This window comes from Sturnira hondurensis, unplaced genomic scaffold (genome assembly GCF_014824575.4).
Source record: "Sturnira hondurensis isolate 20B ecotype Veracruz unplaced genomic scaffold, ASM1482457v3 Scaffold0004136, whole genome shotgun sequence".
In the NCBI taxonomy this organism is placed as follows: Eukaryota; Metazoa; Chordata; class Mammalia; order Chiroptera; family Phyllostomidae; genus Sturnira; species Sturnira hondurensis.
The window spans coordinates 23,114,450-23,398,337 of NW_028076767.1; the positions used below are offsets into that span (position 1 = coordinate 23,114,450).

Below are 283,888 nucleotides of genomic sequence, written 5' to 3' on the forward strand. Positions count from 1 at the left end.
TTTTCCCATGGCGGGGTGGGGATGGGGTGGTTCTTTTTAACACAAACAATGTCGGGTATCAAGAAGGGAGAATGGGAATGGCACCAGACTCCCAGCTCTGCGTTGGCTGGGTGTGTGATCTCAAGCATGTGGCATGGCCTCTCTGAGCCTCAGTTTCCTGTTCTGTAAAACCGGGCCTTCCTAGCAATGAACTTGGGGTCTTTCTGTGGGAAGGGTGGACAGATATTGCCACCTGGGGCCTGGCCAGTCCAACCTCTGACCCTGGAGTGGCAGCAGTAGGCTTTTTAGTATGACACGTGACCCCCACAGTGTCGCAAGCAGGTTCCAGTCCCTGTGCCCCTCCTGATTCCAGGAACCCGTCCCCACATGGGAGCTGCCCGAGCTCGCAGGCGCAGCTACTTAAGGAAGCAGGGCCCAGCCCGCACCTGCAACAGCCCTGGCTCACCCACTGGGAGCCCAGGATGTGGGCCTCAGCCAGGGCTCTGGCCTCTCTGCTGCTGGGACTACTGCTCTCGTCCTCCCCCGGGACCCTGGGTGCCCACCCCGGCCTGGTCGCCAGGATCACAGCCAAGGGCCTGGAGTATGGTAAGGCACGATGGCCGTCAGCTGGGCTGGCTGACCCACTTGGCACCAGGTTGCTCTGGGTACAGCAGGGACACAGACAGGCACGCTTCTTTGGGCCCGACTGGGACTCTGGGCCTCGCCACCCAACCACCGTGTCACTCAGGCACCCTACTTGTCTTAGCTGGGCTCCCGCCAGCCAAAGAGACAAGGGTTGGGGTGCAAGTGGTTGGTTCGGGAGATGATTCCAGGACACACCCTAGGGAGAGGAAATGTGAGACAGGAAAGGAAGGAAGGCAGCACCTTAAGGTTGGCTCCCGTTAGGTACCTTGTGTGTGTATGTTATACCTCCATTTTAAAGAATGGACAAAAGTAAGAGTATTTTTTAAAAGATGCTGAAACAATGCCTCAGAATTAATCCACCCATGGGTGGATTTATACACCGCTCTGCAGAGTATTTGAGCAAGGAGAGCTTCTCATATTCATGGAGCCTCGATTGCCTTATGTATTAAATGGGGTAATAACATTCCCTCAGGTACAGTTGCTGGGAGCCCAGGCTAGCTGGGCAGAGGGAGAGGGAAATCAGGGAAGTCTTCCTGGAGGAGGTGAGGGAAGGTAGAAAAGATAAGTAGGAGTTAGCCAGAGATAAGGGGGTAGAATTCTGGCACAGGGACTGGCACATGCATTTGCTAAAGGGAAAAATGTAAGTTGGAAAGAGGCAGACTGTTGGTCATCGATGTGCCTGTGTCCTCCTTGAGGGCACAGTCCTAGCTCCTCCATATTTCAGAACAAAGGTCCTGTTTCTATTGAAACCCTACATCAGATAAAAGTTCCCTTTTGTTCCTTTCTGCATGTGAATGTACCATGTTTATTTAACAGATCCTCAAGCGTTGGATTTGGTCCTTCCCATACTTTTAATATACAAACCCTCCTTGCTGTTCCCGGCCTTGACCGAGTGCCGGCTATACACTGGGCATGAGGCCAGGACTGCCTTTGATCCTCCGGGTCCCTTCGTGCTCTGAACGATTTCCTTTCACCCTCATGCACCCCAGTGAGGAAAGTATTATCATTGCATTTTCACGGACGGAGAAAGTGAAGGTTGAGGACTTGTTCAAGTTCACCTTGCTGGAAAGAGTGCAAAGTGAGAACTCCATTCCTAAAATCCTTACAGTTTCTTCTGCACAGACTAGATACCAAGAGGGACAGGAAAGAGAACTGCCCGCACAAGCACACAGCAGCCCTTCCCCCAGTGAAGTTGCTGACACAGGTGTTCTGTTTCCTCATCCATAAAATGGGCACGTGCCACATACAGTGCAGTGATGTCCTGAATGTCCCTCAAGCCACCTGGTACGCAGAAGGGCTCCCTGACCCACACCTGTAATTAGTGTGAATTAGGCAGTGGGCCTCTCTCCCCAGGGCAGGTGGAAGCCACTAAGGGACTGGAGGGGAGGGAGGCAGGCTGACTAGGCTGACTCCTGGCTTCTTCCTGTCCACAGTGGCCAAGGAGGGGCTGGTGGCCCTGCAGAGAGAGCTGCACAAAATCACACTGCCTGACTTCGACGGGGACTTCAAGATCAAGCATGTTGGACGTGGGAACTATGAGTTCCACAGGTGGGGCTCCCTTCTGCTGGGTCCCCGAGGTGGCAGGGGTGGGAGCCTGGAGAGGGAGGGAGAGCCCCGGGATTGGGTCAGGACCCCTCTGGGACAGACAGTAGGACAGTTTCTCCCAGAGTTCAGAGGGAAGTTCTAGGAGGGAATTGGGGTCCTCTCTTCGCTCATGCAACAAGTAGTAACGAAGACACACTGACTCTGTGAGCTGAGCCTCAGTTTCCCTATCTGTATGATGCGGATGCCACCGCAGCCTCCTTTGAGTGATACTAGTCCAGGCTGTGTGGTCTGACCCCTGGACACAGTCTGGAAGGAAGATAGACCTTAAACCTTAGATATAGTAGCCCAACTGTAAGAGCTGAGGTTTGTACATCTGGGGGAGTCAAGGAAGTCTTCCCAGAGGAGGTGGCATTTGAGTTAAGTCTTCAAAGGATGCACATATACAAGCAGCTGATGCTAAAAAAGGCAGTTGTTGTGGGGCAGCCAGTGAAAGGAGGGCAATGGAGCCCACAGCTCATCCACCCCCTCCCTGCTCACTACCACTGACTGCTTCCTTCCTTCCTTCTTTTATTCAGTCCCTCAGCAAACACTTATTGAGCACCTACTATGTGCTAGGCAAATAAAATGGCACTTGATCATTCTTTTCCCAATGACAGCCCTCAATAATGTGTCATCTTGGTTTGCTGCCCTCAGCCCTTTTGGCATCTTTACTCGAACTGCGCTTGGCCTTCTGTGAATCTGATTCCCCCCCCACCTGCCTGTGTCAAGGGAGGGGATGGTTGGGGGAGGGAGCCACAAACCCGGAGGGGTTGTCTATGGGGCCTACTCCAGATCCCACCCAGGATCATCAGACCCATGAGCTCTGATCCTGAGGCTGCAACTTGGGGCAGATGCGCCCCTCCGGTGAGTTTCTATTTTCTCCCCTGTGGAGAGGGAAGAAGGATAGTGCTGACCCCGCTGTGGGGCCTAAGAGACACAGTGGACGGAACGTGCTGAGCATGGCTATGTGGTCAGTGCTGGGCACACAGCAGGTGCTCAGTAAGCGGGGGTGCCTAGACACCCACCTGAAGCAGCCCTGCTGGTCCAGTCCTTCCCGAGGGGAAGGTACAAAGGTGGGAGCAAGACCCCTGCTGAGGCTGGACCCAAGCCAGGGCTGATGCCACCCTCCATGTCTATCTCCTCAGCCTGGACATCCGCAGCTGTGAGCTGCTGGCCTCTACTTTGACACCCCTCCCTGGCCAGGGTCTGAGTCTGTCCATCTCTGACTCCTCCATCCAGGTCCACGGCAGGTGGAAGGTGCGCAAGTCATTCCTGTAAGTTGGCTCGACTTCCAGGCTCTTGGGCCCTTGGCCTTGGTCCCATTCTTCTTGGGTCCAAGGAGTCCCTAGCTCATCACAAAGGCCACCTGGTGGATGGAGGGAGCCCAAGCCCAGAGACCCAGGTTCCAGGTCCTGGCTCTTGGACCAGTCTCTTACCATCCTCCCTGATGGGGTTGCGGGAGAGCTAAATGAGATAATAACATTGTGTTCTCTCGGTTTGCTTACCCCAGCAGCAGACCCCAAGGCAAGAGTTTAAGTGCAAATACTTTACCTGGGAAGTGGCCTATGGAAGCACCCACAGGGTTCTGGGGAAGGGTGGCAGGAAGGGAAGACACCCCTGAGAACCTCCAGAGACAGTGTGGGTGGAGGACATGCCTCCGAGTTACCCCAGCACAGACAGGTGACCCCATCTTCCCATTTGCTTTATAATAAACATTCTAAATAATTTTTTGCAATTAAATTGTTGCTCCAGCCCTGCTTATTGGGGGGTAAGAATTGGGCTTCATATTTCATGTTTTCCCCCCAAATGGTGGCTGACTCTAGTCTAGGAATCCACTCTTGCTTCTCTCTTCTCCCCCAGGAGACTACAGGGCTCCTTTGACCTGTGGGTCAAGGGCATCACCATTTCAGTCAACCTCATCCTGGGCAGTGAGCCCTCTGGGAGGCCCACAGTCACTGCCTCCAGCTGTAGCAGCCACATCCATGACGTGGAGGTGGACATGCCAGGAGCTTTGGGGTACGTCACCACGGGGACAGTGGCCAGCTTGAGCCCTGGTTGCAGCCCCGGTCTAGCCAGCCAGATACCTGACCTCTGACAAGTGTAAAGGCCCTGGCACAATGCGTGAGCACATCACAGGCACTTGCAGGTCATTCTTGGGGACAATGCTGAGGTGAACTGGGGCAGATTCAAACCAGGAGTGTGGGTGCACCATTTCCACCAAAAGAACATCAGGAACTACCATCAGGCCAGTGAAACGTGGCTACTGGAGGCACAGAGGGCTTTGGGCCAAAGGAGAGAGTTTACGAAAACTATACGAGCCTTCGGGCAAGTCTCTCTGAGTCAAATGTCCTTGATTAGGAAAATGCGGAGTTTTGAGCCCCTCGCCCAAACCTGAAGAGTTTGTTTGGGGTGCAGCAGGGGGCTGGGGTGCCAGATGCCCTGAATCAGTGAGTGTGGGAGAGTTGGGACTGGGGGACACAGCAGGGTCTCAGGACAGGTCAGGGAGGGCTCCCTCGGGGACTGGCTTTCCCGCTGCCTCACTGTGCTCAGTGGCACACAGCTGACAGTCCCCTGTGCGCCGCTCCCCAGGTGGCTGCTGAATCTCTTCCACAACCAGATCGAGTCCAAACTCCAAAGGACGCTGGAGAGCAAGGTAAGAATGTCTGAGCCATGCAGGGGTTGGGCTCGAGTGAAAATTGGGCCCCAGGCCCAGCGAGGACAAAGCATCTTCCAAAGGTCGAAGAGCTGGCATCAAGCGGGGGCAAAATAGAGTGAAATCACATGACTAAAGCAAGTAGCACAGTGTGGGACCAAAGCCAGAGAGCTCACTTGGGCTTTCTCTCCGTCTTTTTCAGATTTGCGAAGCTGTCCAGAAGTCGGTGACCTCTGACCTACAGCCTTATCTCCAAACTCTTCCAGGTGGGGAACCCGCCCCTGGGACAGTTTATTCCTATTAATTCTTATAAGAGCATATAGGTATCTTATAAAACCTTAAATGGGGCAGAAGTATGAAAAGTAAAAATTAAAAGGCCCCTTTTCTCCCCAAATTTTTTCCTAAGAAGTAACCTCTCTGTTAGGTGATCTTCTTAGATATTTTCTTTGCATATACAGATGTAGGGCCCAGCACACATAACACCACTTTTTATTACAAAATTTTTATTATAAAATCATAAACATGTAATTCTGTAACCTAACAATATCCCACTTAGGCATACCATATGACATTTTAGGTGAAATGTTCGAAATAAAACTGCACATTGTCACCCCCACATCATTCCCCTACCAACCACACCAGGCCTTACTCCTGCTGGACCCTGTGCACATATACATTTAAACGAGTATATGAACACACATTCACATATGTATTCCTTTTTTATGAATATATGTGCATATGCATAATTATGAATATATATAAATCTATTCAGTATAGACATTGTCCTTTTGTAACTTGTAAATGTTGGAGATCTTTCTATATCAACACATACAAATTGATCTCATTTTTTAAAACATTTTTTTAAAGATTTTACTTATTTATCTTTAGAGGGGAAGGGAAGGAGAGAAGGAGAGAAATATCAATGTATGGTTGCCTCTCATGAGTCCCCTGCTGGGAACTGGCCTGCAACCCAGGAATGTGCCCTGACTGGGAATCGAACTGCGATCGTGTGGTTCGCAGGCCCGCGCTCAATCCACTGAACTACACATCAGCCAGGGCTTGAAAACATTTTTAATGGAAGTTAATACAGAAAAGTGCTCACAGCATAAGTGAACAGATTAAGGAATTTTCACAAGCTGAGCACATTTGCACCAGCTCCCTGAGCAACACACAGAGTGCAATCGGCCTTTCGGAGCCCCCTGGTGCGTCCCTCTGTCGCTGCCCACCACTCAGGGGTGACCACTATCCCGGCTTCTGCCAGCAAAGGTTAATTTTACATTTTGTACGTGGACGGGATCTTGCAGCATTCAAAGTCTTCTATCAAAAACAAACGTTTTCTTTGTTCGCCTTTAAAACGAGTCTGATCCGTGCTGTTGCATAGTGAGTTCACTCATTCTCCTTGCCGTGTAGGGTTACTCCGTGTCGACGTCCCCCCACGCATTTATCCGGTCTACTGCTGACAGTCCGGTGGCCGTTTTCAGTTTCGGACCGAAAACTTTGGGCAGTGCTGCTATGAACATTCTAGTTCATTTAACGCACGTCTCCGGGTTATACCCAGGAGTGAGATCGCTGTGCACAGTTTCGGCATTATCAGACCCTGCCAGTTTCCAAAGGGGTTGAAACAGCCTCGTTTTAGTAGCTGCGTAGCCTTCCCTCCTCTGCATGTGCCTTCGTTTATTTAATAAGTCCCCAGATTCTGGACATGCAGGCTTGGGGCCCCTGTGCGGTTGCCAATCTGAGGGAGGAGCCTCCTCGCCCAGCCTCTCTGCCTGCGCGTTACGAGTACCCGCAGAACAGCCCTGAAACGCGCCAGCTCCAGGTCTAGGGTGCACACGTGAAATTTTCAGGAACACCCTTGACAAACCGTCCAAGGTGTCCTGTGATAGCACGGCCCCCAGGCCCCTCTGCCCCCTCCGGTGGAAGGCCAGGTGGGCACAGATAACCCGGAGCTGAGACACGGATCTCCTGTTCCTCCAGGGCTCTAGGGGGGTGTGTCTGACCTTCCTGGTTATCTGGTCTGTGTTGCTAGGAGGCCAGGTCCCCTGAGATGAAGGCCACAGCTGTCACCCTGGACAGCCATACCCTTGGTGGGAGAACTCTCCCCACTGTGTGGCTGCCTTGACAGGAAGCTCTGGGTGTGAACAGGCTGCCAGACCTGGGCTCTTTCTGCCCTCGGGATGTGTGTGTGTCTCCCTGGAATCCACTCGAGCTCTTGGCTGAGCTTCCCCACTGTCCCCATGGCTCATCCACCAGTGGGACAAGAGAACCCAGCTGATCTCTTTCTTGGTGAAAGAGCTCTTTGCCCTGGGGCTGGGCTGGGTGCAGGGTCTTGAGGCAAAGGGGCAGAGGGCTCTGAAGAAAGTCACGGGAATGTAGGTCAGTCAGGGCCCTCATCCCTTCTCCCTGTCTGCCTCCTAATGCTGTCTCTCCCCTCTTTACAGTCACGACAGACATTGACAGTTTAGCTGGCATTGATTACAGCCTAATGGAGCCCCCTCAGGCAACAGCCCAAATGCTGGATGTGATGTTGAAGGTGAGGGTCCTGAAGCAGGAGCTGGGGTGGGTCCTGCCTCAGCATGGCGTTTGTCCCTCAGGACCAGCTCTTTCTTGGAACCTCCTGTTCCCCGGTTTCAGATCTGTCCTCATCTCCCTGTGGTTTCAGCTGGGTCGAAGGCAGGGCAATAGGGAGTAGTGGAGAGTGTTCCCAGAGCCAGGATCCTCTCACAAGTGTCTGAAAGCTCTCAGGCCCTATTACTTCCTCTCCCCTTTCATCCTCTCCTTCACCTTGCCTACCATGCAGATGAGGTCAGTCAGAGGGTCTGGCCAGCAGGCCTTGTGGGTAAATGTATCAAAGCTGGCAAATTTTAATTAAGGGATTCTGGACAATTCTGGAAGTGCAGCACTTTGGCCTAAAAGACAACATCTTTACTGGTGGGGTTTCAGGCGGTGTCTCCAGCCAGGGCCCCCTTGTCAGTCTGTGTTAGGTGGTTACCTAGCTCAGATGTCCAGCCCTGAGATAAACTTTGAAAATTTCAACGGACCTCGTTTTCTCTCTCCAGGCTGAAATTTTTAACCGTGAACATCGCTCCCCAGTTGCCTTCCTTGCTCCCGTCATGAGCCTCCCTGAGGAACACAGCCGAATGGTCTACTTTGCCATCTCCGATTATGTCTTCAACACAGCCAGCCTAGTGTATCACGAGGCCGGGTACCTGAACTTCTCCATCACCGATGACATGGTGAGGAGGGTGGCAGAATAATTCTTACAAGTGACAATGTAACCTGGTTTCCCTTCCTTCTGTCCTTTCTACACCCTTTACATCAGTGAAATCATAAACTATGATTACAAAAAAAAGATCAAGACCAGGAAAAATATACTAGCACAATTTCCCTTTTCACTTTGGGTGCCAGGAAGCTCAAAAAAAATCAAAGTTCTTTCTCTCTTATAACAACTGTGGAAGACTTTGTGTTTTATTTCCCCCCTTAGTCTGAATCTGTTATTCTAATTCATATTTTGTTTCATTCTGATGGTTTCTAAATGTTTTTTAAAAAAGATTTTAGTGAATGAAATGCATGAATTTACATAGAATAAATAGTAAATAAAGACTAAGTTGAAAGTAAAGCACAATTATGAAGACACAAATTGATTTTTTAAAAATTTTTATTTATTTATTTTTAGAGAGGGGAAGGGAGGGAGAGAGGGAGAGAAACATCCATGTGTGGTCGCCTCTCACATGCCTCCCCACTGGGGACCTGGTGCACAACCCAGGCATGTGCCCTAGAATGGGAATTGAACCAGCAACACTTTGGATTGCAGGACAGCACTCAAGCAGTGATATTTATTAAAATCACAAATCTATCTGGGAGCGTCCTTGGAGCCAAAGTGAAAAAGGTACACGATATAGTGATTCATGGTAGAACGGAGAGACGAAGTCTTCCTCACACTTACCTCTCAAACAACTCTCTCAAATGTGGCTTTGTAAGAGGGATACTAAACTTTGTAGTGGATCACCTTTTTAATATCTCTAGTGTCTTTGGTTTTTCTGGGCTTCAGAAGATTATTTCTCATAGCTCTTGTAGCTCATGAGCAACGTCAGGGTGGTGGGGGATACACAGGGAGGTTCGATTTGGAGGATCCAGTTTCCCCTGGAAATGAACCGGGGACTATCTGGTGGGGGGCTGGAGGGACTCTCCCCTTCGGAGGGTTTCTCACACATGCAGGGGCCTTTCCTTCCTTCGTCACATCCAATGCACCGGCCCCACCTGCTGTGCAGTCCTTTCTTCTGTGGCTCGGATCCTACAGCTGTTTCACTGAGCACTCACCATATGCCAGGTCTTGTGCCAGGTGCACGGTGCCCACCCATTCACTGAGCCCTCCCAATGACCTGATAGGTGGGGACTATGACTAACCCATTTTATAATGAGGAAGTTGAAGCTCAGAGGTGAAGGGAGTGGCCTGAGACCACACAGTGACAAAGCCAGGAGCCAAACCTAGGTTTGTGTGCCTGCAAACCTCACCTTCGTGAACCCTTGGAGTCTGTCCCACATGTCACCTGTGCCCCATGGAGAACAGAGAGTACCTGGGGACTCATGTACTTCCATTCAATGCAGGACAGGCATCTTGTCACGTGGTAACCTGAGCATTCAAGAAGTTCCGGTCCTCAATACCCCACACGTCTCTCTGCCGACCTTCAGCTCCAGGAGCACCCCTAAAACTTCTCTGTGTCTCTTTCCTGCAGGTTCCACCGACCTCTACCATCCGACTGACCACCAAGTCCTTCCGCCCCTTCGTCCCCCGGGTAAGGCTCCATCAGCCCTCAGTGGGTGCAGGCTAGCCTTCCAGGGTTCCTCTCTAAAACCCCCGCGCTCCTCCCAGCTTGTGCAAGAGTCAGAGAGCAGCCCCGGTTCCCTAAGGAAGGCCAGAGTGCCCCGGGCATTGGGCCTTTCCTCCCTTCAAAGCCCAGACAACACAGGCCTGAGCCCGGGTCTCCTGGGGCCACAGGTACCCCAGTCTTTTACTGGTGCTATTGGAGAACCCCAGAGAATGCACCTGCACCCTAATTAATAACATCCACTAAAGAGGGCGTACTAGGGACCAGATGCATTTCTTGATGTTTTAGAAAGTCGTTTTTTGACTGGATAATAAATGATCATGGTTCAATATTTGAATGACATAAAAGGCTGTGGAATGGAATGTCCCCTGTCTATTCCCACCCCCTGACCCCCCCAGTTCCCATCCCGAGTCTACTGATACTATCAGTGTACGCATCCTTCCGCGAACACTATGTATATACAAACAAATGTGTGCGTCTGTCCTCTTTTCTTATGAACTGAAGGCCCACTATACACGCCATTTAGTACGCTTTCTCCCCTAACTGTCCCGGGGGGATCACTCCATACAGGTAGACAAAGATCTCCCTCACTCCTGTTTCCACGGGCACCCGTCTGCTGATGTGTGGACTGACCAGAGCTCGCTGGTCCAGGCTCCCGTGGACGTACGTGAAGGCTGCTTCCAGTCTTCGGCCACGTCCCGTGTTGCCGTGAATAACCTCGTAGTGGCTCTGTCACTGCTGGGCTAAGCTCTTCCTGTGCAGCATCTCATTTAATCCCACCGAAAGCTACCTGTCCTCTCCCGCCTTCTGAGTACCCCCAAAACACAGCTCAGACAGGCTGTAGTGTTGAACATGCCTTGCAGACCGCTGGAGGATGGCTCAGAGGAATCATACTGGTGGGAAATTTTTTAAACGTCAGGTCCTGCAGTGCGAGGGCTATGTCCTTCCGTAAGGCACTCCCTGCAGGCTGTTTCTCTTCGTAAGGCCCCACAACGGCCCAACCTGCCCCATGTTGTCCCGGCCAGCTTTGGAGGGCTCTTGGCCGCACCCTGGCTCCAGCATGGCTTTTGCCCCAGAAAGAGATGCAAACTCCCTCTCCCCCTTCCACTTGCATCATATTTAATCTGACCGGGAAGCGACTCAGCCCACCTTCTTACTAAAGAGGTGTATGTACCTCCTCCACTTTCTGACCATTTCTCTTTTACAATAGGATGTAGATTTTATATTTGCATAACCAAAAGGCTAAGGGGACTGTTGTTCTTTCATCAACTACCCCACCACCCCCACAAAAGGATCCGTCCTGCCCCAAATTAAACCTGTACCTACCCCTAGATAAAAAGAGAGTTATGAGCACTTTTGAAATGGAAGGATCTGGTTGTATCAAAAACATTAGCATCTGATCTCTGCATAAATAGTCACCCACCTGCAGGGAGGGTGCACATGAACAATAGCTCTCACCCATGCCCGGGAAAGAACAAAAAACTTGGGCCGAGTGTCTGGCAATTCTGGTCAGAAAGATTTAAAAAATATTCCTGTCCTTTGACTCAGTAATTCCACCTCTAGGAATGTATTCCCCCAAATAATAGCTGAGGGTACGCCCGGAGGGGTCATTATCGTGGCAAAACCTTAGAGACAACCCGATGCCCAGTAGGGTTCGATCAGCAACAGTAGCCATGCACAGTAGAATACAATGCAGCCGTGAAAAAGAGGGTACAGCCTCTATACACCTGACATGGAAAGGTGTCTTATTATACTACCCAGAGAAAAGGGTACAGAGCATTTTATGGCAGTAAAATCAACCAAAAAGCATTCTCAGACTTCTCGGACTCCCTCCAGCTCTCCTGGCAAACCTGCATGTTTCATTCTCTTGACGTAATCTCCTCATTCTGCCCCCCCAGTTAGCCAAACGCTACCCCAACATGAACTTGGAGCTCCAGGGAAGAGTGGCCTCAGCCCCTGTGCTGAACTTCAGCCCTGGGAATCTGTCCTTGGCCCCGCAAATGGAGATTGAGGCCTTTGTGCTCCTGCCTGGCTCTGTCAAGGAGCCAGTCTTCCAGCTCGGCGTGGTAAGATTTGCGTTTGCAAGTGCGGGTCCTTCTTCCCCTGTGCTTTTCTCCCCGCTCCCCACTTACCTATTTCCCTCAGGTTTCAACTTGAGCAACCCTTTCACCAACAGGTCTTTTTTTGATCACCCTTACCTCAATCTACCTCGGGCCCCCTGTCATTTTTCTTTTGTAGCACCCTGTTATTTTTCATTACGTTAATTATAAATATACCCGTACTTACGTAGCTGTTTGTAGGTTTGTTGAACGTATGCATCTCCCACTGAGTGAGTCTGGGCTGCTGGGAGGAGGAGGGTTTAGAGGTGTTGGACCTGTTTGCTCTACTCTGTAGCTCTATCTGACCCCTGAAGACTACATTTCCCTGGGTCCCTTGCACCCTGACTTCCAGGTAGGTCAGCCAATGGAAGGCACTGTCGGGAGAATGCAGCCCAAGAGGAAGCAGGAAGCCAGAGCATGTTTCTCCTCCCTTTGTCCTAGACTGAGACTTGGAGGAGTGACTGTGTCTCCTCCTTGGTGGCTCCTATCACCCCAACTCCCTCCGTTCTTTCAGTCTTGAAGCAGAAGCAGTTTTCTGCCTCTGCTAATCTCTCAGTTGCCTCTTCAACCCTTTTTTTTGTGTGGCTTCTCAGCATTTCCATCTCTTGTATCACCAACTCCCTGCATTAAAGTCTCTCTGAGTTAAACATTGGGAGAGTTTCCCCTCTCCCAGTGGACCCTGTCTAACAAAGAAGGGATTCTGAGCCTTCCGGGGTCCTGCTCCCTGATGGGGAACTTGCTCTTTTATTTAGGTTTGAAACTCAACGAGACAAAAATCTACAAAAGTAATTGCACCTAAATGCTATACCTGCAATTTGACGTTGTTATTATTCTTATGTAAATTGTTGTTATCGATATATTTTAAATTAAAACGATATCACCATCATCATCACCATTACTGCTAGGGCTGAATCTCAGCCCCGCGATAGCTAGAAATGGTCCCTTTCCCAGAGATCCTCAGAGGCAGGCACTCTACACTTTCTCTCGGTTGTCTGTATGAAGTTTAATTGCTATCGTAGTCAACAATTTCAAGTAAAAATGTTCAAGTCCAAACATTTATTGAACACCTACGATAAGCCTTCTGGGGGTCTATGGTCCAGCGGAGGAGGAGTCCCTGCTGTAATTCATGGAGCTGTTTGTTTAGAGAAGACAGCTGGTCCCCATAGCTATCTTTCCCGTGCATTCAGACCTGTTTCCCTCTGCTGGAATTTCCAGGCCGCTAACGTATCTGCCATGCTGACCTTCAACACCAGCAGGATCACTGGGTTCCTGAAGCCAGAAAAGTAAGTCAGCCTCCCACCCACTAGGGGGCGCTCAACTGGGTTTGCTCTGTCTGGCCCTGTAGCTGATCCTGGCTGGAGGTGGTAGGGGTGTGATGAGATCCCCCTGTCAAAGTTAGGGGCCCACCATTCGAGAGAGAAACTTACATTTCTGCCTAGTTGGCCAAATTCTTTTGCCCCAGTGGCCCTGCTTCTACAAGCTTCCTTTCCAACTAACCCCCATTACTTCCAGACTTCTACAGAACGTACTAATACTGCTTGTCTTAATCTGTGACCGTTAGACACCAGCTACATGGACTTCCTGAAGTGACAGAACAAGACTGGGCTCCACACTACCCACCTCCCTCCTCCGAGTCTTCCCAGTGAAGTCCTATCACTGGTTTTGGTTCCTCAGTCATCTTTTCCACTCCCGCCCCTACCCTGCACTTGGCCCTGTGACTTCTCAAGCCAGTGCCTCCTCCTTTCTGGGAACCCCCCCATTGCTGAGGCCGCCCATGGGAGACTCACATCTTTGAACTGCCTCTGATTCGTTACAGGATACTAGTGGAACTGAAAGAATCTAAAGTTGGAGTATTCAATGTGAGTTATTATTGTTTCTATTTATGCAATGATTGGGGTATTAATTCAGAGTGTTGACTGAACAAGGTTGTAGCGCCTAGAATAGAAAGTAGAGAAGGAGGAGAGCTGCTCTCTGCCCCAGCAGAGGTTACATCCCGGTGTAAGATAATATGTAATTAAATCTTCTATTAGACCAAGTGCTTTTAATGTCAAGATATAGAAAGCCAACTAAAAAATGTCTTAAGCATACAAGAGGAATGTATAGAAGCATAGAATTAAAAAACAAATACAAAGAAAACTAAAGATAGAGATTTCAGGCATAGCTGGACCTAGGTGCTGAAATTAATGCATCAAGAATCTCTCTACAGCTCTGACTGGTGTGGCTCAGTGGTTGGAGTGTGTCTCGTAACTGGAAGGGCTGCAGGTTCTATTCCCGGTCAGGGCATGTACCTGGGTTATGGGTTTGCTCCTGGTCCCAGGGTGTACAGTTCCGGGCCCAGGAGTGTGTTCCCTGGTCGGGGCACACAGGGGAAGCAACCAATCAGTGCTTCTCACCCACACTGCTATTTCTCTCTTCCTCTCTTCCTTCATCTCTCTCTAAAAGCAATGAAAAAATGTCCTTCGGCGAGGATTTAAAAAAGAAGAATCTTTCTACCTATCGGTGAAATCTACCCAAATTTCCTGTAGTTCCATTTTATTTAAGTCTAAAACAAAAAACAAAAAACTGACCCTGTGCTAGCTCTCATTGGATCAGTCTTAGCCAGGTGCCCATTCTTCAGCCAATCAGGGTGGCCAGAAATTCAACAAAGCCAATCGGCCAAGGATGGGTTTCCTGGGGCCAGAATTTTCAATCCCCAACAACATGCACTGAAACTGGAAAGAAGGGTTCTTGGAGGGTGGGGAGAGTGGGAATAGGGACTGTTATTAAAACAAGAGGAATTGATTGCCGGGCACACAAAACAAGAGATGATGTCCACAAAGAGGAAGACGTGGTGAAGTAGATGGCCCCCTATTAAAGGAGGAAGGAGAAGGGGAAGGTCCATGTGGGCTGAAGCAATCACAGGGACATTTCTGAAAAGGGAGAAGGTGGGGTGATGGTAGCTGCTCCTCCAGGCCAAGGAGGAGAAGGAAGACCTGAACTTGTAGAGGTTGTTTTCCTCTTTATGGTCCCAGGGACACTGACTTCCTCTGACCACCCCCAGCCAGTTCTCCTCTTCCCCCTGGGTACTTACAAAGAGGAAATAAACACACAAAGTGTGGGGCGAGGTACTGCCCACAGGTCCCCAAAGGAGATTCCTTTTAGAGAATAAAGCGAACAAAGACACACTAATACCCTATCTGTGTATGGCATGTAAACATGTTCTATAAAGTAAAACATATGTAAAGATTTCCAAAAAGTGAGACATCAGGTTTTTGGAACATGGATATAAAAAGCAAGACCTATAGAATAAGATAAATCTGGATTCAAATGCTGGCCCCGCTGCCCAGTTTCTAACAAACCACCTTCATTCTGTTCGCCTCCGTTTTCTTATCTGTGAAATGGGACCATGGGTGTCAGCCCAAAGGGGTTATTGTGAAGAGTGAAGTAGGCGTGCCGTGCTCTGAGCCCTACACCTGCCACATAGTGTTCAAAATTGTGCGTTTTAATCTCTGTTTATTGTACAAGGAATTCAGGAAAGCACTCTCATTGAAACAAAGGAATACTTAAAATAAGGCCAAGCCAAACCTTGATGTCTTTCCTAGAGGAAAGATGTTTGGGTGTGCAGTCTTCCAACGTTGTTCTATCCCTTTGCACACCTACAGGTGTAGATCTCGAAACAGTTTTATCTCAGAGTAGCGTGGTATAGGTATCTACCTGAAATTTGCTTTTCTCAAGCCTTTTGCCAAGTTGGCACATATAGAAGCACCCACATTCACAGTGGCCGTGGGGAGGTTTATTGGTGGGCAAGATGGCACAGGTGGTCACAGTGCTATCTGCCAGGTGGGGAACATGGTGACCACTAGGACCACGGGGACCACCAGGTGAACGCTGCGACCATATGTGCCATTCTCCTGTTCTCCACCAGGTGGAGCTGCTAGAAGCGCTGCTCAACTACTACCTTATCAGCACCCTCTACCCGGAGGTCAATGGTAAGAATCACTCTGGATTTTTCCAAGTCTAGAGTAGACACTGTTTTACCCGGGAAAGAGAATTGGACTTGGAGTTGGGAAGCAGGGCTCTCCTGCAGGCTGTGAGACCTTGGGCAAGTCACTTCTCTGTGAGCACCAGTGGCCTGTCTTTGCAATGGGAGTGTTGAAGTCAACCTCATCTCCCTCCAGGGCTTAATGAGGGCTGGGGACTGGGGTAGCTCTTTGGAGCACAGGAAACTCCTTCTAAGAGAAGGAGAAACTCACAGAAGTGTCCCCTACATCCTGAAGTGGCCAGTGAAAGACTAAGGACCAAGTTAATATAGAGAGCGCAAGGCAGCTACCTCTGAACTCACATTTCTGCATCAACCGCCAACTCCCTAGTTAAAAAAATAAAGCATAAAGACCTAAACCCAGTGTCCATCATGAGGCTCTACTTCATTTTGCTGCAATAGAAGCAAGATGAGGATGGAGGGCGGGGAGCAGCTGCCCACAGCTTCTGTCATGAGTATGTTCTGCCCCATACCTACCTCTCTTTCCACACAGCCTCACGGCTGCAAGTTCAGGCTCCTGTGCCAGGCTTCCTGGGTTTAACTCTGCCCCTTTATTGCTGTGTGACCTAGGATAAATTACTTGAGCACTCTGTGCCTCAGTGTTCTTATCCATAAAATGAGAATAATAATCATGTCTACTTCACAATCTTCGGGGATAATTAAATGAGAATATACTGTGTATAGATTTTGAGCAAAAGTTTTTTTAAAAAAAAACTTTGTCTACAATTGTCATTTATTACAAAATCTCTCTCAATGTTGTACCTCAACCTCCAGAGAAATTGGCAAAAGGCTTCCCCCTTCCTCTGCTAAAGCATATTCAGCTCTATGACCCTGTTCTCCAGATCCACAAGGTGAGTGGGCTCAGAGGGGCTCGAGAATTTGGGGAGGGGGATGATTTAGCTTTCTTGATTCGGAGACCAAAGCCCAGTGCGCCAGGTGCCATCCGGCCCTGCAGCTGGGAGAGCCTGGACCACAGTGGGACACTGTCAGCATGACTAGATTCCACAAAGCCATCTGCCTGGCCCTCAGAAGGGGCTCTTCTACTGGAGCGAGTGATGGCTGGAGCCATCTGTGCTATACTGCCTCCTACCTCCCCAGCCCCGAATGACCTGAGTTAACGTCAAGACCAGCTCATTTTAAAATACTGCAACCCCAGATATGCTAACAGGCCAAGTTCTGAAAGTGGAAGAGCTTTATTATAAATATATGCTTGCTCTGCTCCCCCTCACAGACCCATCGCCCCCCCATACACACATATACCCACAGTTCGAATTTTAGTGGGCTCCTTTCAGTACTTTTTATTTCTCTAAGCATCTAAAAAATTATTTGTGAGTTTCAAATAGTTGCATCGCTGGTGCTCACACATGTTGTCTTTCTTTTTCTTTTTTTTGTTGCAGCCTTGTCCCCGACCCCACACCCAATGTTAAGTCCTGTCCCACTCATCAGATGGACCATAATTTACTTAACTATTTTAATACCAGGGAATGTGTCCGATTCTCCACTATTCTCTCCACTGTTCCGATCGAGCGTTTTATGGTCCATCTGTGCCCCACAGTTCAAGTTATCTTTCTAGAACGACCTCTGTAAGGTGGGATGGCTGGGGCAGTGGACCTGGGAGCACTAAGGGAGGTGCTACCTGGTGCCCATGCATCACCAACATGCAGCAAATAACAGCTACAGAAGAGAGTGAAGGGCAGCGCGTGGCCTTGAACTCTGAAGCACTAAACAACCAACTGGTGTGTTTGAAATGAAATGTTCAAAGGTCCTTCAGGCACAGAGATACTCAATACCCAACTACTGCTGAGTATTTACAAGGAGTCAGATCGTTGTTCAAAGCAAAGGCTGAGTGACGATTCACACAGCTGGCCTCAGTTTTCTCCTCTGTAAAATGGGGTATAGCCCACTGGGCTCTTATGAAGATGAGAGACCAAGTATGAGAGCTTCTGGGTCAGTTTGGCATGTGGGAAATCACGGGAAGATTTGTTATATGCTGTCATATTCATTAGAATTCTGAGGTCAACACTGTCCATTTATCTGACGCCCCCAAACAGGGGATGTATTGCTAGGCGAAAGAATAGGACTTTGCCTTGAGTTCAGAATTTCCACTCGTTTGGGTGATGGAAACCTCTGAGGAGGTAGGAGCGTACATCCTAGTAGCTCACACTTTTGTATTATTTGCCCAGGAGAGAACATTTAGGTAACACAAAGGACATTTATGAGGCCTGCCAGGAAGCAGCAGCTTGGGAAATGGCAAATAAATCGCTACTGTAGAGAAGGTAGCAGGCAAACGCTGTGCTTTATGGAGACCTTGGGGACGAAGGCACACTCGGATTTATGCCCCGACCTGGTTTCTAGCAGGGCTTGTGTTTTCCCCGCCGCAGGCCTCCTTTTAAATCGGAGATGCCTCTTTTCTGAGTAGAGGATGCTTTCACCATCCTGTTCTGTCTTGTCTCTCCTAGGACTTCCTGTTCTTGGGCACCAATATCCAGTACGTGAGAGTCTGAGGGCCAGGGGAAAGACGGGGCCCGGAGGCCACAGCTGAGTCAGCCAGTCGCATTTCCAGGTTTGCAGGACACTCCCGCAAGAGATTCTGGGAGGATGAAGACTTCCGTTCTGCGCTCTAGGGGCGAGGTCTGCCTGGCCTCTGCCCCCACACCTCCTCTTCAGGAGCTGCACCTATGCCCTCTCTGACTCTGAACTTCACTCTCTCTGCCAGGACAGACCATCCTCCTCACGGGCCTGTGCAATCTCTAAGGGCAGGCACTGTCTTTGTATTCACCTTCTGATCTCATGCCTTGCATGGTGCTGTCACGTAGTAGGTCCTCAATAAATATTTATTGAATGATTCAGTGAAGGAACCACCTGGTATGCTATGGCCCACCCTCTTTTGCCGATGGGATCTTCAGGTGGTCAGTTGAACACTGTGCCCTCCAGCGTTCCCGTGTGGCCACACTCCCCTTTCCCATGGGCTGCTGCTGTGGGGACCTCAATGACAGAAAAAGAGATTCCACTCCCCGCTCAGCCCTGGACCTGGCGCTGGTGCCCGCTGTCTAAGGGGCTTGTCCATCTTGCTTTACGGGCAGTTCATGGGCTCATTTAAGTATATGCCTCCCACCCCTTCACTTGTTGTTTGCTGCAGACAGAGCCAGTGAGTCTCCCAGAGCAAATACTCAGCCTCATACTGCCTTCCCCATTGAAATGGATGTAAATTAGGAGGAAATGAATCTGTCGAGGTTTTTGGTCCGACCCAAATAAAAACGTTGTGCACCTGCTGTTTATGAGCCCCCAGCCTGGAGGAAGAGGCCATAGGTTCTAATTATCGCACACCCAGATTTTGATCAGACTTACTAACGAGTTGTATCCAAGTTCTGTGGTTCGTTCCCCTGGGACTGGGAATCGGAAGGCTCGTTTGATAATTTTTTGTTGTTGTGCTAATGAGCAGCTGGATGGAGCTGCCGGCTAGCAGATAATTCACTGGAAATAGACCCATCTACCCTGTGTGTGACAGAGACGCGTTCCAAAATGGGACGATGGGCTGGCACCAGCTGCCAGCGGGGTGAGCTTTGGCTTCCCCTCCCCCTGCCTCTTTCCTTTGGCTCATACTTTTCACCGTCTTCCATGGTGGATTGCAGATGGACTCAAGCTTCTTGTAGCACTAACCACGCGGCCTTGGGAGGGTCACTTCCCCCGTGGGGTCCTTATCAATGAAATAAGGCTGATGTGATAGTAGCTACTCCCTAGGGCTATTATGATGGTGATGTTAGGCAACCCATTTAAAAGGATTTATTTAGCCATAGTGGGGATGCACTGTTTATTGGCTGTCCAGCTAACCAAGCACCTCCCGCTTGCAGGCTCTGGGCTGCTCAGCATGGGGTAAGTAGAGGCAGCTCGGGCCCAGTTCCAGTCCCTGCTCTTAAGAGCTTCGCCTCAGACACGGTGGCAAGTGCCCGTCTTGATCCAGTGCACCTGCTTTGGGCTGCTGGCAAGGCCTCGCTCAGCCTCGGTGGCCTCACATGTCAAATGTGACTAGGGACCCGATGGCTTGGTGTCTATCTTCTGGGGATGTCCGGATCATAGTGAGATCCTGGTAAATGGTAACAACCACCTGTTCACTTAGGGGGCCCCAGAAGCAGACCCTGAGACACGGAGGGAGAAGATCGCAGGAAGCACCAGCGGAGAGGAAATGGGGTGAGGGAGGGGAAGTGGAGGCAGCCTGTGAAGGGTGCGTGACCCAACCACTTGCCATTACGGGTGACCTGAGGGTAATCCTTTTGGGAGACCGGGAGCCAGTGCAGAGCGCTCTTCAGAGCACCCACCCACGGGCCAAGGGAGCTGGGACGTTTATACACCACCCCCCACCGTCGCTGTTTGAAGGGGGCTCCCAGGGACATTCGTTCTCTGGTTCTAGTCTGGGGAGAGCGGGCAGAGAAACGCAAGGGCTCAATGCTCCTCTCCCCTTGGCTGGTTTTAACTGGTATCCTTTCCCTTTAACAGACTGTTACCATGGGTATAACCGCTTCCCGTGAAACCTGTGAGTCTTTCTAGTGAATTCCAGAAGTTGCGAATGGTCGTGGGGACCCTTGAACTTGCAACTGGCATCAGAATGAGGGTGGTCTGGGGACTGTGTTGCATCTAACTTCACAGGGGGCCTCTCCTGTTCTCCGGCCAACCAACCCGTTGCTGGTCTCAGACGCCGAGCATATGGCTGATGACCCTTGACACCTGTCCTCTGGGGCCTGGCTGAGCCTGGGGGCCCCCACATCCTGCCCCCAGCAGACTCACCCTCAGCTTTGCTCTTGCTGTCACCGCAAACCCCGTACTGGTCAGGCTCCCTGACTGCACACTTCAGAATCCTCTCTGCGTAGCAGGAGCTGAAAGGGGATTTCGGCCTCCGAGTCTCTGAAGACCATCAGTGGCTGCAATCACCCTCGTGTAGGGCAAGTCCTCACTCAACGTCTTCAGCAGGTTCTGCGACTTTAAGTGGAATGACATATAATGAAACCAATTTTACCATTGGCAGAAACAAGGATTAAGTTCCTATTGCATCTCCTCAACATTGTAACAAAATGACGTTGAATGAAATAATATTCCAGGACCTGCAGTGTATGTCTTTAGTCCAGACATCTCTTCTGAGATTCTGACCTGTCCCCTAACTACAGGCTTGACGTCCCCCTTGGGCAGGCTGGAGTTGGGGGCTGCACCTGGCTCGTGTGGCAGGAATCTGCAAAGGCATCCCGAGGAGTCTGGTACATAAATTCCTCCCTGCCACCCCCACCCCCAGCACATCTGCCTGGGCCAGCTTCTTCCAGCCAGTGTGGGAACGCTGGTAGTAAAACACAGCAGCACAGACGGCTGCTTTATGGGCCAGAAGAAATGATCTCCCACCTGGGGCCACTAAAGAATCCAAGCTGAATTCTCTTCTTCCCTTAGAGAAGGCTTTTCTCTCGCTGCAAGTGATCTCATGGGGTCCTCAGGGCAGACCTGTCAGCAGAAACCCCAGGGCAGCCGGGCCGTTTTTTAGAGGGGTGATCTCACCCCCACCATTTAGCTCGGGTGCAGGCATAGTCCCAGGGCCATCACCTGTACCCCCCAGACCCGACCAAGTCCAGCTCGCTTTCAGCCCCTCCCCTGCCCCACCCCACCCCCCAGCAAGCTTTCTGCAGCCTCAGTCCAATCCAGAGTGGTTCTCTAAGAACTTCCCCTGCACAGAATCATTTTGAGTCCATATAAAGTGGCTAAAATAAAAAACACAGACAAAAATTTAAAGAACCACTTTCAAGAATGTGGGGGTCACTGGAACTCTTGCCCATGGCTGGTGGGAGTGTGAACTGGGACAGCCAGGAGGATCTGCTAACGTTGACCATGCCCGTCCCCATGACCCAGAAAGTCCACTCCTCAAGGACACCCAACTGGAATGGCTGCACGTGTTCGACAAAATAAAGCCCTCTTCATAATAGCCCCTCACGGAAAACAGCACGAACGGCCATCGGCAGAGGGCAGATGAACTGTGGAACAGCCACACAAAGCAAGAGTAAACAGCACCGGGCGCAAAGCAGCTTCAGCCACCTGCGGTAACATGGGTGAGTCCCGCAGACAGGATGCTGAGCTGGGCACACCGGCACCAAAGGGTGCGTGCGATTCCATTCCAGCCTTCAAAACCAGGCCAGAGGAGGGCACTCACGCTGCCAGAAAGGGGCGGCTGGAAGGGACACAGGGCCCCCCAGGACGTTGATACTCCTCTGCCTCCCGACCCCCGTGCAAGTTCCCATTGCGAACATCCATCTGTGCACGCTTATTATTGGCACACTTTTCTGCATATAGGTTATACTTCAGAGATGTGTAAGACAAGTCTGTATTTATGAGGCGTCTCATAGTGTCTTTGACTACTCAGCTCCCAATAAAGTTCCATTTTTCCAGATTTATTCATGCAATATAACAGACACGCACCACGTAGAGGCTGTTCATCATGGCATCGTTTGGAACAGCAACACAACAACAGAACACAACAAACACAAATGGAAAGCGACCTGTGTGGCCCTCGTAAGGAACGGCAGATACCTCATGGGGCACGCGTGCAAAGGGGCGCTATGCAGTCTGAGAAGCAAGACCAGGTGCAGCGAACACAAAGAGCTGTCAAAGGCATTTTTTAGGGGAAAGAGTAGGCAAGGCAGACACCATATTAGCTCCCTTTACCTATTTAAAGCGATACGCACACACAGAGATGTGCTTATACGGATATGGGAAATTTCTAGGATGTCATCCGAAATACTGGAAAGAGGAGTCGGTTCTGGGGAGTGGAAATGAAGGGCTTGTGAGGTTGGGAAGGTTTTATTTTCATTCTTAGGCCTGTTTGGATCATTTACACACACAAATATGACTTTTTTTTTTTTTTAAGATTTTATTTATTTATCTTCAGAGAGGAAGGAGAGAGGGAGAGAAACATCAATGTATGGTTGCCTTTCATGTGTCCCCTGCTGGGAGTTGGCCCGCAGGGAACCTGACTGCAACCCAGGCATGTGCCCTGGCTGGGAATCGAACCGCGATCCTCTGGTTCGCAGGCCCGCGCTCAATCCACTGAGCTACACCAGCCAGGGCACAAATATGACTTTTTAAAACTAAAAACTTGCCCGCTCTTCCTCCAGGGAGCACCACCCTCGCCTCCCCCTCCCTCCTTCTCCTCCCCCACCAGGTGCATCCCCTATGCCTTTCTCTCTCCGACTACCTCTGCAACTTTCTAAACAAACTTTCTCTTATAATTTGAGGAGAGAGAAATAAATGAAAATAAAAATGTAAAGCTGTCAACAAAGTAATGTAGGCACATGCTTAAATAATCAAATGTACAGAAGGGCTTATAATAAGAAGCCGTGCTCTCAAACGGAAAACCTTTTCATTCCTTAGGTGTTTCTGTTTTGAATTCTTTTGATGGCTATTTCTAAGTATCGAGCCATGTTCCTATTTCCCAGCTGTAAAGAAAGGTGTTGACCTTGTGAGGGCTGAACTGATCGGGTCACCCCACTTGGCTTGCTCAATTGTTCCAGCCAGGACCCCCGGTGCTGTGTGGAGCGGAAGTTGCTGCAGTGTGTATCCCGGCCTCGTTCCTAAAATCGGAGGTGAAGTTTTCAGCATTTCACCACTAAATGTGGAGTTAGCAATTGGCTTTTCATATAGGGGCTTTATTACGTTGGGTGAGTTTCCTTCATTTCCTAGTTTGCTGAGTATTTTTTTTTTTATCAAGAAAGGTGTTGAATTTGATCAAACGCTTTTTCTGCACCTACTGGGGTGATTATGTGATTTTTAGCCTTCGTTCTGTTAAGGTGGGATATGATTTGTGTGTGAGCACGTTGAGCCATCTTTGCATCCCACGGATAAATCCTGCTTAGTCATGGTGGCTGATCATTTCACTGTGCTGTTAAATGAGACTTGCTAGCATTTTGTGGAGAATTTTTCACATCCTAGTCATCAGAGATATTGGCCTGTAGTTTTCTTGCAGTCTCTTTGTCTGGCTTTAGCATCAGGGGTTAACGCTGGCCTCCTAAAATGAGTTTGGATATATTCCTTCTCCTCCAATATTTTGGAAGAATTTGAGGAGGGTTGGCATGAATTCTTTTTTAAATGTTTGGTAGAACTCTCAGTGAAGCCATCTGGTCCTAGGCTTCGCTTTGTTGAGAGATTTTTTTTTATTACTGATTTAATCTCCTTACTAGTTATAGGTCTGCTCAGATTTTCTATCTCTTCATGATTCAATCTTGGGTGGCTTTATGTTTAGAATGCATCCATTTCTTCTAGCTTACCCAATTTGTAGTCATGTAATTGTTCATAGGAGTCTCTTATGGTCCTTTTTATTTCTGTCATCAGTTATAATGTCTTTTTCATTTCTGATTTTATATGAGTCTTATTTCTTTTTTCTTAGTCTAGCTAAAGGTTTATCAATTTAATTGATCTCTGTAAAAAAACACCCCTTCATTTCATTGATTTGCTCTGCTCAGTTAACCCTTCCTTTCCTCCAGCGAGAAAATACGCACCTCTCTAACCATAAACAATCAAACAATCTCTCCTGGTTCACAATCCAAGAAGCTCGCTTGGAGCTCTCTGGTTCGTTTGGCAACTGCTCACGTGATATTGTGAATGGCTGTTTAAATAGTTTGCTGCCCAACTATACTTGCATTGTGTGTCTAAGCTCCCTAGATAGATTGTAACTTCCTGGAGGGCGGGAAGCAGATGTTATATGTCTTTACATCACTCACAGCTCACTGCAGTTCTGAGCTGGGTCCTTGCTATGCATCTGACGATTTGATTTGAAGACTCTTGTCGCTTAACCTAACATTCCAGTCTTTTCTCCAGTTATGGGCTGCCCCAGGCCCTTATCCCGTAGCTCCTCCAATTCGCAGTCAGCTGTTAATTATCCCCATATCCCTTGCCTGCTTCCCACGCTCAGCTGCCCCTGCGTTTCACTTTCATATCGCTCCTGTGCAGATCACGGAGCTCCCCAAAGGACAGCTCACCCTGTTCTCATGCTTTCTGATGATTCCAAGCTGGCTGCTGGGCCTCCAGAGGGTCCGGGGAAGGTAGGTGAGCTTTGAAATGTCAAGTCAAGAGGGTGGAAACCCAGGGCAGCAGGAAACAAAGGGACGCCTGCATTTTGGAGGGTGATCAGGAGCAGCAGGAATGAGAGGCCTGGTAGACTCAGATAACTTTTACCATAGTTAATATTGGGGCAACTTTCCACGACCACTTCCTGTTACGGGAGAGGCTGGGCGGGGTTAAGATCATACAGAGAAGGCAATGGGCTGGTGTGGCTCTGAGAGAAAAGTCCCTTTTAGCTCTGACACTCCATGATCTGAAGTTACTTAACTGTGATGGGCTGATTTGTGTGTCCCCCCAAAAAATATACACTGAAGTCCTAACGTCCCAGACCCCAAGTTGTGACCTTATTTGGAAATAGGGCCTTGGTAAAGGTAATCGAGCTGAAGTGAGGGCATTAAGGTGGACCCTTATTCAACATGACTGCTTTCCTCATAAAAAGGGGAGATTTGGCCCTGGCCAGTGTGGCTCAGTGCGTTGGGTGTTGCTCTGCAGACCGAAAGGTCACCAGTGCTGTTTCCAGTGGGTGCCCATGCCTGGGTTGCGGGCCAGGCCCCGTTTGGAGGCATGCAAGATGCAACCAATTGATGTTTCCCTCTCTCTCTCCCTCCCCCTCTCTCTATAAATAAATGAACTTTTTTTTAAAGGGAGATTTGGACACAGAGACAGACGTGCACACAGGCAAGATGATGTGAAGACAGCTATGTGATAACGGAGGCAGGGATTGGACTGACGTGGTTGCCAAGGAACACCTGAGGCTACCAGAAGCTGGGAGAGGCAAAGAGGGATTCTCCCCAAAGTCTCAGAGGGAGTGTGCCCCTCTGTGGGTGCTATGATGTCAGACCTCTGGCCTCCAGGACTGCAAGACAGTGCATTTCTGGTGGTTTAAGTCACCCAGTCTGTGGCACTTCTCTACAGCAGCCCTAGCAAAGTAACGCACGTACCTAGTCTGTGTGTCCTTTCTCTTCTCCATAAAATGAGCACTTGACATCAACCTCCCAACAGGGGGAGGGTTCCGGTTGAGGTAAAGACACCAACGGGCTGTAAATTAGCCATGCAGAAGTCAGCCTTCTCACCCAGTTTGCAAAATACTGTATTGGTGTCCGATTCTTTGCAAAAATCCTTTTTGTTTCCATTAGAACGTCCAGTTTCCCCAGTTTATGTGCCAGTGTGGGGAGAAGGGAAAATTCACGCATTCCACAAATGTGTGTCAAGTCTGCACTGTTTGCCAGGTGCCGTCGCAGTCTTGGGATGTGTCAGTGAACGAAACAGATCCCCAAGTCCCCACCTCTGTAAAGCTTCCATTCTACTGGGAGAGGAGCAATAAACAAAACCATAAGTTAATTATATTGTAGAGTAAGAGATAATAATGGTTACGGGAGAAAAATAGAATGGAGTTATTACCCAATCTTTATTTTATTACTCAAATAGCCCAGCCTTAAGCCATTAGGAACGACTTCAGGGTGGCTCCTATGTCCTTTCAGAATGGCCCCGGCATTTTCCGAACACTTCCTTTCTCTCCAGCACCGGAATATCTCCCAGGCTCATGTTTGACGTTCTCTATCCAGGCTCTGGAATGAAACGTTATCCAAGAAACTTGAGTTTTTGAAGTAAGAAAATGGTATTTTGAAATCATGGTCTGGGCACCAGACATCTAGATGTGCTCACTGCTACTGGGATGTCACTGAACTAAGAAATACACATGGGGGAACCAACACATTCACACACACACATCCATGTTTACTTCTCAGTTTATCCATCTGCAAATACTTTTAAAACCATGGTTTCATACTTATACTTCAGATTCCAACTCAACACCACACAGAGCTCATTCTAGCTCATTCCTTATTTCTAATTTCTTTTTCTGACAGGGAGAAACATGTCTCTCATTATCCACAACATATTTAGTGTTTTTGTCCAATGCTAGTGGACATATATTACTAAATAGAGCCCATTATTTGCATGCAATTCTTTCTGTTAGCAGCCCTCGATTAGTCAATCAAAATACTGTTTTCCAAAGTTACTTAGGTTCGTTCTTTTATGTCCCATATTCTTCAGTGGGCTTTTCACTTGTAACGCAGGTTTGTTTGCAATTGTTTGCATGTCATTTTGGGTTTCTTCAACATGCCCTGGGTGTCTGGGTTATTGGTTTGTTCGCTGGGCGTGGGAAACATCGCCGTGGTCCTAAGAGTCAGGGCCCCACAGGTGGTGTTCTCGCCAGCACTTGGTATTGTCAGTATTTTCAACTTTAGCCAGCCCAGTAGGTGTGTAAGGGTATCTCACTGTGGCTTTCATTTGCACTTTCCTAGCAGCTAATGACGTTGAACATCTTTCCATGCTTCAGTTTCCATCTTTACATCTCTGGTGAAGCGTCTATGCAAGTGTACACGATTTCTAGTTGAATTGCTATCTTAATGTTGAATTTAGAGGGCTCTTTGTGTGTTCCGGACACGGGTGTTCTGTCAGGTATTTGATTGGCACACAGTTTCCCCCAGATTGTGGCTTGATTTTCATTTTATTAACAGGGCCCAAGTCCAATTTATCAATTATTTTTCTTTTATGGCTTGTGCTTTTGGTGTCAAGTCTAAGAATTCTTCGTCAAGCCTTAGGTCAGGATGATTTACTCCTGTAGTTTCTCCAAAAAGGTTTGCAGTTTTGTATTTTATCATTGGATCTAGGATTCATTCTGAGTTAATTTTGCATACAGTGTACAGTTTGGGTGGAGTTTCATTATTTTTGCCTTCCTGGTCCAATTTTGCCAACGCTGTTTGTCGAAAGGACTAACCCTTTCTCCACGGAGTGTCTTTTGTGCCTTTGTCAAGAATCTGTTGGTTGTACTTTGGTGGGTGTATTTCTGAACTTGATTTTGCTCCCTTGGTTTATGTGTCTGTCCTTATTTCACCAATGCCACTGTCTTGATTGCTGAAGCTACGTATAATAAGCAGTAAAGTCAGGTAGTATGATGCCTCTGCCTTTATTCTGCATTTTCAAGTGTTTTACCTATTCTAGCCCTTTTGGCTTTCTGTGTATATTTTGGAATCAGCTCCTCTGTAGCTACAAAAATTCCTGGTGAAATTTTGACAATAATTATGTTGTGCCTATAAATAGATTTGGTGAGAAGTGTCGCCTCTGTTACGTTGGAATCATACAATCCACGATCATAGTTTGTCTCTCCACTCACTGATGTCTTCAGCTTCCTGACACTTCATAGTTTTCATCCTATGGATGCTGTACATGTTTCATTAGATTTATACCTAAGCATTTCATCTTCAGAGCTATTGTAGATAACATCGTTCTTTTATTTCAGTTTCCAATTGTTCATTGGTAATATATAGAAATATGACCGACACGACTGATTTCCATGTGTTAACTTCCCACCATTTGTTATTTTTTATTTTCTTATTCATTAACTCTATTACCAGACTCTAGTTTTTAATCTTCCATAGAAAAGTTCCGCTTCAGCCTTCAGAGATGAAAGTTAATCTGTGAATTTCATTTTGCTGCTTCGTACAGTTGTGATATGACTTAGCTCAGGCTGCTGTAACGACAAAAAACACATAGATGTTTAAACAACAGAAATTTATGTCCCACGGTTCTGGAGGCTGAGAGGTCCAAGATGAAGGTGCTGGCCAAACGGGTTCTTGGTTGGGGTCCAATTCCTGGCTTGCAGCAGGCCTCCTAGCTAGGTCTTAACGTGGTGGGGAGAAAGGGAGACGTCGCTCCCATCTCCTCTTATAAGGGCACTAATCCCAGTATGGGGGCTTCCCCCTCATTGCCTCATCTAAACCTGACCACCCCCCAAAAGGCCTCACCTCCCACCCAGTACTGTGCACCAGGAATTAGGGCTTCAACATCCGAATTTAGGAGGAAGACACATTTCAATCCCTCGCAATATCGGTAGCCTTCATAAAAATAAGTGGTTGATCTCCCTGATTTCTTTAAGCTCGGGAAAAGTTTGATGAGCTTTAGAATTACCTGTCACTTATAGATTTGAAGGAGACTATGAAGCCCTGGCTGGTGTGGCTCAGTGGATTGTGCACCGCCTGTGAACAGAAAGGTCTCTGGTTTGAATCCCGGTCATGCCTGGGTTGTGGGCCGCGTCCTTGGGTGGGAGCGTGAAAAGGCAACTGACGGACGTTTCTCTCCCTATCTCCCTCCCTATCCCTCTCTCTAAAAATAAATAGATAAAATCTTAAAAAAGAGAAACTATGGCGTTTTCTTGGACAACTTCCTCCACTACTTGCATAGTTATTAGCCTGTTTAGATTTTCCATTTTCTTAAGTTAATTTGGGTCATTTGTATTTTCAAAAACCTAGTTTGGTTTTAAATCATCCTAATTTTCAGGAGGATTAACATTGCATTGTGTTAAATAGGCTTTTATAATCTTTTCCCTACCTACCTTCATATTGTATAATCTCATGCAACAGTCAAGAGACTTCAGAGCATCTATATGCCGACTTGGGGAGATCTGTAAGATATAATGGGGGAAAAAGCAAATCTCAGAAAAATGGAGAATCCATTTTTAAAACAGGCATTTATTTTGAAATTCAAATCTGATTTTCTAACAATTTTTCCATTTTATTTCCATTGTATTTTTCCATTTATTTTTCCATTAGCATTTAGTCCCATTGTATTTTTCCATTGTATTTTTCCATTGTATTTTTCCATTGTATTTTTTCCATTAGCATTTAGTCCCCTTACACCCGCCCTCTGGAATCCCTACACTGTGGTCCATGTCCACGAGTCGTTTTTTCCTTTTTGCTCAAACCCTCCACCCCCAAACGTTCACCGCCCCCCCCCCCCCGCCCAGCTGTCATCCTGCTCTCTATGAGTCTGTCTCTATTTTGCTTGTTAGTGCAGTTTGTTCATCAGATTCCACATATGAGTACAATCTTATGGTATTTCTTTCTCTGACTGGCTTATTTCACTTAGCATAATGTTCTCCAGGTCCATCCATACTGTGGCAAAGGGTAACATTTCCTTCTTTTATACACCTAAGTGGCACTCCATTGTGTAAATGCCCCATAGTTGTTCTATCCACTCATCTACTGATGGACACTTGAGCTCCTTGGTTTTTTATAGAAAATGGATGTAAAATGGTCTGAAAAGATGCCCGCTGATAAGTAAGTAGTTGTGGTGGTATCTCCCTTAGACCCGAGCAAGAGGAACCTGCGCCTTGAATTTGCTCAAGCTTCCCCCAGAGGCACCCACCCCACAGGGGACCCACCCATCCGGAGCCTGAGCCTTCCGTCTGGACCAGACTTCCTCTGCCGGGGACCCTGGAGCCAGGGTCTGTGGGGCCTCATCCTGGGGGACGTTCTCCTGAGGATGGGGGCACCACTGCTGTGACCACTGCTGGCCCCAGCTCTCACCAGGAGGCACTGTTGGGGGGTGTGGAGGAACTTTGATTGCAGGCTGAAGCCCCCCATGCCTGCACGAGGCCCTCATGGTGTAAACAGAGCTGAGTGTGGGAAGAGAAGGGAGCCTTCACTGCCACGTTCTGCCAAGAATCTCTGGCAAGTCCAGGAATTGTAAACCCAAACCTGGTTTTCCAGGTTAACATGAAGGTAATATCGGTCCAGGTAGGAGAACAGGACATTTTAATTTAACTGTTTTTTAGCTGGATTTCCAAATGTGTAGATACATGGCATGTGAGCCTCAGTATGACCCTCGTCCTGGGCGCAGTAAATGTCATGGGAGGGTCCGGGTATCACGTTACTTCTGGAGAGAGAGAGATGGGACTTGGGGGTGGAAGAAGGTGTTATGTGCTGAGTCGTGTCCTCCCAGAATTTGTGTTAAAGCTCCAATCCCCATCACCTCCAAAGGAGGCTGTATTTGGAGACAGGGCCTTTGAAGAGGTGACTGAGTTAAAATGAGGCCTTCAGGGTAGGCTCTAATTCAAACTAACTGGCAGCCTTATAAGAAGAGAAAATTCCAGGCACACCAAGAGACACCATCAAGCTTATACAGAGGAAAGACCCCAAGAAGAGGCCAAAAGAGGGCAGGCATCTGCAAGCCAAGGAGAGAGGCTTCGGAAGAACCGGTCCTGCCAACACTAGGACCTTGGCCTTCTAGCCTCCAGAGCTGTGAGAAGGTGAATTTCCCCCGCCAAGCCTGTGGTGGGTTACTATGGCAGCGCTCCGGGTCCCCTAGCGAGCTGACACAGAGGACTTTACCTCTTCGCTCTATTTTTATTTCTTTGACGTCTGTGTCAACTGCGCATGTATCCATGCATTATTTATGCAATTTGGAAATGCCTATTAAAATGTCCTCCTATTGTGCTTATCTGTCACTTCTCATTTCTAATTGTGCCTTCTCCGGCCGTGCTTTTCTCCCCCTTGATTAAGCCAGCTAGTGCCTTGCCTGCTTTCCTCTGTGAGGGTTCCTTCTCCCAGTGAATCAGCTCTTTGGTTGATCAATTCTGCCTTTGTTTTGTTTTCTGATTCATTACTTTCTGCTTGTCTTCATTCTGGCCCTCTTCCCTTAGATTTATTCTGTTGCTCATCACATACCTTCCTGGGTTGAATGTTTAATTCATTCCTCTTTTTCTTTTTCAGAAATATAAATGTTTAAGACTAAAATTTCCTTTCAACATGGTTCTAGCCACATCCCATTGCTTTTGATGCAGGGCAGCACTTTCTCCGCCCCTCTCCCCACCCCCTGCCCACCCCGTTGTGGTTCGAACTTGACATTTTGACTTCTTTGTTTTCTCAAATGGAAAGTTTTGAGGAGGGGGTTTTAAATGTTCTGTGTGGTTGGATTTTTGGTCTTATTTCCACTTTTGTTTTGATTTCTGGTTTTATTACTCAATAGTGTGAGAGGGCTCTACCACTCCTGTCTGGGGAAAGGGACTGATGTTTTCTGTACAGCCGTAGTCAGTTTTTGTAAATGCGCCCATGGGCGTGTCAGCGGAAGGCGCAGGCTCTGTTGGCAGGAAGGCGCAGGCTCTGTTGGCAGGACGCGCAATGCAACGTTGTCACTGGTGTCAACCTGACTCGTTACCTGATTCAGACCCTCTGTGCCCCTCTGTGCCCCTCTGTGCCCCTCTGTGACCTACGGCCCGTGGGAAAGCCCTGAGCCGCCCTCTAGTGGCAGAGCTTCCGTTTCTCTGTCCCTGGCCAGGCTGGCACAGGAACAGGGTGACGCTGGAGTGCCAGCCACATCTCTGCAGTCCTCCCCCTGCTCTCAGGTTGCCGGTCTGGGTAGGAGCCCAGCTCGGAGAAAAGAAGGGTAGCGAGGTTACTGGGTCCTTCCTTCAGCCCCAGCTCCCACCTCCTGGGGCTTGAGGACAAGCTCAGGGTGCGCCCTTCCCTACTCTTCTGAGTCCATATCTGCCCTGAGTCCTTATCCAAGCAAGGATGTTGGTCAGACTCTCCTGGAGCAACCCACTTACTTTTAAGGAACCTACTTCGTCTTGGGGAGGTAGGCAGGCGATCTCAAGGTCTCCCTGAATAAGTTACAGATACCTCTGTGTGTCTGGAGGTAAGGCTTGCCGATCTGCTTGACTCTGCCAAGTTCATTGTGGATGGTGTGTTCTTCTGTCACTTGCTCCGCCACTTTGTCTCTGCTGCTGCTGCTCCTCGAGAGGCACTGGAGAGTGTCATTGGGCTTTCTCGCTGCCACCGTTCCCTCCACGGACCCATCTAAGCCCACTGCCTCTGTCTGTTTCCATGGTCTATGAAAGCCAGTCACCGGGTCTTCACTAAACTGGGAGACTCTGTGTTGAAGTGTCTGACCCAAAATAAAGGCTATTGACTTGGTGGATCCCTGGGGACACCTCAAAGGTCATTCTGAAACTCAAGTTCAGCAGGAAACCCACGTGCCTGCTGCTGCTGAGGAGAGACGAGGCATGCTGAGACGCCATTGAGAGGGAACATGGTGGCTTCAGATCTTAAGTCTCAAGGACAGAAAGATGTGCCCAGTTGTGTCTCACAGAGGCAGCGTGCTGAGGCCCCAGGTAAGCAGCAGCCAGGCCTTATTGGTTTAATAATATTCTTTTTATTTATGGAGGGAGTCTGTTGAGTTCTGCATAAACACCATATTCTCCTATTTCCTTTGTCTTTAATGTTTTATCTTTGTCTTGTCCTTTCCATTTTGTTCTTTTTATTCCTTCTCCTGATCCTATGACAAATTCGTGAGCATGAGTATTGCTAATATCCAGGAAGCATTGTTATGACTCTTCCCCTTTCCTTTGAACAAGACCTGTTATGGTCTTTCTTTTAACCATAACTCTTACCTTCCCATAGTCTTGTACAAAACAGAGGAATCTTCTATTTACTTTAACCGGCAATTATTATATAAAACGTTCTTTGTGGGTATTAGTCAGGCTTCACCAGGTGATGCTGCGGAACAAACAACCCCAAGGTCTTGGGGGCTAAACAATGGGTGATTGCTCACTCACACCACACGTCAGCTGCAGCTCTGCTCCAAATCCACTGCCTTCTGGATCCAGGCTGCAGGAAGAAAGGGAAGATCAAAGTGCAAACGGGACAAGCTAGCCACACCTAACCCCTTTTAAAGAGTTTTCCCAGAAGCCCACCCCTCCCTGGCTCAGGCGTTTGCACTCAACAGCCTTCCGGAGCACAGCAGCGTCGGGCTAGCCAGCAGCACAGAGGGGCCAGTGGCTTCCCCCAGCAGCCCCACCCTCGGCGATTCAGTATCCCAGCACCTCCATTGAGACACCTCCCAGTGAGTAGTAGCTTTCCCTGGCATCATAGAGGCTGTTTTCTAAGAAGTTCCAGATGACAGATTTCCAGCAAGCTCACCAACACAGAACACTGTGATTTCTCAGCCAGAGAGCCCTGCCCTGTCCAACACAGTCTGGACCTTAGCCCTGTAGAGAGACAGTGGGGGGAGGGAAGAACTATGTCAGCTGCAGGAGTAGTGGCCACCCCTTACATCTGCTACTTAACCCCTGTATTCTTCAGCATATTCTTTAATTCTTGCTAGCCAATCCCTCATGACCACAATCCCCTGTTATAATGAACAAGTCTTCATATTAAACTTTTCCTATTCAAATTGCTGCGCGGTTTTTCTCTTCTGATTAACTCCAGACTAATACACCCAGCCAGCTTTCTGACTCATAGCTCACTGGCCAGGACTGGCTGCCAGTCCTGGGAAATGTAGCTTTGTATTTGGGCAAGTAGCCACATCGACGAATCCGGGCTTCCGCTAATAAGGAAGGAGGGGAGGTGACGTCTCACATAAACGACAAGCAGTGTCTGCCTCAATGGCAGGAGACACTGATAAGAATGCCTTCCAAACTTTTCTGTTTTGCAGCACATGCCTCTTGCCCCTACACATCGGTGGAAATCCCCACTGCCTGCGTCTCCGGGCTCATTTCATGCCATCCCCCCAGACACTTGAGGGTCCTTTCCCTTGAAAATCCCCTCAGTGAAATCTATTCAAAGGGGATTAAATAAGTGGAAACAAATTCAACAAGTACGCTCTGCTCTACAGCGGGCATCACACAAACCGAATGCTCCCACAGTACCTGCCCTGAGTCTTTAAAATCACCCCCAGCCCCTCCAGCCTCTGAGTCTGCTAGACAGCAGTCCCATTGGCGCCCCCCATGGGCTGTGATCCATGTCCTTCCCACCTCCCTGGCCATTGGAGTCCCCCTTTCCTACAAGGAACAGACCCAGTGTCTGTCACCCGGCCCCCCGCAGTCAGAGAAGAGCATGCCCTCTCTGCTCAAGATGCCCCCAGAGCTCTCAGACCAAGTGCTGGCAACACAGACCCTATTGTTCCCACCGCCTCTTGCTCAAGCACAAGGTCCAGCCAAGGTGGAAATAGGAGGTGGTGACAGTGATGTGCTGTGTGACTTTGGGCAGGTTCCTGCATTAAACGAGAAAGTGAATGAGTCACGCTTGTCACACTGTTTAGCACACAGGAAGCACTCGGTAAATGCTAGTTAGGGGCATTGTTAATATTCTTATTTTAGCAGTTCCTGGCTAGCTCTTCAGAAAGAGGGGTCTCTCGCCTCAGGGAGTGGTTCATCTCTGACACAGGAACCTCCGAGTGAGTTCTGACTGCTTTGAGGTCCTGGTGCGTTCAAAGAAGTCACTCTCAAGGGACAGGCGGGGAGAGCAGGAGGCAGGCAGCTTAAGCAGCCAGGCTCTCCTGGTAGACGTTAGCTTGAACTCACAGGAAACACCACAGTGAGAGGTTCCAGAAACGCAGAAGCCGCGTTGAAAGTGCAGCCTGCAGCGCCACCTACTGGCCATATCCTGAATGTTGTGCCTGGAAAGAACAAGGTAACTAATCACCTAGGATACCTGGCCCACATTCCCAGTAGTAGGGGGGTGTCTGCCTATGTATCCAGTCTCTCTGGGGTTTTTCATGCAGATGGTGCAGGGCCCCCACCCCTTCCCACAAGGGCACCCTATTTTAAGGTTATGAACAAAAATGTTTGCGATGATGTGAGGCACTGAGATGTGCTCCTGCCCCCAACACCCAACCTGAGTCTGATCATGAGGAAACAACAGACACACCTGAAGAAAGGGGCTGGCCTGAACTCTTCAAACATGTCAAGGTCATGGGAGAGGCACAGAAGACTGGGGTCCTGTTACCACCTCAAGGAGACTGAGGAGACAGGACAACTGAATGTGATATATAGTGCGAGACCTTCCTTTGCTATTTAGGACATTACGGGACAGCCGACAGAATCTGTATAGGGTCTGCCGACAGTAATCTTGTATCAATGTCAATGTCACGGTTTTGGTCATCGCACTGTGACTATATAAGAGAATAGCTTTGTTTTTAAGGAATACAAACTGAAGTAACCTGGGGGTAAAGGGCCACCTGTTCTGTATCTGACTTGTAAACAGTTCAAGAAGGCTATATATATACTTGGTGAAGAGTGTTCAGGAATTCTTAGTATTGATTTTTGCAGCCTTTCTAACACTCTGGAGTTATACTAAGACAAGAAGTTCAAGGATTTTTCATAGCCCTCCTGAGAACATGGAGCATGACGTAATACCACCATAATCCAGTTGCACCTTAAAACAGCAACTCCCCAAATTTTTATGGAGCCCTTAGGAGGTACTGGGCTCATACTAATTACTGCCCATGGTTCATCTCATTTCATCTTCACTACAATCCTGAGAGAGAGGTGCTAGGATTAACCCCCAGTTTTCAGTTGCAGAAGCCTGCAACTCAGAGAGGGGGAGTGACCTGCCCGAGGACACACAGCCAGTAACTGTTGGCACTGGGATGGGCTCTCTGAATCCAGAGCCGTTGATGTCCAACAAGCCACAGGTGGTTATATCCTCAACGCTAAATGACGGGGTTCTTATTAACGAAAGGACTGGGGACCACCTCCTACGGCTTCCAGATGGAACGCGTAGGACAATGTCCTTCAAACATGCGTGGGCCGTGGCTCTGCCTCTGGCTGTGCGGTTGCTCCTGGCTGTCCTCACTGTCTCCAGTGCCCCTCCCCTACCGCCTCCCCTGCCCCACAGCTCCTTCCCAAGCCCTCTACCCAGGAAGGCCCTCTGCCTCCTCTGCAGTGCCACAGCCCCATGCCTACATCCTCTCCCAGAGACTGTCCCACTCTCCGTGTCCCGCTATAACTCCTCTGACAGAGGCAGAAGAGTGTGGCTATTCCTACCTCCAGCCTTGGACTCAAACAGGCCTGCACTCAAAACCTGACTCTGCCATTCGCTAGCTGTGCAACCTTGAGCAAGTCACCTGACCTCTCTGATCATCTTATAAGCAAAACAGAGCTACCATAATCCAACTTATTGTAAAGACAGAGTAAATTGAGCTGTACAAAATCTTTCATATAACATCCAGCCAGCAGCAAGCACTTAAATGTTAGCTACTATTCCTATGGCCTATCTCCATGATGACTGTTTTAAATTTTTTCAGATAAATTTGTTAGAAGCAGGTGTCAACGTTTTATGTTAATCTTGCCACAAAGCCAAGTCAGAGTTTTCTCTTGTTAAGGACGTTTCACAGGAAAAGAAAGTGGTTGGGTAATCATTGTAAAAATGGATACAAGACAAAGAATGTCTGATAATCAGCCCGCGTGTTTGGGTAGCTGATTTCCCCACAGAGGTTTTAATCTTGTTAAAGTTTATCAGAAAATTGCTTAAGCATTTATCAGGAATGCTAATTTCCTCCCAGAAGGAGGCTGTCAGTTGCAGGAAGCCAGAGAGTTCTGTATCAGACCGTGGTTAGGATGCTTCCCTTAACCACATCCATAATGATCAAGGCTGACATTTCTTGAGGCCCCACTGTGCGCACAGCCTTGAGTTGCACCATAAGCCCTCGAAGCAGATCCTGCACGCATATCCTCATCGCCCCTCCAACCTCCCTTGCTCCCACTTAGCGTATTCCCACCTAGGTCAGGGTCAGACGAGGCAGGTGACTACTAAACCCTGATGGAGTGGGTGGGTGCGTGGGAGCAGTAACACTCTCGCCCTTTGCACAGCGTGGGATGCACCTCCTCTCCTGTTCTCCACATCACCAAGATAGAAATACATGGGTTTCTGAGAGTAGAAGCCACACTTTGCTCCCTCAGTTTAGTAGGGTATAAGTAGGTGCTATTCAGAAGAATGTGACTTGGTTTTCTGGCCCCGTACCAGGCAGATGACAAGGTGTTTTATTCTGGCCACAGAGCCCAGTGGAGTGACCCAATGCTCATTTCCAAGCATGGAAGCCTCCCCTCTGACAGACAATAAAGATTCAGATCCAAGGCGCTCATTAGCTTCCCTGGGGGGTTGTTGGACATCTTGCTGCTGCGTGAACAAGCAGATGGGCTTGGCTGTTAGCTGCAAGGGTATCTGGAAGAAGCGGATCTGCCTATCCATTGTGAAAAGCTGTGTCCAGAGGAGATGCCTTGTCTCCAAGCTGCTTTTGGATGAGGTCAGTTGTCCCCACAGTGTGGTCCCAGGCCAGCAGCATTAGCATCAATGAGGATCTGGTTAGAAATTCAACGCCTTGGTCCCCACGGCAAACCTGCTGAATCAGAAACTCTGGGGCAGGGTCCAGAGACATGTGCCTTCTAGGTGATCTGTGTGCAGATTGAATTTTGAGTTAAGTCTGGTTTCGTTGGCATATCTTTTCCCCTTTCCATCTTCTCTTCCTCCCTATTGTCTCCCATCTTTTCTCCCATCCTTAGATTCAATCCAAGTACCCACGTTGGTTGTGAGATGCCCTTGACGGATCACCAAGGAAGGTGGAAGACGATCAAGCCCCAGGAAGTTGTCACATCCCCCAGGGGAGTGGTGGTTGAGCTGGAAGACACCTTGATGGCATCTGAGGCCGTGGCTCCAGACACTTCCAGGCAGAAACAAGATCAGGTCGAAGGCTGGAATCTGTGTTGGCCCTCCGTGATTATAAGGATGTTTGAAGCAAAATGGTTTAGGGAAAGAACAGCACTTGGCAGAAGAGGGGACTACGTGGCCGGAAGTAACTACAAGGAGGCACAATGGAGCCGTTCAGAGAAAAAACACAACCCGCAGCTGTGGGCCTGTGAGTCTGCCCTGGGCTGTCAGATGGATTTTCCGCAGAACCGGGGGCAGAGTGTGAAATGGGAAGCAGAGTCAGTGATTCCCCTCCTTCTTCAGTGTTTCCTCAAATGCTCTCTTTCCTTTTGCCCTGAAAGCCAGCTGGGAACAGAAATGAGAAAGTCCACAGATGGGCAATACAACACCCAACTGGGCCTTCTCTCACCTGCCTCTCTGTTCTTCTCCTTCCGCAGTCCCCCAAGGTCAGGAGGCAGCAGGCTTTCCTTGTACGACTCGTAAATGTATCTTTATTCTTCCTGGCTCCAGCTAACCCTCAATGGTGGACAGGAGTAGCTAGTCCACATCCCTGAAAAATTCAATGGGAACGGGTTCTCCAAGCTTGCTCCTTGGTGGGTCCGAGGGAGAGAGAAAAGAATGGGGAGAACTCTGCCTTGCAAGGCTGTTGTCCTGCCGCAACAATCCCATTTGTAAATGGCAAAAGCTTCCTCGGCATTGTTTCTGCACAGGAACGAATTTGAATTCCTTCCTTTATGAATAGCCCAAACCCGAATGGAAGAGGCCTAAACTTGTTAAAAAGGCTCAGAATTGTTTTAGGTTATGCAAAGTCGTGGGTGTTTCTTGTGAGGGGGATGGCCCAGTTCTGGAATTAGATAAGGGTGAAGGCTGTAGGGATGGATGCTGGGAATCTCCCTCCCAGCCACTTCCTGCCCCCGGGGCCAAAATAAAGAAACTCTCAATAGGTTTACAGATTCAATTCACAAGATGTATAAAAATGTAAGCACATTTAACAATAAACACTATCAAACCACCCACACGAAATACCTTTAAAAAGAACTTTGCGAGTCCGGTGATAAGTATAGAATCTGTCTTTTTTTTTAATTATTAATTCACAGTACACCAGAGGCACTATTGGCCCAGTAACGATAAACACATTGTGGGATTATGATATACTGTGTTAAGTGCTATAAATACAGACAGTAAGGAAGTAACCACCCAAAGGGCTAAGTTTTACTACAGATTATTTTTTTCATCTAACTTGTCTAACTGGAAGAATGCGTGATGACTCTCGTCCCCTCATTAGAGCAGTGACAATCTTCTTGCTCCGACATGAGTACTGGCCCCTTTTCCATAAGCTTCGATGTTTCCTTACTAATAAAATGCAAGAAATAAGGAGATTGGGGCACCCCTTGGAAAATGGAGTGTGTAGCCAGTCTTTAGGGTGGAAGAGAGGGCCTAACCTCTCTCCCCGGGTCCGTATAAGGCCTTGAGGGCTTTAGATTTGGTCCTAAGAGGTATGGAGAACCACTGGAGTGTTTTAAACAGAGCATAGAGGTAATCAGATTTATGGTTTTAGAAGGAAGAGTCTGGTTGCTACGTGGCAACGAGGCTCTAAGGCAGCGGGACTGGAACCAGAAACACTGGGGAAGGAAGGATGTGCCGTGGCCCAAGTTGCAGGTGCAGTGGTGGCTTGGACGGGCGGTGCAATAGTGAGAGGTGGTCAGATTCCGGCCACTAGCAACCATAGGATTTCCTAATGGATTGGAGCCGGGTCTTCTTCACCCTAAGTATTTGGCTTCGTTGCTGGATGGGTGTGTGTGGTGGAGCCGTTTGAGACGCCTACTAGACATTCAAGTGCAGGCGTTGGGTGGAATTTGATGCTACGAGTCTGGAGCCCAGGGCAGAGGTAGCAGCTGGAAATATCGTGTGGGGTCTTTTACATGTAGAAGACATTCAAAGCCAAGAAACTTGATGAGGTCACCTAGGAAGTGAGAGAAGAAAGGAAGGCCGAGGCTGAAGCCTGAGACTCGTCAACAGTTAGAGGTTGGGACCAGAAGCAGGTGTGAGCAAAAGACCCAGAGAAGAAACAGGAGCCCTGGCTAGTGTGGCTCAGTGAATTGAGTGCCGGCCTGGGAACCAAAGGGTTGCCAGTTCGATTCTCAGTCAAGGCACATGCCTGGGTTGCCGGCCAGGTCCCCAGTAGGGGGCACGTGAGAGGCAACCACACATTGATGTTGCCCTCTCTTCCTTCTCCTCTGTCTAAAAACAAATAAGTAAAATCTTAAAAAGAAAGAAAGAGAGAGAGTAAATGAGGTAGGAGGGAATTCAGGAGAAGGTATTGTCCCGGAAGCCAGATGAAGAAAATGCTTCAAGAAGGAATGGATCGACTGTGCCAAATGCTACTGAGCGATGGGCCAAGCTGAGGAATGAGAATTGCCCATTGGATTTGGGATGGTAGAGTCTGCAGGCAACCTCAGTGAGAACAGCCTGGCCAGGTGGTGGGAGTGAGACTGATTACCATGGGTTTAGAAAAGAACAGGAAAGAGGTAGCGAGTCATTTTACTTTTCTATTTGTCCATCTAATAAGAAGGTAACAAAGGTGCCCATTGGCCAGCAATGGGCTCCTTACCCTCTGGCTTCCAAATGGGTCTGACAAGAGATGAGAGAGAGTATTTTCTACAGGAGGCATCTATAAAACACTCCTCTTCCGGCCCTGGCTGGTGTGGCTCCGTGGGTTGAGCACCAGCCTGGGAACCAAAGGGTTGCCAGTTCAACTCCCAGTTGGAGCACATACCTGGGTTGCAGGCCAGCTCCCTAGTAGGGGCATGTGAGAGGCAACCACGCATTGATGTTTCTTTCCCTCTCTTTCCCCCCAGCCCCCTCTCTCTAAAAACAATACATAAAATCTTTAAAAAACAATTCTTTTTCCAGTCCAGTGACTGCTTCTCCCTTCTCCCTCTGCACCTGGGGACAGAACAGCTGTCAGTAACTCCAGGTTCCTGTGGTTCCTTTATGCCTCTCCCATGCCTCTGAAAATAGTCCCTTTATGCATAAACCCTCCTTTAATTGTCCCAACTTAAATGTGTCTTCCGTTTCTTGTTGGGACACTAATCCAAACGACTAGCCCAAACTTGAACAGCTGGAAACACTTAAGAAAGACTATTTTTTATGATGAAAGTTTTCAAGATGTATTAGAGTAGAGAGAATTTTATGATAAACCCCCACAGGTGTAAATATAACCTAACTGCAGCGACTAACTACGGCCACTCTCATTTCATCTAACCTGTCTGCTCCCCACCCCACCCCTGGGCCGTTTTAAAGGAGACCCGGAACATTTCATCTGTAAGTAACTCAGTACAGATATGTAAAAAGTAAGAATGGTTTACATCACCACAATACCGTTGTCACACCTTGCAATTGAATACTAGTTCATCAACATCATCAAAATAGCCAATCCGTGTTTGCGTTGCTCTGATTGTCTCATAGATGTTTTCGCCTACTCGGTTGGTTGGTCTCAGGATCCAGACAAGCTCTCTTTAGTCTCTAAAGTCTCTAAATGTCCCCTAGGTTGACTTTTTTTTTTTTGCCACGAAACCATGTCCAAATTCTAACGTTAAGTGCAAAAAGCAAGGTGTAAGAACTTGTGTCAGTTACCTGGTGTGACTTCGTGGTCACCAAGTGCTTCTGCAACTGTGAGAAAGACGCTGACTGTCTCTGGGGAAGGGAGCTGGAGCACCAGGGGCAGGGGTGGGCGCGGGGAGAGGTATTTTCTCCCTTTCGTATCATTTCTATCATTTTTATCATGTACAGAAATTGCCTATGAAGACTTTTTTTCAAAAGATTTTATTTATTTTTAGAGAGAGGGGAAGGGAAGGAAAAAGGGAGAGAAACATCAATGCGTGGTTGCCTCTCGTGTACCCCATACTGGGGATCTGGTCTGCAACCCAGGCATGTGCCCTGACTGGGAATCGAACTGGCAACCTTTTGGTTTGCAGGCCTGTGCTCAATCCACTGAGCTACAGCAGCCAGGACCTTATGAAGATGTTTTTAATCAGGTAAGCTAGAGCTTCAGCCCCATCCTGGAAGAAACAGATAAATGTCATTGAGCTTGGACAATGAATCAGGGATGGGCACAGTGCTCCTGCTACAGGCTAAACATCTATGTAGACTGGGGATGGACCCGAGATAGAGGTCAAGTGGTCCCACCTAGGGAGGGAAGAAAAAATGCCAAGGCTGGGTGCTCATAGTTTGGAGTGAGCGCCCTACCCATGGGAGAAGAGGAATTTGGGTGAAGGGCAGTTTTTTTGCTGAGAGGGCAACCCCAGGTAACGTGGAATCAGACACGTTCGAGATGCCTGGCGGGCCCACCGGTCTTGTAAAAATAGCTTGAAGGCTTATTTTCAGCCCTGAGCTCTTGAATTTAGAAACATGAGCTTCCAATTTCCTGTCCCTGACCTCAAGTTTTGGCCAAAGAGGAAGTGAAATTTGCAGTGGGGAGTTTTTCTTTACTGCTGGTTTCAGCTTCTAGAAAAATCCGATATCTCAGAAAGCCAGTTCAGGGGCAGTCCCCATGTGGATGATCTCACTGCCAGGGCTCAGCACTCAGCACTTTTCCAACTGTTATCTTATTTAATTTTCATAAGAACCCAGCAAAGTTGATGGCATTATTTGCATTTGGGGATAAGATACAGGATCCTGAAGAAGAGGTCACACGGGACCCCGACTCAAATCTCTGCTTCAACGTGACTTTCACTGCCATCCTCATTTCTAACAGAACGTGACCTTGTTGGGAAATAGGGTCATTGCAGACACAGGTGGTTAAGATGGGTCACTGGGATGGGCCTCTAACTCAGTAGGACTGACATCCTTATAAAAGGAGAAAAGTTGGAGACAGACCCACACGCTGGGAGAATCAGGGTGACATGTTTACAAACCAAGGAACACCAGAGATTACCAGCAAACCATCACAATTACGAGAAGAAGACCATAACAGATTCTTTTTTAAAAGATTTTATTTATTTATCTTTAGAGGGGAAGGGAAGGAGAGAGGGAGAGAAATATCAGTGTATGGTTGCCTCTCGTGTGTCCCACGCTGGGAACTGGCCTGCAACCCAGGCATGTGCCCTGACTGGGAATCGAACTGCGATCCTTGGGTTTGCAGGCCCGTGCTCAATCCACTGAGCTACACCAGCCAGGGCCCCATTACAGATTCTTATTCACAGCCTTGAAAGGGGCCAGTGCCTCCAACACCTCCATCTCAGATGTCTACTCTCTGGAGCTGAGAGAAAAGAAATTCCTGTTGTTAAAGCTACGCAGCTTGAGGTACCCTGTTAAGGCAGCCCTAACAGGTGATGTTCTGCCCCCTACGTCATTCCGGGGTCCAACCCTCTGGACCTCCTTAATGTAGATCTGCTCCATCCCCAACTGCTGCTGGCCTCCTGACCACTCTCTTGATTAAATTATTTCCTGAAAGGTGTAAAGAAAGACCCTTAGCTATCCCTTCCCAATATCATCTTATGGGAAAGGGGAACTCATTCCCTACTGGTTGGTTCCCCTGAATAAAATCAAGGCAGAAAGGCCCCCAAGAAAACCACTCCTAAAAATTCAGGGACTCTGCACCAAGCAGATTGACATCTCGTTCCCTACTTGGTCATTAGCTGAGCCTGGGCTTGCTGAGCATCCCTAGTGACCCAGAGCAGCAGAAGAGAACATTGGCAAGGGGGGCCGTATGCAATAGGCAGACAAAGGAGAGACAAGGACCACTTCCTGAGATGCCATTCTTCAAAGGGGTGGAGCACTGGACTCAATTCTGGCCATAGGCCTAGGGTTGAGGACATGAAATAGGGAGCTGAGGGCAGAGGATGATTCTCCCAGGGACTGATCTTTGCCAAGAGCTGCTTGGAATTGATGGGGGCTCTGTTTACCCACCCTGGGCTGACAGACACCAAGTTTGGTGAGTGGCAATGACCCTCAGCTGGGGCCACTCCATCACCACTGAGATAAACATAGAGGATACCACCCCCAGCCCCCAGGCAGCGCTGGAACAGAGCTGGGAAGAGGGAGCAGTACATGAAAGAGAAGACTACCTCGTATGCACATGTATACACATACATGTGTGCACATGTATGAACACCCATGCTTGCTTACTCCAAGCCATGAAACCAATGGAAGCCTACATGAGAGTGAAGGGAAAATAATAAGAATATGAGCTGAGAGTCAACATGGACAGGACCAAAGCTGAGTTTAAACCAAACGTGGCTGGACAGTGATGGAATCAGGACTGAGATGTCACGACGCGAGCCTCCTGCTCAGGAGAAAGGAGAATTGAAGACAGCAGGAGGAGGATCGATGGCTGGAAAATGAAGACTATTCCATGTGTTCACCTCAAGGGCTGAATAACCGGGCCTTTCGAGAGGAGAACCCCGCCCATGTTTCTGCCTCCACCTCTTCCACCACCTGCCTTCCCTCCGCACCCCTCACCCTTGACTCTCCCAGGTTTCTTCGCACCTTCCCAAATGGGCAGTGCTCTCTCCGTGCCTTGGCTCGTGCTATTCTCTCTGCCCAGGAGAACGTCCCTCTCTCAGTTGCCAAACTCCTACACATACTTCAAAACCAAGTGCAAACACCTCTACTCTCTTCATTGCTCCCTCTCTGTATTCCTGAAAGCTCTAGAATAGAAACTCTCAAAGCACCATCCATGCCTCCTCGCACTCATCACAGTGGAATTTTCTGCTTACTTGAGGAAGAGGGGATAGGAACTGAGAAGATGCCAAGGAGGGGTAAGCATGAGATTTTTCACATCTTATTAGGATTGATTGGTTTTTTGAGCCATGATGTACTTCCCATTTGAAGAAAATCTAAAATACAATACAACAAAAGGATTGGTCATACCACTGTGAGGAGTACCACTCTGCAGTGAAAAGGAATAGATTGTTGTTACACAAAACATATAGATTTGTCTCCAAACCTGCCTGAAAGAAGCCAGTCAGAAGGGCATCCATGCTGGATCGTTCCATTTACATGAAGTTCTAGAATGGGCAACATGAGTCAAGGGTAACAGAAAGCAATCTGTGGTTTCCCGGCATAGTGGGTGGGAAGGCGATTGGGAAGAGGCATGAGAGGACTTCTTGGGGTGATAGAAATGGTTTTTTATCTTGATTACGATGTGATTACATGAGTGCAGACATGAGCCAAGACTCACCGAACTGTAAATTTGTGCATTTGATTAACTACAAAGTATGCCTCAGTCAAGTTGATTAAAAAACAATGTAGGCAAGAGAAAACCCCAAATTTCTTGGAGCCTAGAGCTGCAGAGTCCATTGGTTGTATTTGCGGGCTGAATGGAGACAGTCTTGCTTGATGTAAGTGGAGAACAGTGGATTCCATCCAGCAGCGCCAAAGTGGAGGCTTGGCGGGTTGGGGCTTCTCCGGTTGGAGAAGTGCCTTGCAGCCAAGTTGTGGTGGCCTTCAGGCTGGCTAGGCTGGGGGGTTAGATTTCAGTCTGTAGATAACAGGGAATGAATGGACGGTGTTCAGCTAGAGAGAGGTGTGGTGGGGCGGCTCCTTCGGCTCTAAGCAGTATTTGGAAGAGAAAGAAACTAGAAATTATAGCCCCATTTCTGCTACTCTCTGGCCAGAAATAAACCACAAATGGTTTCATAAGCAATCTCTTCCCATCCACCTCAAGTTGCTGCAGCTTAGGCTGTTCCAAAGCCTTGAACCTTCCCCGCCCTCATTCCCAGCTGCCTCAGTTCCTCCTGTGACCCCAGGCTTTATAAGGACCTCAACCTCAGCTGTCACCTTCAGAAGGGGAGGTTCCTACAAAGAGACCCTGCCCAACCTCTGCCCGGGTAGAAGCTGAGGACGAGACGATGGCCAGGCCATACTGTGTGGTAGTGGCCCTGCTGCTGCTGGCAGGGGTCTCCAGGCTTGGAGAAGGGGCTTCTAACCCTGGGTTTGTGGCCAGGATCACCAGAGAAGGCCTGGAATATGGTAAGTGGATTTGGTCATTCCTCTGGGGGCCCGTTGTTGCCTAATAGAGTGGCATAACCAGGATAAAAAAAAAATCACAGGCTTAGGTCGTGCCGCTCCCTGGCTTAGAAAGCTTGGGCATATCACCCCCTGGGCTTCAGTTGCATGAACTGAATTACCAGAGGTTAAGCGTAGGGCTAGGTCAGCACTTTTCCTGGGTGGTCTGTGGACCACCCACATTAGAATTGCTGGGACACAATTGTGGAGATCCGCCTAAGATTAACTGGATCAGGCCTGGGAATCTGCATTGTTGACATACAGCCCAAGCAATAGTAGGTTACTGTGGTTCATTATCACATCCAAAAACCCTAAGGTTTGACCGCACAGATGGAAATGGTTCCTTAAGAGTCCCATCATATTCCATCATCGCTTCCACGATCCAGTCGAATGACTAAATAACAATGGTTGCCATTTACCCAGCACTTTGAGTTCACCATCTAATTTCATTCTCAGGCTCAGGTTGGTAGTATTATTAGTATCAGTTACCATTTACATGTGGAGGAATTGAGGCTCAGGGAATTTAAGAGATTTTCTTAAGATACACCAGTAGTAAGTGGCGAATCTTGCATTCAATCCCAGTCCTAGTGAGTCCAAAGCCTGGCTACTCAACGGTTTTGCCTAGCTACCTCCAACTGAGTGAGCTAACTGCCTCTATTTGCCTACAGCCCGCCAATATGGAAAGGCCGCCCTGGAGAAGGAGCTGTCCACTATCAACTTGCCTGATTTGTCAGGAAGCTTCCATGCCGGCCTGATAGGAAGCGTGAGCTATGAGTTCAGGAGGTGAAGTCCTTATCACGGGGCAGTAGAGGAGAGAGAACAGGGACCTTAGGTCATGGGGGAGGGAGACAAACATGGGGTCATCACCCGGACTAAAAGGAAAGGGACCATAGCCAGCTCTTGTGGGGCCTCTGAAAGGTGCTATGTTTTTCCTGGGCAACCATTCACCAGCCTCTAGGTCAGTCCTGCAGAGAGTGACCCTGAGGTTTTGCTCCACCAGGAATCCCTGGCACACTCTCCCAATTGCCCATTAGGGACCTGCTTGAGGCATAGCATCCATCCCTCCAGAACCTGTTAGAGGCCAAGGACTCAGAGTCCTTCTAAGCCCATTCACATTTTAGTTGCATGCCATCTCTGGAAGATAGCATCCACACGTACCCCCAGTGAGGGACTGGGGATACAAGCAGGGGACTTCTGGGCCCTGGTGAGCAAGTCCTGTTTCCTCATCTCCCTCCCCAAGACTTAACTGACCTTAGTCTCCCTCCAGCTTTCACAGTGCAGTCTTGGATTCCTCACTCCTTACTCTTTTTCATCCATTCCTTGTTTGCGTGGGTTTTTCTTCCCCAGTCTCCTCAGTGTCCAGAATAAGCCCTTGGAGATCACTGATAGAAAAGGCTGCCTCTTGGAATCCTCCCCGTCTCTGGAGACAATTTTCTGAATACAGTCAGCAAAGTACAGCTATTTTAAATTTGCACACACACACACACACACATGCGCGCATACTCCCCAGGCCAGGTTGCTTAGAGGGCGATCCCCTTTCCAATATCCCTAAACCGCCCCATTGGGCAAAGCCACTAGGGGGCGGCTGCTACTTCCTGTAGCAGGGACTGATGCTGTAAAGAAATAAGAACATTGCCTTTTGACTTTTTCAAGAGAAACTAGCATTCTGGGGGGATGGGGTGTTTCCTTCATAATTTACAATGAAATTTCCTCATTTCAAAATGCCGGTAACTGATTCCAATTTTAAGAATACTATAGGAAAAGCCTATCAGTAGCATATCAATCATATGTATGGCCCACAGATCACCCGTGGGTGATCCCAGTCATAGATTGTGAGCCCTGATCTGTATTTGAAGTGTGGGGAGCAGAGAGGGGAAGCTGTCTCCCGGGAAAGCCCAGTGCCATCTGTGGGGACAGGACACATAATGCAAAGCCAGCTCACAGGGTCCTCTTCGCAGTAAGGGTCAGTGGTGAAGGTCCAGTGAGCAAGACAGACAGGGGCAGCTAATGGGGGTAGATGTCACAGACAATAGGAAGGTCTTTGGTCTTGAAGGTTGGGGAAAACTTCCTTTGTGGTTTGTCCTTTGTGGTTTAAGTCAATAAATAAATCTGAAAGAGAGTGTGAGAGTCTGGAGGCAACTCTGGGGATTCATTCAGAGGACTGATGTGCCCCTAGTTTTTCCAGATTTAATAGTCTGCCTTCCTTTCCTAGCCTGAGAATCCGAGACTTCCAACTCAGGAACTTCAATCTGAGTCTGCGCCCAGAGCAAGGCATCATGGCCTCCCTGTCTGATAACTACATGTCCGTCTCTGGGAACTGGATGGTGAAAAAGGCTTTCATGTAAGTAATTGAGTTAGAATGTCTCTTTGCTCTGGGCAAGGGCGAGCCTTCCTGCCCTGGACTTCCATTTCTGGATTCTTAAATGTCCAGTCTATAAAGGACCAGATCTATCTCAAATGCAGTTGTGGGTCACATGAAACAATAGACTGGAGGTGTTTTCAGTGGGCCTGGCACATAGAAGATGCTCAGTAAACACTGGCTGTCTTAGTTCATGGTAAGTTGAGGCTGTCAGAACGATATAAATGGAGCCACTTGAAAACAGAGTCAGAGCTGCCGTGCTGGACAACTGCCTAGCACGTCTGTGTCTCTGACTTTTGCAACGTTAAAACAGGGCAACAGAACCTTTGCACTGGGCCTAGAGCAATCTGGTGCCCTGAAGAACTGTTGGCAAAGATAACAAGAAAGCAGGTAGAATGACCACCGGACTGATGACTCCTAGACTGAAAATTAAAAACGTTATTTAGGATTAACATCACTATGTTACATCTCCACTAGGAGAAATGCCATCCTTCTATGTAATTGTTCCCCTTCCCTTTCTCACAAATACCCGTTGCTTTTGTCTCCTAGTTGAAGCATTATTTGGGCTTTTGAATCATCATTGCTTCCTGAATAGCTACTTTTACTGATCTCAAATAAATGCTTGTTGCCTCTCACCTTGAAAGGCCTTTTTATTTTTCAGTTACCATGGTTCAGCCAGGATATACGGCTCGTTAATGGGGAACTGGGAGATTAACCTGGGTCTGCCTTTTCAGGCTCCTGTTTCTGAAAGTGACTGATTATTCACCATGTGGTTCTCATTTCTCCCGGCCAGCACCTTACACGGTAGTTTTGATTTGAGTGCGGATGGCGTTTCCATCTCAGTTTCTGTGAAACTGGGCAAAGACCAGTCTGGACGACCCACTGCCTCCGTGACGCACTGCAGCAACTCCGTCGGCCACTTTAGTATCGACATTTCCGGAAGCCTAAGGTCAGTCACCCCATCCACTTGCTAGAAGTTGTCAGAACTGCCTCAGCCTCCAGCTCACCTAGGGGATGTCCCTGATGGGCCCGAGGGCAAATCACTGACTTTTTAACTCTTCATCAGAAATCAGTGATTTCTTAACTCATCAAGATCAGAAATCAGTGAACTAAAGCCTCTGGGCCCAATCCAGTAAGCCACCTGTTTTTGTAAATAATGTTTCATGTGGAACGTAGCCACTCTCATTTGTTTACAATTTTCTAGGCCTGTTTTAGCAGAACGGAGAAGTTGCAACAGAGACCACATAGCATGCAATAGCCAAAATATTTACTATCTGGCCCTTTAAGAAAAGGGTTGCTCACCCCTGGGCAAGACTGCCTTTAAGGGCAATCCAGTTTTCCAAAGTGATTTGCCTGGAGCGAATGCTCAGCGAATTTCAAATGAATGATGGCAGTCTCCAGGGTGACTGTTTTGGTTGGCACTGCATCCCTCGGATCCCGGCAGGAAACAGAGGGCAATTCAGAAGGCTTAAGTGAAACGGATCTAATGAAGAGAATATTCAAGAGAGACTAGCAACAGCCGGGAGCTATTACCATCCCTAAGGCTGAAGGTGAGAGGGAACGAAGGGTGTTGCCAGAGCCTAGAAAGAGCTGGAACCTTGGAGAAGAGCCCTGGGACAGGAGTATAGTGGTTCAGCAGGCAGGGAGGACCTCGGCGGAAATACTACCACTCCTCTCTCTTCTTACCCAAGCCTCTCACTGGCCAGAAGCCAGAGCAAGAAGGCTTGAGAGAAGAATCTGCAGATGTCAGCCCCCACGATGCTTTCTGCAGAACCCCAGGAAGCACTTGTGTCTGCTGTTGCCACATCACTTTATAATACACATACATTTCAATACATACCACCAATCATCCAATCAGCAACCATCAAATGGTAAAGAAAACTTTATGGGAGAAAAAATTTTACCAGAAGTAATTCCACTAACGTAGTTCACTTATTTCCCCGCAACCTCTCACCCTCGGCCCCAGGTGAGAACATAGTGTGAGAAACTCTTTTCTGGGCCGAGACTCTCAGAGTGGGGTCTGTGGCTGGGAGGGCTCTCAGTGGGCAGCTGTACCAGGAGGGGGCCAGACTCCCAGCCTGAGCTCCACCAGGTTTTTCAGCAATGTCCCTCAACACCTCACTCCAGGTTAGCAGGTAGGAGGGGCTCAGGGCATGTTTGTTGAATGAATGAGTGAGTGGATGACTAATACCTAAACAGCCAGAAGTCGTTTGGTGGATTTTGCAGGGTACTAAGAATAGGTCTTAACTCTCCTTATTATACCTTAAAAAATGTAAATGTTTTTGAATAGGTGATTCATTTGCATAGTGCCAAATTCAAAAAGTGCAAAGGGTACGGAATGAAAGAAATATTTCTCCACTCTGGTTGCTTCACCAACCAGCTCTCCCGGACAGAACAACCAACATTAACAGTCTCTAACGTCTCATTCCTGAGAGTCTATGCCTGAACAGTTAACTATCGCACACTTTTATTTTGACAGAAATGGCAGCATGCTATAACAGCGTTACATCCCTAGCTTGTCTCACTTAACAATGCCTTTGTAAGCCTTTCCACACCTGAACACAAGAGCTTCATTTTCAAAATACTCCATTATATGAAGACACTAAAATATAATAATCAGTCTTTATTGACACGTTTTTTAGCTTGAGGGTTTTTTTCACTCTTTGACTATTACAAAGAATGTCACAAAAGTGACTTTCTGCATAATATCATTTTGAAATAAATTATAGGGTAAATTCTTAAAATGGGATGTGCATTTTTTTCATTTTAATATATACTAACAAATTACCCTCCCCGGGGTTTGCTAGTCTCTCCTGCCACCAGCTACTTATAAAAGTGTCTATTTCTCCCCACTATTACCAACACAGCCTGGGAGCAAAGATTTAGCTTTTTGCCCATCTGAAAAGCGAGGGAATCCCCGCTACCCAAGGGTTACCCTTGGATTAAATTTGCCTGGCTGTGTCCCTTCTTGGGATAACCCAAGAAAGTTCAAGTCCATGGATAGCCCTCCTCTTGGGGGTCTCAGCGGATCATCAGCTGGATCCTGACCCCCTTCCTTTTTTTCTCCAGCTGGCTCCTGAACCTCTTCCATGAAAGTATTGAAAATAACTTCAAATCCATCTCGGAGCAAAAGGTAAACAAAGGATAAGCAGGGTTGCAGTTAAGGGTCATTGGCAGGTGTATCTTGGGTCTTTGGAAACAGCCTTGTCTCTGAAGTAGGTTGCCATCTGAATTTGCTGAGCAAACCCTTCCTCATTTGCTGTGCAAGGCAAACCTCAAGGCTTCCCCCGCTGTATACGGTCACATATGCGACATTGGCATTTACAACCAGCAAAGGGTTTGACATGTGGGTGTAGGTAATGTTAGAGTGATCCGGGGAAGTGACTTTGGGATCCCTCCCTCACACTACACACAAAAATCAACCCCCAGTGGTCTAAGGACCAAAATCCAAAACAAATCTACAGTTTTTTAGAAAAAAAAAAACCTACAATATCTTTCTCATCTTTAGGACAGGGAAATGTTTCTTAAATAAAACCCCTCTGCCCCCCCAAATACTATTGAGAATAGTATTGAGGTGGGCCCTCAGTATTTCCCAGCTCTGGAAAAAGCCTTGGTCTTGGAGGCAGAGAAGGACCTCTTACATTTACCCTTTGTGTATCTTTGGGCAAATTGAGGCACCCCCTGGAGCATCAAGGATGGTGCTGGAATAGCCAAAGTTAGGAAATAGTCGGACTAAAAACCTCTGGGCTCTTTCAAACTGTAGTCTCGGTTTACAAAGCAGTAGATTGGTGACCCCGCCTTTTGGCTTTGCTTTGAGGCCCTCTGCTGGCCATAGTTAGTACTGCCTACAGACCGAACACCATGGTCGGTTATGGATTCCCTGCTGGCCAGAAACTTCAGCAGGAAAAGGAAGCAAAGGGCCTTGGGGAATGGGGTGGTGGAGCCTCTGACTCAAGAGCTTCCCCTTGCACCTAGAAGCTCTTCCGCTTTGTCCCTCTGCTCTCTAACATAGGCGTTTATGTACTGCACTTCTTGCCATGTAGCCCCAAGAGGGCCGTGACAGCTAGCAGACCCTATGGTAGTGCTGACTTGACCACCACTCACTTTTAATGTGGGTTCCAGAAAAGCCCAGGAACTTTACGTTGGACCCACCTGTGTGAGAGGCTGGCCCAAATGGGACAACGACCAAGTGTGGACAGGGGGTAGCGGTTCCTTCTCCCTTTTCACTGTGCTGTCCCCGCACATACTCACCCGTGGTGGGGACATGACACAGGGCTCCTGGTGTGGTGGCAGGGGAGGGTGGGAGGAAGAACTCACCTGGCTTTCTCACCCACTTTTGGCAGATCTGTGAAATGGTCGTGGAGTTAACAACCTCACACCTGAAGCCCTATCTCCGGACTCTGCCAGGTTGGGAATGCCCCACCCCCTCACTCCCCTGGGTGCCATTAGATGCCACAGCACCCAGTATCCCTGGAAGCACCACCCCACAAAGAGTCCTGGGAGAATTTTCCCCATTGAGTATCTGTCCATCCTACAGAATTAGATGTGGGGCAACCATCTTTTTCAGGGTGGCGGGGGGAGAGGGGATGAGTGCAGTCTGCTCTGTAAGGTGATTGAGGGTGGTGACTCGGAAACCTGCCAGGAACATAAGGTGGGCAGAAAATTATAATACACGGGAGAATCGTGTGTTGGCTCTGTACTGGCCGCTTTTACAAAACAGGGTGCTCTGAGCTCCCTGTGCAGGGCTGGGGGCGCTCCCAGCCCTGCATCCCTGGCTGCCACGGGGACCTTTTACAATCACAGACTAAGTCAGGTCTCTGCGGCTTCTAAAATCTATCAAAGACTCCTCTGACTCAGAATGCTGAGCCTAGCTGCTGGAGACAAGGCCCCTCATGGTCTGGCCCAGCCACACTCCCCAGCTCCAGCTTTATCTCGCTCCTCTCCGCAACTCAGCCAGCCTCTCTGGTCCCTCTCAGTCCCTCTAATACCCAGTGCTCTCTAACATTACAAGATCATTGCACATGTCATTCCCTCTGACAGTGTCCTCCCTCCCCACTTATCCCCCTTCACTCAGTCCACACCTGCTCTTCCCGCACATCTCAGCCAAAGCATCACCTCTTCCGGGAAGTCTTCCCTGACCCCCTGTCCAAGTCAGGTTGCCACCTCCCACTTTACTCCTATTAGATGGCTGGCATCCTCCTATGAACTTCTGCTACCTAACATCTAATATACTTGCAATGGTATATTTATTTCCTTGAATGTCTGATTATTTCCTTCCCTGGACTTGTGAGTTCCATGAGGACAGGAACTCAGACTGTCTCACTCAGCCGTTTCATCAGCCCTTTGCATAGCACCTGGCATACAGCAGGTGCTCAGGAAACACTGAATGAGTCAATGACTCTGTGAATGAATGAATGAAGTACTCTCTCTGTGACCAAAGGTACCGTGGATATGCCCCAACCCATTTCCATTCTCCGAAGGCTACAGTCCGTGAGAACAGAGCTCCCTGGGGTTGTGCAATGTGCAACTTCCACAACTGTGTCTCACTGCCCTGTCCATAACGCTGCCTCCTTCCCATTCCACAGTCACCTTGAAGATTGACCAGGTTGCTTTCGTTGACTACCGTTTAGTGGGAGCTCCCCAGGTGACCTCGCAAGGCATGGACGTGCCCTTCAAGGTAAGGGGCTGTGGGAAAAGGGCCTTGGAGCTGAGGCCGGGCAGGAAACCAGCTCCACTTCCCAAGGTCAGCGCCTGCCTCCCTCTCCACTTCACCTGCCTCTCCATCCGCATCCAGAACCAGGGCCCACGGTGGGCAGAGTTATGCAACTTTCAGCACTGTAGGGCAAAACCTGAAACAAGGTGTCTGACCTAACATGCTGAATCTGTCTGGAGTCCAGAAGACCTGACCTTGAACCTGGGCTCTATCACTTCTGTGGTGGAGAACCTTGGAGGAATTACTTCACCTCCCCGAGCCTCTATTAAATTGGAATAATAATAACGTTAGCTCATAAAGCTGCTACAGGAATTAAGTGGGACGTGAATGAAGTGCCTGGCACACGGCACACCTGCAGGGTAGCATTGCTAATACTCTGTCTCCGCCAATAGAAGACTGAGGAATGGCTTTCTAATAGGTCCACATCCTAATCCTCGAAATCTGTATGTACAAGTCACCTTACACGGCCAAAGGGATTTTGCGGCTGTGATTAAATTAAGGATATTGGTGACAAGATTATTCTGGCCTGTGGTAATCGTGGGGATCCTTAAATAAGGGAGGTACAAGGTAAGGAACGGAAGGCAAGGTGACAATGGAAGTGAGAAGCTGGAGTGAAGCGAGAGGCGCTTCGAGGGAGGGAACTGGGGAGGGAACCGCAGGCCAGAGAGTGCAGGGGCCTCCAGAAGGGAGAGACGAGGGAGCACATTCACCCTGAAGCCTCTAGAGGGAGCCCAGACTTCACATCTTGAGCTCTGGCTTCTGCCCCCCCAGAAATGTAAGGGAATAGATCTGTGCAGTTTCAAGACACGGAGGTGGGGGTAATTTTGTCACAACAGCAACAGGACACTAGTGACGCCCCCTCTTCATTCCTGTCTCTTCCACAGCTTCCCCGTGGGTGGAGCCAGGCCCTGGAGGGCCACCCCTTCCAATTTTATTCATTGAACTAACACCTAAGCTTCTTACTATGTCTCAATATTCACGTCTTTAACCTTCGTACTACCTCTGTGAAGTAGGAACTGTTAGCATCATCCCCATCGTACAGGTGGGGGGAGTGGGGCACAAGGGCAGCTGGGGACCTGCCTGAGGTTGCACAGGTAGGAAGAAGCAGACCAGGGTTCAAACCCACTCAGTTAAGCTCCAGAGTCCCTGCCCTTCACCACCGACTGTGCTTCCTGCCCCACATCCTGTGCCCGGGAGAACACAGGACACACCTCCCACTGAAGAGGGGTTTCAGGCAGCAGTCAGGACCTAGTTATCGAAGGGACAGAGGAAATCTTTCAAGATGCCCAACCCCACCTTCTGCTGAGGAACCACCACCCTGGCCCCCACCTTGGACAAGGAGGCCTCCCCCAGGCAGGCTCTGGATGCCTCTGCCTGATAGCTGCCTGACAAGGTCCCCTCACTGGCAGGACCTTGGGTGACTGATAAGTCCTTCTGTCTCCAGGGTAAATTCTTTGGCCTCAGCAGACACGACAGGGTCTCCTTTGATATTCCACCCATCAGAATGCCCCAGGAGCATGACCTCATGATCTACTTTGCAGTCTCCGAATACGTCTTCAATACAGCCAGCTGGGTTTACCACCAGGCCGGGCATATGAACTTCACCATCCGAAATGAGCACGTGAGTAAGGAGTAACCAGGAGAGAGCACCAAATAGGACTGTAGACCCACAGTGGGAGCCCTAAGAAGGTAGGGGAAGAATGTAGAATTTAGACCCTGCTCAACATGAGGTCAAGGCCAGGCTGTGCCTCAGTTTCCCTGTCTGTGCACATGGACGCCAGGGGTTCCATAAGAGATCATACAGCACTTGGAGTCTGACACACAATAGTATCAGCTATGCTTAGCAGTACTTTAAAACATCAGACAGACTCTGGTCTCATATTTCTTCCCACAGTCCTCTGAGCAGCAGATGCCAAGGCAGCATTAGACTCAGAGGAGTTTTATTAGAGAAACCCCCGTGAAGGACAAAGGCGAGAGGAGCAGGAGGTAGAAGAGCCCTCAGATAGCGCTGCAGGACGGACACCTGTGAAGGGTGGGGGCAGGCGGGCAGATCGGGAAAACGCTACCCGACATCTGAGTAGCTCTGAGACATCTCGGCCAAGCTGGCGGGGGCTAGAGCCAAGCTCGCTTATTAGAACAGGGCCACACACACCAGGCTGGAGTCCTACATGTGATCTTCCAGACCTGAATGTAGGCAATCACACAGGCTCTCCCTGGCACTCTCACCAGACCAGCCTGGAGCAGGGCTGGTGTTTGTCAGTCTCTAGAAGGAGCTGCAGCAGCCCAGGACTCAAGCCCTGCCCTTACCCCACCCCCACCATGCCGACAGGCATGTCGGCACTCCTAGCCTGGACACCTCTATTCAGAGGTCTCCTTATGAATGAGAGACAATGGGGAACCTCAGCCGAGACACTGTCCAGGTGCCTCTGCTGAGACCCCTTTCTGGAGGTCTCGAAGACCATTTTCTCCAGGCTCAGTACTCAGTATCTGCTCCTGGCCCTTCTTCCCCTTGGCCTCCACCTCTCCCCCCACCGACCCCCCGCCCCGGGTCCACAAAACAGCAGGAGCTTTTCTGTCCAGGGCTCCCTTGGCTCCCAGCCCCTGCCCCCTCCGCACTGGTATACCTGACCCTCAGATGCCACAGGGAAAATGGAAGGTGGGGTGGGGGGTACCCTTTCCTGTTTAGTCTCTTGCCGATACTACCCCCTCGAATCCTGGCAGTGATCTGAGAAAATTCTCCAGCTCTGCCACTCAAGCCATGCTCAGCAGGGGCTGGGAGCTGTCTAGGAGAGGATGGCCCCAGCTCAAATGATGTGGGACCTCAATGTGAGGCAGTGGGGGTTGGGCAGGGGGAAGGCTACCAGCAGCCCTCCTCTCTGCTGATCCCTTTGGAGGGAGGTCTGGACAGAGCACCTCCAGATCCTACACTGTGGTAAGTTCTATAGGAGCTGCCCAGGTAAATAGTGGGGATCCTCAAGGAAGAGGGACCAAGAGGGCCATGGGCAGGTGTAGGCGGGGCTCCTCAAGCTGAAAGATCAGCAAGTCCCGGGGTGAGTAGGGAAGGACCCCAGGGGTCCATACCTGGAAGCACACTACATGCAGACTGGGGTGGCGGTCAGCCCTCACTGGAACCTCGAGGGGGGCATGCTGAGAAATACCAAACAACAAGAGACATGTAAGCTCTTAGTATGTTCCAGGCACTGCACTTGGTGCGTGATCCACCTTCCATCTCGTTTCATCCTGGCACGCTCTGGATGGTGAGTGCTATTCTCATCCCCATTTTACAGATCCAGAACCTAATGAGGTTTGTCGGCAACCCCTCAGCCAAAGCCTGGCGGAAGCCAAGCTGCCTGACCTCAAAGGACATACCGTTCACCACCATGATTTCCTGCTTCTCAAGCAGCTTCCTGCTTCGACTGCTGCAGCGTCCCCTGGACTCTCCAGTCCACCTGCACACCACATCTTTAGGGGCCGTGATTCCGCAGGTGAGACCTCTGCCCACCCATCACAGAAGACGAGGCAAGCCCCTTGACCTAGGCCGAACTTGGGGACTGTATTTGAGCTCCGCATAGACTTTCTCCAGCCTAACAGCTTACCTATTAGAACAGTGAGTAAAGATAAAAGGGTTTTTTTTTTTGTACGAAATCTCCATCATTCTCTGATTCCTCGTGGCATAGAGACAGAGGATCTATATTCAGAATGCCAATGTTTGAACCTTGATCTGCTGTTTTCTATATTCAGAACTCAATCTTGTTAGACCTCAATGTCCTTGTCTCTCAAATGGGGACAACTGTACTGTGCCCCGAGTTGCTGGATCACTGGGGGACAAAAGCACTCAGCCAACGCAAATACACAGGATCTTTCCAGGGCACAAATATTGGGCAGGCTAATAATTTGGGATTAGGCTCTTCACTGATGTTTGCTCGATGTTTATGTAGGACATAGCTGAAAGGAGGCAGCAGCAGAGTGGCAAAGAGCACTCAGTCTCCCCTCTTTTGAACCAGGCAATTCGGCTCAGCCCCAAGCTTGTACAGTGGTCAACACAAGTTGGCCAGCATAGAAGGAAGTACGGTGACCATCACTGTTCTTGGAATATACCCGATGGGGTGTCCCATCTGCCTCAGACACTCCATCCGAGTGCCCTTTCCAACCACGACATCAATCTATTGGGAAAGAGTCGGGAAAATGCGATTCCCTCGTCCTGTGACATTGCTGCTGCTGCTGCTGCTGGTTTCGGGGCCTTAGAGATGTGAACTGTGGGAATCCACCCATCTAGCCCTTTCAATCGGAATACAGCTTCGGGTCCCTCTGGTTGTCTCCTGCCCCTTCCTGAGTCTCTGCTCCCTTCCTCCAGCTGCCCAGGTTGTACCCTAATATGGAGCTGGAGCTTGAGGTGTCACCTGAATCAGCTCCGTTCCTCACGTTCACCCCTGGAAATGTGACCCTCGTGCCCGTGATAAACATCCAGGCCTTTGCCCTCCTGCCCGACTCCTCCGACCGCAAGCTACTCTTCCAACTCAGGGCGGTGAGTCTGATCCTGGCCGGGGCAGCAAAGGGTCCTGCTGGTGTGGGTATAAGCCCCTCCCTCTGTGGAAAGGCTGGGAGGCTGCCCAGCTGATAGATGCTGGGGTCACTTATTTCCATTGGAGGCATAAGTGGGCCTTGCAGTTCTGGTCTGATCGGCCCGGCTTCCCAAGGGCACAGTTATTCAGAGTTGTAAGAAACCTTAAAAGTCATTCACTCCAGCTGAGTCAAAGATTCTATGTGTGTCCTTTAGAAAATTGTTTAAGGCGTAACTATTTAAATTGTCACAAATAAAAGTCATTAAATTATATTTTTAAAGAAGTTATACATTTTAAAGAACTCTTAGAATAGCAATACCCTCTAAATTGATTTACAGGTTCAACACAATCTCTATCAAAATCCCGACTGGCTCAATAACAAGCTCATCCTAAAATTCATATGTAAATTCAAGGGACCCAGAATAGCCAAAACAATCTTGAAAAAAAAATAAAGTTGCATAACTCACATTTTCCTATTTCAGAACATACTATCAGGCTATAGAGCTCAAGGTGGAATGGTACCAGTGCAAGGATAGATCGATAGATGGATGGAATAGAATTCAGAATCCAGAATTAATTCCCCACATTTATAGTCAATTGATTTTCAACACAGGGACCACCACAATTCAATGGGGAAGAGTGGACTTTCAGGAAGTGGTGCTGGGGCAACTGTACGTCCACAACGATGGGACCAGCCCCCTCTCCTAAACCGTACCCAGACATTAACTCCCAGTCGGTCATAGACCTCAGTGTGAGAGCTAACACTATAAAACTTTCAGAAAAATCCAGCAGTAAAATCTCATGATCTTGGGTTAGGCAGGGCTGTGTCAGATCGACTCAAACACACAAGCGACAAAATGAAAAATAGGTAAATTGGGGTTCATCAGAATAAAAACTTTTGTGCTTCAAAAGACACCACGGTTCAAGAAAGTGAGAAGGCAGCTCACGGAATGGGGGGAAACATTTGCGAATCATGTATATGAAAAGGGCTCAGGGACTCTCTGACCTTCCCCTAGTCTGCTCCAAACCTCGGTCATGCTCATAGGTGGGTGGTCTCCCAATTCGAATACTCTGAGGTTTTAACTTGGGTTTATTCTCCCTTCTTGATTCTTCCATTAAGATAGAGAGACCTTTGCTCTGGCGGGGTAGCTCAGCTGGTTTGAGCATCGTCCCAATAACACCAAGGTTGCAGGTTTGACCCCTGGTCAGGGCATATACAAGAATCAACTAATGAATGCATAAATAAGTGAAACAAAAAAAAAACAATGTCTCTCTAAAGTCAATTAATCAGTCAATCAAATTTTCTTAAAAAAAGATGGAGACCTCTGAAATGTCAGCTCACCTGTCTTAGAGTCAAGGCGGCTGTGGAGGCAGCGCCACCCTGCACCCTCAGTCCATCATGCTTGAGTAGCTGCCTCTGGCCTTGGGGTTTCTATTTCTGGAGACTTGTCTCCCGGACTAGGAACCGACAGGATGCCGATGTAGCCTGAGAATCTGGGCGTTGTCCTTTGCTTTTCTAGGGAACCAACATCTCTGCCACCATCAGTGTGAGCTCCAACAGAATCTGGGGCTCCCTGACCCCAGGAAGGTAAGAGGCCATGGGTGTGGGGAGAAAAGGGGTGAGCGAGAGGTCAGAGCATCTAGTCTGGTTCACTGATAGGGCTGGAGCTGCCCTTGGCAAACAGAGGTCTCCACTGGGGTGAGCTCATTCTCTAATCTGGTGCCCCGCTCTGGAAAAGGCATATTGGCAATGCCTCAGGGGGGAAAGCCGGAAGTCCAGAAAAGTTGTCAGGTACCTTCAGGTTCCCTATCACTATGGGCTCCTCACTTCCCCTTCTCAGGCATCAGTGAAGGAGCTGACTCGTCCGCACAGAGGGTATTTAAGAATCACAGTCCAATTGGAGAAGGTGTTTGCAAGGACTTTACATACAAGATTGAGGAAAACTGTCAATATTACACATGAGAAAGTAAAGAGTTTGGATGGAGTGTTAGGTGCCCCCAAGCCACTGTTGACTGCTCCACTGCCCAGATAACCAATCCGTGGGCAAGTATTTATTTAACCAATGAGTCAGTGGAGAGTTCAGGCTTTGGACAGCCCCCCGGGGCCGGTACTTTGGCTAGTGGTGACCTCTGTCCGCAGTCCCCACATGTGGCCCTCAGCTCACCCACTCTGGGTGCTGACCCCTCCTGAGGTACAGGTACAATGGATTCATCAGAGGAACAGATCCTGGCCTCAGGGTTGGATACCTGTTGGCTGATAGAGTGCTCTGACCCCATTAAAAGAAATATCTCCTTAATTGGTCTGTAAATAGAGAGGCTAATGATGAGCCTTTGGGGCTTTGAGAGGTCCCGAATGTGAGTGTAGGCACAGACCTGGCTTGGGGGGTCTCTGTGGTATCGGGGAGGACAGCCATGGCCTTAGGCTATGAGGAAGGAGGCAGCAAAGTGAGGAAAGGATCTCACCCAAAAACTTACTAAGGAATTATTAACATAACTCTGCCCCGTGAGCAGAAAGCAGACATCTGTCCAGGGGGATGAGGATTCCTGAACAAGAGAACCAGGATGGATTGAAGGAAAGACGGTTAGGAGAGGAATCAATGGGGGGAACTGGGGTTCAGCTTCTATAGTGACAGTGATCCAGGTGCCGAGTCCCCCCAGCGGCTGCCAGCTGCCTGCCATTATTGTTAGTTCCTCTCGTTTCCATTTTTACTGTGTACTCCGCCATGATACAAATAATCCATGCTCATGGCGAGAAAGAAAAAAAATTACTAAAGTATAAACAGAAATCAGCCCTGATTTCGTCCCATACAGACTCTCATTCTTAATAATGTCATGTTCCCTTCCAGTCTTTTTTCATACATTTATATAAGACAGGAAACATACAGTGCATTACGTTCTATATTCCACTTTCTCCCATTAATATTTGTCATCATAATTTCTTCCAGCTTATCAAAGGTGCTCAGATAGCACTATTTTTTAATGTCACCTCTTAAGTCACAGTACATGTTTAAAGCCTTCGATTGTGGAGGAACCCCTGGTGCTTAGCCCCTGACATGCCCTTGCCCATAGAGGCTGCACACCGCCCCGGGGTGTGGAAAAGTACAGCTGGGGCAGGCTGACCATGTCTCTCTTCTCCACACAGTAAGCTGAAATTGGAACTGATACAGTCCAACATCAATTTCTTCAATGTGAGTTGTTTTCTCTCAGTATTTCTTTTTTTTTAAGATTTTATTTATTTATTTTTAGAGAGAGGGGAAGGGAGGGAGAAAGGGAGAGAAACATCAATGTGTGGTTGGCTGTCACACGCCCCCTACTGGAAACCTGGCCTGAAACCCAGGCATGTGTCCTAACTGGGAATCGAACCGGTGACCCTTCAGTTCACAGGCCTGGGCTCCATCCACTAAGCCACACCAGCCAGTGTCCTTGGGCTCGTTTTCATTCATGTCTTGTTTGATCCTTTTGCTCTGGCCCCTCCTCTGCTCCAGGTGCAGTTGATGGAATCTGTCTTGAATTACTATGCAACTTACCTCATATACCCCTCTCTCAATGGTAAGCGGAGCTGCTACTGACTGCCACACACAAAAGACGAATTATACCCTGGCTGTCAGATTTACAGTTCACTCATTCAGCAAGCTGAGCCTGTCTTCCACGCTGGCTGGGGTATGGGCAATCTATGAGCCTTGCCCTCAGGGAATTCGTGTGGGAAGGCATACATTAAGTTTGATAAATGCCACAATAGGAGGAAGCAAAGAGGGCTGCGGGAGCTAGAAGGAGGCACTGAACATGAACTTAGAGGTCAGTCCAGGAGGTGAGGGCTAAGTTGAGTCCCAAGGCACGAGGAGTTAGGCCCAGGGGGAAGTGTGTCAGGTGGCACAGGGAGAACACCTGCGGTTAACATGCCCAGGTCCTGAGCCAGGTTAGGTCACTGACTTGCTGGGTGACAGGGATGGAAGTAGTACTTGAGACAGTGGCTGCCTGAGAAGCCAGCAGGCTTCCTCCCAGGACAGGACCCTCTCCAACTGGCCTCACCATCTGCCTTTTACAACTAAGAGATAAGAGCAGCAAAAATGACCTGTTGAAAAGAGTCAGTGGGGGAGATGGTGTCCTCGGGGATGAGTCCCTATAGATAGACACTGCATGGCCCAGCCCTGCCACTTTGGGTGGTGACTGGGGGAAGGCTCTTGAAGGGACTGATAGAAACCCAAGAGGCTGTCAACTCCTAAAGAGGCTGCATTTCCCAAGTGTTTGCCTGTGCTCACCGCCCCCTCCCCCCAAAAAAAAACAGCCCTGCATCCAACAGCCTACCGTGTGTCTTGGCCCATATTCATTGGCTAGTTGCAAATGCGATGTTCTGTGTCTTCACACGCGCCCTGCCCCACCAGTGTTTTCTGTCCAGCCCACCTCTCTGCCATTTATCTTCCAGCAAAGCTTGCGGAGGGCTTCCCGCTTCCTCTGCCTAGGAACACCTTCCTCAACGACTTGCAGCTCCAAATCCACAAGGTCAGTGAGAAGCGGGGCCTGGGCGGGGTGCTTCAGGGTTGGTGGATACTCGAGGGTACCCTTAACTCCCACTTACATCCTAGACTTGCTTTACACAGGAAAAAATTGTTTTTAATTCTGGTATATCAATGGCAGGTTTTTCTGATCTGAAATCTGGGCTGCATGTAAAATAGCTCAGTTCTCAATAATTCAGGTCCAACATGTTGAGTGAACATCTACAAGGCCCGTTAGCCACACATGGCAGAATGTACGGAGAGGTCAGATTAGATGCAACGCTTCTGGGTTGAAGAGGGGCCAGTTGAAGAAGCCCTGAATGTCCTTGATGGTGTTAAGAGTCCCCACTCGGCCACTGACCAGCCTTCCCACCCATGGTAGCAAGGGATGATCCTGGGGAAAAGCTGACCACGCCTGCTATTGGAAGAAACTTACCAGGGGCAGGGGGGTGGGACAACCGCACTACACTTGAGATGTAAACTCAGAAGTACTAGTTCACAATATCTCCACTGTTCCTATGTTCTTACCCCAAGGTAACCCAGGGCTGCATTTCAGAAATTATGTGAGGGGAGTCCCCTCAAGCAGCACTGAAATGTGCATTGTTCTCCTGGGGGAAAAGCATTGTGGAGGAAGCAATTCACAGACATCTTCCAGAAACCCAGAGCTTAGCCTATTAGGCTATGCAAATAATATCCCCGGGGGCGGGGCTGGAGGGGTGGGAAGACAGCTGATAAGAGCAGTGTTTTATAAGGGCCTCCCTTCATAGAAGTCTTAGGGCTTGGTTTTTGCACTGACCTTGTTTTTATTGAGAACTTGCCTCTTCCTATACCTTTCCCTCTCCGGAAGCTCCCATGCAGCGCAGCTAATGACCATTCCTGTCTGACCTTTTTGCCCTCTCTCCAGAACTTCTTGCTCGTGGGGGCCAACATGGAATAGGTCGAAGACTGCAGAGCACCTGTAGTAGAGGCGTGGGCGACACCACAGCGGGCTTCCCCTGCCACCCTGCCAGGCCTCAGGCCCTGCGACCGTTCCCTCTCTTCTCCCCCTGAGGCAGGATAGTAAGAAGCTAGGAAATGTCCTGAGCAAGTGGAATGGGGAAACTGAGACAAGATAATCAAACAGGGCCAAACAGCTGGAGCAACTTACAGCCAGCTGGTGAACTGCGAGAACTTTTCTCCCCTACCCAAGGACACTTGCGAGTGGATGGCTTGTACCCCTCCTCCCTGACCAGAGACTACAGAGCTTAAATCTCCCTGGCCTGGGAAAATAAAGAACAAAGACCCAATTAATGTCATTTGCACCAGCTAAACTCAAGGACAAATTAAGTCAGGGAAGCAAAAGACAAAAACACCATTAAAACCCGGACAGGCCCCAGATAAAAGAAAAACAGACCAAAGAATATTCCCCAAACCCGCTTGTGCTCATTTTGATGCATCAGTGTATTAAAATGCAACTGGAAAACTAATGAAGGTTCTGCTGAACTGTCCCCTAAGATTCTCACCTGCAGAAAAAAAGGCANTAAGAAGCTAGGAAATGTCCTGAGCAAGTGGAATGGGGAAACTGAGACAAGATAATCAAACAGGGCCAAACAGCTGGAGCAACTTACAGCCAGCTGGTGAACTGCGAGAACTTTTCTCCCCTACCCAAGGACACTTGCGAGTGGATGGCTTGTACCCCTCCTCCCTGACCAGAGACTACAGAGCTTAAATCTCCCTGGCCTGGGAAAATAAAGAACAAAGACCCAATTAATGTCATTTGCGCCAGCTAAACTCAAGGACAAATTAAGTCAGGGAAGCAAACGACAAAAACACCATTAAAACCCGGACAGGCCCCAGATAAAAGAAAAACAGACCAAAGAATATTCCCCAAACCCGCTTTGTGCTCATTTTGATGCATCAGTGTATTAAAATGCAACTGGAAAACTAATGAAGGTTCTGCTGAACTGTCCCCTAAGATTCTCACCTGCAGAAAAAAAGACAGAAAGCCCTCGGAACAAAGCTGCAGGGCAGGGCTCACTCTGGACAGCAGCTCCCAACGCTTTGGCACCAGGGACCGGTTTTGTGGAAGACAGTTTTTCTACAGACGGGGGTGGGGGTGGGTATGGTTTCAGGATGATTCAAGTGCATTACCTTCAAACTCATATCCTGCTGTGTGGCCCAGTTCCTAACAGGCCCGGACCAGTACCAGTTGGAGGTCCGGAGATTGGGGACCCCTGTCCTAGAGTACAGCTGCGCCCCTTCTTGGACATGAACTTCTTACTTCCTCCTAAATTCTGAAGGTCCCAGGTAGACTTGCAACCAGGAGAACAGTGTGCAGCAGCAGCTGGACCTAGGCTTGGCCCCCGATCCCGTCTCCAGGGCCCCCTTTTCTCTGACTTCCACGTGAGCTAACAGCAAAATACCGTCTAGACTCTCTCCTGTTACTTCGTCCACCCCAAGTCATTCCTTTGTCTCGCTGTTTCCCAGCTTTCGTAAATGCATTCTCAGTTGCCTGGATTTGTGTTGTGAAGTCTTTCCTACATGGAGTTAAGAACCCACACACTACAGGCCAGCCTGAGGCAGACCTGCTCCGGGCCGGTGCCTGTCCAGTAACACCATGAACACCCTGTCCCCATGGCCGCTAGTCACCAGGGAGCCTATGGCAAATGAAGAAACACCTGACCACGGGACACCCTCCTCTTCCTCCTCACACCCCTACATGTTCCCTTAGCAGCTGTCCCACGCAGCCCAGAGCATCCTGATTAAAACGTGTAACACCAAAGCTGTACGTGTCGTCTGATATCCCAGTTAAGGGAGCGGGAGTCGGAAGTGAGCTCAAAGCCGTGTCTTTTTGTAAAGATTTTATTTACTTATTCTTAGAGGGGAAGGGAGAGAGAGGGACACCGTCACCAATGTGAGAAACATTCATCTATTGCCTCTTGCATGCGCCCCAACCAGGGACAGGCCTAGAAGCCCAGGTATGTGCCCTGACTGGAGATCGAACCGGCAACCCCTTGGCATAAAGGACAACCCAACTAAGCCACCTGGCCAGAGCCAGTCACAACCTGTAAGTGGACTCAGATTCCTTCTCTTGGCACCCTTTCAGGCAGCTGTGACCACCAAACTAAAGGTGGCAAATGGGCCCTGGACACTGTGGCTCAGTTGGTTGGGCATCATCCTGCAAAATGGCACTCCACAGAGCAGAAAGGCCACCGGTTCCATTCCCAGTCAGGGCACATGCCTAGGTTGTAGGTTCGGTCAGTGGTGGGGGTGCTTATGAGAAGCAACTTGATCAATGTTTTGTTCTCACACTGATGTTCTCTCCCTCCCTTCCCCTCTCTCTAAAGAGAAGATCTTTTAAAAAGATAAAAAGGGTAGCAAACAGTAGTCAGAGGACAGTGTCTTGAAAGGGCAAGGCAGAAAAAGAACCCTGGACTTCTGGGTGCCTCGGCTAGGAGCCAGGGGCCGGGCAGAGTGGAACCTGTCGGCCGGGAAGAATGCCTGCCCCTGCAGGGGAGGTCACCAGGGTATGGAGCGCAGACAGGCCTGACAGCCTGAGTTCTGCCTCAGCCTCGCCAATGTGGTTTCAGTCTCAAATGCAGAAGTTGGACATTTAACTCCAGCCTTTCACCAGACCCCTCCATTTGTAAAATAGGATTAAAAAGTTCACGCCTGTGCATCCTTACATTGTGGCAGTTACTGATTTTCACCCAATGATCTCCACAAAGCCTGACCTTGAGGACACCCTAAGGTTCAGGACAGCCACTCCATGCTCACCTCGCTCCCACGTTCACGAAGCAGCCGGCCCTCTCACGACGACGACGTCATGCATTTCACACCCCAGATGAGCTCACCGACTCATCCCACTTTGCATGTGACTGACAGGCTTTTAGTAATGAAAGTCCCCTGGTCCTGGGACACCCCTAAGGCCCAGGCAAACTAGGACAGTTGGTCACATAAGTAGGTAAGTATTTATGAGCCAGGCCCCAGAACTCAGGCCACCCCCACTTTCTCGATGCCACCAGCACCCTGCCACCAAGCACCCTTCCAAAGCCTTGACCCTCAACACTCTCAACTCTCCTGGGTCCTAAGTCTGAACTGATTACCTTTCCTTTTCACCTCCCATCCCTAACCGAATGCTTCGTACAGAAGCCCACGTGCGGAGCCTCAGGCAAGAAACACGGAAGAACTGAAAACAGGATCTGGCCTGTGACCCACTTTCTCCAGGCCCAACTTTGCTGGCCCATGGCTTGGCACTGAATTAAAAGGCAGACAGAGCAAGTCTGTAAGATTTATTCAAGGGGTGGTTGCTAAAGTCATACCACGCAGAGGGACATGGGGCAGGCCCTCTACGGGTGCCACTGTCAAGATGCAGAACCAGCTGAGGCGGACCCCAGGCTTTCCCTCTGATCTCTCGTGCAGGGCGAGCAGATGTTGGGTGATGCTCTGAGCAGGCAGTGGGGAGGCTTCGTGTGGGAAGCCTCTCTCTCTCTGTCCCTCGGGTGTCCACAACCGCCACCTCGAGAATCTAAAAGGAAAGTCAGGTGAGTTCAAAGGTTCTGAGCTACCAACTGCATACACAGAAACCAGCTCACCCTCCAGCTATGGGCTCCCAACCATTGTCATTAATTCACCTTGGCGAGAAATAAAAGGAAACCCAGGTCCCAAGTCATCCTGAGGGTCACTGACTCATGGCCTTGGGCCTCTCTTCAGCAGTCTCCCATCTAAGGCTGACCTAGGAAGCGGAGGAGGCACACAAGCACTCAGTCTCTAGTGCCATCTTCTCCCCAGTGACATCCCTGAGAAGGTCCCACTCACCCCGGCCCAGGCTCCCCGTTTATGCATGCCTAACTAGACAGCACCAGGATAGAAAGCACAATAAAGGAGAGGCTTCTTAAAAGCCTGCTGTTACTAAGAAATTACTTTCTCTCTGGCAGTTCACGCTCAGGGCCCATGACCCAGATCAGAGAAACCCACAGGCAGACAGCTCCGCGCTCAGTGTCAGGGGCTCTGACACCGAGGTCCCACTGCACCGTGACCAGGGGTGGACCCCCATCCTCCGTCCTCAGCAGCTCTTACACCGTATTATCACACGGTAAGTGTCACATCTGCCTGGCCTGTCACAAGGCCCCAGCAGCGGTCATCTTATTCTACAAAACCTGCTGTATTTGAGCCAGCCGAAGGAGGCAAACGGAAGATAAACTTCCAGCAAGACTTGTTTGGTGCCCACATCTTTGAAGATCAAACTGCCAGGCCCATGTGAAGGCTAAATGAAAACGCACCCCTGAAGCCTGAGCACATCACATCAGTGAGCCCCAAGCCAATCCCCAGGACTGTGCACCCAGAGGTCCGGATTACCAGGTCTGGGGTTCCGGCCGGGGGGATAATAAACTGTCTTCTAAATGGTCACCACTGTGCACTAAACCCTCCAGCCTGACTGAGAACCCAGGCCCAGCAACTAGACCATGGGACAGGACAAGCCTCTGATGCTAAAGGGGCCGAGGCATAGGTTGGAAAGACAAGGGAAATCTCAAGTATTTAGGTGGCTGCCTGTACCAGGCGGCTCACAGATGTTTTTCTCACCACCTTCATGACATCATGAGATGGGACAAAAACACATGACAAAACTGCACCCCATCCTCAAAGACGAGAGATGGGAATGTCAATGGACGAGGACTTGGGGACTAGACAGGGGCCCTCAAACCAAGAGTGGGGCTCACTGGGATGGACACCCTGACCTCACCTCAGCCAGGACATGCCTCTCCGGGGCACCACGTTGCATCGTCTGAGTCTGCAGGGTGAAGGTGGCGCCACAGGTTCACCTGCAGTGCACAGAGCCAAAGGCAGAAGGTCAGCTCACCTGCTGGTGCCAGAAGGTACCCAGTCCGCAACCCAGTGCTCTGACATGAACCAGAACAAGAGGCAGGGAGTCATCAGCCTACAAACGCAGATTCCAAAGATTCACGGGCCTGCAATTCCTTCGCTAAGAAAAACCCTTTTCAAAAGAGAACCCACAGCCCTGACCTGTGGCTCAGCTGGTTGGGTGTTGCCCCACAAAGCAAAAAAGGCTGGTCTGATTCCTGCTCAGGGCACAGGCCTGCATTATGGGTTCAACCCTCAGCTGGGGCGTGTATGAGGCAAGATTGACGTTTCTCTCTCACATCAATGTTTCTCTTCCTGCCTTCCCCTCTGTAAAAATAAGCAAATCTTAAAAAAAATACATAAAAGAGAACTGACAAAAGCACAGATTAAAAGTCAGTGGAAGGAGGTAATAAGTCAATGTGTTCTTCTCTCCTTGGTGACTGATGAGAACACCCCTCCATTTTCTGCAAGCCTGTGACAAATGAAGTTTTCTATTGATTCAGAATTGACAGACCCCCCTCTCTGCCACTGCTTCCGGCCCCTTCCTTTCATTGTCTTTCTCCATTAACTTGACATTCCTGGTGGCTCCTGAAGAAGCAATATATGTCGTGCTCCAGGAAGAGATGAGGCGCAAAGACAACACACACAAGCAGCTAAGTCTCCGGCTGTCTGAGTGACGTGTCAGGGATTACCCTGCACTCCTGCAAATTCAGAAGGCAGGACCCACGACTTGTGTGTGCTCTCCAGCACTATCTGAATGCAGTCCACTGTGAGGGCCACATGTAAATGTACGGACTGATTTCTGACAAGCAGATCCTTAGCCTAAAAAGACAAAGCGAAGCCCACAAGTCCAGGGCCAGCCCCATCCCCGCGTCACATGGGGGTCAGCAAAGGCCCCAGCTTTGGAGGGAACAGAAGGAGGAAAAAGCCAGTGTATGAAAGCTCCCGGGTTTGGAAGGGACAGTTGCGCCCTCCAAACACGGGAAAACACCTTTCAGCAATTCTCTCCCTGCACCACCAACGACCAGGGCACAGGCGGCTCGTGATCACTTTCGCATGCAGGAGCAGAAGGGACGGAAAGAGAGCCAGGGAGGGCGGGAGGCTGGTGCCTGGGGAATGGCCTGGGTCGGGGAGAGTGGCCCAGCCCAGCGCAGAGCACCCGCAGCATCTGGTATGTCCTGCAGGGACCCCATGAAACCTCCCTGCTATGGAATCAAACACTTCCCCCACAAAAAAAAACAGAAAGGCTTTTGGTTCGGAAAAGATCAGGATCACGTGGTCACGATACCACCGTGAAAAAAACTGAAAAGCCTTCTCTGCTATCCCAGCGTTGACTTTCAGATGAAGTAGAGGGTGAAACTAGGCCACAGAGCTACGTGGGTTCAGAGGCGGGACCAAAGTCTCGGGTGTCTAAATCCACGTCTTCCGTCGCAGCACACGGCCTCCACTCCAGGGCTTGGAAGGGAGGTGCCCCAGGGAGCCCTTTCCCCAAGCAGGCTGCCAGAGGCCCCTCCCCTGTAGGCCCGTGAGGGACTGCCCCGGGCCCAGAACACAAATGGGACTCACAGGACACCACTTTGATCTCCCTTCGCCTCACATTGCCACCCAAGCCCAGGGGAACACGCTTTTGACTTCACAGATGCAAAACAACAAAATTCCAGAAAATGGCCCCAAATCCTTACCTCAGGGCCCCATGGTCTAGCGCCCAGCTGATACGAACTGATATGAAGATGGCTGATGTCTTCCATGGCACTTTGGCACCCGCACACTGGTCTGCAAGAGACAAGCCATGAATTGGCACTTGTAGCAGGCCCTGGGGGCAGAGAACGCGTGGCACAGCGGCTGGCAGATTAGAGCACCCACAAACGTGGGATCTTTCTGTGAGCACCTGAACAGCCACACGGCTGTCTCAGGTGCAAGGACAATTTAACTCTAGCAAAGTGTCTACAGCGATCTGTGGTCACGGGGGTCTATGTGGTACTTCTGTGATCAGAAGTAACATCCGTGTTATTCTACACGCCGACTGTGACCGACGTGTTGCCTACAGGTCTGTATTAGAAGGATGCCAAAGCCAGGTTTCAGGAAGTGTGCCATGGCTGACTGGCAGCGACTAGCAAGACCCGGGAGGGGTGCCACGTCGTAGGAAGGCCCCGCGTCTACCGTCTAGTCTGGGGACTGCTTGCCTACACATCCTCAACTATTCGGTATTTTCCCAGCTCTATTACTGCTCTAGCCCCGCCCCTTAATCTAAAGGAAGGGGAAAAACCACCCCCGATGAACCACGGGCCCTGCCCCTGCCAGGACTAAAGGCAGGCCAAAGAAGTCTAGGAGGGGAGCCCTAGGAGCAGAGTGACCAGCCCCAACATAACCTTGCGAGGCAGAAGGGCCAGCAAAAGGGCCTCCCAATGAACCACACAGCACCAGGTACCAGGAAGTAACACCAACGAGCGGGAAGACGTGTCCGAAAGCTCCAGGGTTTAGAAGGGACAAGGGTGGGCCCTCCAAACACGGGGAAATGCTTTCAGCAGTTCCTCTCCCTGCAGTATCAATGACCAGGGCACAGGCAGCCCACAGTCACTTTCGAATGCAGGTGCAGAAAAGAGCAGCTGGTGAGGCGGGAAGGAGGCCACTGCCAACAGCTTGGGAAATGGCCTGGACTGAGTGGACAGGTCAATGACCAGCTTTACAGCCTAGAAAGACAGAAGCTACATCTGATTGTCAGAGATAACTTACCAGGCCCTGGCCAAAACTTGACAGTTAAAGGGAAGACTAGCAGTAGGAATACTGAGGGTCCCTGGGTGCTGAAGGATTGAGTGTGCGTGGGGCCAGTGTTGAACGTTTCACAGGATTCCCACTCAGGCTCACAGAAGACCACTCAGCTAACTGCTGGATGTGAACCCAGGTTTGCCTCTCAGGCAGCCCTCTGTCTATTCCAACACACCGCTGTTTCCCTCTCAGCACCTTGGGAGACCCCAGCAGGGGCTCTCAGGAGCAGAACAGCGCCCAGGCCTGTGCCCAGTGGCCTAAGGTTCAAAGCTGGGAACACAGCCAACAGCCTTTGCCTGCACTGTCACCCCCCACACCTCATCACCCATGCAGAACTTGAGGTCTAGAGAACCAGACAGGACAGGACATCACTTACCCAGGACCACATGACTCAGCCTCTCTCCGAGGATGCTTCTCATATACATGGAACAGCAGTCACATGACACTCCTGCAGCGAGGGGACAAGAGTCAGCATGTGACTGACATTTGGCACTGCTTCTACCTCTGGAAAACCATCATAAACAGACAGCCACATGGGGCATCCCAGACTTAGGATATGAACACACTGACAGCCTGTCTCCCTTGATCTTCAGTCTACTTCATCATGCTCAGTCACTGCCAGTCACCTACAGCTGTCCCATTAGGACGGGACAAGGGTGGGTACTCTGAGGATGAGGAAAACCTTCCCACTCTTCCTCTGCCTGCATTCCAGGACACAGACAGCCAGTAGTCACTTCAAACACAGGCACAGAAAGGGACACAGAGCTGCTGACGTGGGAGACCAGGGTCAGAAGACCATGGCCTAGGCTCCACAGCCAACCCAAGCGCTGCCTGAGGCAGGACCCGTTCTCAGCCTCCTTTGTTAAGGCCTCATGGAAACCAGCAGAGCCAGGCACAGAGAGGACTCGATAAACTAGACACCAGGGGCCAGGAGGCCTCTAAGAGGTGGGGATGTGTGAAAGCGTCAGGGTTTGCAAGGGACGGGCGGGCCCTCCAAACACGGGGAAATGCTTTCAGCAGTTCCTCTCCCTGCAGTATCAATGACCAGGGCACAGGCAGCCCACGATCACTTTCGAATGCAGGGGCAAAAAATGAGTCAGAATGAGAAGCCCAGGCAGGGGACAGCTGCCCAGCCACACCCTGAACACTATCGTCACTCCACCTCCCCTCACCAAGAGGAAGACCAACTTCCGGTACAAATGCCTCAATTTTTCATTCAACTCCCAAGTATGCAGAGCACCTACTATGTGCCCTGCGCTGTGGGTTCAAAAATAAAGAACAGACAATACCTCTCCCTGCCCTCTTGAGCTGCTACGGTCTCCCACCAGAAGGAAAACAGAATGAACAAACTCACCCAAGGTTACACAGCTAAGGAGGAGCTGAGTCAGCCTACCTTCGGACTTCCATTTATTTCAGTCTTCACAAAATTCCCTTCATGGAAAAACTTTCAATTCCCTGGGAGACTGCACAAGGCACCTGGAACAGGTAAGTTTGGGGAAGATGGAATTATGAAGTTGCCTGAAAGATGGCAGAAGACAGTGGAACAAAACGGTGAACACACAGTTCAATAAAGTTACTGGTGAAAATGAAAAATGTTTTTTTATCTTTACTTAAAAGCTGAACAAACTTTTTGTCCAGAGGGTAAATTGCTGTCCCCTGGGAAGTCCAACACAAAACTTCACAAACCACTTTTTTTTTAGAGTTGCCATGTTTTTTAAAATTTTAATTGTTGTTCAAGTACAGTTTTCTGCCTTTTACTCCCATCCCAGCCCACTCACAAACCACTTTTGACATACTCAACCAGTCACAGCACCTTCTCCATACACTCTACAATTTTTTTTGCATTTCAGTTGCATTTTTGCCTTTATTAAAATAATAAAGTATAGCTGAAATGTTGCTTATTTTCTTCCATCTTCAATATTAAAACGGCTACACAAAAATTCAACAATTTTGGTAAGTTTTTTTAAAATGCAGGCTAATACAACAGCTGTCACAATACGACCTAACAGAATTGTTTTGCATGAAGTTTAAGACAACCAAGGGCTACCCAGGCCATACAGCCATCTTACCAAAAAAACGCAAGGAGCTTTTGGCCCATCAGGGAGTGAGATCAGGGGTGTCTCGCAGGAGAGAAGGGGCACCGACTGGTGCAGAGCCCCAAGGGCCATCCAACGGAGTGCTGTCATCTGTCTTCAATAGCCACAGAGTCGAAAGGCCTAGGTAGGAAAAAGCGCAAGGAAAGAAATTTAGTACAAGGCACAGGGACAGGAATCCAGACTCTGGGGTCCTGTGAGTGTCCTGGAATTTAAAGCTCATCCAACACATCCTTAAGCGGAGGTTTAAACTTTCCTTTAAACGTTATTAAAGAGAAATGAATTAATGGCTGTAAGAACACTTCGCAAGCAACCGACTGACGAGTGGCTTTGCCTGGATTAAAAGCGGGGAATCAGAGGTGGTGAGGGTAGTGGAAATCAGCGCCCCTCAGGGCCGAGGTCACACACGGCTCCGCACATCTCCCTGCGGGACCGCCGGGCTCTTTTCTGGCCGTCAGCAGGCCCAAGGCTTGTCCACGTGGTGGGTGTGGGCAAGGTCCAGATGCCCGCACCCGCCGGCTCCGAAGCAGCGTCGGCTGACCAGGAGGCCGGTTTCTCCAGGTCACGAATCCGAGAGCTCCACACCCCGCGCAGGGACCCGCATGGAACTGGAAGCTGGGCCTAGGCTGGAGGCTGACCTCCGCGGGCTCTCTGCGCCCCTCGGGGCCTCAAATTTCCCGGGACTCACTGAAGAAGCGCTCCCTGCACTGGACTCACCCGAATGCCGAAACCGACCATGCGGGACAGCGGCAGAAAGACAGCTGATACAGCGGGCAAGCGTAGAGGTCTGAGGATTTCGGGCGATGCTGCGGGACGAGGCGGACAGCAGCCACGGGACCGCGACACTGCCCCAACTGCTCAGCGCGGGCGGAAATACGGTTGGGGTGCGGGCTGCGCCCTAGAGTGGCGCCTCCCTGGGCTCAACTGGCGCAAGTGGTTCTGCGCGGCCCCTAGTGGAGCGGAGTTTAAGTTCTGACTCTGGAGAGTTTGGGATAATTTACCCAGACTGTCTGGAGTTATAGAAATAATCCGCCCTCCCCCACTTGTTTTGCTTTTCTATTTGTTCTGAAGGTGTTTCTTGGTTACTGACGTGATTAATGTGTAGAAATGATCACGTTTCTGAGGAGCGTTCATTAGCAGGAGCTCGGTATTCACTGTGTTTAGCTTGGACACTAGAATCTGCACGGTGACCATTGTATTCAAAGCACCTGGTTTAGTAGCTGGCACAGCTGAACAAATGAATGAATTCTGTCCATGTATTTGCTTGGACATCACCAGTCTCAAATATCGTTCCAGTGGCCTGAGACTGGGATGTAAGGGTGACATGAGATGCACCTAGAGAAGTGGGCAGGTGCTTTGCCGAACCCTGTCCTAAAATTAAAATGGGATTAGAGTGTGGAGTGAGTCCTTGAAGCAGAAGGAACTTGATCAGATTGGCCCTGTGACAGAGGAAGACAGAGGTCCTGTGCCCCCAATGTCACATTAGACACAGGGCTGGCAGGGGACTCATGGCCCCCAAATCTCACCAGCACGAACATTGCCTGCACCCTGGGCCCCGTGTGCCTCTCAGACCTGGGGCCACCCTACCACGAACTCGGCCTGCATTCTGAAGTGTAGACCGCTGAATCTCAGGCCTGAGGAGCGGGCTCCCTCGGTCAGACCCCGAGCACTCACTAAACATGCTGCAGAAATCCAATCTAGATGTATGCGGCCAAGAGAAAAAAATGGGGGTCTCTGAGCATGGCAACACTCCACATTCTGTGTTCTGGGAGAAGCTGTTGGGGTTCTAAGACTGTGAGGACACTGGGGGTCTCTGTGATGGGGAGGGGCCGTGGAGTGCTGTGGATGTGAGGATGCTGGGCGAAGGGGTCAGGTGTGTACACTCGTGGTGGCCCAGCCCTGCTGTCCTTTCCTGCCTCCTACTCTTGCTTTTTCTCTTCCTGTGACCTTGGCTGAGCGACCTAACTTCTCTGCCCAGCCTTAGTTTTCCTTTTCTGAAAAATGGGCAGAGTCAGAGCTCCCCAGCTACGTTACTCATAGCCTTGCTGTGCTAATTAAGTGATGTGATTTAGATCAAGAGCATAACACAGAGCCAATGGCCATGTTGAAGCAGTTGCGATACTTCGGTGTTTCTGAAAAAGCCCAGGGCTTCTGTTGCTGTGAGGGCCCTGTGGGATTCTCTACAATGCAGAGCAGTGTGCTGTGTTTGAAAAGTCTAAGGTGAGTAGAACTATAATGTCAGCCACATGCATAATTTTAAAGTTTCTAGGGGCCATGTTAAAAAGGTACAAAAGATGAAATCAATCTTAGTATAGTTTAGTTAACCCAAGATAACCAAAACATCATCATTAGAGCATATAATCCATCTTTTGAACTGATAAACGAGATATTTACCTTTTTTTTTTCATTTTATAAAGTCTTTGGCATCCCAGGCACCTTTTACACAAACAGTATATTACCATTTGGACTGGTTACATTTCCAGTGCTCTCTAGCCACACGTGACTGGTGGTTGCTCTGTTTGTGTTCGTCAGAGCAGGTCCAAGGCCATCAGGATTTCATTAGCCCTTGGGAGGCTGAGGAGAGAAGCAGCAAGCAGGAGGCTGCCAGCATGACCCCCACATCCTCCGCTCCACCCTACGTATGAGCCTGAGACTTCTTAAGAGGAAGCTCTCCAAACCCCTTGCTCTTGGGTTGTTATGGAGACTTCATTACAGGGCGTGATTGGCTAAATCACTGGCCATTGGCCATCGTTTCTATCTCTAGCCCATCTCTCCTCCCTAAAGGTCAGAGGTTGGGGGTGGGGTGTTGGGACTGAAAGTTTCAACCCTCAATCCCTTGGCTGGTTCTCTTGGCTGGGAAGAGAACCAATCCTCCATCCTCAGGTGCTTCCAAAAGTCACCTCATTCACCTTCATCGCTCTGAACGCTTAAGAAATTCCAAAGGTTTTGGCAGTTGTGAGTAAGGAGCCTTGGACGAAGACCACGTATACATGAAAAGCATATTGCGGTCATCTGAATGACCGAATATGTATTTCTTATCATCACCATATCACAACAGGTGGCCAGGGCCTAACCCAGTCACTGGACAAAGGTTCTTCGTCTCCTTCAGCAGGTGTGGAATCTGTGGTAGGAATGTGTGTCTGCCACCCAAAAGGTCCTGCCCGTGTGGGGACCTGTGAGGAGGAGGGAGCCCTAAGAACAGGGCCTGTTCACTTCACGGGAGATGCAGTCAGAGGGCACCAGCTCGGGGGCCTCCGAAGAACCACTGAAATAGAGGCCGAGAGAGAGATGCAGCCTCATACATGAGCCCACCCCAGAGAGAAGCCTCCCCCCTCCCCTTACTCTGTACTCCATCTGCTTGGATCCTGGAGGTACTGGAAGCAGGAGAGTAAGCAGAAACCTGGCGAGGAGAAACACATCTGAATAATTAGGAGAGAGGGCTCCCGCCCCTTCCCAGCCGATGACAGTCTCCTCTATACTTGGTATAAGCTAGTGGAGAGGAGCTCTACGTATAAATGATTGTTGAAAATGTAATTAATACCTTAAACTGGCCATTTGAAATGAAGGAAACTTTGTTCCTCATTTTTAGTGGTTGTAAGACTTACTACCTAAGAATCCCAGAAAAGCTATGAACCCTGCCTGATATTTCTCTAGGGACAGGGGAAAGATGCTTCCACTTAGAAAGTCTAAAGAGGCTGGCAAAAAAAATTATGAATACATGGGAGGAGGGACCCTGTTTTCAACGTACTGGTTGCATTAATATAGGATTGGGCTGTAGCTCTGAGGCCAATATTCCACCATTCTAGAGCTTGTGACCTCACAGTGCCTGAGAGAGGCCCTTCCCTTGGGCAAATGGAACAGCTGGCTGGGCAGATTGATCCATGGAATTGATGCCCAGAGTCTAGGCTGGAGTCAGCAACTGGCCCTGTGAGGCTTGCAGGAGCTCCAGGCCCCATTCCCACACTTAGAATGATCAGCATGCTGGACACCCTGCTGTACCTGTTCATCCTCCTCCTTGTCTTCTTACTGCTCCTCTGTTACTGCATCTATCGGAAACAATAGGCTCAGGCTCCTGCAGGTTGGAACTGAGGCCCAACGGAAGCCTTGACCAGCCCAGCTCCCCGGGGTTTGGACTGGTTCTTCCTGAGCTGCCTCTCAACCTGGGTCTTGGCCTGTTTTGGAGTCTCCAGCAACCCCAACCCCTCTCTGGATACTCTGACAGACTGGGATGAGACAGAGGGTCTCTCCACCAGGGTCACCTTCCACCTAGGCCTCAGCACCTCCTTCTCCCTGAGTCCCCTAGCAGGGTCCTCTGAGCCCCTCAGCCTCTCTAGTTTTGCTTCACATTCATTTTTGTCCTGGGCTAAAGGCCCCTGGTTTTGGAGAAGGGACCAGTGTGAGCTCAGTAATGAATGGTATAAGTGACCCAGGCCTCTGCCATGAGGACAGGCATGAGAGGTGGTGGCCTTCTCCCTTCAAAAACTGGCAGAACTGGGCTCCCAGGAAATGGAGTTCTGGATAAAGCCTGATAACCTCAACAGTGAGACTGAACTTTCCTTCTGTCCATGGTAAACAACCCTTGAAAACAATCTTCTTGACTAATGAAAATAGATGGTTAATTAACTGGGCTTCCCTGAACAACTTAGGACCTTCTTTGCTGACTAGATTACTGAGATATTTGTAGCTCATCGCTTAAACTTTCTTGGCTTGAGGATTGTTAAGTTTCTTGCCTGAATACTTGGACAATGATCTGTGATTTGGGCCTATTATCTTTCACCATGCTGGCTGGGCACATCTGTTCTGCACTCTTAAGACCTTGGGTTTTCCTAGCCAAGGCCATCAGACATCCGTGGCTGGGGAGGGCTTCCAGGGTAAAAATAGAGGGCTGCTTCTCTGATTTTACCATTATGTGTGACTTTGGCTGATGGTTTATGATGTATATTCCATTTCTGGAATTCTAAGACTTTTTAAAAGTTATGAATGGATATTTTATAGAATGATTACGATAACTGCAACTGATTAAACTAGCTTACTATAAACAACTCTTTAAAAATGCTCATGGTACTGCATTTTAATGTATCATTTTCAAATTCTCAAACCTTGATAAAATACTCATAAAACTTACCATGTTGACCATTCTAAACATTCAGTTCAGTACTGTCAGGTATATTCATACTGTTGTGTCACCATCACCACCATCCAAATCCAGAGCTCTCTTCATCTTGCAAAACTGAAACCCTTTAACGGTTAAACAGCGCCCCATTCTTCCCTTTCTGGATAAATGGAGGGAGGGAGGGGTAGGTGAACTGACCGGGAAGATGGAGGGATCCTTGGGTATTTGGCGGGTCCGATTTTCAGCTCCAGTCCACTAGGGGGCACTAAGAGACCACTTGTGTGGTTAAGGCTCGCTTGACCCGGCTCCAGGTTGCAGCCCGCACAGGGATGCATTTCCGCCGGAGCAGAGCCGTTGGAGCGCTCAGCCTTCTCTTGCGTTTCCGCCGAAGTTGTGCTGGGCGGTCCTGCACCTTCTGGCACTGTCCCCTGTGAGCGCGCCGCCACCAGTCCTGGTTCCCGAGTGAGTCACTGCCAGGCCAAGCTGCGCTGTGCTGCATCCACCTGCTCTGGACCAGAGGAGAAACTGAGGCCCCGAGGGGCGTGGAGAGCCGACCGGAGGTCAGCTCGGAGCCTAGGCCTGGCTCCCAGTTCCATGCCCGCTTCCTCCGCCGGGTGTGGACCTCTCTGGGTTTATGGCCGCGAGAAAGGGGTCTCAGGTGAGCCGCGCCATCGGCCAGCGCTGCTTCTGAGCGAGCCGGTGCGGGCGTCCGACCCCCGTCCTCCCTCGCCCTGCAGGAAAACCTTGTCTTCGCTGGCGGCCAGAAACAGGTCCAGCGACGCGTGGGCCCGAGTCGTGCGGGGTCTCGTGTGACCCTGGGCTTGAGGGGCGCCAGAGCGCCCTGATTTTCACTGCCCCGCCACCTCTGACCTTGGCATGAATCCCCAAAGCCTCATCGGTTGCTTACGTAGTGTTCTTATGTCCGTGAACTCACTTTCCGTCAGTAACTTTTAAAGGAAAGTTTAATCTTCCATTTTACAGGCAGATTGGCTGAGCTTTAAATTCAAGGACACTCCCAGGGCCCCAGAGTCTGGATTCCTGTTTCTCTGCTCCGCACTAAAGCCCTTTCCCCTTGCTTTTCCCTGCCGAGGTCTTGCGACTCTGTGGCTTTTGGAGACAACTCTCTCCTGAAGGTCCTTTGGAGCTCTGCACCAGCCAGCACCCCTTCCCTCTTGCGGTCCCTGATCTCACTGCCTGATGCACCCGCACTGCGTTCGGAGGGGGCGGCTGTCTCCTAGGGTGAGTGCTGCTGCTCTGAGCACCTTGAACTCAGGGCTAGTTGCTTTCCTGCGCCCTGTCCCCGCAGAGGGGGTGGTACCAGAGTTCAGGTGGACCCCGAGAACTGTCTTGCCAAGACCTTATGCAGAAGGAGGCCTGGTGTTGTATATAGGGCTGAATTTGGGGTCCGAAAGGCCAGAGTTCAGATAGGGAAACTGCAAGAGCTGGGGTGGGGCTTGGGAGTCAGAGGCCTTTGTCTGTGTTTTGCTTTGTTTTCGAACCCCCTTATGCTTAGCACATAGTAAGTACTCAGTACATATTTGTGGGGTACATTCAGGCATTAGTACCGAAGGTCCGTCTTCCTGTGAACTCTCTTGTGAGGGAAGGTGCACTTCTTACACGAAGGAATGGTGGTCCTCAGTGTCCTGGGCTTGTCTGGGCAGCTGTCCCCTGCCTGACCAGACAGCAGGTGTTGATGTGGGCTGTTTCCTGTGAAACTGAAGCCAGGGCTGGGTCTCAAGACCCATGTGCTGGTTGTGCAGCCACTAATTGGACCATGTCTCTCCTCCACTTTCCCTCCAGGAAGCCGTCGCTGCCTCCTTTCTCTCCCCTGTCCAGGTCCTCAGTCACGTGGGCTTCCTGGTGTGTTGTGGTCTGGGGACTGGCTTGATAAGAGATGAGGGCACTAATCGTATTTTGTGGAAATCGTTGGTTTTCTTGTCTTTTGCTTCTCTCTGCTCTGACCTTGAGGTCAATATCTTTTAAGAAACTTTTTCTTTTACTGATTCCAGAGAGAGGGGAATGGAAGGAGGAAGAAAGGGAGAGAAACGGCAGTGTGAGAGAGACGCATCGATCAGTTGCCGCTTGCCCGTGCCCCAACTTGGCATCAAACCCACAACCCAGGCCTGTCCCCTGACCGGGAATCGAACACACGACCTTTCGGTTTGCAGGATGTTGTCTGACTGAGCCACACAGGCCATGGCGTGAGGGGTCAGTATCTTGAGTCTTGCCTCTCCTTAGCTCCAGTGCCTGACAGGCACCCAGTGTGTAGCAGCTGTGAAATAAAGGCACAACAGGAGCTGAGAGAAGGGGAGGCACATCCTTCTAAGTTGGCATGGCTTGTGTGGAGGATCAGGGAAGCCAGCTGGGAGGAAGTGAGGGCACTTCCTCTGTGTTCCTTCCTCTTGGAATTGTTAATCCGATTGTGCCGTGGGCCCTTGGCACGAGATGGAGCCCAGCCCGGCGAGAGAGGATTTTCCTCACGGCCTGCCTTTACCGTGGCGGGAACCAGAGCAGTAATGAAATCAGACAAGGCTGGTGTAGATAGAAACCTGACCTTCCTGTCACTGGCAACCCGAGGTGCTCCTGTCGCATCGCCCTCCCCATCCATGCCAGGCACTGACCGTCGGGTGCTGCACCCTCCCCAACCTGTCCTGGATTCCACATCCCCTTCGAGATCCAGCTTCTGGAACCTCACAGTTTCATCAGAGTTTGCACGCAAGATGGTTTGAAAAACCTTCTCTGCCACATCTGTTTTCCCACAGGGAGCTGTAAATTTCTTTCCAGTTCATGAGAAAGTGGTGTGCAGAGAAGTTAGTGACAAGTTACCCGAGAAGTTACTCTCGGGTTGGTGACAATGGCCATACTGGTGAAGCTGCCAGCTACTGTGCCGGAACCCTGCATGTGCTTGTCAGTACCTGCTGCGATCAGGTGACCTCTAGGTTGCTCATCCAGGGCTTCTCATTTATTGCAGAGGAGGCAGCTTGATGCAGAGGGGCCCTTGAGAGGTGTCCCCATCCTGGCAGGAAGCAGCTGGACCACGGCGTTCCCAAGGTGAGGTCTGTCCTCTGGGGGCCTGGGGCTTTGCACGCTACAGGGTGCAGGCCGGTTTCCTGGGTGTGGTGTAGGCAGGGAAGTAGATGGAGGGGAGGTGTGGTGGCTTTGTCCTGGCCCCCAGTTTTTACCCTCTCGGGGACCTTTAAGAATGCACCTGGTTCCCCTTTATGTGCTTGGTTCTAAGAGCCCTTAGGGAACCCTTTATCAAATTTTATGTCGGCAGGAGAACGTCTCAAAGAAAAGTAGGAAGGATTTTGAGATACCCACCTGTGCCTGGGTCTCAGTCTCATTTCTGCCTCCTCCTAGATTTCTTATCGCCGTTTCATCCTCCAGAAAGTGGGAATATAGAAGCTGTTTTTCTCAGGCTCATATAGTCCCTGTCTTTTAGAGCCTAAGAACTGTATCACTTTTCATTCAGAGGTGTTTCTCCTTTGCCTCTCCTGCCTGGGCATCTTTGCAGTATCAGAAGCATGTACTGGGTCCTTGCGCTCAAGTGAGCTGACTGCTCCCGGCCTCCGCCTTTGGGCCTCCTTTATCAGCAATCCCTCCGTCCTTTCCCAGCCCCGCCTTCAGAAGGGGTTGCGGGCCGCCTGTGTCCCGCTCACTGGTAGTGCAGGTAGAGGAAACGTGGAATGGGTTGTCCCGTGTTTGGGGGAGTCCACATCCTCGCCTCCCCATTCTGGAACTTTCCCACATTCATCCTCCGTCTCAGCACACACCTCCTGGGCCTGGGGGGCTGGCGTGTGTGAGTTAGTGTCATTGTTGGGGCTTTCACATCCTTGCCCTTGCTGCCCCAGGCTATGCGTGTGGCTAAAGTTGCCTTCTGTGCCCAGCATGGTTGCTGGTAGTCAGCCATAAACCTGGCCTTGGTGTCCTTGTAGCCTGTCACATTAAGCAGCACTGGCTACCCTGCCATAGGCCATCCACGGTCTCTTTAGAGTTAACTACTTTCCTTTTTATGGGGAAAGAGTGTGTGTGTTTAGGAAATAATAAAAGCCCACACGTGTGGAATGCTTATTATCTGGCAGCTCTTGTGAGCAGGGACAAGTCAGGTGCTCATCTGTGGCTTCTTGCCTATTGCAGATAAGTCCACTGTGTGCAGAGGCCTCATGGGAGTTGTCGTGTCAGAAACATTCAGGACCCCAGTGTCCTTGAGGTAAGATCTCTGGCCCATTATCTGGAGTATTAGTTCTTCGCGTCCAGTACAGTCATCAGGCCTGTGGGCATTGCCAGGGCCTTGGAGTGAAGGTAGATGTCAGGGGGCGAGCAGAGAGGTGAGGTGTAGCTCCCACCTCTCCATGAGTCCTTCTGTCCGCCCACCACCCCAACCCCAGCCAGACTGGATCACGTCTGGCCCTTCTCGTGCCTTCAGCAGCTGCTGCCGCCACAGCCCTCTCCCGGGTGTCTGCCCTCCCTCCCTGGAGCGGCAGCAGAAGCACATGAGGGAGAAGGTCGTCAGAGACTCCTGTCTCTGGGATCGAATCCCCTTCTGCTTCTCTCTCAGTGACCTATTCAGACCCTTATTTTCTCCATTTGAAAACAAAGCTGTGGTAAAAGTGACTTTCGTGGTACTTAAGCCACCCGATTCCCGTCATCTCCAAGTCTAATATTTCCCCAGTGTTTTTGTCCAAAGTGACTTCTCTTTGATTACCCTTAGCAAGGAGGTTCTAGGGGCTTTCACGGTAAAGAATGGTCGCTCCTGCGGTCCTGTGCTTGGCTGGGTCATTTCCTGAGACTCAGTCTGTTCCACAGGCCACCGCCACCTGCAGTGTGTCAGTGGCCTCTTCCTGCATCTCTCTCTGCCCTGTACGTACCTGCAGTCAAAAGCGATCACGGGCTGTCCGTGCCCTGGTCGTTCACAATGCAGGGAGAGGAATTGTTGAAAGCAGTTTCCCGTGTTTGGAGGGTCCACACTGTCCCTTTCAAATGCTGACGCTTTCACACACTCCTGCTTCTGCAGCCAATGCCTTCCGCTCTCCGCAGTTGTGAGTCGCCGTGAGAGTCAATGGCAGGAGACTTTTTAGCTTGGCCTTTCTCAGCGTGGCCTCCTGTGTCAGAGCCAGACTACGTCTGCGTCAGGGTTTAGACACTTGAGGGTGAACTCTGCGTGCTGAACGAGTGCCGTACGGCGTTATACATAGTGACTACCATAAATCGTCAGAGGGAAGCAGCTTTTTGGAGGTGGTGGACCTGGGCAGGCCTTGGAAAGGGAGAGGTAGAAGGGCGATAAGAAGGCGCTCAAGGCGAAGAGAGCAACACACAAGGGCAGTTTTGAGGCTGGAGTGAGCGTAGGCACCTGGGGAGACAGATATGCAGACAGGTGATGACAGTGTGGAGGGACGGCCACGGGGTGGTGGCCTTCACTCTCAGCACCGTGCGGAGGGGCCGCAGCGGGGGGAGTCCCTGAAAACAAGCTCTCCAGCTGTCTCTTTGCCAGTGACATCTGCTCCATTGCTCTGAAAAGGCCTGTTTTTCTGACAGTGTTCATTTTGACTCTTCTCTGGGAGCATTGAGATTCCTATTTGTATCGGGGTTGATGTGAAACAAACTACTGGCCACTCATTTGTGCTGAACTGGGGGTATTCTTACTGAAATCCAATGGAAGAAAATGAAATAACATTGGAGACCAAACACGTGTTGTGACCTCCTGCTCTGTGGCTTCCTCATCACTCTAGGGGCACTGCCTTTGACCTGGAGACTGTGGCAGGAACCACCAAGGGGGTGGAGGCACTGACCCTCAAGGCGGCGACCCGGGTCACAGCTTCCCTGGAGGCGCCTCCCATGGTGAGTCAAAGCCAAGGGGCTATGCAGGCCTGGGCTTCTGCGGTGGAACTTCCAAGCTGCTGGCCTCATTTGACTTTCTCCTTTAGATTAGCCTGGGGTTGATCACGGACACTGGAGTGAAGAGTGACATCGCCACCTGATGCATTGCTGGACCCTCTCACCCCATCATCGAAGGGCTTGACATCAAAGGACTTTTTTGCTCTGAGGGAGCGGGGCAGCGGGAGAGCCCTGGACTCTAGGGACCCGGGGAGTGTTCAGCATCAGGGACCCTCCCTGGCTCCGCCCCTCGGCAGCAGGTGCTGGGAGCGTTCATGGGGGACCAGGACTGCGGCTTCCCTTCCGTCTGAGCCAGGCTGCCGTGTTCCATGTCCCCCTGCCTACCGCTCATGTAACTGTTTAGAACCAAGAGTTCCTTTTGAAGTTTTCTGTGCTGTGCAGCATTGTCCTCTCACCTATCTCAATAAACTGTGAAATGGCCCTGCCGCTTGTTTCTGCTGCTCTTTTTTTCTTATTTTAAATCCATAGCGCCATGTGGCAGCGAGTCTGGGTGTAGAGAAAGTGGGCCACAGAGGCAAGATTTTCCAGTTTCCAGTCTTTGAGACTTCCCACTTGGCACACTCCTAAGGCTTGACCTTGGGGCTAGGAGATGGGATATGGAATTTGGGCTGAGTGCTTCTGGGGGCTCAGGCGTAGGAGAGAGGAGAACTGGTAGGGTTGTTGGCCCAGGAATGTTTGGCCAAGGGCTCTGGGGGAGAGGATGATGGAGGGGTGGACAAAGCGGCAGAGTCGGGCTGAGGAATGCCATAGCACCTTGAGCTCTGAGGGTGGAAGTACACTGGGTGGCCACAGGGGGGCGGCTTTGAGCAGGGGTGGGAGTTAGGTATAAGAACAGCTGCTCTGGGCAGAACTCGGGATACGGTAAGCAAAGGCCACATGCTGAGTCACGGTGACCGTTACCACGAGGTAGATTTGATAACAGTAATGGCGGACGTGTGCTAAGCGGCATGCGCTTCACCACCCTGTGGATGTGTGTTACTCTGTCCTCATTGTTCAGGTACAGTCCACTCAGGGAACATCTCCCAAAGGCCAGGGAGAAAGGAGTTGGCTGTCCATTCCAACCATTGAAATTGAAATCACCTAGACTGGGCTGAGGTGGAAACCAGGTGGTCAGGCCTGCCTTTGTGAATTTAGCACACTGAGGGCCTCTGTCAGCGGGAGACGTTCTGGGAGGCTGGAGGGTCTACTCTTCCCACCAGTTCTGCAGAGGTCCTTACATCTGCCCCTCTCCTTCCTGCCCAGAACATCTGCTCTGGAAGTTCTCCACCTGCTCCCCATCTCTCTGCATCAGCGTCATCCAACCAAGGCCCTGTCCTCTGGGGAAAAGGACCACTTTCCCCCAACATGCCAGACTTCCTTTTCAGTGAAGTTCTACTGTTGGTTCTTGCCAGGCGTGTATAGACTGCTTTCTTTAACACTGTCCCCTCACTTCGAAGCAGCTTCTGGTCAGTCTTCAGCAGCAGTGTCTGCACCCCTCTCCCCTCCCCTTTATTCTGTGTGTTCTCTCAGGGTTCTCCTTACCCTCTGCCTCAGTCCTGTAGCTCTCCCCTGCCCTCTGCCACCCTGGCCCCACCAGACCCTCACCCCAGCACAGACCCCCCCCATTCTCCACGGAGGATGTGCGGGGCTCTCCAGCTGCCTGTGCTCTGCCCATGCTCCCCCATCCCGCACATGCCTCCGCACAAGCCCTGTGGGCCCAGCCACTGTGTACTACTTCCGGTTCCTGGACAGGCTCTTTTCCTGGCCTGTTTGCCTACAATGCATCCTCTATTTCAGATGCTCCCCTGACGCAGCTTGTGTCCCCTCCTTCAGGAACCTCCTCTGGCTAAACCTCCAACCAGACCGGATTCCCTGCCCCTCCTTCCGTTCGTACCAAGTCTCAATTACATGCAGGCACGATTCTAGGAACTGGTAAACAGAACACAAAAGAACAAACTCCTGCCTTCATGTTGCTTACGTTTTAGAGATAGAGACATACCGTGACGTTCTAAAACATGTAATATGCCAGAGAGCTAAGGAAAAAAAATAGTGAAGCAGGGAAATGAGACAGGAAGTCTGGGGGCCAGCAGGAAGAGCATTTAAAGCTTAACAGACATGGAAGGCCTCACCCGGGAGATGGGATCTGAGTGAAGTGAGAGACTCTCACCTCAGTGTTCATGGCAGCCTGTGCGGCCTTGATCACACCATGGACCTGGGAAGGCAGGAAGCTTCCCTCTGGAATACCAGGCCCAGGGAATTGAGGGGCGGCGGTGAAGGGGGCACGCAAGAGGCCTCAGGCCACCCCAGTGCTGCACCTGCTTATGAACATCTGCCATGTGGTGAGGGTGGCAGCCTGGCAAGTTGGGATTTGGTAGTCAGACCAGGCTGTGCACGTCTTGAGGTCAGGGTCCATACCTGTCAGCTCTGCTGACCCCTCACTCTCTCCCCCTCCCCATCCACGGCTCTGTGGGCTGGAGAAGCCCAGGTACCAAGGGCAGGCCTAAACCAGCACCTTGGTCCAGGGCAGGACCAGTGATAACCGAGCCAAGCAGGTTTTCCTCCTGGGGCGTTCTGAGTATGTCAAGAGCCTGGGTGATAGGTTGCAGGAACAGACAGAGAAACAGACAGGAATTGAGTCCCTTTCGCATCAGAGTGCAGAGGATTGAGCTCCTGTTGCAGGTGAGAGAACTGTTCTAGAACTCTTAGAGGGGAGGACGGTCTTCCGACTTCCAAACCACGTGAGCGCTCTACAAGCCCTGGCTTTGAGCAACGCTCAGACTGCGGTGCAATGAGGGCTGGGGCGTCGGTTTTCCTTGAACTTTTTAAGATGTGGCCACATGACAAAATTTCCTGTATTCCTTTGCTTCTAAGAGACCTTCCATTCACCACTATTGTGCCATTGCTAGAGGGGGCTAAATGAGTCTCTGCTCACAGCAGCCTAGAGCAGGGGTGTCAAACTCATTTCACCAGGGGCCACAGCCTCACGATTGCCTTCAAAGGGCTGAAATAACGTTAGGAGTGTGTAAATGTAACTACTTCTTAACTGTTACGGAGTTGAAATTGCATTTGGCCCTTTGAAGGCAACTGCAAGGCTGATATGGCCCCCGTTGAGAATGAGTTTGACACCCCTGGCCTGAAGGGTGTGTACTAACGTAGTTACTTACATAAGCAAGGAACTCAAACAGCCTTTAAGGATGCCAGATGAGGCCAATGGTGGCCTTGATGGCATGTACCAGGAATAGCGCACCAAGGCCTCTCTGTCCCCGTGACTGCATCTGGGTGTCACTGGGCTGCCTAACTCTGCCAGTGCTGGGAAACAGCCTAGTGAAATCGTTGAGCCTGTAGAATTGTGATGTTGTCCCTTAACGGTTGCGGGGCCTGGAGCATGTTCTTTTGCCTCTTTGAACCCCAGTTTCTGGCTCTGCAATTTGACCATTAGGATAGCAGCTATCTGAAATAGCAAGGATTAAATAAAACTGCACAGTAAGCCTTGACCGGTGTGGCTCAGTGTGTTGGGTATGCGAACCACAAACTGAAGGGTCTTTTAATTCCCCGTGGGGCACATGACTGGACTGCGGGGCGAGTCCCCAGTGGGGGGGGGCGTGTGAGAGGCAACTGATCCATGTTTCTCCTCACATCAGTGTTTCTCTCCCTCTCTTTTGCCCTTTCTTCTCCTCTCTCTAAAATATAAATAAATAAATAAAAGTCTTCTTCAAAAAAATGCATGTTAAATGTGCAACATAGTACCTCCCTCACACTGAATATTCAATGAATGTCAGCTATTTTTATTTGATGAGCAAGTCCAGCTAGTTGATAGTTAAAATGAACAAATATAAAATGTCATTATGACAGACATCTGTTAACCTGACACCATGAGTACTTTTTTTCTTTGCTAATTTGCAGACATCCCATTGGGGTGGTGTTAAGCATCACTGCCATTGATTGAACTTTTATTAAATGCCGTGCGCTGTATATATAATTACTTCGCTTAATCTTCATAATAGCCCAGTGAGATAGATTTAATTACCCTCCATTTTATAAATGAGGAAACCAAGGCTCAGGGAAATGAAGGGACCTGCCTCACTTCTAATGAGTGGCTCAGCTGGTTTTCCATTTCCTGCTGTATGAAGCAGTGAGAAATATTGCAGGCTGGTTTCAGAAATAGCATGAGCCTACCAGACTGTCAGATGCTTGTTTGTACTAGAAAACTGGAAATTAGGATATTTTACTATTCTCTCCATCTGCTTCAAATTATTGCCTGCAATCCAGTCTTCCTAAAAGATTCCCTATCCAAGTCAACAGTCTTGAGGCTCGAACTTGTGAACCCGACATGTGCAGACACAACAGGCCTGTTTGAGCAGACATTAAAATATCAAGTATCTCTTCATTATTGTTGTGCCTAAAGCAGGAGTCACCCTAGGTCTTCTGAGCTTGAGGAATCCTTCGTAGGGTTTTACCGAGGTGGCCCAAGAGCCAGGATTAGGGCCACCTATTGGAAAATCGGTGCCTGGCATCAGAGGCCCTGGTGAAGCAGGTAGGAGTTACACAGCAGAATCAAGCTAGAAGAACAGGGAGCTGGAAGAATGAGGGTTCATTTGTCCATTCAAAAAATGTTTGTTAGGCACTGTGCTGGCAAGTACATAGGGTGTACATTCTCTTACTTCACATCAGAGTTAGTTAGGAACAGTATGCATGTGCTGGGCCTTGCTCTATGCTAGGCACACAGCTCTGAACAAAGGAGTGGCCTCAGTCTAAACAGCCCTGTGCCATAGAAACATAATGCAACCCACATACAGTTTAAAATTTTCCTAGGAGCCCCATGAAAGAAAAAGCAGATGAATATATTTTAGTAATACATTTAATCTGCTAAATCAGAATATATGTCATTTCACCAATCATGTAGTCAATATAAAAATTTTTAGTGGGGTATCTTACTTCCCCCCTCAAATAAAGTCTCTGACATCTGGTGTACATTTTATACTTATAGCACATCTCAGTTTAGACTGTGTTTCAAATTCTCAGTGGCCACATGTGGCTGGTGGCTCTCTTGTTGGATGTCAGAGATCTAAATGATGTCCGGCAAGTCAAAGGGTCGTGGGTTTGATTACCAGTCAGGGCACATGTCTGGGATGTGAATTCAGTCCCTGGCTGGGGCACCTACAAGAGATAACCAATCAATGTATGGATGTCTCTTTCTTCCTCCCTCCCCCTCTCTCTAAAATCAATAAGCTTGAGTGAGGATAAAGAAAAAGAATATGAAACGTGTGAGCTCAGGGGAGCTCAAGGGGGCTACAGCAGAAGGAAGAGGACACCAGCCAAGGCAGTCCTAGTATGTGTAAGGCCTTGGGCAAACATTTTTAGCATGGACCCTGTCTATATAAACAAGTTGCTTAAAGGCATGTTACAAAATTTATGAGCCCATGAGGAATACTGTGCTTTGTTGATGAAGACTTAGAATGATGGGTAGAGAAGAGGTACTGGGGACTTTATTCACTGTCCTGTCACTGCACATGAAGAATATGGGTAGTACCCAGGCGCCACCTCCTTCTGTTCAAGTCCAGAAACCATCTCTTTATTTTTTTTATTATAGAATGTGCCATTCTTATTTAATTTCATGTTTCCCACTGCAAAAATGTATGCTGTTTGGAACCCATTAACACTGAATTAATATGGATCTTCTTAACTCTGTAGTTCTCTAATTCATTTATTTAATACTGAGTATATTATTACTCACGATGCTGCATCATTCATAGGTGGTAGGCCCTGTATACTGGCTTCCAATGACTCAAAGATTTTTACTGTGCCTCACTGATGAGAACTGTAAATATAAGTCTTACCTAGAGTATGCAGGAAAATGTGAATGATCATTTATTTTCTGGGCATGTTCAATTTACCTTTGAATATGGTTTCATAAATGTAGACATCTTCCAATCATACTTGAACACTTTAGGTCATACTCACTGCATTTCTAAAAGGGGATTGATTTCAACGTTGGCCACCTCCTACTTTCCACACTGCACCAGCAGTGGGAAGCACGGGAAAGGGGTGTGTGAACAATGAGAAAGAGTGGTCCTATGAACCAATCCCTTGTTCTCTATGGCTTAAGACAAATGAGAATACCATGTTATCACATTGATTAGAGATCAGAACACCAACGGGAAGAGGCATTGGTGTTTCAGAGTAACATCTCCAAAGTCCTTGGAGAAGACAGGCATGGCTGCTCCTGCCAGTACGTGTGAGGTGACCACCCTGGGGGCCAGCTGGGGAAGGGAGTAGAGAGTACATAGAATAGAGGATGTCTGCTGCCCTCTTTCACATCTCCCTAGCCAGAGCGGCACTGCGTCGTTCAAGTCCAAATGTCTGTAGTGAACTATAGGTAGCTCAGAATCTTAAACTTATCCTGGTTTCACTGTGAATGAGTGAATTGCTTTCTATCATCTAGAAAGGCAAGAAATAAGGGGTTGGAATAGATACCTGGTGAGCTTCTTAAGATATTTGTGATATAGTGTTTAATCAAAATGTACTGCTTTGATCCACAAAGTATTCTGGATACAGTCCTGCTCCTGTCCTGGAACATATTTCTTGTTCTTCTTCCCTCCTCAAGCTACTTTCCTATTGGTGGTGGTGTATGGTGCAAAGTCTTGAGAAAACACACTTCTCTTCTATCCTTTTTACGAGTATACAGGCTTCCTTGTCACTCCTCCTTCCTGGTGTCTTCTAATTGAAGGTAAGGAGGAGGAGTCAGGACCTTCTTTGCTTCCTTCTGCTTTTTTCATCACTCCTCAATACCCTGGTCCTTTCTTCCCTGAGAATCAAAGACAGTCTCAAGGCCAGGTCCTCCCTCCTCTTCTCTCTTCTCTTGGCCCCAGTTTCCTCTCTACTTGCAAACGCTTGCGCTGTACTTCTCTAATGGCATTTATCATTTTCTTCGTTGAAGCTGAAACCAGATTATTGAAACTGCTACTGTTTACAAAAGGTGTGCTGCACGCTTAGGTGCTCAAACTGGTATCTCCTGCTATTATTATTACTGTTAACGTCTTATCGCGTCTATCAGACTCAGCTCCTTGATGAGAGGTTCTGTATGCAATGTCTCTGATTCATCTTTGTAACCCACACTAGTCGGGAACTGAGCATTGCTCATAATTAATGCTATACTGGCGGGTAAAGGGCAACATTTCAAAGAAAGAGGGCCGCAATGGGATGTGAAAAATTTCAGAACCTGGGTGGGAGCCAGAATCTTGCAGAGAAGACCCAAATTCAGTCCGCACCTAAACCTGGAAGAGTCCGGATTGAGTCATAGGGACGCAGGTGGGGCGCCAGCCAACCTGTATTGCGATGAAGTACGTGCATCCGTCATTTCACTCCTCCCGCACGGCTGGATTCGGAACGGGTGGAGGGAACGTACCCCGCGCAGCGACCTGGGATAGCTGCGCCAGCGCAGCTTCCGGCCCTAAGTCTCGGGAATTATTTGACGCCGCCGCGTCGGACTCGCGCAAGTCTCTGATCCGACGCGCGGCGCACGCGCAGTGGTCCACTAGGCTCGGGGAGTTATTTGACGCTGCCGCCCCTAGCAGTCGGAAGTTGACTGAGCGGAGCTCAGCCGGCCGGCCCCACCGGCCTTCGTCGTCCCCAGGCGCCCTCGGAGAGTGGCTGACCGGTGGACCGACCACCCGCCTGAGGACAGGAGGCTGGGGCAGCAAGGACGCCGGCCCTATGCAGCAGGTGGCGTGAGGCGGAAGGCCGAGTGCGGCCGGCGGAGGCGGCACCCGCCCCAGCAATGCGGGCCCCGCCCGTCGCCTCAGGTAACCGGGCGGCCCTCCCAGTCTGTGCCGGTTCCTCCCCTCTCCTCCCCTACGGGCGGTCCGGGCACGGCCGAGCCTGCTTCTCCGCCCCGGGTGCTCCCAGAGCCTGGCCTTCGGAAGCACATCTCCGCATTTTTTTCCGGGGACCCATGAGGTCCCAGGAAACTTGACCCTGGAGTCGGCCGCATCTGACGGGTCTGTTCAAACCTGGTCTAGTCCTTGGGAGCTGCCCGGGCCGGGCGAAGCTCTCTCCCGGCACCCTGGGGGAGGGGGCGGGTCTGGAGCGGTGCCGGACAGCTCCGGAGAAGAATTCGGTCTCGGAGAAGGGGTGGCCGAGTTGCTTTCTCTCTCTGGGGACGATGCTGCCAGTTGCACAGTGACACTCGGATGGGGAAGAGTTAATACCGAGAATCAACAGCGAACCCTTGTTAAGCGCTTACTGTATGCCAGGCGTTGTGCCAGGCCATTACGTTCACCACATCCAACTTAACAACCTTGTAAGGTAGGAGTATGGTCCCCGTTTTACTGAGGAGGCAACTGAGGCCCTTAGTGGTTAGGTGACTTACTTGCCCAAGGTCACTTGGCTGGTAATTTGAACCCAAGCTGTCTGACTCCAGATTCAAGTTTTTAAAATTAGGGCAGTGTCTCTCCAACTTTGCAGCAGTTTAAAATCACCCTGGGGGAGCTTTTAAAGATTCCCGACGCCCAGGTAGCACACCAGAGCAATTAAATCGGAATTTGGGGGTTGGTGGTGGTGAAGCCAGACCAGTATTTTTTTTTAAAAAAGATTTCCATATGATTTCAGTGTGCAGTAAAGTTTGAGAGCCTTTAGGCAATTCTGCATCTCAAGAGACGTTTTAATATTTCTCTCTTTGAGCGTGTGGGAGAATCATCTGGGAATTTGTTAAAAATGCAGTTCCACAGGCAGAGAGAGGTCTTTTCATTGGGCCCACTGACTCCTGACCACTCCTTGTTTAAACTCCATCGGGGATGGGAAGTAGCTATCTGCAGGATTTCTGAGTGAGCTGGACCTTTCTGGGGCATAGACATGCCATGCAAAACTGTCGGTTGGAGTTTTCCTGAATCTACAGTGGTCCTAGGTAAATGTCGTTAACCACTGGGTCCTCTTTGCATACGCGGTTCCTCTGCGGAGGCTTTCCTGCACATTTTCTCCCCACCCCACCCAAATGCACACACGACTGCCCTTTCTCATACACACACACACATATCCTTTTCTTCCCGTGTCTGGCTGCCTAATGCTCAACATTCCCAACATTCAAGATGCGTCTCAGTCTGTGACCCCCAACACCTTGGATTTTAGTCTGCTCCTTAGCATACTGGGATTTACCAGTTATTTTTCAGTGTTGTATTTCTGTCTCTTCTACTAGATCATGGGCAGCCTGAACCATGTGTTCTCCCTGTGCTTTGACATGCACACTCACAAAGGTTTTACTGAATGGAATGTTTGAGTACCCTTGTGCCCTAGGCTTCATGCTACAAATAAATTCTTCTCTATTTCCATTTTTGCAAAAGGTATGTGATAGTTCTTAACCTACAGAGTTTTGTTCTTTTTGCTTGGAAATACTCTAGTTAGGGTCATTGATTTATCCATGTAGCAATTGAATAAACACATTGAGTTCTTAACCACTGGCAAGGCACTGCGGGACTAACTCTGCAACCAACGTTGGTTGATTTTTAATGCCTGCCTTTATCACAGTCAGATACAATCAGTTCTTCAGTGGAAACCTTTCTGTTGCTCTTAGGCTTTGCATATATCCTCATCTCATTGTCCAAAATAGTATTTAGTTGTCATCCATTAAATATTATTGCCTTGTTGGTGCTTGGTAAATACCCGTAGACAGAATTGTTATTGGGAATAGTTCATTCTTTTTACCAGGAGAGATGACATAAGAAGTACTTAATGAAAACTAAAACCTTGATGTTGGAGAAATTGAGAAACTTAGTGTATCTTTAGTGCATAATGGTTTAAGTGCTATTACCCATCATATTTATAACTTTTAAAGGAAGGCAGGGCAGTAATTCAGATTGTATTTGTTCTTGGTTGGTCTTAAAACCATGTAAGGCTTATAAAAGTGAGTGTGTGTATTATGAAGGTCATTATGAAATGGTTGTTAGACAATAAAGATATATTTTTAAAGATTTTATTTATTCATTTTAGAGAGGGAGGGAGGGAGAAAGAGAAACATCAGTATGCGGTTGACTCTCATACCCTTGTTGGGGACCAAGCCTGTAACCTAGTCACGCGCCCTGACTGGGGATTGAGCCGGCCACCTTTTGATTCACAGGCCAGCACTCAATCCACTGAGCCACACCAGCCAGGGCAATAAAGCTATTTTTATAGCAGTTAAATGTGGTGAAGTATGTGGCAAAATAAGAAAACACACATTTCAAATAATGACATTCTTTGCAGCATAAAGACTGTATAGAAAGATTTTCTTGATTCACTTTTGTACTTTTGCTCAATTTTTAGGCCAAGGCTAATGTAGAAACTCATGGGACAATTCATGTTAAATTCAGATACTCAAGAAACCTGTCCTTGTTTCTCTGATCAGATATGGACAGCATCCAGCTCTGGCCTAAGCACATGGAAGAAACTTAATCTTTAAGCCTGAGGTTAAGAAGGTCTTTAGTTGATCTTCAAAGTAAAGGTAGAAATTCCACATGCTCAGTTAAAGACTGAAGTGACTCTAATCCTAATAGCCTGAGACCTAGAAATGGATTCTGTTTAATTGGAGATTCCTATTAGTGTTAGCAGATGTGTTCCCTGGCATTTGTAAAAACTTTTCAGATAGAATACATGATTTCCTTTGGAGCAAGATGGTTAAAGTTACAGAATTAAGGTATGTGGAGCTTAATTCTAAGTTTTTATAGGTGAAGAAAGTAGGTAACTTGCCCAAGACTTTTCATGGTTGGCTTCTAGCACATCTAGGACTAGAAAGCAGGCCACGTTTTCTGGATGTAGTATTTCCTTCCACACCCATTCCTCCCATGTGAGAGGATGTCTTTGTTGTTGTTTTGTGTGCTTGCTGGGGATCGGGGAAGTGTGCCCAGTAGTTGGTTGTGTTTGAGATATTTAATTAGAAGTAAAGTGAGTGTTTGATGTGTGCCACATGTACTTTGCTGTATAAAGTGGGATACCAAGGTACAGAAGACAGAGCTTCTGTCCTCAAGGAGTCTACAGTCAAGGTTGTAATCAAAGTTGAAGTATAGTTTCTGCCAGCTCTGTCAAGCAGAACTTTCCTCAGTGGTGGTCTGTTCTATATTCGTGCTGACCAGCATGGTAGCTTCTAGTCACGTGTGACTGTTGAGTGCTTGAAATGTGACTAGTGTAACAAAGGAACTGAATTTCTAGTTTAATTTACATCAGTTAAATTATTTAATTTAAGTAGTTAAATGCAGATATGGCTGTTGAACAGGTCAGAGTAGGTCTGAAGCATAAAAGATGAGAAGTGTGTTGGTGTTGTTGTAGGGACGTCAGGGTTATTCATATGTTTTTTGGATAGACTAGCAAAAACAACCTGTTTCTACAATAGGAGGAATGTAGACAGCACCTGTCTGTCTGTCTTGTAATTCAAGTGCTTGATAGGTTCCCTAACAGTTAAAATCTGGTATATAGGTGAATACATTCCTATTTAGCCAAACTGGATCGATTCATTGATTGATCAATCAGTTTGATCAATGTTTGCCTTTAGGGTCAATAGGACTACAACAGAAATATGAACTATGGTCCTTTTCCCTTTATTTGTCATAGTTATATGGATGACCTTGAGTGTACTTGTGTGCCTTAAAATCTAGCACGGTTCGTTTGTTTACTCAGTGTTTTGGCTCTCTGTGTGCCGTTTTCCTAAGAGAAGTGAGGCATGCCTGGTAACATGTACCTTGTATTTTTACATCTCAAAGTATGTTGACTTACATTGTTTTATTTGATCCTTTTCCCAAATCACTTTAGCTAGCTAGGTACTGCAGGTATTCTCCCTGTTTTACAGATGAGAAAACTATGACAAAGAAATAGCAAGTGACTTGTCCAGGGTTATGTGGTGAAGTATGGAGTCAGAAAAAAGAAAAGAGCATTGAACTTTGAGGCAAGTTTCTTGTTACAGTTCTACCGTTGTTTGGTGTGACCTGAGCAGGCCCTAACCTTCCTTTGTTTCCTCACCTAGGGCTAGCTGCTTTACTTAGCTTTGTAGGTTGTTATTGGAATAGAATGAAGTAATATGTGAAAACTCTTTAAAAATGATCAATTATATGAAGGTACATTGTTAGTAAGCAAGATCTTCAGTAGTTTTTCTGTTGTATGTTGTTGCCTTGATATCTCATTTCGTCAGTTATGGGATGTTGAATGCTGTACTATGGTGCCATGAATTTCGCTTGGCTTCCTCACTCTGAAGCCTTCTTTGGGCAGCCATTATGTCCTATTTATATTTACAGGACACTGGTACCTGCATCCGAGGACAATACCTGGTATGTAGCAGATGTTTAATAGATGTTTGTGTAATGAGATCATTGATGTCTAGATTTGCTCTGCAGAGTTTTTTTAAAAATTGTTCTCTGTAATTAGACTTGAAGCTCTTTGGGAACAGGGATATTTAGTTATTGTTTTATTCTCTGTGCCTGGTATATAGAAGGCATGTAGTAAATATTGGTGAGTCAGTTGATGTAATTAATGTCAAGCTGTGGTCTTAGTGTATCTGCCACTGTATTCATCATTTTAGTAATTGGTCAGTTAGGCCAAACCTTCATGTTACTCTGTGGCAGTACCGACAAGCTCTGAGCTGTTACCCAGTACACATCAACTGAAATAGACACCTCCAGAGAGAGTCCTAGAAAGTGGGTGCATTTAGAGTTGGGAAGGGAATTAAGTGATCTGCAAGGGAACACTGTCATCTTCCCCTTGCTCCTATCACATTAACTTCTGGAGCATTGACGGTAGAGACTTTTGTGCTAGCAGCTCATGTTGTTAGATGACAGCCTGTCTGGGGAGGAGACACAGGATCCTTAACACAGCAGTCAGAGCCTTTAATCATCTGATGTCAGTCATGCCTTCGTATCTCACTGCAGTGTCCAGCCCTCCTCATCCTTGTCCCCATCCTTCCTGCCCTCCCCCTCCTCAGTATATTAGCCACACTGGAGTTTGTTTTCCTGCCTGTCCTCAGCCTGCCTGTCTTGGACACTTACATGAAATTTCTTTAACAGGATTTCCGCGTTCCTGTTGTATCATTTCCACGATAAAGGTAAACATTCTCTGCTCTGAGTTTTTGCTAAATTAATTACCAGTCTATTATCCATAGTCTTTCAAAATTGGTCACTGCTTAACTTTGAAATCTTAGCACCTTCTACATACAGCTTTCTTTTTTGCCACTTTGGCTTTTAGTCTCTGGTGCTGTTTTTTGCTACTTGAAGCAGGAATCCTTTCTTTTTTACATAGTTTTCTTTTTTTCTTCTACCTGTCTCTTACTCTTACTCTTTTTGTAAAATGTTTTATTTATTTATTTTTTGAGGAGGGAAAGAGGGAGAAAAACATTGATGTGTGAGAGAAACATTGATTGGTTGCCTCTCACACACCCCCAGCTGGGGACCTGGCGCATAATCAAGGCATGTGCCCCGACTGGGAATTGAACTAGTGGCCTTTTAGTTTATAGGCCGATGCTCAGTCAGTCCATTGAGGCACACCAGCCAGGGCTTACTCTTGTTCTTATCCACTAAGTTTTGTTATCTTATTAAAATTGTACTCTCAGTACCCAGTTCATATGCCCCGTGAGCTGTAGTCTTCCCTGATCTTATCTTGTTTTCTACCTCAGCCCTCTGTCAGCCAAAAGTAATCTTTTGTCCTCTGAATTTCCGTAATATCTTCCCTAAAACCTTTTAAAAATGGCATTTAGTACTTCAACTTTCTAACTTAGATTAGTTATTTATGTGTGTCTTATTTCATTAATTAAACTATAAACTCATTTGAAACAGGAACCAAGTCCTATTAATCTGTGTCCTTCTTGGTCTTAACAACTGCATTGTATATAGTGGGTGGTTAGTAACTATTGAGTCAACTTAGTGGCTACTGCCAGTGTCTGGGTGTTTATACATGTAGTCAGGATGCTGATATGGTACTCATCAATTCCATGGCATGATAATCTATAAATAAAAACTTACTACATCAAACAGTACCTGTTCTGCTGCTCAGAATTACTTGCATTTCTCTGTGATCCTTCTAATTGTTAGTCATGTGTATATCTAGTTTTAATGATGATATATGTTTTTGTCCCTCCAAGGAATAGTTATTTATTGATTGCTCACTATGGAGTAGGACATGTTCTAAACATCTTTTTTTAAAATTTTTATTTATTTATCTTTAGAAGGGAAGAGAAGGAGAGAAATATCAATTTATGGTTGCTTCTGGTGCAGTCCCTGCTGGGAACTGGCGTGCAACCCAGGCATGTGCCCTGACGGGGAATTGAACCGTGATCATTTGGTTCGCAGGCCCGTGCTCAATCCACTGAGCTACATCAGCCAGGGCTCTAAACATCTTATTACATACATTGATTGATGTTCTCATCACCACAACAACATGGAAGTAGACTATTATCTTACTGTTATTCTCATTTTACGGATGAGGATGCTCAGACACAGAGTTAGAATAATGTTTGCAAGGTTTTCCAGCTTGCAGGTGATAAAGTTGGGATTTGAATCTAAGGAGTCTAGTTCTAGAACCCTAGCTCTTAACTAGTCCTCCTACATACTTTCATGCTTCTCATATCTATGTTTAATGGCTACATTTTAGTATATGTAGTTTTTATGCTCTCATTATGGTTATTCTATTTTTTATACCCTCATCCGATTTTTTCCATTGCTTTGGTGAGGGGGTGGGTGGAGAGAGAGAGAGAAAGAGAGAAGCATCAATGTGAGACAGATTGGTTTTTTTCCTCTCATATGCGCCATGACCAGGGACCAAACCCACAATATAGGCGTGTGCCCTGACTGGTAATTGAACCTGTGACCTTTTGGTTTACAGGATGATGCTCCAACTAACTGAGCCACCCGGCTAGGGCTGTAAGTTGCTTGAAAGCATTTATTTCATTTTCTTACATTTAATCATTTAAACATTAATATACTTAATTAAGTTTTCTTATATTTAAAAACTTTCAAAAAATTTTAACAAGAATTTAAAGGCTATTAAGCTTGTTCTGATTGTTTTTTCCTTGTATTTAAAAAAAACTTTTAAATTTAATTTATTTAGTTTTAGAAAGAGGGGAATGAGAGAGAAAGGAGAGAAACTTCAATGTGCGGTTGCTTCTCACTGAGCCCTCTACTGGGGAGCTGGCCCACAACTCAGGCATGTGCCCTGACTAGGAATCGAACTGGGGAGCCTCTGGTTCCCAGGCTGGTGCTCAGTCCACTGAGCCACACCGGTAAGGGCTGGAATATGCATTTCATACCAGAGCCTCCTACATGGAATTTGAGAACTAGCTTGTTTTCTTTTTTTTCCTTAAAATATTTTTTTCTTCCAATAATCTGTAATCTGGGATGTATGCTAAATATTCCTTAAATATTTGGAAACCATCAGCTCATTTTTTTACTAATAATTAGCTTAAAGCAAATGGACATTTTTTGATTTTTATTTGTATATGGCATACAAAATTCTGGACATACTTAAGTGGAATAAAGGGAACACCACCTAAAAGGAATAATATATTCCTTTTTCCTGTGGGTAAACCTTGACATTTTGAAACATTTATTCAGTATCTACTATGTGCCAGGGATGACCAAAAGATTCAGGAAGTGAGGTTTCCACTCAAGAAAGGTTGACACCCTTGTGGTGAAGATATCTTTACACATCTAACGAATAAGCTAATATGAAGCTTGGTGTTGACAGCCTCTTAACAGGCACTCAGAGCTGAGGAGGAGGGATGGCATGAGGAATCAAGAAAAGTTTTACCAAAGAGAGGACGTTTGAGCTGTGTCTTAAAGAATGAGTCCTGGCCTGGCTGGTGTGGCTCAGTTGGTTGGAGCATTGTCCTGTAACGGAAAGGCTGTGGGTTTGAATTCTGTCAGGATGCATAAGGGAGGCCCCCAGTTGATGCTTCTCTCTTGCACTGTTTCTCTCTCTAAAAAGCAATGAAAAAATGTCCTTGGGTGAGGATTAAAAAAAAAAGTACTTCATAAGGTGGATCAGGGTAGACAAGGTGAGGAGTGGCAGTTAACTCAGTGGGAGTACCGTGAGCAACAATCTGGAGTATGAAAATGCTTGTTAGGTTTGAGGAATGACCGATAATTGTGGCTGTAGCTTGTCAGTATGTTGGGGGTGTGTAGGGGCGTGGGGCGGGAGGGAAGTGGTAGTAGAAGATGAGTCTGGGAAGGTAGACTAAGCAATTTCAATGAGAATTCCAGTAAGGATTTTTAAAAATTGGGTAAAATAATCTTAAACTTTATATGAAAGAATAAATGACTGAGAATAGCCAATACAGGTTTTAAAAGACTAGTGGAAAGTAAAGGGGGCTTCCTTTATAAATATTAAGAAATTTCATCAAGTCACTGAATTTAAATGTTGGCACTAGCATTAGGAATATTCAAATGGTTGAGCAGAACAGAGTCACAAACAGACTCCCATATAAATGAGAATTTAATATGACCCGACTGGTATTTCAGTTTAGTGAGAAAGGGTGTAGTTTTAATAGATGATGCTGGCACAACTATCTAGAAGAAAATTAAATTGGACCTTTTTTACACCTCTTACAGAGAAGTAAATTCCAGATGAATATAAAACTTTGATGTGAACAATTCAACAATTATCTTTCATGGAAATCTTGTAAACTTCATATATACTTTAGGGTTATATTTTCAAACTCTTGGATCTTGACCCATATAGTAAGTGAAGTGTATTTTACATTATGACCCAGAACAAATGCATATATAAAAAAATGAAGCAAGTTTCACAGAATATGACTTACCTTTACTATTTATGATGCCTTTATTGTATATTCATATAATTAAAAATTAAAGCATTAACCATTTCATTTATTTCATGACTTACACTGAAAAATGCTGATAACGTAGATGGGAGGGAGAAACCACCCGTATTTTTCAGACTATAAGACACACATTTCCCCCCCACATCTGGGGAGGAATAATGGTTGTTAATGCTGCTGTTGAGTTCTGTTCACGTTTACATTGGTGAAATATTGTGTTATTTATGTTATTAAATATTTTACCACTTTTTTTGCTTCAAAATTTTTTTCTTCTAATACCTAAGTGCGTCTTATGGTCCAAAAAATACGTTAAATCAGGTTCAAAAATAGAAGTTATAAAATAAAGGTCAATATTTGGCTAAAATAAATTTTACTTCATACCTGTCAAATTGGCAAACTAATCAGTCTGATTCCCGGTAGGAAGTTGGTGGTGAGAGGAGGAAAGAGGTTCCATTCAGTCATAATGTAAATGGAGTTGTTACGGCTTTTTTGAGATGCAATCTGGCAAGACTTACTAACCATTAAAAGTACATATATTCTTTGATCCAAGCATTTCACCCTTGGGAATTTGTCATAGAAATTGAAAGGCCACTGTTTTAAATATATGAACAAGCCTGTTTATTGCATCAATATTGGTTGGTAACAAAAAACAAAACAAACAAAAAACAGTGGGAGTTGCGGAATGAAGTAAATGTACCTCATTAGGAGACTGGTTAATAAATTATGCCATGTCCGTGTCATGGAATGTTTCACCGCCATTAGGAAAAATCTTACGAATTGGAAGCATATTCATAAATACTGTTGAATGCATAAAAACTTACAGAAAAGTATACAATCCCTAGTTATGACTACATAGAAAAATTATTTCAATAATACTGAGTTAGAGTGGAGCAAAATACAATAGGAAATGTTGGGTTATTGAGATAAATTATTTATCCAGAGAGGTGGCTTATTTGGGTAGTGAATGAAACCAGACAAAAAAATGAAAAAGTTGAAAAACTACTATATAGTGTGTATATTTTATACTGTATATATATGTGTATATGTATAATATATATGATTTTTTTAATGATGAAAAAGTATGTGGCATGGAAAAAAGTTGTCGTCTGATCGGATGGTTCCCTATCATATCAGAGGTTCCTTTTTTCCCCTTCCATTTTGGAAAGGGGGATGTGGAAGGCACCAGGATATTTTGGGTGAAATACCTTAAAAATTCTGAGGAAACTAAGGCATCCATCCTCCCTCAAATTGCAGGTACCTTGTTCATTGCCAGTGCATCCCTCCTGTCTTCCCCTTTCAGGGCTTCTTAGTGTTAGAGGAGGAGGACATCAGGCCATGTAGTGTCACCGAGTGGTGCCTCGGCCTAGTTCACCAGACTCCAAAGGAAGCTGGGGAGATTGAATAAAATCATGGGATGGGACATGGGAGGGGAAAGGGAAAGTGGTGGCTTCCTCTTGTATGGAAAGGAGAAAGAAAGGTAGTTTGGGACCAATTTGTGAATGACTTTGACTTTCATGCTAGGGAGTTTGATCTTCATTCTGTAGGCCAGTGATTCACAAATACCGTGTCCTCTTGAAAAACACTGATACTTGTTGAGATGAAATGAAGTTTTCTAAGGTAAAGTTAAACAATGCTAGTTTCTTTCAGCTTGAAGAAAAATTAGCTTAAGTGATAGAACTTTTTAAAGATTATATGTACCCGTATATTTTGTTTAAACATTGCTGGCTGGGCAAACATTTCACAGCAAGTAGTAAGTAGAAACAAACAAATGATTTGGAAAGGGCTAACCATCCTTGACTCTTCATGGATATAGCATTTATGATTTGTAATTACATTGTATTCATGCAGATACGCTTTCTGTGGCTAAAATTTCTCATTGGTATGATAGACTTAGACATCATTTCATGGAGAATATATAGCCTCGGGAGAAGCAGTACGTGCCATAGAGAATGTATAGAATAGCGAGAGACTGTACATGCCATGGTTAAGAATATGATCCCTGGAATCCAGCAAATGTGGGTTCAAAACCCAGCTCTACCACATTATGGTAATGGGAGGCTACCACATTATGGAAGCCTCAGGTAAGAAGCAAACCTTTCTATGCCTCACTTTTTTCATCTGTGAAGTTGAGATAACATTATTTAATATTCATAGAGTTGTTTTGATGATCACATGAGTAGTATGTAGTAAATACTCAGTAAGTGGCAGCTCTTCTTATGCTTTCTGAACGACACTATGACTTCTATGTGTTTCATTACTGAAGTTTGTGTGCCACTGCTGCAGGGAACGAGGTATTCTCAAAAATAATATGTCTGATTGAGGACACTGGTGGGGAATTGCAGGGGTGTGTGTGCAGCATGTGTCGTAGGTACTTAGAAACCGTTGACTGAAAAATCTGGGTCTTCAAGTAAACTCTTTCCTTTGTCTCCCTTTCCTACTTAAGGTACTCCATTCTTTCACCTGTCTCTATCCTGGAACATAGAGTGAGGAGGGTTCCCTCACGCTATAAGCGTACCAGATCTGATAAGTGTACGGCCAGTGAAAATGATAAGCGTATCATTTTGTCCCTTTGCACAGTGGCCGTCTGTCCCAGCTCCACTTGGGGCTTCTGAGGGCTCTTTTGGGGGAGGTTGTCAGACAGCTAGTTTCTTCTTAGGGTTTGCCTTCCTACCCAGTCTCACCATGAGGCTAGTTTAGGACATTTCTCAAAATATTTAGATGTGTTTTTTTCTCAGTCTTGATTCAGTATGTTTGCAGCTTCTTTGTCTTGCTACATAGGGTAAATCTGTATTTTACTTCCTTTTATTAATTTGCAGCAGTATAATTTGACATGTAATTGTGTTTTGTCTTTTCAGGTGCCATTCGGATAGTCCTTTAGCGGCACGATGTACTCTGAGTGGAGGTCCCTGCATTTGGTGATTCAGAATGATCAGGGTCACACCAGTGTTCTGCACAGCTATCCAGAGAGCGTTGGGCGAGAGGTGGCAAATGCGGTGGTCCATCCTCTTGGGCAGGCCTTAGTTACTCCTTCAGTGGCTGGTAGTGAGAGTTTGTTAAAAACGGACAAAGAAGTAAGTGTTTCTGCATTTCATTCTACTGTGCAAAAATACATGTTTATTAATGAAGAATTTATTTAACATCTTTTTAGTGGATTTCTGCCTAATGCAATGTGACTTCTCGATTTTGATCTTATTTGGGTTGAGGGTTGGAGGCTCAAGAGTTCCTGGTAGTTATAAGGAATAGCTTGTGTCATTGTGCTGCTGGGACTTCCTGCTAGCCAGACTCAACTCCACGTGAGCTGTGTGCCCAGGACAGACACTTGTGTGTCAGGACCTTTCTCCTGAACTCAAGACTCAGTCTTCAGATTTCCATTCAGAGGTGTGTGTGGAAAGTCTTCATTTTACCTGAGGAGCATTTTTATTCTCTTCAGAGTGCACCAACAGAGACTTACCCCAAGGAGCATTGCTTACTGTGGTACACTCTCCTTTTGGCATATTTGGAATCCCTTGCTGCTTTGTCCTGGGAAGAGGTGGTACAGGAGTTGATAGAGGTGCTCTGGTACCACCCTTGTTTATTCTCTGTTCCTACCCTTAAAAAGATAGGAGACTAGTCCTTTTATCTGGTGTCCTCTAGAATTGTACAGTTAAATCATGTGAAGATATCACTGGAGATACCTGCCCCTTTGTCTTTCATCTGATAGTTAGGGACTTGCAGCCTCTTTTAAAATTCTTTCTCTTGTGCAGCTAACTCCTGCCCCCTTACCTAATGTTAATGTCACATATATTACATTACATTATATTGTTACATTGCTATTATGTATTTTCTACCCTTAGCCTTTGTAGTTTTCGAGCTTAAAAATTTTAATTTGCAAGCCCTGGCTGGTGTAGCTCAGTGGATTGAGCGCGGGCCTGCGAACCAAAGGATCGTGGTTTGATTCCCAGTCAGGGCACATGCCTGGGTTGCAGGCCAGTTCCCAGCAAGGGACTCAACAAGAAGCAACCATACATTGATATTTCTCTCCTTCTCTCCTTCCCTTCCCCTCTAAAGATAAATAAATAAAAAATCTAAAAGAAAATTATCCAAAAAATTTAATTTGCATATTTATCTTGGTTCAACTTTAGTTTTATGCTGCAGAAGACTTTGAATCCTGAATTTCTATCTAACAAATTAGCTATACTTTTTTAGCTTTGTGATATCTACTAATGGTCAGCATATAATCTATTTTTCTCTTTTTTTCTAAGTTAAAGTCTTGGCAGGGTCTTTGGCATGCCATTGGGCACCTTCTTCCATAATGACCTTGGTACATTATTCCAGTGTTACTCTGTCATCTGGTGTTTCAACCAATTATAAATCCAGCCATTCTACTGTGTTTTCGATCATAGGTCTCCATCTTGACTGCAGGACATCCTGCATCTCACCGAATTTCTTACTAAAGTCTAGATTTCCCTTTGCCAGAGAAGGTCATTAATGGCATAATGAGAATAGCCTCTCATTTCTAGTTGGAAGACCAGGGTTCAAGTTTTCAGCTTTAGTATTTCCAAACCAGTGACTTGGACCAAATTGCTTAATCTTGCTAAGCTTCTTCTTATCTGTAAAGTGATACTTTACCCTCTCACACAGGGTTTTTGATGGGTAGATGATATTTATGAAAGAGCTTTGTAAACTGTGAAGGTTATATAATTGTCAGCTGCCTTCATAGTAACCCTGTTAATAAAGGAAGGAAGCTTGTCTGGCATGACTTGTTCTTTTTGAGCAGACTGGTTCCCAGTGATCACGCTCCCCTTTTACAAGTGCTCACTGATCATCTACTTAGTAATTAGTTCCAGTTTTATCTAGAATTCACTTAAACCTTTTATGCTACAGTATTGGAATATAGCTTCGTCTTCTTTTGCAAATTGGGCTGTTTTCTCTCTCCCATTACACCTTGTTCATTCTTTATGACTACAGGCAGTGGTTCAGCAGTCTCTTAGGCAAGTTCTTTCAGTTTCTAGGATGTGATTCAGGTGGGTCAGGAGGCTGGAACCCATTTAGTGTAGCTAACTGCCTTGTTAAAATTTTATTCTGCTTCAGTCTATTCTCACTTGTGCTTGTTCTTCTTAATTTTAAATATTATTTTCTGTGGCAGTCACAAGATAAGAATTGAATATCGGTTCATTTTCCTTCCTTTTGTTAACGTTGCATAATCTGGAAATGAAATGTGATTGAATTTGTGTACATGATTTCCTCCTAAATGACACATGTACCCTTATGTAATTAAGTAGTGAAAAGTATCTAAAATTTCCTGTTTCTTTGCCTCCATTCTATATGGAAAATTAAGATGTCCTGTACTTACTTTATATTTCACAGAGCAAACAATAATAATGTCTAAAGGGTAAGCCCTGGCTGGGGTGGCTCAGTGAATTGAGTGTCAGCCTGTGAAACAGAGGATTGCTGGTTCAGTTCCCAGTCAGGGCGCATGCCTGGATTGCGGGCAAGGTCCCCAATAGGGGGTGTATGAGAGGCCACCACACACTGATGTTTCTCGCCCTCGCTTTCTCCTCTCTTCCCCTCTCTCTCTAAAAATAAATAAAAAATGTAAAAGGGGGGTGGTAAAAACTAAAAAAGACTTAATATTTAGAAATAGATAATTTTTCTTCTTAAATCCTTTGCTTAGGAGATGTCTAAGAATATCTCATATGTGGAAAGTGTGTTCTCTAGAATAAATCTGATATTCTAGATATTAGCCGTTGAGATGAAAATATATATTTTCAATTGAGAGATTTTTTTGGCAGTAAAAGAGGTCAACATTTTAAGTCAGTCTACTGAGATATAGATAGGGATATGTGGTAATTCTATCTGTATATTTTCTTTTGTTTAGGTAAAATGGACCATGGAAGTAATTTGCTATGGATTGACCCTTCCATTGGATGGAGAAACTGTAAAATACTGTGTTGATGTATATACAGACTGGATTATGGCTTTAGTGTTGCCGAAAGATTCTATTCCATTGCCAGTTATTAAAGAGCCTAATCTATATGTTCAAAGTATACTAAAACACCTGCAAAATCTGTTCGTACCAAGGTGAGCTATATCCGTCTCTGGCCTGTTACCAAGGTCAGAGAAAAACATTTATAAATGTTATTTTTTTATATTGTGGGAACTGATTTCATTGTTAGTACTTAAAATAGTTAGCTTTTATTACTTGTTCGATTAAAGAGTGTATTCATATGAATGTTAGGAGAGATAGGTTTATATAATGTTTAAATGTATGCCTATCTTAAAGGCTTTTGGTTTTTCTTATAAATCTGATAGTTATTAGATATTAAAATACTGTGTCCCCATTCCCTTCCACTCAAAAAGACACTTTAGCCTGTCATAATTTTTGTTTCCACTTAACCCTAAAAGCAGCTAAGCCTTCCACCTTAAAATAAATCTTTCCTATGAGAGAATGACAACATGGAAGTAAGAAGACTTGATGTTATTATGGGAGGTTTGTAGTAGGTAGGCCAAAAGGTTGTCTTGACAGTTTGCTGCTGATTTCCACCCATCTCTGAGGCAAAGACCTTAACTAGTGTAAGGTAGGATAAGGACCTTACTTGTTCTTAATTTTTTTATTCTGGTTTAAAAAAATTATGTCATTGGTAAAGAATTTGGGGACTGTATGAATGAATGAAGAAGAAAACATTAATTGCCTACCCATTTGTGGAGATTTTCTGTAAGAAAAATCTGTTTTCAGCTATGTTTTCTGTCTTTGAAAGAGGCAAGGGGGTTGTCTCCTTTTGGAAAAGTTCTAGTTAGAGCTTTTGGTCTGTCAGATGGTGAGGGACATTGAATCATCCAAAAACCACCCCTGTAAATTTTAGCTTTTTAAAGTTAGAAGGAAGGTTACTTTGGAAAATCTGAATTAAAAAGGAAAAAATCTCCATTAAGAATTCTAGTGCCTAGGATCAAGTGTAAACTCCTTACTTTGTGTGAAATGCCTGCTGTACTCTGGCCTTTAGTCAGATTAGCTGCTACTGAGTGTTCGTGAGCCCTGCTCTTTGGTCTGATTCATAAATTAAACGTTCCCTGAGATTCCTTAAAGATCTTCCCCATCATCACTTACTCTTTCATCTTCCTTCTCCTTCTCTCCTTCTCCTAGCTGTCTTCATTGCACTTTTGTTGGTTTATCTTAAATCTTGTCTCATAAAAAGAAGCCTTACCTAACCATCGAGGCCCATAGTGACCAAACCTTTGGTGAACATCTGTGGTACTTCCTGTGTTACTCATATCTCCCCACTGTTTTGTTGCATATTGTTTTTTTTTAATTGAATTTATTAGGTTTATATTGGTTAGTAAAATTATACAGGTTTAAGGAGTATAATTCTACAATACATCGCCTGTATATCATATTGTGTGCTCACTACTACTGAAATGGTTTCTTTCCATCACCATTTATCCCCCTTTATTGCTTATCTTTTAAAATCTGTGTGTCTCATTTCCCCATCTAACCGACTTGAGGGCAGGAACTGGGCTGTACGCATTTTATACTTCCACAGTGTTTGGTACAATCCTGGTATTACCTTAGGTGTGAATTAAACGCTCTTTGCTTGTATTTGTTGATTTCAAATGGAAATAATAACAGGAAATGGTTGGCAATAATTTGCATAGTGCTTGTGGCTAAGCAGGTTCTTCTCAAATGGTATAGTAGTTTTAATGCTTTCTTGTCATCCCATTTAGGAGACCAATTTGCTGGCCTTTTGTGGATGCACGATCAGTCTCATTACTTGTGTTGCCACTGCGTCTGGTGTACTCTTTGTACCCATACCACCTCTCAGTGCTCAGTCTGTACTGGTGAAAAAAATCAGTGTCATTTGAGTTCATTAGACTTTTATTTTTATCTTTTGAGAATCATGACCACCATACAAATGGTTGATTTTACTATTTGTAATTAGCTTGTTTTCTAATTAAGTGTGTATGTGTGTAAACTAATCAACCTGGCTAACACTGTTTGCCCCACCCCGGAGATCCCCAGAAGCTTGCCCTACCCAACTTATAGGCCCACCCACACTGCTTTTCCATATGAATGGCTGGCCTTGGCTCTTACAACTTCCAAAATCCTCTCAAACAAGCAACAGCCAGCCTCGGTGAGCCACCACTCCCCGTACCTCTTGCTGAGTTATCCTAGGCCTGGCACTAGCAGCAGCCAGCCTAAGTTAACAGCTTGACTTTGCTTGGGAATCTCCAAGCTTAGCACAAGTAGCAGCCATTTCAGATTGCTCAGGTAGGGTGGCCCCAGGCAAAACACAAGTGGTGGCTGACCTTGGCCTGTGCCACGTGGGACACCCAGAGCCTGCGTACCCAGTGGACAGCTAAATACCATATTGGAGCATCAACATCCTGCCCCCCTACAGCTGATCCTCCGTGGAGGGAGGAGGTTGGTGGTCAGTGGTCACAGCCAGTCCTTGCAGCTGACTGGTTTGGGTAAATCCCTCCCATTGATATGCCAACAGCAGTCAGGGCTCAACTACAGGAAGAGGGCGTACTCAGCCCATATGATAGGCATACCTCGAGTACCCACTAGCTGATAGGGGAGGCTGTGCCACTGGACCCTATAAGACACCTACTACATTAGGCCACACTACCAAGACAAGGAGTCATAGCAGCTCTATCAAATACATAGAAAAAATGCAGTGGGGCTGCCCAAACGAGGAAGGAGACAAGGAAACATGACCCCACTGAAAGTATAGATTCAAACTTCCAAAAAAGAACTAGACAAAATAGAGAAAAGCAGTCTCAGGTGCAGAGTGCAAAAACTGGCTATAAGGATGCTCAAGGAACATAGTGAGGACCCCAACAGCATAAAAAAGATCTAGTCAGAAACAAAGGCTATATTAATTAAAGAACAATTTATAGAGAAACCAACAGTAGAGTGGATGAAGCCAAGAATCAAGTCAATAATTTGGAACATAAGGAAGCAAAAACCAACCAGTTGGAACAAGAAGAAAAAAGAATCCAAAAGAATGAGAGTAGAGTAAGCAGCCTCTGGGACAACTTCAAGTGTTCCAACATTCACATCATAGGGTTGTCATAAGGATAAGGGAAAGAGCAATTAGAAATTAGAAATCTATTTGAAAAAATAATGAAAAATTCCCTAATTTGTTGAAGGAAATAGACATGCAAGTTCAGGAAGCATCAAGAGTCTCAAACAAGATAAATTGAAAAAGGCCCACTCTAAGACACATGGTTAAAATGCTAAAGGTTAAAGATAAAGAGAGGATCTTAAAATCAACAAGAGAAAATCAGTTAGTTGACTACAGGGGAATTCCCATGGGACTGTCAGCTGATTTCTCTAAAGAAACTACAGGATAGAAGGGATTGGCAAGAAATACTGCAAAGTCATGAAAATCAGGGACCTGCAGCCAAGATTGCTCTACCTAGCAAAAATATTTAGAATCGAAGGGCAGATAAGAGCTTCCCAGATAAGAAAGAACTAAAGGAGTTCATCATTACCAAACTAGTATTACATGAAATGCTAAAAGGACTTACTTAAGAAAAGAAGGAAGATCAAAACTATGAAAAATAAAGGGGCAAAAAATACAAATCTATCAACAATTGAATCTAAAAAAGAAATTAAGTAAACGAGAAGAACAGAGACAGAATCATGGACACAAAGAGCATTTTGATGGTTGCCAGATGGGAAGGAGGTGTGGGAGAATAGGTGAAAAGGTGAGGAGATTAAGAAGTACAAATAGGTAGTTATAGAATAGCCATGAGGATGTAAAGTACGGTTGTAGGAAATGGAATAGCCAAAGAACCTAAGTATGAACCATGGGCATGAACAAGGGTCTGGGGATTGCTGAGGGACTGGGGTGTGCTGGGTAGAGGGGGCAAAGAGGGAGAAATTGGGACAACTATAATAGCATAAACAATAAAATATAATTAAAAATAAACTAATAAGAATTTTCTCAGTAAAACAAACAAAAAAAGTGGTTGACTAAAAAAAAGTTCTTCTGGCCAATAATCTCTTGGGCTGAATAATTTCAGTGCTAAATATTGTGAGTTACAATCTCATCTCCTATTACTGTAAATTGGATTTTTAAAAAATTCAGATCAGAAAATTGATATCAGATTTACTTAATAAATTGTTTTTATAGAAAGTGACAGACAGTCACTTCTCAGCCTTTTTGCTAAGATCAAGTGTATTATCTGTTTTTATAAGGTTACAAAATGACACTCAAAGTAGAGGAAAGTGTCTTTACCTCTTTGTAAGAGATTAAGTCAGTGTAGATGTAACTTTTCTTTGCCTGTGAGTTTCATTTTCCTTTTCTATTTTTTGCATAATGGAGGAAAAAGTGAACTATCTTTCACAAATGATTGAGGTTTGATATATTGCTGAAATATACTGTACTTTAGAAAAGATGATTTTTTAAAAGATTTTATTTATTTTTAGACAGAGGGCAAGGGAGTGATAAAGAGAAGGAGAGAAGCATCAATATGTGGTTGCCTCTCATGCACCCCCTGCTGTGGACCTGATATGCAACCCAGGCATGTGCTCTGAGCAGGAATCGAACCAGCGACCCTTTGGTACGCTGGATGGCACTTAATTCACTTAGCCACACCAGCCAGAGCTAAAAAAAAAAGATGTTTTTATAAACCAATGTTTGGCAAAGTTTTTTGTAAAGAGCTAGATAGTAAATCTTTTTAGGCAGCCATGTGGGTCGTATGGTATCTGTTGCAGCTACTCATCTCTGCTGGTGTGGAGAGTACAGCCAATAGACAATGTATAAATGAATGAGCATGTCTGTGTTCCAGTAAAAACTTTATTTGTAAAACTAATGGCAGGCTAGATTTGACCCATGGGCCATAATTCACTAGAGCCTGTTCTAGAATGGTTTGTCTGAAGAACATAAATGACTTCTGAAAATATTGGGGGATGAGGGGAAAGAAAATATTGGGGAAAAGGAAAATCTCTGGTGTTTAGACCATTCTATTTACTTTTTAGTAAAGATTTCGTTGTTTTTCTTAGCTTTAGAAACTTGGATATTATTCCTGAATTTACACCTTTTGAGTGAGTCTACTGTAGCTAAGGACCAGATGTTTCCTTTCCTGCCATTGGGCAAATACCAGGAAATGGTATAGGCCTTGGCTACCATTTGGGAGGTATACAGTGTTACTGCTGGCTTGGAAGAGTGTCATCCCCAGCATTACTAGTGCTATTTTTATTTCTTATTCTGGGTTTCCTCATACTTGGCTAGATGAGGTTTTGAACTACTATATAATTTTTTATTCTTCAAGTAGTCAGAGCAGCAGACACAAACTTGAGCCTTCACGGCTTCACATGGACTAGATTCACCTCCAGCCGAACATGGGCCATCTTCCTACTCTTGAGGGCTCTGGGCTCTTCCTACGTGAATGTGTCATTTTGCTCTAGGTCTGACTTCTTTTGGGAAAACTTAGTGGTGTCATTTGTTTGCAACTTGAGGGTAAGTGTCTGGTTTTCTGGGTCATGGCTTAGAATCTGAGAATGCCTGTCCTAAAGTTGGGGTATTCTAGGGGTATTTGCTTCATTTTCTGGATTTCTCGAGGAGGCTCTGAGATTCCCTACTCTGACTCAGACATGTTTTTGTAGTTCCTCTTTGTTTTAAAGATTGTATTTATTTATTTTTAGAGAGAGGGGAGATGAGGGGAGGGAGAAGGAGAGGGAGAGAAACATCAATGTGCAAGAGATACATCAATTGGTTGCCTCTCACGCACCCCCAGCTGGGAACCTGGCCTGCAACCCAGGCATGTGCCCTGACCGGGAATCCAGCTGGCAACCTTTTGGTTCTCAGGCCAGCACTCCATCCACTGAGTTGCAATAGCCGGGGCTACTAGTCCTTTATGACATGTCATAATACATAGAAACGTGGCTTCAGGATTTATTTCAGTGATATTAGTTACTTTTCTCGGGTCTCACTTAGGAAGTCTGGAGGCCGACACAACATTTGTTAATGCAGTCAGTTTCCTACTGTTCTAGAAATTCTCAGATGGTCTCCTGTGGGGAGTGGGGATAAGGGTTGGAGCTTGGACTTCTATCTTCTTCCTCTTTAGCCCAGCTCTCATACTTTGAACTATTTTACTCCCTTGGGAAAAAAATTGGTTCTGTGTACTGAAGAGAGTTATACAACTCTCCTTCTAGGGTATTTGAGAAGCTTTGGAGTCCCCATCTTGAGTTAAAATGCCTTTTTTTTTTGTTAGAACAGCACTAGCAGGTGCTCATCTTTGAGACAATTGCCTGCATACCTCCTGAGTTTTAGGGGCCTGATGGTGTAGTCCATTGGGTCTGTAGGTTCTTTGCTGGCGGATACTAGCTTCAAAGAGACTATGAACACTATGCATTTCCATGTAGAATTCTTGTGGGTGTGTGTTTAAAATTTTTTAAGAAGACTGCCGAGGCCTGTGTGCTTCAGTGTATAGCAGAAGTGGCTATGGGTATTCACCCTTTCACTCAACAGAAACTTATCACATACCTTTTGTTATGTGCCAGGCATATTGTAGACAGAAAATCCAAAGGTGAAGCTTACATTTCTAGTATTCCCCCCTCGCCCCAGGAGCTTTGAAGCTCTCATAGGAGTGGTAGGTTGAGAACCCAGAGTGTTGAACTGTATGACAGGGAAGAAGTAACTTTGAACTGAAGAGGTTGTACCTAGTCCTTAAGTCTTCGATACTCTTAGGGAGTGTTATTGGACCATTGCTTGCTGTGTCCATAGTTGCCTGACCTTAAGCTGTTGCTTTCTCAAGGCTCGTCAGTGATATCTGTCTGTCTTCTTCAGGCAGGAACAGGGCTCCAGTCAGATCCGACTATGCTTACAGGTCCTGAGAGCCATTCAGAAACTGGCTCGTGAGTCATCCATCATGGCCCGAGAAACCTGGGAAGTCTTACTGTTGTTTCTTCTGCAGATTAATGACATACTTCTAGCCCCTCCAACTGTTCAAGGTTTGTTTATTTTTTCTAATTTATTTCTGAGCTTCAAAGAGTTTACCTTTAAATTCAATGAGTAGTAGGCTCAGTGGGGATTTAAATTTTGGCATGTTAGATGATAAACCAAGGTTATCGATTCTTAGGGAATCCTCAAAGACACGGTATGAAGTTATTTTACCTTCAGTGATGGTAGAGTGAATTAATGCATTTTTGATAATGATGGGAACAGTAGATGTTTGCTATATTAGGATAGAATCTGTATAAGAAACAACAAACGATTGAATTAGAGCCTATACCATAATGTACCTGGTTACAAAGTAGTTATCAAAGTAGACTCTGAATACTTGATAGCTACAGAAGGTATTTTCTTCAGCAGATGAAACCTACAGAGTCTTAAAGTGTTCTATTTTGAAGTATGACAGCATTTTATTTGTCACCTAGCCATTAAAAATCCTCCAATTTTATAAGAGTTTAGAATGTGTCTTAGAAGCCCTGCTTTGTAGCACAGTGTATACAGATTATAAATTGACATTCTAGTTCAAGTTCCCTGTCATTTATTCATCTCTATAGTCTTTTTACTAATATACATGTGAGTGTGTTGTCCTCACACAGATGCAGTGTCCAGGAAAATATCTACAAGGAATCATGGAATTTTTGGTTGAAAGGGACCCTGTAATAGGAATACCTTGTCTGGTATTGACAGTAGCTGACCAGTCATTGATTCTTTGTCTCTCTGCTACACACTTCCTAGGCCTGGGATCTCAGGCCTGGGAATTATGTAGGCAGGCAATGTATCCCCTTCTGGGATTGTTATTTTTGAAACTTTGTTTCTGCTCATTTGAAACACATTTCTATAATTTTTCCTCCTAGTCCCAAGTTTACCCTGTTGAACTCCCCAGAGTACAGACCACTGCTCTATTCCCTGGTCCCGGGACTTGGAGTGGGGGAGCAGCTATCTTTTCGTGGTTGAGGCTTGTCCTGCCCCGCAGTAGTCCTTTTGCTTCCTCCTTTGTCTCCCTGGCCCTGGAAGGGTGGCTTTCAAACACCTGAAGCAATGTATTACTAAGTTTGGAGGTAGAAAGACCTGATTCCTTTATTTACTGGCTGTGTGAATTTAGGCAAGTTACTTAAATTTTCCAAACCTAAGTATTCTCATCTCCAAAATGGGTTAACTGATCATTGGTAATAAGTGTCATAAATACCTATCCTGTAGAATTAATGTGAGGATTATGGGAGGTTATGTGTATCAATTACTTGGCCCAGAAACTGACTCCTACCCATCACTCATCATAGGCCCTCATCCTTTCCTCTCTTCCCTCTGTGCTCCTGTCCTACTTGCTGGAAGATTAAGATCTTCAATAAGAACTGAGCAGAGTGACTTGAAAACTTTCAAAGTGATAATTGGTTGATGTATCCATGATTTCCTTCATAGGTGCTCCTAAGAATCACTTCTTATTCTTACTATTAAATAGTTGTTTGAAAGCCAAAACTTAACCTTGTAGTTATTTTAATTTTTTGACCAATCTTCCCAAATCAGCAAATTGAAGATTCACCTTTAAAAATAATAATATACCAAAGATACGTTTTCTTTTGTTGGTAAGGTGGCATTGCTGAGAATCTAGCAGAGAAGTTGATTGGTGTTCTCTTTGAGGTTTGGTTACTGGCTTGTACTCGGTGCTTCCCAACACCTCCTTATTGGAAAACAGCCAAAGAGATGGTGGCTAACTGGAGGCACCACCCGGCAGTGGTGGAGCAGTGGAGCAAGGTCATCTGTGCGCTCACTTCAAGGTAGGCGTTGCCATTGACTCACCTTCCTTCCTCAGTCTGGCCTAGTTCTATCTTTCTGGGATTCATGGAGTACATTGTAAAACCTGTATCTTGTGTCTGTTGTTATGGTATTTTAGGTGTAGAATTAAGCCACTTTAAAAAAATAGATGTAGTAGTTTGGCTAGTGCCTGTCTAATCTAAAATTTTTCAGATTAAGCCATTGTCTCGGAGAAGCAGATAAACTCTGTACTCTACCCACCTCCCCCCAAAATCCCACTCTTGTTCTGATTATTAAAGTACAGGATGGGGTAAAAGTAGGTGTACAGTGGTGAATTCATGAAACAGTTTATTCTTGTATTATTGTCATTAATCGTTGTATTATTTTCTATAAGAACAACTGTAAACCTGCTTTTGCCCTGGTCTGTATTCATGATTATCACTTTTTTGTTCTGAAGTAAAAAATTTATTTTAAAAAAAATATCAGGGCTCAGTTGGTTGGAGCATCGTCCCATACACCAAAAGGTGGTGGGATTGATCCCTGGTCACGGCACAGCCTACCTTGTGGGTTCGGTCCCTGGTCAGAGAGAGTATGGGAAGCAACTGATTGATGTTTCTTGATTACTCTCCCTCAAATCAATAAACATATTCTCAGGTGAGGATTAAAAAAATGTGAGCTGTCACAGAAATTAGAGGATCTTAGTTTCCTTCATGTGATCATTATTTGGAAAAAAAAACATGAAAAGGTATAACAGAAAAAGTTAAGTTCAGCAGAAATCCTGTCATATATTTTTATACATAATTTGGTAGAAATGGGATCATACAATAATTTGCTACTTTATATCCAAAGTAGGCTGGTTTTTATAGTAATAATTTTACCTTTTTACTACCTATATATGACAGGTGGCAAACACAAAGTCCTCGGGCTAAATCCAGCCTCCACCTTGTTTCATCCGACCTAGCACCTTGTTTCTACCCAGCAGCAGCCCAGAGCTCTCACTTAACGGTTAAGCCGTAGTTACAGTTACACAGTCCTAAAATTACTTTGGCCCTTTGAAGGCAACTGCATGGCTGGTGTGGCCCCTGGTGAAAATGAGTTTGACACCCCTGCTATATATAATGCCATCACTCAACCCTACATGTTTAAAAAATTTTTTTAACTTGAACATTTTTCAGTTACAGTTGACATTGAATATTACATTGATTTGTGGTGTACAGCATAGTGGTTAGACATTTATGTAACTTAGGAAGTAATTCCCCTGATAAGTCCAGTGCATACCTGGCACCATATGTAGTTATTACAATATTATCAACTGTATCCCCTGTGCTGTACTTTACATTCCCATAATCAGCCCTGCATGTTTTAATATATAACTCTAAAAGGTGAGGGTTTTTAAAACATGCAGTCACAATATAAATTTATGTCTATTAATTTTAATATAAATTATATAATTTATAAAATATAAGTAAAATGTAAATATAACTTATAAATAATTGATTAAAACAAATAAATTATTAATATTAAGTGTTTTAAATCTTTTATAAAATTAGATATCTGCTTTTAGCTAGTCTGTTTTATAAACAAGTATTTTTATTTATCTTACACAATTCAGTGAGATATAATACATGTTTTATCCATTTTCTCCTGTATTTTAATTCTTGAATATTATTCCATTAAGAAATGAACTTAGTGGTGTGCATTTTTTAATTTTCTAGATTGCTACGCTTTACTTATGGTCCTTCATTTCCTCCATTTAAAGTTCCCGATGAAGATGCCAGTTTGATCCCTCCTGAAATGGATAATGAATGTGTTGCACAGACATGGTTTCGCTTTTTACATATGTTAAGGTACTGTTACTTTACTTTCTCATGTGCTCTTTACCCAGTAAGTGTCTGAGGAGCTACACTGTAGTTCTCTTGTGGGATTTTAGAGTGTCAGGTGCAGCCACGTAGAAGCACACACATCCATATCACGTGCCTCCTGTTCTCCCTGTCCTAGCAGGGCCGTGCTGTCCTCAGCTGCTCTGGGTCTCTACTCTTAGGAGCTTGTTCCTTGTGGTAGAGGTAGGATTTGTTCTCTTGCATGTGGCTACAGCCTGGATGATATCTCTACCAGGACTTTCTCACATTCTGAGGCGACTGGAACCTCCCATGATCCTCTCTGACCAGCACTAACTGGTCAGTCTGGCACTCAGGGCCCCTCTTCAAGTAGCCATGTTGTTTGAAATTTTGCTGAGGGATACACTGTTAAATTTCACAGGGAGATAAGTTGTTCCTTCCTGCTGTTTCTTTTTTTGTAGTAATTCTAATCAATTCGGCTTCATCACTTCCTTACTTTGTCTCTACTAGCCCCATTCTTGTCCTCTGTGGAACCTCTGTTGTGTACTGTCTTGATTCTTAAACATCTTCCTTGTATATCTTCTCTTTCTGATTTGACTACCCTCATTTTTCTATTTGTGACTCTAAATTACTCTGTACGCCTGCCTGGGTGTAGCTCAGTGGGTTAGGCATTATTGCTCAAACCGAAAGGTTGTTGGTGCGACCCCCAGCCAGGGCACATGCCTCAGTCTGTAGTCCAGGCCCCTGGCTAGGGGCATGTGAGAGGCAACCAGTCAATGTTTCTCTCCCTCTCTTTCTCCCCACCTTCCCCTTACTCTAAAAATAAATGAATAAAATATTTTTAATAAATTACTTTGTGTGACCCTTTTATAAATTAAGGATGTTAACTATTTTCTCTTTTTTCAGTTTGTGTTTTTCATCTTTGAGTGATTTCAGTTTGTATTTTTAATATTTTTGTAATCATTTTCTGTTTTAAGATTAGAAAATTTTCCTGTGTTCATATTTTCATTGGAATGCCTCTACTGCATGAAATCTTGAGTGGGATATTGGTTGTCGATATTAGATAGTTATTCTTTTTTATGTTCCTGGTTTCCTAAGTAATTTAAAAAATTTAAATAGATTTTATTCAAATCATATTTTGGGATTTATTTTAAGCATNAGGCGACTGGAACCTCCCATGATCCTCTCTGACCAGCACTAACTGGTCAGTCTGGCACTCAGGGCCCCTCTTCAAGTAGCCATGTTGTTTGAAATTTTGCTGAGGGATACACTGTTAAATTTCACAGGGAGATAAGTTGTTCCTTCCTGCTGTTTCTTTTTTTGTAGTAATTCTAATCAATTCGGCTTCATCACTTCCTTACTTTGTCTCTACTAGCCCCATTCTTGTCCTCTGTGGAACCTCTGTTGTGTACTGTCTTGATTCTTAAACATCTTCCTTGTATATCTTCTCTTTCTGATTTGACTACCCTCATTTTTCTATTTGTGACTCTAAATTACTCTGTATGCCTGCCTGGTGTAGCTCAGTGGGTTAGGCATTATTGCTCAAACCGAAAGGTTGTTGGTTCGACCCCCAGCCAGGGCACATGCCTCAGTCTGTAGTCCAGGCCCCTGGCTGGGGGCGTGTGAGAGGCAACCAGTCAATGTTTCTCTCCCTCTCTTTCTCCCCACCTTCCCCTTACTCTAAAAATAAATGAATAAAATATTTTTAATAAATTACTTTGTGTGACCCTTTTATAAATTAAGGATGTTAACTATTTTCTCTTTTTTCAGTTTGTGTTTTTCATCTTTGAGTCATTTCAGTTTATATTTTTAATATTTTTGTAATCATTTTCTGTTTTAAGATTAGAAAATTTTCCTGTGTTCATATTTTCATTGGAATGCCTCTACTGCATGAAATCTTGAGTGGGATATTGGTTGTCAATATTAGATAGTTATTCTTTTTTATGTTCCTGGTTTCCTAAGCAATTTAAAAAATTTAAATAGATTTTATTCAAATCATATTTTGGGATTTATTTTAAGCATTTAAATGTGTTTTTTTTTTGCATATTCATGTGAATAGTAATTTATTTCAATATGGAATTATTCTTCATTCTTGAGAAAAGTTATGGTTCGTTATGGAATGCTAGTCTTTTCATTGTTTTTCCAAATTGTCTCTAGTGCTCCTTTTTTTTTTTACTAATTTATGTTTTGGTAACTTAAACAAAAAGAACAGAAAACTTCCTCTGTTTTTCTTTGCCATTTTGTGGTGGTTATATATTCCTTAGAATTTGAAATAAATCACCAGTGAAACTCCAATCCTGGAATCTTTTTTACTGGTAGTTCTTTGGTAATCTTTTCCCATTTCTTTACTATTTATCTTTTCAGGGGTTGTCTTCTTTAGCTGAAAGATTTTATTATTTTATTAAGGATTCTTTTGGCTCTAAAGAATTGGAGCCTACGTAAGTAAGTGCAGGTGAAAAAGAGGTTATTGCCTGATGATAGAGAAGTCTCACTGAGTTCCAAGAAGCAGTGAGCATCCAGCACTCAAGATAGGGATGGATTGAGCCAACCTTGGGATGAGCTCCTCTGTCATCTCTGTCTTGGCCTTTTGTTTCTTTTGTGCCTGTACACACTGTTTTTTCCCCCCCTGAGTATGTTTCTTTCTGCCTTTGGGGTACATGCAACCCCGTGGTAATTTGTCCAGTGCTGTAAATACTGTTGTGACTTTCTACCTCTAGCCATTTCAGTTCTGGGGCTTTTTCTTTGCTCAGATTCTCAAAATGGATAAATTGGATTAAATTATTTTTGTTTCTTAGGCTACATTAATTATAGGTATCTGGCAGACATCTGGATAGACACCTTCTGGATGTTTTTACCCTGTTGGTTAAATGAGGTGTTGCTGGGTAGGAGGCAGGCCCATGAGGGTTATTCAGAAAGGGCTGCCATGGTCATTGGCAAATTACCTGGGAAAAGAGCTGAATATGATGGGGAGATAGGCACCAACATCTAGTGTTGTAATGCTTTATCTTCTTCCAGGGGAGAAAAAATGTTTCCCTTGATTAGAATACTACTGTCCTTGGACTTGTTTGTGCATGGGCACCTGCCCTTCAGGTCCCACCTGCAGGTTCTGTTTCAGTAAATCTAGGTTGAGTCTGGATCTTTAAACAGGCTGTCCACATGTGTCAGATGTAGAGCGCATTGGGAGCTATAGGAGTGCAGTTTCTATGTTCTGGTCTGTATCCTTTGTTACCTATTTTAAATTTTATTTTTTTTGCCAGTAAAATCATTTCAGGTTTACATGTGGAGAAACTGGTATAAGCTTGCTGGCACTGCTACTAGACTTACCTCCTCTACCCCACATGATGAATTACAGTTAGTTCTGTGGATTCAGTCTCCTAACTCTAGAAGTCTGTATATATACTTCCTTTTTCCCGCTTGAAATTAAGAATCTGAGTGGATGGAAGAAAATAGGGACTTCAAAGGACAGAGCATTTATAAACAACCGATTTGTATTTCTCAGCCTAGTTCTTTTGGCCTTGTAGCTACTAGAAATTCTTTCCAGGTGCTGCCTGTAGGTTTATTGACAATGTCACTTTGAGTTGAAGAGGCCATTTGATGGATAGCTAAGCAAACCATTTTGAGTGGAAATCTAAATCTATTTTTTAGTGGAAATCTAACTCAAGCCCAAATACACTGTTTTGAAATGTATGACTTCAGCACGTACACATGAATACAAACACTAATCCCAACTTAAAAATAGTTTTAAAAAAACTGAGTATGTTAATATTAAAAAAAATTTTTGGAGTTCTTGTTGACTTACAGTTTTTCTTCCATGGCTTAATTCCAAACATATTAGAAAAATATCCATGTATATTCTTAAAAATTAAAAATTTCTAGTCTTATTTTGATGCTCATCCTCTGGATAGGCAGAGTGAGTTTATGTACGCACTGCAGATCTTCTGTAAAGAAGTGCTCGTGGTGGAGTCCCTGGCCTATTAAGTACAGATTAGTCTCCTCTCCGAATTAAATGGGTACAAACAGCCCTGTTCTTAAAATCGATTGCATGTTTCTTACTCATTAAGAAACTTTTAAATATATAATTAATTCTTCTCTTTCTCTTGATAGTAATCCCGTGGATTTGAGTAATCCAGCCATTATAAGCTCTACTCCCAAATTTCAGGAACAGTTCTTGAATGTGAGCGGAATGCCACAAGAATTGAATCAGTATCCCTGCCTTAAACATCTGCCTCAAATATTTTTTCGTGCCATGCGTGGAATCAGCTGTCTGGTGGATGCATTCTTAGGTGAGTTTTGTGTAGATTGCTAGATGTAGGTAACTCTAGAGTCTAGTTTTAGAAACTATTATGAAAGACCAAAGAAAAAGATGAACAGATTTGATTATGAATAACAGAGTATTCACAACACATGTAATAGCTAGAGGGTTTTTGTTGTCCTTATATAAATAGACCAAACAATGCTAAGAAAAAGAGTAAGACCTGGTAGATAAATGGACAAAGGATATGAATGAATGATTTGCATAAGAGGACAATGTTCATTCTCACTAGTAATCCAAAAAAATACAGATTCAAATGCATTAGGTATTATTAGAAGGCATATTTCTTTTGTGAAGTACTGTTTTTCACATTTTAAGAATATGAAAAGTCAGAATTATTTTTACCTGTTGAAAGGCATGGTATTTAATATGTATCGTTTTCTGAAGCATTTGTCATTTGTATTTGTTACAATACGAGGGAGGACCCCCCAAAAGCTCCAAAATTTATTTATAAAAAATTGTGTATTTATTCTTACATGTCTAAACTTCAGTCACCTTCAAAGTACTCTCCATTTGATGTGATACATTTATTGAGATGTTTCTTTCTGCTGCCGAAAACAGATTTTGAAGTCATTAATTTTGGTACCTTTTAGTGCTTCTTCTGTATTTTGTTTCACCTCTTCCACATTAGCAAAATGTTTCCCTTTGAGGACTTTTTTCATCTAGGAAAACAGAAAGAAACAGTCGCTTAGGGCAAAAGTGGGTGAATAGGGGGGTGGGGCATGGAGGTCATGTCATTTTTGGTCAAAAACTACTGAATACTCTGCACGGTACAGGCAAGGGTGCTTGTGAATTACCCATTATGAAACAGGCAAACACTTTGCAAGAATCATCAAAAAAAAATTCCCTGAAGCCAAATGCAGCCTCTCACAACAACACCAGGTGGTACACTGATACAGATGGGTTCCTAGAACACTCACCTAGTGAGGGAAGCCTGTTACTACAGGGGACCTGCCCTCCAGGAGATAATTCAGGGGGGTTTGGGTCCCCCCTTGTATTATGTAGGGAATATACAGGGTGGGCAAAACTAGGTTTATAGTTGTAATACAAATAAGTAATATAATAATAAATAGTAATACAAGAATAAACTCTGTTTTGTGTACTCACAACTATAAACCTACTTTGCTGACTGTTTGCTGTATTAGTTCAAATTAAGTTTGCCACATAACAACCAAAAATACCTGTGGTTGAAACAAAGCTAGTTTACTTACACATGGGTTAAGCCCAAGGACTAGGTAGTACAGGGTTGCTGTAGCAGTTCCACCATTGTTAGAGATCCAAGGTACTTCCATCTTGTGGCTCTCTGTCCTTTGTGTACTCTCTCATGGGCCATGATCGTTGAATGAGGTCCAACTCTTCTGTTCGGGAATTACGAAGGAAGGAGAGTCTCCACTTGATTGGTCCTTTTACAGAGATTCCCTGGACCGTCCACCCAACGACACCTATTTTTCTGTGATCAGAACATGGCCACATCAAGCTGTAAGAGAGGCTTGAAAATGAAGCTGTTTATTCTGGGTAGTCATGGCCAGCTAGAATTTGTGTTCTGCAGCTCAGGAAGGGATGGCAAATGGACATTGGGAGGCTACTAGCGGTCTCTGTCATAGTCTGTACAGAGCATTCACTGGTGTTGCTTGAGGAAGATTTTCTGAACATATTTTGACCTGTGAGGAATAACTCCATTTGTCTTTTCTTAAAGGCATTTCTAGACCCCGATCAGACAGTGCTCCTCCAACACCCGTGAATAGATTAAGTATGCCTCAGAGCGCGGCCGTCAGTACCACCCCACCACATAACCGGAGGCACCGGGCTGTTACTGTGAATAAGGCCACCATGAAGACAAGCACAGTAAGAGTTCTCATCACCATTCTTATGCTGTGTAACGTTGCCGTTTTAATCTGCCATCCTTTAAAAAAAGTCTTGCTGTTTTCTCAAATTTTTCATGAGTGTGGGTGTATATTCTTGTGTCCTGATAGGTCAGTACTGCTCACGCCTCAAAAGTTCAGCAGCAGACATCCTCCACTTCTCCTCTGTCAAGTCCAAATCAGACTACTTCAGAACCCCGGCCACTGCCTGCCCCTCAAAGACCAAAGGTTAACAGCATCTTGAATCTCTTTGGATCGTGGTTATTTGATGCAGCATTTGTTCACTGTAAACTTCATAATGGGATAAACAGAGACAGCAGCATGACTGGTAAATATCGCTCAAGAAAAATGTTATCATTTTTTCTTCCTTTTTTTTCTTTTTAATCTTTCCTACCTGCAAGATTAATATGCATCTTTAAAAACTCTCTTGTCTCTGACAAAGCAGTGTCTTGTGCTTAACCCCTTCCAGCTGAAGTAACAGAATTTTGGAAGTTTTGCTACCTGTCCTTTTTATGTTTGTTCTGTGAGGTTTGACTTTTGTCTGTTTTTATTAGACACACTTTTCAAGGTTAGCTTTTTTTGTTCCATCAAATTCCTTTCAGTAGGTGACCTGGAAGTTCCCTTCATGTCAGCCAGGATAATAATGCTGATATTGAGAATTAAAAAGTTTGACCAGAAATTTATACACAAGAAGTGTTTTCTTAGATTTTGACAGCCATTCACTCATCAGTGCATATACATATTAGAAAACTTCTCCTTCATAAAAGACTCTAAACCTCTCAGATTTTAGTCCACAAAACTTTATTTCAAGTGTACGCTTTCAAAAATACCATTTTTCTGAAACTAAATAAGACTGGTGGACAATTAATAACCCTGATATCTTTATTTAGATTTTATAAGAGAAATGAAACACCATCTAAGTAAAATCTGATTTATTTTTGTCACCTTACCATTATATTTGGAACTAATTGCATGGGGTACAGGATGGGAGTAAGGGGTAGTGCAGAATATACTGAAGGAGATTTATTTATGACATCTTATAGAGACGAATTGCAATAATGGCTATCATTTATTGAACTGCATGTTCAATGAGCCCGAGCCGGGCGCTGTGTGGCATGCATTAATGAGTGTATTGGCTGTTTGGGTAAGAAAGCACTTTCCTCCTGGGCTTGGAAATAGGTTGAGGTAAAAGGAGGCCTAATTGCGTTAGTTTGTGTATCTCTAGGAAGACTGTTAATTCCGAAGAGTAAACTAATGGCCGTAAGGATCTCTGCTTTCTTTCAGATATGCATTCTTGTGTATTATGTATCGCCTCAGAACTAAGGTCTATGACTGTTAGCACTGTACACATACAGTTATTTTGGGTATTCTTACAAATATTTTACGTTATTTAGAAGAGTTGTGACTATAAAGACATTTTCAGGAGTATAATTTGAGATTGCATGGTTCAGTTTAGGGATTCCCTTATTTATTTTGTTCAAATTCAGACACTTTATATTCTACCATTTCCATATTTTATTTACAAGTTCGAATTCTAGTGTTTACTTATGGATAAGTAAATGTACTTAGGATGACTAAATGAAAATTTAAAAACAGTTTTTGGTTTTATATTTTTTATATTCATATGCTTTATATTTTGAGTTTTCTGAATCATTTATATTTATTTGACTTTCCTAGAATAAGTCATATTTTTACTTTTATCGAGATGCATTTCTTACTGTGTATCTTCTGGGTATCGAGCTGTTGACACTAAAATCCCTCAGTTCAGAATGGTTCAGCCTGCGGCCTTCTTGGTGGGCTTACTTAAAGGGAACTTACAGATCTTCCTGCTCTATAGGGGTTTTGTAACGGCTTTACTCACCCTTTTGTGCCAAAAGAAGTCAGATTCAAATCATCTGTGGGCAACAAATTCTTTTAACTCTTAACATTTTTCATGGTTGGGAAGGGATAGAAGTTTCTCTTCCCTGCCTTGTTCAGAGATGAGGAAGGCTGTTACATTACCTGGGAGATAGGAGGTATCCAGATAGTTGAATGGGTTAGAGTACTGGTGGGTGCCACTCTGAAGGTCTTGGAGGTGGGGGGAGGTGTGGGGGTACTAACATTGTTAGTCTGTCTTCTAAGTGCTGGCTGTCATCAAGGAGTTCTGCCGTGTAGTTCACCTCAAACTTAAAATGTTTGCTTCTATGAACTGGTTAGCTTTAGATTTACTCGACAGTACACTGTGCTTTGTAAAAGTAACATTAAGCTGGGAAGGGTTAATGAGCTAAAATTTTAATGCACGTTATGGGCAGTTCAAAACCTCAATTCTTTCGTAGTTGTGTAATTTTCTTTGTTCATTTCTTTTGCATGATACAAAAATTATAATTTTGGATCTGAATGCACAATTTCCTATGTTTTTGAACTAGCTTGTGGTATCATAAAGCTTTTAATCTAACTTTTAAAAAGCTAAAAAGCTTCTTAACTTATTGTAAAATTTCACCATCTTTAAAGTATTTTATAATTACTGCTGTCCTTTGATTTGTTTCCATTTATTTCTATTATCTTGCAGCATCTTTTATCCAAATTCTTCTTTCTTATAAATCTTGTAAGTAGGAACCAGAAGCTTCCTCTTATTGCAGTCATGTTTTTATTTTTTTCATAATTCCATTAAAAATTTGATTGTCATTGTCTCTTGTAGTTTTTGCACTTGGGAAGAAAAATACTTTTCTGTGTTCTGAATGGGGAAGATTGTTGGCAAAAGCAAATTAATCTGCCTGAATCAGTCCCATTATTTCTGTACACTAGTCTGGTCATGTCATGAATTTCAGGATTTTGCACTAACTGTGTTTTGGCTCTTTTTTTTTTTTTAAAGCTTTAAGCTTATTTTTATACAGATTTAATGTTTGATTTGTATGCATTCTGCATGTAGTGTTTTTTAAATGTATTATTGCTGGATAGCTTATTCAGGACTAAAATGGCTCATGGGAAGTTGCATAAAGATTTATATTCGACTCTGCATTCTATTAAATCTATTATAAAATAGTTTAAATATTTTGTGTAGAGTGATAAAAGATTTCAGAGTGACTTTTAACACACTCTGAAATCTTTGTTAAAAATAATAGCAACTTTCGAAGGGCTTCTATTTCAGTGACAACAAATGACTATGATGCTCTTACCAATACAATTTTCTGATTTATCAACCTCAAGTTAGCTGCTGTCTGTGGTTGTTAAAATTCATTTTCATTTTGCTTGGTTGGGCGATTCTTTGGTGTGTGTTTTGGAGTTGGGTGGGTGGTGGGAATGCTCTCTCTTCCTTCCTACGCATTACTCTTCCTTACTTTGCCCTCTCCCTAAAGTATAAAAACTAGCATGGGATTGCCCATTCAGAAGTGATGTTCGTCTGGGGTAATGTGGCAATTGCAGTGGCTCTTTTTATTAATGTTTAAGTATCATTCTATAGGGGAAGTTAAAAACAGAATGAATAATAGAAAAGCCAAATTTGTTATGTATCTGTATATGACTACAGATATATACAAATGTATTCTGCTGATCAAAAATTCAGTTGGAAAATACTTCTTGTAGAATTTGTTAAACTGACAGTACCACTATAAATTAATTGTTACCCATTTTCCAAGAAGATTTCAGAGAGCCCTTTAAAAAAAGTAAAATATAGTTGCTAAACAAAAGAATTATTGGATTCCATTCAAGTAGCAATTTAATGACACCAACATTTGATCTTTGTGTCCAGGGTCCCATGAGCCTATCTGCATATTGACAAATATAATAAAACCCTCCTTTTCTCTCCCCAGCCATTACAACACAAGCTAGCATGGAGTTTCGACGGAAAGGGTCACAAATGTCCACAGACACCATGGTTTCCAATCCTATGTTTGATGCAAGTGAATTTCCTGATAACTATGAAGCAGGAAGAGCTGAGGCTTGTGGGACACTATGTAGGATTTTTTGTAGCAAGAAGACTGGAGAAGAGATTCTACCAGCTTATTTATCCAGGTCTTAGAATTTTTTGTTTTGTTTATTTTTTCATTTATATAGTTTGCATAGTGAAACTGTATTATAACATGGCTTAGTAGGCTAAGTTAATAAGTAAATGTTGGTTTGAAATACCTGCAAATGTCCGTAAGTAACTGAAATTTTTGCTTGAATTCTTCCATTTTACTTGCCTTATTAGATTTGTAAAGATCCTTAAGACCCTTTTTATTTTAGAGCTATTATTTATTGTTTTATTTGACTTATTAATGAGAGATTTAAAAGGACTATAGTAATTTTTAAATAAATGTTTAGCACAGTATTAGACATCATAGATGGTCCATAAATGTTAAATGTAAATCTTGTCTCTAAGGAGCTTATTTTCTGGAGTGAGCAAAGCCACGTACACAATTAACAGTGATCCAGTCGTGATAGGCAGTTGGTAGGGAGAGGCACAGAGAAAGTGCGTGGGCATCCAGAGGAAGGAGCAGCGTACACTTACCCTGGGGCTCAGGAAAGAGTTACAGAGGGTTGAGCGACTGTGCTGGACTTACAGAGGATGGGTAGTGTGTAGCGATTTGGGTGGGGTCATCTGATCCAAATTTGTGACTTTAGCTGATCTTTGTGGATGGCTCTGCCTTCCATTTAGTTAGTGGCTCATGCCAGAAACTAGAAGTCATTTTACATTCCACTTCTCTCCATCTCTGTCTTTAATTGGTCAGCCGATCCCTCCCTTTCTGCTACTTAACCCTCTTTTTAATCTTTCCACTTTGTCCCCACCACCATACTCTAGGCCTTTCACTTTTTTCTGAAATTGACTTGTAATGGCTTCCTGTTTTTGTTGCCCTTCTCAACTAATCCTTCACACAGCTGCTGAAGTCATGTTAATATCAACAAGAGCCTTCAGGCGTCTTTGTACCTTCTAGGTTCTCAGGAGAGAAAGTTAGACTATTAGAGGAAACAGTGCAAAACTATCTAGATGTGGAATAGAACAGCACATTCTGGGAGCTAATCAGGGGTATCTCAATAGGCTCTTGGTTTTAAGTAACAGAAAACCTCACTATGACTCAAGCAAAAGGGAACCAATTATGAAAAACTCATGCTATTTAATACATTTTAAGGTCTGGTTATGCCAAGGGGCCTCATGAAGGGTAAGAACCAGGGTCTAGAAAGTGGCTAAGGACCAGAGTGGGTTTTCTTCCTTTCTGGTTTTTCTGTCTTCATGGTGTTCCAGAACTGCTTCTTTATTCTTTGCAGATCATTTTCTTATATTGCAGTGTTCCGAGCTCTCAATTTTCATGGCCTTCATCTAGGTGACAAGCAGGGCCAGTCAGCAAAGCTGCATCCCAATTTCACATTCCTGAAAAAGAGAATCTGATTAATCAGGTGTTGGTAGACCACAGAGGTATCTGGTCTAGTCAGCTATGGCTGTGAGGGAGGATCACATGCAATACATGCATCCTTTGTGTGTATGTGGGGGGGGGAGGGGTACAGGAGGGAGAATACTGGTTGAAGAGATACCACAAATGGTATCAGTAGCAGTAGGGAAGAAGGTTGTGACCGTGAGCTTTCTGTCTGGTCCATAAGGTTGGATGGGTGGTAGTATGACCAATCAAAAAAGCAAATTTGTGAGGGAGCCATTGATAAGCTTAGTTTTGAACCTGTTGAACCTGAGGTGCCTTTGGAATATTTATCAACAATTGTTTATGCCAGATACTATACACAGGGAGTGCTGGAATACATTAGTAAACATTTCATGCCCTCAGGTATCCAGTGTGCTTTTGGCTAATAGATCTGGAGCTGAGGTGAGAGATATCTGGTAGAGACTGATTTGGTTATGTTCAGTGGCTTAAGCAATGTTTAAAACCAGGGTAGTCGAAGATACAGCTTAGAGAACTAAGTTTGGCAGCCTGAGGAACACCAACATTAGGAGGCACGTGGAGGGAGAGGATCTATTAAAGGAAATTGCTATAGAAGTCAGAAGAATAAGGAGAGACGAAGGGAGTAATCAGGTTTAAATGCTTTAAAGAAGGCAGAGTAAAGTAGGATACATTTAGTGACACACACTAGACTCGAAAGGGATTGATGTTGTGGTTCCTTACTTTATTTCAGCTCTTATGTAGAGTGATCTTCATATCCTGATGAATGCAGGGTTGAATGAGGTTTCTTTCTTTCATTGTCTCCTCCAAAATTTGTGGGTCACAGGGAAAAAGACAACACTTTTTTTTCTTTCAGGATTTGTACAGTGCTGCAAAATTTTACTGACATGAAATTCAGTCCTGTAATCCTTCCAGTTTATTGATAATTACTGTAATCATTTGCCTTGTTTTGTTTTGGGTGCTTCATTTGTAGGCACCCGTAAATTTGAGTTGCAGGGTTTAAACTTCAAGGTGTAATAGACATGAATCTTTATTTCATTAGGAAAGATTTGGTTCTTAGTGTATTTGATTGAGTTGTCTTCATTCGCGTAATAGCTTTTCAAGGTTAGAAATAATGAAGAGTAGAAACAGACTTGCAGATGAATATGTGGAAAATATTAATATATATGGAAACAATTGACCAGCAGTTTAAAATTTTTTTCTTGCTTTCCTAGATTTTACATGCTTTTAATTCAAGGTTTGCAGATAAATGATTATATGTGCCATCCTGTCTTGGCCAGCGTTATTCTAAACTCCCCTCCTTTGTTCTGCTGTGACTTGAAAGGGATTGATGTTGTGGTTCCTTACTTTATTTCAGCTCTTGAAACCATTCTGCCTGACAGGTAAGCTGTCATTCTGTATTAGCATATCGTTTGCTGGGTTTGTTTGGCCTGGTCTGTTTTGGTGGTTCCTCCCCAGTTTCCTAGTTTATCCTGTCCACTTGTCTTTATAGCCCAAGGAGACTCAGGGGATATAAAATGAGTGTAGAATACCTAGACCCTGAGCTCCTCCAGTTCTTATTTGTCTGTGAGTGTGTTGAGTCTTTTTTAGCCTGGTTGGGAGGGGTAAGAGCAACCTCGACCTAGAGGGCGTAATTTTGTAGAGTAGGACTTAACATTTAAAATCAATCAGTCAATCAATCAATCAAATTCTAGTTTTATTTCATAATAAAGTTTAACATAGACACACACTACAGAATATAAATTCAGTGGAAAGCAGTTAACTGCATTCTTTATGAGACCAAACCTTGTGCTTATATTGTGAAAAATTGGCATAATGTATATTTGGCAATAGCTAAAAACATACTTCAGTTTGGAAATACTAATAGCTATTCTTTTTTTGTTTTTTGGCAGAGAACTCTCCAAATTCAAAAGCTATGTAAATCCAACAGAATTGAGAAGATCTTCCATTAATATCCTACTTTCTTTGTTGCCCCTCCCTCATCACTTTGGCACAGTCAAATCTGAGGTAATGTTTTATTAAAGTTTTTTTAATATTTCATATCCTGTTTTGTGCGCTGTTTCAAGTTACTGTCTTTTAAAAATGGAATAAGAGCTTTTAAAAACATTTTAGAAAGTATTTCAAGTGAATCAACAGAATTGATACGCTGTGGAAATTTGTGCTGTCAGTCAGCCAGCGTGCCTGGCTCGCCATTTCAAGTGGCGATAGGCTGGTGACATCTGGTAACATGCGATGTCAAGTCAGTGACAGACTTAGCACAGTCTGATGTTGGTCAGATTGAGAGCCCCGCTGGTCAGACTCATCCTCCCTTTTCCTGCTGGATCAGTTTCCACATGGTCATAGAGTAGTGTACCACAGCAATCAATGTTAAATATTCTTTGTTTCTTCCATAGGTGGTCCTGGAAGGAAAGTTTAGTAATGATGACAGCTCTTCTTACGATAAACCAGTAACTTTTTTGTCCCTGAAGTTGAGACTTGTGAATATACTAATAGGTGCCTTGCAAACGGAAACGGACCCCAACAACACTCAAATGATATTAGGTTTGTGTTCATACATTTTTAGAAACATTTTTTTTTGTAAGTGAAAACCCAGATATTTTTGATCTCAGGCATGCTAAGGAGGCAGGGGTCAGTATGGCATTTATCCTTCGGCAAGTCTCGTTGCAGAAATTGGAAGACCCTCACAAAGTAGTCAGATAACAGCAGAAGGCAGTGCTAATTGCATGTCGTGCTGAGTGTCTTTAGTATGGAGAGAGAAGAAACCAAGAGTAAGGAAGACTTCGTAGGGGGAAGTAGATGTTAAATTGGATATTGTAGAGCAGGATTTGAAGAATTTTTTTTTAAGATTTTATTTATTTATCTTTAGAGAGGAAGGGAAGGAGAGAAGGAGAGACATATCAGTGTATGGTTGCCTCCCGTGCGTCCCCTGCTGGGAACTGGCCTGCAACCCAGGCATGTGCCCCAACTGGGAATCGAACCGCGATCATGTGGTTTGCAGGCCCGCACTCAATCCACTGAGCTACCCCAGCCAGGGCCAGATTTGAAGAATATGTCCATTGCAGGGGAGGAAGTGATGGCTAAAGAATTGGCGATGGCAGTAATGGTTGGAATGGCTGCTCAGGAAGTGTAGTATGTTATGCAGTGAGAAGGTGGAGTAAATAGGAAAGGGTAAATCCTTTCATTTTGGAAAGGAGTTGAAGAAACAGGTTAAATCTTGATGTGAGAAAGCCTCCAAATTGTACTATTTTAAGTTATTCAAATAATATCCCTTGAAATCATATAATTTCTGTGGTTGAGAGATGATCTAGTTTTGCTTGATCCTTGTTCCGGAGCATTCCCTAGTACATTCCAAGGAAGAATCAATTGGCAGTCTTGCCATAGATTGGCAAAGCTGTGTCTTTTCTGTCTTTTTCCATTGTGGACAAGAGTACTTTCCCACTGGGATGAGAAGCAGTGTGGTAGGCTCCCCGTCTTGTTTCTGTTGTTACCTTTCTGGGGCCATGAGCTCCTTGATAATAAATGCAAGCTCTCTTCGGATATGCAGCCGTGGGCAAGCCCTGAAGTGAGATGTTAATGGTTGGTCTTTCATACCAGTTGTAAAGTGTCTGATAATGATCATGTTTTTGTATAAAGCAAAGTTTGACCTTCAAATTTATTTATGAGACTGAACAAATTTATTTTAGAAAAATGTTTTAAAACTTTGGGGCAGACCTGAATTAGGTTTTTTTTTTTTAAGTATCTTTTCTGATCAGTTGACAGATTTATTGGTGATTTTATGACAACTTCAGGAATACTCAGCTAAAATCGTATCTCTGCTATTAATTGAGTTACTTCAGGCATTTTAGTATTCTTGTCATGTATTTAAATAAAATGGACATTTTTGCTGTTGCAGGAGCAATGTTAAATATTGTTCAAGATTCAGCACTTTTAGAAGCCATTGGTTGCCAAATGGAGATGGTAAGTCATATACCATGTGTAATCTGTCAGAGATCAACTTCTGATTTTAAATAAATTTTATTCCAGAATATCTGTCTTCATGATTTTAAAGGCATTTGTTTTTAAATTCAGCTTGTTTATGTAGACTGTTTCTATTTTAAAATATCAGGTGTTTTGAGGCTTCTTACCTTTCAGTGCCTCATCCAGTATACATCAGGTTCCTCAGAGAGACTGCATTAAAGACAGTCCAGCTCAAGACATCTTTATTCCTGAGCAGTATCTCCTTCAAGCACCTGCTTTTGTTTTGTTGGTAAACTGACTTGAATAGTCTGGCAAAAGCCCCCTACTCATAATTCCTTCCACCCCTAGTGGATCTAATGCTGGCTGTTAGCAAATGTTAGTTTACTTTTTTTCATGTCATGAGCTTTTTCTAGGCCCTCTAGATCAAAGTTGGAAAGTCCCCCAAAGCATCGGTGCTTCTAAATCAGAAAAGCTTCCCAGAGACCCCTAGTGCCCCTGCTTCTGTCTCCAGGATACGTGATTCCTGTACTTGGAGCAGAGGCAGGGGGGTGGATGGATTGATGGAATATAATGGAGTGGTGGATGGAGCATGGGTGATCAGATTACTTTTAAGGAAATTATATTCATGTTCCAGTAGGTGGCTGATAATCAACTGATCTGGATGCAATGAATTATACTTAGATGGGAAAAATGAGGGACATTTTTAACAGATACCTTTGTTAGCTCATGTATAAATATATAGGAGTTAATCTTTATACTAACCATAGTATTTTATTGTTTGTGTTTTATGATATAACTACATTAGAAAGTTACCGTTACTTATTTGTGTTTAGTTTTTCTAACATTGCTTTCCTGTTCTAAAGTTTTGCTTGGGAGGCACTAGGGTGTTTTTCTAAGGACCCGGAGTTATTAGTTGGTGAAGATAGAAAAGGTCCTTGGCTGGCCCTTTGCAAACAGCAGCAAAGAAGACCCCAAATGGGCACCTGTAATTGAACCTTCCTAACCTTCAGTAGATAGTGTTGTGCAACAGCACTACAGCAGTTTTTATCTGTGTATCGTCTGTGCTCTTTAGTGGTCACGTTACATTCTGTCAGCATGGCTGTTCATAACTGACCTCTGTTTACACTAGTGCACTGTGGACGTAGCCCTCGAATATTTGATTCATTTTTGTTTGATTAGGGTGGTGGAGAGAATAACTTGAAGAGTCACAGCCGCACTAATAGTGGTATTAGTTCAGCAAGTGGTGGAAGCACAGAGCCCACAACTCCTGACAGCGAAAGGCCTGCTCAGGCTCTCCTAAGAGACTATGGTAAGCCATGTTTGTTTTTTGGACACCCAAAGTTTATAGAATAACTTCTAATGTGCAGATACACAAAAGAAATAAGCCAAACATTTTTAACACAATTTTAATGACCGTGATTTTAAAAATGTATTTAGGTAGAATAGAGAGGCTATTAGTATAAAAGAGTAAGAAAATGAAAATAAATCTTGCAACTTTTAGTAGTTAGATTCTAGGTAGTTTTAGATTTTATAAATGATTATAATGAGTGGTTAGGAAACATTTGTGGATGCTGTACCAGGGGCTGGTAATAAAGTCAAATAGGATGTGGACTCTGCCTCAGAGTCTAATGGCAGAGCCAGCTAGTACCTCAGTTACTGCAGTGTGGTGAGGATGGGTAGCAGGGAACACATGGGACAGAAACCCAGAGGAGGGATCTTTGTGCTTCAAACCTGTATACCTCTGTATATTTGGTTAGATTTTTCAGTCAAGTAAGAGTAAGGAAACATTAGCCAGAAGAATATCCTATTAAATGATATCCTTTACCCTGGGCAATTATTTACTTTATAGTTCTCTCAGTTTGTGGGTGCCTTTATGTTTTTATACACAAATAATAGCATGGACCGTCCAACCTTTTGGTGTCTCTGGACTATACTGGAAGAAGAGTTCTCTTGGGCCACATAATAAGTACAAAAACACTAACAAAAACCAAAAATCTCATAATGTTTTAAGTGGATTTATGATTTTGTGTTGGGCTGCATTCATAGCCATTCTGGCCTGCATGCTACACTCAGGCCGCAGGTTGGATGCCCCTGGTTGAATCTGTGAGTGGTAATCCAACTAGATTAGAATGAAATTTAGATCCTTAGATGTGTGTTTAAATTTTTAACCATAAGTATCCTTGAGCATGTCAGATGCATAAGGTCATTATGTGGATATTCAACACATTTAAATACTACATTTATAAAGTTATTTAAATTGTTGTCTTACTCATTATGTTCAAGGGTTTAAGTATAGTTAGATGAAATTTTATTTATTTTTCGTGCTTTCTAAAACACTTAAGCTAAAGAAATTTTTGCATTTTATTGTATGTGTTCTAATATAAGTGTTTGAAGTGATAATTGTTTGTTTGAGCATTTTGAACTGGTGTTAGTGAGGTCTGCTTTTCATGTTGTAAAATATTTTTTACCAAGAAGTCCAGATTTGTGTTAGTGTTGCATGACTGTCTCTTTAATGATCATTCCTTTTTCCGTTGTCACTGCCCTCTTTCTGATAGGATCGACAGGTATAATGCCTCTAAAGCTTCCTTGATGAGTTTCATTTAATTTGTCCTTATGTATTGTTAGCTAAGTAGTTATTACTTTTAAATATAGAATTGGAGGCCAAATAGAAGCACAATGACATGGTTATTTAATTTTTTTAGAAATATTAAAGTAGTTTTGAAGAGTTAAATGTTAAAATATGCTTAAAAACCAATGCATGTGACTTTTGATGGTTTAACCCCTGAAAATAATTTCAACAGATGCTTTAGGGTAATTCCCAGCATCTGAGGAGATTTGAATTCTTTCCTCCATATAAAATTCCAAGGAAATAATTGATAGAGTTTCATTGTTTTGGTGAAAATGTAATTCTCTGAGTTAATTTAGAAATTTAAAAATTCACCTTGTAGTAAGAATGACACTGAATTGCCAAATCCCCGTGGATGTCTAGATGAAAGTTCCTGAGCTGGGAGCTAGAAGCTGCTCTGGTCGTGTGTATGCCCTGTGCACTGTTGTTCAGCCGGGCTTGATGCTCAGGCCAGTGGGGCGGGGAGCAGAGCACTGTGTGGGTGCCCGTTGTGCTCACTGTGGCTGCTGTGGTCTGTGCCTGGTGGAATGCTGTGCTTCTCGTTACTAATGCTTAGTTGTTTTCCCTCCCTGTGGGATGTGGCATTGGGGTTATATCCTAGCTCTTAATACAGATTCAGCTGCTGGGCTACTGATTCGCAGCATTCATCTCGTCACCCAAAGACTCAACTCCCAGTGGCGGCCAGACATGAGCATATCACTGGCAGCTCTAGAGCTCCTCTCTGGCCTGGCAAAGGTGAGCACGACAGTTTCTTAATTTCAGCCTAGCAGCCTTGGGCTACTGCTGTTTTCTGCATCTCCTGACCTCTTGGTGTGGGCTTCACAGTGCTGGTTTATACTCAAACATAGTTCATATTAAAGTGTGCAAAGGTGAGCCTCCAAGTGAAATTTTACAAAATGAACTTCACTTCTATTGACTTTGTATTTTTTCATAATATTCTAAATTTTCAGCATGACCTTTTGTGCCATTATAGGATCATCTAATTTTAATAAACAAATGCAGATTTGGTAAAGGAAGAATGATTACCCTAAAATAGGCCATTTGGGACTATCTGTCAGTCTTCCATCTTCCATTATCAGAGATAAGTAAAATTGGCTATACTTTAAAATTACTTTGACATCTTTTATTCCATTTTGTGGAACTTTAGAACTGTGTGGCTGTTCGCACTTCTGTAAGTATTTTTCTTATTGAGGTGAAATTTACATAACCTAAAATTAACTATTTTAAAGGGAATAATTCAGTGGCTATTAGTACATTTACAGTGTTGTGCGGCCATAACGTCTGTTGAGTTTCAAAACATTTTCATCACTCCAAAAGAAAATCCATACCCACTAAGCAGTTGCTTTCTGGTCTCCCCTTTCCACAGTCCCCGACGACCACCAGTCTGCATTTTGTCTCTACGGATTTACCTGTTCTGGACACTTCGTGTAAATTAAGTCATCTAACATGGCCTATTGTGCCTGCCTTCTTTCACCTAACGTGGTTTTAAGGTTCATTGGTGTTACAGACTATGTCAGAATTTCATTTCCTTTATGGATGAATAATATTCCATTGTATTTATATACACCAATTTGTCTATTCATTCGTTGATGCACATTTGAACTATTGTGAATAGTGCTGCTATGAACATGTGTCTCCCTTCAGTTGTTTGACTACCAGTTTTCCAGTTCTGTTGGGTATATGCCTGGTAGTTGAATTGCTAGCTTACATGGTAATTCTGTATGTAACTTGAGCAACTGTCAAACTGTTTTCCACAGTTACTGAATTACTTTATATTCCCACCAGTGATGTACAAGGGTTTCAGTTTCTCCACATTCTCACTATCATCTAAATGGTTTCTCACATGTGAAACAGGCAGGATTAATACCTGGTGTTGTGAAGATCAAATCCAATGAAATGAAATAAAATGTGTAAGACACTTTGTGAACAACAAGGTGACACATACACATGAGGTTGTACTACTTGCGATGATCAAGTTCAAGCCCTTGTTTTATAGTTGTGAGGACAGGTGAGCTGAGACTGTAACTTACCAAAGTCCTAAGGGACAAAATGGGCTAGAAAACGTAAGATGTTCTTTTTTTTAAATTGATTGATAGTTAGAGAGAGAGTGACATCAATTTGTTGTTCCACTTATTTATGAACTCATTATTGGTTCTCGTGTGTGCCCTGACCAAGGATTGGACTTGCAACCTTGGTGTATCAGGATGATGCTTTAACTGGCCAGGGCCCTAAGATGATCATACAAGCACTTAGAGATTACCTCAAAGATTCTCAGGGGTAGGTGTAATGGCCATAGTTTTTTAAGGGCCAATTTCTGATGCAGAAAGTAAGGGTAGCCATTTATAAGACTTGCAGGATCACACTGCTTTGAGGACAAGGTGCTATTTCCTGTGATGTTCAGACACTCTCCGTTAGCAAGGAACAGTTCGCTCTGGGTGGAGTGCTGCTCTGGGCCTGTCTGACGAATCATGCAGTGCGACACTACCTGATTCAAGACTCGTCCCAAAGCTACAGTAGTCAGAACGGTCTGGTATTGCAGTAAGGTTGGACAGCTTGATCACTGGAATAGTATAGGGGGTCCAGAAATAGATGCACGTATACACGAACATCTGATTTCTGGTGCAGTGTTAATTCAAGGGAGAGAGGATAGTCTTTTCAACAGATAGTGCTGGGACAATCAGATATTCGTGTGTGTGTGTGTGTGTGTGTGTGTGTGAACTTTGATTCATACCTTGCACTATGTACAAAAATTAACTTAAAATGGATTGTAACCCTAAATGTAAAACCTAAACAGTAAAACTTCTAGATTGAAAGAAAGTATTTATATGAAGATTTGGGTTATACGAAGATTTCTTATACCATAGAAGAACAACTATTAAATTTGACTTAACCAAAATTAATAAACTACTACTTTTCAAAAAAATGGACCATGAGCTAAGTCACAGATTGGCAGAAACTCTTTACAAACTATATCCAGATTATATAAAGAACTGTCAAAACTCAGTCCTTTTGGTAGTGCACGGTAGTAATATGGTGGTACAAATTTCCAAAAGAGGAAATTTGTCATTGATGACATTTTCAGAGCTAAACTGAATGAGTTCTCAGAGGCTTGCCAAAGACAGCTACTCCAGAGTTGAGGTCCAGCTTGTATCAACCAGGGTAGAAATCATTACCTTGGCCTCCAGGATGTAGAATGTTCTTGGTGAGAAGAACCAGCAAAACCAGGGATTGACTGATGTAATTTAGAGTATTGAAAAGGTGGCCGTAATTTAGAGTATTGAAAAGGTGGCCGTAAGAAGTCTTTGTGCCATTGCACAGTCTCTCTGCATTACAAACTTCCAGGAGGGCTTGCTGTGTGGAGAGCCTGCTGTGGGGTGCTGCAGTTCATCATGGAGAGTGGGGCCAGGGGCTACAATGTCATAGGGTCAGGGAAACTCCAAGGGCGGAGGGCTGGATCCATCGAGTTTGTGGATGGTCTGATGATGTACAGCAGGGACCCTGTTAACTGCATCAATACCACCGTGTGCCATGTGCTGCTCAGGTAGGGTGTGCTGGGCATCAAAGTGAAGATCATGCTGTCCTGGCACCCAAGTGGTAAAATTGGCTCTAAGAAGCCCCTTTCTGACCACATGAGCATTGTGGCCCCCCAAAGAGAAAATGCTGTCCACTATCTCTTTTATCTGAGGATATAAGGTTAGGAAGCCAGAGCTGCCTGCTGTGCTCTAGCCAGTCTCTACTACATAACAGGGTCTTTTTGGTAGCTGGATCTGGATAGTCTGGCTGTTACTTTGTAAAGACCTTTAAAAAGGTCAAAACAGCTCTGGCCAGTGTGGCTTGGTTAGGTGGCGCATTGTTCCATGTACTGAAAGGTTTCGGTTTGATTTCTGGTCAAGGCACATACTTGCGTCGTGGGTTTTCTCTCTAGTTGGGGTACGTGAAGTAGGCAGCCAGCCTGTTTCTCTTTCAAATTGTTGTTCTCTCTCTTCCCCTCCCTTCTCTCCCCCCTCCCTTCTCTCCCCCCCCTCCCTCCCCCCCATCTCTCTCTTTCTAAAACCAATGAATATATACTTGGGCAAGGATATTTTCAAAAGACAAAAAAAATAATAACAACAAAAATCCTCATTAATACAATAAACAGCCCAATTAAAAAATGGGGGAAAGATTTGAATACTTTACCAAAGAAAACATACAGATAACAAATAAGCACATGAAAATATGTTCCAGCCCTGGCTGGTGTAGCTCAGTGGATTGAGCGCGGGCCTGTGAACCACACAATCACTGTTCGATTCCCAGTCACGGCACATACCTGGGTTCTCAGCAAGGGACTCATGAGAGGCAACCATACATTGATATTTCTCTCCTTCTCTCCTTCCTTTCCTCTCTAAAGATAAATAAATAAAATCTTAAAAAAATAAAAAAATATGTTCCATATCACTAGTTATTAGGGAAATACAATTAAAACTACAATGAGTTACCATGCCTCTAAAATTGAAAAGACTGACCATACCAAATGTTGGTGAACATGTGAAGGAAGTGGAACTCCCCACACTGTGGAAGGTAAGGTTGTGTGGTGCAGCCATTTTAGAAAACAGCTTGGCAGTTCCTTAGAAAGTTCATAAGCATGCATCTCTCATATGATCCAGTCACTCTGCTACCAGGAGAGGAGCGAACATGTAGCCATACAGACTTTACACTGCTCTTCATAGCAACTTCCTAATACCCAGGGTCTAGACACAACCCAGATGCCCTTAAACAGGTGACCGATAAATCGTGTTATAGCCGTGCAGTGGAATACTACTCTACAATAAACAGGGATGAACCTTGAACATTGGATGCACACAAAAAAGTAGATAAATGTCATATAATTATGCTGAGTAAAAGAAGCAACCCCTCCCCCAGAAGAGTATGGTATTGTTTGATTGTATTTATATAAAACTCCCAAAAATGCAAGTTAGCCTATAGTGACAGCAGATCAGCAGTAACCTAGGGAGGGGGGAAAACAGAGTGAGGATTAGAAGCTGCATGAGGAGATTTGGGGGGTGGTAGATATATCCCTATCTTGATTGTGGTGATAGCTTACAGGTGTATACTTAGGCCAAAATTTACTGAATTGTGTACTTGAAATATGTGTAGTTTACGGGATGTTAATTATTCCTCTGAATTGCTGCACTGAACTGAGTAGCCCCTAGAGCATCCCTGTGGGGTTGGGTTTAGGAGGCTTAAAAAATGTGTGTTTGTTCCATTGCCAGCTATTCTTTTGTTTTTATTTTTCCAGCTATTCTTTTGCTCTCTGGCAGTGATAAGTAGGTGCATCCCAAGAGTTTAGGTTTTAGGGAATGAAAAAGTATGCTAAAGCAAAATATTATTTTAGGGCTTAAAAATGCCCTCTTTTTATATAGAGTGTTATAATACCTCTGAAATATTCTGATTTTATATATAAATAATGTTTATAAAACATTATTTTATAGAGTTTTAAATGTTTTAAAAGCAAGGTTTCCTGTGGTGTATCACATTCTCAGAAAGGCTGGGCCTCAGTGCAAATGCTTTGAAATTGGTATAATGGTTCCTGGCTAACTGTTCCCCATACGAATATGCTCAGGTGAAGGTGACGGTTGATTTAGGAGACCGAAAGCGAGCCATCAGTTCCGTGTGCAGCTACATCGTGTACCAGTGTAGTCGGCCAGCTCCTTTTCACTCCCGGGATCTGCACTCCATGATAGTGGCAGCTTTTCAGTGTCTCTGTGTCTGGCTGATAGAGCATCCTGATATGCTTGATGAAAAGGTTAGTTTACACACCAAGCAGGAACAAAGTGTATGGTGGGAGGATGTCTTTTAAAAGATATTAAAAAGAGAATATCTAAATTTAAATACTATGTTGTGTACTTTAAACTGAATGCATTTGTTATATTTCAGTAGAACACTTGTCGTTTTGAGCACAACTCAAAAACTGTCATGTGTATATTTGGGTGCAAATTAACCCACTACCGAATCAAGAAGGGCAGTTGATAGCCAGGCTGCCAACCTAGAGCAAGGCTGGTTTGTAAAGGTTGCTTGTATATAAAATTTCATTTCATGCATGTAAATACATGCTTTCCTGCTTTCGTGGAGGCACAGATGTCTAGGTTGCTTTCTCTGCCATTGTTCCATGTAACACTTATCTTATGGGAAGGTAGACAGTTACAGTGAATTCACAGTGTAAATACAAGACATGCCAGGCTTATTGGATATTCATTTAGAGATTTTTTTTATAGTTTTAGAAGTAATTCTGTTGATTAACTCTTAGTCATTTTCATAATGGCTTCTAAAGTTATAATACCAAAAATTAATTAAAACTGTCAAGTTATATATTCCCTTTGGATAATCTAATATGTTTTAAAGCATCCACGTTTAATAGATTACTGTTATATCTCTTTCATTTAGGCTTTCATGATTTATGTATAGTCCATGGCAATTTTATAATAACTATGACTAATAAAGTTGACTTGAATTTATTACTTATTACTTAGCTCTCTGAACACTTACATTTATTTCTTTAAAGAGAAATTGGGGGTTATTATATTATTATGAAATTAATATATACTATTAAACAAAATGAGAAAGAAACTGGCATCACCACCAAAACATAGCCACTATTAACTTTTGATGTACTTCCTTGTCTTCTTATAAGATAGGTGTGTTATAAAAACTGATACTCCTTTTCTGCTTCTAGGACTGTCTTAAGGAAGTACTGGAGATTGTGGAATTGGGTATTTCAGGAAGTAAGTCCAAGAGCAGTGAGCAAGAGGTCAAGTACAAAGGAGATAAGGAGCCAAACCCTGCTTCTATGAGGGTAAAGGATGCTGCTGAAGCCACCCTAACATGGTATGAAAGTAACTGCACAGGGAATGTGCCTAGAAATGAGCTGGGGTTAGCTGCGATTCCTGTTTTGTTTCCTCCCCAGTTTTTCAGTAGTAAGTGATGCAGCCCCTTTAGAATACTTTTTCTACAGAAATAAACTGGAAAAGAAAATGTCTTGGGTTTTTTTTTTTTTTTTTTTTTTTTAAGACAAAAGGAAACCAAGAACTTGGGCTGAGAGTTTGGGTCCTTGTTTTTCTATGCTGATTGACATTAATTCAAGTTATACCGTGTTCAAATTGGAAAGGATCTGGGGGAGCTTTATTCCACCTCCTGACTTGATTGATGGCTGCATCCAGGATACAGGATGGCTGCATACAGGATCTGAGTCACGCTAGTAGGTCTCTTGCTTTCTGGCTCAGTGGTGTCTGTATTCTCTGCTACACCATGTATATTATATATTAAAGATCCATTTAGCCAGGATTTAGGAACTTCCTCTTATGAACTTGTAATAAGATCACTCACAAAGATAAATCAGATTCACCACCCTCAGAGAGCTTCTTGTCTACTAGGGAAGATAAGATATGGACACAAGTAGCTATGATACTGAGTGGAAAAGAAATGCTTCAAGAGAAAGAAGTACAAATAAAATGTTGGGGAGTAGGAAGGAGGAAATGAGTACTTCCACATAAGGGAAAATTGAAGTAAGATTCCTAGGGAAAATTACATTGGACCTGACTTTTAGAGGGTGAGTGAAGTTTGAGCTGTAAGCCAGACTCCAGGTTGATTAAGCCAGCAAGGGAAGGTTCCTGTTTAAGTATTTTGATACTGAAGGAATAGAGACAGATTGGTACCTCGAAAAAGCAGCAGAAAGAGTTGAGAGAGTTTGTGTTTGACTGGTAAGTGACAAGAGTAGAAGGAGGGGAGGAAGGCAGTGTAGGCACATTTATGGATGCAAGGAAGAGGTAAGGAGAGAAGATAAGGTAGAATCAGTAAATATGGGAAGATGAAGCTTACCACAGTAAATGTGATTGAAGACCCAGAAAAATATAAAAAGGAGGGATGTCGGGTCAGTCTAGCTAGGTTGGATCATCTTGGTCTTAGTAAAGTGGTAGGCAAGACTGCTTGAAGATTTGTACATACATCAGCCCCTAACCAAGATCTCAGAATCTTTTATGTGTTCAGTGGTCTGTTGATAACTTGAGATATGTGCAGTAAAGTTGGATTCATTTCTGTTTCTCATGGGCTGAGCATTCATTAGTTTTAGAAGTGTGCTGCCTTTAGTTAGCCCTGCTCACTGCGCTAATGCTGGCTCCCAGTGATTTTGTAGAGGTTTGGCTAAGAGCTAGAAAATCAGAAAAATGTGAATGAGTACTAGAAATAATAAAAGTTCAGAGAAGAGTACACATGTGGGCTGGGGTGGATTTAAGACATAATAAAGGGCCCTGGCCGGGTAGCTCAGCTGGTTAGAGCGTCGTCCAGGTACGCTAAGGTTGCAGGTTCAATCTCTAATCAGGGCTCATGTAAGGATCAACCAGTGAATGCATAAATAAGTGGAACAACAAATTGAACTCTCTCCCTCCCCCGCCTCCCCCTTCTCTCTCTCTAAAAAAAATCAGTAAGTAAATTTTTTAAAAGTTTAAAAGCATTATAAAGGAAGAGATCCCTGGGATGCCTCCCCGTAGCCCAGCCAGTAGTTACGTAGGTCGCTCATCTGTCGTGTCTGTGCTGGCAACTTTACCAAAGGTGTCTCCAGTTTCCAGTCTTGAAGGGTGCCTTGAATAGTACTGTCATCATGAAATATGTCCAAAACCGCATTTCTCTCTTCCTTTACAATTACAGCTTTATGTCAGTATCACTGCTGTTTTCTAGTTATACATACACTAATTTTGTTTTATATTTTAAAGTTTATGTCATTTTCCTTTTGAAGCCAGTGACTGAGTCCATTTGACTTTACTTTTGAAGTTTCTTCCACCTCCTCTAACCTCAGGTAGCATCCTGGCCGAGATCCTTCTCACAATTTGCCTGATTTCCCTGTTCTCAGTCTCTTGCCCTTCCTGTTCATCTTGCGTTGTATTGTTGAACTGATTACCCTTAGGCACTGTTTTTATTCTGCTGTTTGAGTGATTGAAAACTGAATAGATCTGGGTTTCCTGCCATGTTCTGTGAAACCTATGGTCTGGTTTTCAAGGACCTCATTATTCTGTCCCCACTTAAATTGTCCGATCTTTCCCAGCACATCTGTTCTGCCATCGTTGGGCCTAGCAAGCCACTTGTGGTTATGAACTGCGCATACTCATACCTGTCTGTGTATTACCCCGGGTTTTAGGACTTCCCTCTTCTCTTAACCACACCCTCCAGCGTTCAGTGCTCACATCAAATCTAGCTACCTCTGTGGGACCTTCTTTGGTTATTCTGCTTCTGCATGATGACTCTTTTGTACCTGTATGCTTGTTCAGTCTGACCCTACCATATAGCATGAATTCTGCAGTATGTTGTCATGGTCATACCTGGTTATGTTTAATACATGCCAACGGTTTTTCCAACCTGGATAGAGGCCATGTTTATTCTTCGCACCCCTCACAGTGCTGGGCACACAGTAGACAATGATGGAACTTAGATTGCCTGGTTGCGTTTTCCCCTTAGCATACTAATATAAATTCAGAATTAGGACTCTTGGAAATCATGTCAGTAGCCCCTCTGCTTGAGTTGCTTATTTTTGAAAGTATATTTTGTTTTTTATGCTATTATAGTTGTCCCATTTTTTTCTCTCCTTTATTTTCCTCCACCCTGCATCCTCCCTCCCACCAGCATTCTCCCCACACTCCCTTAGCTCGTGCCCTTGGGTCCTACATATAAATTCTTTGGCTTCTCCATTTCCTATTCTATTCTTAACCTCCCCCTGTGTGTTTTATACCTACCATTTATGCTTCTTATTCCCTGTACCTTTTCCCACATTCTCCCCTCTCCCCTTCCCCATTGTGATCTCCATTTCTGTGATTCTGTTCCTGTTTTGTGTGTTTGCTTAAGATTGTTTTTATTTTAGGTTCAGTTATTTCTACTTTTGAGTTTGTTGTCATTTTACTGTTCATAGTTTTGATTGTCTTTTTCTTAGGTAAGTCCCTTTAACAGTTCATACAGTGAGAGCTTGGTGGTGATTAACTCCCTTAACTTGACCTTATCTGGAAAGCACTTTATCTGCCCTTCCATTCTAAATGATAGCTTTGCTGGATAGCTAATCTTGGATGTAGGTCCTTGCCTTTCATGACTTGGAATACTTCTTTCCAGCCCCTTCTTGCCTGCAAAATGTCTTCTGAGAAATCAACTGACAGTCTTATAGGCACTCCTTCAAAAGTAACTGTCTCCTTTTCTCTTGCTACCTTTAAGATTCTCTCCTTATCTTTAATCTTGGGTAATGTGATTATGCTGTGCCTTGGTGTGTGCTTCCTTGGGTCCAACTTCTTTGGGGCTATATGAGTCCCCTAGATTTCCTAGAAGTCTATTTCCTTTGCCAGATTGGGGAAGTCCTCTTTTATTATTTGTTCAAATAAGTTTTCTACTTTTTGTTCTTCCTATTCTCCTTCTGGTACTCCTATAATTCGGATGTTGGAATGTTTAAAGATGTCTTGGAGGTTCCTATTTTTTGAATTTTTGTCTCTTCATTCTGTTCCGATTGAATGTTTATTTCTTCCTTCAGTTCCAAATCATTGATTTAAGCCCTGATTTCCTTCCCTTTACTGTTGGTTCCCTGTATATTTTGCTTTATTTCACTTTGCATAGCTTTCACTTTTTCCTCTATTTTGTGACTGTACTCAACCATTTCTGTGAGCATCCTGATTACCAGTGTTTTGAATTCTTTGCATCTGATAGATTGGCTGTTTCTTCATTGCTTAGTTCTGTTTTGGGAGGTTTGATCTGTTCTTTCATTTCTTTGCCTTATTTCTTTGTCTCAGTGTGCCTGTTACAATGTAAGGGGTGGAGCCTTAGGTATTCGCTGGGGTGGGGCAACCCATGTTGGGGCACTGTATGAGGGGAGGGGTCAGAGAGGGAACAAAGCCATTTGCTCAGCTCTAGGTTGGCTTTCAGTCACTTCCTCTGCTATTGACAAGGAAATTGGGCCCTTCTGGTGCTGACTCCCAGTTGGGTGGGCTTGTGTATGTTCTCTTCAAGGAACCCTCCTGTGAGGCTGGCAGTTTCTTCAAGTTTTTGTAGTCAGAGGTTTTGAGGCTTTATTTCCCCACGCTGGAACCCTGGGTTGGGTGGTTCACCTCACTCCCTAGCTATTCCTCTCTGCTTATCTGCACGCACATGTGGGACTACCTGGTGCACCAGCCACACCCGTGCACGTCCTCTCCACTCCATTTACCTGTCTCCACTCCTCCTTTGAGTCTGAATGAATGTTTCTTCTTTAATTCATTGGCTGTTGGACTTCTCTACAGTTCAGTTTTCTGGCATTTCTGGTTATTTTTTGTTTTTAAATTTCATAGGTTCCATTTCTTGGTTGTGTGAGGAGGCAATGTGTATCTACCTGCACCTCTGTCTCAGCTGGAAGTGCTGCTTAAGTCATTTAAAGACATACTTACCAAGTGACTAATCCTCCAGTTTGGGGATTCCTGATCCCCAAGGTTACCTGTTTCATTTTAATGGTTAAAAACCTGATGTTTACATTGAGCTGAAATCTCTCCCACTTGAACTTCTACTTACTGATTCTGATTCTAACTTCTTTCCCAAACAGTAAAGATGTCTGAAGACAATGCTTGTTCTGTGATTCATTTGTGCCAGCATTTTCAGCTATTTTTCAAATGACCCAAGTACTTTTATCATCCTGGTCATTATCCTGTCAATGGGGTGGGTTTGACTATGTGCCTCTTCAAGGTCATTTACTGAGTATAATATGCCAGATGTGGACTGATGACTTTTAAACTATAAAATACTATATTTTAACTAAAATGTACTGGGAGACTGCATTAGATTTTTAATAACCTATTGATTTTAATTTATTCAGCTAAATCTTTTGAGTCTTTTCCACCTTTCATCAAATTTTCTATACTTGTCTGGGGGTATTTGGATGTAATGTACAGAACTTTACATTTAAACCTGAAATTTTTTTCATGTAAGGTTACTTCATAATTTTTAGTCTTTTAAGAGTCTTTTGGATTCCAACTTTTATTCTGATATATTAACTCTGCAACTCATCTTTTGGTCAACTGCAGATATAATGATTCTACCTTATGTGTCCTGATAAAGACATCGATAAAAATATTGAATGGAAGTAGACTCACAAAGCACATTATAGGAGATTTCCCTTCAGATTCATGGGGATTTTTAAATCTTGTCTACAGGTTTATCATGATACCCTGTCAAATACTTGCACGTCTTGATTTCAGAGATATTTCTCTGCTTTTCTGGTTTAGTCACCATACAGAAGAAAAAATGTGGTTAGGCTGGTGGGATTCGATCATTGCGACCTATTCCCTTGTGAGCAACCTATTTAATAATGTCTTAGCATCTTACATAGAACACAGTAAGCTCACCTGGTTCATTCATGTGCTTTGTGGCAGCCATCTTTGTCCTGATTTAGAATACCCAAGCCATATGTTCCCATTACTGGTATATCACCTACTTTTCACAGGTCTTTAGGCTTGATCTATCATGAAATTCTTCTGATCCTTGATATTCTTAGAAAGGCCCCTCCTAGGAGGAGAGAAAAGTGAAGGAAAACATGTATTGAGCAATGTTGCCTTTCATTATCAGAGATGTTTGTGTTCAAACATTATAATTAAAGAGAAAGGGAGAGGCCACTCTGGCTGAGGATTGACATGATAAAAATGGTATTAGGGAATGTTAGTTTTCCAAATGAGCTGCATGTGAAAGGCCAGGTGATATTAGGACCACAAGATAAAATCTTGTGTTTTTATTACAAGATACTTTGTGTGCCTCAGTTTCTTCATTATAAAAGGGGGATAATAGTGGTATCTATCTCATAGGGTTGTTATAACTAAGTAAAATAATCTGTGTGAAGTACTTAGACCAATGCCTGCACATGGTAAGTGCTCTATATAAGTTATTATTGTTGAATGTATACAAAAATCTTTACGAATATAAATATTCATATTAGGCTTGATCAGTTGAATTCCAGTTTCCAAATCAGTTTTTAAAAAGTATACTTGCATTTGGTAATTATAGCAGTTTTGTGAAATATAACTATTAGTGCGTCAAGTTCCTTATCTATAAAATGAAGATAATGTCTACTGTGGTCTCTTAAAGATCATTTATCTCTTCTGAACCTGAGTTTCATCATCTGGAAAATTGAATGGGTTTGGTTTATCCTTTTCTAGGTCCAGAATGCTTTAGTTAATTAATTTTGAAAGCTGGTGCACACAAAAATTTTTTATGTATCTTCAGGAGCTTCATGATTTAGAATTGTGGTTAATTAGGGTAGCAAACTCTGAGAGAGAAATTTGCTTGCAAGAAGTTTATTGGATGCACTCGCAACAAAGATCTGGAACTGAGTTGGCCCTTCACTTCACAGTTCTCTGAAGTTGGGGCAGGGCTGCTGGAACTTTGTACCCTGCATCAGCCGTTCTGTGGGAGTGTACTGTCCTGTCCCAGAGGAAGTTGTAATCTGAGATGAGTTGGTTCTTGTAGGCTGAAGGCACCACCTGCTGGAGAGGGACTCAGCTGAAAGCTGTGGCCAACTCCCTGCATGTGGGGGGATGGATTTTTCAGTACTGGGGCGGGGTGGGAGCGAACCTGGACAGGACACCAAGGCGTCCATCACAGGGAATAGACTGCGCACCCATGGTTTTGGCCCAGACTTTCAGGGGAAAATCTTTTGGTTTAAATTTTTAATGAATTTTTAAATTTGTTTATATTTAGAAACAAAACTGATTATTGTGTTCTAGGGTGTATTTTGCATGTGGATATCATTACTGCTGTCTAGAGTTACACTTTTAATGCATAAGCATAAATAAAAGAATTTAAAACATTTATATAGATACAGAATTAGTACTACTCATGTATAATGCACATCTCTATTTTTCCCTCAGAAATTTGGGCAAAGAATGCACATTATACATAGCAAAATACTATAGAATTGACCATGGTTGGGTCAGTTAAAATCAAAAGTGCAGCAGTATACATTGATACATGAGGTAAACATAAGATTTTGCTTTGGGAATTAACTGTTATCTTTTGTATTCTCCATAGTATTATGCAGTTGCTTGGCGCATTTCCCTCACCAAGTGGTCCTGCCTCTCCTTGTAGTCTGGTGAATGAGACCACTTTGATTAAGTACTCCAGGCTACCAACCATAAACAAGCATAGTTTCCGGTACTTTGTTTTGGATAACAGTGTCATCCTGGCAATGCTGGAGCAGCCTCTCGGGAATGAACAGAGTAAGTTTCAGCACTTTGGGCCTTCTCCACGGCTAAATCATCATGTTCACCAGTACTGGCAAGCTGTTTCCTACAGGGGAGGAAAGACTGTAAACTCTAAGTAATTGTGCATTTGTCAGAAAGATGCCTTGCTGTAGGATAAGAGCAAATGAAAAATAGAAGGTCAGAAAACAGAATATACATATTGTATAGAATTTCTCAGAGGCTCTTAATGCAGGTTTGAAATATCAGAAAAGAGCCCTATGGTTTTATAAAATGTTTGTTTCAGTGAGCTATTTTCTGTTGTTTAATGTATCTAGAAACCATTATTACTCTTCTTTTATTCTTGAACTTTGGATCCTCCCCCTCACTTTTCAGCGTTCTATGTCAGTTACTGGTGTCACCCAAACAGGTGGAAATTTGAGGAGTCATCTTTACCTTGCCTGTTTTTTTCTGTTATTCTCTTGTATAACTGATTTCACGGTTTCCACCTCCCCAGTGACTCGCTTCTTTCCTTTCCTTTGTACCTCTCCCAGTACATTCAAATGCAGGGCCTTGTTATTTCTTATCCAGATTGTCGCCGTGGTTTCCTGCCTCGACTAATACCCCCGCCCCCCAGTCCCCAAATTTGTTGCCCATATCTCCACCCACCATTGTGTTCATCCTCAAACACAGATCTGACCGTACCACTGCCCTTCTGAAAACGCTTCAGTGATTTTTTCCGTCGACAAACACTGTTTTCCTCTTCTTTCTCCCCCAAATGAAAATTATCTCAGAGTACCTGACTACCACTATAACTAAGACTACTCAAAATACATTTCTTCCCGGAGGTAATTGGAATCAGCTAGTTTATAAAGGAAGCATGTTCTCAGAGGGACTCTTACTGCGAAAGGTGCAGGAAAGTGAGGGTTACGGAATCTGGGCATATAGGGACCCAGGGAATCACTTAGTGTACAGTTCCCCCATTTACAGGTGAAGGAACTGCGACTTCAAGCAGGTATGTGACCCATCCAGGGTTAAGTATGTGGTATGACTAGGCCTAGAATCCAAATTTTCTGAGCCTTATCCTGTCCCTTTCTGTTACCATTGCCCCATAGTAATAGGCTTTTCTTAGTCATTAAAGACTTGCCTTCTTACCTTTGCAAAGGTGAATAGGGTCTCAGAGTCCCATGCAAATTCTGTTGAGAATACATAAATAGGATCGAATAAATCCATAAAAATAAAAGTGAGACATTTTCCCGAAGTTCAGGGATAAATGAATATCATCACAGGTTTTGAGTTGTGGAGGATGCGGTGACTTTAGTGGGGAGTACAAGGGGCCTTTAATCATTGCCCAGCTCCAGAAGTGCTGGTCACAAGTCTTACCTGCAGTCACCTGTTACTTTTCCATCCCAGACCTAGGGCTTGACCCTTCTCTCTCTTGTGCCTGTTATTATGATTTCTCCTGCCTCCTTCTCCCAAGCCACCTGCTAAGGAGTCTGCAAAATCCCAGCATCCCCTCTGGGCTTCCTGGTCTTTTCCATACCTTTTAGGGCTCTATTACTCTCATTTCAAGCAATTACATTTCATCAAAAGTCTACCAGAAATATAAAACAATAAGGATTTACAAGAATTACAAAGGACATTTTAATAGTTTATTGCAATAGTTAATAGGAAATGAGAGAGAAATTTGAACAACTTTGCCTCCCACACTGGAGACTAAGAAAGGAAATAAGAAGGAGGATCTGGGTCACTCAAGTCCATCCTGAGTTCTTTACCCCCTTTTCATTTCCCGAACTTCCGCTGGGATGGAGCAGTGGTACGAAGGCAGGGGCAAATATAGTAGCGCTGTAAGCACTCGTCTGTCTTCTTGCACTTGGGCCATTCAGACATTGGAAGTTAAGGGTATTGGCCAGGACAGTGTTTCCCAGAAGTGTGTGTGTACCATTGGAGATACGTGAAATGATGTTAGTCAATGTGTTGTTGGTAAACATTTTATGTATCTTTAATGTGTTAAAAATATATATTTAGCACATCAGAATTATGGTTTTCCATTTCAAGTAGAGATAGATAATTTCCTTTTAAAATAAATTTAAGTTTAAAAAAGAAAGTGGTTCATCAATGTAACACTTCGTGGGTGTGACAGAAACCACAGAAATGGTACACAAGGATGGAAGTTTGGGAAACACTGTTCTAGGACTTTAGTAGAAGCTCTGCAGTTGATAACCAGTGTATTTTAAATGGGTGTCTGAAATAAAAACTTTTGCACCATTTTATTCTAGATGATTTTTTCCCCTCTGTCACTGTGCTGGTCCGGGGAATGTCTGGAAGACTTGCTTGGGCACAACAGCTTTGCCTTTTACCCAGAGGAGCAAAAGCAAATCAGAAGGTATCCATCAGAAGTTACAGGGAAGTGACTAGGAGTGAGTGTGTGGATACTTGTGTGCGCACATGTGCGTGCTATGATTTAAAAGTTCAAAAAGTTCCAACAAAAGTCACAGAAAGAAATATTTTTGACCCTAGCCAGGGTCTTAGGGGCTTCACATGAGAATCATCTTAGGACCTTAGAATTCTAGACTCCCTAATTATTCTTTCAGCACATCTTCAGGCCAGGCGTATTTTAAAAAGCCTTCCTGGTGGTTCTGATGATTAAGAGCTGCTTATGAACAATTGAACCATCTTTTTAAGACAGGGTTAAATAAATATAATAAAACTCAGATTTGTGCCATATATGAAAAGAATTTGGTTAGACCTTTGATCTCTCTGGCAACAGGACTTGTTTCGAATGATTCATTGCTATATAATTGATAATGTGCTCTATAATTGTCTTAATATGCTACACAATTTAATGAAACCTTACTGTGGGGTGGCACAGTTTATTTTCTTTATAAAAATTTTTTTTTAAGATTTTATTTATTTATTTATCTTTTTAGAGGGGAAGGAGAGGGAGAGAAACATCAATGTATGGTTGCCTTTCATGCGTCCCCTGCTGGGAGTTGGCCTGCAGGGAACTGGCTTGCAACCCAGGCATGTGCCCTGACTGGGAATCAAACCGCGATCGTCTGGTTCGCAGGCTATAAAATTTTTTAGAAAAGTTGCTTATGGGAGAAGTTGGGAAATTCAGATAATAAAGAAGAAAATTTAAATTACTTTACTTTCACTCTCTAGAATAGATAACCACTGTTAGTATTTTAGGGGGTTTCCTTCCGGTTCTTTTCCTCTGTGTACATAACACTTAAGTAGACTTTTGAGTCATTTTTATACTGCTATTTTCACTTATCACATTGTAAGTTTTTGCTTATATTACCAAAATTTCTTTAAAATGTGACTTAATAAAATTTCACCAACGTTTACATCCTGGATGGTGTGGTTCAGTGGATTGAGCACCAGCCTGTGAATCCAAAGGTCACTGGTTTGATTCCCAGTCAAGTGCACATTCCTGGGTTGTGGGCCAGGCCCCAGAAGGGGCCATACAAGAGGCAGTCAGTCAGTGTTTGTTTCACACATCAATGTCTCTCTTCTTCTTTTTCTCTTTCCTTTCCCTTCTCTCTAAAAAAATAAATAAATAAAATCTTTAAAAATAATTTCACCAGCATTTAAGAGAGACACTTACAATTAGAGTATGAAGACCTAGGTTTGTTGCTTATACTTTCAGTTAAACCATACTAAGGTTCCAGTTGAGCTCCCTGTCTAGAGATGCCCAGTGGACCTGAACTTGTACTTTATTCTATGGAATGATTTGAGAGCCATTGGGGAAGAAGAAACTTTGAGCCTTAAGCTTTGAAATGCCTTACCCATTGGCTGTCCACAGAATATGGGAGATCCAGGCCTGGGGCAGTAGAGGTCCACAATCCATGTCACAAAATCTATAATAATTTGATGAACAATCATACAATATATAATAGAGTACACTGGTACACAGGCTGCTTACCTTTACTGTTAATGGTAGTATTTACAGATTCTTACTGAGTTTCTGTGTTATGTAGTCCTAGAGAAACATAGGCATCTAAGAGACTAGGGAAATGCGTGTCATTACAGATGGTACCAAATGTAGTAAACATAGTGTTACTTTTTTTTTAACAGCTTTTTGTGCCTGAACCTCGTCCAGTTCCTAAAAATGATGTTGGATTTAAATATACTGTGAAACATCGACCATTTCCTGAAGAGGTGGATAAGATTCCTTTTGTGAAAGCAGATCTGAGTATTCCAGATTTGCATGAAATCGTCACTGAAGAAGTAAGACAAATTATTGTCTGCTGTTGTTAAAGGAATAACCGTAAACATTCTTAAACAACTTCCATGATTAAGACACTTTTGTTTTTAATATTATTGGAGTTGATTCATAAGATGACTTGGATCTCTGTTATCCAGGAGGTTATATAGAAAGACCGGTACAGATTGTGGCTGATTGAAGGGAACTGGATGTCTCTTAGAGAGAGGTCACGGGGTTGCCCGGGCTGGCCCACGGTAGGTTTCAGTAGTGTGGTGACATGATCAGATTCCTGTGGAGGATATTTGGAGGAAGGAGATCAGTTCAGAGACTGTTGCGACAGTCTCAGCAGGAGAAAGGAAAGACTACCTCACTGATAGTGGAGTTAAAAATACTGGAATGTATTACAGAGGTAGATCCAAACTGTCTTGGATTGATGAGGGAAGGAAAAGAGCCAGACAACTCTAGATGTTGAGCTTGACTTACAGAAAAGATATTGGTACCATTTATAGAAATCTGGATATTAGGATGTGGACAGATTTGGGAAGACAGAAAAATTTATTTGGTTTTAGATTTAGATAATTAGATTAAGTAATTGGTATCTTAGGTCAAGGGAGAAGAAATTTAAGTAGGGGATAGGGTATGTCAGGGCATGAGAGAATACAGGGGCCGAAATAGAGGTTGCTTACTTTTCAAGCTAGGAGGTTAGGGAAAAGGAACACTAAGAAGAAGCCCCTGGATTTTGGCATGAAATTATAGCTGCCCTTTGAAAATAGGTTCAAAGGAGTATTAAAGGCCAGGGCCGCATACAAGGAGCTGAGGAGTGAATGGTTAATGAGAAGCAGTGAATATAAACTATACTGTTAGTAGTAAAGGGAAGGATGAGGCATAAGGAATAGCCTTGCTAAGAGAAGGCAAGGCTAGTTTTTTTTTCCTTTTCTTTCCTTTTTTTTTTCTTTTCTATTCTTTTAATTCAAGTATGGGAGGAATATAAACTTGCTTAGAGGTCAAAAGAAGGTACCAGTGGAGGTCTATATTTGCTAATACTGTAAGATAGGCCAGGGAAATGATTAATAGAGTAAGGTCTGGAGGCAGTAGGGTCAAGAGTCTGTGTGATTTTGTCTAGAAAAGGGATATTCCTAGTAAGACAGGAGAGAGAGTAGGTAAAGGTTCAGAGACATTCAGAGGTGGAAAGGAGGGAAATTGAAGGAGCTTGTGTAAATTTTAATCTTTGTTCTTAGCAGTGAACTAGGAAATCAAAGATGGCTCTGAAAATTGCCAGGCAGCTCCACTAAGGCTAAGTAGCATTGTTTGTAATGAAGTTACTTACTCTGCTGACTTTCTTCAAAAGTCCTTGGGATCTGGAGGCATAAGTGAAAGTTTGAGTGGTGTGGAGATTGATGGGTGGGAATATGGAAAAAATAAAGAATAACAAGGCCATTAATATGCTTAGGAAAAGGTATTAAGATGTTACATTTTGGGGGGATTAGGCTTGTTTGGGAAGTAGATGAAGCCAAAAGGGTGGTAATGGCCTGGAAAACTGTGGGGAGGGGTAACCAACCTGGATACCATGCAGTGATGGAAAGTGAAGGAGTGTGAGAACTGCAGGAAAGGGATTATGATTGGATAAGGGAATTTCAGAACTGTAGCCCCCGAAAGCACAGCACACCTGAAATACAAAAGTATCCTTATAGATGGCCAGAAGTTATAAGGTTGAATAGGCTGTAGAAATACAGGGTGGGGCAAAAATAGGTTTACAGTTGTGAGTACACGAAACACAGAGTTTTTTCTTGTATTATTATGTATTGTTACTGTATTCTTTTCCATATGAACAACTGTAAACCTACTTTTGTCCCGCCTTGTATAAGCCAGATTGTTAGAAGGATCACTGCTTACCAGAGAGGGTGGAATTTTAAACTAGCATTGATCAGAAGGAAAGTGGAGAGGTCAGGGGGAGGCTCAGAGTATAGTGGAGTAATCCATGTGGATACGGACTTCAAAACATGAGGGGTCACTGTAGGACAGTGGGCTGGGTGAGGGATGGGGACAATTGCTCTGTCCCCTTTCGTGAAGCAGGGACAGAATGGTTTCATTGACAGGGTGGAGAGGAAGGAGCAATTCTTGAGGCTATAGGCAAGTTTCTTTGGTACTTTTTTAACCTTGAAACATGTTTGCATTGAATTTCAACTCTGTTGATCCCTGAAAATTATCTTCATTTATTTTGTTGCTTGCAGCTTTATTTTCATTTTAAAATTAAGAATGATTTTATTCCTTTTATAATAGTTCCCCCAAATTAAATATTTGGTTTATTTCAGTTAGAAGAGAGACATGAGAAATTAAGGAATGGCATGGCCCAGCAAATTGCTTATGAGATACACCTTGAACAACAAAGTGAGGAGGCGTTGCAGAAGAGAAGTTTTCCCGATCCAGTCACAGATTGCAAGCCCCCACCTCCTGCCCAGGAATTCCAAACAGCACGCCTTTTCCTTTCACACTTTGGATTTTTGTCCTTAGAAGCATTGAAGGTAATTTTCCTAAATTTGTATGAATAAGTGTATTCATAATTTAACATTGAGCTGATGATAGCAAAAACATTTTTATGAGAATAGAGGAATTAAAAAAAAAGAAATGGGCAAGTAAATGAAATTCTGTGGTGCCATAGGTTACATACACTGTGTGAGTCTGGGACAGTTTGTCCCATGAGTGCTTCCGGAGTTCTGTGAGAGGGGACTGCTTTGATGACACATCCAGCTCTGAATTTTCTAGGGTGATGGGGGACCCATATCACACATGTAAGTGAGATCTACAGATAATTAGAAAAAGAATCTTAAAACTCTTCCTACTAAAATTTATTGCTAAAAGGATGGGCTACAATGGACTCTGCTCTTTCATAGCATTTTTAAAAACAGAACAAGTATTTGTGAGTTATTTCTTATGTTTTGCATTTTCTAAGATTAGACTGTCTAGATGTATGCCCAGGCAGACTACTTGCTAGCTTTGTGATCTTGGTCAAGTTACCTGACTTTTCTAAGTTCCTCATCTACAAAGTGGGCCGACAGAAGTATCCATCTCATTGTGGTTATGTTGCGGCTTCCTGTAGTAGTTAGCAGAAAGTAAGCCATCGTAAGGTAAATGTCATTATTCTTAATTCTAGTATCCTTAAACCAATTTTTCAAGGGAAGTGATGTGATCCTATTTTACAGATGTGGAAACAGAGGCTCAAACTGTGAACTAGCTTGCCTATGGTGCATTTGGGTTTTGTTCCAAGGCCTCTTTGTTTTGAAAAGCACGACTGAATGTTGCCAAGCAAGAAGTTGCTTATTGCACAACTCATCCCCTTCCCTTACTCCCTAGCAGCTACTTGGTTAAAGGCCCTGTAATTTTTTAGGAAACCAGGGGGAACTTTGTGTCTGATTCTGTGTTTCAGCATATAGATGGAAAATATTTTATGTTGTAGAGAAGTGAGTTGTCGATGGGGAGTATCAACATGGAAACTTAAAGTGCAGAAGAAAAGAGAGGAAATGGGAAGAAATACAGTGGCAAATAGTGGAAGATAAGGAACAAAAAGATACAGCCTACAAATGATTAGTTATATTCCTCATGAAGAAAATTAAATAGTCAAATAATAATAAAAGTATACTAGGAAAAATTATTACACCCTGTGGACTGAAAGGCAAGAAGAGTCTTTTGTCCCTGTTCATAACACTGTCCCAGAGATTGTAATTATCCATTCGGGTTACCTGTTTTAGTGAAAATTTTTAAGCTTTCAAGAAAATAATTTTCATGCTTTGTCATCTATGTCAGAACATAGGAAAAAATCAGAAAGTTAACTGGTTTATTTTATGAATCTCAGCATATTTCTAATCACTTAAACGTGACAGAAAAGCTGTACATCGATCTTTCTTAGGAATATATTGTACGAATGTATGCACAAGTACTAAGGAGAATGCTAGTAAAACTGAATTCAGTAGCATGTTAAGCAAATTACCTTCCACAACCAAGCAAGTTTTTTTATAGGAATTCAAGGAGTGTTAGTTATTGAGAAATATTAGTATATCTATTAAAAAGTTAATTTGCCTGTATTTGTAGATCAGTCAGTGAAACAGTAAGTCAGTAATGTAGCCCTCTCTACATCGTGGCCTGTGAGAAACTGGAAGTAGCCTTGGATAAAATCAGGCAAAGGATGTTGACCTCAACCACTGTTGATCACTGAGAATTTTTTAGTCAATGACAATTTTTAATTTTAAAATAATTGTAGATTAATAGAGAGTTGTAAAAAAAAAAAGTACAGGAAAGTTTCCCCAATTGTGACATCTTACACTATACTTATGAAATCAAAACCAAGAAAGTCAACAAAATATTAAACTAAAAAGAGGTAAAAACTATTGAAAGAAGATAGCTCATAGATAACAAGACTTTTAATTAGACAACCATACAAGAATCAATAAATGTTTAAATAAATGAGAGTTAAGATCACACTAAAAAGTAATTAATAACTATAACTCTGTAATATCCAGTTAAAAATACAGTGCAGAAGTACCCCATTTACAGCTGTTGATACTGACAGAAGTTACCCTAACAAACTGTATGGGAACTAGAGGAGAAAATTGAAAAAGTCAAGAGAAATAAGACGTGTGCATGTTACGTTCCTGGTTTGGAAGATCATCCAGGAGAACAAACGTCAGTGATCCCTCACCTCTCGCAGGGGTTACGTTCCAGAGACCCCCCGATAGGTGAAAATCTGCGAAGTAGTGGCATTATATTTATTTTATTATTTATGTATATTTTAAGGCTTTATAAACCTTTCCCACACTCTTATAAATACTTCATATGCTCTTAAACACTTTTTACACTGTTAAACCTTCGTAATTTTAACAACATATTAAATTCTGTATGGGTTCTCACCAGTGAAGTACAGTCGTCCTTCACTCTATCGCAGTTCACTTATTGCAGCTTCACTGTATCTCCGGTTAAACCGCGGGTTAAACCGCGGGTTAAACCCGTAATACAGTGAAGGCACAATAAGTGAACCGTGATGTAGCGAGGGACAACTGTACTTCACTAGCTTACTTAAAAAGAATTTGGAGCCCTGGCTGGTATAACTCAGTGGATTGAGCGTGGGCCTGCGAACCACACGATCGCAGTTCAATTCCCAGTCAGGGCACGTGCTTGAGTTGCAGGCCAGTTCCCTGCAGCGGCCAGTTCCCTGCAGGGGATGCACAAGAAGCAACCATACATTGGTGTTTCCTTCTCCTCTCCTTCCCTTCCCCTCTAAAGATAAATAAATAAAATATTTAAAAAAAAAAGAATTTGGAGGCTTTGCCATATAAGGTGTATTATAGTATGCTACTGCTCCACAATCCTTATTCATGATTTCAAAGTAAAAACTGAGAACCAGAAGTTTGTTTTGTATAGCTATAGCAGATTCACTTAGTGGCAGAGTCTGACCTGCATTGACACGAGCCTGTGTGTAGTCTTTACTTATTTCACTCAGTGTGGATTCTCTTCTGCCTGGCTGCAGAAATATGAATTTAGTCTTCGGTTGCAGCATACTATAACTTGCAGGGAAGGCCCTTGCTTGAAATGTTAGGTAATGGACTAGAAGAACACCAGGCTCATAATTCCTGCTAATGTAGAAAAGAGTAATACTTGCCATCTCTGGAGGATGCTTTCCTGAAAAATACCATGGGTGGCAGAATACCATGGCTACCATTATTGGGCAAGAACAAGACCTCAAAGGAGATAAGAAATTGGGGGGGCAAAAATGCATTTAAAAATTAGTACACTTTATTTTTAAAAAACACTTTCAGTTTTACTGAACAGTTGAACAAAAAGTGCAGAGAACTGCCATGTTACAGCACACCCAGCTCTGCAGTTTTTTGTTAACACTTTGTGTTGGTGTGGTGCCCTTGTTTCAGTTGGTGAACAGATATTCCTGCATTGTTAACTGAAGTTCGTAGTTTACATTAGAGTTCCTCTGTATTGTACATTCTGTGGGTTTTGTCAGGTGTCTAGTAACTTGTCCATCATTATAGTATTACACAGAATAGTTTTGCTGCCCTAAAAATCCACTGTATTTTGCCTTATTTATTTCTTTTTTCCTCCCCCAACCCGTGCCAACCAGTGATCTTTTTATGGTCACTGCAATTTTGCTTTTTCCAGAATGTCATGTAGCTAGAATCATACAGTTTGAAGCATTTTCAGATTGGCTTTTTTCACTCATCTGTATTCCACTGTGTGGATGTATTACAATTTATCCATTCACTGACAGCAGCGGGTTTCGACCGTGTTCATCATGTGGCACACGGTAAACGAGTTACTGACATTCTGCAGCACACCAAAAGATACATTTTGTGTGAATTTCACAAAAAATAGGTGTAATTTTGATTCATTTACCCTGGATGGCTATTTTTGTATTGGCTATTGTAAGTTTTTTATCTGACAATCTAAGGGAAAAGAGGTCAGTGCCTCTGACAAGTCAGGTGTTGGTGTTTTAAGAATTCTTGAGGCACACCAGTTGAAAATCGCTGACTTAACAGAAAGACATCTTGGTTGCTTCTAAGTTTTGGCAATTGTAAATAAAGCTGCTATAAACATTTGTGTGTAAGTTTTTGTTAGACATAGTTTACCATTTGGATAAATTAATACCAACAAGTGCAATTGCTATGTAAGATGGTGTTTAGCTTTGCAAGAAACTGCCAAACTGTCTTCCAAAGTTGCTGTACCATTTTGCATTTCTACTAGCAATGAATAAGAAAAAATGTATCTAGAAAGCATGGGATGTTATAGAGAAAATAGTATCCAAAATTAAATATATAGTATGATCTCAATTGTCTTTTTAAAAAAAATGGAAATAAAAGAACTGGAAGAAGATAAACAAGAAATGTTAAATCATTTCTTAAGATTATGGTTGTGCTTATTCCTGTTAGTTTTTAAGTTTATAATTAATATTCAGTAAACCACAAACAAGTATTGTTTTTATAATTGAAGTAGTGAAAAGAGAAAGTAATTTTTCTTTTCTTCTTTGGTGGTAGGAACCTGCAAATAGCCGCCTACCTCCTCACCTTATTGCACTTGACTCCACAATACCTGGGTTTTTTGATGACATTGGGTATCTGGATCTCTTGCCATGTCGTCCTTTTGACACAGTTTTTATTTTCTATATGAAACCAGGGCAGAAAACAAACCAGGAGGTAAGATTTCTGAATTTGGGGGGTAATTTTTATGTTTTTAAATATAAACAATTTTACATGGCTTGTGCTTATCCATGGTAGGAGATGAATTATACTTGATGCTTGAAGCCTTGTGAACCAGTTCAGAAACCAAGTTAATGAAAACCATGATGCTTGGAGTCTCAAACCCTGGCTCTCAATGAACTGGTTTATAGTAGAGCTATAGCATAAATGTCTTCTTCTCAAGGAGTTCCGATTCATAGGACAAACTAGCCACAAAAAGCTAAAGCTAGGCCTGATTGCTTAAGAAGAGTAAAACAACAGATATTTACTGAACATTCTTCCCTGTGACTCAATATGCCAGGGTATAGATGTGATTAACAACCCTTTCTTGTAAGGAGCTCATCTTCCAGGTAATTTCACAAGCAGCTAATTTCATTGGAGGCATGCATAGTTTGCAGTGGGGAAAATAATACCTTAAAATAAGGGACAATAACAAGACTAGGTTAACCACAGTTGTATATGCGTACGAAGTGACTAGGAAAAGCATGAAGAAAACTACAAGATAGGTGTGAATGGAAAATAGAGCAAATGGCAGGCAGGAGACTTAAAGTATCTTTTGGAAATGAATAGTAGAAACATGGAATAGGCAGGTAGTTACCAGCTGTGACCAGGCAAGGGCCAAAGGCCCTTTATACTGTGTAAAACACAGTATGCAGAGTGCAGGGCAGTGTGACTGTATGGTCTTAGAATTTTAGTGTAATCATTGTAAAGCCCATTAGCTAACCAAATTGAGCACACCTTAAGAAATTTATGCAAGTTAACAGAACGTTTATACTAGAAGCACTGTTTCAAATTCTTGGTGACCTACTAAAGAATGAGATTGATTTATGAGAAAGTTCTTCATTTCATGTAATTGATTCTGTAAGTATTAAGTGTCTGCTATCAGTTAAGTGCCAGGGTTACAGGTCTGAACAAGCTCTGCAGGATTTCTGTTCTCCCAGAACTACTGTTTAGAGGGAAAGACAGATGATTAAACTATCATAGCAAAGTGTGCTAATAGGAGGATGTTATAGGTGCCATAACAGGAAAACCTAGACTGCTTTTAAGAAGATGTTTTAGAGGAAAAGACATTCAGGCTGGTGTTCCAAGTATGCATTGACAATGGGTAAAAAGTAGACTTGACTAAAAAAGCATCTTGACTAAATTTTCAGAAATCATTTATTTAAAAGTTTCACTTATGAATTCAAATTTTAATTGGAGGAAAACTGGCTTTCAAATCTGTTTCCTGGTACTTGTAAGAATATGAAGGGATATGGGTAAACTAAGTAAATATACTTCTGTGAAAAATATTTAGCCCTGACTGGTGTAGCTCAGTGGATCGAGCACGGACCTGCGAACCAAAGAGTCACTGGTTCAGTTCCAGGTGAAGGCACAAGCCTGGGTTGTGGGCCAGGTCTCCAGTTTGGGGTACTCAATTGGCAACCACACATTGGTGTTTCTCTACTTCTCGTTCTCTTCCCCTCTCTCTAAAAATAAATAAATAAAATCTTTTTTTAAAAAAAGAAATATAAGTGTTTAAGAGATGATGTGTTTGACAGATGATGCCAGGTGGATTGAGAAGTAATAGATGTTAACATCTCATACTTTGATTTTTATCAGGCCTCCTGATGACCTTGACATAGCTTAGCATTATATGAACTACATCACTGATATGTGGACTGGCCTCATCAGTCTTTGGGGGGGAGGGGAGTTACTGAAAATAGCTTTTCTTCCTTTATCATGGTTTTCAGCATCAGTGCTGTTGCTATTTTGGGCAAGATAGTTTTTTGTTAACAGGACAGTTCCCTTCTAGTGAGTAGAATCCATTTAACAGCATCTTTGGCTTCTGCTCCCTAGATATCAGTAGTTCCCCACCATTTTCGGTAACAAGTGTCTCTAGACATTGTCAAACGGCTCCTGGAGGACAGACTCACCTCTGTGAGTGCCACTGTCTTAGAACAAGGAGCTTTTCTTTTGAGGGGTGGGAAAAAGCACAGGTATTATATTTAGTACTTAGGGAAGAGGGGAGAACCTTCTGGTTGTTCCTTCATTTTTTTTCCCGGAATGACTGCATTCTCTTCTTTGGACTAAGAGAAAAGTGTTTTTACACTCATTATTATACCTAATCTTCATTGAATTTTTAATAGGTTTGTATTTCCAATTGCATTTGTTAAGGTTGGTAACTAAATAATCACATACCTAGGTAATGTTTTCTATTCACCAGACAGTAACCTCTGTGAAGGCAAGTACATACTGTTTTTTATTTACTTCTAGTAAACATGTCTGGTTTAATCATTGTTTTGCTAGGGAGGGAGCTAAGGGCATTGCTTGGATTATCTCACTTGATCTTCACAGCCATCATTATCCCCACAGTGTAGATGAAGAAACTGAAACAGTGGGGTTAAGCAATTTGCCTAGGCCCAGCAAGGATTTGAACTCAAATCTAACTTGAAAGCATGCATTTTTAACTGTAGCAGTATATCACCAAGTTTATTCTGAGCTTAGGATTTGTCAGGTATCTCAAAGGTATCCAATTTTTATGAAGATTTATTTATTTTTTTTTAAAGATTTTATTTATTTATTTATCTTTAGAGGGGAAGGAGAGGGAGAGAAACATCAATGTATGGTTGCCTTTCATGCGTCCCCTGCTGGGAGTTGGCCTGCAGGGAACCGGCCTGCAACCCAGGCATGTGCCCTGACTGGGAATGGAACCGCGATCCTCTGGTTCGCAGGCCCGCGCTCAATCCACTGAGCTACACCAGCCAGGGCTTATGAAGATTTATTTTGATATGCTTTTGTTTCTCTTACTATAGCTGATGATTGGTATATATTTCAGATTTTAAAGAATGTGGAATCTTCCAGAAATGTGCAGCCACATTTCCTAGAATTTTTGCTCTCCCTTGGCTGGTCAGTAGATGTGGGCAGACATCCTGGTTGGACTGGACATGTTTCCACCAGTTGGTCTATTAACAGCTGTGACGATGGTGAAGGAACCGAGCAAGGTAACACTCGCAGTGGATATTTGTCTTCTCCTTGTTTTGTTACTCTTGAACCCCCCTTTACTGTGAGTTTGTAGTCTTATTTTAAAAAATTAACAAAGAGAGGTATATAAGGGAAAGTCTCCTTCCCCTAATCGTAGTCCTCATAGGAAGTGACTTTATAATAGTTTGTATATTTTTCTAGACATTTTTTGTGTATATGGAAAAAAATTATAAATAAATAAGTACATGTCATATATAAATATAGCTAATATAAAATTGATGACTTAATTATCACAAGGGTAGTAAGTTTCTTTTATAAGTGTCAATAAAATTTCATTTTCTATAACAATATTATAATAAATTTAGTTTATCTATAGCAAACAGTACAGTTTCCTAATAAGTTCTTTTTTGTCTAATAAAAATACAGTTTTCTATCAACAGGTATGTTTTGTAGACTTTGTGGCTATCCTTAAAAATTAACCTTCTAGGGTATTATATAAAAACCTGTGTAGTGAACAGCTGACTGTCTCTGAGAGATTCCGGCTCATCCCTACAAATCCCAAGGAGCTGTAAGGAGGATAGCAACCACCAGGGCAAGTTTAAACTTACACGTGAGACCTTTGCCCCACCTGGCTGATGGTCTTTGTTCTGAGGGTTCCTGCAGTCACTGGAAAGTTAATGTTATCTCTTTGCAGTGGGTATTGTCCGTTAGTTACTCTTCAACATGATTGTACTTTCTCAAGGTTTCCCCTTATATACTGTTGTGACTTGTGACCTGCAGTTTTTTTTCTAATTTCAACCAAATTTGAATTAAATTATTTGGGGATATACTGTAATCGTAATTTCCACATATTTCTTAATATGTGCTTGAGTATATTTATAGACTAAATTCCCACAAGTAGGATTGATAAAGAATATGCACATCTTTTAATTTGATAAATCTATCAATTGGATGCTTGTGGTTGCAAGTAACAGAAAACCTGACCCACACTGGCTTAGATTTAAATGGTCATTCTTTGCCTCATATAACAGAGATTAGTGTGCATTTTTGTTATCACTTGATCAGCACTCTTGTTCTATAATAGTTCTCTTCAGTTTTCATTTATCTCAGCCCACCATGTGTTGGCTTTGTCTGCAGCCTGGTTTCTCGCCTGGTTTTCTCACCTAGAACTGCAGAAAGGCAGTTCCAAGCTCTACATTCACATATACCACACGAGTCTGAAGAGGAGAGATTAGCTGGGTTCCAGAACTTTTCTACTCCCAAACCCTGAGATACTCAGGGATTGGACAGCCCCAGCCTGTTACTGTGGCAGGAGAGCTGGGATGGCCCTGATAGAGAGCAATAGACCAGGTAGAGCTGGTGTGAAGAGTCAGTCAGTCCTTCCCACAGTTCACACCTGCTAAAGCAGAGTAGAGAGCGGAGTGGATATTGGGCTGGTAGATACAAGATGCCTTCCAGTCTAAAACAGGAGTCAGCAAACCATAGGCCATGCGTGTTTTTTGTCAAGTTTTATTAGAACTTTAAGTAACTTACAAAACACTTATTTATGTATTGTCTACGCTACAGTGGCAGACTTGAGCAGGCATGGCAGAGACCACATGACCTGCAATTACTCTGTGATCCTTTACAGAAATAGTTTGGCAAACTCTGTTCTAAATTTCTTATTTGTTACATCCTCACCAACATTAGGTATCTTTCAGTCTCTTTGGTGAGAACCTTTATATTTTTAATTGTGGTTGAGTTTTAGCATCTTTCAGCATGTTTTTCTTTCTTTCCTGAGGACTACTTGTTCATTTTTTCTTCCCAACTTATTGTCAGATTGTTGGTCTCTCATGTACTATTATCCAGTACTAGCAGGACATTGTGTTCATTTTAATTGAAAACCATACTAATTCCTGGGAATGTTAACTTTTGTTAACTCAGTCTTGCAGGCTTGAGCAGGTGCTATTACTGAAAGCACCTGCACATTTTACACTCTATGTCCCATTGGGGAAGAGAAGCAGGGCTGAGGTGCAGCAGAGAGAGACCAAGGACAGAATACTTTGAAAGGGAGAGTACACACACGCACGCGTGCACACACATGCCCCAGCTCCCTTCAGAGGGACCGTGGGGGTCTCGTTTCTTTTCATTATGACCTTTTCCAAAGAGACTGTTTCCTTAATCTATCTCATATAGGTGAACCAAGTGGCTTGATTTAGAGAAGTTTCAGAAACTATGAAATTAAGATTTTATAATTTATAGTTAGTGTAAAGACATTTAATAAACATTTATAATTTATTCTTTTTACGCACTAATTGGTTCTTGTTGGAAATATGAGGTCTGTCCAAGAGGTATCAGCCACATACTATGAAAAATACATATTATTGAAGAAGATACAGGAAACACTGTACATAGGACAATGATGCCTCAGTCCCCTTTAAAGTAGGCACCTTGGGACCTCACACAGTTCTCCCAATCGCCATCAGCTGCCCCATGCTATTTTCCTGAATCTCATCAACGGCCCGAAATCTCTTCCTATTCAAAGGTGTTTGGGGGAAAGCCAGAAGTCCCAGGTTTCCCCAAAGGGCACCTAATCTGGCCTGTAGAGGGGCTGAATCACCCGGGTGATTTGGTGTTTCATAAAAATCTCTATACGAGGTGTGGTGCATGAGATGGTGCATAGTTGTTATGAAGCTGCCAGTCACCAGTGACCCGTAGCTGTGGCCTTCTGAATCATCCAAATAGTTTCCATGGAGGAGTGTTCAAGCTTAGTGAAAAATTTGATGCAGATTCATTTCTGTATTTGTCCAGTCACTTTGAATGAACAGCCACACAAGATACATGCTGCTCAATGGCATCTACCGCCCCCACTGAGTACAATGAAGTTGTCATTGTTCACACATCTACATTCCAGTCCACTCTCTTTGGCTGCTAAGTTACATTGGTGTCACACAAACCATTCTCGTTGTATTAACAATGGCTGGACTTTTTCTGGACAGACCTTGTGCACCTTCTGTTTGTTGCTACTTTTGTTTGTTTGGGAATTTCTTTTTATTTTATTTTCTGAATTTAAACTTTTAAATCAAAATATAATTGGCATACAATATTATATCATTTTCAAAACAGCATAGCAATTTTTAAAATTTAATTGTTGAAGTACAATTTCTGTCTTTTGTAACCAATTACAATTTCGTGAAGTAGGATGATGTTGGTTTTTTCCACTTTTTGGAGCAGTAACATGATGTTTCTTATTCCTAGATGAAGTGATTTCCTCCGAAGATGTTGGGGCTCGTATTTTCAATGGACAGAAGAAGGTGCTGTACTATGCCGATGCGCTTACGGAGATAGCTTTTGTGGTCCCTTCTCCTGTGGAGTCCTTAAGTAAGAGCATTGTGTTTCTGTGTGCTGTTTTAGGATCAGTTTTTGTAGTCACTGGTTTGTGCAGTACTATTGCATTAGGAGAGATTCTGAGGTTGTCTAAGGCATTCTTCTGTTCCTAAGGCATGATAGCTCTTACTATTTTATTATTCTTACTGTTTTAATCCTCATTCGAGGATGTATTTGTAGATTTGAGAGAGAGAGAGAGAGGAAAAGAGAGAGAGAGAAACAGCGATAGGTTGCCTCCTGCATGTGCCCAGGCCAGGGATCGAACCCACAACCTAGATATGTACCCTGACCAGAAATTGAACCTGCAGCCTTTTGGTGTACAGGTGACACTCCAACCAACTGAGCCACCCGGCCAGGGCAGATGTGATAGCTTTTGTATTATACAAAGGTACAGGAAGTTAGCTCTCTTAACTTTCTTAAGAAAAATAAAGACAAGCAGACCGACTAATACTAATCTTCAAATTGTAAAGGGGACCCACTTCAACCCATAATTTTTCTTTAATGTAATTATTACCAATACATAGAAGCCCTGTTTATTTATTTCACTAATTATGAGAGAGCCCCCACCTACTTCCTGTGAGAAGGAAGAACTTTGAGAGCTTTTATAGGGATCTGCAGGGAGTCTTACAACTGGAAGGCTCTCATGAAGGCTACAGATTGAAACAGGAGAAACTTCAGCAGTCTAGAAAAGATGGTAATGATCTAGCCTGTTCTTCATAAGGATCAGGAGTGATTGTTACTTTTCAGTTAGAACTCATTCTTATTTCTCCTGGAACCTTTGCTTCTTGCAAATTAAGCCCATGTCTTTGTGTCTGACCAAGCAATAGGTGGAAAACTTGACCTTCATTGAGTCCATCTGTAGGATGGGATGTTACCACCCATCATGTATTTACTGCCTCATCTCCAAGCTAATGACTTTTCATGTGTCCTACCTTGGCATCCTCCTAACCTTTGTACTTGGGCCCATGATTTCCCTGTCCCATACTGCGGGGCCAGTTGTGTCCCTGGCAGTAGGCCTGCCATGGTCTAGGTCAGCATCTTAGCAGCTATTTGCCTTTGTGTTAAGGCTATGATCTACAACCTAATTGCAGAAGCCAGGCCCCATCTGTCCTCTGTGGGCTGAGTCCCTGCCTGGTGTCTCTGACCCCGCCTGTTTGCACCAACCCATTTCTCCCACAGCCAGAGCCATGCCCTTGCACTGTAGTTCCCACAGGGGAGTCTTCATCTCCTCTCGTGAAAGGGCCCCTGTGCCAGCTGTGCCTCTGCTCCAAATCAGCCTCCTTCTGTTTCTCGAGAGTTGTCTGTTTTTGTTTTTTATAATGCCCTGTGTGTTTGTCTCTAACCAGATCACTCCTTTTAGATGCCTCATTGTTGCTTGGCACCATGCTACATTATTGAATATGTAACCAGAACTATTCAGAGAATAATGGGATGCCTTTATTATATCCTACCTCTGAAAAGTCAAATGTTTTCAGATCTTAACCTCATTTATCCTATAGGGTGGGAGCCGGCAAACTATAGCACACCGTCTGAATTCAGAACATGAAGAGCAGTTTTTACCTTTTTTAAGGGTTGTAATTAAAATATAAAGAGGACTATGCAGTCAGAGGTCTGTACAGCCAGGCCTCTAATTGCCAGGCCTAATTGCCAGGTCTAAAATACTTATTACTTGATTCTTTATAGAAAAAGTTTGCCAACCCATGTTATAGAAGTAATACTTTGCTTAAGTCACTCAGGTTAGACTATTAGCCTAATCAGTTTACACTTTTGCTCCAAACAAGTAGTAGGTATTATAATTATTTTTTTCTTTATCCCATAGCTGATTCATTGGAAAGTAACATCTCAGATCAAGATAGTGATTTAAATATGGATCTTATGCCAGGAATTCTGAAACAGCCATCCCTGACACTTGAGCTTTTCCCTAATCACACAGACAATCTTAATTCCTCACAGAGGGTAAGTCATTTTGTTGATACATCTCCAAAAATTTATAGTGGGGATAATTATAGAATCATGCCTGCAAAGCTTGTAACTTTAACCCAGAGAGTAATTGTAACTGTACTGATTCATTAGTGTCTTCATTTAGTAAAAGGAAATTCTCACTGTTTTCTTTTTTCAGCTTGCAACAAGTGGTTCATTCTAAGATTCTAAGACAGCCTTTGTTGTTTTCCTTGATTTAGCCATTCTGGTACCATGCTTGGTTCTCTCACCCATTTCTTTGCAAGCCTAGGCTTTTATGCGGTCCCAGAAATATCCACTACAGCTACAGCAGTAGCTCTACATTTCACACCTTTAATCATGACACATTTAGCCTAAACAAGTCTGGCTATATACAAGCGGTAGCAATTTGGAGAACAGCCCAGTGCATGAATGAATGAACACACTGAGTGAGGCACACAGCAGCTACTACAAGAAGAGAGCATTTTGCTTTTATATTATTTTTTCACCATAGCAGTGGATGTTACATCTTTTTCTGTGTTTTCTCCTCATGTTACCTCTTAACCCTTACTAGAAAGTGACTAAGTAAGCGATAGCAAGAGTGTAGGACCAGTTCATAAGTATGAGAAGGTTGATTTAAAATAAATAAAAATGGCAAAAGAAGTATAAACTTGACTGAAGCCATTCTTTCATTATAAGAATTTTAATTTGGCTCCTTCCACAGTGGAAATTATTTTTAACAGAAGTATATGCTTAAAGTATATGCTTAAAGTATATGGGACAGGTTTTTACCCTTAAAATTGATTTGGGCAAAAAAGTTAGTTGTATAGGACTCTCTGAAGTAGACTGATTTTGAAAATCAGGAGTTGCTGTATTTTAAAAGTTTCACAGAATATAGTTGGGAGATGAGTAAATCTGTGTTGGATGGTAATGCAGGATTTTAGGCAGATCTTAGTCCTTGCATTTGTTTTCTGAATGCCCGCACTGTTATTCCTGAAAATCCAGGGAATGACAACTCTTAAAGCACGTTTTTTTATTTATCATATACTTTGCAGGCAATTAACAAATTAAAAAAGAAAGATCATTATCTCAATAGATGTGGAAAAGCAGTTTAGAGGGTTGCAGAAAATGTATTAGGCAGCATGCTGAAGTGACCCTCAGTGAGTCTGGCTCTTAAATGATGCCATCCCTTTGCAGGGGGGTGGAACTTGTATGATGAGATAGGCTGTGATTATCTTACTCCTTTATGGCAAAAGGGGTTAGTGGGTGTAATTAAGGTTACTTTGAGTTAATTGAAAGGGGGATAATCCAGGTGGGCCTGTTAAATCTAGGGTTGGAAGTGAGGTAGGGGAAGTCAGAGATTCAAAACTGATTAGGATCCCTGGTACTAAGCAAATAGTCTTAGAGTATGGCTGAGTCTCCGTCACTATTTGGGGGGAAATCTCTTGCTCAGTTGTTTTCTGTGAATGTCGTAGACATTCCCCAAATGGACCAGAGACCAGAGACCTTAGACCAGAGACCGTGGGGGAATTGCCACGGTCTCTGGTCTAAGACATCTGTTTAAGACAGGTATATTTTTGTGCTTACAAGCATAGTTATTTTTAAAATTCAGCCTCAGTGTGGGATTTCCCCTTCTGACACATGACTTTGCTTGGGCTTTAGCATACACTCAGGTGTGATGCATGTCTTGAAAGTGATGGGGCTCAGAGTGCCAGTTTTGCTAAAGGGGGGCCTCGAGGTCCTCCTCGCCTTCAGAGGGACTTAATGCTGATTGGGTGGTCAAGGAAGCCAGAGCAAACTGCGTGATCGTGTAGACCTAAGCAACATTTTTTGCTCTTTCTGCTGACAAGAAAAAGGAATCTGGGTTGTGGGGAGGCTTGACTGTAGTTGGTCTGAGAACTAGGAATAACTTGCTGATGGACATGTAAGAGAAAAGGATATGCAGGCAAATTATGATGTTGCCACGAAGAGGAAAGCATACTGCTTTCTGGCCATGTAGAGAAACACAGATTCTTTTAAGTGCTCATTAAGAAATTGCCTGCAAATTTTATTTTTATTATAATTATAATTGGTAATTTTAGTTCAATTATTAATTGTCAATTACAGTATACCTTATTTCCTTTGAGGTGGTTAGGCTTTCATTTCCTTGTTCTAGGTTGAGACTTGAGAAAGAGAGGAGCCAAAGAAGAGCTTGTTTGCAAATGTCTCTCATGCTTTTTTCCTGAACTGGTTTCCCATGACCTGGTCCTTATGTCCCTATGTAGTTTGATGACTACATGGTTACAGATTTATTAAGCCAGTTGTTTTCTTGTATTTTGTTTTCTCCTCTTCTGCTTTTCTCTGTCTCATATAGCTCAGTCCCAGTTCCAGAATGAAGAAGCTGCCTCAGGGCCGCCCCGTGCCTCCTCTTGGACCTGAGACAAGAGTTTCTGTAGTCTGGGTGGAACGCTATGATGACATAGGTACTATATTATAAGGACTTTGTCTGTAAATAAAAGTGTAATAGAGTGACATGCTAAATGTCTAAGGGGAGCGGCAGCATAGGCATGGTGTGGCAGCCAAGAGCTGGGACTGGAGCTCAGTAGGACTGGGTCTGCATCTCAGCTCCACCACTCAGTCTTCTTAAGCCTCAGGGTTGTTCACCTGTTAAGTGGAGACACTCATGGCACTTAGTTCATAGTTGAGACAATTTTATGAGGCCAGTGGATGATGTAAAGTCTTTAGCTATGCTTGGTATGATACTTAATGGTTTGTTGCCAGTCGATCCTGTTCACCCCAGGACCTTGGGGAAAGGGGAGTAACTGTCCACACCTTCTTCCAAGAAACCCTACTGTCTAGTTTTAGTGTAAAGATTAATTTGTCCTTAAAAATTCCACTATGGGTAAGTTTTTCATGACCTTTATATAAGCAACAAAAGGGCTTTAGAAATGCATATTTAGCTTAGAATCTCATCCAGCTCGGAATTGTGGGAAAGTGTGCTAGTTGCTTTTCAACACCTCCAAAACGTTTTCCAAGCCCTCAAAGGCTACAGAGCATGTTCTCAAAAACTCTGCTTTAGATGAACTTAGCAAAAATAGGTCTTGAGGGAGAATTCTTTTATTTGTGAGGATTATCTACTGTAAGAAAGCACAGTCCAAATATTTGTTGCCTGCTTGTGTAAAGAGATTAGAAAATTAGATTTCCTGTTATTTGTTTGGGAAATAGGAGGGAGATACTCATTACAATGCTGTTACTTTCTTCCAGAAAACTTCCCCCTCTCGGACCTGATGACGGAAATCAGCACTGGTGTGGAAACTACTGCAAATAGTAGCACTTCTCTGAGGTACACTCTACGGCTTGAAGTTTATCAGTGTGTCATTAGGTCTAGAGAAACTTATTTTTGAGAATATGTGGATTACAGTTTAATCAAGAAAGACTTATGAAACAAAAGGGATAATGGCAATAATAAAAAATTAGAGCCCTGGCTGGTGTGGCTCAGAGGATTGAACGTCACCCTGTGAACCAAAGGGTCGTAGGTTTGATTCCCGGTCAGGGTCCGTGCCTTGGTTGCAGGCCAGATCCCCAGTTAGGAGTGCATGCGAGGCAATCACACATTGTTGTTTCTCTCCCTCCCTTCCCCTCTCTCTGTAAATAAATAAATAAAATCTTAAAAAATAATAAACAATTAGGGAGAGAATATCAAAGGACTCTGCAGATAAATGCACAAGGTTATCAAATTAGCAGAATTTTTAAATGGCATAATTGCTATTTTACATTTATCTGCAGCAAAAAGACAAGTGGAGGTAAGTATTAATGAAGGCTGTGATAGTGGGGCAGCAATATTAGGAATAATGGAGTTAAATTGGTCAAAATATTCTGGATACGTAGCCATTAAAATATCCTCATCACATTAGCTATTTAATGAGAAAATATTTGAAAACTTGATTAAAACGTTATGACTTCTGTTTTATCTGCCCATGCACAAAAAAGATGAAAAGAAAATAATACAATGGCAAGAATAGTCACAATGTATTTATCTAGGCTTTATAGTTTCAAAGCATTTTGCTTACTTGTTTTTGGTATAAACACATACTTAAATTCCAAGGGTACAATGAACATTTTCATTTTATAGTTGGGGTAAAATAGGTTGAAAGAGGTTATTCCTCATCATCACACATTCAATAAAGGAAGGAGATGGGAATCTGAATCCAAATCCAACATGATCTTGCACATATCACAGAGCTGCCCTTGACATCAGGCTAAACTTGATGTTGTAGCTTTGAGTAAATTCCTACTAGTTACATGATCTGGTTTGTGTTGCATGTAAAGGAAATTTAGTCTTACATTGTTAGATTATTGTTGTAGAAATGAAGTCAGTAAAGATAATGGATTTAACATTATGTTATAAAATTTCTAGAAGAGGGCAAGTCATTATTAAAACCTGGTGTTTTTTATGTCAAAGTATTTTAAAGCAATTTAGAGATATCCTAATGTTATAAGTACATCAATATGAATTTAAAAATTAGAACACTTTTTAAGTAGATAAATATAACATTATCATGATAATAAAGTTAGTAATAATTTCATGATTTCATCAAGTTAATATTCAGATTTCTCTGTTTTTCCTAAAACATCCTTTATGGCTAGTTTGTTCAGACCAGAATCTATTCAGGACCTTGCATCTGTCATTAATTCCTTTGGTCTCTTTTAATTCGGAACAGTCTTGATTTTATTTTTTTTTCTACGTGATACTTCTTGTTGAAGAGACTAGTTCAAAACTCTTTCTAGTTTAAAAGAGAACATTTAAGTTTCTGATACTTTTTTGTTGTTTTATTTTCTTTAGATTAAATATTTTAATATGATTAGACAACTTGTATTTAATTTGTAGATTAGTGAAGTTTAGAATTTGTCTTGGACAGAATTAATATAGGATTGATTTTTTATTTAATGTCTTGAAAAGTTGACTCACTGTTGCTTTGGCCAAAATCACTTTACTTAGTAGGAGGAAAGCTCACTGTGTTGCAAAAATAAAGAAGCAAAAAACCAACCCTGATGTGCAATAACGTCACAGAGTCACACAGGTACCTCTACATGCATTGGCGCATCCTGGCACGTGATGCGTAACTCAGTCATCCCAAGGGACGATTGCTGACCTGTGGCCCTGGCTGTGCCAAGGTGTGGCCGTTTATCACCACCGTTGAGGAGGCCCTCCCAACTTCTTCCCCAATACCTGAAAAAAATTCTATCGGGGTCCCCATAGTGGGTCCCACTTTTGCTCTGAGATGTGTGCATTGACTGTAATGGAATTGCCTGCCGTCAGACTGGCTCCACTTCTGTTCCCTACAAGAAGGAGGCGTTAAGTGAAAGTCTCAGAGCTGGTTGCTAGGTTCATAGCTCCCCACAAAAGATTCCCCTGGCCTTTTCTTTCCCCTTGTGTCCCTGTTGGATTTCTAAGCACATTTGTAGTGCCCTTTTTGCCGGCTTAAAGGGCCTGACCGCAATGATGGCTATTTAGGGTCAGGTATTGGTCAGGGCTCCCTGGAAGGAGACTTGGCAGACTGACCCCTTGACTCTTCTCACACACGTCCTGGCAACAAGCCACTCAGTGTTCTTATGTATGAGGGACTTCAGCGCTTGGCTAAGTGAGTAAAAAGAGTTTTCTTTTCTTAAGATCTACCACCCTTGAAAAAGAAGTTCCTGTCATCTTCATTCACCCTTTAAACACTGGATTGTTCCGGATAAAAATTCAAGGAGCCACTGGGAAATTTAACATGGTCATCCCTCTTGTGGATGGGATGATTGTCAGCAGACGAGCGCTCGGTAAGGCCCTCACATGTAGCCGAAGGGTTATGGTTTCTTTCTTTCTTTAACATTTTTATGAGCCAAAAAAGAAGTAGAAATAAGGAAATGCTTATACTACTTACTAGGGTCTACCTGTAAAAAATGCTGCAGTCTTGTGCAAAAGGAGCATGTTTTGTTCTGTTTGGAACTGTGCTTAACCTAGTAAGTATGAGTGGAACTATAATTCATGAATTTCCAGTATTAGAGAAGGAAGACAGCTGATTGTACTCCAGGGCAGGGACCGGGTTGTCAGACCAGATTCTGATTCCGTCTTTCCTTGTCATTGTTTCTTCTGACCGTTTTACCTTGGCGGAGCTCTGTGTAGCTCTCTGGGGACAGGGAGAGTTTTGCAAATGGAAAGATAGAGTTTGAGTTTATAGAAAAGAGTTCCCTGCAGTACTGAGAGTTCACCTAGCTGACTGGTTATTCACGTTGTTTTACAACCCTCTGTTTTCAAGGTTTTCTGGTGAGGCAGACTGTAATAAATATTTGTAGAAGAAAGAGGCTGGAGAGTGACTCCTACAGCCCACCACATGTCCGCCGGAAACAGAAAATCACCGACATTGTCAACAAGTACCGGAACAAGCAGTTGGAGCCGGAGTTTTATACTTCACTTTTCCAGGAGGTCGGACTCAAGAACTGTAGTTCTTAGACTCTTGAACTGTCTTGGACTCTTGAACTCCAGTTTGGGGCTGTAATATCAGAACAAAACAACTTAATAGGTGATCACCGTAAAAATAAAAACAAATCACTCCCCAAGAGCTTACTGTTTAATCACCAGAATAGAAGAAACACATGTAAACCCATTTGATAGAAGACTTCCGGCTTCCTAGAGAAATGGGCTCCCAGACACAATCATATTCCTGCTGGTAATGATGATACACATTTTAGCCATAAACTTTCTTTTAAAAGTGACAATTTTAGTTAAATCTGAGCCTTTTGAGGAGAAAGGCTTTTATGCATCTCAGTTAAACACGTGTGTTGGTAGTATCAAATTTGCAAAATAGAAGTTGAAGATAGTTTTATACCTCACTTTTTAGGAGGTTATGTTCAAAATTAAAATCTGAGAATCTTCAGGACCTTTAAAGACTCGCAGTGACAGCGTGGAGGAGGAGGAAAGAAATGTCAACTTTGCTTACTCGTAGGTCCATTTGTCATCCAGTGTCCAGCTGACAGAAAAGGACGTGTTTTTTGCTCAGCTATGAAGTGTGACATTAAAATCTTTCATATTTTCTCCACATTTCAAAAAGTTGCTCTCGTCACTGCGCAGACCTGTCTGAAGGCCTCCGCTTCCGGGCAGCCTAGGAGCAGATCCGACGTGGCGGCGTGGCCCTTCCCTCAAGGAGGCGCTGCTGGAGTTTGTGGAGGCACAAGCTGTGAGGCAGCAGCGACGCCCCACGCTCCCCTGTGCTGTTTAGCTTGGTGATGTAATGATAAACATGCTGGATAATTTCTTGATAAATAGTAAGAAATGTAAATTCACAACAAGGGTTGAAAATTACTTGGTTTTATCCGTTGTCTCTTATTTCAGGACCAAGCAGGAGACTGCAGTAGTTCATGATGGATTCTAATTTGGGGTTCAGGAGATAGCCTGTCATATCTGCTAACTCAGATCTCTCCCAGAGACTACTGGATTCCATCACAGTTGACAGACATTAGTGACCACCTCCTTGAGTGGCTGCTGTTAGAAATGGCTGTTGTTGTCATATCTGCTGGACTTTGCCAGCTGAAGACACAACAGATTCCAGCCTGGGTTTTGGAAATCTTTCTGTTACCTCGCTGCTGCTTTTCTGCCAGGGTTAAATGTTTTGAGGTGGCCAGACCCAGAACACCCTACAAGGGTGACTGTTACAGTACTAGAGTAGGCGATGCTCGTTTCTCCTGTTCTTTTATGCTTTGTTCATTATTAAGCTCATTAAGAAAATAAGTGACATTTAAGTCCAAAGAGGAATGATCACAGTTGTATACGGGGTGATTTCACACTTGAACTCTGATGTCAGTAGATTCTGTAGGTCAGAGCTACATAGCAGTCTGTTTGGTTTGATGTTAGTTTAATTAGAGGGTGGGGGTAGTGTGTAGGGCCTAATTCCCTGTTCAGATATTTTTGTTCCAGAAGGATGTACTTTGTCATCTTCGAGCAAGAAATGTGGGTGTAGTGGCTCTTGGTTTTAAGTTTGTTGTAATTTTTTCTTCATGTTTGTTTTCAGCTCAGGTAAAGATAACCTCCACCTTCCATGACTCCAGTTTCCATTCAGGATATAATCTCATTCAGTAATTGATTTTCTCTGTAAAATGGGCAATAAGTTTGATGTTTCCAGATGGTAGCATGGGGAGGGGTGTGTATGATAAAGTTTAGGAAGATCTATTCTAAAATTGTGGTAGTAGCTCAGCAGGTATAAGGTGAGGTTTAGCAACTTCCATGGAAGTTCCAGGTTGATGGTTCAAGGGAAAAATGGGCCCTTGTTCCAGTGGTTGTGAGCAGAGAAGGCTGTAAACTGGTGTGCAGCTTACAACGTTGCGGAGGTCGGAAATAGCTGATGTAGGGGTACTTCCTCTGCGTGGTTTTTCAGAGAAGACTTTTACCTTTGTAGCTTTACTGTCAGCAAAATGGCCTATGGTGTACATGTTGGGGGCTAGGCTTCCTGATCCTTCAGTTGCTCTAATTTCTGGCAAGTCTTTGTAATTTGAATGGCTTTGGTAAGCGGGCAACTGTGTTGAATGGAATCTGTGATCTGAAAGACTTGGTGGTCTCCCAGGGAATGAGGGACGGACGCAGGACTGCAGCCCCTGAAGGCATAAGGCGCGGACAGTACGGCGCACACAGACCTCATCAGGTGCTGGTTCCTTCTGCTCAGTGTAACAGCTGCCTAAAAAAGAAGTGTGGTGAGAACCCTTGTACCTTTCACTAGTATTATGGGTTTGAGTTCATGGTCACTAAGTTCACCCAAAAGCCTTTGTCAAAAGTCGCTTTGCGTAGAAAAAATGCAGAAGAGCATATTTAGTTTCTGGCACTAATTTTTAGAAGTCCACTTGATCAGTTTGCTAGCATGTGTTCATAACCTTTGGGGAAGCTGGGACCGCTCGGATCTGCGGCTTAAACACTTTAGTTGCTGCATGTGACAAGCGCGCTGGGAGGTGGATGAGCATGGCATTCAGTGACAAGGAAAGCACACCCAAGGGACAGCGGCAGGGAGGCCCTTGTGCTTCTAGCTCACATTTGGTGGATGGGGGCTTTCCTCCTCCTCTCTGGCTGGAAGCACTGAGGACAGGAACAGGGCTTTTGCCTTTTCAACCCTTTCCTTGTTCATCCAGCTCTCCCTTTTGTCCAGTGCTCCCTCCTAACTCCCCTCCCCACCTCCTGCCCATTGGCCCTGTGATAGAAGCAGTTACATGGAGGGTGGACACCACACACACACACACACACACACACACACACACACACACACACAATGCAGCCTCCATTCCCAGGTCCTTTACATCAGGGCAGGCCGTTGTCCTCCAAACTCGAACACCTAAACCTATCTGTGGCAGTGATGTCGTGAGGTCTTCCTGAGTGGCTACTTCTGCATCCACTGCGGGAATATTTGCCAGGTTCTGCAGACCGATACTTAGAGAGGCAGAGTCTTCAAGGGCATTTGTTTCTACTGGTAGGTGGGACTTTACCGGGAGTGGGAGTCAGCCTTGCTTGCAGGCAGGCACCCCGTGTGGCAGTAGGTGAAGTGTCGTGGAGGTCATTTGACACTCGCTGGCAGAAGTGCTCCGTTCAGCTTTTGAAAACCCACTCAGGCTGCAGCTTCCTAAAAAGAATTGCTTTCTGTGTTTACATGAAATGATAAGTTGCATTAGATGGTCTGTTCTAGGGTTTCCGTGACAGCCTCCTTCCTGAGACAGAGATCGGGGGTGAGCCCGCCCGCTCGGCGTGGAATCAGACAGGGTTCTCGGTCGCTAAAGAAGCCATGTACTGTATAGTGTTTTTCTCGGAGTATCAACTCGTGTTCTCCAGCTGCTTTTCTCTTTTTTTAATGGTGAGGGAAAAGGTAAAATTTGGGATTCCACAGTGCCTTGCATATAGTAGGCGCCCAATAAATATTTGTTGAAGCAAACCAAGTTTCCCAAGTCCTTGTCTCTCGCAGTGACCAAGAACATCTTTCTCCTCTGAAGGGCTTGGCAGTTGTGGCTAAAAACTAAGCAGTATCATTATTTGCTTGAGGTCATATATACAATTTGTATGAATTTCGGTATGTTGCCAAGATCTTTTTCTTATTGTATTTTCTGTAAATATTTCTGGCAATGAACTGTAAAGTAAAAGCGAAATGTAAATAAGGCGTCCCTGTGTCCCTCGCCTCCTGTGTTTTCTCTTCATTGGTTGGTTAGGGAAGAAGGCCCAGAGGCTTGTTTGTATTTATGCCAACCCTCTGTCCGGAAGAAACCCATGGAATATTGAATGTAATACATTTAGTCAATTAAATTTTAAGGAGATTCTTATCTACTTAATGTCACGTGTGCTTTCGGTCCTGGGCCGGGGTCTGACTCCTGCGTGGGTGTTCGTGGTTTCCCCTCTCCGGGGCGCTCTGCTCTGCCTCGGCTGCCCTTCACAGTGAAGATCTGCGGGTCTGCCCCTGGCTCTGTACGGTTTCACCATGTACTCAGATTCCTGAAACTGCTCGGCCTCTGTGCTGGAAGGCGCCTGTGTAGGTAAAGCACTGCCAACAGGGGCAGCGGTCGCCAAGGGAACCTGGAAGCGCCAGCTGTGCTGTCTGCCCGCAGGAAACGTTGCCAGGCTGGCCTGTCAGGAAGGGGGAGAGGTGCAGAGGAGGTGACACTCCCACCCCCTTAGAGCAGGGCGGGCTGCGCAGGGTGCCATGGGGTCACATTGGCATCTCACTGCCTAAATGACACAGTGGGTGATTTCACCACTTGAAGGGATAGCAATGGGTGCCTGTGCCAAGAGCCGCCTCCTGCAGCCTGGCACTGGGTCCACATGACGCTAGTGTGCAGCCCCCTGGACGGCGCCTGGGAGCTGCGTCCCCTGCAATTGAGTGTCCACACCTGCTCTGCCTGCCACAGGACCTCCAGCTGGGCCCTGGTGGCCAGGGACGCTTCTCCCTGCACAGTGGTCCGGTTTGGGGATCTGACAAGGAAATGTGTGCTCAAGCCTTTTCCACCCATGTTTTTCTTTCTGACCCAGTACCAAGAAATCACCCCCAACCCAGACCACATAGCTCTGGCCTTGGCCTCTGGGCCTTGAGTGGCACAGCCGACCCCCAGGGCACTGCCCTTCTTGGATGCACATTCCAGTACCATCTGCCCAGACCTCCTCTTCAGGGGACTCCGATTGTCCCACCGCAGGCTAAGACTCCCTCTAAGCACAGTCCCCAAGCCCCCGCACTCCCCTCCCTTCCCTTATTTGTGTTGTGGCTGGCCCCACCTTCCTTCCTTCCAGGCTGGTGGCTTCCTAGAAGTGAGTCCTTCCACTCCATGTCTCCCTTCAGGCCTACTGCCCACGTCAAGCAGCTGCTGCCCCAGCCAGGAACTGGGCCTGCCCAGCTTCCCAACCTGTGCTCCCTGAAGTGCCGTTGTCCCAAAATCAAGTCTGCATCACATTGGTTGCCCATTAATGTCTCACACCCTGGAGATTCTGACTTGGTAGAACACGGCAAGCATGGAAATTGCCGTGTTTCTTCCTAAGTACTCTCTCCCCACCCCGCCCACCTGCTGGCAGTGACAGGCCTGCCATCCAAGGACCCGCTTGGAGAGTAAGGAGCTTCTGTCCCCTCCATGAGCAGCAGCCGAGCCTCGTGTTGGCCTCCCACACCCGTCAGACTCCAACTGCAGGGCTGTTGGCCACTGGGAGGTGCAGAGCCTCCTTCCTGCAGTGGGGCCTGGCGTGTGGTTTACTAACCACTGGCGAAGGAAGGAGGGAAGGAAGGAAGGTAGGTGAGGTGGAGTGGGAGGAGGTAAGAATGGCATTTGGGAGAATTCTGCCCACTTGGGAGGTAAAGGAACAAGGTTAAAGCCTTAGAAGCCCCTGACTGAGAACTCTAATAAGGAGAGGTGCCAAAGCTTCTAGATTACATAAATGATAGTCATTTACTGGGGGCCTACTATGTGCCAGAACTGGGAGGCCGGTGACCCAGTCTGGCCCACCAAACTTGTTTTGTTTAGCCAATGGTATTTCAATGTTTGATCAATATTTTTAAATTGGGAGACTTCACATAAAAAGTCTAATGTTTTGACTCTTAGAAGTCAGGAGAGCTAGCCGAACTGGTCCTGCATTTGCCGCCCATGAGCTGTTGGCTGGAGTTCGGACAGCCGCCTGCTCTAGAGGCGCTGTGTTCCATCCGGTTTGCACAGTCCCTGCCACTCCCACAAAGTTAAATGTGGGCACCTGAGGCTGGAATTTCGGGCCAGGGACCTGGCTGGCTCCTGGAAGAATCTGACCTGAAATGTTGACTGCCCGCCCTGGGGGCAATGCTTATCCCAGCACTTACCTCTCTAATTTAGTGGCTGTGCGGGGGGCGGGGGGGGGTGCTGAGAATTAGTCCTACCCCAGGAGGATCAGGGAGGCGGCATACCAACCCCATAGCAACTTAGCAGCAGTTCGAACCCAGACCTGCCTGCCTGGGAGCCTGGGCTTTGTTCTCACTGCCCCAGCTGCTGACCATTCATCCAAAACAGCCCTCCCGTCTCCTGAAGGACACTTTGACTTCCTTGTTATGACATCACCAGCTCAGTCACAATTGGTTTGAGAGCAGAGTGTGGCCCAGCCCACCAGATCCCCAGGGCAGCGCTGCCGGCCCAGCTCAGGCTGGCCCGGCTTGGCCACTCAGGCACCATGAAGTACCCGCTGGTGCCGCTGGTGAACGACTTCACGTTTTCTTTCCTGGTGCTCTGGCTCGGCCTGCCCGTGGCCTTGCTGTTGTTCTTGTTGATCGTCTGGTTTCGCTTCTTACTTAGCCAAGGTGAGCCATCCGGGCTGGGCCCTAATCCTGGCGCTGGGCAAGGGGTCCTGAAACCTGTGCAAGAGAGGGGCTTCCTTTGGGTGTTTTCACTGCAGGCTTGGAGCTGACAAGTGGTCCCTGAAAAACAAAACTTGGTAGTTTGGAGTTTCTTAACCTAGGTGCCAAGAGTGAATCCCCGAGTTTGGGAAGCACATACGTGTGCATGCCTCTGTCCCCCCAGGACCATTGCCAGCACATAAGATCTTTGGTGCTGGCACTGGCCCCAGAAAGTGGCCCTGCTGGGCAGATGAATCAGTAGAAGGTGCCCCTTCCTATGAACGCAGCCAGGGCACAAGTCTCAGTGAGCAGAGGGATGGGCTGGGCTTCAGTCCCTCCAGCCCCCGCAGCGCGGGCTTCTGTGCAGTAAATGACTTGCACAGCTTGGTGGCAGCCCTAGGCCCTGAGCAGTGCCCGGTGACCTCTCACCCTTTTCTGCCCAGAGCGTACATCAGGGAGGATGTGGGCTGCACTGCGACGCAGGATCGCTGAAGCGGGCTGACATCCGCCCTGAACTCCGCATGCTGGGGTGAAGCTGGCCGTTGGGAAGCCGGGGGCCTGCGGGCAGGGATGCAGCCACGGCCATTTTGCAGGAATGACACTCCGCTCGCTCGGCAGGTGTCCTGTCCCCCTGGGCCTCTTCCTGGGGTTAGCTTGACCTCCCACCTCCTGTTCTGCAGCCCCATAAACTTTGGTAAACTGGGCAGGCAGGGATAGGGTGTTGAGACCGGGTGAGCCTACCCCATGACCTCAAATGTGGGGGCTGGCCATGGTGTAATTATTGGGAGTTCCTGGTGAGAGCTTTATTATTTTTATGATAAATATTTATTATATAAATAACTTTATTTTTAAAAGATTGTATTGATTTATAATTTTTGCAAGAGGGGAAGGGAGGAAAAGAGACGGGAGGAAAAGGGAGGAGAGAAACATCAGTGTGAGAGAGAGCTACATCGACCAGTTGCTTCTCATAGGCCCCCAACCCAGGACCTGACACACAACCCGCAGACACGCCCTGATCAGGAATCGAGCTGCTGACCTTTTGGTTCACAGGCCAGCGCTCAGTCCACTGAGCCACACCAGCCAGAGCCTGGTGAGAGCTTTTAGAAAGCATTTAAAATGTGGTCTCCTTCCCACGGTGGCCCCCAACCCTCCCTAAGGAGCACATCTTGGTTGTCAGGCTGGTGGCGGGTGAATATCAGAGCACTTGTCTATGTAGTGGCTATAAAAGCCGTCTATCTCTCAGCCTGCAAGTACCTACTGTGTGCCCTGTGTGTGCTCCTCCTGTGTGCAGTCCAGGATTGCAGTCTTGCCCTTTAATTGTTCATAATAATAGTGAAGCTTTTTCAAATGCTGTGTTGGTATTAGGACTTGAGCTCAGCAGTTGATGTGTATTACCTCATTTAACCCTCAGGATAACCCTGTGAAGTATTCCTTACTGTGCAATTGAGGAAACTGAGGCTTGGAGAGAAGAAACCTGCCCCGGGTCACACACCTGTGGAATAGTTAAGAGGGCCGATTGGTGTCAAATCCTGGCCCTGGCACCTACCAGCTGTGCAACTCTGGACAAGTGCCCCTGAGCCTTAGTTTTCTCATCTACAAAATGGAGATGATAATGGCCCCTGCTCTTTTGGAGAGATGCTCATCAAGGACAGAGCACACAGTATGGGTACACACGTGGCACACAGTAGGAGCTTGCAGCCTGAGAGAAAACCTAGTCAGTATCTGTTTTGTCCAGGTAGGAGGAAGCATAGCAGCAGCTTTGGGGACCAGGGGCCTTCTCTGGAAGGGGAAGAGACACCTTCCCTAAAGTCAGAGGCTCTAATCTCTTCTGGCCATTCATTTTCCTGGGACGCCTGCCCTGCCCCACCCCCCACACACTTTCTCCCAGGAGGCTGTTGACCCACTGACATCTCACGTGGCACTAAGAGAGAAGAGCTTTTGTTAATTTCTCGATGAACAGAAACCGTCCCTAAAGTGATTGAGTGTCCCCACTGAAGTGTCCTGGTCTTCTTGGAACTCAGTATTATTGCATCTGTTCTGTCCTTGTGCTGGGAACTGGCCCAGATCCAGGGTCTGGGCCTGCCAGGGTTTGGGGGACTGGAGCTTGCGACACCCTTTTTATTGGAGTCAGTTTGCCCTGGAATCCAGTGAAAAGCCGACAAGAGTAGCTCGGAGGCTGATTCCCCCTCCCCGTGCCCGCCTGCCTGGCCTGGCTCTGCAGGGCAGTTTCCGGGCCCAGGAGGCAGAGTTGAGCAGCATGCCACATGGCCAACGCGGCCAAAGAGGAGGCGGTTTCCCAGGCTGAGGGAGGAGAAAGTGGGTGGAGAAGGAAGCTCCCTGGTAAGACTGGGGCAAAAAAAAAAAAAGATTGTGGGCAGCTGAGCCCTGGGGAAGCTGGCCATGGGGGCAGCATTAATCCTCTGCAATGATTCAGGGGGAGGGGACGAAGCCAGAAGTGCCCTTCAAGGGCAAAACGCTCTGTGATTCGAGCATTTTTGTGCGCAAAGGCACAATTCCTTTGTGATCCAAAGGGAATTTGCGGAAAGAAGAAGGAAACCTCCAAAGAAATGGAGTTAGGGCTGAAACAGAAGGGGGCACCATGCACTATCCCCACTCAGGGTCCTGCCGCCCCTCATGTTGGTCCATGGAGCGCGTTGTGAATTCTGAAGCTCCCTTTGAAGTCCAGATCAAACAGGCACCCAATGGGCCTGCCTGGGACCGTGGAGGGGGAGGCGGATTCGAGTCCAGCACGAGGTCTTCCCGGCTCTGAGCTGAACGTCATGTTTCTGAGCCTCCCTCATTGTAGAATATGAGTAACATTGGTAACTGCCCCAGGAAGGTAAGAGGATTAGATGAGAGCAGATGAAGATGCAGAACAGATGCAATTAGATTAGATACGTGTAAGACATGTAGCACATAGTATGTGTTCAGAAAACAATCACTACATCTAGTGAAAAAGAGTCACTTCGAGCCATTGTACTGATCTTTTAGCTCATGACTGTCAACATTGTTGAATGCCCATTTTACATGTCTTATTTCAGTTAACCCCCATTACAGGAGAGGCAATTATTGTGCCCATGTTACAGATGAGGACACTGAGGCTCGGTCTTTTCTGTCTCTGGCTCTTGGTCTGCAATCCAAGGGCTTTCTCCAGCCTCCTTTACTTCTTGCAGCCAGCAACATAAAAGGGTATGTGGTAAGAAGGATAAACCTCCCCTGTCCCCTCTCCTTTCCCACCTTGCTTCCCAAGGTGACCTGTGTGAGCGAGTTCATGCACCTAATTAATGACACCTGTACGGCTTCCAAAAAATGGAGCGTGTTCTTTGTTTCCGTATTTTAAAAAAGAGATTCTGCCATATACACTTCTCTGCAGCTTGTTTGTAACACGTCACGTCCATCGCAAGTGGAAAGGTACAGACCCACACAGTTGTTTTACCTGACACACCTCTGGATGGGTGGCCAGGTCTCCACGCGGTGTGAGTGTGCCACGCTTCAGTCGACCGGAACCCTCACTGATGGGCGTGCACACATGTGGTTTCTAGGGGTTTTATTGTTGTGTGTGTGTTACCACAAAGCAGTGGGGCAGTGGGAACCGTGGTGCACATACCCTCAGGCCCTCGTTCGTGAATGGACGGACTGCTGGGGAAATGGAAGGTTGGGTTTGTGTCTCCTCTGTGCCTGCTCCTGGACCGTGCCCAGCACAGGTAGGTCATTTGCTCACCTCTAGGGTCCTGCCTCGTTTGGTAGGTGAATGTGGCCATTTTCTCAGTTACAGAACCACCTTTTTTGATCCCTGGTCACTTTTCAAGGTCTGAAGTCTTCCCGAGGTCTCAGGGCTGTCCCATATGTAGTCACTTGTCTTTGGCCCCTGCCCTCGGACAAGGCTGCAGGCATGCCCAGGCCGGGCAGGGGGCTCCTTTTGGGTAAGGGATGGGAGACAGGATGTGGCCATCCAAGAGGCCTTGTCTATCTCTCCGCAGATTCAGAGGAAAATGACCCAGATTTATGGTTTGATTGGGACCCCTGGAGCAAAGGCCCAGCCGAGTCTCGCTGGCACGAGACGCTCCATAGCCAAGAGGAAGAGAGGCCTGGCCAGTGAGCCTGCTCCGCCAGGTGAGGCCCTTTCCGGGAGGTGGGGCTGGGGGCAAGGGGAGCCTCGGAGCCTGCCCACGGCCTTGGACGCTGCCACGGGGGAGCTGTCTCCCTCCACCACTGCCAAGCTCACCCACCATCTTGGCCACACCAGGGAACATTCCGCCTCATGGTGTTGGAGTCCCGTCCTTGCCCTGTTGGAGGACCAGCCGCCTCTGTCATGAGCAACTTCCTTACAAAGGTCCCCCTGTCCTTACTTCTTGGGCTCCCACAACTCTCCCTGGGGACTGCTCCCTGGCCTGGCCATTCCCGCTGCCTGGAACCCTTCTCTCTAGACCAGGGGTGTCAAATTCATTTTCACCCGGGGCCACATCAGCCTCTGGTTGCCTTCAAAGGGCCGAATGTAATTTTAGGACTGCATAAGTGTAACTACTCTTTAACTAGGGGCAAGGAGCTCCGTGCTGCCGCCGGATAGAAACAAGGTGCTGGGCTGGATAAAAGAAGGTGGAGGGCCGGATTCAGCCCGAGGGCCTTGTGTTTGCCACCTGGGCTCTAGACACACGTTTGGTGGGCTCCCTCACCTCTGAGGTTTTTCTCAAATTCTCTTTTTCAGCAGGGCCTCTGACCACGTACTTTGTTAGTAACATCTCTCCCCAGGTTCATGCACTGCCCCCCTTTCTCTTTTGCCACAGTGGGGGCTCAGCAGATATTTGTGGAAAGAGTGAAATAATAACAATAATAACATTAACAGCTGATACTCACTGGGAGCTTCACAGATACCAGGGCTGAGCATTTCCCTTCCATGAGCTCATTTTCGAAAGCCTGCAAAGAGGACGTTATTCTCATCTCCGTTTTACAAAGGAGGGTACAGAGGGCAGCGCAGTAGGGGATGTGCCCAGCATAACGGGCCCTGCAGCCAGGGCACACCTGGGGGGCCTCGGCCACTTCAAGGGGGCTCAGTGCCACCCCTGCGCCAGTGACCCCCACGTGTCTGTCCTGCTCCAATCTCTTTTCGAAGCCTGACAGCCCTTTGTGGCCAGAATGGGATATTTTTTATTCCCTTTGCTAACCCCAACCTAGCAAAACACGACACGTGATCTGCCAACCTCTCTCCACCCACACGAACAGCTCTGCTATTGGTTAGTCTAGCTGCCCGAGCCGCACCCCTGGGAGTCAGCCTCATGCCTTCCTTCTCCTCCCGCCCCATGTCTGGTCCCGGCCTGAATGCTCTGCTTGGTTCTTGCTGTCTTGAAATTTTTAATAAGTTTTAACAATTTTTAACGGGGGCCTGCATGTTCATTTTTAATGGGCCCCACAGAGTGTGTATCCTGTCCTGTCCGCAAACAGTTAGTGGGGCGGGAAAGGGAGACATTGAAACTCTGCCCCGGGCCTGTCCCCTTTATATAGGGCCCTTCCAGCTCCCACGTGTGTCTGCCCTTCTCTTACCCTCATGCCCTTGTCGTCCTAGACCCAGCCTGCCATTTGTCTCCAGCCTGGTTTTTCTGGAGTCAGCTGTGCAGTGGCAATGGCCGGTGGATGGGAGAGACTCGCTGGGGAGGGAAGAGGATTTCGGCGATTGAGGGGCTTCCCTGAGCCGCCCGCCTCATCCCCTGCAACAATGGACAGACAGCCCCCGGAGGGCCCCCCAGAGGACCCCCCTGGACTCCCATGGAGCGACCCGAGTCTGTGTGGACAGTGTGAGCAGGCACACGGGGAGGAGTTGGCCAAATGAAGTGGGAGGGGTCCTAGGGCGTATGGATCTGTATAAAGAACCCAGGGGTGTCCAGAGCTCAGGAGACCCCTGAGAGCATGCTGGGCCTGACCACGTCCACTCACTCAACAAGCCGTGGGGCCTGGGCCCGACCCTGGCTCCGACCGGAGCCATCCTTCCCCCATTTGGGCACCCCTGGCCCTCCTTCCCCTCTGTGCAAAGGGGGCTTCACTCCGAACTTCCATTTTCTCACTTTGAGCTCGATCCTTGATCTGCCTTCCAGTTGTTTTTACTACCGTGGACTTTATAAATATCTACCGAGTGTCTACCACAAGCCTAGTTGTTTTAAGGGTAGTTCACATTCAGTGAGCGCTTACTATGTCCCAGGCGCTTTTCTATGATTATATGTATTATTTTTTAACCTTCGAAGGTTATTAGGTAGGTTATTCCTGTGTTACAGGCGGGGAAACTGAGGCACAGAGTGCTCAAGTTTGAACTTGTTGAATCACAGTGATAGAGCAGGGATTTGAACCTAAGCCCTGTGACTCCAGAGCACAGCCCTGACCCACTGGGCCCACTGATTTCCAGACTGGACTGTTGCAGGGAGCTGGGGTGGAGGCACTCTGAAGAAACCCCAGTCGGTCCTTGCCCCCCGCCCTCCACTGGCCACCCCAAAGGCAGCGGGGTTGACGGGCTGTAGAGGGGACCAGCCCTCCCGGGAATCACCAGGTGTCACCTTCACTGCCTGTTTCTATCTCACTACACAACCCACCAGCTGCCACAGGCCTTTTCAGTTGTCCAAAGGAGACAGAATGGAGCCTGAATTATTCGCTGGTCTCCCAGACTTTGTTCTCCCTGCTCAGCCCTGCTGGTAAGATCAGTCCATCCAAAGCACGGATCAGAACCTGTCATCTTGCAGCTCTGGCTCTGGGCAAACGCCACCGCAGTTCCTCTCGGCGGGGGGGGGGGGGGGGGGGGGGGCNGGGGTGGGGGGGGGGGGGGGAGCGCCACCCTTTGGCACCTGAGCCCGGCTGAAGTTGCAGGGTGAGGTTTCTGTTCTTACCAGCAAAGCTGCAGGAAACACCCTTGACCTTCTGTCTGTGCACATGACTGTCTCCGGGACAAACTGAAAGGAGAAAGTGTCGAGTGTAAGCTCTGTGCATTGCTGGTTTGCAGATACTGTAGAGTTCTCTTACCGAAAGGCGGCGCCAGGAGTGCACCTAAAGGGCCTGTTTCTCCTGCCCTTTGCCCCACTGTGCACCCCCAACACATACACAACACACATGCCCGGGCCCTGCACATGCCTTGTGCTGGCTCACGAGCATGTGTCAACGCTATGTTTTCCTGGAAGCTTTCCAGGTGTTGAATAAACACTTTTGGTAACAAACCTCCCCGGGGGCCGAAGCTTCACTCTGGCTTTGTCTGGCGTTTTCTCCAGCCACCCTGCCCCCCAGTGCTGTCGGCCATTGTTCGGCCTCCGGTGCTGACTTAGAAAACCGAGATGAGCCACCTCCCCCGCACCAGCCCCTTGCCCCCAGCCACTCTGGAGGAGCCAGTGAAGCCTGGGGGTGGACGGGGCTTAGACCCTGAGGGACATGTTGGCACAGCCAGGCTCTGCAGGAGGGTGCCTGGTCATGGTCCCAGGAGCCCCCATGGCAGAAGGCAGGGGAGACAGCTGCTGGGTGGTGGCCCTGGCAGGTGAGGAGTAGCGCTGGGTGGCAGTGGTGGGGGCTGGAGGAGATGCCCTCCTGCTTGAGGGACGGGCTGAGACCCTGGGCCTCCAAGGGTGTGGATTGGGGCCGCCCTCCTGGCATGTTGTCCTGTGAGGCAAGAGACCTGTGTGTGTCTGGTAAACACACCTAGTGACCTTCTAGTGACCGCCTCCCCAAGAGACATCATCTCCACCCCATCCCTTCAGCAGCCACGCTGAGTGCCTGCCCCTGTGCCAAGTGCTTCCCTCCCTCATGTTATCTTTGCTCTTCACAACGACCTCGTGAGGTGGGTCACAGTTCCATTTTCAGATGGGGCAACTTAGGGGCATGGAGTTTAGTAACTCGCCCAGAGTCACACAGCCTGCAAGTGGCCTGTTTTTCTGACTCCAACTTGAGCCGTGTTTCTCGAGACCCGCAAAATACCCCGGGCTCTTCCTGGACTGGCTGTGCTGTCCACGTTTGCAGTAAACACGGTCGACTCAGAACAGTAAGTGCACATGTCTCCCCAGCCCCAGGAAGTCAGGGATCTGGGAGGACAGTCACCGGGGTAGGAGGGGGCACTGCTGGCGCCGTCAGAGACACAGCGTCCATTTGATGGTCTCTGGGGCCCTTTTCGGGTCACATCTCTCAGGCCTGCCCTTACTTTGCACCCCTGAACTCCGGAACCCAAAATGCAAGCCCCTCACCACCCCCCACCCCTGTCATCCTGTCAAGCCTCCGTGTCACCCTGAGCAAAATGGAACTCCTTTCTGCATTTGCTTCCTGTGTCTGTCACACGCACACAGACTTGGAACAACAGAAATGTCGCGTCTCCAGTTCTAGAAGCTGGAAGTCCAGCATCAAAGCAGAGGCAGGGCCAGGCTCCCTCTGAACCTGTTGGGAAAGAAACCGTCCTTGTCTCTTCCAGCTCCTGCCCCTCCTTGACTTGTGGCCGCATCACTCCCGTTTAGGGCTCCATCTTCACGGATTTTTCTGGGTGTCACATCCTCATACCTCTGCACACGTCTGTGTCCAAGTCCCCTTCGTATTGGGACCAGTCATTGGGTTAGGGCCCGCCTGGAGGGCTGCGTTTTAACTTGATGACCGCTGTTGAGACCCTAATTCCAAACGTCACAGTCTGAGGTCCCGGGGGTGGGACTTCCACGTATGGTCCTGGCGGGACACAGTTTAACCCCAACACCCTCCGTGTGAGGCCTGAGTGTGGTAACGCACGTAACTCTCTGAGCACAGTGCTTGCTGGTGCTTCACCGTGTGCTGTGATTTGTTGCCAAAAGGAAACATTTGAGCAACTTAGCGTGCTTGGTGGGCCTTGTGTGCCAGTCACAGTTTGGGTGCTTGGCACGTATTATCCCACCGAGTCCTCACAGCCACCCCTGCAGACGGGAGGTTTGCAGAGAAGTTAAAGGCACTGAAGTCCCACGCCCTCGGTGGCAGAGCTGAGGGTGGACCCCAGGCCTGTGGGTGTCCACTACATCACACGGGGTAGGACGTGGCCACAGTGGGGAGGGGGGCGGCTCAGAGGGGAGGGGAGGGGCACAAAGGCAGGGAGGAAACGCTGAGCCCATAGCCCATGACCCTGAAGAGCTTCCTGGGTCTGAGGGGCATGGAATGCTCTTGACGAGAGTGGGTGGGTGGGCTGGGTCGCAGGTCACCCGGCAAGGCACTGGCAGGCTGCCAGTGTGCCGGGCCGCCAGGTCTGAGTCACTCACTGTGACCTAACCGGCCCGGCCGATACTCCAAGGTTGGGACCCGGCCAGGAATGTTGCCCAGAGCGTGGACACACTTCACTTCACTCTCAGCACACAGGGCTCTCCAGGAAGCCGAGATGGGGTGCTTCCTTAAAGAAGCTTGAAAGTGCAGTTCATTCAAGATTCAGGTTACTCTCGCTTCCTCTTGCTTTCTTCCCAAGGGTTCCCTGCACGTGAGGGAAGTGGTGAGTGTTCTGTTCCGCACTAGAAATTCACTTACTCAAGCACTAACTTACTAATTTACTCAAGCATCCATCTATCATTCATTCACTCATTTACTTATCCACCCATTCACCTAATGGCTCACCGATTCATTCCTTCCTTCATTCCTTCACTTGCTCGCTGACTCAGTTACTCATGCTCACACGTTCACGTACACGGGCATTTCCTCTTCCACCTGTCAATCATCCATCCATCCATCCATCCAACCTTCACTAAACACCTATCGTGTTTTCCACGCAAAGCTCCCCGTCCCTCCCAAAGCACTTTTCCACCCACCTCTGCTGCTACTTCGACTCACATACACAGGGAGGGAGGGCCATTGCACCGGGGGCCGCCAGGGGCTCGGCCTGCTGGTGGTGCAGTTTGGAGTCTCGGGACCAGGCTCGGGGGATGTGGACAGTCAGACACCTCCGCAGCCCCGGTCTGCACGTGAGAGCCAGTGATGGCTGCGTGAGGCTTGGGGCTCCTGAGGGCCTTTGTTCTGGGGGCTCCTCCCATATTTTGATGCCAAGACGGCCTATCTCAGGGCCTACCCGTGGGCACTGTGGGGCGGTTTCCAGTTACAGGGCTCCATTTCCTGCTTCCTCTAGGCTGGAGCAGACCACAGTGACCCATGGACTTGGGCGCCTCCTTGAGGAGCACCCTAGGGCCGCTCTTCTTCGTGTGAGGGCAAATACGCTGCCCGGGAGGGTCACTGACTCCCAGAGCCTTCGATGAGGGCAGGGTGGGCTAGAGCAATCTGGTGGGTCGGGGAACCACGTCTTACTGTCCTGGTAAGAGAGTAAGGGGAGACACAAGCCAGGGCAGCCAGGAGGAATGTCCCTCCCTCGTCCCTACCATTTCTCATCCCAGGCTGAAAGTCAGTTCCCAGGGAGGTTCTTCCAGACCCCCACATCCGGCCACTTCCACTTCCTGCTCCCTAGCGTCCTTCCTCCCCGCAGCCACGCCCTGCCCGATCACACCCTCAACACACTCCTGCTGGCTTGCTTTTCTGTTTCCTGGCATTTCCCAGAGGAGACCAGGGCTCGGAGAAGGTGAAAGGCCTGCTCATAGGCACAGAGGGAGTGGCCAAGCTGGGGCGAAGACCCTAGGCCACGGATACTTTTCTCCACCCCCATTAGCTAGACACTTTCTTAATGCTGTTTAATTTACAATCGAATGGCTGTAAGTAATAATGGCAAGACAAATGGTATTTTCATGTCTTTTTCAAAGGTGCCATTTTCACTTTACCTTCACAGTGTAGGCAGGTGGGCAGGGCTCAGGGGTGTGTGTGTCTGCCTGTAGGTGGCCCTGGCCGAGCCAGCCCCGCCTGGGAGGAGGTTGGACATCTGTCCTGGTGAGGGGGTGTCTGGGAACCGGGCGTGCAGGCTTCCTCCTGCTTGAACTGTCGAATTGCTGACTGAGTCAGCCCCACCGCGGCAGCAGCCACAGAGGCGGCGGCGGCGGCAGCAGCAGCAGCAGCGTGGAGACTCACCTGTGAGCTCATGGCGGAGCCTGCCCTTCTCCCCACCACCCAGATGGAGAGGCTGGCCCCGGTGTCCCTGGCCTCGCCGTGTCCCCGGATCCCACGGGCCCACATCGCCAGGTGTCCGGGGCGCTGTGCCCGGCGCTGGACTGACCTGGGCTGCAGGTACAGGAATCTCGGGAGGAGATGGGGGAGGTTTGGGTCATGGGTGCCTCAGGGCCAAGGCTGAGGGAAGAGGGGACCATGTAGAAGGCCTACTATGTACTAGCGATGGATGTCATCTCTCAGTTCTCACATCATCTCTCTGAAGCAAGGATTCCCCTCTCGTCCTACAGAGGAGCAAACAGCAGTTCTGAGAGGTCAAGTAAGGGCCCAAGTGGTGTGGGTGTGTGTTAAACCTTGGCCCAGGGGAGCCCCAAACCCTGACTCTTCTTGGGACTCAACCCAGCTCTGGGCTCCTGCCCCTGGCCTACAGAGTCACTGGTTTTTGGATTCTTAGAGATGGGAGTGATTCGCAGTATGTGCTGTTTTCCCTTCTTCTGGATGTAGGGGGTGTTGGGGACCCCAAGGCTTATTTGGGGCTCAGGATCCAGGACCCTAAGCTGTGAAACCTCGGCCGGATCAGTGTGGCTGTGTGGTCACCGGGCCTGACAACCGGGTCATTCCACTGTTCTGCTCAGGTGGCTCTGACAGCCAGACCAGAGGTTTTCAAAAGTCACTTCTCCCCATGTATCATTATATCATAGCACGTTACCATAGGGTTGTTATAGAAATTCAAACAGTGTAGAGTGTGCGTGCCTCCTCCCAGAACTTCCTGCTGTTAAAGTTCTGGCGTACACCTGGGGAGAGTTTTTTGATGTAAATGAAGCTATATATGTGAAGCTATATATACACAAATGAGATCATGCTACAGAGTGCGTCTGGGTTTCCGTCAACCCCTTAATGAAGGCTGTGGGCAATGAAATGAGTTTTGTTGCATCCCTTTGTTATTTCAAACAAAACAAACAAACAGAAGTAACACTCCAACTTCCAGCACAGTAGTTTTTCAAAGTCCCGGGTTCTGTAAATCTTGTGTTTGAATCCAATCTCTATTATGTTCTTGAGTATTTATATTCAAAGTATCTATACTGGCATTTTTCTATTACACGTTAGTGATATAAAGATCCAACTCATTCATTTTAATGGCCTCCCAGAACTCAACTCTGTGGCTGTTCTTTGGGTAATTTGGATCAGTCGCTGGCTAATGAACTTTTAGATTAGTTCTGACATTTAACAATTCTAAGCAATACTTCAAGGAATGTCTTTGGGGATTTGTGTGTGTAAAACTCATTCCTAGAAGAGCAATTGCAGGCTTAAAAGGAACCATTAGAATCTCAATAGATCCCACCCAATAGCCTCCAAAAATGCTCCCACCTGTGGTGGGGAAGCCCCTGCTAACCCACTCATTGCACCCAGGAGACTGACTGTGCCCTGAACATGGAGAGCAGATTTGGGGAGTATAAGATCCTGAGCCCAGACACCTGAGCCCACAGAACGCCCTGAGACGGGGATGACTTCCAGGCTCAGGGAAGAGGCAGGAAGCTCAGGGAACTCATTTCATTCATTCATATTCTCTGAGCTCCTATGCGTGGGGCGCTCTGTCCCATTCTGGACAGAAATTACTCAGGACATGTGATCTTATTGAGAATTGATTTTAATAAGCCAAAGTCATGTCTTTTCTTTTCCTTCCTTCCTTCCTTCCACCAACCTACCCACCTGTCTATCATGACTGTTCCCCTGACCTCCCCCTACCCTCCCTTAATTTCTTGGTTCAAGGCCATTAGTATTGAATTCACTCTAAGAGTGCCTGACCCACTGAATGTACTCAATACCCACTGGATGAAGGAGAAAATGAGTTTTGTTGCATCCCTCTGTTACTTCAAACAAAACAAAACACACAGAACTAACACTCTGACTTCCAAAACAGTAGTTTTTTGAAGTCCAGAGTTCTGTAAATCTTGTGTTTGAATCCAGTCTTTATTATGTTCTTGAGTATTGAAAAACTGGTAAAGTCATCACACACCTCAAATGTGTTATACCCCAAATATTTTGGGGGGCCCATCAAAATTATATAGATTTCAGGATCCATCAATGCTTCCAATTGAACTTGCACATGAGTTTACAATAGTATCATTGTTCTCTATTTTGTTTATTGAATAGAGATTCCATTGCCAAAAAAAAGGGGGGGTGAAAACCACTTCCCTGAGACAGGGCTGGTTTGTCTGCTCCAGCTCAGTCTTCCTGTGTATCGGTTCACAAAGTCACTAGGTCAGTCCTTCCTGTCCTCTGAGGTCATTCATCTCAATGGCCACTCGTTTGTGAGTCGTTTATTGACGTAACCCTGTAAGCTACTGGACACCAGGCCATGTCTGTTTCATGCGCTCCTCCATCGCAGCGCCCAGTGTGTGGTGGGCGCTCTCAGAACGCTTGCTCAGTGAGGGAAATGCTCACTGCCACTGTGCACGCCCCGCGATGGGCGTGGGGACGTGAGGATGGATGAGATGCTCCTAGCCCCTGCAGTGTGCACATGCTGGCCCCGGAGGAAGGCCTGGGACTGACCCACTGTGCCGAGGGGCGCTGAGTGCTGACCAGAAAGGTCTGAGCAGCAGTGACCAGGGTCAGCGTTGCCATCAAATAGAACATCCCAAGATGACTCTGCAGGAAGCCCTCCAACCTTACTCCTAAATCGAAATATATTTCCTGTTAATTCAGGATTGCTGTAAAAATGTTAAAAATAGCAAGTGGGCCCTGGCTGGTGTAGCTCAGTGGATTGAGTGCGGGCCTGCAAACCATAGGATCGCGGTTCGATTCCCAGTCAGGGCACATGCCTGGGTTGCAGGGGCCAGTTCCCAGGAGGGGACTCACAAGAGGCAACCATACATTGATATTTCTCTCCTTCTCTCCTTCCCTTCCCCTCTATAGATAAATAAATAAAATCTTAAAAAAAAAATAGCAAGCGAAATCCACTTCCCCCTCCCACCTCCAACCCACAAGAATAGTAATTGTGAGCAGTTCTGTGTAAGTCTTATAAGATTTTGTGCTTCATAAATATATATTCCCATGTATGTATATGGAAAACATATGTGATGTGATTCATGTGTACAATACATATACCTGTAGCATTTGTATTTGGCCTTTTCCACGTGATGATATCCTTTCATGGAAACACAGAAATTTACACTGTTCTCTTTCAAGGCTGTGTGATATTTCATTTTGTGACTGAAACACATTCTGTGACCTAAGCCTCCTGCCATGGACTTCTAGGCTGTCTCCTTCCCTCTGGGAGTGGGTTGCTATCTGTGTGAACTATACTGCATCGTCTTGGACATGTATCTTGGGGCACTTGTCCTTGTGAGAAATTTCTGGGATAAAAGTCATTGAGCCCAAAGGTACATACTTTGAAATACATCTCCGAGTGGTTCCCAGGCAGGTTGTAGCCAGTCACAGGCTCACCCAGTGGGTGCCAACTTTCGTTTATTTATATTCCTGACGTTCTTGACAGGGCGTGTGGGCTCTTTTTAGTCTTTGCTAATTGTATGTTGTTTTGACTCGCCTGACTTTTGTTAGCAGCGTGGTTACACATCTGTCCACATGCTGAGTGTCTGACACCTCAGAGAGGCCAGAGACCCATGGAGAGTGCAGTGCCAGGGTCACAGTCCCTTAGTGACAGGTGACGAAGCACCTTGGCCGACTGCACGCAGGTAGTCTGTGAAATAAATTTTACATGTTCTACTCCCGCGTAGCCACGAGGTCTCTGCCATCACAGTTAGTGCCAACCTACTGCTCCACTGATCAGGTACCTTTAAACCCCCAAACACACGCCTCTGTGGGCGACCTCAAGCCCAGAGTGGGTCACCCACGCACAGTTTACATGTCGCAGTGGCAGAGGACAGACTGCCCCTCGAAGCCCAGCGTCACCACTTAGCAGCTGTGGGGCTCCGGGGAAGTTCCCTGCCCTCCCTGAGTCTCAGTTTCCTTTTCTGCCAGATGGCTGCAAAGGACAGTTCCCGCCCCCTCAGGGGAAAATGAAATGAATGCACGGGGGGCCTTGGTACAGTGTGAATGCGTGGGGCACGCACAGTAGGCGCCAGACATGAGAGTCGAAGGGAAGGCTTTGGGAGCCGACTCCAGGAGCCCGGGTCTGTTTCTGAGCGCAGTGAGCTCAGGCCCCTGACGCCTCCGAGCCGCGGAAGGATCCTCCCTGGGGCCCCAACCCACCCTGCACCGCACCTCCCTGAGCCTGAGCCTTCCTAGGCACAACGTGTCATTCCTTTTTTTACTTCAGTATTTTTTATTTTTCAGTTACAGTGACATACACTGTTATATTAGTTCCAGGTGTACAACCCAGTCGTTCTAACCCTAGTCCCCATCAAATCTTCCGGGATCTCCACCATGGAACTGCCACCTCGGGTGCTGCCACCCGGTTCTGGCTGCTGCTTTGCCCCCAAAGCCCTGGCAGGCCGATGCCCTCGCCAGCAGGAGGGGCCTGGCTGACCTTTGCTTGCAAACCTGAAATGGTAGGTTCCTGCTGACTGGGCTCCCAATTTCCTCTCTCACCTGGCCTTGCACTGGAGCAGAGGGGGAAGGCTCGAATTTCACGAATTTCACAGAAGGGTTAGGTCCTTCCCTTCTGGCTCTGGGATTCTCCACCCCTGCAACTCACCCTGTCCCCCAGGTGTTGCTGACTCCACCCAGGTTGTCCCAACGATGCCATTAGAATGTGAGGATGTCATTTCCTTGACCCTTGCCAACCCTGGGTGTTAGCAACCTGATGTTTGCCAATCTGATGGGTGGAAATATTTCATTGTTTCCATTTGCATTTCCCTAACGACTTATGAGGTTCAACATCTTTTCATATGGAGCATTTTTGTGCTTTATCTTCAGTGACTTCATTCGTATCTGCTGTTTATTTTTCTATTGTATTTTGGTTTTTTTCTTATTGATTTCTAGGAACTCTTTATATAAGACTAGATAAACACACTTCATCATTTGTTGCAAACATTTTCTCTCAGCTGATCACTGGTCTTACTAACTTGTTTATGGTGTTTTTGTTGTAGTTTTAATGGTTGATGTGATCAGAGCTCGGGCATTTTCTGTTATAGCTTCTGGATTTTACTTTGCTTGGGAAGATGTTCCCCTCAGCCCCTATTTCCTCTGGACTTTGTTCTCATCAACCCTTACGCAGGCTCCTGTCCCCTCCCCCGCAACCCTGGGAAATCCCTTTGTACTTACCAATATAATAACCTGTTCCCCTGCCTGTGAGTTTTGCATATCTTCCTCCCTCCCTGATGTTCCTTTAAAACTGAGTTCCAACATTGCCTCCTCCGGGAAGCCCTCTGTCCTCCACCCCATCCCACTGTGGTTACCGCTCTTTCCCCTGGGCTGTTTGCACCATCAGGTGCTGGGTCGGCTGCTCATTGACTGGAACACAGTGTTGCTTTTAAGTATCTGTTAGGGCCACTTACTGTGGGCCAGGTGTTTTGCATGTATTGCACCCTCACGACCATGAGATGCTGCTGACATCATCAGCACCCCCATTTTGTAGGGTGGGGGAGGGGAGACAGACATTTTCCTGTGGTCACACGCCAAGACTGGGGCTTTTCTCCAAGCCTTAGTCACCGGCCTTCATCCCCAGGGGTCACCCTGCCCCAGCCTCGCAGAAGCTCTGGGTTCCGTGGGGCCTTGGAACCACCCGGAAGGCTTGTGTACACCAGACTGCTGCGCCCACCCCCAGACGTCCTCATTCAGAGGCTCTGGGGCAGGGGCTGGGACTTCGCAGAGTAGATTCACGTGTCCACGTTTTCTAGTCACTGAATCAAGCATCCAATTTTGAATTTGAGTTCTCTAAAATGAAACAAAATAAAAAATTCTGCCCCTCAGTCCTGCTGCCCACACACCCGTGACCAGTGGCAACTGAATGGGCCGAGCCAGTTCTACGCACCGCCCAGCAGGTCAGAGAATCTGATCGAGTGACTCAGACAGGGCAGGCTAAGGTCCCTGGCATCGTTCAAAGGAAGGGTGGGGGCAAGCCTCAGCCCCCACCCCCCGGGGAGCTTTCGGAACCTCACTGGCAACCACGGCAGGGTGCTCTGCTACGGGCGAGCCTGTTGGAGGGAGCCGGCGCCACTCAGCTTTAGCCAATTTTTGTCACGTTGGGACAGGGACCCGAAGATTATCATCTCTTTTGATTTTTTTTTGAGAACATCGGAACTAGAGGGTTTTAAACTGCAAGACCTCACGTTCGAATGACAGCAAGCTATTTGCAATGTGTTCAAATTCGGTGGGGGTGGCCACGCTGCTACTTCAAGTGGAGATTGGCTGGCCCCAATCTTCTGGTCGGGAACATTTGTCACCTCAGAGGTCATGGGCAGTACCTTAATCTCCTCCAGTCATCTCAGACATGCAGGCTGCCCCTCCCAGGAGTGCCACGTGAGAATTTGGATGCCGTCCATCCCTTCCACCCCGCTCTGGAAAACTCCGGGGCAGTTCTGCGAACCCGGCCGAATATCAATGCTCCCAGCAGTGCTTCCCAGCCCAGGCTGCGCAGTGCAGTCAGCTGGGCCGCTCTGAACGATGCTGATGCCCAGGTCCCCTTTCTGGGGGTTTTGCTGCGGTTGGTCTGGGGTATTGTCAGGGCACTGGGTGACCCCAATGCACAGTCAGGGGTGAGAACCCCCGGCCTGTGGGCCTGGTCTCCACACCCAGACTGCAGCATCTCAGCCCAGCGGGTCTCATATATACCTCTGGCTCCCACGCCCCTTCGCAAGCTGAGGGAGGCATCCACACCTGTGCCTTCCTGTCTGCTGGCCCAGCCTCAGATCTAATTCAGGAAGCTAAACTACAGAGATCATATTTCAAAGTGTTTTCATTCTTGTTGTCTATGACACAAAATAGTCTTGCTTAAAAACTCTGTGACCAGCTCTGGTGGAATTGGTATGTGGAGGAAATGTGATGAGCATCGAGGGGCAGTTCGGAGACGAGCACACTGTCGGAATGCGCCAGTCGGAGGGAGGCATCCACACCTCTGCCTTCCGACTGTCGGAGACCGTCGGAATGCGCCAGTCTGTTGTTGCCTCGTGGGGATCTCGGGAACTCCGTTACGATGACACTGAAAAATGTAAACCTGGAATGTGCCTTTTAGATCTCATTCCTTGCCTGGCCCCCACCCTGTCCCCACAGGGACTGCTTCGAAGGTGGCAGGGTGGCTGTGGGCTGATGTTCAGGTGGTGCATGCGTAAGGCTGTTACATCCTAACGGGCACCATCCACAGCATAGTCGTACCCAAAGTTTTATGAGAGCATGGGCATGGAGCTTGCCCTTCCTGGCGAATCCTAAGAGAGCACAGGAGAGACCCTCCTTCGTAAGCCCATGTCAACACACACGGCCGTGTATATGTTTTGGGGAGAATACGGACCTGCACGTTCCCTGGCATGCCCACATGCACATGCATGGCTGTGCCCCCAAATTGCCGTTGACTCTCTGCTCTCAGAGGCCCAACTCCCACCTTCACTTGACTCAGGACCTGATGTGCCATTTCTCCTGAGGGTTGGAGGTAGGGTGGGACATGGAGTGTGCACCCACCATCTGGGAATGGGTGTGTGAGCAGGGGAGAGTGGGCTCGCTGCTCTTCTGACGGAGCTGTTTGGGTTGTTGAATGATACACAGTCTCTGTCAGCTGCCGCTGTGTAACAAATGATCCTGGGCTCAACAGCAATCCTTTATTAAAGCAACACTCATTACTGGTGCCTGTGCCCGATGGTCAGCTGAGGCTTAGCTGGTCTGGCCTAGGCTCTGCTGGGTGGCTCCCTTTCAAGCTGTGGGTCTGGTTGAACTTGCTCCATCTGCTTGTGGGGCTCTGGTCTGTGTTCTCTCTGGGACCCAGGCTGCAGCCGTGCAGGGATAACTTCCCGTGGAGATGGGAGGTGCAAAGGGCCAGCTGTGCCACACAGGCATGAGTTACGCCTCGGTGGGGCTCACATCTGCTAACATTGCATTGGCCAAAGCACGTCAGCTGCCCAAAGCCCAAGTCAGTAGATGGGGGAGGGGCAGGGACCTGTCTCTAGGGGGAGAAAAGGCAAAGTCGCATGGCAAAGGCCTTGAGTAGGGAAGGATAACGAATGGAGGACAACGATGTGGTGCATCCCGTACCAACATGGAGGGACGACACCAACTGCACATTTGGGAGTCTTTGTGGGGAAGGCATTTTCAACCACCGTGAAACACGGAGCAGCACCCAGAAGAACTCCGCGTGCCCATGGGAAGATGGGCAGGACCGGGTTCCTTTGGGCATTCGGCAACCGGCTGGCCTTTTCCCACGCTGGACCAGAGGCTGGTGTCGACATTTCGTCACATCACCTCTAACACAACCCAACTCCCAGAGCTTTGGCTGGTCATGCTGATTTCCTGGATGTCTGAAGAGGAGACCAAAAAATAGGATCACCTCACACACCATATGGCCACACCTCCCTCGGTGGCTTCCCTGACCGTCAACTTGCCCCTTTCTGTCCCTCCTTTGTCCTCACCCCCCAGTTCCTTACTGGCCCCTGTGCCCCCCACTCAGCCAAGTGAAGCTTGGCAAGTCCCCAGTTGTCATCGGCTGTCCCTCCTCCCACGTGCCCCATCAGGGAATCATCTTACCTCAGCAGATCGAGCTCCTACAATTCTTAGGTGGGGGTGGGAGACCATCATGAGTCAGACCTGTCTGTGGCTCATGTGATGGGGGGGAGTTCATCTGATGAGAGGCAGAGCTGGGGTCAAGGTCAGGCTGGTGGTATTTCCTCCCCAAGCACACGCTGCGTCCGACCAGTGGGAAGAAATGTGGCAGTTAAGGAAGTGGTTGAGAATGTGAGCTGTGGAGCCAGACTTCCTGGGTTCAAAGCTCAGTCCCGCCATTTACTAGCCAGGTAACCTCACACAAGTCACCTGGTTTCTGTGTGCCTCTGTTTTCTCACCTGTAAATGAAATGACACGAATAGGAACTTGTGGAGACTGCATGTGTTAACCATGTAAAGCAGTGCTCTCAGCTGGAACAGTCTTGCTGCCCAGGACCATGTGGCGGGGTCTGGAGCTATGTTTGGTTGTCTTAACTAGAAGGGAGGCTTTTGGCACCCAGTGGGTGGAGGCCGGGATGCTGCTAAACATCCTACAAGGTGCAGAACAGCCCCCAAGACATCAATGATCCAACTTAAAGTGTTGCTGGTTCTCAGGTAGAGGACCCTGGTGCCCGGCTCAGCGCAGCGCCTTGCGTGGGGTCAATGTTAATGTGCCCTGATCAGCAAGTCTGGTGCCTGCTACCCCAGGATCTGTGTTGGGGCCACTGCGTTGTCACTGCGGCTACACAGCCTGTGCCTGTGACTAGAGCCTCCTCCTCAACTCACTGTGGCCTCGAACATTCATGTAGAGAAAAGCAATGATAGTTATTGTTATTGCATCGGTTCCTATTTCTTCTGCACCTAATGGAGGCTGGATATTTTGCCAGGCATCTTATTTACGTGTCTTAGGATCCCCACAGTGAGAGGAGCTGTGATTAGCCCCCCATGCTGCAGAGGACACGGAGGCTGGGAGCGGTGAGAAGTCTCACCTGAGGTGCTGGGACAGGGATGGAACGCAGCCTCTGTTTAACTCAGGAAAGCCACGCACACAGCCGCTGCCCTTCTCTGGGACCTGTCAGTGTCTTCTCTGAGTGGAGGAGGAGGCGACAGCAAGGGCAGGCACTCTGAGGAGAATCAGGGCTGCCCGGAGAGCTCATATGCCACTTAGGGGGAAAGTCTTGGCCAAGCTGAGCTGGAGAGGAGGCCCGGCCACGCCTCCACCGGCCCGTCCCGACGAGCGGCATTCTTGGGCCCTCGGTCACGCTGGTTTGGGTTCTCCGAACAGGCTCCCAGCCTGGCGTGGGTTTCCTCGGCCCCGCCTTCTGGCTGCTGCTCTCGGCCCCCTGGTCCTCGGTTCCTAGGGTCTGCCGGGACCCCACAGGCAAGGGTCTGGCTCAAGATCATCTTCCAGAGCTCTCAACCTTACCCCTGTTTTTTCATTTTACAGTTTTGGAAACCGAGGCCCAGAGAAAGAAAGGGACGTGCCCATAGTCACACAGAGAGTGACTAGGAGGTTTGGACAGGAGCCAGGGACGTCCAGGGCACGGCCTCCTCCTGCAGGCCATGTGGAGGGAGGATGAGCTCTTGTGTGTGTGTGCATGCATGTGTGTGTGTGAGTGCACGTGTAGAGAAAGCCTTTGCATTCTAGAGAGCTCTGAGCAGCTGTGGGGGCATCCCTGGTCACCTGGGCTGGTGGTGTATGCCACCCACGGGTCGGGCTCATGAGCCTGTGACCCCTTCCTGCAGGAGGTGGAGGCTGCTCACCAGCTGGGCAGCCTTGGGCAAGTCACTCGTCCTGTCTGAATCTCAGGGGGCAGGCACCCAGAGCCACATATATCCGCAGAGCTAGCATTCGTTGAGGATTCCTGCTCTAGCACCTTGTGTATACTCGCTTCCTAGGAACTGGCCAGAGTCCGGGCTCAGTACCCATTTGCTGATGGAATGGAGTGATTCTTACACCACACTGCCCCAGGCAGTGTCCATACAAAGATGAGGAGCCTGAGGCTGGCCAGGCTCACTACTCCTCAGGGTCACGTCACTAATGAATAGCAGATCTAGAATGCAAAGTTGGAAGCCGAAATTCTTAACTTCCAAACTTAGACATCTGGTTATCTATGGCTTAGAGGGCATGTCATACACTCAATAAATGCCTACGTCAGAGACAGTTCATCACACTGTGCATTTAGGATTGGTGCACTTTTCTGTACATGCTGTGCATCAATTAAACATTGCAAACTGCCTTGGCTCTTGTCACCAGTGGATTGAGTGCCAGCCTGTGAACCTAAGTGTCACCAGTTCGATTCCCAGTCAGGGCACATGCCTGGGTTGTGGGCCAGGTCCCCAGTAGGGGGCACGTGAGAGGCAGCCATACATTGCTGTTTCTCTCCCTCTCTTTCTCTCTCCCTTCCCTTCTCTCTAAAAATATATAAATAAAATCTTTTTTAAAAAAGTAAAATGTGGAAAACAACAACAGAAAATGGGCTTCATGCAGCTCTGAACAAATTTTGTGGATGTGCGGTGGCCTGTTCTCTAGATAAATAGGGGGCTCTTTGCCACACCGCCAAATGTGACCTCGGAACAGTGACACCTTTAGAACCATTGGGGTCTTTTCCTGAAAAGTTCACCCGAAGTAATGATTGTTGCCTTCCTTTCACGGCTTAGCTGTGAAAGCAGTGACACCATTAATAACTTTTGTTTTGGTTTACTCACTGCAGTTGTCAAATTGTCACAAAACACACAGATGCCAGTAATTTCCAAGCAAATTACAAGGCGACTGAGGAAACCGAGCTGTGCACCAGCATGAGGTGACAACAGATTCGCGGGAGGCGCACTGACTAGCAGTTTTCCCAAAAAGCATAAATAGAGCGGAACAGCCAATTGTATAATTAACTGGAAATCGGTCTCCAGTCGAGCTTCTGCTCGGTGAGAATGGCCACGCTGTTGCCCTGGGAGAGGCCGTGTGCCCTGCCTCTCGCTCTGGGCCCACACGGCCTGAGGTTTCTTTGCTTTACCACATTTGAGTACGTTTCGGGATGGAGGCCTTTGTAATTTGGAGTCAAGCTCAGTCTGTGGGCGGGACACCTGGGGAAAAGGCACAAGCCAGGGCCTGTGGGTAAGAAGCTGGCAGGACAGGCCTCGTGCAAAATAAACATGGTGCTGTTCAAATATTAGCACAAATTTCAACATGGTGACGGCAGAGCTCTAAACCAAGAAGGCGGTCCCTCTAAGCAGGACCACACACATCCATGATGCTGACCCCAGGTACATCATTCCACGTCCACATGATGGGGGGACATCTAGGGACAGGGCTTCAAGCCGTGGGGAAAATACAGCCTCAGGGACACCAGGGCACAGAGCCGCACAAGACAGAGGCCAGGTATGCAGCAGGAGCAAAATTAGCCCCCTGTCCTGGGCTGCAGAAACAAAAACAAACAGATCTAAAAGAACGATTTTTTTGGAAGAAAATTTGGCAAGAAACCCTTTGGTTCAGCAATTCCACTCCTAGTGCTCCCTCTTCCACTGGCACCTCTGCGCAGAGGAACAAGGTGGCAAATATGAGGCTGCTTATCACAGCGTCCCTCGTCGTACTGACAAGTGGAGAGACCCAAGTGTCGGCCAGAGGGGCTGCGTTAAAAACCATGCTCTACACCCGAAGGAGGAGGACATGTCAAGCAAAATGCACTGTGCGGAGGACCGCCCTGTAATTCAGCTGCTCCTTGCTATTATCTAGGGCCCAGTTTTTAAAATTTCTTTCTTTTCTTTTCTTTTCTTTTCTTTTCTTTTCTTTTCTTTTCTTTTCTTTTCTTTTCTTTTCTTTTCTTTTCTTTTTTCTTTTCTTTTCTTCCTTCCTTCCTTCCTTCCTTCCTTCCTTCCTTCCTTCCTTCCTTCCTTCCTTCCTTCCTTCCTTCCTTCCTTCCTTCCTTCCTTCCTTCCTTCTCTTTCTTTTCTTTCTTTCTTTCTTTCTTTCTTTCTTTCTTTCTTTCTTTCTTTCTTTCTTTCTTTCTTTCTTCTCTCTCTCTCTCTCTCCTTTCCTTTCTTTCTTTTTCTTTCTTTCTTTTTTTTTTTGCTGTGTGCAGTATCCACCCTGTTCTAAGCCTGGGTGGATCCCCTTTTTGTGTGTGACTGCCGGCTCCTCCAGGAGACCTATTTTTACCCGGGTCTAGAGCACGTTGTCGATGTCCCGGAATTCCTACAAGAGTCCTGAGTGTGTCTTTCCTCAGACTGATTCCTGTGTCTGGAGGAAGACACGTGATGGTTCTTTTGTTTTTTAAGCAGCAGCTCTGTTGCTATGTAATTTATGTACCGTGTAGTTGACACATTCGACGTGTATGGCCCCACAGCTTTTCGTATATTCACAGACCTGTGTACCCATCCTCACAGTCTGAGAGCCTTTCCTTCACCACCAAAGGAACACGGGGCCCAGCAGCAGGGGCTCCACAATAGTTCTTAATCCAAACTGGCCCAGACTGGTTTTGTGATGAGGGTGGGGAGGGACTCTGGCTGCTGCACAACAGGAGGTGAGTGGCAAAGATGCTGGGAAGGCAGCCGCCATGCCCACCACCCCCGTGCTCCCGCTTGCTGTTGGGGCGCCCTCACCCCTCCCCTTGCCCCAAGGCACTGAGGACCTCCTGCAATGGGCCTGGCTTTGAGATGTGCTTTCCCTGTCTCACCAAGTCTCATTTTAAGACTGTCTGTAGCCCTGGCTGCCTTGCTCATCTGGTTAGAATGTTGTCCTGATACACCGAGGTTGCGGGTTGGATCCCCTGTCAGGGCACAGACAAGAATCAACCAATAAATGCATAAGTAAGTGGAACACAAAGCAACATTTCTCTCTCTCTCCATTCCTCTCTCTCTAAAATATTTTTTAAAAATAACTGTTTCTTATGCAACAACCTTCAGGGGCCAGATCTTCTGTAAAAGCAATGTGGTGGCCAGGACTAGGGAAGCCCAGCCTCCTTAGTAGGGGGCACAAATTATGCAAAGACATAATGGTCTGAGAGAGGCTGGAGAAGCTGCAAACTCGTAACTGGAAAACCAGTGCCCGTGGGGCAGTTGCAAATGACGAGGCTCACAGGCTTCCATCTATCTCACACTCCTAGAAGTTCTTGCTTATGTTGTTTGCTATGCTGCTAAGTGCAAAGAAGTTCCTAACTGTCATAGGTTCTTTGTGGGCTTACTCTCGTTTCCCCTGTAGAATGCTTTTTGGGTTTTTTGTTTGTTTGTTTGTTTTTGCCTTCTTAGAATGCTTCTTCATCTGAAACGGATGTTGATGGCTTTGTCCTTTTTGTTAGCCTTTACCCCATATTTGGTCCATCTTTTTTACTTTTGATTTGTGCTCTTTTGCACTCTGTACACTTTTCCCCAGCTTCACTGAGGTATAATCGACCTACGATGTTGCATATCTTGAAGGTGTTCGGTGTAATGATTTGATTCACTTACACATCGTGAGATGATGACACAAAAAGATTAGTTAACGTGTCCATTATTTCACACCGTTACCATCCTGTGCATGTGGTGAGAACATTCAAGAATTACTCTCATAGTGAATTTCAGATAAAAATACAGTGTTCTAACTGCACTCACCGGGCTGTATGTTACATTCCCCGGAAACTATTCATTGTATAACTGGAAGGTTGCATTTTTTCCCCGTGTCTCCTCGTTTCCTCTTCTTCCCAGCGCCTGGCCTCCACTACACCGATCCACTGCCTGTTCCTATCCGTTTGGCTTTTTTAGATTCCACATATAGGGGAGATCTCGCAGTGTTTGCCTTTCTCTGTCTGACTTATTTCACTTAGTCTGTGGCCTGCAAGGTCCATCCATATTGTCCCAAATGGCAAAATGTCCTTCTTTTTACAGCTGACAAACATTCTGTGGGATAGCGGATGGCGGTATGCCATGTTCTTTGTCCATTCCCCCACGATGGACATTCGGGGTGTTTCTCTGTCTATTGTCTTGCTGCAGGGAATACAGGGGTGCAGATATGTCTTTAAAATAGTGATTTAAAAATTTTTTAAATTTATTTATATTTAGAGAGAGGGGAAGGGAGGGAGAAGAAGGGGGAGAGAAACATCACTTGGTTGCCTATTATATGTGTCCCGATGCAGGGGTCGAACCTGCAACCCAGGCATGTGCTCTGACCAGGAATCCAACCAGTGACCTTTTGCTTCTTGGAACGATGTCCATCCAACTGAGCCCCACCAGTCAGGGCCAAAATAGTGACTGTAGCTCCTCCTCATGTATACCTGGAAGTGGAACTGCTTCCGGTAGTTCCATTTTTTGTTTCTGAGGGACCCCCCTGCACACTGTCTTCCTCAGTGGCTGCACCTATTCACACTCCCACAAACAGTGCACAAGGGTTGCCTTTTCTCCGCATTCTCACCAGCTCTTGTTATCTGTTGTCTTTCTGATAACAGCCATTCTAATAAGATCTACAGGTTTCAAATGTACAACTCTAGAATACATCATCTCTATGTTATATTGTGTGTCCATCACCCAAAGTCATGCCTCCTATGAATGACTTTTTATTAATTTTGTTCTTGTTGTTGCTTTTTTAAAAAAGATTTACTTATTTTTAGGGAGAGGGCAAGGGAGGGAGAAAGAGAGGGAGAGAAACATCCATGTGTGGTTGCCTCTCACCTGACCTGCAACCCAGCCATGCACCCTTAACTGGGAATCAAACAAGCGACCCTTTTGTTCGCAGCCCATGCTCAATCCAGTGAGCTACACTAGCCAGGGCTGAATGACTTTTTAAAAAGCCAAACTGAATCTTTTTTTTAAAACAGAGCAATTCCAATCCCCTACGTTTATTGTTTTATTTGCCTGTTGTTTGTTTCCAGATGGAATATGGCATTTGGTCTGTGGGATCATTACCGAACTCAAATATCTGTAGAATTTGCAGAATGTACTTTTTCCCCATTTGAAGAAACTGGCACGGATCCCTCTCTGGTGACAGGGTAGTGCACGACCTGCCTCACTGATGCGTCCCAGGGGCTGTGTGGATGCCAGCCCCAATCACCATTCTCAAAGATGCTGCCCAGCTGCCCAGAGACTTTGTCCCTAAGTCCACCTGAAGCCCCAGAATAGCACTTACCAGGGCCAGGAGACCGGCACTGTCCGTCCTGGGATTGTCTGCACAAGGTGGAATCACATAATCCGTGCGGAGGTTTGTGCACACGAGGAGACGCAGGCATTGGGGGCTCTCGGTGTAAACCACACAGCTGCACCCAGAGAGCTGGGCCAGGGGCCTGGGAAACCCGGCTGAGATCGTCCCTCCCTGTCTCTCCCTGACTGCAGAGGGTTCCCTCTCTGCTTCTCTCAGGAGACCGGCCGCTCTGGCCCTGCCATATTCACATGGCTTCTCAGGTCACGTGCTTGGTCCCCTGGCTCAGCTCCTCGAGAGGCTCTGACTGGCTCATGCGATGTGGTCTGGCACTTCTGTGATCTGGTACTTCGGTCCGTTCCGATCCAGCTGGAGAAGAGCTGGAAACGACGTGGGCACATGTTATAAACGGGGAAACCAGGGCTGTGGAAGTCAGGTTCACAAATGAGGGGGTGTGGGTGGGGAGGGGATCACTGACATTTTGGGTAAGGTTTCGGTGAGATGAATCAGGAGCTGCACTGTAATTTCCTCGCGTGCCCTGGTGTTTGATCCCCTTACCAGTGTTTGCTGTGTGGGCGTCCAAGGTTGCTTGCTCTGCCCGAGGAGGTGGAGAAAAGTAGAGCTATCTGGCCCTTTCTCCATCTTCTGCAGCCTCACGTGTTTCCATGTGATTCTGAGGGGGCAGTGGGTAAACTGGCCAATGTGCCGAGACTAGCTGTGTGTCTGTCACCCCCGAGAAGTATGCTCGGGGTGCTCGCCCAGCTCCCAGAAGCCCCAGGCCGATTTCTGGAGAACCACAAGGCCTCAGGACACACCCCATCCTGAGCACAGCTTTGCCTGACTTTTCTCCTCCCTTCCCGCCGTGCTGCAGCTCCGGGCCCGCGTCAGGCCCAGTGAATCAGCTTCCGAAGAAGAACCCCCGCCGAGCACGCCCTGCAGAATGCTCCCACTCCCGGCTGTCCTCGGCAGAGAGCTTGTCCATGGACGGCTTTTGGATGGAGGTGGAGCGGATCCAGCAGCGGCGTGAGCTGACAGAAGAGGAGGGCAGCGGCAGCGAAGGCCAGCCACAGGAGGGTGAGGAGCCCTGGCAGGGGCCGCTGGGCTGAAAGGAGCCCCTCGTTGGGGCGGGGGAGGGGGGGGACATGTGCAAGGTCCAGACAAAAATCACAACCCGAAAGGGCTTTATCTCTCTCTTGGACTGTGGCAGTACCCTCTTCCTGGCCTCCCTGCTTGACCTTTGCTCCCTGCCATCATACATTAGATTATGTCCCTCCCTGGATTAGGTTATTCAGCACCTGACTATTTCTTGAAAGGCACTGTTTTAGGCATCGGGGGTGTATTTGAGTGGAATTCTAAGTCCTGTGCGCAATATCCCCAAGTGTCTGCCCCGCTCTCTGTGTATCTATTTTCTATCACTGCATAGCAAACATAGCCAGTTCGAGTAACTATTGTTATTATCATTATTCTCACAGTTCTAGGGGTTGCAGGGCTCAGCTAGGCGGTTTTCACTCAGACTCTCATGCAATTACGGTCAGATGACGGCTGGGGCCTGAGTCACCTCAAAGGCTTTCTTGCTTCTGCGTTTGCTGGTGAACGTGACCACCAGCTGAGCCTCATCTGGGACTGTCACCTGGAATGCCTACCCTTTGCCTCTCTGTGTGGTCTGGGCTTCCTCCCAGCAAGGCAACTGGGTTCCGGGAACAGGAGGAGAGCGATAGACAGAGAGAGAGATCCAGGCAGAAGCTGGTTCTCTGTGTACAGCCCAGCTTTGGAAGAAAGGTAGCATCACTGCCTCTGCTACATCCCATTTCCCCATGTCCAGCCCACATTCCAGGGGAGGGGAATTACACTGCCTCTTGATAGGGTGAGTGTCAAAGAGTTTGGGGACATGTAAAACCAGCACATCACAGCTTACAAGGCTCTTACAAAATCGGCCCCGACCCCCCTGCCTCACGCCGTCCCACTCCGTCTTTCTACCTCTGCACTTCCGCCACTCTGCTCAGGCCTCCTGGCTTCTTGGACCCGGACAGCACATTCCTGCCTTGCTGTTCCTTCTGCCTGGTGCATTCTTCCCCCAGGGATCCGTGTGGCTTGTTGTCTCCCATCAGGACTGGGCTCAAGTGTCACCTCCTTGGGGACCTTGACTTTCCTGAGTAAAGCAGCATTCCACCCCTCACCCTCTAGCCCCTTGTTGCACTTTACTCATCATTAGAGCACATACCCCCACTCTGGACAGCACACAGAGCACTTACTCACGCACTCGTGTGTCTGTGTCCCCAGCAAAATGGAAGCTCCGCGAGGTTAGGGACATTGCCCATCACCATCTCCCCTCGGTGCCTAGGACAGAGCCAAGTGCATTCTCATGCTCCATCCTACTTGCTCAGTGAGTGCGGAAAAGGCTATGGCAGAGAAACCTTGGTTTGGCATCTAAATCAGCTGTGCTGGTCCATGGTGTCCAAGACGTGGGAGACTCTGCTTGTGTAGGGCCCATGCTCTTCACGGCTGGGCCCATGTGCCCCTGTGGTGGTTTCTGTCAATTGGGGAGGTGCAGGAAGTTCATTGCCACATTCCAGAATCAGAACATACAGGCTCCCTCCCTCAGCCTGCTGCTTCCAAGAGAATATGATTTTACAGGTTTATTGCAGATGCTGGTTAATACCATCCCTACCCCTCAAATCCTCAGATGCTTTGTTCGGTCTTGTCCCCGGTGAAGAGTGGTTGGTGCTAGGGGATCTTGTCAGCAGGCGTGTGGATGTTTCTTGCTTCCACATCAGCGCTTGTGGCTGAGTGTGTTCATTTGGGTGGTCTCCTTCCCTCCATTGGCAGAAGGAGAAGCCGAATCCCAGTGGCTGCAGGACACAGGCCTGTCGGACCTCCTGGGTGGCCTGGGCTTGGACAGCCATCACCAGGGGCTCCTGTCGACCCTCACGCAGACCCAGGTGGCTGCCGTGTGCCGCCGGCTGGACATCTATACCCGCTCGGCCCGCAGACGCCACAGGGCACCCGTCCGAGATGTCAGGGACGTCTTTGGGGACTTCAGTTCAGGGGTAAGTCAGTGGCATAAGGGTGACTGCAGGCCCTGCCTGCCTGGGCCCGTGGCAGTGCCGCCGCATCCTAAGTGAAACAGCCGTTCTGCTGCAAGGCTGTGTCGGCGTGTGCTTGCACGCTGTGTTGCATGCAGGTCTGTCTGCTGTGTGTGCCAGTGTGTTTGCCTGTGTGTGCTTGGGTGGGCTCGAGGGCTTAGGTTCTCCTTCTGCATAACTATTATTATTACGATTAGAATGCTCATCATTGTCCTTTATATATCCTGCTGACACTTGGAAGCTGACAGGTCATGAGCATTTGATGCTTTCTTGGACTATTTTGAAGGGGCACACCACGGGAATGATACGAGAGGTGCTGAAGGCAGGCAGACCCAGGCCCAGTGCCCGCTTCCCCACTCAGCTGCTGTGCGGTCCTAGGCCAGAGCTCTGGGCTTCAGCTCCGTCTGTGAAATTGGGGTCAGGAATGGCTTCTGTTTCCCTGGGTTGGGAAGTAGAACAAACTGGAAATTGTAATTTGTTTAGGCAATACCTTCAGAGAATGGGGATTCGGGGATGAAATGGACCCAGCTCAGTTCCGGGACATCTAGGTCTCCTCCAGGTAGGTGGACTTGGTTTTCCAGGCCCTGGGAAACCCCCAGGCTGTGCAGAGGGGCTGCTTCCTTGGAACATTTTCCTCTGCCTGCCAGTTGCTTGCCTTCCCTGATCGAGGGCAGTAGGATGAAACCCCAAGGGACAAGGTGGGGCCCTTCTGCAGGTTTTCCCATTAGACCCATGAACCTCTGCTTGGAAAATTACTTCCTGGGCAATGAGCCTTAGCTAGGAAACTACTTCCTGGGGCAACGGGCCTTAGCCAGGAAACCACTTCCTGGGGCAACAGGGTTTAGCTAGAAAATTACTTCCTAGGGCAATGGATCCTATACCTAACGGTATTGATTTGAGCTTGAGCCTGGGAAATCACTTCTTGGGGTAAAGGGCCAGAGCCCTCGGCTTAATAACCTGCTTCCTGGGGTCACAATCTCAGTGCTTTAATCTCACACCGTCTTTACTTGGCCTGAGCAAGGGCATAAGCCTGAGAACTTGCTCCCAGGGGCTCCGGGCGGGAAGAGGTAGGGAGGCAGCAGGTGCTGACCGCCTCTCTGTTCTGTTTCCCCCGCAGCAGCAGCAGCAGCAGCAGGGCCTGAGGGGCTGCAGGCCGGGAGGGAGGAAGCCTTCCACGTGGACTCCGCCTACTCGGAGCAGGCGGCCCTGCTCCTGCAGCAGGGCAGGCAGCCCCCAGGAGGCAGCGGCACCTGGAGCAAGGGCTCCCTGCCGGTGAGGGCACTGCGGGCGCTGGTGGCTGTGACTCCCCCACCTTAGGAAATTTGCTGTGACCTCTGCTCCCTCGTGAAAGTGCTTTCATTCACGCAAACAGATTTTTTCTTTTCCTTTTGAAATAATTTTAGAGTCACAAGAAATTGCAAAATAGTGGAGTTCCCACGTACTTGTCACCTAGTTTCTCGCAGAGACACCATCGTATGTAACCACAGCACAGCAAGTCAAGTTTGTAAAGAATGACTTTCTGTTTCTACAGCATCAGAGATAATTAGTGTTCAACATTATTTTCTACCCTTGGTGCTTTGATTTCCTCATTCAACTGTGAGTGGTAATAGTTAATAATGGTGAAGATACTGCATATTAACCTTTTACCATAGACCAGGCATTACACCAAGTACTACACATGCGTAATTTAATTTTATTCTGTTATGTTGGCAGTAATTGTGTAAATACTTTAAAATAGTAATAGTTATAGTAATTGAGGACTCACTATGTGTCAGGCACTGTGTTTTATACAATTTATTAAATTGAATCGCCCCCCAAAACCCTGTGAAGTGGATACTGTTATTAGCCCCATTTTACAAGTAAGAAAATTGACACACAGAAAGGTAAAATTATGTACCCAAATTAGGTAAATTCGGTATTTACCCTAACGTTGGTAAAGTCAGAATGCGAACCCAGAAAGTTTGGCTCCCTAGCCCATACAGCAAGCACGGGGCTGTGCAATAACCATAACATTCTTACCTATGACCACAGCGCACTCCCCTTCCCCTCTCAGGGCACTCGAATGGGCTCAGGGGCACGAGGTGGCCCAGGGCTCCAGGCAAACGCTAAACACATCTGCCCTCTGCACCAGGCTCTTGCCGCTTTTCTCCTGTTCCCTGATGGCCACAGGAACGATGCCTGAGGCGGCCTGCAGGTCCCCACTCTGGCCTCTAGATGGCGAGGTCGGGCATCATTTATTTTTCAACTGATGCTCTATCAGAGCGAGAAAGAGGAGCATTGGAGCGCATGGAGGTGGGGGTGTAGGGATGGCGGGGCTGGGATGGGCCGGCGGCACAGGTAAGGATACCGACAGATGGGGTGAGGGAGGGTGACCAAGGCCCAGAAGAGAAGCAGTAATAAGAAGCCCATGGGGATGACCCCTCTCTTCCAGCCCCTCAGACTGGAATGTAGACAGTAAGAACAGCGTCCCATTACTGGGGCCTCACTGTGTGCTTGGCACCCTTTATACCCCTTAGCCCACTTGACCCTCACAAAATCTATGAGATAAGCAGTGTTTTATAATTACACAAGGGGAAATGGAGGATCAGAAGGTGGTCCACTCAGCGGTGGAGCTTGGACTTGAACCTGGGGTGAAATCCTGAGCCCCCTGCTCTCAAGCACGTTGCTCTCCCTCCTCAGAACCGCCTAAGGGTGGGAGGGGTGGGATGGCTGAAGGAGTGGGGGTGGGGGGCGGAGCCTCAACACACATACCCAGCCCGTGGCTTGACAGTCTCTACTTCCCTCCCTAGAAGTTTAGGATCCCCAAAGGCAGACTTGGCCTGACGAAGGTTGGAGACCTGTCCTCACAGGACATGAAGAAGATCTCCACTCTGGCCCTCATCGAGCTGACCGCGCTCTGTGACGTCCTTGGCGTGGACCTGAAGAGGAGCAAGGCGGGCAAGCTGAAGGCAGCAGGTCAGCAGGCCAGTGGCAACCCTGTGGCCAGAGTCCTGCCTTTCTCATCAAGGGGGCTGCGTGGGGACCCCCCCCCAGACATGCTAGGCTGCTCTATTTCCTTCCATAATATGTATTGTTTCCTACATATGAAAACAATTCCTGCTCATTGCAGGAAATCTGGAAAATAGAGCAAAGTCCAAAAAGGAAAGATACAGTTCAGATATAGGCACTATTAACATTTAGTGTATTATCATCTTCCTCCCACTGCCCACACCAGACCGCTGTCACATTTGGTGCCCAGTGCGCTCTGGGGCAGCAGCCCGGCCTCTTTCAACACCTCTTTATCCAGCTGAGACTTCCTCTGTGACGCACCGAATGTTGTCATTATTGCTGAGGCCCCGTGTTCTGCGTGAGCGCAGCCAGAGCTCAGCCACTCTCCAGAGAGCGCATTCCTCGTGCAGGGAGAGGGGTCCGACCCTAGTCCCCCAGGAGACCACGCAGGTGGGAGCCCAGGTGTCAGTGCAGGAAGCGAAGTGCCCTTTCTGCTCTCTGGTCTCCCCGCAGAAACTCGCCTGTTTGGTGCGCCCCTCGAGGCCCTGCTTGCAGCTGACCGCAAAGCCCTCCCCAGCACCCAGGTGCCGCTGGTACTTCAAGCTGTAAGTTGTCTGTGGATTGGGTTCATTTAGCTGACGACAGGCTGGCTCTGGACACCGCTGATGGCTAGCCTGGGGGATGAAGGTGTGGACTTTAGAATCAGGAGACCTGGGTTCAAATTCTGCCTCTGACCCATGCTAGCTTGAGAGACTTGAGGTGAATTTCTGAACCCCGATGGGCCTGCCTTCCAGTATTCATGAAGTGTGGTTATAATAACAGTATTTTCTTATTAAAGATTGAGTGAGAAAAATGCATATTTTTAAAAAAGCTCTCAGAGCAACGGCTGGCTCATGGAAAAGGCCAGGAAAGCTATTTTTCTTCCCCGGCCTTTCCTCTTCCTGTGTTCATGGCAGACACATACCAGTTTGAGTCTCACTTTTCAGTGGCTTGGTTTAAACATGGGGTCCTTTGTCGCACAGCTGCTGTCCTGTCTGGAGAAGAGAGGGCTGGACACAGAAGGCATTCTCAGGGTGCCCGGATCCCAGGCCAGGGTCAAGGTAATGGTTTGGCTACCCCAGCTCACTGAGGCTGCCTCTCCCAGCATCCTCACATGTGAGTTAAACTCGGAGAAAATCCAGGTCATGGTCCGCCAGTGTCCTGGCTTTGGTCTCTGTTTGGGGTGTGGAACTCCGGAGGGTTTGCCAGGATAGAGGTGGCACAGTATAGCACAGGAGCCAGGCTGTTGACAAATGTTGAGTGATTTATACACATGAGGCCATTTAATACACATGAAAACCCTATGAGGTGAGTGCTGTTATTGTCCCCACTTTGCAGACAAGGAAACTGAGGCCCAGAGAGGTGGGGGAGCAACTGTTCCTGGAGCCTTGGGCCAACTTCTCATTAGTACCCCTCCTTCCTTCAGGGCTTGGAACAAAGGCTGGAGAGAGACTTCTACACTGGCCTGTTCAGCTGGGATGAGGTTCGCCACAATGATGCATCCGATTTGCTCAAAAGGTTTATCCGGGAGCTTCCGGTGCCTCTGCTCACAGCTGAGTATCTCCCGGCCTTCACCGTGGTGCCCAGTGAGTGTCCCCAGCCCTTGGCAGCTGGGAGAAGGGCTTCGATGGCCTGGGCTGAAGAGGGAAAGTGGTGGGAAGATGGGACTACCTGTCCCCTGTGATTTCAAGCATGTGTGTGTGAGTGTGTGCATACGTGTGCATGTGCACAATATGTCAGGTGTATGCATAGCATATCCATGTATGTGTGTGTTGCATATGTATGTGCACGAGCGTGTGCGTGTGGTGTGATGAGGAGAGGAGGAGGTAAGCTTTCGAGCACCACGGTCATTTGTTAGTTCTCACACGGACCAGATTTCTTCCCTTCGTGATGTCCATGGGGTCCAGTTATCAGGCTCATCTGTGGGCATCCGTGGGCACACCTGTGTGTGCGTGTCCATCTGTGTCTGCAGGTTGGCCTGTATTGCACAGGTCCCTTTCTATATTCTATGATCTATGTTCCATCCATGGAGTGCAAACTGTCACTTCTATTTCTCAAAAGAGGAAAGCCACCCACCTGAGATCCCTCCCTGTGACCTTGAGGGAAGCTCAGGTGTGTATTCTCGCTCTCTCTCTCTCTCTCTCTCTTCCTCTCCCTCCCCCTCTCTCCCCTCTGATTCTCCAAAAACCGGCAGGGCCCCGAGAAATACTCTGCAGCCACTGCTTCTTACATAGCTTAGATCAGATCAGGTCCCACCTCGGCCACACCCCCTGCAGCGCACTTGTAATGAAGGGCCACAGGGCCCTCCTCTCCTCTAAGCCTTGCTCTGCCCCACCTCCTCCTGGTCCCCCTCCATCTTCACTGTCTGGCTCTGATCTGCCCCTTTGTCTTTCTCCTCAGGGCTCTGTACTTGCTGCTCTCTCTGTCTGAAACGCCGCCCCCGCCCCCCCCCATTGGCTGCTGCTTTCCTGCCTTTGGGATGCCAGTCAGTTCAGTGTCAGCCCCGAGGCCCTCCCTGACCCGCCCTGCTGCCCCACTCCACTGCTCCTAACACCGTATTATTTTTTCCTTGGTGTGAGTCAGCGTCTGAAGATGCTTTGTTATTTCTTTGCTTGTCTGTTGTCTGTCTTCTCCCCTGAGACAAGCTCCGTGAATCTGTGACCTGTTTCTTTGCCACTATGTCCCAGGTCCCTGCACTGGAGCTTGGCACCTCATAGGAACTCGATGGTTTTGCTGAGTGAGGGAATGAATGAATGAATGAATGAATGCCCCAGGATCGGACAAAGCCCTGATGCTTGGATACTGTGTCCTCCTACACAACTGACCCCCAGGCTCCAGCCGATAGGCCTGGTCAGGCTCTGGTGAACCCCTCCTCTGAATTCTGTACCTACCACCTTCCCTTCTCCCTGGAGACCCCAGGTGTGGGGCAGCTTGTTCCCTGCGACCCTCAAAACACAAAGGGTCTCATTAAGCCAGGTGAGATGCCCATCCCCCCACTAAGGGGGAGTTGTCAGCCCATTGCATTTCTGACTCTGGGAGGTACCGCTCAGGTTGTGTGTCCAGGCGTGTGTGTGCACATGTGTGTGTGGGAGGTGTGCACACATAGGTGCTACTTTTTATTCACACTGTACAGAGAGTGAGCCTCGCGACCAGCACTGGTTGAGGCTCTGTGTGAGCCGACGTGAACCCAGAAGCCATTTCCCGGCCTCAGAAAGGAGGCGCTCCGGGAATCTCCCCTCCCCAAGGAGGGGCCTCCAGACTGAGGGAGGGGGCGTCTCTGAGCTTCCCCGGGAGACCTGAGACCCAGTCTGCCTGCTTCCCCCAGACATCCCCGACCCGAGGCAGCGCCTGCAGGCCCTCCACCTGCTCATCCTCATCCTCCCGGAAGCCCACAGGAACGCCCTGAAGGTGAGAGTTCCCTCCAGCTGCCTCCACTCTGTTGTCTCAGCTCACAGCCACAGCAGTGGCTCCCCATGTGCCCATACATTCATTCATTCATTCATCAACTCTGCCAGGTGCCGTGATGACCAAGTCTTGCCTGAGACTTCTTCCCGAAGGAAAGCAGACGAGCCCTGAAAGGCCGCAGTGCTCACTAGAGTGTGCACTGCCCAGCGTCACAGGGAGGTGGCTCAGTGTCCAATTAAGATGGGTGAACACTGAGCTTGTGAAGAGTTAGTGAAGAAGGTCGGGGTCATCCTTTCCTACAAGACTTCTCCGAGCCTTGATATGCTGAGGCTTTGTGAGCCCCCGAGTAGGACTGGAGTGCGTAGCAGTTCCCAGAGCCAGTCGCCCCTGGGGCCTTTTTTTGCGGGGGGGGGCGGGGGGAAGCACTGCTACACAGTGCTCTGGTGTTCTGCAAGGCATCAGTTTGGGAAATGCTCTCTTAAGGAACTCCCACTGCTTTATGGGAATGGTGCTCAGGACTGGCGACTGGGGCTGGGGTGCAGCCTTGGCTTAGCTCCGGCACCCTCCTGGCTGACCTTGGGTCAAACCCAAGGTGTACTGCCAGGGTGAGGTGGTGAGGAGGACCCAGGTCTGCTAGAACCCCTGTCTGATGTGGACGCAGGAGGCCGAGGCAGTATTTATGACCAGACAGAGCCAGTTTTGTTGAGGAAACAGCTCCTTTGAATTTTTGTTTCCTTTTCAGTAAATTGAAGATAATAGCATCTGTGTGATTGTTTTTGGGGGGGATACAAGAGCTAATACACAAGGAATCATGGACTAGAAAGTGTGGGACTTAGCAAATGTCTAATATGGGACCACTATTCCTTCCTGCCCCCGTCCCTTCCATCCTTTTCCCCTTTCTCTCATCCTGATCTACCATCCTTCCATCCCTCCATCCCTCCATCCCTCCCTGCTTCCATCCACCTTTACTGGCTGTGTGGCCTCAGGCACATTCTCTAAGCCACAGTTTCCTTCTCTGTATAATGAGTACAAATGGGAGAACCTACGTTATAGAGTTGTGAGGATTAAATGAGATGGTAATGCATGCAAGGTGCTAACTAAGGAGCCAGGGACACAAAGAATACTTGACAAATGGCAGCTGTCGCCATCTCTCCACTTCCCTCCCACGGTCTCTGCTCCCCTGTCCTTTCCCTTGCATTTTGGGCAGATTCAGACTCCCAGATCCAGAAAAAGGAGCTGTTTTGGGCTCACTAAGAAAAAATCCACTTCCCAGAACTGGGGCTTTTCTCTGCCTGGAAGTTCAAGTCTGACCTGGAGGTCTCAGTCATTAACCTCTGAGGGAGCAGGGAAGGGGGAAAGCTTTGACCACATTTTGCAGAGCAGAAAACTGACACGGGGAGGTCATGGGGTGAGCTGATGGCAAAGCCGGAACTGAAACCCCTATTCCAGCCCCCGGCTCCTTCCTAGGCCCCCAGGTAGTGCGGCAGAGTGCTCTGGGGAAGGTGGGAGACCAGCGGCACGCTGAGATCCCAGGGAGCTCCTGTGTCTTTCCCCAGGTACTCCTGGAATTCCTCAGGAAGGTGGTGGCCCAGGAGCAGAGCAACAAGATGACGCTGTGGAACGTTTCCACGGTAATGGCCCCCAATCTCTTCCTGCACCGAGGGCAGCCCCCCAAACTCTCCAAGGGCAGGGAGAAGCAGCTGGCAGAGGGCGCAGCCGAGGTGGTACAGATGATGGTGTTCTACCAGGACCTGCTCTGGACGGTGAGTGCGGTGGGACAGCCACGAGTGGAGGGGACAGGGTGTCCACCTGGGGAGCGGGCACGAGCCCTTTTCCTCCTCCGAGTGCAGCTGCCCCGTTGCCCCTGCCGCCACGGTTGTGAGTACTGTCCTTTCAGATCACTAGTTGCTTCTCTTCCGGGACCTTTGTTGGCCCATTATCTTGTTTTTGTCCCCTGCCTTACCATCCAAAAGGTGTCCAGGCTGCCACGCCTCTCAGCCAATCCACCACCATCTGGTCCACCCCAGATCAAGGGTGTTCCTTGAGCCTCCATGAATAATTCCTTCACTTCAAAGCTTTAAGGATGTTGAAAAAGCTGCCTTTTTCCTGCCCCCTACAGGCTTAGGGACAGGGGCCTGCCTCAGACAGGAGCCTGAGCCAGATAACCAGGACACCCCCCGTCCCCAGGAGCCTTACTCTGAGTGACAACCCAGAGCAGGGCAAGGGCAGGAGCAGGGAAAGACGCCCCTCTGTGGTGTGGGTGTGTAGGGCCCGCTGACAGTTGAGGGTGGAGCAGAAGCACTAAGTCCCCTCCAGCACCTGAGACTCCCAGGGACGCAAGGCAGCACTGCCCACCACTGCCGCTCGGGCCACCTCCCGTGGAAACCTGTAGCTTCTTCCTTCCATCTCTCACGGACCCTTCCACCCACGCACCCACTGACTCACCCACCAACCCACCCGTGCATCCTTCCATCCACCTGGCTTTCTTCCCTCCCTCCTTTCTCTTCTTCCTTCCTGCTTCCTGTCCTTCCCTCCAACCGTGAAGTCATGAAGATAGATTTCTATTCTAGAAACCAGAAAGCAAAGCTCGCTGACTCTCCCCAGTCCTCCCCTCTTCACATCCAGGCACTCCTTCGTTTTCTAAACACGCCACATGCCAGCTGGTTCCCCAGACCCATCCTGCGCTTCACGCCTCGGAGTGTTTGTGTAGGCAGTTCACTCTGCCTGGAATTCCCTTACTTTTTTTAGAAAGGGTGGAAGCCTGGCCCCTTCTGCTTATTCTTCAATGTCTAGTTCAAGAGTCGACTCCTCTGTGCCTAACGCCCATAGTTCCTGCCTGCCTTGTGCCCTTTCGGCTCCCTCAGGTTAGGCAGCTACTAAAACATATTGGGTTATAACACTTTTTATCGAAGCGAGTTTTAAAAATTCAAGAAATGCCCACATGCCTTTTAGCTGTAAAAGTCTGGGGCAACATAGATGTGGATACATAAAGTGGAGGATTCTCCACCCCCTGCCCCCACCAGTTCTTCTACCAAGTGCATCACCCTGTTTGGTGTCACCCAGCCAGGAGACAGAGGGGCCCAGAAAGGAACCAGTTCTATCAGGCCCCATGTTCCTTATTGTCAGGGTCCATGGAGACCGCATTCTCCTGGCTCCCTTTGGTATCTTCTGATCGGAGAGAAGATTATGGGTCAGTCTGGGGTTCTCTGTGGAAGTTCGCCAACGCAGGGCTGGCTGGGGCTTCTCCGGGCACTGGCCCGCTCCAGGTGTGTTTGGGGACCGCCCTGCCCGAGTGTTCCCGCGAGCAGCCACCCCACAACGGGTGTGGGATCCCCCAGCCTGTCCCAGGAGACCCCTGACCACTAACCCCGAGGGAAGGCCCTCTCAGAGGACCCTACTCCACGGACCTCATTACAGGCCATATGACCCCTTTCCACCCAACCAGGGCTTCAGCCCAAAGTTCAGCAAATGTGGACTGCAAGTCTCATGGGGGTGCGGGGACCAGGAAGACGCCACGGTGACTCTGGCGTGCTCTGCCTCTCTTCTTGGCAGGCCCGGCCCGGCTAAGACTTGCTTTTTCTCTGGCCAGGTCTCCTCTTTCTTGGTTGCCCAAGTGCGAAAACTGAACGACGGCAGCGGCCGGCGCCCCCAGCTCTGCGACTGGCCGCTCAGGACCTGGCTGCGAAGGATCCACACAGACAGGGACAAGGCGGGGGGTTGCCCCGAGCCGGTGAGTGCCCACCCACAACCCACCCCCAGATGGGTGGAGAAGGAGGTGGGGGCAGGAGGGCACCTAGCGCAGCCCCAGCCTCTAGGTACTTGCTACCAGGTGGTCAGGAACGGCGCCTGCGATTAAGGCCACCAGGGGGCGCGCCAGCCCCACCCAGCGAGCTGGGGAGCAGGTGTTCAAAAACCGGGAAGATGACTCGGCTGACGGAGGAGGAAGCGGGTCTGGTGTGGGGACTTGTAGACACTGTCTCCCCTGCCCTGTTTTTAGGCAGCTCCCTGTGTGCTTGACCAAGGGTCTCTTTGTCGGGTGTCGGGTGATTGGGACAAGGAGGGATCAATAGAAAGGAAGGACCCTCCAAAAATATTGGGTGTTCCTCGGGAAGAGTCCTGGACAGGGTTCCTTATCTAGAGACCCAAACAGAGAAAGGGAGCAGCATCGCGGTGTGCATGATATGCACGGGTGATGGATATCCATAGAAACCTACGTGCACATGCGTTTGCAGGTGCGTTTTATGCACTCCTGTTGTGTGTATCAGTATGAATGCATGTGTATGCATGTTCCTATGCCTGTGTTTGTGTATGCACACTGAGGGGCATTATGTGTGTGAACAAAGTATGATCTGTGCACAAGCAGATGGTGTGTATGTGTGCATCTTTGATTTTTAGTGTGGGTACTCGTGTGTAAGTGCACGCATATGCATATTTATGTGCACACATTTGAATTCCGGGTATGCATGTGTGTACCTGTGCAGATGGGTCTTTCTCTCTCCGCAGACTCCCAAAGTGGCAAAGATCCAGGTGGCCTGGCTTATAAAAGATACCCTGGAGGTGCCCCTGACCCCCAGCACCACAGTGACTCATGTCCTCAGGCAGTTCACAGGGCGCCTCAGCCCTGGTCTACAGCATCAAGAGGGCAGTGAGGACAAGGACAACCTCCTCCCATGGTAAGGGCCATCTCACCAGACAGGAGCATCACCCCTGCAGGGAGCAGGTTGCAGGGGGGGTCAGCACCTCAGGACTGAAGGGCATCAAGGGGAGTTGCTCAGGCTGTAGGCCTTCACCATTCTACGGTGGCTGGAACTGGGCTCTCCAACTTGATGGCTTCTTGGCTTCAAGTAACAACGATAATAGCACTCAGTCATTCAATTTAACAAGTGTTTAATGAATACCTGCTACAGACAAGGTACCACGTGGGATGAGAGAATCATGGGGCTTACAAGCTCACAGCCTTGTGGAAGAGACAGACGTGACTCAAGCAGTCACATGGTCCACATGGAGTTACTATATTCAGTTTTATAAGAAATACAGGGAGCCATACGATGTTAAACAAGGCACTTGATAGTTTGGGGAATGAGGTGAGACTTCCAGGCACAGAAACCGCATGTGCAAAGGTCCTGAGACAGCGTGGCCAAAGAGCTGAAAGAGGATCAGGGGCTGACATGCGGCTGTCATTCCAGGATGCAAGAAACAGCTGCGCTCTCAGGAGCCTCCCTGGTGGAGTCGGCAGGACAGACTCTTGGACTGTCGGTCATTAGCAAGTCCAGTTCTTCCTTCTACAGATGGGAGAGCGAAGGCCCAGAGAGGGGAAGGGGCTTGCCCAGAGCCACAGGGCAAATTGGGAACAGATTGCGGGACTGAACTCCTCTGATAGTTATATGATACTTACAACTATAATGATCATATATAAGCATACAATAGCCACAATTCTTTTTGACTCAGAATTTGCTCCTCACAGCAGGCTCCTGACCCCACATGTCACACCTCATCTCACCACCCTCCTAGCTTCCGTTCTGATGCCCAGCAGATAGGGGCCTTGCGGTGCGGAATCCATGGCTGGTCCACGGATGATCTCAGGCTGGTCCTTGAGAGCCGTCCACCCACCTCTTCCATGTCTCTGGAGCCTGAGCTCCTTTGTGGCTCTGACATTCTCAGGAGGGTCCTTATGTCTCATCTCCCAGCTGGGACCAAAATTAGTGAGGACTGCCCCTCCATGCCTGGGGTCTGTGAGCAGTTGCTGGTCTTGCGGCCTTGGGCAGGAGACGCTGGTGACTTTTTCCTCTTTGTCTTGCAGCCGCCAGTTGAGGACATCAGCCGACATCGACATCGTTCTTTACGAAATTGGAGGGAACATCAGTGAGTCCCGGTGGAGAGTGGGTCTGAGCCCAGGTCCTAGCGCTCTCTGACCTTGAGAGCTCACAGGCCCCTTTAGGGGAGGCCAGAGTCCACCTGGAGTTGAGCCTTCCCCTCAGGCCTCTTTCTCCCCAAAAAACCCAGGGGAGCCCTGCTGTGAGGTTAAGGGCCAGCTTGTGGCCACACCTTAGCACTCCATCTTGGAGTGTGCAGCGTGGCCTCAGGTGGGCGTCTCGGGCATGGAGAGCGTGGAATTTTGGTTTAGTGTGATGGTTGTCATCACCACCAGTGACAGTGATGCCTCTGGGCCACCCTAGCAACAGTGGACCTGCTCCCGGGACTGTGGCCATGGATTCCTTAAGGAATTCCGCAGACACACATCTGCTCTGAGAGGGCCCAGGCTCTGTGGGAACCAAGACGGGCAGCTGACCTCAGCTGCATTCTCTGGAGCAGCGGTTCTCAGCCTTCACCGGTGCCTTGGAATCACCTGGAGGGCTGTTGAGACACAAGTGGCTGGGCCCTGGGAAACTGCACTTGTAACAGATTCCCAGGAGCTGCTGATGCTGATGCTGCTGGTGCAGGGACCACCCGCTGAGAGCCACTGGCCAAGGAGCTGGGCTAAGACAAGACTTAGAAGTAGTGATGCAGCGAGGGAGTGTTCCTTAGGAAGAGCCTTACAAGGGAGGATGGGAGAAGGGGCAAAGTCTAGCCTTGGCCACGAGGGGGCTCTGGAGCACCAACTGCATCAGCAAGCTTCCCTTCAGAGGCCTGAGGATGGTCTTCCTACCTGTGTATCAGTTGGTCATTGGCTGTGGGCTGCCCTGGGGGCGGGGCCGTAGCCTCCCCCTTGCCAGGTCTCGGACCTCAGGGGTGGTCAGTTCTTTAAAGGGAAGGGTACCTGTGAGCCACAGCAGCCAAGGCTCACACAGCTGGGAAGGAGGTAAGGTACGCTGGCAAGGTGAGAGGTTCCCCCAGGCAGGCCAGCAGCACCTTCCACAGACACCACCATACAACCTCCTTGTCCCCTGCTTTCCCACAGGTGAGCATCGCCTGGACCCAGATGCCTACCTCTTAGATCTGTACCGTGCCAACCCTCACGGCGAGTGGGTCATTAGAAAGAGCCCCACTTAAGCCCTGGGCTGTAAGGAGCAGCCCTGCGCAGGTACAGCCAGCATGGAAGCACAGCAACTTAGCGGAAGGTCTAGCTCTTCCTCCAAGGCGTCTTCTCTGCAGTGCCCCTCCGTCCTGCAAAGGACTCCAGGCTGCCGCCGGCTCCTCCCCCGGCACCCTCAACCCAGGCCCTCTGGGGCCCCCCTCGGATGGTCCTACACCACCCTTGATGTGTGACCACACCACTAGGGGATGAAGTTGTGTCCAGGATTTCCAGCCCCGAGGAGAATAAAATATGCAGCGCCTCTGTCAAGAGGCAGTTGATTTTTTTTTTCCAGGAAAAAATTGCTTTCAAGTAGCCATACAGTGAATAGTGGGACAAACTTGGAGACAAGCCAGGACTGCTCTGTGGCCTCAGGCCAGCACCTTGCTCTCTCTGAGCCCCCTTGAAAGACAGGAGGTTGGGCCTGGGGGTGGTGGCTAACACTGTAGCCATAAACAACACCCCCCCAGGTCTGGAAAGAGGAAAAACCTCCCTTCACAGCTCTCATGTGTTCAGTGTTGCTTTGTACAATCTTGTCATTTTGTAATGTGATATTTAAATTCTGTTTGAACATTAAAGGCATGAGATAAATGTCACTTTTCCTTTGTTCACGTTTTTTTTCTCCCAGCTCAGTTCTCACTGAGCGTTGTCCTGGCTGTGAGTTAACGTGGGAGCTTGGGGATGAGAACGTGGTGCTGTGTTTCTCAAGTGGTCTGGCCACACCTTGAACCTGCGGCCATGGGAGGGGCTGGGAGGAGAACTTGGGGGAGGGTGGGGCCACAGCAGCAGCTGTCCGGGCGATGCTGCAGGAATGGCCTCTCTGGGATCCAGTCCCCACTGCTCTCCTTCCTCCTTTCCCCTTTCATTCATTCATTCATTCATTCAGCACTGGGTTTACGAAGCCCTTAATATACGTCAAGAGCTTCACCAGTTTAATTTTCACAATAATCCAGGGTCTCTGTTTGTGGTCCCCCAGAGCAGACCCTGGAACAGCGACTCAAGTGGGAAAGGTGATTCCCAGGAAACAAGGGCGCGGGGAAATAAGAGAGAGAAGGGGAGGCAGCCCATAACATGATGCGTCATCAGGGAAGCTGATGCTGTGGGCACCCAGAGCTTAGTTTTCCTGGAGAACTCTGAGAAACAGTGTAGAAGATACTCATCCAAGTTGTCCCCACACAAGGAGCAGAGGCGCTGGGGTATTTTTTAAAAATATATTTTATTGATTATACAATTACAGTTGTTCTATTCCCCCCCTTCATTCCCCTCCACCCGCACACTCCCTCCCCCACCCTTCTCCCCCCTTAGTTTATAACCACGTGTCTCAAGTTCTTTAGACTCTATATTTCCCCCACTATTCTTGCCCTCCCCCTTATCTATTTTCTACCTACCGTCTATGCTATTTTCTGTGCCTTCTCCCCCTTCTCCTCCTCCCACTCCCCTGTTGCTAACCCTCCATGCGTTCTTCATTTCTATGGTTCCACTCCTGATCTAGCTGTCCTCTAGGTTTGCTTTTGTTTTAGGTGTGGTTGTTAATAACTGTGTGTTTGCTGTCCTTTCACTGTTCATATTTTTCATCGTCTTTTTCTTATATAAGTCCCTTTAGCATTTCATATAATAAGGGCTTGGTGATGATGAACTCCTTGAACTTGTCCTTATCTGAGAAGCACTTTATCTGTCCTTCCATTCTAAATGAAAGTTTTGCTGGATAAAGCAATCTTGGCTGTAGACTTTGGATTTCATGACTTGGAATACTTCTTTCCAGCCCATTCTTGCCTGGAAGGTCTCTTTTGAGAAATCCGCTGACAGTCTGATGGGTACTCCTTTGTAGGTGACTGTCCCCTTATCTCTTGCTGCTTCTAGGATTCTCTCCTTCATTTTAGTCTTGGCTAATGTAATTATGATGTGCCTTGGTGTGTTCCTTCTTGGGTCCAACTTCTTTGGGACTCTCTGAGCTTCCTGGATTTCCTGGAAGTCTATTTCCTTTGCCAGACTGGGGAAGTTCTCCTTTATTATTTGTTCAAATAAGTTTTCCACTCGTGGCTGTTTCTTTCCCCCTTCTGGTACCCCTATAATCCGGATGTTGGAACGTTTAAAGATGTCCTGGAGGTTCCTAAGCCTCTCCTCATTTTTTTGAATTCTCATTTCTTCATTCCTTTCTGGTGGGATGTTTTGTTCTTCCTTCTGGTCCATTCCATTGATTTGAGTCCCAGTTTCCTTTCCATCACTATTGGTTTCCTGTGCATCTCCCTTCATTTCAATTAGTTTAGCCTTTATATGTTCCTCTAATTTGTGACTGTACTCTACCAATTCTGTGAGCATCCTGATAAACAGTGTCTTGAATTGTGCTTCTGAGAGGCTGGCAATCTCTCGGCCGCTGAGAGTTATCGGCTCTGCGACTTTGAGTTCTTCTTGTGCCATCTTTTGGGCTGTTTGTGCCTGTTACGTAGCAGGATCGGAGCCCTAGGCGTTCACCAGAGCAGGGCAACTCAGTCGCTGGGTTGTGACGTTGTATGTGGGGGCGGGGTCAAAGAGGAGCAATGGCGTCCTGTCTGCTGTCTCCCGCTGCAGCCCCCACAGGTGCAGCAGCTGCCACCGTCACCGGGCCCACGCGTCTCGTCCCACTGCATGCGAGTGTGCCACTGCCGTCAGCCCTCCACCACTGGGTTCGCCCCCTGGGGCCTGCGTGGTCCATCTCACTGTGCACGAATGTGCGACCGCGGTCTGTCTGCCGCGCACCCCGACTGGGTCCGGGCCACCTGTGCACCTAGGTCGGGGATCTGTCCTGCCCGACCCTGCTCCGCTGCTGGCTCCGCCCCTCTTACCATCCCGTTGACCGGTTCGTAGCTGTCGGACTTCCGTACAATTCAATTTTCTGTTCTTTGGCTGTGTCTTTGTTCTCCAAACCTTTGTTGTATTCAAACTTGGTTGTGGGAGAAGGCACAGTGTTTCCACCTATGCCTCCATCTTGGCGGAAGTCGAGGCGCTGGGGTATTTAGTCATCTGCTCCCATGAGCCAGTGGCTGAGGGCTCCTGGGGAGGGTGGGCGTTCGTTCCCTGGCACTGCAGCCTTCACGAGCACAGGCACGGTGGGCTCCAGGAGCCAGAGACAGCCCTCGGGCAAAGGGATGCCGGCAATTAGGGGATGGCACTGCACCGTGGAATGGTAGGTGCTGCCGGGGTCTTGGTGGTGCACTGATGGAACCCGCTCGACCCTGTACGGTGATGACGATGGTGGTGGTGATGTGATGCTGATATAGTGATGATAGTAACGGTGATGAGGGCGGTGGTGATGATGGTGACAGAAATGATGGTAATGGTGGTGGTGGTAATGATGATGGCATGGGGATCTAATGATCGTGATGATGGTAACAGTGAGGATGGTGACATGGTGAGAACTTTACAGGTTGAATCTTCACAATAACCCAGTGTCTCTGTCTGGGTGGTGGTGTGGTGGGCACAGCCAACAGTCACTACAGTCACTGACTACATGTCAGGCACTTTACACTTATGAACCCCTTCAATCCTCACAACCTCATGAGACACGTTGTTATCCTTACCTCTTAGCAGGACAGGAAACAACTGAGGCTTGGACAGTCCACATCACTCGGCCACATGGCTATCTGCTGACAGGATTCAATGCCCATGCGGGCTAGTCTGGTGTCCAGATGTAGGCTCTCAATCTATTTTGTCTAAAATGTTCATATTTTAAAAGATTTTGGTGGTAGTCACTTCCTCGGTCTCCCTCTCTCTCCCCCGACCTCCCATAATGCTAACGCCATGAGGACCAGAAAGAAGGCATTTCCCTTAATCGAGAAAACCTAGTAAGGAGAGATTGCCACTCATCTTGGAACTGCCCGGCAGGACATTTGGATCTTGTAGCTGGCTAAGTGCCTTTGAATGGCCTCGGTTTCTCCAACAGTCCTATCCAAAGAGCCCAGACTGAATGAATGATTAGTTTAGCCCAGTACTAGCCCCACAATCCTATGAGGTAGGAATTACTGTGATCCCATTTTACATATGAAGAAACTGAGTTCTGGAGAAGTTAAACCATGTGTGTAAGGTCACACAGAGAGTGAGAAGGTTGGATGCCCTATTCCAAACCAGGGCTCTTTCAGTTGCACCAGGATTGCCTAGAGCAGGAGCAGAGCCCTGTAGGTGCTGGTGAGAGAGGACAGTTGGGAATGAAAGTAGGGACGTTGGGTAGATCATTCGAGTCGGGGAAAGTGCATGGGAGGCAGCCGGAGTTGCTGCTTCTGTCCCCCAATTCCTTCCTGCCCCCTGTGATCCACCTACAAGCTCTGGAGGACCTCCCTCCAGAACACATCCCAATCCCCCGTCTTCACTTCTCTGCTTCTACTGTCATCCTTGTCTAAGTCGCTGTCACCGCGATGCCTTCAGTGATGGTGATAGTGATCATGATGGCCCTGGTGATGGTGGTGATGGTGACAATGACCATAGCGATCATGATGGCCCTGGTGATGGTGATGGTGGGGACAGTGGTCATAGTGATCATGACGGTTGTGGTGATGGTGGTGGTGATGGTGCAAAGTTTCAAAGTCTTTAATTCCTTCTTACCTTCCTATCTCTCTCTTCTGTACAGTGGTCCTTTTAAAACAAAAAATTCAATTCTACTGAAAGCCCTTCTATAGATAATCTTGCAAAGGGACCCCATAACACTTAAAATAGTGTCACAACTCCTTACCCTGACCTATGAGGGCCATTTAATGTCCGATGCCCTTTCATTCATACTCCCCTGTGGTTGGCGCTTTGCAGAGCCAACCACACCAGCCTCCTTTCAACTCCTCCTACATAACCAGTTCATTCCTGCTTTTGAGCTTTTGCACTTGCTGGTCTCTCTGCTCAGAACACTGTCCCCCACCCCCCGCCCCAGCTACTCCCATACAGCTCCTCTCACCTCCGGGTTTCAGCTCAGACATCCCTTCCTTCAAGAGGCCTTCTCTGACCATTCCATTTGAAGTTACACTCCCCTACTCTCTCTCTCTCTCTCACCTTCATTAATTAAATTAGTTGATTATGATTACCTGAAATTATCTCATTTAATTAGTTTTTTTATCATCTCTCTGCTCACCTAGGAGGTAACCGCCTAAAGAGACCTTGTGTGGGGTTTTGCTCACCTTTGTGGATATCATGGTGCACAATAGATGCTCAATAAAAGCCACTGATGATTGAACGAATTAACATATTCCTCTCTGCCCCTCCGTTTCCTCCAGAAACTGTTGCCCTCATCACTTGACTTGGTTTGATGTGTGAAAATGAGGAAATGCTCCTGAAGTACCCATAGCAAATACTCATTGAGTGCTGTCATTATTGTTACTAGTTATTAATGAGAGCCAGGCAGCCTGAAATGGTGACTGTGATCTGCCCCATGGTTCCTAGCCCCTGTGCTGGTCCCTTTGCATGCCTCGCTGCATCACCTACAGGTTGGGGATGACAGAGAGCTGTGTGGTTGGAGAGATGATCCTTTAACCTTGGCCGGGGCGGGGGCGGGTGTCCTGGTGGGTGCTGGGAGCCCAGGCTGGGCTGCGCGAGCTTTGCACTCAGAGTGGGGCATCAGCTCTCAGCGGAGGATCCCAGTTTAATCACATGTCAGGGTCCCCATTCATCTTCGCGCTATCGGAGGGCTCATCTTTTCCCACTCTGTGGAGTGATGGTGATTGATGATCCCGCACCAGCCCTGCCGCTGGGTTAGCACAGCTCACAGTGGGCACCAGCTTCTCCAGGCTCTTCCCAGGCTGAGGCCAGCTAGGGCTGGGATCACGTTTCCTGTAAGAAGCCCTGTCAAGGACTAAATAGGGCCCCTCCCCCAAATGCACAGGTTGGAGCCCTAACTCCCACAGCAGCTGTATTTGGAGATGGGTAATTAAAGAGGTAATTAAGGTTAAAGGAGGTCATAAGGGTGGGGCGCTAGTCCCATAAGACTAGTGTCCTCACGAGAAGACAATGAGACACCAGGATGCGCTTGTTCTGTGCACACAGAGGAACGACCCCATGAGGACACAGTGAGAAGGCAGTTATCTGCAAGTCAGGAAGACAGTCCTCACCAGGAACCAAAACTCACAGCACCTTGATCGTGGACTCATTTCTAGGCCCCAGCACTCAACTCTGCGAAAAGAAGTGGCTTTGTATAAGCCCATCCTGAGCAGACTGTGACAAGCCAGCTGCTGAGAGGGAGGAGGGTGGGGTTGGGAAAGATGCCGCTGGTGGGACTATTTCCTTGAGCAAAGGGCAGAAATGACCCCTGCACAGAGGACGTACCGCACCTGGCACACAGGTGAGTGCTTCCCTGGGAGAGGCAGCATCTTGATGGTGGATGGCAGCCCCTGGGCTCTGGTCCACCTCTGCAGGGGTGCAGGTAACTTGCCCAAAAGTTCAGTCTGCTGTTCCTACAATGCCACAGAGGGTGGGGAGGAAGAAATGAGGGAATCTGCTGTCACTGGACAATGGCATTGAGTGGCTGCTATGACACCAGCACTGGACTAGACTGGGCTGGAGTAATAAACAAGACAAAAACGGCGCCAGTTCCCGTGGACCTCGCAGACTATGGAGAGACACCGTGACTTAGACACAAAATGACCTCGCGTTGTCATAACATTATATTGAGAAAGTAAAGCCCAGGGTGGGGAATGTAAAGAATGTGGGTGGATCTTTGTTTCCACCGGCCAGGGAAGGGTCTCAAATTGGGGGGCCCCCAGAAGAAGACCCTGCTCCAAGCACTGGAGGGCAAGTTTTTGTGTGGGAGGCATTCCCAGGAAGACCTACTCAAGGGTGGAGACCCTTTATATGGGGACAGGCTGAACCAGTGAAGGGTGACGTGATGAACAGGTTACAGCTGTAAGCAGCTGGGGGTGGATGCTGTGGGGATTTCTGGGAAACAGTGTAGATACGCATCCCACACATGCCAACCCAGGAGCGTGGAAGACGGAGTATCAGCCACCAACTCCACCTTTATTGTCCTAGTGCTGCTCCAGCCAGCCCCACGGACACACAGGCTGAGCGCCTCACTGTGGCAGAGAGACCCAGGGGCTTGCAATAGGAAGCCCTCAGCAAGGACGGGAACAGTGGGTGCCCAGGAACGTGGGTGGGACAGATGTGGGTGTAGCCTCTGCTACAGAAAACCTCTCTGAAGAGGGGACACTTGAACTCACATCGAAAGGCTAAGAGGGGGCCAGCTATTGAAAGAGCTGAGACAGGAGGTGTGCAGATACAGCGAACAGCCCGCGGCCAAGGCCACTGCTGCTGGTGCAGCAAGCGTCAGGCGGAGGCTGTCTGGGGCAGCCTGGGCTAAGGGATGGGTCAGGACTCCTCCCAGACCTTTCTTCTCCTGCCCTCCCCACCATCTTCATCCATATTCTTCCAATCCTTTGCCCCCACCTACAGTGGAGCCAGTAATTGGCTGATCAGGAGAGGGTGGGCGGGACTTGGAGGGTCAAATTCCAGGAGGCCCCCATCCACTCACTGGCCCCTGAGAGAGGTGGCAGAGGTGGAGAGATGCTGCCTACCTAAGGGTTATGAGAGGCAGGACAAGTTGAAATTCTGCAGCCACCCCTACCCTCATCCTCCCAGTGCCAGAGACAAAAGGGAAGAGTCTCGATGGCCACTCAGGGAAGCTCTCATGCCACATGAGCCGCGCCTCCTTGTGGTTCTAGGTGGCCCACCTTCCAGCAATCACAGGAGTCTCCAGTCTAGTCTGGTGTCTAGATCAGGAGGGCAGAATGGCAGTGAGGGGATCCAGGGAGGCTGACTAGGGTCCTGTCTGAGGGGTGTCCTGCCTGTGATGGCCCACCAAGGACTCAGGGAGACAGTACAGAACACTTCTCAAAGTTAGTTTTGCACTCCCAGAGGGCAGGAAAAGAAGCATTGGAAGGCCCACTCCCACGAGTGGGTGAAGGTTAGCTATTGGCTGAGGGTTGTTTTACAAGTGTTAATTTTGGTGACTTTCTAGCCTGTGTGTGTTGGGGGATGCCCCATATCCTTGGAACTTGATAGAACACAGTGCGTACAGTGTTACCTCAGTCATAAGTCAGTTCACCAGAGTTCCAGTTCTCAGTAATTCTTGCAACCTAGGAGGTTAACCCAGTACCACTCCCCCACTTTGAACATTGCTCCCTCAATGCTTCTCCCAGTCCCCAACCCCCCCAACTCAAGCATCCCTGTGTAGCAAGGCCTGGTTTCTCCAGCAGGCTCCCTCTCAGGGCAGGGGAACGCAATTCCATATCCACCAATGCAGCCCCACCCCCAGTCCCAAGAAGCAGAGCAATCCCTTTTCCACTCACCCCACGCCTGGCTCCTTGCTCCCCCCTCGCCTTTGACCCCTACATTTTCTGCACTTAGTCTGCCCTCTCTGGCCTCAGAGCCTTTGCATGTGCTGGTCCTCTTCTGAGAATTCACCTTCCCCTGATTTCTGCTGTTTGAAAATGTTCAATATGCAATTAAAAATTTCTGCGGAGAGCCAAGCACCGGAGAGGGGTCATTGAATCAACACAGGCATTCCTTTCGGAGTTTTACAGTCTTGTGGTAGAAGACAGACATTAAAATAACTCATCTCACAAACTGCTTTATGATCACAATTGTGAGTGAAGCAAAGGAGAGGAGCCAGGGGTGCAAAGGGCAGGGGAAGGGGAGGAGCCTGGAGTTTCCCAGGAGGCCTCTGTGGGGAGGGGCGGAGTAAGCAGAACCGGAAAGATGAGCAGGCGAGAGGTGGAAGGTCATTCCAGGCAGAGGGGTCAGCAGGCGGGTGGATCCTGAGAGGTTTAGGAAGACTTGAAGGGTTTAAATCTATCAAACCACCCAGCTGGGAATTCTGAAACCACCCCCGGTTTGCCCTTGGCAACCCTAAATGGGGCCCCCACATGCCCCTGAGGGCCTTGCTGGACGGCTGCAGGCTCTGCCTGGGGCCCCTCGCTCCCCTCTCCAGAGGCGTCTCACACACGCTTTGAGGCTTTCGTTGAAGTCCCTCCTCTGAGGAGCCCTCTAAGGTTGAAATCAGAAGGAAGCTCTGCTCCCACGTCATCCCCAGCCCTTTACCCTTTGGCCTCTGAGGGGCACTGGGGTGACGGCGAACATTCCACGGGCTGCCGCTGGGGGCAGGGCAGCCCGGCTGTGGCTGGGGGTGAGGGTGGGAGGGTGCTGCCCGGAACCTGGCTGCGGACCAGTGACTCTCCCCTGCCGTGTCCAAGGGCCCGTTCTCCCTGCCCGTCTCTCACGCCTGAGACCATAGGGCGTGTGTAATTGGGGTACTCAGGTATTAAAGGAGTAAAGAACTCCATCCACAGACTGGGAGGTCCCAGGCCTGGTTTTCAGGCCTGGACAGGGAACCAGAGAATGTCGCTGCTGTGCTTTGCAAGCCCCTAGAATCAAGGCTGGGGTGGAGGGAAGGAAAATGATTGCTGGCAAACTCTTCCGGCTGCCCCTCTCCCCGGGATGGGGAGGGCGGAGGCTGCTGAGATGTCTTCTATAGAGAACCTCACGCCCACCCGGCTGCTTTGCATTCTGGGGGAAGGGGATGGGAGCCACTTGTCATTTTCCCTGAATACTGGCTGGCAGGAGGCCCAGGGAGGGGGTCCCCAATAGGAAATCTGCAGCTGCCTGTCTTTAAGGTAAAATTACCGTAATTACTCCAATTACCAAATCCATCAAGAGCTTTGGACTGAGGGAGCTGGTGAACAATCGGATCTGAGGAGCGTGAGCCACACGGGTGGGGGCACCAAGTGTAGCGGGGGCAGCGATTGATGTCAGACTCAGACGAGGCTCTGGACTGGGGTGGGGGTGGGGGAGTGCAGAGGACGTGTGTAGCTGAGCCCCCCACTGAGCTCTCTCAGGGAGGTTTTTCTGCTCTATTGAAAGGCAGGGAGAATCTCTGGCTCCTGCCCTTTCCCAGAACTCCAAACCCAATGGGTGACTGACTTGGACCGTCTCTTCCTCCTCTGAGAGCCTGAAGCAAGAAAACCTAGAACAAGGGCTACATCTCCCAGCCTCTTGCTCTGTGCCAGGACCCGCACCAAGAGCTTTCCAAGCTTCATCCCTTCCTGTCGGGTGAGCAGGTTCAGTCCCATTTTGCAGATGTGGGTGTTGCACCTTTTCTCTTGGCCTGGGTGCTCAGACACCAGACCCAGGGCACGATTTGCCTGTATCCCTCACCACAGCCCCGCCGTAAATCTGTGCTTGGTGCACACTCAAGAGATATTTGATAAAGGAATTGAATTTGGTGGGTTATGGTGTAAATCACCTAATGGGACCTGTCCCCTTAAATCACCCCACCCCCACCCGGGTGCCTTCTCCACCCAACCTGCAGCTCCACTCGCTGGCAGCCAGAGCTCCTGACCGGCTCACCCGGCACGGAACGCTGCTGTGGCCACAGGCCTGCCGAGATGGGGCTGCCCCTGATCATCCACAAGAATGATTTCCATGCTGTGGAGTTATATATACTTCGCCGCAATTAAAAATAGAAACATAACCTGAAGTTTACTAGTTTAACCATTTTAAGTGTACAGTTCAATGGCATGCAATACATCCTCCCCACCATCCATCTCTGGAACGTCCTCATCTTCCGGGATAGAAGCTTGATGCTCATGAGACCACAGCTCCCCATTCTGTCCCTCCCCCACCCCCTCCTACAACCACCATGCTGTTTTCTGTCTCTGTGAACTTGACTGCTCTAGGTACCTCATACAAGTGGAATGACGCCGTGTGCTTCCTCTTATGACTGCCTTACTTCATTAAAGTCTAGTGCCTTCAAGATTTACGATGTTGGGGCACATGTCAGAATTTCCTTTTTAAGGCTGAATAACACCCCACTGTAGGGACGCACCACATTGCCTACCCGGTTGTCACCTGACGCGCGTCTGGTTGTCCCCACCTCTGGCTGTTGTGCGTGACGCTGCAGCGAGCACTGGTGCACGCGATCTGCTCGAGTGTCTGTCTTCGGTTCTTTTGGGTTTAGACCCAGGAGAGGAATTGCTGAGTCATATGGTTATTCCAGGTTTCATTTGTAAAGAAGCCACCAGAGTGTTATGTACATTTTACTACAATGAAAAAATACCCAAAAAGGATGTTAACGGTCACGTGGTTTCTCCCATACTCTAAATAAAATGGACATTCCAGAAATGGGTACCCATAGCCTCTGGTACTCTGTGGTACCCTGTCAGGTTGCTCATCCAACTCTTTGAGAAGCATGGCTATCGTTCATTTGTTCATTCATTCATTCATTCATTCAATAAATACGTGTTGGACAGGTACTCGCCATGTGTCAGGAACCTCACTGATGCTGGGGATATGATGATGCTCAAGAACTGGAGACAATCCCGGCCTCCGGGGGAATCCATTGTGGGGTCTCCGTCCTCTGGTATTAGAGGCCCCGGACTGTTCTGAGCCCAAACCAAGAGGCATTATCTCAGTCTGAAGCAAGGGTGCTGCTTGGTGGGCTGGCCCAGAGCCTGGGTCTCTTCTCTCCCTGGACCTTGTGTTTCTCATCTGTGAAATGGAGGTGATCACTCTCTCCTCCAACCTCCTTGGTGTGGCAGGATGAGGCTTTTAACTCCTCTCCCTCTTTATTTCCCACTTAGTGAGCTCGGCAAACAAGAATGAGCATGCCCATTTTGCTGACAAGCAGACGGAGGCTCCACGAGTCAGGGCTGGTATTAGGGCTGCTCTGCCCGCCGAGTCCTCACCAGGGTCTTTGACTGGACAGTCTCCCTCCGTGGACCTCCTCTCCTGCCCCCAGTCCTCCTCAGCCTGCTGAAGGGGCTTCTGAGGGTCTGAGAGCGAAGACAGGGCTCCCCCAACGCAGGGCCCTCCCAGGGCACCAGCTCCCTCTCTGCTGCCTTCACACAAGCACCAGTTTTATGCTACTTTTTTCACTCCACAGACGTGGATCAAGTTCTAAGCGGATCCGTGGGACCTCAGGCAATGCACTGGGAGTCTCTAAGTCTCAGTTCCCTGCTCTGTAAAACCGCTGGCACCAGCGGAAGAATTCACTACACTCACTAGAGGGACTACCACTGTATCCGTCAGCTCCGGCTGCTATAACAAAATGCCACAGCGGGTGGCTTAGGCAGCAGATGTTTTCTCGCAGTTCTGGAGGCTGGAAGTTCAAGGTCAAGATGGCGGCAGATTTGGTTTCTCCCAAGACCTCTCTCCTTGCCTGGAAGGCAGCCACCCTCTCACTGTGTCCTCGCGTGGCCTTTCTTCTGTGAGTCTCTTCCTTTTCTCATGAGGACACCAGTCCCACAGGGTTAGGTCTGGGGAGGACTCATGGGGAATCAGAGTGGGGACTGGCTGCAAAGAGGCATGAGGGATTTGGGGGGTGATGACATTGCATCTTTTTTCTTTATAAGATTTTATTTATTTATTTTTAGAGAGAAGGAAAGGGGGGAAGAAAGAGAGGAAGAGAAACATCCATGTGGCAGAAAAACAACGCTGGGTGGCCTCTCGTCCAGTCCTCGACCAGGGACTGACCTGCAACCCAGCCTTGTGCCCTGACTGGAATTGAACCGGCGACCCTTTGCTTGGTGAGACAACACTCAGCCAACTGAGCCACTCTGGTCAGGGCTGATGCAATTGGATCTTGACTGTGGTGATGGCCACATGGTTGTATACATTTGCCCAGACTCGAACTGTATGCTGAAAACGGGTGGATTTTACTGCATGTAAACTATTATCTCAATAAAATAATTCCAAGCCTTGCCTCAAAGGGTTAAAAATAAGGTTCCTGTTGTTAGGAGTAAATGAGTTAATGCTTGCAAAGTGCTCAAATTGGAGCCTGGAACAGAATAAGTATGCAAGGAAATGGTAACCATGGTAACCTAAAAACCAGGCTGTTGTTCAGTAAATGGGGCAAAGGAGAGAAATAAACACAGAGGGCACACATGGGGAGAGCGGATAGGGCATAAGGGGAGAGGAGAAGCAGACACTGTGATCTTGGTTTCCTGGGGCCCGCGGCTCTCTTTCGGCTCAGAGACAGGCCACTGGCAACTTAGTCCCTGCTCAGCCCGCTCCTGGTTTCTTCATCCATGTACTCAACATGCGGCCATCACCCAGCACAACAAAAGGCACGAATAGCTGCTTCTACTTACCGAGTGCATCTTATGCTTGGGACACTGCTCAGTGCTTGACACTTGAGTGAACGAAATAAAAGTGCCCACGCCAGCGTTCACCCAGAGAAACCTGAGGTTCAACCTAATGCGTGATGGCTTTCATCCTCATGACAGGTCTGTAGAGGAGAGATTATTATTCTCCTTTTTGTGGCTGAGAAGACTGGTGATGTTCAGGAAGGTGAAGGGACCAGCCTAGGGCCACACAGCTCTAAGTGGCTGGATTTGAACCTAGGTCTGATTCTGAAACCCTTATGTTCCTTGCACTTAAAGTCACTCTAGTGGGGAGACGAACACATTAAAGGAGTCTCTCTGGGTCTCCCCACCCCAGCTCCTGGGCACCCCGTGTCCCCAGACAGGCTTCCCACAGCTCTGCGGACGCTGGTATGAGAATCCTCGGCCTTCCAAGGATGCCAAGGTTCTGTCACACCCCTGACCCACACACAGCCTCCTGCCCACCAGGGCGTCTCACCCTCGCTGACCTGCTTCTCCCTGAGCCTCCACGTCCTGTTGCCTATGGGCAGTGCAGGCTGGGCCCCTGGTCGGGGCTGTGTTTGTACTTCTCTGTTGCCCCAGGAGCTGGCCTCATTCTGCCCATCTTGTCCTCACCCTTGGCCAGTCCCTTCCCAGCATGTTCCTCCTTAAAGTCTCCCTCCAATTTCAATTTTGTCTTTAATTCTCAGCTGATTAGCAGATCAAAGAAGATGGAGATGACCTGTGTCAGAGACCCTGAGGCAGCCCGCTCCTCACCCTCCGCAAGGTGCCCCTTCTTGGCAGGAGGCAAAGGACTCCCCCTTGGTTGCTCTTTGTGGAGCCAGAGAGGGGCTGGGACCTGGCCCCAGTCTCCCCCACTATAACCGGGCCAGAGAGCCAGCTGGTGGGGGCTGAGGCCCAGGCGCTGGGAAACAGCAGCAGCCCCCTCCTCCAGAGCCAGCGCAGGACAAGGACAGTTAATTCCTCTGCTGTTATCAGCTGGGCACAGGCGCTGGTTGCATAGCAACCCAGATTGCTCTCTGTCTCCAGTGTTCAAAAAAAAATCAGCATTTTTCAACAACTCCACATCAGTAGATGGAAATGGGCTGGGGGCAGCCCGGTCTCCCTGCCCCCAAGTGTGGCTCGCGAGCAGAAAGCCTCCACCCATATACCCCTCGGCTGGGTCCTCACTCTTCAGGCCTGCACCTTCCTCTAGCCTCCTACGCATCAGACCAGGGGTGGGATTCACCAGTCACCTTGGGGCTGCAGTGTAGGGCTGGGTCAGGAGCCGGGTCTGGGTTTATCCAAGGGAATGCTGGGCTGACCTGGGATCTGCGTGACATGGTGTGAACTGGGGGAGCCTAGCCAATACTGTTTTCATTTCCAGCAAAGGAATTGATTTTCTCATTTATTAAGAAATATTTATTGAGCCCCTGCTGGGTGCCATAACTCCCAACTCCTCAGATTTGGTGGGTTAAAGGTAGCTGCAGCCCTGGCCAGTGTAGCTCAGTTGATTTGATGTCGTCCTGCAAACCAAAATGTTGTGGGTTTAATTCCCGGTCAGGGTACATGCTTGGCATGTTGATTCAGTCTCTGGTCGAGGGCATGTACAAGAGGCAGCCAATTGAGATTTCTCTCTCACATTGATGTTTCCCTCCCTCTTTTTCTCCCTTCCTTCCCCTCTCTCTAGAATCAATAAAAGAAAAATAATTTTAAAGGTGGCTGCAAATACTTTGCTATTCCACGAAGAAGTGAGGTTTATTTCTCTTCCTGTTGAGCGAGGGTTGACTCTGTGGCTTGTTTGACCAGTAGAATGTGGCAATAGTGACATTATGTCACTCTGAGGCTGGGTCCTAAGGGGTTAGCTGTGCCTGCCTTTGCCACTTGGAATGCTCCTCCTTGGAACCCAACCGCCATGGTGTGAGAGAGTCCAAGCAGCACGTGGAAAGGTGTCCCTGGAGTCTGCATCGTTTGCCAACCACGTGAGAAAGCCCTATGATGCCATGAAGCAGGACCCAGACCAAAACCTCGACCCACGGAATCACAAGCAAATAAAACTCTTTGCTTGAAGATAGCAATTTTTGGAGTAGCTAGTCATGCAACGATAAAGTGACAACCAAGACACCAGGAGAGCTTACTGTTTCATTCCTAGACTCTCAGATATGAACAAACATGGTTTAAGCACCTAGTGTATTAGAGGCCCCGTGCTAAGTTCCAAAGCGAAATGCCACTCAGGAGAGCTGAGGTCTGACATGCCAAGGGCCGGGCCGGTGCTACAGGAGGTGGTGCAGAGGCAGGGGGTTGCCACTAAGAGCTCAGGGACAGAAGGAGGTCGTGAAACACAAGCAATGTGCTGCAGCAGCCGTCAGCAAAGGAAACGGGAAAGGCAACCTCAGCGCCTGGTCCAGTAGCTTGAATTCAAATACCAACTCTGCTTATTCAGGAACAGCTGCCTGGACCCGAATGGGAAAGGTTCTGAGGCTAAGCTGAGCTCCAGGGTGAAGAGAGCTGTGACTGGTTAGTCATTTCTGCAGTGGGTGAGGCGGAAAGAATCTGGGCACCTGTGTCACCCATGTGCCCTTTGAGCACACACGCTGTCTGTCGGTCTCTGCGACTAACTGTCCTAGGCCTGCGTGGATGGGGAGGGAGGCTGGAAGGCAGGTTGTTCAGCCGGCTTCACGGGGCTGGAGCAGAGAGGGCTGAGGGCATGGGCCCGTACTTTGAGACCTGTGTAAACCAGCAGGGCAGCTTCAGGGAGGTTGGTTTTATTTCTTCCGTTTGTTTTTTAATCCTGACCAGAGGATATGTTTATTGATTTTAGAGAAAGAGGAAGGGGGGGAGAGAGAGAGAAAGAGAGAGATTCATGTGAGAGAGCGGGGATTGAACCCACATCCTAGGTATGTGCCCGGACCAGGAACCGAACCTGCAGTCCTTCAGTGTGTGGTCAGTGCTCCAGCCAACAGAGCCACCTGGCCAGGGCTCCAGCAGGTTAGGTTTTACTTTTATTTCATCCAGTTCTCTTAGTTGATTTGGTTCAAAGTCCCATTGTCTCATCCTGTGTGCTGGGGTCAGACTTTCTGAATTCTCACCGCACATCAAAACCACCTGGCAGCTTTTTAAAAACTTTAATCCTGATCCTGGGCAAATGGCATGGGGCGGGGCAAAGGTGTGGTGTGTAGAGGGCTTGGGATGGAATGGCCGGAGAAGCAGGTTCTCAGAGTGTGGTCCACGGACTGGCAGCATCGGCAACCTGGGAGCGTGTGAGACATGCAAATTCTCGGGCCTCACCCCAGATCTGCTGGGGGAGAAACACGGCGGGTGGCACTAAAGCCGGTGTTCAAGAAGTCCTTTCGGTGGTTCCTGCACACACTCACGTTTGAGAAGCACTGGGCGGGGGGAGCAGAGGGAGAGAGGATGAGGGTCCTACGTGTGACGTGGATGTCTTCCAGGGAGTCGGCAGGGCTAGGACTCCCCTTTGCTGTCTCCAAAGTCTTCCTCCTCTGTGGAGGCAATTCCCTCAATTTGTTTTGGCAGCTCCGCATTCTAACGTGTGTCTTTGTCTCTCTCTCCCACTCAAGGACACTTTTGCCAGGTGTTACAGCATCAGTCACAACGACATAATCATGGGTAATTGTAGGCAATTCCCTTACTCATGTGTCTGTGTCGTATACAAGTGTCACATCACACCACTCCTCCAGTCCAGGTCCCGAGCCCTGATTTCTGAGAGAGATGGCCAACTTCAAGTGCATGGCGGCTGGAGAAGGCTCGGCCGAGCACGGGTGAATGTGCTGATGGGACATTTATAGACAAGGAGACCCCTGGAAGCACGCCCCAACCCCTTCACCCCATTCTTTGTCTAACTCAGTCTCACTCTTGGCCTTTCTGGGTTTCCACTCCTTTCGTGAAGCCCTCCCTGCCTGCCACCCCCCACCCCTACTTTCATCTGGATTATGCCCCCCATCACTATGAGCCTATGGCCCCCTCAACCTCCCCCATTATAGCACCTCTGATGCTGTTCCCATGTTTTACTGTCTCTTTCTCTACTACAGACTGGAACTTGGTGCATCTAACTAGCGTGATGTCCCCAGCATCCTTCCCACTGTCATCACCAATCCAGCAGCAGGTCATTCCAGTATCATGCCAAGGGGCTACAGGGTACTGTGCCATTTAAACTGGATAATGGGCCCTGGCTGGTGTGGCTCTGTTGTTTGAGCACTGGCCTGCAAACCAAAGGGTTGCTGGTTCAATTCCCGATCAGAGTGCATGCCTGGGTTGCCGGCCAAGTCCCCGGTTGGGGGCGCATGAGAGGCAACCACACGTTGATGTTTCTCTCCCACTCTTCCTCCTTCCCCTTCTGTTAATAAATAAATAAATAAATAAATATCTTTAAACTTGATAATGGCCCTCTGAGATGGGTACTACTGTTTTCATCCCTGTTTTACAGATAAGCAGACTGAGGTACAGGAAATAAAATATGTCTTCTGAAGCCACAGGACTGGTGAGCCACAGATGGCCTGATTCTGACACATAAGCACATTTTGGTTTTTTTTGTTATTGTTGTTAGTGTTTTTATTATTGTTCCAGGGAGGGAGGGCAAGAAATGAGAAACTTTCCAGAGCGTCTTCATTGCCCTGGAGTCTGCAGCGCCCCACCCTCTCCCCACCCCAGTGCTGGCCCGAGGTCCCTTCACTCCGAGAGGCACTAAGGAAGAACCTGGCAGGACTGAATCTTGCCTGGGTCCAGGGACCGCTACGTTTTGAAGACAAGGAGCCATGCCTCTGCCTAGACAGGGCCATGGTCCAGGGATCTCAAGGGAACTAACTGTCCCTGCAGGTTCCTGACTGGCAGCTCTGGCTGACAGCATCTTTCAGCTCCTCCGCATTCAGAGCTGTACCCATCCAGGTTGCAAATTAGCATCGTGATTGCCTTTTAACTATTCACAGCTGGAAAGAGACCACGCTGGCCCGGCCCCTCCCCCTCCCTGCTCAGCAAGCAGCATTGGCCTCCCTCCCCGGCCAGGAGCACCCCTTGCCCCCTTGCCATGAAGACTGTTCACCTACCTTAGCCTCAGTTTCTCCATTGCTTACGTGAGGGTGATGATCCAAACCCTAAGTCCTATAGTGATGCATGTAAAATGATCGGCACAGTTCTTGGCACAAGGTGAGCTCTGTTGTATTATTGTATTGTTGTTGTTATTGTTGCTGTGTTTGAAGACTCAGGGAGGGCAAACGTGCAAGTCAGCAGCATGAGCAGGGCTAGCATTCAAGTCCTCTGCACTCTGAGCTCAGGGGTTTCTCGTCCCTCCGTGTCTATCTTTAAATCTGCCTTTCCCTGCCAACAACAAGATGACTTGTGTTCATGTGAGCAGACAGCAAACAAGACCTAGGTAGACATACACCTTTCTCATCATAGATGGTTTTTACTATAAAACAATCAGTACTTCTTTAGGAGAGGAAGGGACTTACCCCAATTGTGTTGCAACTCCTGGCTCATTGATTTTGCCCGCTATTCATGTGACGATACAGCAGAACAGTGGTTAAGGAGACTGACGCTGAAGCCCGGGTTCAGGTCCAGTTCTGTGACTCCCCACAGTGTGATGAAGAGCCAGTGACTTAACCTCTCTGTGCTTCAGTGTCCTCTCTCTGCAAAAGGAGGGTGGAGATAATGCCTTTCCTTTGAGGTTGTTGTGAGGTGTAAGTCAGTCCCTGTATGTGTGGTGCCTAGAATGATGATGCTAAGACATACCAAGTACTAGGCGTTGCTCTTAGTCCTTATTGGGCATCTTTGTCCACTTGCTTGTGTGGCTTCTAAACTGCGTTTAGGAGGGAGTTTCTGCAGTGATGATCAGTGAGCTTCGGTTAGGCCAGTCACCGTCACAGGGACTAAGTGCTTTCTGGCCTTTGGTTTCCACTTGAATTGGACAGCACAGCCCGGCAGTGCCAGCTGCTTGGAGGAGCCTGAGACTGGATTTGGGAGGAGGAGGAGGAGGAGGAGGAGGAGGAGAAAGGAGGCCCAAGAAAGTGGAGGGACATACAGGACGGGGAAAAGGAGGAAAACCTCAGAGACACACCAGGTACTCAGCTGGGTAATTGAGAAAGGGATAGTGAATAAGAAAAAACATGCCCTGTTCTTATGAATGTTTAAATAAATAAATATCTAATTACAAATTTTGGTACATGCCTTGTAAGAGAGGGAGATGGACAAGATAATATAAAAACTAACAAGGGGTGGGAATTCTACTTTTCATAGGATGGTCAGGGAGGGCTTCTCGAAGGAGGTGATGTTGAAGCTGAGATGGAAGGATTCAGTCAGTCGTGCAAAGAGAAGGTCGACAGCTTTCCAGGCAGAGGGAACAGCAGGTGCAAAGACCTGGGGACAGGAGGTCGATTGGCTTGTCCAAGGAACAGAAAGGAGAAGGCTGGATGTATGAGGAACATTAAGGGACACCGTGGTGCAGGACAAGCTGGAGCAGCAGCGGGGCCGGATCGCACAGGGTCTTATGGGCCATGATGAGGTGTCAGGGTTTTATTCAACACAGGTCCCCAGATGGGACACTGTATGTCTAGAAATAGTCAAAGTTGGGCCCAGGCTGGAAGGACCGTGGGGGCGGGGGCCTTCTCTGATCTCGGGTCCCTTAACTCCTCCAAGTACTGGGCGGGAGGGGACGCTCAAGGTGGCCCCACGATCAGCGTCCTCGCCCCTTCCTGCCATTTGTTCCGTCATGGCGCTCTCAATTTTCTCGGCAGTGGACAATTTTCTGCTCAGCTCCGCGCCGGCCAAAAAATGCAAAGCAGGGCTGTTACTCGTGCACCAATTACCGCGGAGCGAGCGCCGCGCAGCTGGGACCGAAAGACGCGGACCCTCCGCCTCATTACCAGCTTTCGCAGCCGCTGGCAGGGGTGGTGGGGGCCAGGCGGGCATCCCCCTACGGAGCGCCCAGGCCCTGCCTCCCAGACCCGAAATCCCGCTCAGGACCCTCCCATCCTAGATCCGCCGGCCCTCGACACCCAGGGGTGCAGGGTCTGCTGCCGGGGCTCGTCCTGCGCAGGCGCAGAGTGCGCTGCGGCCTCGGAAGACCGCGAATCTGGATGGGGGCGGGGCGCTTCGGCTCCCGCAGCGCGGCGGTCCAGGCTCTTTGTTCTCGGGGCTCCTGGGCTCCCCCGGCGAGGGCCACAGCACCTTTTCCTGCCTAGGGTGGCGGTAGGGAGGGGAGATTTAANCCCGCTCAGGACCCTCCCATCCTAGATCCGCCGGCCCTCGACACCCAGGGGTGCAGGGTCTGCTGCCGGGGCTCGTCCTGCGCAGGCGCAGAGTGCGCTGCGGCCTCGGAAGACCGCGAATCTGGATGGGGGCGGGGCGCTTCGGCTCCCGCAGCGCGGCGGTCCAGGCTCTTTGTTCTCGGGGCTCCTGGGCTCCCCCGGCGAGGGCCGCAACACCTTTTCCTGCCTAGGGTGGCGGTTGGGAGGGGAGATTTAAGTTGAGTTCTGATCAGTCCTACGCCAAACCGGGGTCTGGGTTTCCTGACTCCCGGGTCAGTGCTCGCCTGCTCCGTCAGTTCCTTCATTCAGTACGGTCTGCCACATTTAAGATTGAGGAGGGTCTCAGGCCAGTTTATTCTGTGGGATCCGGAAGGCCTCCTGGAGGAGGAGAGTCAGCAAAGCGTGACGTCTGTGTGGGTGAGGTTAGGTCTTGGAGGGCCTTGAATTTCAGGCAGTAGACCTGGGACCACCTGAGGGCAGCAGGGATCTGCAAGGAGTCTGGGGAGTGAAAATGGGGGTGGGGGAAGTCTTGATCACTTTTGTGTTCTAGAAAGATCCCTCTGGCTTTGGGGACTGAGGAGGGGAAGGTGAGACTGGAGGCCAGGGGACCGGGGAGGAATCCACTGCTATTGTGCCGGTGGGGGGGCATGCTGTGACTTGGGAGGGGTGGGCCTGGGGGATAGAGAGAAGGAGAAGACTTGAAGAGCTATTTAGGCAGTAAAACCTACAGAGGAGGAGGGAGGAGGACTCGAGGACACCTCAGAGTTGCAATTTTGGTGACTACTCCTGAAAAGCAAGGAAGACGCAGGGCTTTGCTGGGCTCAGCAGAACCTTCCCCATCACTCCCCTTGCCCTCCCCCTGCCCACTGTTTTCTTCACAGCAATGACCACCTGGAGCTGTATTTGGATTTGTTCCTTGGTTTCTTGTTTGTCTCCCTGGTTAGACCGTGAGCTCCCTGAGGACAGAAGCTTCCTTCTCTTCTCCGCTGTATCCCCGGGTCTCGAGGCAGCACTGGTTAGTATTCGTAGAGTTGAAGGTCTGAGTGAGGCAGTGAAGGGACCAGGCCTTGCAGGTTCATCACCCCGTCCCAGGCCCAACAATCGATGACAGTTTCTTCTATGAAGGGCATGAATGAATGGGCGGTTGCTTCACAACCCAGCAGATAAAATCTGGAGTCAAAATGGGAGAAGTGGTGCCATGGGATACCGTGGGGGTAATAGATGAATAATAGCTGGTGTTAATTGAGCGCCTCCTTCACCTCGGTCTGTGCCACCTGCTGCAATGCATTACCTCATTCAGCCTTCCCGACAACACTGTGAAGTACGCTTTGTTGGAGGCCCCCTTACACAGATGGCGAAACTAGGGCTCAGAGGGGTGGGATAATATGCCCAAATTCACAGAAGTGGTAGGGCCAGGATCTGAACCCCAGAAGCTGGCTGCAGAGGACACACTATTACCAAGTCACAGAACAGCAGGTGGAGGCTGTGGCTTGTTGGGAAGGGTCAAGGGCATTCTCATAGCCACAGGCAAGGCCCTTCCCGAGGGATCAGAGGCTCCATGTTTTTCCCAGCCAGGCCCAGAAAGTCGTCACAAGTCTGAGTGAGAGGAAACATGGGGACCAACCAACTCAGCCAGCCCCGGCCCCCACTGGGACCATCACTCCGCTTTGTGTGTGTTACAACATTTAATCTTCACAGCAAACTCAGGGAAATGTGCATTGTTACCATTATCCCCGCTTTCTAGAAGGAGAAAGTGAGGCTAGTCAAATAATCTAAGGCCACACAGCTATTTTGTAGGAGAGCTGGGCTCCAAACCCCAGCAGGCTGACTGGGTTCCACATCCTATGGTTTCTCCATGCCAGCCACAGCAGAAGGCCGAGTGCAGCGAGGCCAGGCCAGCCCAGTCATCCACTTTCTGTGCCAGGTGACGGCTTCCCCGTGTGGCTGGGACAGCATCTGCTCTGTGGCCATGCTGCCTCTGCTCAGCGGTGGGGCCGCCCCTGGGGGCGTCATAAACTCAGCTGAGGCCGAACCGAGATAGCAATCGCATCCTCCATCCCCCGTCATTGGACATCCTGTCTTCAATCACCCACATATTTATTTCTTTTAATCATTCTCTTCTTGACTGTGATAAAGTCATTTTTATAGCACCAAGAACGTGCATTTCATTTGAATTAAGTGTGCTAGAGTCAATCAGTTTTGTTGGCGAATAGGCTGATAAAGGAAGACGTGTTTCAACAGTGCCCTTCCTTTTAACTAATTGTTCTCCAGGGCACTATTATAAGACTCTCCTTCAGGGAGTGTGAGTATGTGATGATTTGCATCACCTCTTCTAGAATTCTGGATGCTAAAGAAAGCTTGTAGTCCTCCATAGTGAGGGATGGCTATCAGGCATGTGATTGTGCATGTGTGCAAACCCATGTGTGTGCCATGTGCATGTACCTTTGTGCCCCGTGATGGCTGTGTATGTGTGTGGTCATGTGTCGTATAGGCTCTGTGCAAGTTTGTACATGTCCCCGTGTGTGCACAGTTGTGTATGCATGTGCCTGTGTGACAACAGGAAGTAGGACCCTTCGGTAGCAGGGGAAACTCCCCCACCACCTCACCTGCTCTGACAGCAAGAGGACTTGTGTGTTGGCTGCGGACTGGCCTTCTGTAGGAAGGACCACCCAGTGGGTGGCCCAGGAAGGCCTAGTTGCAGCCTGGGGTCAGCTGCCTCTCTGCCTCAGATTTCTCTCCTCCATGGTCCAGAGGAAACAACCTCAGTTTATCTGTCAGAAGGGACAGTGCAGCCCTAGCCCCAGATTGTCCAGGGTTCTCTCTAGTGCGAGGATGGGGCGGCATCCTCTAGGCCACTCACTGCTTCTCTTGCCTGCACCCGTGGGGGAGGCGTGTCCGTCATGCAGGAGGGCAGCAGTTTTCATCTGGCTTTGCTAGACCTTAGAAAGTCATCTCGCCTCTCTGAGCCTCAGTTCTCTTAGGAGATAGAAAACCTTACAAGACTGTTGAGAATTACATAAAGTTAAATCCTGTTAAATACTTTCTCACAGTGAGAAAGTGACCTTTGACTGGGCACCTCCTGAGGGCCTGGGCCATGTCTTCTTAGCTTTGCTCCCAGTACTTTGTAGGGGACCCGATGAAAGGCAAGTCCTTTGTTCATGTTCCCTAAAGGCATGAATGAATGGATGAATGAAGAATAGTGTTTGAAACACCGTGGGCACACAAAGTGTTATTTAATTTTCATGTACCGTAAGGCTGAATATCTTCCACAGAGCATTACAGTTCCTTCAGAATCAATAGGGGAAAATCATGGTGAAGGACTACTCCATAGTTAAATAATTGTGGAATATGGAAGCCCCAGGAGTTTTCCAATAGTAGTTAATTAATTCAGTACAGTTTTATTGAGCATCTACTCTATGTCTGGCATCATTCTGGGTACTGGAGATAGATAGAGCTTTGTCTAACTCCCATCCAAGTACTAACCAGGCCCAACCCTGCTTAGCTTCCGAGATCAGATGAGATCAAGCACATTCGGGGTGGTATGGGCGTGGCCTGTTTAACTCAGTATTTCCAAGCATTTCCATACCCCTCCCCTTTTTTTCTGCATGAAAATGTAATCCTGCCTCATTTCTCATTGTCTGTCTCACTCCCAACCTGAAGGCCTCTTAGAAGGGCTATGGAGCATAGTAACTAAAATAGTAAGTTCTAAAGCCAGACTCTCAGGTTCTAAATCACATCCTCACCACTTACTAGCCATATGACCCTCTGGGTGACCCTCAATTTTTTTAAGTGTACAATGATGAAAATAGTAAAGATTAACTGAAACAATGCTACCTATCACCCCCCAAGCTCAATAGTGTGCCTGGTATGCCGTAAGTATTGTTTTAAAAAATATTTATTTATTTTTAGAGAGAGAGGAAGGGAGGGAGAAAAGAGAGGGAGAGAAACATTGATGTGAGAGATAAATATTGATTGGTTGCCTCTCATGTGTGTCCTGACCAGGGACAGAACCCACAACCCAGGCATATGCCCACCTGGGAACCAAACCAGCAATGCCTTGTGCAGTACAGCACCCAACTAACTGAGCCACACCAGTCGAAGCTGTAGTAAGTATTCTCTTAAATAACATTTATCACTATACATCTTCTCAAAATCCACAAAATAATGGGCAAGTCTCCTACATAGTTTCTAATGCTCTACTCGCGTCATCAGAGCCATCTGAAATAGTTCTACTTCTTACTGTCTGGTCATTCAGAACGACTTACCAATCTCCGTGGCTCCCAACAACCCCCACTTGGTTTATACACTTGCTTATGTGCTGTTGTTTCTTCCTGAAATGTTCTTCTCAGCACTGCCCACCTGGAAAACATAGCTTCCAGACCTGTCTCTGGCATCTTCATTAAATTCACATTCACTGCCTGACCCTCTGGCCCCAAAGGCTCCACTAGCTGGTTATAGTTGCATGAGTTACTCAGACAAGACCACTAGCAGAATTACCCCATCCTCAGAATCACAATAAACAATTTTTGTTTATTGCCTCTAAGTTTTGGAGGTAGTTTTCTACGCAGCACTGTGCAACTAATACAAGCTTCTTGAAGCTTCTATTGCTTGACCATTGTTATGCAGAGTGAGAGGCTATTTCTAGAACCACTGATGAAGCCAGAAGACAATGAATGCCCTGGGTTATCCCCACTGCAGGTAATAGCTGGGATCAAAGGGGGAGCCCCCCTAAATCACCAATGGAAGGACCCTAGTAAGAATGAGAATCCTCTGGGAGCATACCTGCCAACAGGTCAATGGCAGATGCCATGAGCTGTCCAGAGTGCTGATTCTCTTTTTCTAAGGGAACCCAGTACCTTTTTTTGTACCTGGCCTCTGCCACCCCAGGGTCATCCTCCTTAACCCTTACCCTAGGTTTGACAACATCTGCTCAAATAAAACTTGAGTAAAATGCTTGCATTTCACCCTCCTTTCTCCCTTCCACCCTTCCTCTCAGGAATCATATGACCATTATAATAAAAATCCAGCTTTATGTAAATACCCTACCCTCCAAGTAATAAATGCCATTAGCTAAGCCTGTCTGAGCAACTGCAGGCTTTTAAACATCCATTTGAAGATCTTTGAAAGCTCTCTCGAGGCTCTTGCTCATAATTCACTAAGTGGGAGTTGGTAATAACTGTGTTAAATGCCCAGGCCCAGGAATTCGCAGGAGATGTGTCTGTGTGTGTCTTGTTATTGGTGGTGGTGGGGTGTGTACTGAGAAGAGGATGCCCTTCCTTCCATGCTGATCGGTTACTTATTTTTAAGAGTCCCCCTGGGAGCTCACAGTCCTTTGATGAGCTACTAATGAAACAGCCAGATCTGACAATTAATTTCCACAGAGTTATTATTTATTGTTTTGGCAACAATTCTCTGAAAAGCCTTAATACTCACCTTGGCTTCCCAATGGTTGAAGGGAGCCATGAGTTGAGGGAAGAAATGGATTCTACTTGTTTATTCATTAGTGATGTATTGGGTCCCTACTGTGTGCCAGGCTCTGCATTAGATTAAGATACACCCCCTACCTTCAAAGGTTCTTCAGTCTGGTGCATGAGGAGGGGAGTGTGTGGAAGACAGGCAAGTATATAATCAGTCATTACAATACAGTGTGATGTATACTATGAAGGGGGCAATGTAGGAGGCTATGGGAGGATGGAGGGCACATGACCCAGATTTAAGAACTCAGGGAATGATGCCAGGAGGAAGAGTCCTTAATGATCACCTACCAGCAAGATAATAAGAAAACAGAGAAAGAAATACTCGAGGAAAAAAACCCTCAACATGTCCAAAGACTCCTGGAAGAGATTGTGTATCCAGAAAATTTTGGCAAAGCGATGGAGTACTAAGGATTCTCAGTCACTGCTGCTGGGAGTGTAAATTGGTACATTTAAAAAAAAAACAGCTGGGCATTATCAAACAGTGGGAGACACACAAGCCCTGTGGCCCAGCAATTCCATTTCTTTTTAGATATACTGTGTATATAACACAAGGAGACATACACAACAATGGCCAAAAAGTGGAAACAACCCAAACACCCATTAACTGTAGAAGTATTAGTGGTGGTGTAATCACACAACAGAATACTATACAGCAGTGAAGATGAACGAACTGCAACTACACACAGCAACATAGACAAATCTTTTTTATATTGACACCAAAGAATACATACAACATGAGTCCATTTATCGTAAATTATGAGCAGGCAAAACATACCTTATTTGGATATGCATACAAAGGTGATAAAGCTATAAAAGAAAGCAAGGAAATGATTGACCATGGCACATGGAATCATGATTTATTCCAGGGAGAGAAGGGTGTGATTCAAAGGATCACATAGGGACTTTCAGGCAATGTTCTGTTTCTTAAGTTGAGTGGTGTTTACACAGGTGTTTACTTTAGAATTACTAAATAACTGTACACTTAGGTCATAATTCTTTTCTAGATGTATGGTATATTTTATGACTTTTGTTAAAAGGGCAATTACTCTGGTTATATCCTTGGGAAGCCTGGCATGTTGATGGGAGGGCTGGAGGTGGCTCTGGGGACTGGGGCAGCATCCAGCCTTGTTGTGTGTGTGGCTCATAGACAGCTCTCACAAGGGTGGTAGCAGGACTTCCTCAGACCTTAAGCCCCTGGGAGTCCCCTCAAACCATTTCCATGGAATGTGGCATGGCTCAGCCTCCAGAAAGTCACGGGGGGACTTGCGTGTAAGTGTCACAAGTTTGAAAGGAGCTGGGTGACACCCTGGAAAAGCCTGAAAAGATAAAGGACACTTTTCTTTGTTTTTTCACCTGCTATGTTCCCAGGTTGGGATAGGACCTGGAGGTACAGTGTGATCATGAAATCCAACTTCAGGGGTCTGCGTCTCTCCCACGTTGGCTCTGAGGCGGGTGCATCAGAAAGGACATCACATGAGGGTCTGGTATGGTTGTAGATGGCTCTGAATCCTTGATACAAACTGATCTTAATTCCAGGCAGAGCAAGGAGAAGGGTGTCCCAAGGTTGTCAGAGCTGGAAGGTGTCTAAGTGATCCCTTGAGTCTGGCCCTTAATACTTTGTGGCTCTTGATTAAGTCTAAAGTCAACTTTATAATTATTCGCTTATGTGAGTTATTATAAATAAATTATATTTATCCAAAGAATAAATATATTCTTTTGGAACAAGTCATACACCATGGTGGTAAATTAAGAAATTATAGTTTCCTTACCCACTTATAATCTTGTGAGATCAATATTAATAATCTTATATAATTTCTTCTACACAAATATAATTATATAATTTATTATATAATTATATAAGAAATAATTATATAATTATATAAGAAATTATATAGATTATAATTTCTTATAATTATAGATTATAAGATATAGATTTCTTCTATATCTTACACACAGATATATAGGCATAATCTGGGGCATTATTTTTTTTCTTTCCCCAAAATGGGATTATATTACATCATTTCCCCGTACCTTGACATTTCACATTATAATATGTTATGCATATCATTCAAGATCAGCCCTTCCAGATCTAATACAATTTTTCATAACTGTGGGATATTCTTTAATTTGGATATAGCATAATTTACTCAACCAGTCCCTTGTTGATAGACTTTTAAGTAATTTTCTATTTTTGCAACTAATAATAATATTCAATAAATATCCATGGCTTATATCCATATGTCTTGATACATATTCTTTGTAGAATAGATTCTGAAATTGCTGAGTGAAAAGTGTACACCAAATTTTAATAAATTCTGATGGGCTACTTTATGTAAATATTATAGTCACTCACACTTTTACCAACAATGTGGGAGATTTTTTAAAAAGATTTTATTTATTTTTAGAAAGTGGGGAAAGGATGAAGAAAAAGAGGGAGGAAAACATCGATGTGTGAGAGAAACATCCACCCAGGTTGCCTCACAGGTGCCCTGACCAGAAATCAAACTGGTAAACATTCACTTTGCAAGAGGACACCCNACAAATATAATTATATAATTTATTATATAATTATATAAGAAATAATTATATAATTATATAAGAAATTATATAGATTATAATTTCTTATAATTATAGATTATAAGATATAGATTTCTTCTATATCTTACACACAGATATATAGGCATAATCTAGGGCATTATTTTTTTTCTTTCCCCAAAATGGGATTATATTACATCATTTCCCCGTACCTTGACATTTCACATTATAATATGTTATGCATATCATTCAAGATCAGCCCTTCCAGATCTAATACAATTTTTCATAACTGTGGGATATTCTTTAATTTGGATATAGCATAATTTACTCAACCAGTCCCTTGTTGATAGACTTTTAAGTAATTTTCTATTTTTGCAACTAATAATAATATTCAATAAATATCCATGGCTTATATCCATATATCTTGATACATATTCTTTGTAGAATAGATTCTGAAATTGCTGGGTGAAAAATGTACACCTAATTTTAATAAATTCTGATAGGCGACTTTATGTAAATATTATAGTCACTCACACTTTTACCAACAATGTGGGAGATTTTTTTTAAAGATTTTATTTATTTTTAGAGAGTGGGGAAGGGATGGAGAAAAAGAGGGAGGAAAACATCGATGTGTGAGAGAAACATCCACCCAGGTTGCCTCACACAGGTGCCCTGACCAGGAACCAAACACACAACCCAGGCATGTGCCCTGACCAGAAATCAAACTGGTAAACATTCACTTTGCAAGAGGACACCCAACAAACTGAGCCACAGTGGTCAGTGTGGCAGACGCCAGCCACCAGAAGCCGCCTGTTGTGACTGAAGATGAGAATAAATGCACAGGCTACAGTGATCCTGTGGGAAAAAAAGGGAATGGCATGAGCCCTGGCTGGCGTAGCTCAGTGGATTGAGCGTGAGCCTGTGAACCAGAGGATCGCGGTTCGATTCCCAGTCAGGGCACATGCCTGGGTTGCAGGCTGGTTCCCTGCAGGCCAACTCCCAGCAGGGGATGCATGAAAGGCAACCATACATTGATGTTTCTCTCCCTCTCTTCTTCCCCTCTAAAGATAAATAAATAAATAATCTAAAAAAAAAAGGGGGGGGATGGCATGGCCATGCTCTCAAGAAGAGAGCTTCCCGACTTTTGCCTAGACAGACTTTTATTATTTTCTCGGGTCTTACATCAAAGAAGGATTTATTATCTATTACATAGAATATCATTGTCTAAACTTTAGGTACAATCAAGGAAATGAAAATAACACATGCAGAAGGGAAAGGCGGTGACCTGATTAGCTCCGTCTTTGGGAAAATTCACACAGGCTTTGGAAATTACCTTGAAGATAGACAATACACATCTGTCTCAGACCAGGCTGAGGGAGTTTTAGCAAAAGCAAGCCAAAATGCAGTCTGGGTGCATTTTCTAGGCCTGAGTCCCATGGGAAAACTCAGTTTGAAGGTCTGGCTCCCGTGCACCATCTCGCTTCTATAGTTTTTTTATCCAGACCTGATTCACATTTGCCAGACCAAAACAAACCAGACGCCCACATGTCAGGGCACTATGGGGGAGTTTGTATTGGTCTACTCCTTCTGCAATGATGGCTGTTATCAATTCACAGGGTTTCCTTTTCCCAATATGATAAGCAAATGAGCAAAAGAAGAGAAAATGGAAATCAAAACAAACAAACACTGCCAAAAAACCCTTGTCATTATTTTTATTAGCATTTACCTGGCCGTTCTTGAGGTTGATTATCTTCTCAAATCTTTGTTCATCATTTGTGTTTTTTCTCCAAGAAATATTTGGAGGAAAATATTTCTTATCACTGATTCATCTTTGTATGAAGTGGTTGATCCTTTTATTATTTATTTGCAGAATATCTTTGCATATTAAGAGTATTAATTCCATTGTCTATCATGTGATCTTTCATTTACAAAGATAGAGAAGTAACATGAGGGGGAAGGAAGTTACCCAAGGCCAGTAGAATGCAAGTGTCCAGGCTGGACAGAACCACATGTCTAGATTCCCTGAACAAGGCTGCATTCCAGGCCCTCTCTATAGCTTAGACCCTTGTGGTAAAATTTTCCAAAATTACTAGAACAAATTTTCTCAGTGTATGATCTTCAAAATTATCTGGTGCTTCATTAAAATTCAGATATTGGGGCTATGCCCAAACCCTATTGAATCAGAATCTCTAGAAGATCCAAGGAATCTGCCAAGAGTTTTATTTTTTTTCTTGTATTTTCTAAAGTTAAAGAACCGTCAACTCAAAAGCTCAAAGTTCTTATATGAGCACAAAGGATGCCATCTGGAAAGATGGGGTGGAGAAGTCAGTGGGGAAATGGTGTGTGAGAGCATCTCTCCCCCACCCCACCATCAGCAGCCGGAGAGAGAGCCCTAGGGTTGAAGCATCAAAACAGAGCTACCTCTGGGGACCTGTTGGCTTCATGCTGCCCTTAAGCCAAAAGCAAGCTTCTGTGGCAATAGGGGTGAATCTAATATATCACTTTCTTGCTGGTATAAAGGTGTAACTGTCAATTTATCTTCGTTTTTGAGAAGATTTGACAAAGCACTTAGAGCAGCACCCATTTTAATCAACAAAGCAGCCCAGAAAGATCACAGGGCAGCGAGTGTGCCACATTCTATCTGAGCTGTGGGTGGATTTGAAAATTGCACTTTTAATTAAAATTGGCATTTCTGAAGCTTGGGTTGAAGCTGGCCATTTTGCTGGGGAATTGGCAGGCAGTGAGGCAAATAATCTGAGAGGGAGATTTAAATGAGCAAAGAGGAAGGCTTGTGTGTGAACAAGATGCGCTTGTTTAAATAATGAAGCGAAGAAAAGATAATGTAAAAATGCCTTTGTGTTTAGTTAGGTTTCCTCCGAGATGCGCACAGAATTATAGCTGAGCTGTCCGAGGTGCTGACAGCTGGGCGAGAGGCTTTCTTGCCAGAGGTGAACGAATGCCTGGTTCACGCTTCTCAGTCCACCAAGTTTGACCTCTTTCACCAGTTTCCTTCTGGTTAATAATAAACACACTGCCAGATGTTATACCACAGTATCACTCACTCGACCTGCTATGTATAGTGGGTGGTGCTCTGAGGACTGGGAAAAAATGTCAACCCAGAGTCGTTGGATCCAGCTCTGTAAGTAATGTGGTGACCCTCAGCTGATATTATTTTAATATTTAAGATTTTTTTGTGGTCCTGTCAATTTTTTAAAAGTCAAGAACACTGCCAAATCCTGAACACGAGCTACCACCCATTCTGTCCATCTTTTCATAAAACACACAAAATGTTATAACTAAAAAAGTAAGAAGAACATAATCTCAAGATAAAAAACAGTTATTGAAACTGCTTCATAAAAACTCACTGTATTGTTTTTATTTTGCACATTTGACTAAGATCCACAGAACATTTCATCATGCACTTGCACGATGAAATGTTTCAAAACTGGCGTTTGGGCAATAGTAGAGCTGTCATCCAGGCCCTAAGGGAATAAACAGACTCTCTCTATAAATGCCCTGATCAGAGGTGATTGGACTTCCAAGTGCCCATAGGACCTCCATGGTCAGCCTGTTGGACAGTCTTGTTATAAAGATGCTCCTCTTTCATAGTTACGGTGCCCTGCATATGAATGGAGCAAGTGTCTATGGGAGTGAGGGGGAGGGGATGGAACTAACACTTGTTGAGACCCCACTATGTGTCATAACTGTGACTGTAATAGATGCTATACTTTATCTCACATTATCTGGTTTTCTCACTCATTGCATATGGTGGGCATTATTAGCATCCCAGTGTGGAGATGTGAAATATGTTGCATATAAATACTTCATTTATAATAAAATAGTTTTTAAAGATCAACTTAAAGGGGAACAGCTAGTCAATAAAAGCTACAAGGATAATTGGTTAGAAAAGAATCTATTCTGACCTTCACATCGGAGCAGCCATCAAGCAAGTTCTAAATAAATTAAATACTTAAATATAAATAACACAAACACATAAAGTATTTTTAAAACAGAAAACATGGAGTTGAAATATTATCAAATCTCAGAGTAAAAATGTATCCCCAAAGCTTAGAAACAATTGAAAAAGAAAGGAAATGTGAGCAATTTTAATACTCTAGATAGAAGAACTCTATCACACTTTTAAATCTCCTCTTGCAAAAGCTGGTAATTTATAATAGTGGATCTTGAAGACTGGAAAGCAAAACTCATAATGACTAATTCATCAGCAGAGGAGTTGACTAGGACTCTTATAGGAAAAACATTCTTCATTTTGATCTGAGTGAAAATTGATCAAATTGAAAATATACTTGAGATTGTCATGCTTTAACTGTGTATTAGTTGTACCTGGATTTTTTAAAAGAGAAGAAAGTGAAATCCAACCTAAATGCAATACCCCTATTTTGGACTTGGGTTACCCAGTTTCTATGACAGTAAAGCCCCTTGAGACTTATGCTTTGTCTAAATTCAGGCCAGACAACACTGGCTGGATCCCAGCTTCTGTGAGAAACATTTGGAGGTTTCAGTTGAACACAAACTCAAGAATGCCAACCATATAATTCAACTAATATCAAGAGAATGCATAGTTTGGAGGTTTTAATGATAGAAGCATAGTGCTCCCCCTTTCAAAAAAGGGAAGTATGAGGCACCTAGCTAAGGGACCATTACCTCACCAGACTGGCTAATTCTTGAATACATTAATGGAACTGACTATTGTCTTGCATGGCAAACTGTAAGAAGGAAGGAAATCTAGTCTGGGCTTTGGAGCTGCTGGAAGCCATGTCCAAGGCAGTGAGCAAGGCAGGGGAGGGGGCTGTGCAGGATCAAGAAGAAGAGATTGAGAAGCCAGCACAGCAGCGACAGCAGCTCATTGACTCCCTCTCCCCAAGGGCCAGCAGGGCCAGCTGGGGAAGCCTGTCGTTAACTCTCTTTATTGTCTTCATTTTCTGCCTCACTGGCTCATCTGAGAAGGCAAATGGAACCGGCTTTAAGTCACTCCTTGCATAGACATAGCTTTATTGGCTTCTGGAATTGGGTGGAGCTAGAATCACTGAAAACATTGACTGCCCAGGAGGCATTCAGCTGTGTGAGCTGGGAAAGTGGGTATGCACATAACTTGATGTTTGTACAGGGAACTTATCCTAAATGGATCATGGTAGTTGCCGCCCAATCATACCTAATTTTGCGCCCAGAGTCTCCTACAACTGCTATTTGGAGGGTCAGCCTTGTCCTTTCTGGCCACACTCATATAGCTCACCCTTTGCATTAAAAATATGTCTGTATGGGATTTCCCCACAAGGGGAAGGGCATTGTGGAGTAGACTTTGCATGTAGACATTGACCTGCTGCTTACTAGCCATGAGACCTTAGACTCTCTGAGTCTCAGTCTCCCTGTCTGTAGAATGGGGATGATTACATCTGCTGTGAAGTTCTGGGTGGAGAGGATAGCATCATTCTCCATATTTATCAGACCCTAAGCACTTGAACACTAGTTATCTCAATCTAACCCTTAGAAAAATCCAACAAGGGGTGTATACTACGATCCCCATTTTTAGGATAAGGAAACTGAGACACAGAGAGGTTAAGCAACTTGTCCCAAGTAATGCACCCCTGTCTCCCAGTCTCCCATAGGAAACTCATTCATTCCCATGGCTTTCAATATCATCTAGAGACAATGGCTCTTATGTTTATTTTTTAGCCCCATCCTTGCTTCTGACATCCAGATTTATATAGCCAATGGCCTTCCTGGGCATTAAAACAGATCTCTTAAGCTTAACTGTCCTCAGACAGATGAAGACACTGAAGTGATTTGCCCAAGGTCAAACCATTAGGCAGTCATCAAGTCAGAATATGAACCTGGATATCTGCCTGCAAAGTGTGCAGTCTTGGGCACATACTATCTACCCATGAATTGATTCTCTTTTCAAAATATCCCCCTCTATTTTCTGGCTTATACCTTACATCAGTTTACCGGAACTTTCCCCTGGACCACTGTGATACCCACTGAGCCACCCTAACTGCTCTCTTTCTCTTTCAAGCAGAAGAGCCCTGTGCACTCGTCTCATGGGGTACTAAGGACAGAGGGGAGCCCCAAACAGGTCTTATCAGAGACAGTCATGGGGAGAAAGAGCTGCAAAGACATCTTGTCTCCTTTCTTTAAAAGTTATACCCCCTTGCTCTGTGGCTTGAGAATTATGTCCCTGAGAATTCTAATGTATATAGGTTATTAGGGAAGATCTCTGAGTTTGCCCACAGAGTTAGAGCATATGGTGACTCCCATTTATCCGGACTACCCAAACCTGCTCCCATCTGCCACGCATCTACTTGCTTCTTGCCCGAGGTCATGCTCCCCCAAAGAAGATGCTCTGCCATCTCCTTCTCCAGTGTCATCCTCAGTGAGGAACACAGGCTCAGGCTCAGAGGGGGCCATGCTACAATGCAGTGTAGCCCTTCTTGACTTCCTAAAGAAAATTAGGTGCAGAAAACTCACACTCATTCAACAATGTATGCCATGTTTGACATTGTGGGGCCTCTGTGATTTTCCTTTGGGCCATAGGGAGAAGAGGCAATTTTTTTTTTTTTTGCAGGATCACTGAAGGTTGACAGCAAAGCCAAAGATTTACCTTGTGTTTGCGTGGCTTTCTGACTACTCCGTTCACATTGGATCAGCCAAAGGCACATGGAGCTTTCCTGAGATAACGTTATACTTGAAAATATCAAAGACACATTGACGTGCACTTGAGTGTCGCCCCTCCTTGGGAACCGGCCACAGTGTGACCAGGAGCAGCAAGTCAGACCTCGGGGCCTTCCCTGATAAGTTTCCTCTCTGGCTCAGAACATGTGGAACCCAAGCATGCACTCATTGGCTGATTCCAGCCCAGGAAAATCTAAAAGAGCTTTTTAGGCTAAAAGATGGAGCCCAGGATTCTCCTCTTGCAAACACGGGGATACACGAGCCAGTTAATTAAAGGGAGGCCAGTTTTCTATTAACAGTTCGAAGAGGTACTCGGAACTCAAAGTGGACGGAGGAGGGTCAGGACGGGCAGAATGGAGAGGAAGCTAAGCAGGATCATTTCCTCCCCAGTCACTGGCAAATGCCATCTGCTGATAGTGGGACTTCAGCTGGTTATTAAGTCTCCCTCGTGTTGTGTTTCCTCAGTTGTAATATAGAGGATATAACAGCGTCTACATCACAAGGTTGGTGGGTGGATGATGTGATTCTCGCCTACAAAGAACTTAGTACAGAGCATGTCACAGTGAACTAAGTTGATTATTGTGGTTGTGACTTCCTTCAAGTGCCTTCTTTGGCCACTGTGGGTGTAAAATACCTAATTGCCCCAATTCCGGTTTGTCCAAGGTTTTCGTCTCACTCACCCTGCCTTGGCCAAATAGTCAGTCTCTTCTTCAACCACTGGGCAAGTTGGAAAATACAAACCCAGAAATAACAACCACTGTTTGGCCTGCAGAAGAATTCTCCTTTCCCTCCCCCCGTCCATCCTCTCCCCTCCCTTCCTCCCGGAAAGCCACACAATGCACTGTCCTAGATTCTGACTCGTTTTTTCCCCTTGTTCAGCTGGGGAAGAAAACTATATGCAAATGAAGACATGTTCCGCCACACCACTAGCCAGGGTTGAAGCTGGGGGCACTCCCCAAGCTATGTTTTCTGCCTTTGATGTGGCCGGGGCTGCCACAGTGCCCTCAGGAATATACCCTGAGATGCTGACCTGGACCAGAGATGTCAGCCCGGAAGCTGCCCCTTCCCGTAGCCATTGACTTCAGAGCTCAGGGCACAGGCAGCTAACACCTTGCCCGGGGGGCCTCAGGGACTGTAATTGGCACAGTGATGGCTCCACCGGGACCCTGAACGTGGAGCCCAAGCAGCATACCCAGGCTGGAGATAAGGCCAAGAACAGATTCCCTTTGGCGCTCAGGTGATGTTCATCTGAAATCGACAGCCCCGCAGCCCTGGCCGGTGACAGGCACAGGGTGATAACAATGCCACGTGATCAGCAGCCTTGGAGGACAGGCTGTCACTGGCTTCCAGAGATAAGGGAACAATGAGTAACTCCTCCACTGAGCGAGGGGCCTGCCCAGAGCCTCCAGGGTGAAGCAGCAGAGGCCGAAGCTAGTCTCTGACCCCCATTCCTCACCAGGACCCCTCCTCCCATCAGGCCCTTGAAGTTCCCCCATTACCCAAGGAATCCTGGCCTCCATTCTGCTCCTACTCTTCTGACCCCTGTTCTCTGGAGTTAATCATGTTATCTCTAGAGCAGGTGTTAACGAATGATAACATATAAGAGGTTCCCTTTCAGCTGCTGAGGGAGTGAAGTGGGGAGGGGGGAACAGAGCCTCCTCCAGAAGGTTAATCCAAGGCCATGGACTCCTCATTAACAACTGCACTCCACAACCCCACTCCTCAAGTCAGCCTCAGAGGCCAACCCATGGCCAAGGGAGGACCTTGACCAATCTGGAGAGTGGGCGTGAAGGGGCTGCAAGCTCCTCCCATCACCATAGTATGGAACCAAACTGCTACCCCCATACTTGGGCCCTCGTTTTGGTTAGGTTCTGCTGCCCCTGGCTAAGCTCCAACCTCCCCCCAGCTGCACAGTGTTTTTCCATCACCCTTCTCCCTGGCTGCCAGGATGTCTGGGTTCTAGTCCCTTCCGTTGCCCCACTTTGATGAATGATCATAGGAGGCAAAGGCAAGTCCGTCCCTTCCCCACCTGGCCTCAGTTTCCTCCCCTGTAAATTGGGTTGCTGCTGGGTGACTATTGGATCTTCCAGGTGGTGTGAGTCCTGGCTTGGTAAATACATGCATGTATGGAGAATCTGAAACTCACGTCTCACAAAACAGGCTCCCAGAGCAGAGGATCCGCTTCTGAGCGGACTCTCTCACCTGGAGAGCAAACTGGGTCTCAGTGTTGGTGAAAGGCCCCGATTCCTTCCCACGCGGTCCTCCCCCCAGGGCTGCCTGAGTGTCCCTGAAACCTGGCAGCTGGCCTCCCCCAGAGCTGTGGTCCAGGAGGGAGCCAGGTGGAAACTACAGGTCCTTTCTGACTTGGCCTTGGGAGTCACCCGTCCCCACTGACACAAGACCCCATTGGCGATACAGGTCAAGGGGGACGCCACTGTGCTTGACCATAAGCCGGAAGTTCCGCAGTCCTCCTGCCTGTGTCGGGGGGACACTTGTTAGTCTTGTTCATTTCCCTTTGCTTTCCAGCTCCATGAAGCTAACTAGCAAAGCGTATTTCTCTTTTGCTACAAGCGCAGGGTGTAAGTTGTCACCATGTCAGGGCAGTGATAACAGCCAGGTCTCAGGTAGCAGTTACTATGTGTTGAGCACGTCCTAACCACTCTACGTGTATGAACTCATATATGAACTCATAACCGTTACAAAATCCAAACGTTAGCATTGCCCCACCCCCATTTTATAGATGAGAAAACTAAGGCACACAAAAACAAAATTGCCTTCCCCAAAGGCACCCAGCTGGTCAGTGTCCAAGCAAGAGTTTGAACCAAGGCCATCTAGGGAGTGGTGTTCTCAACCACTATCCTTGACCACCGACAGAAGGGCTCAGAGATGCATGGAGCGTGGGAGTTCTCAAGTTCTCCTGGGAGCATTCAGAGAGAATCAGCAACTGCGGGTCGGGGAGCACCAGTGCCCAAGGGCAACAGCCAAGAAGGAGTTGGGAAGGAGACGGGAAGAGGCAAGGTACGGGGCAGGGGGAGATGTGGGAGGACAGAATGGGGCCAAGAGCTGCCAAGGCCCCCAAGTGGTTGAGGAGCATGAGGATGACTTTAGAGGCTCTGGGTAAAGCCATGTGGGAGACGTCGAGTGGGTCCCCTGTTACAGCAGGTTGAGAGGTGACCGGAGACGAGGTAGTGGGTGCAGTCCACTCTTAGGAGAGGCTGGTTGTTGATGGAGGGGGAGGCAACGTGGTGAATGTGGGGAGAGAGAGAGAAGGGCCATCCCAGGAACACACAAGGGGTCCAGGACGGATTCCAGCCTGGCCCCCACCTCCTGCCCAGGCCAAGCAGCCAAATCTTCCTGGAAAAGGCTTCGTCTTGATCCCAGAAGGAAACCTCTTCCCAGGGAGGGCCAAGTGAGGCCTGAAGACACAAATATTTGCTCGGCTTGTGCCCTTCTTGTTCAAATAAGGCATCCGCGGGGGGGCCCTGGCTGCTGTGGCAATGAAGTGGGAAGTCGGGGAGGGGGGGAGTGTGGAGGGGAAGCGATTGCTCCGGGGCCACTGGCGAATCCCTTGGGTTCCCAGCTACTGGAATCCCACAGTTCATCAAAGCAGCTAGATAACATCCCAGCTCCTTTAGCAAACATCTGTTCAAACAAAGCCAACCTTTTCCCTCACATCAGTCTCCATCGCACCCCTATGCCTGCTCCGTCTGACCGTGGCTGAAGTGGTCCAGTTGGATGGTGTGCTAGGGGTAAAAAGAGGCTGAAAGATGGTGTGTTATTTCAGCAGGGTGCGTGGTTCTGTCGTGGCCATGGGCTTCTCTGGGGCCGTGCCCTGAGTGGGTTTCTTTTTGCCAGTAGGTAAGAGTCCATGTGCACGGCTGCAGACTGAGTGTGCCCATGTGTGTCTGTCTGTGCAACCAAATTGTATGGTGTGTGGCCATGTCACCATAAGACTCTAAGGCGTCTTTTTCCAAGCTGTGGCGGTTTGCATGCCCCTGTGTTCCTGTGAGATGGTGTGCAGCTGTGTGTGATTTGGAGGTCCACTGTGAGACATCTCCTGTGTGTGTTTGTGTGAGCAGGCACTGTAAAAATGTCGCAGAGTTTGTACAGAGCTGGAGTATGCCATCTGCTCACATACGGATATCCCCGAATACTGCTATGACTGTGTGTAACTCTGCGAATTGGATATTATGCCACATACAGTGAAGTGGCTGGACAAGAGGAGGAGCCTGGGGAGACGAGAGGTGGTCAGACAGCGGCAACGAGGCCCAAGGAAGCAGGTGGGCAGGTGGGGGCAAGGGCGGGACCTGGAGATCCCAGACTGACCGGCACATCCCTGCTCCACCGGGACGCAGTGGATTGGACTAGCAGCTTCCACACGCCTCAGAGTCATTTGGGATATGTGTTCAAATGCAGCTTCCTAGGCCCATAACCAAAGGTTATGCTTTAATAGGGATAAGGCAGGCCCCTGGTGTCTACATTTTTAAGAAGAGTCCTGGGGTAGTCAGGGGACCCCACTTTAAGAAACACTGGGTTCTAGGCACCCTAGAAGACACTGAGAAGGTGAGGCACAGTAAAAACCTAGAGATGAGAGGTGCAAAGGAAAAGAGGGACAAATAGAAAGGAAAGATGGGGAGGGGGATGTGGCAGGTGTGGTCAGTGCCCTGCCCATACCTCCCTAGCACGGATCCACTGACTCCCAGCCCCATATGCTTGAGGATCACTCCCCACCCTGCCTAGCAGTTCTCAGTGTGCACAGCTCAGTGTCAGCCTTTTCCCCAGGGCTGTACGGTGAGGGCTCTGGGGCTGATCCATGGTGCTCGGGTACCCTCCCTCCCAGGCTGCACCGAGTCCTGCGGGCTCCTCCCCTGAACCTATGGGGGCGGGGTGCAGCCTGAACTGCTGGACATTAATCCCCTACAAGGAGCAGGGGATGGAGAATAAGTGAACCGCCCGCGCCCTCATCCCTCAGGTGGGAAAATCAGAGGTGAGCATGGCACTGCCTCCGAGGGTCCCCCGGTGGGACAGTTGCCCTCAGCATAACCTGCTTATTAACCCCCTCCCATAGTTTTGCCTCCCTTCCCTTCCCGGGCTCACTCGCCCTCCGCCAGTGCTTCCTGGAATCACCTGTCGTCTGAACTACCAGTACCCACACCTTGGTGTCAGGGTTGGCTTCCAGGGATCTCAGCCTAAGACGGGCGAGGAGAAGGAAGCCCAAAGCTTTTCAATGTGAAGAATCAGGGGGCTGGGGCAGAGGGTGCTGGACAGAGTTGGGAAAACAACTCGGGCGGGAGTCAGTCCCAGGCTCCCCTTCCCATTGGCTGTTTGAGACCCGCTCGATTTGGGCGGGGAGGGGCTACAGCTGCCAGCCCCAGCCCTCCAAGGAACAAATGTTGAAAGCGCGCTCAGTGAACGTGCTGCCTCTCTGGACTTCGAGGCGACTAATGAATTTCATTGATCCTTAATAGTCTCCACTTCCAAAACGCTGTTTTTGAGGCCACAGTCTGTGGTCCCCAGGTCTGGCAACCAGCAGTTCCCTTCAAAGGCACCTTCCAGAGCCACCCGGTACCCCCCAGCCTGGGGAGGAAGCACCAGGCCTGGCGGGATCTGCTGAACCCCCCAGCTCCATCTGGATGGGATTCCTCCACTTCGGCTGTTTGGAAGCGGAGTCGGCGCTGTCAGACGCTGCTGCCGCTCTTCGGGAAGTCCAGCCTATCTCCCGGGGAAGCCCTACCATCTGCCTCGGCAATCGCCTGCAGGAATGTACTGTGTGACAAAGACCCCCTGTGCCATGGGACCCAGCTGCCCAAAGGTCAGCTTTTGGAAGTAGACAGCGTGGACTTTGTGCTGGGGTCATTTCCATGATAGTCTGAGGAGTGCCCATCAGTTCTCGAGGTACACAGCGCCATTCCAGCCTCTGGCCAGTTGCTAAAAAGGGGGCGTTTCTGAGTCTGATCTGTGGGTCCGTGGGTCTTCACTAGAATAGCAAATATGCCACCCCGATGAGCTGGTGGCTGCCCAGGGCACCATGGCGAGACAAATTCGGAAGAAGTGTATGAACTCAGAAGGAGCTGGCAGAGTGGCCTGGTGGGGGCTTGGAGTCTGGAGTGGTCGCAGGCTGTTGCTGTCCCATCCCCGACTCCCTCGGCCACCTGCATGCTCATCTCCAGGCTCAGTGGCCACAGCTTTCCTCTCAAGTGCCTGCTTCACTCTTCTCATCCCAAAGGTGTTTTCTGGTACCATGTGACCTAGAAGTGCTGGGGGCAGAGGTCAGGGGAGCAACCCTTGACCTAGGAGACCAGGAGTCAGTGGGTCAGTACTCCAGGCCCCTCTTCCCTTGGTGGGAACAGTTCTGAGGCCCATTCTGCACAATTTCTCCAAGGAAAGAGCCCCAGGTGCCCACAGCTGGCAACCTACTCATTACCACACCCTCCTCCCCTAGCTTTCGCCCTGCCCCCTTCCTGACCTGCTTCCTGGGATCTTCTCACAAATCAACCACTTGCACCTAAGTCCTTGGTTTGGGGGAAACCTTAACCAAAACACCAATGATGGTGAATGTGTCCACCCTCAATCTGTAATGGGGCTGTGACCCCAGCCCTGGTCCACCCCATATTGGGGGGGGTCATGGGCCTGCCCCTCCTCATAGACCCCCGCTGTCATCCTCTCCCCAGGGTGGATTCCTAGGGCATCAAAGTCGTTCCTTCAGGCCCCTCTGAGCTGAGGTGTCTGGGTGTACCCCAGGCCAGCTCCCCGACCCCCGCCCCTCCTCTTCAGAAGTCCTGGTGGCTTGACCTTCCCTGATCTACCAAAGACCCTGCTTCCCTCTCCTGATCAGTCCTGGGCTCCAGCCACTGAAATACTTGCAGTTTCCCAAATGTCTCAGGCTTTCCCCCACCTCTGGACCTTGTTATGCATCCTTCCCCACCCCCTTCACCTGGGTCACTCCCTCTACGTCCTCAAGACTCAACCCAGGTGTCGCGCTTTTGAGGAGCCCTTTGAGAGTGCTCTCAAGCGAGAACAGCTCTTCCTCATTCTTCTGGTCATGAGACCCTTTCTTTGGGGGATGGCCTCTCCCACCCTTTACTCCACATCTAAGCTACCCAGATCTATGACCTTGCTTCAGAACAGTCAATGCCTCCCTGACGCCTGATGTTTGGAGTATAGTGTGGCCTCATCGCATCCATGGCTGGACTTGCTTTCTCTGTTCCCTAGCTCCCTCCATTCTTGGCATTCCCTGTTTCTGAACCTTGCCTTGAACTTTCCAGTTCAGTGAGCAAGGAGTGGCCCAAAGGACCCCCATTGTCACCTCAGCATGTATCCTGTACAGAGAGGGGTGGGCTGGGTGACCGGACACTGGGGGATGAGAACCAAGACATATGCATAGGAGTGAGATGAGGTTCGAGCTCCCAAATTTTGGTGCAGGAAGGATTCCCATGAGCTCTGGCTTTGACTGGGTAAAGTCACCCCTGAATCCTATGGGCCCACGTGACAGCCAAGATGATGATGATGGTGATGGTGATGATCTTACTCAAAGATCTACCATGTGGCTCGAGGCTTGCGAGGTCCTATCAACTACATTATGTCCACAGCTCATGCCCACTACCTTCAGTAGTAGACATGCAATTGTACTATTCAGTTCTCCTTAGGTCGTAACAGATGAATCTTTTTTTCTCCAACATGCTGGAGAAAAGGCCTCACGGAGAATACAGATGTTGAAGCCCGGGTCACATCTCTGTCTCTGGGGCCTGCAGGGTTGCCCCCCCCGCCATATGTATTAAGGAGGAGTATTGGGGAGGAAAGCAGGTGAGTCTCCAAGAGAAAGGGTTCTGGAGTCCACAAGAGCATCGTCACCTCCCCTCTGCCTCATTTTCTGGGGGAGGAAAGTGCTTGCTCAGTGGCAGCAGAGGCTTTGCTCAGTCGCACAGCCAGCGGTGGAAGAGTCAGGAAAAAATCCGAGGTCCTGGAAGTCTGAGCCCAGGATGTTTCTGCCCTTCACTAGAGCAGCCTGTCAAAGGCTGAAGCAAAGAATCACTTACTACCTTCGAGGGAGGCCCCAGGACAGAAGTATCACTGACCAGGAGCAAAATGTCTTTTTATCAAAGCAGGCAGACGTCCCTCCCCAGCTGGCCTGGGCACAGGATCAGAGGAGGCATCGGAGGCAGGATGGGCAGAAACATGCCCCTGGCAGCAGCCAGCCAGCCCAGGCCCAGGCGGAGCTGTCTGGCCTTCCCCCCACCCCTATCCGAGCAACAGCAGGAGTCCAAATAGACAATTAATTACTGCCTGGGGGGCTGTTGGCTCCCCTTCCCCCCTGCTCAGCCAAGTGTGTAATGGAAATGGGACCAAAACAGACTCCTCTGTCTAGAGGGACCCTGGCCCACTCGGTGGAGGATGAGCTCCAGGAGAGCCAGCAGAGGGGGTGAAGACGCAGAGGTGAGTTTATTAAAACAACGAGCTTCTCCTCGTCCTTCACTTGGTTGTGGGCAGGGACAGTCTTCTCCGAACCCGGCTGAGAAGTGGTCCTGTCCTGGCAGCCTGAGAGTAGGAGTACGGCTGATATTAATCTTAGATGTTAGTGGCAGTATACCGGGCAGTGTCCTACGCACTTTACACGCCTTGTCTCTTGACATCCTCAAGTCAGTCCGTCCCCTGATGTACTTGTAATCCCTGTTTTGCAGATGAGAAGGGTTGAGTCCCCGAGAGGCGACGCAGGCTCTCAGGGTCTGGGACATTGTAGTGGCTGGAATGCAGGTTCTGAAATCAGACAGGCCCACTTATGTCCCTTACTACTCATTTGCCTCGGGCAAGTTGCTTAACTTGTCTGTGCCTCAGTTTCCTCACCTACAAAGTGGTGAGGATGGTCACCCTCACCCCATAAAGTCGCTATGACAGCGTGTGATGTGCAGGGTCAACCAACAAGTGGTGGGCGCTGTTCTACCCTGTTCTGCAATGACTTTGAATATTAAACACACTATTTTAAAGTGGGTCATAATACGTACATACCATTTGCACCCTACACACATGCAATGAGAAACATGTCATTCACACAATTTCAGGCACATTGTGAATCTTCTCACTCTGCCTTTCTACCCCTCACCAGTCAACACCTCAGTTGGACATCATTTTCTGGGTTTTGGTTTGTTTTTTTAATCCTCACCTGAGAATATGTTTTATTGACTTTTAAAGAGAAAGGAAAGGCGGGGGAAGAGAGAGGGAAACATCTATCAGTTGTTTACCATATGTGCTCTGGCCAGGAATCGAACCCACAACATATTGGGGGATGGTGGCTCACCAATCGAGCCACCTGGCCAAGGCCGTTTTCTGTTTACTAATTGTTTTTTAAAATTCCCATAATGGAAATTTTTGCTTGTTCCCAGATGAGCCATATTAATTTTGATGATGAATTATTTGCTTTTATAAAACTCAGACACCCTTACTAGAGATGTTCAGATACTTCCCAACTTTGTTGAAAAAATCATTGCTTTACAATAGAGAAATTGACTCCCCCAGACATCCCAATGGGCAGACTGGTGACTTTTGGGCACTAAAGGGAAGAGAAGAGGAAAACCCAGTTCAGATCAGTGGCATAAGGAGACAAGTCACACACAACAAAAGTGAGCCAGGGAGTGCCCTCTCCGCCACTCATGGTTTTCTGGGCTCCCTGTTTCCCTGCAGCCTCTGAGTCCAAGCACAGTGGAAGAGGGCTGGGCAAATTCATTTCTGCAGCCCCACACCCCGTGTGGGGTCCAGCACAGAGCCTGGAATTGGTAAAGGCTAAAGAAGGGATGGATGGATGGGTGGCATGTCTAAGCTGTAGACATGGAGAAGGAGGAAGAAATAATGAGTGCTGTCTGTTCTCAGTGCCTTTAGAATGCTGAATAATCTCTATATTCTTTATGAAAGATCTCCAAAAATCAAGTGGAAAGAAATAATAGTGTACAACAAGGTGTAGAGTGCTCTATCTTTTGTGTAAAAAAGAAAAAGAGACAGTGTGAATATACATTTGTATTTGTTTATACATTTGTACTTGTTGCATAGGCAAATGGAAGGTGACTTAAGAGACCAGGAAGGGTGCTCGGGGAGAATCAGAAGATGGGTAGACGGAAAACAGGAGTTAGAGAAAGACTGTTCACTCTATATATTTAAAAAAAAATTTCTGAATCATGTAAAATTTTGAAAAATCAAGGAAAAAGTACATAGGAAATGTCTGTCCAAGGAAATGCTAAATAAGAAATCACCCCCTCACTCAATACCAGTGAAGGGAAAAGAATGCTTAGTTAATACCTAGTTACAGCTCATCTTCTCAAGAACTTAATTAAGGGCTTGGTGATCTTCTCACCTATTGATCTCAGACCAGAAAGCATTAGGTAAATTCCCCAAAGCCCGGAGCCCTAAACCCATGTCTTTTGTCAGTAGCCCCTGCGGCCTCCTGGAATGGGGGAAGGATACAGTTGGTAGTGGCTGTGGGGCTAGAATTGACAGGAAAGGAGTCTGCCTAGATTTAAGTGTTTGTTCTGAACCGCAGAAATAAGAGCTGTGGTAATGGGCCAGGAAGCAGCTCCCTCCTGGTGGCAGGAACAGAGAGACCCAACTACACTCCTGGGGAGGAGGCTGCTGAGGCTGGCTGGGGCCAGGACAGGGGCTTGTAGGTTGTGAGTTGGGGAGTGAGGCAGTTTGGACTTCATCATCAGGGTAGCGGGATGATTGAGAAGGCTAGACTGGGCTTCAGAACTCAGCCAGGTAGGCACCGTACCCAGAGATGCAGCCTTCAGTAGCTGGGGACACCAGCACATAGACCTGGAGAGCCCCCACAGCCCTGGGTGATACAGTCTCTTCCTGAGCCCTGCCTGCCTCTCCCAGCCCCCCATGGGGTCCAGTGCTGCAGAGAAGGAGCGAAGGGACTGGGTTTCCAGTGGACTTGCTCAGACCCTCTCCATCTTGAGTGAGGAACAAGCTGGGGCTTCTCAGCCAATCACCAAGCCCACCCTAATGAGCCATAATGACTCCTGATTGCTCCTTTGTGTCACTGGGCTGGCACTCAGCACCACTTCCATCTGAGGCTGGGGTGGGGGGCGGATATGAGGGCCAATGTGACTAATGAGCACTACCGGTTTTCTATTTTAGGATAAACACATATGGCAAGCAGCAGGGTCTGGCAATGGTGGGGGGGGTTAGTCCCTGCCCCCACTCTCAGAGATCCAAGTGCCAGGCATAGATGACTGGGGGTAGGGGGAGAGGAACAGAACCAGTCCCCATTGTGCGCAGGACTTTGCAGTTTTCGAGATACATTTCTGACGATGGGGCAGAATCATCTCCCTGTTTGACTGAGCAACTGAGGCCCAGACAAGGGATGGCATGCAGTCACAGGTAGTAGATAATGGAACCAAGTAAGGTTTGATTTAATAATTGAGTCAACAAACATTTATTGAGCATCTACTACCTGTCAGGCACTGTGCTAGGTGTTACATATAAACCCAGAGCTTGTCCCATTGAGACAATAAGCATAAGTAGCTTTTATTGAGCACTCACTCTGTGCCGGGTGCTTTACTACCGGGTGCTTTGTTGGTGATGATTCCTTAATGCTCCCCTAAACCACTAACACTGTGAAGCAGAGTGGAGCAGGTGCTTGGGTGGGGCAGAACGTGATTCTCTCTGTCTCCATCCTCAAGGGTGGCATATGCCAAAGACAGTTCACAAAGAGCAGCATTTGGAGAGGACAGGGACCAAGGGGCTGGAGAGATGAGAGAGGGTCCCAAGGGGAGGGGTGACCTCAAGATAAATGACCTCATGGGCTGCCTCAGGAGATCTGATCAAAGGACTCACATCCTATCCTGGGCAGGGTGGGGAGCCTGGCGAGCTGACTGGGACACACATGCACACCAATCGCGCATGCGCACGTGCACAAGACCTCACACAGGTTGCATTGTATTGAAGGATGCTACTTGAAGACAAAGTAAAAGCCTCCTCGGCAACTCCCTCTGGGCTCCATGTGCAGCTCTGTGCACTGACGAGTTTAATGATGAAAGCCTCCGCCCGTTCTCTCACTGCCAGGACGTGGGTGTAGGACATGATTTTTTAAAAATATTTTATTAAATTATTTTTAGAGAGGGGGAAAGGAGGAAGAGAGAAGGAAACATCGAAGTGTGGTCACCTCTCAAGGGCCCCCAACTGGGGACCCAGCCTGCAACCCAGGCATATGTCCTGACTGGGAATCAAACTGGCGACCCTTTTGTCCACAGGCCAGCACCCAATCCACTGAGCTACACCAGCCAGGGCTGAAGGACATCATTTTTATCCCCATTTCACACACAAGGAAACTGAAGCTGAGACCCCAAGTCACCTGCCCCGGTCTGGCAACCAGGAGTGGCTGAGTTGATTCCGGAAGCTGAAGTCTGAACCAAGCCCAGGCTGTCCCTAGAGCCGCTGGTCATGAGGCCAGCCTCAGTGCCCTCCGTAGGTGGAAGGCAGTGGGGGGAACAGCCTTCGCCCCTCACTGTAAAACAGAAAGCCCCTCCCCCTCCTGCCTCTCCTCCTCCCCGCGGCCCAGCTCTGCTCAGAGCTATTAACCAGGTCACGCTGGCTTGTCCCAGTCCAATAGTTCCCTTAATTGCCTTTTTATACCACGTCGTACAACTGTTCATTACGCTGTCATATTTCCCCTCGAAGGCAGCAGTGGGGGAGCTGAACCGAGGACGGGGACCCATCCAGGCGGCAGGGGGCTGTGTGCAGGGCACCCGTGTGCGAAGCTGATTTTCTACTTGGTCAGAATGAATTAAATGCGTGCTCCTCACGCTGGAGTAATACACAAGCCATTTTTAAAGGGGGGAAAATAAATCACAGGCCCCTCCCAACATTTGACAAGTTATCTTTATTACACTTTTACTAAAATATGTGCAGAGATAAAGCTGCCTATACACCCTTATCCTTTCAGTCCCATACAACTGCAAAAGCTAAGACAATGTACCGGTGTGATACAAGGAGAGCTACAATATCAGAGACTTCAACCTAACGTGATTAATTGAACGTGATGGATGGTGTGTTGCTAAAATTGAACTGCCACTTACACAGTGAGTGTGGCTCTGCACTTAGCCCCCTCTTTTGTCCTGAGGCCCATGACAGTTAAACCACTATTTGGTCCTCCAAACACTGCTTTAGAATCTGCTGGTAGATTTTTTTGGATACAAAACAGTATAAAATTAAGCAATTCTGGGTGAGAGCTCACACGCCCCAAGTTAGGAAGCCATCCATATTCCAGGAAGCTGCATGAGCCAGGCGGGGCTAAGCCATCCTGTGGGAACAACCCTGTGTTCTTGAGGCTGGAAAGCCCAGGACAGAGTCCAGCCCTCCGAGGCCAGACCTCACCCAGACTTAAATCCACAAGCGCTTCGGAGCTCCTGCTATATACCTTCCCAGTGCCTCCCACCTCCCTGTCCCAGAGGAGTTGCCCAGGTGGTCAGCAGGAAGATAAGGGTCGCCTGAGTGGACAGATACAGCGGGCAGTGCAGGGAGAATGCCCGAGAACAGAATGGAGATCTGTTTCACCAGTGGGAGTCGGATCTGGGTTGCAGCCTCTGGACCTTGCTCTGGACCTTGGACCTGAAGCCCAAGGTCCAAGCCCTTCTGGGCAGACTCACCTAGAAAGCTGAGGTTATCAGGGCAGCTCTGACCTGGGGGTTGCAGCCTGGACCTGCCCCTACTTAGCTGCCAGCCTGTGGGCACACGAACGAGCTTCTCTGTACTCTAGTGTCCTCATCTGTGGACGGGCAGGAAACCAACCCGAGCTCGCGAGATGCCGTAAGGCAATAATGAGAGAACGCACATAAAGCACTCATCCTAGAATCTGGCACAGAATGAGTATTTGTTAAATGCTAGCGTGGATATTTCACCTGACTCCGACTGTCAGCAGAATTGAAAGAGAAAGAAACTTATAGCAGTTCTTAAGCTGGAGGTCATGGAGCCACCATGCGTGGGCTGCAGAGGATTTGAAGCCGCGTGATGTTTTGGGTGTGTTTCCGGAGAGGATCTTCAGCCTCAGCAGCTGTCCAAAGTGGGTGCGACCTGGGAGAACCTTTGGCCACTGAGCTGGTCCCGTGCTGACAGAGGCACTCAGTGTCCTAGGCCGCTCGAGTTCCATGACAAAAGACCCCTGACTAGGTCCCTTACAGAACAGGCATTAATTTTCTCACAGCTCCGCAGACTGGGAGTCAGAGATCAAGGCAGGAGCAGTTTCTGGTGAGGACCCTTCCTGGCCTGCAGGTGGCCACCTCCTCACTGAGTCTTCCTGTGGCCGAGAGAGTGAAAGAGCTCTCCTCCTGCATCTTTCCTGAGAAAGACACTAATCCTATCAAATTACTGACTCACCCTTATGACCTCATTTAACCTTAACGAGTTCCTTAGAGGCCCTGCTTCCAAATACAGTCACAGGGAGGGTTAAGGCTTCATCATGATGAATTTGGGGAGGGGGTGCACAATTTGGTCCATAGCACCAATGAGGCAGGCCATTCTAGATGTCTGTGAGGGAAGGTGCTGACCAGCAAAGGCTAACCCTTGATTCTTCTAAGCAAGGGTCATCTGCAGCATCCCTGGGCCAAATAATCCAACGCCTCCACCCCCACCACTCTCCCTCCAACTGCCCCCTTGCCCCTGGCTGTGCCCACCCAACACCTCCTCCCATGTCCGGTCCTGCAGTCCCCGCCTGCAATCTTCTAGATGATGACAGACTACCCTAAAGACTGTATGAATTCGAGAAGATAACCCTGAGTGCTTTCCATAGTGCCTGGTGCACACAGAGTACTTAAACGTCAGCTCTGCACCACTGGGCTTGAGGGGCCAGGAGGTGAGACCCAAAGCCCCTGCGCGTTCCTAGAATCCAGGGTCTTTGTCACAGGGCTCACTGAAGTCACACCCTCCACAATGCTGCCACTCCCAGTTGTCAAAGCCGGCGACCCACAGATTCCTAGGGGTGCGGAGTGGTCTGACAATGAGCACCCCTGAATCTGAGTGTGCAGCCCCTGCTCACTCTGAATAGCACTCACATTGCACATGGGTGTGTATGACTGGCCTTCAACCATGTAGAGGGTGATGTGAGCATAAAGAGAAAGTCCATTCGGAAAAGCTACAGGACTCAGAATTCAGAGCTGGATTTTGGCCATTGGGTTTGTGTGTTTCCTTAGCCAATTATCCTAAAGGTTCGTGGGGGGAAATGGTTTTGTGACATCAATTTAATTCAACTTCACAAATGTTTATTGAGTGTTTACTATGTGTGCTGGGGACCCTGTGGGGAAGAAAGTCACCACGGCCTTGCTTCCCAGCATAATAGAAGGTTGTGTTCTCAGAAAAAAAGGGTAGAAATCATTGACTCAACCCGCTGACTCTGGTCCAAGGCTCCTCTTTCAGTTCCAGGCAGCTTTTCCTAGTGTCAAAGGCTTCTGAGGGCCAGCCTGGGTCCCCTTGTCCCCTGTTCCCTTGGCCTTTCCTAGAGCCACATGGACAGAAGGCGTGACCCTGGTGGCGCAGAATTCATGAACTCCAGCTTCCCTCGCCTTAAGGCAGGACTCGCTGGGACACGATAGGACATCCAGCCTCTACCTGCATGCCTCCAAAGATGGGCTGCTCACTACCTCAGGCAGGTAAACTGCTAATGTTTACAATATTTTCTGTATTTTACTAGGTTTTACCCTGAGCCCGCAGAGGCAACACTGTGCCCTCCATGGTCCCACCTGATTTGTCCCACCAAAGGCAGAAGAATCAGGGTTTTTGTTTGGGGCCTGGGCTGCCCACTTGGAGCCCTCAGCCTTGCTGCCCGTCTCTCCTTTGTGCCTGTGGGCCCAGGATCAGGACACTGGGTTTTGGTTTGGGGCAAGGTGGGCATGACTTTCTCCAGCTGCCAGGAAACCTTGCCAATGCCCCAGCTTAAAGGGGGTGGTGCGGGGGGGGGGGGGTGACTTATAGAGCAAGCGCCTGTCCCCTCGGCAGGAAAAGGCTCATGGCAGAACTTGCTTTGGAAAGGGGAGCGGAGGGGGTCTGTCTGTGATCATTCAGCCCCGAAATGATGCTCATGATGTTGGCTTTCCGGGCCATTAATTTGAGGGCTCTGTGCCCCACCCCCACGTTGTTGCCTGCTCCTGCTCCGGGAGATAAGCCCAGTTTCATTTAACCCTATTTATTCCCCCAAAGTGGCCTCCAGTCTCCATTAGCCAGGCATTTAACCCCTTGGGTACTAAACGCATCAAAATAGAGGGATTGCTCTCTTGTGGGGAGAGGGGTGTGCATTTCTCCCGGGCCTAGGCTCCCGGACTGGTCCAGAATACAGTCTTTGCATCATGGGGGTTGGCAGGAGTCCCGGCAGCCCCTCACCCACCCCCTCTCAAGCAGCCCAGCCCCTACCCCCACCCCAAGACAGCGGGACATTGTGTGGCCCTCTGAGGAGTGTCCGGCCCCTACTCCGAGGTCAGCGGCAGGGACAGCTCTGGCTCCCTCGCCACACATCCACCCAGCCTCCATTTTCTTTGTCACACATCTGGGTTCTGGCATTGTCCAAGAGGAGGGCGGTGGCGCCCCTGTCTCTTTTGTGTCCTGCAGGCTGGCACCTCTGCCTGTCATGTCCTGCTCTGTCTCCCTGCTTCCCTCTCTCGTGTGTTTCTTTTTTTTTTTTAGAGATTTTATTTATTTATTTTTAGAAGCCCAGGAAGAGAGGGAGAGAAAGATCACATTCATGTGCTATAGAAACATCCACTGGTTGCCTCTCCGATGCCCCCAACTGGGGACCTGGCCTGCGCATGTTGAACCCGGCGATCTTTTTGACCTTTGGGTTTGCAGGTCCGAGACACCCAATCCACGGAGCCACACCCACCAGGGCAGCGTGTTCCTCTTACGTCTCCTCTGCCCCTTCCCCCCCTTTGTTCTCTGCCCTTTCCCTTTCAGTAATCATGTCGGAGTTTCCCTGCATCTTGGGTGCCTGTCGGTCTCAGTGTGACGTGTGCACGGGCGTGCTCCTGTGTCTGGGTGTCTGTCACTGTGTGTGCGTGACTCTCCACGCCTATGCCTGTCCTTGCTCTGCTGCGTGCCTCAGCCTGTTACCCGTGACCCTGCCTGTGGGGAAGGACCCATGGGTGCCTCTCCTGGAGTCTTTGTGTGGCGGGCAGTCTCAGTACAAACCTCGCAGGTGTCCGTGTGCATGTTGGCCCGTCCTTGACCCGTGTGTGTTGCTCCGTCAGTCTACGTAGACCTGCCTTTGTGCTTGAAGCTGTGTGTTGGCCTCATTCCTTTGTGCACCTGTCAGTTGGCCTGTCATTCCCTGTGTGCGAGTGTACGTGTGCGTTGTGTTTCAACTCAGGGGGCCAAGCTGCTGCAAATTCTTCTCCTGAGGGTGCCCCTAGAGCTATTAGGACAATTTGGAAGCTGATGGCTTCACTAGAGCAGAGCCCAACTCATTACCAGCTAGGTAGGTCATCCTATTTGTCTCCTGGGGCTAACAGCCTGGTCCCCTGCCCTCTGCCCTCCTCCTGACTTCCATTTCTTTCCCTTCAGGTCAGCGCAGGACTGGAGGGGTGAGGACAGAGAGGTGGGGCAAAGACAGAACAGTGTGCATTCCAACTCACTCCGACTAATCACAGGCTTTTCTTTGCACACTGATTTTCCCTCAGACAACAAGAAGTGGCCACTGGGCATAACAATAACAACAACAACAATAAAAAAAATAATTGCTACCACCTATTGGGCACTTAGCCTGTGCCAAGCATTTTATATGCAATATCTCATAGAATTCTCTCAACATGAGGTGGTTTTCACGTTTAACTGATGAGAAAATGGAAGCTAAGAGAAGGTAGGTAAGTATTTTGATGTCACACACTCAGTCCTGGGAGGAGCAGGACATTCCAACCAGGGGTGGGCTGCTTGGGAACCTGCTGCCCAGGAAAGAAGGGAAATGAGGCGTCCCTTCCCCGCAGCCGGCGTGTACTTAAGCAGCCAGAAGAACTGGAATCTGATCTCAGGTTGCATCTTTTTTTGACAGAGAAGTGGCCAGACACCAAGCCAGCAGGGAGGGGAGATGGAAGGACGAGATGAGGTCGTGGAAGGGAAGGCACAGGCAGGGTGCTGGGATTCCTGGGTCCTGGCCTGGCTCCACCCAGGACACCTCCCTGCCTGGCTGGGCGTGCTCCTCTGCGCACTGAGGATGAAGACATGGTTCCGCTAGGAGGTTTCTGGGGTGGTTTCATCATCGCAGACAAGATGACTGGACAGAATGTTGTCACGGGTGCCCCCTGGACCCAAGAACTGGGCTGGAGAGCACCCATAGAACCACGCTTGGGTCGTCTTGGTGATTCCCACAACAGCCGGAAGAGAGCCACATGCGTAGTAGGGCTGTGGGAAGGTGTGCTGAATAAATGCGTGAATAATGAATTTCTCACTACTGAAATAACTTCACTGTCCACATGGGTGCTAGAGCAGCGACCATCACAAGGGAAAAAGGAAAGGAGGGGTAAACACTTTGGACAATCACAAAATCCATGAATTGGCAAGGACCAACTGATACAGAGATGTCATTGGTTCACTTGTCCCAGAAGTCTTCAATGACCATCTTCAGGTCTGGGGGTGGGGCGTGGGGGGAACCAGGGAACCCTGGCCTCTGTCCAGATCATCTGGTGGGGTCCTAAAGAATTTCACCAGGGACAGAAGTGGTGGGAATGAGGATTGAGAGGAACCTTAGTCTATAGGAATCTGGGGAACAGGCTCTTTTTGCCCCCAGAATCTAGGCATTGGGGCCGAGGGGCGGGGGGGGGGCGGGTTGGGTACAAGGACAAACCTCTAGGATGAGGGATCAGCTCCATTTCAAAACCTCTTTGGAGGAGAGGATCTCCGCGTGGGGGAGCCAGGGTCCCTGTCCTGTCTTCCTACTGAGTCCCGCCAAGACTCCAAAGGTCTGTGTTCGGGACAGTCTCTCTGGACAGCTTTCCTTGTCCTAGTTGGGGGTGGGCCGGTCCTCAGGTTAGAGCCAGGAGGGTTTTCCTCAGTCTCTGCCAGGCAGGCTCTTGGGGGAATTTAAGGGGGATGTTGGGAGGGAGTAGGATCACCTCTGTTCCGTGTGGTGGAGGTTTTCTAACTGGAGAGGAGACTCCGCCAGGCTCCGAGGCAGTGGGGAGGAGGAGGGGACTTCTGGCCAGAGCCCGTCTCGTCCTGGCAGCTCCAGTGCGCTGGCCAGAGCCCTCAGGCCGCCCTACTTGTGCGCTGACTGTGAGCTAATCCAGAAATACTGCAAGGGAGGAGGACACTGGGGCTCTCTGCGAGTCAGGGCCTCCGGAAGAGAGAGACCGAGGGGTCCTTTTCCTTCCTTCAGATCGTCTCCTCCCGACGCTGCCCGCCCCCCACGCCCCAGCCGCATGACCTCCTTCACCTGGGCTGGGAACGCAGGGTGGAGAAAGGTACCGTTCACTGCTTAGAAGGGTCTGGGTCGGAGCCCAGCTGGGAGCGCATGCCGCGACTTTCCCGGAGCAGCGGACCGCAGGAAGCCACAACCGCGAAAGGTCTCACACGGGCAAAAACGCAGGGGATCCATTCGGAAACATGCACACGAAATCCAACACACAAGCGTCGCACACGCACAGGTTCAAACGTGAGCAAATTACACACTTAGAGAATAAACACAGTTACCAAATCTCAGCCTCGGAATCCACAGGCTGAGATCCAGCCCGTATCAATATCTGATACAGTATCGGTCTTTGTATCTTACTCTTGCACTAGTAACCCGCCCACACTCCCCACTCACCAGAAACAGTAGGTTTCCATGGCCCGGCAGCCGCCGTGCAAACACAGCCGAGTGCCCCGAGCCCACTGCAAGCGCGTCTTTCCCCCTCGGCGAACACCGAGGCTGGCGAGAGGTGTCCTTATTAAGTCCTGCCTTCTTCCAGAACCCACACAAGAAAAGAAAGCAAAAAGCCAACCTTTCGTCTCCATGCTGCACACATTTGGAGAGCGGTTGGTGACGAGCAACCTGAAGATTTGCTTCCGTCGCTGCATCCTGGACGGAGAGAGACAATCGCAGTGACCGAGGCCAGGCTAAGCGTTCTCGAGAGCCGCCCGAGACGGACACTTCTGTTTCCAAGTGGGGCTCGTGGCCGGTTTTAAGTGCCAGTGATGGGTGCCAGGGGGGCCGATCGATCCCCAGACGGCCTGTGCAGTCGGCGACGGGTAACTGTCCTGCTGCCTTTCAGGGTCTAGACCGGCCCTTGGCCGTGGAATCTGGGGCCGAAAGGCTCCCGGACTCCGGAAGGGGTTTTCTGGACCGCGGGACCCAGCCCGCCCCGGCCCCCTCCCTCCCTGCGGCGGCGAAGTGGGAAGGGCCAGGACCCGAGCTTAGCACCTCCCCTAGAAATGCAGCACTCCGGCCCCCACCCGTCCTCCGCACCCCTCCTTCACGCGCTCCCTCCTGCTGTCTTCTCGTGGGCGCCCTTCTGCCCCCACTTCAAGTCTCACGAGTTCCTTAATCCCCCCTTTTCATCCCTTTGCCCCCTCCTCACATCCCCGGTCTCCGAGTGGTTCCCCCTCCTCATCACTGTAGCCCCCGCCAGCCTCCAGATTCCGAGGGGCGGGAGCGCATTGGGTTGCGCACGGGTGGGGGCGCCGCGCCAGCTTCGCGTAGCTGCTCTGACGCCGCCGCCCGTCGCCGCCGCAGCCGGAGGAGCCCCGCGGCAGCTCCGCAGTGCGCTCGCCGCCGCTCCGCCAGACCCGCGGCCGGCCAGCACAGGGTCACCCCGGAGCGGGCCTCCAACGCCAGCCGAGGAGGGTCATGAGCCAGAGCGCCCTGGGGCGCCGTGGGGAAAGCAAGCAAAGATAGCGGCTTCGAGCGCCCCTGGTCCCCGTCGCTCTACCGCGCGTCCCCAGCGTCCTCAGCCGCGTTTGTCCTTTCCTTGGACCCCGCCGCCGCCATGGCGACCCTGCTCCGCAGCAAGCTGTCTAACGTGGCCACGTCCGTGTCCAACAAGTCCCAGGCCAAGGTGAGCGGCATGTTCGCCAGGATGGGTTTCCAGGCGGCCACGGACGAAGAGGCGGTGGGATTTGCGCACTGTGACGACCTGGACTTTGAGCACCGCCAGGGTCTGCAGATGGACATCTTGAAAAGCGAGGGCGAGCCCTGCGGGGACGAGGGCGCCGAGCCTCCCGTCGAGGGAGACATCCATTACCAGCGTGGTGGCGGCGCGCCCCTGCCGCCCTCGGGCTCCAAGGACCAGGCCGTGGGAGCTGGTGGCGAGTTCGGGGGCCAGGACAAGCCCAAGATCACGGCGTGGGAGGCAGGCTGGAACGTGACCAATGCTATCCAGGTGAGCCAGGGATTCCCAGCTCTGCCACCCCCCGCACCCCATTCAGGTTCCGTGTACCAAGCCCTACCTCCCGTCCCCCACTGGGTCCCTAGGCGACCTGTACCCGGGATCTCCCCCTTTCCCGATCCCTCCCAGCCATGTGCGGGAGGAATCTACGCCCCCAGGTGGTGTCTCCCGTCCTGAACCGCACAACAACACCCTGCCGACCCAGGTAGGCTGAGACTCAGTCAGAGACAACTGCCTGGGACCCGGCAAAAGGGAGGGAAACAGAAACAGGGGGTCTGGGAGGGGTGAGGGAGAAAGAAAATCAGGATTGGAGGAAAGGGTTTTGTCTGGAACTTCGGAATGGATTCACAGCTTCATTTTCGGGGGGAAAATTCGCCGAGCTGGGAGTCTTCCTGACACACCTGCATATACACGCAAGCACGTATTTAGGGAGGCATTCACGCCCACAGCCATCCTCCCCCAGGAACAAACGCCGGGTACAGGTGCGCGCAACACGCATCTATATAGAGACCACAGGATTATCCTCCAACTCACCTTCCTTGTCCCTGCACCTTCCACATGCAGGAGCACATAGCCGTACATACAAGCACACTCACACAAACTCATTTGAACGTAACACGCGCGCACAGATGTACACAGGCGTGCGCACACAAGTGTGGTCACTCAGGCGCATGTGGTCCGTGGAACCTCAGGTTTACCTGTGCACAGATTCATCCTTCTCGCACGGAATCCCGGCTACACCGCAAAGAGGAGACCAGCTCCTCCGCACCTGACCTTGGCGAAGCCACCCCTAAAGGTTCTGAACCGCGCGCCATCCTTTCACCCCCCACTCTCAACACCCCTCCCCCCACTCCCCGCCAGGCGGCGCCGGACTCCGCGGCCTGGAGAAGGTTTGAAGTCCGCCCCTCCACCCGGGAGCTGACGGGGGTCGGCAGGCCGCGGCTCTCCGAGTGGAAGAGGCCCCAGTCCCAGGCGCCCGCAGGCCTTGTGGCTTGCCTCCCCCTCCTGTGTCCCCGAAGAGCACGATCGTTGGGGTGCAGAACGTGGGTTTACCGGGAGCGCGAGGCCGCGGCGGGGTTGCTTGGGGACCCGTGCTCTGCGGGGCTTCGTGGGGCCCCCTTCGTGGGGCCCTAAGTGACTGGTCCCGAGGCGCTTCCTTCTCCAGGACCGGGGGACACCGCCAGGCGGTACCAAGGACGTGGGGTGGGT

At 47.3% G+C, this 283,888-nt stretch overlaps 6 protein-coding genes, 1 long non-coding RNA gene and 6 other non-coding genes across 22 annotated transcripts in view; 9 read left to right on the forward strand and 4 right to left on the reverse strand.

Moving 5' to 3' along the window:
- The first annotated feature begins 352 nt into the window (after positions 1–352).
- LOC118985468 (lipopolysaccharide-binding protein-like) lies at positions 353–18,668 on the forward strand. 2 transcript variants are annotated; one of them, XM_037044044.1, is made up of 15 exons: positions 354–585; positions 2,058–2,172; positions 3,354–3,482; positions 4,069–4,224; positions 4,798–4,861; positions 5,064–5,127; positions 7,303–7,394; positions 7,921–8,097; positions 9,598–9,657; positions 11,589–11,756; positions 13,005–13,072; positions 13,606–13,648; positions 15,694–15,757; positions 16,582–16,658; positions 18,267–18,668. In XM_037044044.1, the coding sequence occupies exons 1-15, from the start codon at positions 462–464 to the stop codon at positions 18,309–18,311; spliced, it is 1,446 nt and encodes a 481-aa protein (XP_036899939.1). In that variant the 5' UTR covers positions 354–461; the 3' UTR covers positions 18,312–18,668. The 2 variants fall into 2 exon arrangements, with proteins under 2 accessions (XP_036899940.1, XP_036899939.1); XM_037044045.1 differs by lacking the exon at positions 7,921–8,097 and having other exon boundaries at positions 353–585.
- Positions 18,669–45,199: 26,531 nt separating this feature from the next.
- Positions 45,200–64,582, forward strand: LOC118985469 (lipopolysaccharide-binding protein-like). Its single transcript, XM_037044046.1, has 15 exons — positions 45,200–46,133; positions 46,838–46,952; positions 48,382–48,510; positions 49,322–49,477; positions 51,598–51,661; positions 52,872–52,935; positions 54,114–54,205; positions 55,686–55,862; positions 57,529–57,726; positions 58,596–58,766; positions 60,324–60,391; positions 61,946–61,991; positions 62,289–62,352; positions 63,227–63,303; positions 64,201–64,582. Exons 1-15 carry the CDS (start codon positions 46,013–46,015, stop codon positions 64,231–64,233), a joined length of 1,575 nt encoding a protein of 524 aa, XP_036899941.1. The 5' UTR covers positions 45,200–46,012; the 3' UTR covers positions 64,234–64,582.
- A 2,976-nt stretch (positions 64,583–67,558) lies between these two features.
- LOC118985471 (uncharacterized) lies at positions 67,559–74,904 on the reverse strand. Of its 4 annotated transcripts, XR_005066127.1 has the most exons (8): positions 74,714–74,904; positions 73,973–74,119; positions 73,297–73,379; positions 72,280–72,407; positions 70,820–70,910; positions 69,019–69,097; positions 67,910–68,010; positions 67,559–67,803 (listed from the first exon to the last, which is right to left on the reverse strand). It is a non-coding gene; the product is annotated as an uncharacterized LOC118985471 (long non-coding RNA). The 4 variants fall into 4 exon arrangements; XR_005066124.1 differs by lacking the exon at positions 73,973–74,119 and having other exon boundaries at positions 74,714–74,901; XR_005066126.1 differs by lacking the exon at positions 73,973–74,119 and having other exon boundaries at positions 72,280–72,351; positions 74,714–74,900.
- On the reverse strand, positions 70,070–70,201 carry LOC118986027 (small nucleolar RNA SNORA71). Its single transcript, XR_005066264.1, has one exon. It is a non-coding gene; the product is annotated as a small nucleolar RNA SNORA71 (small nucleolar RNA).
- LOC118986025 (small nucleolar RNA SNORA71) lies at positions 71,596–71,729 on the reverse strand. The gene has a single exon (XR_005066262.1). It is a non-coding gene; the product is annotated as a small nucleolar RNA SNORA71 (small nucleolar RNA).
- Positions 72,856–72,987, reverse strand: LOC118986024 (small nucleolar RNA SNORA71). Its single transcript, XR_005066261.1, has one exon. It is a non-coding gene; the product is annotated as a small nucleolar RNA SNORA71 (small nucleolar RNA).
- A 7,820-nt stretch (positions 74,905–82,724) lies between the features above and the next one.
- LOC118986028 (small nucleolar RNA SNORA71) lies at positions 82,725–82,858 on the forward strand. Its single transcript, XR_005066265.1, has one exon. It is a non-coding gene; the product is annotated as a small nucleolar RNA SNORA71 (small nucleolar RNA).
- Positions 82,859–83,975: 1,117 nt separating this feature from the next.
- On the forward strand, positions 83,976–84,108 carry LOC118986026 (small nucleolar RNA SNORA71). Its single transcript, XR_005066263.1, has one exon. It is a non-coding gene; the product is annotated as a small nucleolar RNA SNORA71 (small nucleolar RNA).
- An 8,429-nt stretch (positions 84,109–92,537) lies between these two features.
- Positions 92,538–180,595, forward strand: RALGAPB (Ral GTPase activating protein non-catalytic subunit beta). Of its 5 annotated transcripts, XM_037044048.1 has the most exons (32): positions 92,538–92,785; positions 94,174–94,318; positions 104,619–104,834; positions 107,621–107,823; positions 114,537–114,700; positions 116,287–116,473; positions 118,166–118,297; positions 122,393–122,571; positions 124,297–124,445; positions 124,574–124,790; positions 128,251–128,452; positions 131,022–131,189; positions 131,700–131,814; positions 132,201–132,348; positions 133,700–133,764; positions 134,944–135,073; positions 136,320–136,328; positions 136,992–137,125; positions 141,990–142,172; positions 143,100–143,251; positions 150,434–150,621; positions 152,862–152,968; positions 154,663–154,815; positions 157,105–157,314; positions 161,824–161,982; positions 164,840–165,005; positions 168,223–168,345; positions 170,171–170,307; positions 172,643–172,751; positions 173,533–173,611; positions 175,940–176,088; positions 176,568–180,595. In XM_037044048.1, the coding sequence occupies exons 3-32, from the start codon at positions 104,649–104,651 to the stop codon at positions 176,759–176,761; spliced, it is 4,497 nt and encodes a 1,498-aa protein (XP_036899943.1). In that variant the 5' UTR covers positions 92,538–92,785; positions 94,174–94,318; positions 104,619–104,648; the 3' UTR covers positions 176,762–180,595. The 5 variants fall into 5 exon arrangements, with proteins under 5 accessions (XP_036899943.1, XP_036899942.1, XP_036899945.1 ...); XM_037044047.1 differs by lacking the exon at positions 94,174–94,318; XM_037044049.1 differs by lacking the exons at positions 92,538–92,785; positions 94,174–94,318 and adding an exon at positions 93,001–93,287.
- LOC118986090 (U2 spliceosomal RNA) lies at positions 111,892–112,087 on the forward strand. The gene has a single exon (XR_005066305.1). It is a non-coding gene; the product is annotated as a U2 spliceosomal RNA (small nuclear RNA).
- A 2,276-nt stretch (positions 180,596–182,871) lies between the features above and the next one.
- ADIG (adipogenin) lies at positions 182,872–189,344 on the forward strand. Of its 2 annotated transcripts, none has more exons than XM_037044054.1 (3): positions 182,872–183,071; positions 187,088–187,220; positions 188,668–189,344. In XM_037044054.1, exons 1-2 carry the CDS (start codon positions 182,945–182,947, stop codon positions 187,204–187,206), a joined length of 246 nt encoding a protein of 81 aa, XP_036899949.1. In that variant the 5' UTR covers positions 182,872–182,944; the 3' UTR covers positions 187,207–187,220; positions 188,668–189,344. The 2 variants fall into 2 exon arrangements, with proteins under 2 accessions (XP_036899949.1, XP_036899948.1); XM_037044053.1 differs by lacking the exon at positions 182,872–183,071 and adding an exon at positions 186,717–186,811.
- A 4,505-nt stretch (positions 189,345–193,849) lies between these two features.
- On the forward strand, positions 193,850–226,909 carry ARHGAP40 (Rho GTPase activating protein 40). The gene is made up of 15 exons (XM_037044052.1): positions 193,850–194,222; positions 210,658–210,860; positions 212,613–212,833; positions 213,353–213,428; positions 213,999–214,141; positions 215,659–215,824; positions 216,371–216,462; positions 216,880–216,957; positions 217,323–217,482; positions 219,222–219,304; positions 220,858–221,064; positions 222,891–223,031; positions 223,805–223,974; positions 225,102–225,163; positions 226,200–226,909. The coding sequence occupies exons 1-15, from the start codon at positions 194,077–194,079 to the stop codon at positions 226,289–226,291; spliced, it is 2,040 nt and encodes a 679-aa protein (XP_036899947.1). The 5' UTR covers positions 193,850–194,076; the 3' UTR covers positions 226,292–226,909.
- A 55,113-nt stretch (positions 226,910–282,022) lies between these two features.
- SLC32A1 (solute carrier family 32 member 1) overlaps positions 282,023–283,888 on the forward strand; it is a 4,721-nt gene continuing 2,855 nt past the window's right edge. Inside the window, exon 1 of the mRNA XM_037044055.1 lies at positions 282,023–282,673. Within this exon, the coding sequence (XP_036899950.1) occupies positions 282,281–282,673 (393 nt within the window). The 5' untranslated portion in view covers positions 282,023–282,280. The remainder of the gene's footprint in view (positions 282,674–283,888) is intronic.

Bases quoted from the DNA above. Each gene is read 5' to 3' on its own strand.
- LOC118985468 (XM_037044044.1), top strand. From the start codon at position 462: ATGTGGGCCTCAGCCAGGGCTCTGGCCTCTCTGCTGCTGGGACTACTG. The intron at 3,483-4,068 runs GTAAGTTGGCTC...CTTCTCCCCCAG, and splicing joins AAGGTGCGCAAGTCATTCCT to GAGACTACAGGGCTCCTTTG. The intron at 11,757-13,004 runs GTAAGATTTGCG...TGGAATTTCCAG, and splicing joins CAGTCTTCCAGCTCGGCGTG to GCCGCTAACGTATCTGCCAT.
- LOC118985469 (XM_037044046.1), top strand. From the start codon at position 46,013: ATGGCCAGGCCATACTGTGTGGTAGTGGCCCTGCTGCTGCTGGCAGGG. The intron at 46,134-46,837 runs GTAAGTGGATTT...ATTTGCCTACAG, and splicing joins CAGAGAAGGCCTGGAATATG to CCCGCCAATATGGAAAGGCC. The intron at 54,206-55,685 runs GTAAGGGGCTGT...TTCTGTCTCCAG, and splicing joins GCATGGACGTGCCCTTCAAG to GGTAAATTCTTTGGCCTCAG.
- RALGAPB (XM_037044048.1), top strand. From the start codon at position 104,649: ATGTACTCTGAGTGGAGGTCCCTGCATTTGGTGATTCAGAATGATCAG. The intron at 132,349-133,699 runs GTTTGTGTTCAT...TTGCTGTTGCAG, and splicing joins CAACACTCAAATGATATTAG to GAGCAATGTTAAATATTGTT. The intron at 143,252-150,433 runs GTATGAAAGTAA...TATTCTCCATAG, and splicing joins GCTGAAGCCACCCTAACATG to TATTATGCAGTTGCTTGGCG.
- ADIG (XM_037044053.1), top strand. From the start codon at position 186,755: ATGGAAGGTTGGGTTTGTGTCTCCTCTGTGCCTGCTCCTGGACCGTGC. The intron at 186,812-187,087 runs GTAGGTCATTTG...ATCTCTCCGCAG, and splicing joins CTGGACCGTGCCCAGCACAG to ATTCAGAGGAAAATGACCCA. The intron at 187,221-188,667 runs GTGAGGCCCTTT...TTGTCGTCCTAG, and splicing joins CAGTGAGCCTGCTCCGCCAG to ACCCAGCCTGCCATTTGTCT.
- ARHGAP40 (XM_037044052.1), top strand. From the start codon at position 194,077: ATGGCGGAGCCTGCCCTTCTCCCCACCACCCAGATGGAGAGGCTGGCC. The intron at 194,223-210,657 runs GTACAGGAATCT...GCCGTGCTGCAG, and splicing joins TGGACTGACCTGGGCTGCAG to CTCCGGGCCCGCGTCAGGCC. The intron at 221,065-222,890 runs GTGAGTGCGGTG...TTCTCTGGCCAG, and splicing joins ACCAGGACCTGCTCTGGACG to GTCTCCTCTTTCTTGGTTGC.